General features: G+C 38.3%; 7 protein-coding genes across 16 annotated transcripts; 3 read left to right on the plus strand and 4 right to left on the minus strand.

Moving 5' to 3' along the window:
- The first annotated feature begins 12,192 nt into the window (after positions 1 to 12,192).
- st6galnac2 (ST6 (alpha-N-acetyl-neuraminyl-2,3-beta-galactosyl-1,3)-N-acetylgalactosaminide alpha-2,6-sialyltransferase 2) lies at positions 12,193 to 27,393 on the plus strand. Its single transcript, XM_084119858.1, has 8 exons — positions 12,193 to 12,444; positions 19,213 to 19,427; positions 19,518 to 19,680; positions 21,732 to 21,870; positions 21,980 to 22,083; positions 23,748 to 23,831; positions 23,926 to 24,022; positions 24,131 to 27,393. Exons 1-8 carry the CDS (start codon positions 12,257 to 12,259, stop codon positions 24,311 to 24,313), a joined length of 1,173 nt encoding a protein of 390 aa, XP_083975984.1. The 5' UTR covers positions 12,193 to 12,256; the 3' UTR covers positions 24,314 to 27,393.
- A 1,757-nt stretch (positions 27,394 to 29,150) lies between these two features.
- Positions 29,151 to 98,489, plus strand: LOC311086589 (CASK interacting protein 2). Of its 7 annotated transcripts, none has more exons than XM_084119542.1 (22): positions 29,178 to 29,460; positions 35,763 to 36,323; positions 58,503 to 58,554; positions 67,843 to 67,940; positions 69,270 to 69,415; positions 70,862 to 70,957; positions 74,393 to 74,523; positions 79,113 to 79,221; positions 79,785 to 79,893; positions 81,616 to 81,710; positions 84,071 to 84,188; positions 85,833 to 86,018; positions 89,316 to 89,393; positions 89,840 to 89,979; positions 90,899 to 90,962; positions 92,243 to 92,337; positions 92,542 to 92,652; positions 92,745 to 92,846; positions 92,936 to 93,074; positions 93,905 to 95,539; positions 96,274 to 96,523; positions 96,656 to 98,489. In XM_084119542.1, exons 2-22 carry the CDS (start codon positions 36,230 to 36,232, stop codon positions 96,744 to 96,746), a joined length of 3,939 nt encoding a protein of 1,312 aa, XP_083975668.1. In that variant the 5' UTR covers positions 29,178 to 29,460; positions 35,763 to 36,229; the 3' UTR covers positions 96,747 to 98,489. The 7 variants fall into 7 exon arrangements, with proteins under 7 accessions (XP_083975673.1, XP_083975668.1, XP_083975669.1 ...); XM_084119543.1 differs by having other exon boundaries at positions 92,939 to 93,074; XM_084119544.1 differs by lacking the exon at positions 89,316 to 89,393.
- Positions 98,490 to 104,337: 5,848 nt separating this feature from the next.
- On the minus strand, positions 104,338 to 149,377 carry nherf1b (NHERF family PDZ scaffold protein 1b). 2 transcript variants are annotated; one of them, XM_084127471.1, is made up of 7 exons: positions 148,694 to 149,377; positions 133,605 to 133,727; positions 129,779 to 129,949; positions 118,282 to 118,435; positions 111,811 to 111,854; positions 105,962 to 106,087; positions 104,340 to 104,612 (listed from the first exon to the last, which is right to left on the minus strand). In XM_084127471.1, the coding sequence occupies exons 1-7, from the start codon at positions 149,177 to 149,179 to the stop codon at positions 104,466 to 104,468; spliced, it is 1,251 nt and encodes a 416-aa protein (XP_083983597.1). In that variant the 5' UTR covers positions 149,180 to 149,377; the 3' UTR covers positions 104,340 to 104,465. The 2 variants fall into 2 exon arrangements, with proteins under 2 accessions (XP_083983598.1, XP_083983597.1); XM_084127472.1 differs by lacking the exon at positions 133,605 to 133,727 and having other exon boundaries at positions 104,338 to 104,612; positions 148,694 to 149,316.
- A 2,174-nt stretch (positions 149,378 to 151,551) lies between these two features.
- LOC311091528 (ras-related protein Rab-37) lies at positions 151,552 to 173,656 on the minus strand. 2 transcript variants are annotated; one of them, XM_084127487.1, is made up of 9 exons: positions 173,082 to 173,656; positions 169,538 to 169,648; positions 160,113 to 160,154; positions 159,501 to 159,567; positions 157,554 to 157,606; positions 157,323 to 157,388; positions 154,458 to 154,514; positions 154,288 to 154,364; positions 151,552 to 152,627 (listed from the first exon to the last, which is right to left on the minus strand). In XM_084127487.1, the coding sequence occupies exons 1-9, from the start codon at positions 173,190 to 173,192 to the stop codon at positions 152,525 to 152,527; spliced, it is 687 nt and encodes a 228-aa protein (XP_083983613.1). In that variant the 5' UTR covers positions 173,193 to 173,656; the 3' UTR covers positions 151,552 to 152,524. The 2 variants fall into 2 exon arrangements, with proteins under 2 accessions (XP_083983613.1, XP_083983614.1); XM_084127488.1 differs by lacking the exon at positions 169,538 to 169,648 and having other exon boundaries at positions 173,082 to 173,514.
- A 2,732-nt stretch (positions 173,657 to 176,388) lies between these two features.
- Positions 176,389 to 186,241, minus strand: LOC311097317 (uncharacterized protein; the record flags this gene model as incomplete). Its single annotated transcript, XM_084136901.1, has 2 exons — positions 185,371 to 186,241; positions 176,389 to 176,535 (listed from the first exon to the last, which is right to left on the minus strand). Exons 1-2 carry the CDS (start codon positions 185,611 to 185,613, stop codon positions 176,389 to 176,391), a joined length of 390 nt encoding a protein of 129 aa, XP_083993027.1. The 5' UTR covers positions 185,614 to 186,241.
- A 630-nt stretch (positions 186,242 to 186,871) lies between these two features.
- On the minus strand, positions 186,872 to 213,283 carry xylt2 (xylosyltransferase II). Of its 2 annotated transcripts, none has more exons than XM_084127455.1 (11): positions 213,133 to 213,283; positions 203,654 to 204,176; positions 202,901 to 203,076; positions 199,840 to 200,042; positions 197,782 to 197,862; positions 196,190 to 196,406; positions 195,045 to 195,221; positions 192,966 to 193,222; positions 192,232 to 192,427; positions 191,387 to 191,720; positions 186,872 to 189,612 (listed from the first exon to the last, which is right to left on the minus strand). In XM_084127455.1, the coding sequence occupies exons 1-11, from the start codon at positions 213,262 to 213,264 to the stop codon at positions 189,290 to 189,292; spliced, it is 2,619 nt and encodes an 872-aa protein (XP_083983581.1). In that variant the 5' UTR covers positions 213,265 to 213,283; the 3' UTR covers positions 186,872 to 189,289. The 2 variants fall into 2 exon arrangements, with proteins under 2 accessions (XP_083983581.1, XP_083983582.1); XM_084127456.1 differs by having other exon boundaries at positions 186,872 to 189,609; positions 213,133 to 213,278.
- A 901-nt stretch (positions 213,284 to 214,184) lies between these two features.
- On the plus strand, positions 214,185 to 231,976 carry LOC311067704 (uncharacterized protein). Its single transcript, XM_084089732.1, has 5 exons — positions 214,185 to 214,418; positions 215,512 to 215,621; positions 226,147 to 226,245; positions 226,497 to 226,667; positions 230,962 to 231,976. The coding sequence occupies exons 1-5, from the start codon at positions 214,340 to 214,342 to the stop codon at positions 231,127 to 231,129; spliced, it is 627 nt and encodes a 208-aa protein (XP_083945858.1). The 5' UTR covers positions 214,185 to 214,339; the 3' UTR covers positions 231,130 to 231,976.
- Positions 231,977 to 239,128: the final 7,152 nt, after the last annotated feature.

Below are 239,128 nucleotides of genomic sequence, written 5' to 3' on the forward strand. Positions count from 1 at the left end.
GACCAATTTGCGACAATATGTTTTCGGGAAACAGTCGTGACTAGCTAGTTGATTTCTTCAACGATGCTTCATACTAGGCTATGGTAGTTAAGCAGCGAGTTACGTCGTTGTTCGTCGTTGTTCCTTAAACTTTGAACTTGTGAACTTTGCTTCCAATGGTGTCTCCAGGAACATTTAGTGCCTTCGCTATCTTTTTGTATCCTGATCCTTGTTTGTGAAGGGTGATGATTAGGGATGCACCGATACCACTTTTTCCAGAACGAGTCCGATACCGATACTCCCATTTTTGGTACACTTTAATCCTGTATTTTCACTGCATTTCAAATTTTTTTAATGTATTAGAAGATAAACCAAAAGGACATAAATCATATTAGTTGGCTTAATTTGTTCATCAAATATATATTTCCTTAAATTATTTTCATTCTTAATTAAGCCTGCTAAAATGCATTGCATGAGCTTCTGTTACTTTCACTGTTCATTCTATTGCTCTATCATATTTTATCTTTCATTTAATAGCACAGCACATATTTAGAGCGGCTCCAGAAGGGTTCAGTGCTGAGGATCGGGACAGTGGTACAACTGTTTAGACACCAGTGAAATATCAATTCTTTATTCCAATCTTGATACTACAAAAACTACCAGCCAAATTAATGTGAATTGTGTAAAACATTATTAAAGGCAAGTAAGCAGTCAGTAATAAAATAAGAACAAATAATCAAATTACACATACAACTGGAAACCATTATTGGAAATGTGTTGAATGGTTTACAAATGCAGTGAGTTTAAAGCTGAAAATGTGTGTTTCTTAGAGCGACAGAGAGACAGGAATGAGATCACCGCACAGAGCGCAATCCCACGGGAAACAGACTGCGTTCTTTGGAAGCTCCTGCGGTTGTAAACTGATTATTTGCTTTTTCATCAATGGAGACAACAGCACCTTCCCAAACACCCAACCGCTCGCTCTGTTTAACAGGGGACCCTCACAGGGCCCGAACATTCAAGGCTTCTAGCGAAACTTTTTGCTGCTGCTTTCCCCCTTTTCCAGAGTCCAAAAGTTTAAATTAGATCTTTTAAAATTTAAAAGACTGTCAAATCTAAATCAAATCTTTAAAGATTTATTAAAAATGTATCCTCTATTTATCTTCCTAGAAGACTTCTGTGTGGTAGAAATGATTTTGCTTAAATTTAACCTAAGGTATTTTTACTAAACAGCATCTGGTCAAAAACGTTACAATTTTAACCCTTAAAGGGGCAAGCATAAATAAATTTGATGGAAAAATGATTCACTGCTATTTTTGTATGTATCTAGACTAAAAGGACACAGTTCATGCATTTTTTCCAAAATATGACCTTTATTTTCTAAGTTACACTCTGTATCTCCCGAGATACATTGCCCATTTAGGGTAACATTTTGCAATGTATTCTTTTTTATTATAGTTCATATGACAACTTTTAAAACATTTAATGAACAATTAATTAGCTACATTTTTTCATGTTATCCATACAACATTAGAAAAATTGGAAAAAACTGAACTTTTTCTCCCAAGATGCATTGCCTATGTAGGATATACATTTAACATTTCAGAACTTTTTAAACAGTTCATGTGCCGATTTTTAAAACACCTTTTTCCTGTTTTGTTTTTTTAATTCTACCATCTTCCCTGTGGTGCCCCACACCAGATATATTCTATGGGCAATGGAAGCTGAGAAATCAGTTGCGAGCATTTTGTCCAGTGACCAGGCAAAGCCTCACTTTGCACTTCTGACACAGGATGGATGTCTGCCCATCCTGGCACATCCTGCATCGGCCTTTCAATGACAGGATAGGGAAGTGGTCAATCCTGTCATAACTCATATCATCCACTGGCCTGGGATCCTTTGACTGTTTGATCACTTTTTCTGGTGTATTGTCTTCATTTCCTTTGGATGGCCGTCCCCTTTTCTGCTTTTCAAGGTAGATGAGTCCCCTGGCAGCATCCAGCCTAAAGTCCTTCAGACACTGGTGTTTCTGACCAAGAGCTGCTTCATCACGCCGGTGGAGGAGCCATGCGTTATTGACAGCAATGTCAACTATCTGCCAAAATATGCCCATGTACCACCGATGGGACTTTGCTGGAGTGCGATACAGGGCAATCATCATATCTGCCAAATCCACTCCTCCCATATGAGTATTGTATTCAGACACAATCTTGGGGCATGGCACACTTATCTTTCTCTTCTCCTCTTTAGAGTAGCGTCTCACTTGGCCAACAGGGTTGACAGATGCACAGGAGCTCACCAAAGTGACTGTTTTGTTGTCGGCCCATTTGACCACAGCCAGCTTTGCATCGTTGTCAACACGAAAGTCGAAGCTGCCTCTTCCTCTTCGTAGGAGGTCTCGATCTTCTTCTACGCTGCAACCCATCAAGCGGTTCTTTCGAATAGTGCCCAAACTTCTGAGGCCCATAGAATCGTTTAGATGTGTTACCAATCTCAACTATGTGAAAAAATTGTCGAAGTAGACAACGCAGTCGGAGGGGTTTCTGATGGTTTTTGCACAACATTTGCACCTAACCCAAACTCTTTGCCTTGAGTTTGAGTAGAGCCATCAAATGTAGACTTCCCTGTATAGACCATGAAGTCATACACAAATCCAGACACACCAGCGCGGACAAAGATCTTGATACCCCATTTTTTGGGTTTACTGGGTAGATACTGCCGCAGACTTCCAGCTTTTTTTCCTTTGTAAGGAACCATCATTTCATCAATTGAGAACTGGTTCTCACTCTCCATTTCCATGCACTTGTGGTCCAGTACAGGCCTTATTTTCACAAGGCGATCTTCACTGGACTCAGAGCTCCTTGTCGAAGAATTTGTGGAGTGTACATTAGTGGAAAATGTACATTAGTGGAGTGGAGAGCTCATCTGGTGCAGTGAAGCAGCTTTGTGTAGCAGCGGACTGGTGCTCAAACTCAGTTTTTCTCCAACTATTGAAAAGGAAAAATTATATCAATATTTCCCCAATCTTCAACATAAACCACCTAAGTATATGCAATTTTACACAAACTCCTGTGTGTTGTTGTGTTTGTGTCTGAGTATGTGTCTGAGTATGTGTGTGTTTGTGTGTGTGTCGGCGTGAGAGTGAGTGTGTGTGTGTGTGTGTGTAAAATAGAGAAACTATTGGGAAGGGGGGTTCCTTCCCTCTTCCCTCCACTCATTTACTAACACATCACCATAACATAACACACATCATGTGGACACACACAGATACAATATGTACAGCAAAACCACTAGATCTTTCACATTAAACAATTTGAAATACTCCTCTAAACATCTAAACATTAATTACCTAATTACCTAATTATCTAATTACCTAAACATCTTCCCTCGTTTATTCTGGTTTGCTTGTTTATTCTGCTTTGCTCCTTCCTCGGCCTCATCACTAGAGCTGCCATTCAAATTGTCACTGCTGCTGTCATCCTCACACTGTCCCTCTGTAGGCCTATACAGCTCATCTTCCTCGACTTCCTCACTGGATCCCTCCTCTGAATCTGACGAACCATCAGGTGGCGAAACTACAGACTTCACCTCTCTCTTTCTTGTACTGTAGAAACTGCTGACAGAAATTCCCTGAAAACATGTGTACATGTTGAATTCATCAATAATACACATTTGAGAGTAAAATAAAAAAGTAAACCTTTATCCTATTCAATATCTGTAGAGAACAGGCCTCAAAATCTAAGAATATCTGTGAGTGATCAGCCCTGTTAAATACCCTTATATGGGCAATGTATCCCCCAGGATACAGGCATTCAATGCCTGATAATCAAAGTTGTGAGAAGATTATATTTACATTAAGGATGTAAAACTATCCTTAAAAAACTATTTTCTAAAACAAAATCACTCTAAAATATCATAATCGTGAAAAATATAAAAACACTTACCTCATGGCCAGTGTCTTTGTCCACGTATGCTGCCATTTTGGATTTTGATACAAATGTTTGGAATGTTGGCATAAAGTTACATGACCTGATTACATGACCCATCACCCCATCAGTGTTTTTCATCAACTGCAACCACATAATGCCCCTCCCCCCGTGGCCCTTCCCCCTACAGCCTGTTAAATGACTGTATCCCCCAAGATACAGCAAAAGCAGAGCTTAGTCGTCTTAGATCTTATTTATGCAAAAATATTCAAGCAGTATTTTTGTCCATGCAACATGAAACACGTTGTCAAAGTTTGTCACAATGTTTTTTTGTTTTTGTTTTTTTAAGAAATCCGAGGACTCGACATTGCTCTTATTTAGATGAAATTGTCTCTTTTAGAAAATCACCACACATTCAGAGACGCAATGTGCCTCTGTGATCCAGCATAATAAAATTTGTCTTGAGTGAATATTTCATTTTACTCTCTTAATTCAAAGCATGATCTTACTTTTTCTACGGTAGCTATGTTATATTATATTAATATATTATTTTTACTTTTCTTGTATCTCCCAAACTATCCTTAATCGGTGTGGAAACACACAGGGTGAAACCCTTTACTGAGAATATACTATCGGTTATCTACTCAAAATATATGTTGAATTTTAAAATGTTAGCATTTGTTGATGCGACAGGCTGTCTGTCTGCTGATCGCATGAAGAGACTTTGGGGAGAGCTGATGATACTATAGCAGGAAGCATGACCTCTGACCCCCTCCATTTTAGAGGGTATTAAAGAGTAAGACCCTAAGTTGGTCCTTAATTTCCGAAGTGTAAATTATAAAACAGCATTTTTCAACCGAGTGAATCCACACATGAGAGTGAAGGGTTGGGTCAGAATCCCATGTCTCTTCAATTTAAATCTATGTATCCTTTTAAAATGATTACTATATTCTTATTAAAAATTCAATAATCAAGTATATCCATGTATTCATAGTAAGTGTTTAACCATTTTCTTTTAGGTGCATTCCAATGTGTGCCCTTGGGTTGTGCTCACACGCAAGGCCTTTTGACGATAACTCTCTTGGGATTCAGAGAGTGGCTAAAAGGACTCTGCACCCAGGTGTTGCGTATATCTGCTTTTGGGTGACTTGTATAAGTTTGAGAGTCACTATATCTATATATCCGCAAATATCTGTCTTAGTTGACTTGCATAAGTTAAAGGTCAATATATACATAATTTTACCTGATGTTTGTTAAGTGAACTTCCTCATGTGTATTTCTCTAGGGAGTAAAAGGGATTATTGTCGTTCCTGCTTTCCTAAGGAGTGAAATGTGTTATCAGTCTGTTATGGTGTGCTGCTCTTCTGATAATGAGCTCAGGCCTTCTTCAGCCTTGAAGAGAACTGTTGTTCGTTAGTATTGTGTGTGTGCGTTTGACGTTCTTGGCAGGTTCTGAACTCTGTGTTGTACAACTTATGGACTCGAAAACACCACTCTCCGACCCGGAGAGGTCACTGCGGACTTAAATCTCAGAGTTGGGCGACAACTGTTCTGATTAACGACGTTATACCCACTTATCTATCTGCTATGGATTATCGTTTAGACTTTATGTTCTCTTAGCCAATCAGAAGTGAATGTTTATGTAATGCATGTCTGGAGAGGGGGGTACAGTTGTCAGACCCAGGACCAGATATGATGAAAGAAGACCAGGTGTCGTGAAGTTCAATCAAATAAGTACAAATTTACTGAATAATAGTTTGCAGTTAAATTGGTAGAGCCAGCGTCAAAGTCTCATGAGGAGGTCGCAAGCTAAAGCCTGGTTCACACGGCAGGATAATTAGGCCGATTTTAGCCCCGATTTACCGTTCCGACAATCTTAAGGATGCTCAGATTATCGTAAAATAATCTGATCAGATATTCCTGCCGTGTGTGGTGTGTTAAGACTGCTCTCGTCTGCTCGGAAGGACGTCGGGACCGCTCCGATCTCAAATCGGGGATATCCAACATGTTGGATTTATTTGGCCCGATTTCTTCTCGTGTGTGGTGTCCCCAGGGAACAAACGAGCACGCAGCCTGTGGACTGTGGCGTGTAGCCAATCAGAAAGCGAGGTGACGAGGCGGCGAGGAAGCACCGGGAAACATAATCAAAACAGCCGGCGGCATGGCGCACCAGAAAGTCCGGTGGACGTCGGAGATCATCGTCTTTTCTTTTGATAACGTTTTTTTTTTCGGTTAAAAACAAACTACAAACTATTGCCACTGCATCCTCTTCGTCCGCCATGATTGTTTACTCTGAAGTCACGTTTGATCTCGAGGTATTTTGCGAGATTTCCCTTCTGACCTGGGAATGCTCGGGAGTCAAATCGGTTTGTGTGTGATGTGTTGATTTTGCCGTGTGGCTGCGCACCACACACTGTACGACCAAAACTGTTAGACCCGTGATTTTTTTATCCCCGTGTGTGGGGTCTGGTTTGGTTTGGAAAATCGGCCGACAATTTTAAAATCGTCCCGTATGAACCAGTCTTAACTCTACCTTACACAAAAAAATCTTACACCAATTATACCTTTTCCAAGGCATGCATTACATAAACATTCACTTCTGATTGGCTAAGAGAACATAAAGTCTAAACGATAATCCATAGCAGATAGATAAGCGGGTATACCGTCGTTAATCAGAACAGTTGTCGCCCAACTCCGAGATTTAAGTCCGCGGTGACCTCTCCGGGTCGGAGAGTGGTGTTTTCGAGTCCATAAGTCGTACATCACAGAGTTCAGAACCTGCCATGAACGTCAAACGCACACACACAATACTAACGAACAACAGTTCTCTTCAAGGCTGAAGAAGGCCTGAGCTCATTATCAGAAGAGCAGCACACCATAACAGACTGATAACACATTTCACTCCTTAGGAAAGCAGGAACGACAATAATCCCTTATACTCCCTAGAGAAATACACATGAGGAAGTTCACTTAACGAACATCAGGTTAAATTATGTATATATTGACCTTTAACTTATGCAAGTCAACTAAGACAGATATATAGATGCAGATAGTGACTCTCAAACTTATACAAGTCACCCAAAAGCAGATATACCCACTTCTACCCACCATCTTTCTGGTCTGTCTACTTGTTGCTACTTCTCTTGCATCATGACTGTAATTTACATAGTTTTCACGGCTTCCTGATGACAACACCCCTACACCTTACACAACAGTGGGGCGTTTATGTGTCTTGTGACCAGTTCGTAGACGGACCAGAAAGATGACCTGAATATCAGTTTAAACACTCTAATGTAGAAGGAGTGTGTGTAATTTTCTCATGCATTAATTCCTATGCCTGTTTGACAGTGCTCAAGGAGTAGTCTTCGTCTAAGAACTATACAAAGAAACATGATGTAAACGGTGTCGTCTGTTAGTGGGGGAAAAATCATTTCCAATCAAGATTACAAACTTTTACAAAAGATCAGGAGAGAGAGTTTCTGTATTATGTATTCGTTACAGCTAAATGTCTCTTTTCTTATACACCGTACACACTTCTGTAGTAAATTGTGCACTCGTAATTGTTGCATAAAGATTATACCTGAATTTTAACCATAGCCTTTACAAGGGACGGGTAACGTTAGTCCACAAACGTGATTGCATTACAATAATGTGGTACAGTCCCTCTAACAAATCTGACTGAAATGTTTATTACAACTTATGGGAGGATCTGGGAGCGTTTTGTTTATGTCAACTTAAACTAGGCCCATTTGTATTGTTGTTGTTCTTTTTTCTTAATACAATTTTTTTTTTTTTTTTTTTTTGCATAAATAACTACTTCAGCTCTTGGATGTTAAACACCATGGGGGAAATTATTTGAAGTGTAGGTTTGTCAAAAGAAAAAACATCTGGTTTAGTTGTATTTTAAACCACTGCTTTTTCTTAAAAACATTGTGTCTGACTGTCACATCCATAGAAGGAGACAAGGCAGATGTAAACAAATAACAAGTTCATTGAGTGCAGAGAGAGCGATGCAGGAACACTTGAGTGCGATGACTGATAAGGTGGACACTTTGCTGACTGTGAACAATGTCTGTAGAATGATGACGACGGAAACACAGGACAACAGGGAAGTATCTTCAGGTCGGGATACAGGTAAGGTGAGTCTGTAGCGTCGAGAGACGAAACCAGACACTGAGGTGAGGGAGACTGTGACTGAAGTAGTGAGTGCAATCATGATGTGCAGGTGCTGATGATCAGAAATCAGGTGACTGATCTGGTGTAATGATCAGTGGGCGAGTGATGACGTGGATGGCTCCGTGACACAGACGTATTTGATAGCATAATTCTCTTGTTTCATCATGTAATGACTCCATATTTATCAGCCTGATAAAAGTAGCATGAATATTTGTAGAAATAAGAAAAGTACATTTATAAACTAAAAAGGACCCGTTAATGGCATTGTGTGAGAACACACCAGGTATGAAGATAAGTTTGGTTTTACCTTTTTATTCTAACTTTAAAGCAAGATTATCCTTTGAAAAGTGTAATACAAAACATACAGTATTTGCTTTTGGGGGGAACTAGTGTCATGTAGCTTAATCTTCTGTTTTTAAGGGAAATTAAATATTATCAGGAGACCCATTGACCCCAGAAGACACGACTTCTGAAGACCTCTCATGTGTGGATTCACTCGGTTGAAAAATGCTGTTTTATAATTTACACTTCTGAAATTAAGGACCAACTTGTAGGGTCTTTAATACCCTCTAAAATGGAGGGGGTCAGAGGTCATGCTTCCTGCTATAGTATCATCAGCTCTCCCCAAAGTCTCTTCATGCGATCAGCAGACAGACAGCCTGTCGCATCAACAAATGCTAACATTTTAAAATTCAACATTTTAGATAACCGATAGTATATTCTCAGTAAAGGGTTTCACCCTGTGTGTTTCCACACCGATTAAGGATAGTTCGGGAGATACAATGTAAAAATTATATATTAATATAATATAATATAATATAATATAATATAATATAATATAATATAATATAATATAATATAACAGACCGTAGAAAAAGTAAGTGCATGCTTTGAATTAAGACGAGTAAAATGAAATATTCACTCAAGACAAACTTTACTAATGCAGCGTCATGGACCACAGAGGCACATCTCGTCTCTGAATGTGTGGTGATTTTCTAAAAGAGACAACTTGGTAACACTTTACTTGAAGGGGTGTGCATAAGACTGACATGACGACACCATAATCATGACATGACACATGTCATGAATATGAAGGAGGTTTTATGCATGTTTATGACAACTGTCATTAAGTGTCATTCGCTCAATTATGTACTTTTTAATGCAAAGATGACATTGTGTGAGATGTCTTTGTTATGACAACTTGACATTACCAAGACAACATAACCTGTTATAAATGTGTCATAAACATGACATAGCAGATTAATCATCAAACTTAAGAAACTCCTTAGCTATATTGGTTAACATTACATTATATTACTGACCACTTTTTTTTCCAGTGGTACAAATTGAATTTGTCATTAAGTGTTAATACTCTGTCAAATAATTTTATAACAGTGTCATGAATATTTTTCTTGACCTCAACTACAGTGATACAAATTTAATTTGTCAATAAAATGTCATTAAGTGTTAATACTGTCAAATTATTTTATAACTAATACTGGAATACTGGAAAAAAGTGGTCAGAAATATATTCATGACACAGTTATAATGGCCTCATGACAGCCAATGTCAAGACCAACCACATGCCAGTTTAATGTAATGTTAACCCATAAAGCTAAGTAGTGTCTTAAGTTTGATGATTAATCTGCTATGTCATGTTTATGACACATTTATAACAGGTTATGTTGTCTTGGTAATGTCAAGTTGTCATAACAAAGACATCTCAAACAATGTCATATTTGCATTAAAAAGTACATAATTGAGCGAATGACACTTAATGACAGTTGTCATAAACATGCATAAAACCTCCTTCATATTCAGTCTTATGCACACCCCTTCAAGTAAAGTGTTACCGACAACTTCATCTAAATAAGAGCAATGTCGAGTCCTCGGGTTTCTTAAAAAAAACCCAAAAAAACAAACAAAAAAACATTGTGACATTGTGATTTGGTTGAGGGTTAGTTGCATGTAATTATGCAAAATGTATTGTTATTACTATGGTAAGTACATGTAACATATGTAACCAGGACACTCTAAAATAAAGTGTTACCTAAAACTTGTTTCACTAAAACTAGCAAGATATTTATTTTTTTATATCGAGTGATATATTAATTTCATTTATATACTTTTAAAAGAACAGAATGTTTTTCAACTTTAGTTAGTGTGAAATATACGTGTGTGTGTGTGTGTGACTTAAGTCTCCCTCTTCTACATGAAGCCTTCCTCTCCTCTTACCTACACCTCCCTCTCCTCACATTCACTCTCTTCTCTTCTCATTTTCAACTCTTCTTGTCTCATATATTTTCTTCTCATTTCATGCTTTCTTGTTTCATTTCTTCTCATTTTGTCTCGTTTGTTAGCTTATCTTTTCTTTTCTCTCATTTGTCTCGCTTCTTCTCTTCCTTCTCATGTAGTCTCTTCTCTTAACTGTAGTTACATTTTTCGGTAGCCCTTTATTTTACAGTGTCCTTGTTACACGTTACACGTAGTTACTATAGTAATAACTACAAATGATGCATAATTACAATAATTATAGTGTGTGTGTTTGTATGTGTGTGTGTGTGTGTGTTAAATTTTTCCTTAATTTCATTATTAGAAAACCTCTTTTTCTCACTTCCACTGTTCCCAGCAATCCCCCAGTGCTGGAATGCGGAGACGGGAGGGAGGCACACAGACCCAACCTGATATCAGACAATAGTCTAAATCTTCAAATTTGATCAAAGGGACAAAGGGATCCCCTAGTGTTCAACATAATCAATCAACACAAATCAACATAGGTATTCCAAATATCCACCGGTCATTGGTCATATTGGTCCCCAGAGGATGACCCAGGGTCAAAGGTCGTGGGTGGGCATGATGTGGGTGGTCCGATTGGGGGGGTCATAAATCATATTTGACACGTCATTTTGACACATACCGCATCACAATCACTACTTTTATATATATATATATATATATATATATATATATAATTCAGTAAACCTTTATTTTATTTCAAGCTACAAAAATGATCATGGTTATAACTTTAGTTTCAGTAACTATAATAACCCAGCATCGCACAGCACCCGTCTAATGTTTCAAACCTGCCCGACTTTTATTATTACTGTTTACCACACATTAGAATTATGTGTAGTATGTAGGCTACTGTAATAATCATAGTGATTATAGAATTACATCATCAAAACTATGGAATGGCACAAGTGGAAGTATGAACTGTGTAGACAGACTATTTTAAATGGTCTCATAACTATCACACATAATTCTTTATAGCATGCCAGTGTCTAGTCTAGTCTCGTCTAGTTGTCCAGTTCACAACATTGTCATGTTCTGTTTGCATGGTTTTCCCTGTCACAGAGTTTGCATTATTCATTTGTTCCCGTGGTTTCAGGTTTAGTTACGCAGCTCTTGTTCCATTAATCATTCCAACGGTCTATTTAAGCCCTCAATTCTTTATTGACTGACGTGTGCCGATTTCGTCAGTGTTTATCAAAAGCTAACCTCGCATTGTTCATTCTGTCTTTTGGATTTACACAGCCACCGTGGCAGTCATTGTGTGGACTGGCATTAAGATTTGTTTTCACTGCATTTAACAGCCAGCTTTGAACTTAACTAATGATATTTCTTTTTGACTCTTACTTTTTTAAATAGAGAGCAACACAGGCTGCACTATACTCAAGATTTACACTGTTTTACCTTTCTGAATGCAAACTTAGTATGTCACATGTTAATTCAGTTGGCCTTAAGTAGCCTACAGTTTAACACCAAAGCACACAGGCTTTTATTTCTTTCTGCTTTTGAGCATTGTTATACTTTTCATAAATGCAACCGGTTTCTACAAAACATATACGTAATGTAGTTATTTTGGTCCTAAATGCCCTATACAGATATCATATATCGGTATGAAAAAGCTTTGGTGAAAGGTAACGCATGAAGAGAGAACGCATCAGGAACCAAGAGAACCTGAATCTCAGGTTCATCCTAAAATTTTTCAGAGTCTCTCTTTGTCATTTAATCACAACAGTGGATTCATTTGCATCATGTGAAATGTATTTCTTTGTGTGACTATTTCCAGCTCAAAGGTGACGTGAAATTTCCCACAAATTTGCTCCGTGTTGTAAAACTGGTTGTGCAACTGTTTAGATGCTACAAATGTTAGAGGGGGTTCAAAGCATTTGATGAAAGGCCACTGTTTGCTTGTCATTATGAAGAACTTACCTGCGGTCTTTTCACACATTTATCGCACACTGTGCGGTCGCAACATGAAACTGGGGTTTGTTAGATCTTTTATGGCTGTATGTGTTTGCTTTATCTTCTGGAATTTGCTGGTATTGTTGTCATCAGAGGACTGGAGCCCATTTCAGAGGTCAGTACAGGCACACACTAAGACAAGAACGGGTATTGTTCAAAATTCATGTATAACTTTGATGAAAGGTTTTGATCCACTTCAAATGTTGACTACTGTAGTACAGATCATCATTTTTTTTATATCAGTAATTACATGGTTTTAAGTGCAAATGTCTATTATTGAGATCAATTAAATTGCTATAGTAAAAAAATAATAAAAATTGATATCAAAACATCTATTGTCACTAGTAGTGACAATGTTAATTTTTGATCCCTTTATTATGACCATTCTACCTTCTTTATTAGAGTAGCTTGTTTGTAGTTGAAATGGTAAATTTTTGTGGATCAGTATTATTACACCACGCTTTTTGGAGGAGAAAGATGAATAATAAAGTTGTCCAACCCAGTCTCTGCCAAATTTTTGGTGTTCCAGATCATTTAAATGGGTTTCTTGTAGTAGAGCAATATTAATTTTGTCTCTTTTCAAAATATTTAGGATCTTTTTCCATTTAACAACATTATTGACACCCTTTACATTCCAAGTACGTATCCTTATGCTTGAATTATAGGTACTACTCATTTACACTGCAAAGAGGAAATAAAAAGCATAGCTATAACTGAGTAAGAGGTTAAACCACAGCTGCTTGAAGCATGAAACATAAAAAGTAAAAATAAAATAAAAAACACCCTCCTGCATTAAAACAGAACTCAAGTGAAGTCAAGTGAAAGCAAATCTGCAAATGCATCATATTGTTTGCCAGCGATCAGGGGCGGATCTAGAAAAATATTTATGGGGTGGCGAGAGGGGGGCAGGAATTTTTGAGGGGTGGCAAAATATGGCAGACGTATATAGCCTATACTGAATTTAATCACAGTTAAATTGGCCATAACTTTTAATTTGTTGCTGCCAATAGGGATAGGTATCATTCGTTATTACTACTCTTACCAATACTCCTTATTGATCCGGTACTTTAACGGTATTCTTATCGGTTCTTTTTGTTATAGCCTATTAAAAAAAAAAGGGGGTGAGATTTAGCACACAATTAATATTGTTTTATATTTTGAAATGTAAAATAAATATCTATACCAAAAGAAAAAGCAATGCTTTAACAAAACAAATAAAACATACGTTATGCAGAAGGGTGCAGGCCTTTGTGTTTTATATTCAGAAGACATAGGACACCAAAAAACAAAGTACAAACACATGGTCAAACAAAAAAAGTATACAATTAAACAAATATACAAATTATATATCCAGTGCTTTAATTTCAGTAATGTCTACTGACATTACTTTTCAGGAGTAATATGGGCTAAAAAGACATCTAATAAAGTCAGATTTAAAATAACACTGCATAGTTTATCATAGATAGATTAAAGCTTATATCATTAAAGAGCTGCAACTGATTTTTTCTTTGCCTTTTGTTATTTGATTCACATTAATGGAGCAATCGTCAGCAGGATTATTAGACTGCTGCCTCTTTAAGACCAAATGCAGATCTAATCATTATTACGCATCATATTTTCTCCCAACTATTAACGCCCATACTTAATCCTATTGTATTTGTTATTTCCCCAGTTGTAACCTGGTTTCATTGCTGTGATATCTGAGAGGAACTGGATTTAATAGGACTGCTTAGCTAATCAAATGAACGATCTCCTAACTGGCACTGTATTGTGTGTTGTAACGTAACGTCGGCCATCAGTTAAACGTTATGGATACAAACAATATTTTATATTTTTTATTAAGCTGTTCTTGTCTTTACTAAAATCAAAATTAGGCTAATCAAAGGGAAGAGTGCTCTTACAAATCAAGACTGTATCCCAGGGGTGGCAGCTGCCACCCTTTGCCACCCCGTAGATCCGCCACTGCCAGCGATGAAAATCATATTAGTTGAACATCTTGCTGTCTGTGAATGAATGATTTCACAGGACGATACATTCGATTTAATTTCAAATACATTTTACAGCCAAACTGATTATTAGCCTACGCCACGATACCACTACGGACATATAAATACATTTATTCATTAAATAAGCCATTGTTCACAGTTTATGAAATGAACACCCACTATCCCGCTGTAATTTGTGTGTAGGCTATTGCGCAGTGGCGTGGGAACTCGTCTTGAAAAACAAATGACTTTGTCTGCCTTAAACACAGTTAACCAGTTTAAACACGCTTGCAGAAATACACATTTGATTACATGTTTTGGAGAACAGACAGAAGAAGATCTATCAATGTGCATTTGATCGTTGTTTGTTTTCAGATGTTCAGTAGGCTATAGCGGTCATGAGCGCGAGCGCACGTGAAGCGTTTTAACTCTTTCTTCTCTGTGTCAATGGTTCCCTTTACATGCCATTGAATGCAAAACTCTGCAGATTCATTTTATTTCGACATTGATTATTAATCCAGCAAATAGTACGGTAAATAATAAAAAAACATTTTGCAAATAGTAGCCTACGGTAAAAACAAAAAACAAAAAACAAAACATTGGCTCAAAAACATATATATGCTGTTCGTGCTCCTCACCTCACAAAATATTAAAATGACTTGTCTAACAGGGTGGAAAGGAGCATAACAGGGTGGAACGGAATATAACAGGGTGGAACGGAATATAACAGGGTGGAACACCAGTGTTAAAAGATTCCGTGGATGAGCTTTTTGTCATTGTCCTGCATGGTTTGCCATAAGTAATGTGTGGAACTGCGCCTATATAATAGCCTACTGTTTCAAAACAATAAAATAAAAAAGATCCAAATTTCCTTTGGGGGAGGGACACAAAAAAATAGCCATGTGGTTCCTTATCACAGTCAATCATGGTGGCAAAACAATTCTCTCTTCAGATGGCTAGAGAAATATTTACAAATTAGAGAAGACAAACATGATAAATTAAATTATCTTTTTAAAATTAATTTTTATTTATTAATATTTGATTAAAGATAAAGATACTATAATTCATTTGAATTAACTAGATTAACAAACATATACAACATTTTATTAGAATTTACACCCTGTTAGTTTCACATTCCACCCTGTTAGGTTTATAGACCTAACAGGGTGGAAAATTCTGAGCTAAGTTAGTCATAGCTCTTTGAGTGATCAACATTTAGCTAGCTAACCTTCTACAGATGAACAGAACTTTTATAACTATGTCAGATTTGTTTTTACATTTTTTTGATAGGACAAACATTCTCAATAACATAGCCTAACAGGGTGGAACTTTAAGAGTGGGACAAGCAGGATAACATTTCAAAAACTAAAAAAAAAGTTAGGAGTGAGAGTTGAAGCTTACCTCAGTTTGTACAGTTGAATTCCAGCGGGAAAAAGATGGTCTCAATGAAATTGCAGTCGGATTTGGAAGGCAGAAAGTACATACTAACAGGGTGGAAGATGACTTCAGGGACACAGCAATTAAAGAAAATTTAAAGAAAAAGACCTATATTTTCACATGATTTATATGTGTGATTAGAGGCTTTTTGTCATTTCATGGTTTATATTTCTTGCATAAGTTGTGCACTGAGGACATGATCAAATTGAATGCATACATCAATTAAAATTGTGTAAAATACAAAATAGTATTTTTAATGTCTATTATCTCTGTTTAAATGGTAAAGAATATTTAAATCTATAATTTAAGCCATTTATTATAAATATGTGACTCATTTTAGAGAAAATATGAGTAAATAAATCATTGGGACAGGAAAGTCACCGCGTACCAGGAATGACCCGTTTATGAACTGTGTAGACAGACTATTTTACATGGTCTCATAAATGTATGGTCAAAACGCATAAAAAGCTTTTAGTTGAAAACTGTGTCAATGACCCCTAAGTAGCTAAACATTTAGGCTAATATTTGACAATGGTTTTACGAGAAATGTTCAGCGACAGACAGTAATATCCAGTGATGCAAACTTCTCAACTTTTTTTAAAAGAAATTTCACCATTTTAAATTGATCATACGCTATTATTTACATAATTCATGTAATTCATAACTGAATGTGACGTGGCAAGAAACTTTTTTTACATCTAGGTTATTAGACATGAATAAATAAGAGTGAATGTGCATATTTTAAAATAAATCATTATTGGCACATAGTTTAAATTAATTACTTCATAAATAGACCTGGGGCCAGTTGCATAAACTTTGCATAATGTCAATAATTTTATCACTTAAAAAACTAAAAAAACAAATTACATATTTAAAAGTTTTTTGATACATTTTTATAAGGCAATAAGGCAAAAAAAAAAAAAAGAATAGCAAAAAAATATTAAAACGCTTCACACGTCAAGCCACCGATGTTCAAACCAAATCTACTCCATTATTAATGAGTTCACATGAGTACAAACACATTTTCTGGGCAATGTGCGTGAACATTTCATATGTCTTTTATGTAAATAAATCTTCTGGTTCACAGGCAGCTTTGGTTCTGTGTAACCTGTTCCCAACAACACTCTCAGAAAAAAAGGTACAAAAGCTGTCACTGTGGCGGTACCTTTTCAAAAGGTACACCTTTGTACCTAAAGAGTGCATATAAGTCCCTAAAATGTACATATTGGTACCAAACGTGTACATATTAGTACCTAAATGGTACATATTAGAACCCTTTTGAAGGCTACTGTCCCAGTGACAGCTTTTGTACCTTTTTTTCTGAGAGTGAATGATTGACAAAAGGCACATTCATTCTTCTTGACTGTCATTCTTTTGAAAAAACACAACATGATTTCTTACCGCAAAGGTTATAATTATCAGTGTAGCGACAAATTACCATCTTGTCACTTAGAGGTGTTTGTAGGGCTATGACACGTGGTTCCAAACAAATACACTTCCAGTCCAATACTGCATTTATCTTCTTTATTTCATCAAACACATTGCAATCACCAGTTAGCATGTCCTTACATGATCCTGACACGGTCAAAAATTGTTTGCTTCCTCATTACACCAAACGTCTCCTGCTCTCTGATTACGTATATACCCTAAACCCATACTCCACCCTTCAGTGGAACTACAACAGACACTTATAGAGCATAATGGCTCTTACAATCAGTGTAATCTAAACTGTCAAAGTTCTGCTGCTTCCTTCACTAACTGTAACAACTAAAACATGAGTTAAAATATGGAAAAGATACATATATACAGGCTAAAACGAATTAGTAATAGAGTGGCTTATTTAAAAATAAATAAACTAAACTAAACTAAACTGAAATTATCAAAACCATTACTGAAACTAAAACTATTAGAAATGTGTACTGGAAGTTTACTACTGAAAATTGATCACCAAAATTAAAATAATTATTAAAATAAAAAGTGCATTTGAAAAATCAAAACTACAAAAACTTTGACATAGATAACGCATAATGCAAATTCTTAATTCTTTTTCAATGTGGATCTGGCGACGCGAGCGACAGTAGCTAGCTAGGTTTCCATCCAAAGTTGCGAATTTAACTTATACTATTATATACGAACAGTTGTAATGATTGCTTCACCATGATTTGATGTTTACTCAATCTTTAGATTTTTACCTTGAGGCAAAGGTGTTGACACACAGATACGCCTCAAGCTAAATTTAGTTTTTAACTGCATGCCATAGTTCTTATACTGTTTTCTCATAGCCTCCAACCCAAAACATCAATGATTTGCACACATGCAAAGTGGGGTGGAATGTCTCTGTTATTTTGTAACAAGTATAAGTATAAATGTGATATTTAAGTATAAATGTGACATTGTGATTTTGCCGAGTTAGACATGTTCCTGGGTCAACATACTTTGTTGATCATGGAACAACATTCCTGTCTGAAAATGTATAGCCTTATCCCTACAGCTCAACCTAACCTTACCATAAATCATCCCTAAAATCAGAGGGAATGATGGTGAATAATTCTGATGTTGAAGCACCTAACCCTGTCTGTAAGCCTAAACTTGACATTAACTTTAAACTTCTCCTTCAAATCTGGCTGGTTGACTGGAATGTTGTTGCAGGATCAACAAAGTTGTTGATGCAGGAACATGTTTTACTTGACAAAATCAGGTTATGCGTGACTGTTCATTGCCGAGTCCCACATCATAGTCTAGTGTTATCTTAACCGGCTTCAGACACAAGAAGGCCATTGATTTGGTTAGGCAAACTCGAGATGGAATCTTTCGCTAATTTCAATAGTCAACAGTGTGGATTTGAACCATGAATTTAATTTCTACTCTTCTTCTAAATGTGCTGAAATGCAATGGCATTCATATCCCATTAACATTGACAAACTGGAGGTAATGGTTATATACAGGAATGTGTTCCGGTATGTAAGAGTTAATGGGGTGACCCTGGATCACAAAAGCAGTCACAGGTCGCACGGGTATACATTGTATGGGTCAAAATGATTGATTTTTCTTTTATGCCAAAAATCATTAGGATATTAAGTAAAGATCATGTTCCATGAAGATATTTTGTAAATTTCCTACCGTAAATATATATAAAACATGTATTTTTGTGAGTGGATGCAACACAATCGCCAACATAAATGGACAACTTTAAAGGTGATTTTCTCAATGTTTCGATTTTTTTGCATAATTTTCAAATAGCTGTATCTCAGCCAAATATTGTCATAACAAACCATACATCATTGGAAAGCTTATTTATTCAGCTTTCAGATGATGTGTACATCTCAATTTAAACAAATTGACTCACGTGACATGGTTTTGTGGTCCAGGGTCACATATAGGCTACCCTATTTATTGATTCATATAATTCCCCTCTTGTTAAAGAAAGACTTTCTCATGTTTCGATCTGCTTTGCTCTGCAGGGCTACGAAAGTAAGCTGGATTGAAAACGATATCGCTGAAGAGGAAGTGCCAGCCTGCTCTTTGAGACGTGTCATAAAGTACGAAGACAGTCTGAAAAAGCATTTTAGCTTCTCGGTGCCTGTTCTGCAGTGGCGGGATTCTTTTATTTACTCACATTGGCAAACGCTCCGGAATGAGCCGTTGCCTTACGGATGGAAGGACCAGCCTTTCCATGGTAAACCCGTAGTCACTGTAAAGCAATAGCACCACAAACAAGGAAACAAAATAAAACCACAAAAGTTATCAAAGCATCTTTGTTTTCCAGAAATTGGCAAGTCTCTTTCTTTGCTTTCACACCCTGGCAACAGTCGTCTGTTTGAGCGGAAAACGCCAGACGCATGTGTGCGTTGTGCCGTGGTGGGTAACGGAGGAATCCTCAAAGGATCCGGGCAGGGGAAAGTCATAGACAGTCACGATTATGTTTTCAGGTTTGTTGTGCCTTCTATTAGAACAGCAAACGAGCTGCCTTCTGATATTCAGTTTCATAAAAATGAACATTTTTAAGATGAAGTGTGTAATCTTTTGATGTCAAAATCATTTCTATCACAGCGGTTTGGAGTAACATTTCCAGACTCTTAAAAATAATGGTTCCAAAAGGGTTTTTGCAGCGATGACATAGAAAAACCTTATTTGGTTCCCTAAAGAACCTTTCAGTGAACAGTTCTTCAAAGAACCATTTCTTTTATTAGAGTAAAGAACATCTGAATAATCTAAAGAACCTTTTTTTTTTAAAATAAAGAATCTTTTGTGGAATTGAAAGGTTCCATGGATGTTAAAGGTTCTTCATGGAACCATTGATGCCAATAAAGAACCTTTATTTTTAAGTCAGCTTATAAGAATAAATTAGCCTATACTTTTGTGGGAAATGTTTAAAACCATACAGTGTTGGGTGTAATGCGTTACTAAGTAATTCATTACTGTGATTTAATTACTTTTCCCTTGAAAAAGTAAAGTAAGGGATTACTCTTAATTTTTCTGTAAGTTACTTCTAATGTAATTGCATGAAATATTGTATAGACCATAGAACAATTCTATATAAAACAATAGTGGATTTAACATTGTCTAATTGTTTTAACATCTAATGATAAAATGTATGTTTTTAATGTAACTGTTATGAGGGATTCTGGTCTTGTGTTTGTTTTTGGTGGGTTTGTTCTTCCTTTGTTTCCTATGTTTCCATGGTTTTTCAATGATTGGATTAGTTTGTACACCTGTTACTTGTTTTTTTTTTTTTGATAGCTTCAGCCTTGTGTGTTTGTGCTTGTTTTCAGACATTCGTTGATCGGTTTTCGTCTTAGTTGGATGTTCCGTTCCTGTTTTTGAGATAGAGTTTCCTGAGAGTTTTTGTTACATTTTTGAGTTTTGAAACTTTGGTCAGTTAAAGAATAATTTATGCACTTTTATATTATTTACTTGAAAGAATTAAAAGAGCCGTTTCATGTCTATCTTGGTCGAGATTGAAATGGGATTTAGAAAGTAATTATACAATACTTAATATTGAGAGAATAATTACAGTAATCTAATTACACTGTTGAAGATTTAATTAGTAATTAATTACTTTTTTTACAGTAACTTACCCAACACTGATGTCATATAAGTAGCCCAGTAAAACCAGTTTTATTTTATTTTTTATTTTACTTGGAGTGGGTCACCTCATGGGGGTGGACATGTTGAGATCACATGACCAACCACATCATCTCTGGAATAAACCAATCATGACAATCAGTGAATAGAGCCTTTCTATAATGCCATCAGTAACTGATGCATCAACCCTAATAGATATAGTTAAATCAATTTAAAGATGTGTCATTTTATATTTTATTTTATAAAAGTACTATTTATTCTTATTTATTATATATTTATATATATATTATATAAACATATAATCTAACATTTCCTTGCTAGAATGCATTGTGAATAACTGTCCTTATGTTGGATTATTCAGATCTCTGTAGCTATAACAGTGTAAAAAACAAAAAGGTTTACATTAAATTAAACATGAATAAACAGAAATTAGAGTAAAATAAGTAAATGAGTTAACAAATTAATAAATACATCTAACAGTACAGTAATGGGTAGAAACAAATATAATGTAACCTAATAGAAATTAAGTATTTTCCAAATCATATTTTGACATAATTATGTTTTTTCTTATTTTCCACAGTACAAATTGGGTCTTGATACAAGAAACTTTATAGATGCCTTTTTTAAATTTTAGGATGGGGGTCCCTCACAGGAAAATAATCATATTTTGGGGATATTTAAAAGATTGAAAATCCCTGATCTAACTTACACTAAACCAATTATTAGATAAAAAAAAATCATGAAATATTATAATTTTTTAGAAAACTGATAACAAATATATAAGGCATTTTTTGTCACTTTCAGAGGCATTTCCCCCTTTTCTTTATATTATTAGTTGGATTAGTACTGCTATGACAGCGCAATGATGCTAATGATAACTTTAATGATTTTTTAGAGTTAATGGGGCAGTCATCAAAGGTTTTGAAGACGATGTTGGGACAAAGACGTCTTTCTACGGCTTCACCACCAACTCCCTCAAGAACTCCATTGCTGCTTATTACGAAGACGGGTTCGACAAGGTGCCACGTGACCCGGTAACAGGCCTTCTCATTTGCTACTTATGAATTATAATTTGAAACGTTGCCCTCTGCTGGTTTGCTGATTTATTTCAGGGGGAAATGACTAAAGTCGTTTTCACCACAGGGCATTGGATATATTTTTATACCTGCGGAAACTCGAGACTATAAGATGTTGTCAGCTGCCATCCAAGGTGTGTCTGTACCCTCCGGGCCTGATTTAGGTAAAAGGTGGGTGTAACAATAAGATTCATACACGTTGCTATTTACTGACGTCTTTTTTAAATCTTAGCAGGAACCTTGCAGCGCACAAAGTGAGCAGCAGATGGGGCATTACTCCTACGATTTGGGCTGAGCCGAATTCACAATTTAGGAACTGGCTCAGATGACACACAAGTTGATTAAAAGTCCTTGCAAAATGTGCTCAGATCAGAAATTGAAGGTAGTTTTAAAAATTGCGCCTGCAGGTGACTCTCGATTTGGTATTGTATCAAATTCCAATGTAATGATGAAGTGTAGCCTATAATTAGCCTAAGTGTGGCATCCAAATAATTATTTTGTTCAAGATGACAGGTCAAAGTAATCAGTCACAGATATGTAAAAGATGACAAATGCAAGGGTGGGGCAAATGTTTTCCTATTATTATTATTATTATTATTATTATTATAACAACAGTTGCCTCTCTTTTAGTTCATGAATTTGAGTTGAATTGGCCACATGCCCAATGTAGGATGGAATTTAAACTGGAATGACAGGAAGATGAATGTACTGACCTACAATTCAAAGAGAAATTCAACACAGTTCAATAAGAACAAAAGAACTGCATTAGTCCAACATACAATACAAAAATATCAATAATTACATTGATTAATTATGGCTATTGGTTTCCTGATGTTTATAATAAAAAAATGTCTCTGGTCAGACACATTTCTCTTTTAAATAACACTGACCAAAACGGATTACTGATAATTATTTAAAGTCCCCCTGTAGTCAATAATTGGATCCCTTAAAACTCATCTTTGATCACCAAATTAACATATTTAATTTTTTTCCTTTGAAAAACATTCTTCATGCCTTAAAATAGCTTGAATGTAACTCTACACCCTTGCCTCAGTTCTATGAATATGCAAATTAGCCCCGCCTCCACTCACTCACACCAGCTCAGAGATCCACTGGTTGTCGATCACACGTTGATCTGATTGGTTACAAGGTAGTTTGTGACGTCAGAAACACCAGCGATTTCAAACCGTGTTTTTGAGACTGTCTTTGGTTCACTGCAGTTTTAAGGAGAAAATACTCAGCAATTGTTTTGACTTATGAATTTGCTCATGGTTTGTCTTAAAGCACATTAAAAACACCACATAGACACATAAACAACATTAAAAGCTTGATTTTCACCACAGGGGGACTTTACGTATTAACAACAGACAGTACCTATACTCCATTAATTCTTTGAGGTGATTTTTGTACTGAATGTAAGATGGCAGTTACTTATCATAAAATATCATGCCCCAAAATGAGAAAAACATTTAATATATACAATTTGAATTTACTTTTGTTGTTGAAATGAAAGGTAATAAATGGCCAAATGTACATTAATTCACCCTATATATGATGAACATATATTGTTCATATTTAAAATAGCCTATTTTTGTATGACAATACCTTTTTAGGTAATTCATACAGAACAATAAAAATGTCATACATTTCAAAACAAATGATTCAGTTTTAATTTTGCTTCCTTAAATTTAAACTACTATTTTGCATTGTTTTTGCTACTTTAATTCAATTAAATTGCTCTGAATTGGAATTCTAAAAGGCATTCTATCGCTTCTAGAGTTCGAATTGCTATCTGAACATTTCTTTAACTTCAGTTTATTTGGTTAATAAAACAGGTCCTCGGATCTTTTTGGATATAATCCTGAAATACATCAGTTCAAGATGATCCATCCATCCTTCGTTCAGTATGTGACTCAGAGGTGAAAGTATTTTCCAACACATTAGTCAATACACTCATTTTGTCACTTTTTTCCCCCTCCCTCAATGTAATGCCATTGTCTTTTCGATTAACAGGTTTCTGAAATCCCCACAGCTGGATGAATACAGGGATATTTACATGCCCAGCACGGGTGCTCTGATGCTGCTGACTGCTTTACACACCTGTGACCAGGTCAGACTTGAAACTGGAAACTTGAAAACAGCATTTGACATTCTTATTTCAAATCTATTGCTGCAGGTGTTGCTAAATAAATGTTGTGGATGCTGGCTTCTCTCTCAGGTCTCTGCGTATGGCTTCATCACAGACAATTACAGGAACTTCTCAGACCATTACTATGACAAGGTCATGAAGCCTCTGATCTTCTATGCCAACCATGACATGATGATGGAGGGACGTCTGTGGAAGCAGCTGCACTCTCATAAAGTCTTGTGGCTATATCAGAGACAAGGAACCAGAATATGATGTCCCTTCAGTGAATATTTGGACAAAACTGGTTACAGGACTGCACAAATGAAATTGCCAAAGAAGTATTTTGGATTAATCTGTTGAAAATGTCAGATTAAAGGGTTCACCCAAAAATGAAAATGCTGTCAGTAATTACTCACCCTCATGTTGTTCCAACTCCGTAAGACTTTCGTTCATCTTCGGAAGACAAATGAAGATATTTTTGATGAAATCCGAGAGCTTTCTGATTCCTCCATAGGCTTCTCTGTAATTGAAACTTGCCGGCCTAGAAAGTTAGTAAAGACATTGTTAATGCCGACGCTGGTCATGTGTGTGATGCGTGTGATACTGGCCAATAGTGAGCCTACGTTCTGACGTACAACCCAGAAGCGTTGCGCCGTTACACTATGTGAATACACTCAGGCCCACACAGAAGAAAATGAATAGTTGAATAAAGTCATTATTTTTGCGCACTAAAAGTATTCTCGTCGCTTGATAAACTTAAGGTTGAGCCACTGTAGTCACTTGGACTATTTTAAACATTGTCTTTACTAACAATCTGGGCCGGCGAGTTTCAATTACATAGAAGCCAATGGAGGAGTGAGCCAGCTCTCAGATTTAATCAAAAATATCTTAATTTGTGTTCCGAAGATGAATGAAAGTCTTACGGGGCTGGAACAACATGAGGGTGAGTAATTACTGACAGAATTTTCATTTTTGGATGAACTAACCTTTAGAGGCAAGGCAGGTGAATATATTCAGAATGAAAAAAAAAATTGCCAAAGAAGTATTTTGGATTAATCCGTTAAAAATGTCAGATTAATTCAAAGATTCACAGACGTTTTGTAGCGCCCTGCTTTTCATGCAAGCATTAGAGGCAAGGCAACATCACTGGGAAAGAATTCCAGTCTGGTTTCCCATCACAAAATAAGCACAGAGACTGTATATATTCATCTGAATACTGGTTCTGGCATAATTGCAGTGCTGATTTTACTGTATTTTAGTGCTGGACTCTAGACCACAAAACAGTCCTAGACAGACTGGAAAACTGTGTTTGACTCGTTGATACCTGGTTTAGGTCATATATAGAAGAAAGGGGTTCCTGTGAGAACATAGGCAACTTTAAATGGACCTCTATGACGCGGCGTCCCCCAGGGTTCAATCCTTGGACCTCTCCACTTCAGTCTGTATAATGTGTGAATTTATATTGTCATGCCAAAAATGTATTAGACAAATCATTCTTCATTGGTACTGTATAGCATTCATGTAGATAGATGAAGATAAAGATAAAGAAACAAAATAGCTTTTTAATGTACATAGCCCTATGTTTCCAAAAGACAAAACCATCCTGACATTTGACAAGACAACACTTGTTGCAGCCATATGACTGGAGCGTGGCAATATACAGTAAATGATTTCTGAAGGGTCATGTGACACTGAAGACTGAAGTAATGGCTGCTGAAAATTCAGCTTTGCCATGACAGGAATAAATTACATTTTAAAATAAATTCAAATAGAAATTAGTAACTTTAAATTGTAAGAACATCTCACAATATTATTACTTTTTTAATCTTGCAGATTTCTTTCAAAGACAATAAAACAATCTTAATTATTCCAAACTTTCGGCCTGCCAAATATGTCAAAACAAAGGGCTCTCTCAAATCTCAGTTCTCTCACTCAAATCTACTTGATGGCACATTATTGTTTTCAAAATAAACTTTGCTTTGTGGAGTGAATCTGTTCATTTATCTTACTCTATAAAAAAATCTTCAAAGCAAAATAAACTATTTTTTGCCTCAAGGTGCTGGTTTTTAGCTTGTGATCACTGTGATAGTGACATTAACTGCTTTATTTAAACATGCCCCAGGTGTGCAACATCTGTTCGTGGGATATCCGGAAGGTGATAGCAACCCCTGATCCTTTGATCACCGCTCACCCTTATCTTTGTGGGAGCAGGTGAAGGGATGCAGAACCACAAGCCTTGTTCTTCAGTTTTCACCTGGTTCTCCACAGCACACAGTCTCATTCAGACACTTGTCAGAGCCATATTCACTATCCTGTTCCAGATGACTTCATTTAGGAGGGGACAGGAAGCACTTTGATCTGTGACTGAAAAACGAGACTTCTAGATCTCAGTGTGTGCACATGCAAGTTTAAGCATATAAATGAGTCCAAGGATGGTTCAATTGTTCACATACTTTCATGATAGCATGTCTTCAGATACACTGAACAAAACAAACGTTGAGTTCTATTAATTTTAAGTTGCTGCACAACAACATGCAACAAATGAATGCAGATTTGGGGGGATGAATAAAGCCAAAGGGAAGAAAGATCACATATGAGGTATCTTTAATATCTCACTTCTTTCTCCTAGAGACAGATATTTAAAGGGATAGTTCACCCAGAAATTTAAAACCTTGACTTCCATGGTATTTTTGTTCTTTACTATGGAAGCTAGCGGGGTCCATCATTTTGTTCCCCGTATCCTTCAAAATATCGTCTTTTGTGTTCAGCAGAAGAAAGAAACAACTTGAGAGCGAGTAAATGATAGCCTAACAGAATTTTATTTTTTGGGTGAACTATCCCTTTAAAGAGGAGCACATGGAGACTTTTGATTATGTCTTCTGCTTCTTGTAAAGTAGTTTTGATTATGGATTCACGCATCAAATCCCTTGTGCAACACCCTTGTGGAAATGGCGAAGAGCGGAAAATGGCTCAGATCGCCATTACCTTAATAATGTCTCTAACCATGCTCACATTTACCAGGATATCAAAGTCTGAAATCAACTTGAAGATCTCAATATGTAGTGTTGGGGAAAGTTACTTTTAAAAGTAATGCATTACAATATTGCGTTCCTCCCTTAAAAAAAAGTAACTAACTGCATTACTTTTTATGGAAATTAATTTGTCACGTTACTTTTGCGTTACTTTTCCTCATCTAAGCTGCGCTTGCTTGTTTGTTTTTTTAATAACAAAAATAACAAAAGTAATTCTTTTCGCAAATGTAAAGGCCATTTCACACCAAAAGTGAAATGAATAAGCCTCAGGCTGAAGAAAATGCAAATTCACACCTGTACAGTAGAGGGCACCGCTCAAACAAACTCAATAAAGAAAGAAAGAAAGAAAAAGAAAAACACAAATATGATGTTTATCTAAAGTCGTTTTTGCTTATTAGTATGGTTGAATTGGATCATCGAAGGTCAGCAGCAAAGATATTGTTAAATATAGTGAGATTAAATACAAAAAGCATGTGTAATTTAACATATGGTTTGCATAGTATTCTGAGTTTGCATTTTATTGTTTTTATTTGTTTTGAGAAATAGGGAATGTTTTTGTCCAAGTGAGATGAATAGATGCCAGCTCACATTGCTACAATAACCGTCATGTTTACATGATGCATCATGCCTCAGGAGAGGTGTCAGTCAAAACTTGGGAAAACAAAGTAACTTGCTGTAAATTTAAAAGTAATGTGTTACTTTACTAGTTACTTGAAAAAAGTAATCTGATTACATTAATCACGTTACTTGTAATGTGTTACCCCCAACACTGTCAATGTTGGGGTGAGCGGGGCACAACCTAACGTGGGGCTAGTTGTAACACACATGGTTTAAAACTTTCCACACATGCTAGCTTGACAAAACTTTCTGTATTTACTAATTGCCATATCAACACTATATAGAGAAAAAATTACGGCAAAATGAAAAAATCTTTGGAAGATATCACTGAACAGTTATTTAGCGAAAGTAAATTTCTTACTTAAGTTAATTTTTCATCCCTGTTTTTTTGTGTTTAAATCCCAGCTGCGTGGAGCATTTTGTAACACTGCATTACAATAGAACTTAGAACTATGCTATACTATTCTATACTTTTATGAATTCTATTGAGAAATCATGAGAAAAAGGGTGAATAAAGACTGAGAGCCAATGTTCAGAAATTATTCATTATTATTATGTTTTGAACAGCTGTGTTTTGCGGTGTGTTTGTTGTCAAACTCAAAAATTAGTTAATTTTTATTCATTAAAAAATGACATTATTTTATATGAAAAAGTTAATAATTGTATTTTATTGATAAAATATTTTATTGTGTCTCTAAATTTTTCATTTTTATTAGATCAGATATCATAAGGTCATGTGCCCCACCTATGGGGCACGTTGTCACATTTCACTTCCATTCTTTCTAGGTAAATCAAGATTAAAGTATACACTGTATTAATGAAACATTAATGAAGCCCCTACTATTTTGCATCAAATTTCCCCAAAACCAAATGATCTGAGCTGAATTCTCTCCACACTAATTTTATAGCTCTGTTTTACAGCTCTGTGCAATGAACAATACATAGTGAGTTATAGGTAACACTTTACAATAAGGTTAATTAACACTAGTTAATGTTTTAACTGACATGAACTAACAATGAGCAATACATTTGTAACAGTAATTATTAATCTTTGTTAATGTTAGTTAGTAAAAAATACAGCTTCATTGTTTGTCCATGTTAGTTTACATTGCATTAACAAATACAACCTTTGATTTTAATAATGTATTAGTAAAAGTTGAAATTAATATTAACTAAGATTAATAAATGCTGTAGAAGTGCATTATTAGTTTAAGTTAACTAAGGTAGTTAACTAATGTTAACCTTATTGTAAAGTGTTACCAAGTTATATTTGAGTGTCTAAATAATTTAACGGTGCTTCACAAATGCATCAAATAGGATGAGGCTGAAAGAGCTCCGGTGAGTGTCGGCGGACGGGTCCCAGAGGGCGGCAGAGCGGCACAGCTGATGCCCCGGAGCGCGTCGCGTCGGGCGGCAGGGCAGCGCTGCTCCCTCCCCCTGGAGGAGGGCCGATCCCCCGCACTCGAGCTGCTCTGACTGCCTCTCTCACACTCACAGTGCTGGAGCTCTCCAAACACACACATGCAAATCCATGCAGACGTTCAGTTTGGGAGAAAACACGGGCGAGAGAATAACTCGAGCGCGCGATTAGCAGTAGCCGAGGTTGTTCACACTTATAGCGTGTTTATCGGCCAAGAGTTGACTAAAGGTGACTTTGAGTTGGTTGTTGTTGAAGAAGAAGAAGAAGAAGAAGAAGAGTCTGGACTGGAGCGAGTGAACGAGCCACTGATCCTGAACCCGCTGTTATGAACTCTTTGCACTAATGTAATGGTAAGTGTGTTTATCATAATTGACGGGGAAGTATTGTTTGTGCTGAATATTGGGTTAAAGTCTTACAATTTAGTTTAAAGCAAGGTGTATTTTTGTTAGTTTGTGTTTAAATCGATAGTTATCGCGCTACTTGATGTGGTTTCACCGAATATCGTTTCACCTTCGTGTTTTCTCAAACTAATTCACCGTAGGCTACTAACTAGTTCCCGCGAAAATACAATGTTTATTGTTTTAATTGTAAAGTGGTAAAGTTTATGAAGCTTTATGGTTATATATATTTCTTTCATTACAGCGGCAGATATCAATTTACCTTTCAGTTCAGCTGTAGTAACTAGTATTTTGGAGGACACTAATGTTACATTGTGCTATTAGATGTAGGGCTACCTTAACTTTAACCAGCGTCTGCTGTTGTATGGTGGTGTTATGAAGAAAAGTGTTGTGTCATTGTTTGTTTATTTTGGCACACATGTGATGTCTGTCCTCAGAGACTTTGCTGTATGGATTGAAGGGGTTGTGTAGTGAAGATCTAGGCTGGTAACCAGAAGAATAGCTCTAAACCCCTCAAGAGCTGATCCTTCATCAACCTCAGGTTACCATTCAGAGATATCTGTTCACAAGGGCTGTGTTAAAAACATTTTCTCCAAGACACATGGTAAAAGGTTAACAAAAAATATACTGCTGATTAAAATGCTAAATTTGGTTTTACATCGGGGTGTAAATGAAAAGGCTTGGACTTGGTGCTGGAAACCCAATGCACAGGACAATAGTGACACAAGAATAAAAATATTCATGATTCTTTCAGAAGCTTAAAACTGATTTTTTTTTAGACAAATATGCTTGCACTCTTTCCCTGACTAGATATAGCCTATTTAAAATAATGTTGGCCACTTTTTACTGGTAACATAAGACATTTGGCATTAGGACCCACAAATATGCCCCATTGCATTATTATACATTATATTCAACATTATATATAGTAGTTTAATGTCGTACTGACACTAAAACTCTGAAAATTAGAATTTTTTCTCATACAGTAATTTTTATTTGGGGTGAACTATCCACTATACATATTGTCACTATCCACGATACATATTGTTGCATTTTTGTATTGCGATATATTGTTACACCCCTAAAACTAACAATTTATTTAAGACATTTAAAATATAATCAAATGAAAATTTAACAACTTTTATTCTTTTTTTTGGCAAAGTGCTGCACAACAGAGATAAACATGGACAAAAAAATTATATTCCTTCAATAATGTTTAATATTATTTATTGTGGTATTATTATATCATTTTGAGAAGTGCATTAGGCTTCTGTCATGATTTCTTCAAGTTAAACCAAACTTTATTTTGACGGGTTGTAGTGAAGACCTTCGAGTTTCAGGGTGTATTTGACAATGTTTTTTCTCAAATAAAATCCTTAAGCGTTCTCTAAGAGCAGCTCTGGATGTGTTCATGTGTTCACGTCCTCATATTGAGAGACGGCAGACGCTGAAAACACCCTGAGCGTCAACGCGTACTTGAGTATGTAGACGAAACAGCGCAGCTCATTCACAGAGACACGCAGAACAAGCAGATTATATAGCAGTATTTTTGCATTTTAATATTCACAAACCATGTCGCGATTGTATTTATTGTGCAGCTCTACTTTCAATTTATTCATCCATCAATCAATTTGCACATTTTACATGACATCCTTGGCCTTATTCTATGGAAGCTTGTTTCCGCCACAGAATAAAACATTTTAAAAGATAATTGTGACTTTTTATCTCACAATTGCGAGTTTACATCTCGCAATTCTGACTTTATTTCTCAGAATTGCGAGATATAAAGTCAGAATTGCGTCTTATAAAGTCAGAATTGTGAGATATAAAGTCAGAATTGCGTGAAATAAAGTCGCAATTGCGTTTTATAAAGTCAGAATTGCGTCTTATAAAGTCAGAATTGTGAAATATAAAGTCAGAATTGCGTGTTATAAAGTCAGAATTGCGAGATATAAAGTCAGAATTGCGAGATATAAAGTCAGAATTGCGTGAAATAAAGTCGCAATTGTGTCTTATAAAGTCAGAATTCTGACTTTTTATCTCACAATTGCGACTTTATATCTCGCAATTCTGAGAAATAAAGTCAGAATTGCATGATATAAAGTCGCAATTGCGTGTTATAAAGTCAGAATTGTGAGATATAAACTATTCTGAGGTAAAAAAAAAAAAAAAAAGTCTGTCTTTTTCCCCTTAGAATTGGACTTTATATCTCGCAATTCTGAGAAATAAAGTCAGAATTGCGAGATGTAAACTTTCAATTGTGAGATAAAAAGTCGCAATTATCTTTTAAAATGTTTTATTCTGTGGCGGAAACAAGCTTCCATATTATTCACATCAGCGCCATCTTTGATTTTAACGGGAATGAAAGCGAGGCTGTGATGGATAGACATGCATCTCTTCAGTGGACTGAACTGTTATTTAAGGTGTTTTTGGATTGTTCTGCTGACGAAACACTGCAAAAAATATCTTTCAAAGAAGTTTCAGTAGACAAAAAACCCCAGGCAACATAAGCTGTGGAAAATTATAAGTGATCTCAGAGCTTTATAAAGCTTTTTACAGCGGATGCCATTGAAAACACAGTAAGTCTATCCCTCACAGCCTCGCTTTCATTCCTGTAATGGGGCTGCTCTGAATACGATCTATTGCTGTAAATGTCATTTTCTCTGCTGTATGTGTGTGGGTGGAGCAAGCTGATAGTCTAATCAGTCAAGTGGAAAGATGCTGCTTATGCCGGTGAGATTCGCTGCCTGATTATTTTTTTCCCCCAATGCCGTAGATAAGCAATTGTGCACGATATGATAATCGTATACCGTGATAAATACCGGTATTACAACCCTAGTTAAAAATACAAATTTCTCGATATTAATAAGCCCTATTCTGATGGTAATTGTTTCTCGTGGATGTCTGTAAAAATAAATTTGCATGGCACCTCAGTGATAAAACTCATGCATTCTGATGACGATTTATTGACTTTATTGTAATCCCACGAACCCGCGAACGCGCTGTTCGCATGGTTAGTCACATGATTTTCTGCTTTAAATAAAGTGCCATATGCTTGGAATAATACGAATAAATTCGTATTTAACTTAATAATAGGAAAATAATGTTCTATTTATTATTTTATTTAAATCTCATTTTTAAAAATAGAAAGCTAGACGCACATACGCTATATTTGAAATGGTTTTCTGTCTTGCATTTTATCTCAAAAGGTTGTCATTTTAAAAATATGGAAATAAGCAGAAACAATTGAATGCATCCTCTTATTTACATGAGGTAAAAATAAAAGCTGCGTCGTTTGTATTTTTAATGTTGTGCTTAATAGCCTACACATTTTAATATTGTATCATATATTGCTGCCACAATAAGGCCCATTTCAAATGTTTACGTGCTTTTTTTCCGCTTTCTGAGCGCTTGTCTGAAGTTTAAAATCATTGGTTACCCGTAAGCCAATCACATAACGTTTGGTTATGGCGTGTGTTATGCGCATGCTCAGCCGCATCTAACTTCCACTGTAAACACATGTATGATGCGAAAACAAAACCATCGAGCGAAATACCGGAGTGAACATGGCTGTGAACGACTTTTGCAGATTATGTGAAGTAAATCTACGCATCCACGGTACAATCAGCGTCTACGTCACGGCTCTCAGCCCGCCCTCTGTTCGTTGATTGGCCGGCTGTTTTCAGACCGGTGGCAAACAGAAAGCTCTGAAGCTGTCTCAGACTGAGTACAGAAGCGAAATGAAATTGAGCGGAAGTACGAAGTCTGACGTAGTCAGGCTAGGAGAAAAGCCCTGACGTTCTGGATTCGGTCGGCAATAAAATCATCAACTAACCCCTGTAAATGTTGAAAATACCTTACGACCCCATGAGAAACAGTCAACATCCGAATAGGGCTATCGATGTCATTTTTAAGAACCGATATTCTTAAATCCCAAGAACTGATGTTTTAGTCTATGCTGTTTTCAGTTGGTGCGCGAACATAACTTCACAAAACATTAGCCTATTTATAGTGTGCGCATACCGCATACGATCAGATCTTGTAATCTAAAAAGTGCTTGTATTGTACAATTGCAATTCAGTTTACAGCACCTTCAGAAACTGCAAAAACACATGATGTGCATTCTTCATTCATCATTTTGTAGAAGTGGGATTAAATTTTCTTGCTGTATTTTTGTAGAAAAGGTAAAGTGAAAAGTAATCCGAACGCACCCGACGTCATACTTACGGCTTCCCAAGAGGACTTGAAAGCGTCATGAATAGCGACCACCTGTTCAGGCAAGCCATCACTTATTTCTTTGCATCGCTAGAATGAATATGATGGTTCATAAACATGAGGGCCAGTTACTGGGCTTGTCCGACCATTATTACTCTGTCTGTTAGTTGTTGTCATTAGTCAAAGCTGTTCGATCTACCTTCACATTCAAGTTCACCTGTCCTGTTCCTCCTCTTTCTTTTTTCGAACTGTGGATTTCCTCGTAATAAAGAGCATCTGTAAACATGCTCATAAATTTCAATCAAAATGTTATAAACCCATCATAACATCACTCCACCCTGGCTCAAAAACTCACATTATCAGCGGTTTGGCAGCGGGGTGTGAAGACTATTGGCCCTGAGGGAGACGAAAGAGGACGTGATTACAGCTATTGTGAGTGGCAGCTTTGCTTACTCCCTCAGAGTGTTTTGGGTGTGTAGAGAAGGCAAGAGCGTTCAGGGTTATGCAATGGAGGAGAGACTATGAGACGGCCGTGTGGTGCTCATTTACTGCTCACGGTGTGACCGAGACACCGGGCAACATGATCGCTGAGGGTGAAGTTGCCATGTGCTGCGCTGTATATGCTTGTTTTTTCCTTTCTTTCCTTTACTGTCCACACTTACCATTAAGCTTGTGCTTTTATAAAAACAAAAAATTGTTGCTTTGACAGCATGTTTGAGATGGTATGCTATCAAGACTTTTTTAGTTCACATGCTCATTCTTAGACTGCTAGTCTCAGCGTTTTTTAAATAGTGGTGTTAAGGGAATTACTACTACTACTACTGCTCATACTTAGGGTTAGGCATGCAAATGCAGATACAAATGCTTGGCCAACACATTTTAAATGTGCAGGTGCATGCGTAAATGCGAAGTCTCACTGGCGATGGTTACAGACCGTTTTTGCAAAAATCCCATCTTCTTCTGTCGGGTGTCTGTGACACATAACGATTAAAGCTGAAAGTAGGGTGAATTTTGGCTGTACCTCATTTATAACCTGAACTTACATTGCTTTGTGGATCAAAGGTCAAGTAATCTTATATTTTAAGAGACTTATTGATCTTGACACAAAGTCATGCAGGTCTGCAGAAGTCTTTTCTGTGATACTTTGATTTGGCGGACAAAAGTTTTTTCAGATGTTTCTAATAATGTAATGAGATTTTCTTTTCAAGAATTCAATTTATTTCCTTCATTATCCATCCTGACATTTTTAATTCTATGACCCCAAAAAACATAAAAATTAATTGCATGAGCATCATGTCATTGACACAGACAAGACGAATATATTGGTAGGTAAAGTTAGCTTAAATGTTTAGTTTACCAAAAAATGAAAATCCAATCATCATATTATGTAATAATACAAAAGGTTTTTGTCAATGCAATAATTGTCAATGGGGTACAGTGTCATTTTGAATCTCACTGACTTTAATTATGGACAAAAACAGTTCAAAATAAACTACTTCAAAAGTTTGTGGTCGTTTTGTGGACTTTTCTAAAAGAAGTCTTCAGCTCACCAAGGCTGTTTTTATTTAATCAAAAATACAGTAAAACAGTAATATTGTGAAATATTTTTACAATTTAATATAACTGTTTTCTATCTGTTAAAAAATGTAAGTTATTCCTGTGATCAACTCCAGCCTTCAGTGTCACATGATCCTTCAGAAATCATCTGCTCAAGAAACATTTCTGATTATTATCAATGTTGAAAACAGTTGTGCTGCTTAATAGTTTATTGGAAACAATGGGAAAATCTATTAAGTCTTTATTGTCATTTTTGATCATTAATGTATCTTTGCTGAATAAACTTTTTCAGCAACATTTTTGAACAGTAGTGTCCACCTGCAACCTTTCCTTGAGAAGGAATTAATCAAGTGTGAGAGGTGAAAAGAGTCTCTAAGTCTTGCTGTTTTTAGCGTAACTTTCCCTGTCTTGCTGCTTTGCTCATGCACTGTACTTGGCTGGTGTATTAACAATGCTATTTTTCTTGCCGACTCCTTTTTCAGGGCTTGGTCTGCTGATCCAAACTGTCCAAAACTCCAGTCTTAGTTCTCAACCTTCTAAACCACAGCATCAACAGGGCCCCTGCGTTCCCAGAATCTGAGCTCCATGCGACCCAAACCGACTCGGTTACTCTGAAAAGGCTCTGGAAACTTGAGAACGAAAAACCGGAAGGCAATTCATAAAGCAAAATAGATTTTCCATTCCTCCGGCCTTCCGCATCTATAACCAGACTGAGAGCTGAAGTAGACGGCCTGTTGATTTTGATGACGCGATTGTTGGAGAAATACGGATATCTGGTTGCTTGTGGTTCTCTCAGACATCTGGCTGTCACCTACCCTGAGTGAAGTAAGCACTACCGAAAGAGAGGATTCTGGGATAGGTTCATGCCGCGGTTGCGCCACTGTATGGAGGTGTAAGGGAGGAGCGGGACTCTTGTGGGACGCTGGTGGAGTTCTGGCTGGTGGAGATCATGGGAAAAGAGCAGGATCTTCTGCAAGCGGTCAAGAATGGAGATCTAGCTACTACACAGAAACTGCTGGCCAAGGTCAAAGCCAGCAAAAGCAGTGAGTAACAGTTCATTGCTATTCTAACACAGCTTTTGATGTGTATCCATGAGGGTCTTTGCTTTCGCAGCCCCTCGTTGGCAAATAGGGAGCTAAAAGATGGGCTGTGAAACGTTTGAATGTTTCTTCTGATGATCCTGGTTTGATATTCATACACCCATGACCAGGGCTCAAAAACATTCTTGATATGCATGTATTTGCTCTAAAATGGTCTGCAATGGTAAACTGTTGAACAGATTCTGCATGATTTTCACATTTTCTCCATGAATTGTGAGAGACATTATGCAAGATTTTAAAGAGTAGTTTAACCCTAATTCTGAAAAATGTCATTATTTATTCACCCTCACGTCCATCCAAACCTGTATGACTTTCTTTCTTCCACAGAAGAAGTTTAGCATAATGTCTATGCTGCTCTTTTTTAATACAGTGAAAGTAGATCATAGTAGTCAATTTTATTCATAGACTATATTCCGAGTTTTCTTAAGCCATACAATAGCTTCATGTGAGGAACAGACTGAAATATTTAGTCTATAATAATGTGCTCAAATTCTCCTGTTTTGTTCCACTGAAGAAATAAGGTCATGCAGGTTTGGAATGATGTAAGTAAATGATGAAAGATTTTAATTTTGGGTTAACTTGGTTAAGCATGCTAATTCATGGTTGAAAGCATGATCAAATTAGCCACAATATTTACTCAATAAGCATGCAATGTGGGGATGTGAAGAACTTTGAATTCAGCGCACGCTTTCTACAGAATTGTTGCAGAATTCATGACAAATAAAGTCATTGGGAAACACATTTGCACATATTTACTTACACATAGCCCAGTTACACAGGTTTATTTCAGTAGGTCAAAGATCGGGACCCGCTTGTCTGCTCAACAGTGGTGACTGTTGTTTTGGTAAAGTGTATTTCTATGCTCTTTCTAATGATCTAACACGAATTAACTCACTGCCCGGAGAGCCCCATTCATGCCTGTTTTTCCCAGTCCCACCAGTTGGTCTTTGTTTGAAGTTTATTTTATCTCCTGGTTTGTGTTCTTTAAGAGCAGTGCGATTGGCCTTTGGAACATCTTGCCAACCGGGTCCTGATAACATCAACAGACTCTACTGCGTGTTTGCGCTCTACTTTTATCTCTTTATGGCAGCACATTAAGAGAGAGCTGAATGCACTCGACTCCAGCATAAAGAGCCCATGCTCTCTGTGATGTGGTCCAGTCTGTAGAGGGGAAGAGAGACAGCTCCCCAATAAGACCTCACAAACTGCCAGGCATCAGAAGAGAAACAGGGTCTTTTCTCTGGGATAACATATAAAGACAGTTGTAAAAGCAATATGCCACTAAAGTCTGTATGTTACAGTCATTTTACTATGGTAAAGAAGTGTTGTTGTGCAAATCAGTCGTTGCATTTTAAATTGAAATGGTATTTTTTTGTAGAAACTAGGGATGCTAACGATTAATCGATGACTAATGATTAACAATCGATTAATTGTCGATAATAATTCAGTCGATAAAATGGATCGATAGTGGATTAAGCAAGGTGTGTGCCTGCTACTCAACCATGAAACATGTAAAGCAGACACGAGGAGAAATGAAGCGAGTGTGCCGAAGTTATGTTTGGGACCATTTTAAGTTAAAAGGCTAGACTTACACCTTTGCAGGTACATTCAGAATTTTCATTTCGGTGCATCCCTAATTTAATGTATTCTTGCTGAATAAAAGTATTTGGCCTAATTTCTTTAAAGGTGACATTATGCCCCTTTTCACAAGATGTAATATAAATCTATGTTGTCCCCAGAATGTGTCTGTGAAATTTCAGCTCAAAATACAACCCAGATCATTCATTAGGCTATAGCTTGTCAAATTTGCCCCCTTTTGGGTGTGAGCAAAAACGTGCCGTTTTTGTGTGTGTCCCTTTAAATGCAAATGAGCTGCTGCTCCCAGCTCCCGTTCAGAAGACGGACAATCCTTTACACGAGCTTCGGATACTCTGCAATAACAAAACACGCGAATAATCTCACTCATCCAAAATCTCAGAAATAACCAGTAGCAGAGTAGCCTTACAGAGAGACTCAGGAAGAGGTACAACTTTTAGACTTAACCTGGACGTTTCTGAATGGTTAGTGAATATACATTTATGTAGTTGTTGTGGAGTTACATTGATTAATCTCATCAACTTGCATGTGCCGTCATGTTTAACTTTTACACAAATTGACACAGTTCCCTGAGGTCTTTATAAGACAGCTGTGACATTTCTTGGTCTAATAGTGCTCTGTGCAGCATGCTTTGCTCGAACTTTTGCCATTGCGTTAGAACTGGTTACACTGTTGTCGCTCACGAAAACCAAATGGTGGCGCAGTGGGTGGAAACGTGCAGATTAAGGGGCAGTAATATTATAATAAGATCCCCTTCCTACGTCAGAAGGGGAGAGAAATCTGATTGGCTTATTTTTTAACATGCCAATGTTATTCTCTTTTTTTAACAAAGAGAAAGGCTTACCAAAACAAAGTTACTGGGTTGTCACTTTTCACATTTTCTGTGTTAGTAGATTCACTGGGGACCCCATTATAGCACTTAAACACGGAAAAAGACAGATTTTGATGATATTTCTCCTTTAAAATAAAACGTAGTAATCCTAAACTTTTGAAGATTACTGCACTGTATACACATCAGAGATAATTGCTGCCCTGAAAGGAAAATACTCTCATGCGACTTCACACCTGGGGCGACCTTAGCCCTAAATATACCTTTGTACCTTGCAGGTGACCTTTTCACATGTTTGCGAAGGTGCTTGTAATTAACCATTAAAACACAGGGAACTTTGTCTTTTGAACTTTGTCTTTTGTCTTTTGTCCTCTTGTTGGACAGGTGCCTGTATTTATCGCCGGTAACTTGGCAGTATGTTTGCCTGGGCCTCATGGGAAAGACTAGGTCTAAGAATAGGGCTGAATCCGAAATCGCCCCCTAAACCCTCAATCACTATTCCTACGTTAGTCCACTAATACAGTTCACTTGAAGGAGTGAATGAAAACAAAGAGCGAATTCAGACAGCCGTTGAGCATAGGGGTGTGCCGGTTTCAGAATTGGTGATGACGGTTACGACGTTCGTCTGTTATAGGACAACTTAGTTTGAATAAAATTAATATTTGTGTAGTGTTCAATGTTGTTATCAATAGAGATACGCAGATGGGGTATTAATTCATCCGCAACCGCATCACAAAACTCATCATCTGCACCAACGTTTTTTGACCAGATTTCAAAGCCGCACCCGCTGATTGTTTTGCGGTCTATGGACGATGCAATGCTCTGCTGATGCGAGCCGCAAGAAAGCCCTTGTCTGTTCTAGAAAGGATGCAGCAAAGATATTTAATGCTAATGTATGAGGCATAGGCCTACGCTGAGTTTCATTCATTTACGATGAGATGCGCTCTAGTTCAACTTCACAATGCAATGCAAGTGAACGCGGCGCATCGGAGCCTTCATGTCATTATATTAGCCTGTTATTATATTGTCTCCTATATTTGCTTTTTATTTATTAAATACATGCAATTGGTTGATGAAACATTTATTAAAATTAAGATACAATTTGTACAAAATGAAATTCGCTTTAAAGAAAGGTTTTCTACAAAGCAAAACTTAATGAAGTGGTAAAAACCATGTCTCCCGATTGCAAATGTTCATTGCTAATGTTTATTATTGCAAATGTTTTTCATTTGTTTAATAAATCTCATAATGATGGCACATCACTATATCATAGCTTTTATTTCTATCTCAAATGATTGGCGGTCGGTCAGGGGGTACTTGGCAAAGAATCAAATACAGTTGGAAACGACATAGACCATTAATAACACAGACTGTTAACAATTGTTTTTAATTAGTATTTAAACATTCTCTATGATAAAAAATGTTTGCAAAAAATATTTTAATAACACGGTTTTGGCGGTTATAGAGTTGTAATGACGGTGTTCAACTATAACCGTCGGTCTCACGGTTATATACTAACCGGTTTACACCCCTAGTTGAGCGTACATCGCCTGTTATTGCAGTGCAATGTGGGATTGAATAATTGCACTCAATAACGTCCACTATGGTTTCAGACACCACTACAAATGGCTGTCCCCTCAAATAACACCCTATTTGAGGGTATAGGGGGCGATTTCGGATTCAGCCTTGGGGTTTCTTGTTTTCTCTACACCTTGCCGTCTTAACACCTGGTCATCGAGACTTCTACCTTTACAATTGACTGTTGGGTTTTTGTTTGGACTTAAGCTTCAGGATTTGATTTCCAGGGCCAGCGAGAGGTCAGTATGATAACCCAGCACCACCTCAGCTATTCTTTACCCAAGTGTGTGTAAACACACACAGATAACACAGCCACTTCAAGGCAGGACAGGGTCACGAGTCGATCTCGTGTATAACCTTCTCTGTTGTCTTTCAGGCCAGAATCAAGGCCCGAGCCATTGTGTGAGTGGCACACAGGCTGAGTAATTGCTCTATAATGTCATCTTTAGTGCGCTAAGGGTCATAAACGCTTTCATACAGTCATTAACGCGCGGCGGGCTTTTGTGGCCCTCATCCTTCAGGCTGGAGAAGACCCGGCCAGCTGACTAGCCTACCCAGCATGCCTCCGCCCCTTCGTTCCCGCCGCTTTGTCTCAGTCCCTCAGGGGCTGCGCCGCAGCCTGTCAGATTACCCACGACCCTTTGTTCCAACTCGCAGCTTTACTAATTCATCACCTTGCGCTTCGCACACGTGCTCACCCAGGCTGCGCAACCCAACAAACATTTAATGCATCCATTGATGATGAACGCATCCGTTGCTCCCCTTGACATCTGCCAGCGCAGGTTTGCTTTCACCCCACTTCAGACTCTCATAAATCATGATGAAGACCCAGATGGTGGACAAACAGATTATAGGGTATTAAATGAGACCCTTCTTATCATATCCTGTTCTTATCATGACCTATTTTAGATCTCCATGTTTGTGTGTACAGTATGTTGATAAAGTTCTCATGGTGAGTCCGGAGCACGTCCGATATACGCTGACTTTGGATTTTGTAGGATGGATTTTTTTTTTCTTCTTGACCTTTTTTCTTTCCAATAAGAGATGGAAGTCGGAGGTTTGGGTGGAATTGTGCAGTAATTTGTTTGTGTGTGTGTTAGTGTGATAATGTTTTGGGTTAAATCCAAGGAGTAATCCTCTATGATTCCAGATTTATGCCAGACGTTTGATCCTCTAAGTCCTGTTGTTTTTAGTTCTGGGATGTTTGTAGGCATAGACATGTTTTTCAAAGGAACAAGATACAACATGATAAAGTGACATATATTAAAAGTTATTTCTTCCATGTAAATCTGAGTTTTTGTCCCAACCAGAGTGAAATTCTACATCTACATCCATCATTTCCTCTGTCAGTCCAGAAAACTGTGTCATAGTGTTGGGTCAGTAGGATTTTTTGTTTAAAAGAAATGAATACGTTTATTCAGCAAGTACACAACAGAAGTGTCATTTACAGTCTTTAAAGATTGAGTGTTGAGTTTCTAAATGCTTCTTGAACTTCTATGGTTTCTTGCTCTCGGCACCCAGTAATTCGCCACACAAAGCACATTGTGGTCGGCACAAAGCATGTTTATCCTCGTTGCTGAGAATGTACTCAGATTAAGTACCATTGTGAAGTATTTAATTAACTGGATTATCCAAATATAGACATTACCTCATGGTTATTTAACATATAAACCAATTTTCTTTTTAAGTTCCTCAGAGTTTTTTAATTACAGAATAAGATTTTGGTCATACCACCCACCACTAACCTCCAGCACCTTGGGTTCAGGGTGCAGAAGTTCCCCATCAGTGTTTTCTCTTGTTTAATACTCAGTTCAGTGAATGTGGTTTTGACCTCAATGAGACGGTGGTGGTGGTTTCTCAGTTTGTATTGACGCCGCTCAACATCAGAATCACAGATGATTTCATTTGATCCTCTGAAAGAGCCACTGTAGTGGTTTTTCATTCATTAGTTAGTGGTTTAACTGCATGTTAATGATGCTCCTTAATATCAAGCAACCCCCATCACAACTAGTGAAAAAAACTAGGGGAAACTAATGAGATTTTCTCCTTTTGGTTGGGTGGTTGGGGGGGCATATTGAAGGGGACGTGTTAAAACCCTTTTTGACAGACTGTGAAATTCTGTCTCTGTTTGGTGGTTGTCTGTCGAGTCTGACACTTGCCTGCTAAATGTTTAATTGGCTCGCTAAAGAGAAACGTCCTGAGAGCATGTCAGGTGCTGTTCAGAAGATGAGAAATATTCCTATACAAGGCTATAAGGCATCTGTTGTCACCTGAATTATCTCTAATAATTTCAACCAAACAGCCATATATATGAATATATGTAATATATAGCCTATGATGTGATGCTAAAGAAACTATGGAAGCCTGTTTCCGCCACAGAATAAAAAATAAAGAAAGTATTTGCTAAATAAAATTATTCATTTTCTAACTGACCCCATACTTTTCAATTGTAGTGTGTATCTTAAATATTTGATATAGACCACATAGATTTATTGACAATACCACTTTTTTTTTTATATATATATTAGTTTGTTTTCTGAGAATATCAGAAAAAACACAAAAAAAGTGACTCTCCTCATGAAATATGTCTGTTAGAGGCCTGAAACACATTCGTATTACATTCTGAGAGTAGTAAACCATCTGAACACTTGATTGGTTGTAATCATCCTGTTTGTGTATGTGCGCGTGCATTTGACCCATGCACTGTTTATTTTCTGTCGCGGTCTTATCTCCTTATCCTGCATTTGTTGTGTCCATCAGACTCGCAGATGCAGTCTTTAGTGTGTCACAGAATAGCTTTGAGATTACGGCAATTATTCTCTGCCTATGAATGCGCATTCAAACGTTATCTTCCTGACACAGAGGACTCGTGCTGAGAAAAGTATACAGTCTTGCCTGAGGCCAGAATAATGCTGAATAAACCACAGAACAGTCCCTCAAATGCCGCTTTGCTGTCATTTAGCTTACATGCACAAGCAGCCTGAAGTATCCCTGCTTAAGCCGGGGTTTTTTGGCTGTATTTAGGGATGGAAAGTTACTATAAGTGCACACAGCTTTTAGTAAAACCCCAGCAGAGCTTCATAACACTGAAGTCAATTAATGCTTAAGCCCCGTCGCATACGACCAGTGGCTACGCCACGTTTCTTTTCCACACAGGAATGCGGGAGCAGAATCTGGTAGTATGTGGAAAATAGGTCAATATTACCTCAGAACACTGTATGCAGTGACTTATGAGCCACAGCTGCCTTGAGCTGGAGCTTAATAGTGTTTCACAGATACTTTTCTGGCACTCTTCCTTCTCCGAGCATGCCAACCATTGTCCAGGCTTCGACATAACACTCCGAACTTTGAATGAGGGGAAAAAAATGCACAAGAATAGGAGAGATGATGTCAGCTAGAGGGAATGTACGCCCCACAGCGCTCTCTGTGTCCTCTAATAGAGTTTGAATGAGTGCGTTCAACAGGTACTGCAAGACTTTCTGTGCGGAGACACAATACTAGTGTACAACACAATACTAGTGTACCGAGTGTGTTTTTGGGTTTGTACTTTGTACTGGTTTAGGCCTGTCATTTATTCAACCGATTCATTAAAAAATGTTGAATCATTTCGGAACGAAATAGAGACATATTAACCGCTCTGTTGTGACTTTATTTGGAAATATTTTTGTTGGCAAAATAGAGCAAAAACAGTCAATATTGGGTCTAAAAAATTATGTTTTTGTTACCCTCTGGTGCTCTTCGCATGGCGGCCAAAAATGACAGAAATCTTCTTTTTTTTTTTTTTTTTTAAATGAAAGGAATGTACTGTATTTTAGTTTGATAGTGTTTTTTATTTAATATTTTGTATTTTTAGGGGATTTTATGGTACTACATTATATTTACGCAGTAGTTACAATCCATTTATTCACGTTTTGAGCATAGACCTGAAAATAAAATGCTTTGGAGCACTGACTTGATTTCTTAGAAAAGTTTTATCTCTTTTTAAAGACGACACTTGGCAAATTATTTGTTTGTTTTTTTAGTTACAGAATTGTACGTTTATTGCTATGAAAAATGCACAAAAATACTATTTACATTTTTTTATATGAAATATATATTTTCACAAACATGTTATACTCTAAAACTACAAGAAAATCAAAGCCATAAATCTAAACAAAGTGTGTTCTTCCAAATTTGAGCTTTTAGTCAGATTTTGTTTGGACGCAGTACCAAACATTTCCACTAGATGAAATTAGTCTACCATTAATTTCCAATGGGTCATGTTTGACCACGAGGAGCACAAGTGTGACTATTTTTTCCAAGACCATTTAACCTTTTCGAATCATGTCTATGATTTTTTTGTGTTCACATAGCAAGTGCCAAAACCAGACAAAGTAAAAAAATGTGTTAATAACCAAACTTCAGATGACCCAGTCTGTTGTGATTGGTCTACTCTGCTCTGATTGGTCAGATGGCCCAGTCTGTTGTGATTGGTCTACTCTGATCTGATTGGTCAGATGGCTCAGTTTGTTGCTCTGATATGTCAGATGTCTCAGTCTGTTGTGATTGGTCGTCTCTGCTCTGATTGGTCGTCTCTGCTCTGATTGGTCAGATGGTTCAGTTTGTTGTGATTGGTCTACAGCTTACAGCGCATGTTAGAAATTAAACGCTTATTACCATATCTGAATTTTAGCTCAGGAGGCTTCCGCAATTCTCAGCTATTGTACACACTGTAAAAGCAGGAACAATGGCGTTGATTTTACCATATCAATTGAGGTGCATCTCAAGAATCTTTTTCTTTTGGGAGACAATAACTTTATTTAACGTGCACTTTGATCTTTAAATCTTTGCAGGCCTTTTACTTTCACAAACAGCTAGGCTTTACATTCATTTGTCACAGTGAATTTGCAGCAAGGAAGAGTTTGAGGCAGGGTATAAATGCAGCAGTAAAACTTTAATAAACAATAAAGCAAAATAACAAACACCCAGGAGATTATCCACATGCAGGAGCAGAACAACCACTTAACAGAGACAAGAACTGACAAAAACAAAAAACAAACTGAAAATGAGGGCTATATATAGCAACCAATGAGCACATATTAGCACACGCATCCAAAGAAAAACAGGAACACAGGAAAACTAAACAGAACATAATCCTTACAATTTACTAAAGATAGATATATTTTAATTTAACAAAAATGTGTGTACAGCCCTTTGAAAAAGATCTGTATGTTTAGTCTGCTTTCCTGGAAGAGAAAATCTATATCTTTGCCAAGGTTTTTTTTACTTCAAGAACTACTAGTTTATAGATGACCTAATAGATGTGGACTAAAATCCACAAAATACCAATTTAGTTTTTATGAGCTCTCTAATGTGTTTTAACGGGAGAAATGGAAATGCTCCAGCTCTTTTCATATGGAGATGAACGGACGTGAGCCAAAGCACGGATATGTCAGGAGAAGCGCTCTGCTGTTAATCTGTCACCTTATCTCCTGTAGCGCCTGCGTATCTCAGACGGATACGGTCAATCACATGCCAGCAGCACGTGATCTCTGTGCAATAGAGCGGATTCTGGGTAAACCAATGAAAGTTTGGGATAGGGGGAAAAAAGCCATTCTGAACAAAGCGTGGGGTGTGAATTTCCTTTTCATCATGAGAACAAAATGCATTCCTATTTGTGTGTGTGTGTGTGTGTGTGTGTGTGGTGTTAAATAACAGTTTTAGCTGCTGTATGCTTTCTAAAGAAAAACACTTTTTTGGCCAAGAAATTGGTACTAAAATATTTTATATTTTTGTTTTAAAAAGTGAATCTTGTGAAAACGGATCAGATCACTTTTCGGTCCAAAATCAAAAGAAAGAAGAGAAAAAACTTCTTGTTCCTTTAATGCTTCTTATTACTTTAATACAAAGTTTTTTTTTGTTTTTTTAATCAGCAAAAATTAAAGGAAGTACAACGTATACTATCAGAATGTACAGTATAAATATCTTTATAATCAGATTTAATCTCTTTTTTGTGTTACAGTAATGGGAAATTAGTAATTTCGCTTTGCTGAAAATGTGCTTATTTGTCATGAATATGTCCAAAAATATACTTTTCTGTTACTTTTTGATATTTCTAGAAACTAAAAATACATTTGACAGCTGTATGCTACACAATTTACGAACAGTGAAGCTTATGTAAAAGGGAGTGTGACGTAATGGCAGATTTGCTTATTTGTATGGACAGATTACACCCATTATTACACCCTTGATGAAGACACTTAAAGGGATAGTTGACCCAAAAATTTAAATTTGTCATAATTTACTCACCCTCATGTTTTTCCAAACCTGTATGGGTTTCTTTCGTCTGTTGAGCACAAAAGAAGATATTTTGAAGAATGTTGGTAATCAAACAGTTGAGGGTAGCCATTGACTTCCATAGTAGAAAAAAAATAAATACAATGGAAGTCAATGGCTACCGTCAACTGTTTGATTACCAACATTCTTCAAAAAATCTCATACAGATTTGGAACAACATGAGGGTGAGTAAGTGGTGACAACATTTTCATTTTTTGGTGAACTATCCCTTTAACCTCATGGAAGACTGAACCAGCAATAAGCAAACTGTTAGTCAAGTTGGATAAAAGTCTTAGCTAAATGACTACTAGCAGAACATGCTTTGTAAACCACCTCTGCATCAACACATCAGCATACCACATACTCAGCCGTTTTGATTGGTCTCTTCCTCCATCATCCTCATCATTATGTCATCACCTGTGCTAAAGTGACACTTTGAATGTTCTGCTGAGTCAACAAACCGTGAGAGAAGCCACACAGAAACAGGCCTGCCATGGTGTTGCAGCTGCTCAGCACTGGAGCTCTGACTCTCTTCTATTTGCCTTGTCCACGTGTATCACACACACCCACATTCAGAGCGCTGATCATTTGCATGCTACGCAGCCTCTGATATGAGGCTTTGCATTCTACCTTATTACCACTAAAATATGGTTTCAAAACCTAAAGTGGTGGCTGTAAGTGAGGACTGCCTCAAAATGGTAAGCTGTGTAATTTGGCCCAACATTTGAGGGATTGGATCACACTTCTCTTTCAGAAATACCACAATTCTTGACAGCACACAGAATGTAAAACCATTTGTAGCTCCAGCTAATTGAAGATACGTTATTTCGCTCAATTCTTTGTAGTCATAAATCTGATCTTAGATTGTTTTCTCTAGACAAATACAATAAATGTTTCAGATTCAAGATCAATGACTTAATGTGGAGCGCTGCATGAATATGAGGGTTATTTCCAGGTTATTCTCACATGCCTCCAATGCAGTTGTCCAGATCCTCTAGTTGTAGTGGGAAAACCCATGACTGAAACAGATGTTTCCCTCTTGTTGAATAATCTCCACCTCTTCTGTTGTTGCTTTTGAGACATAATAGGAAGCAGCAGGAGGAAATTACTATTGTTTTAATCCTAGTTGAAATGCATTCCCCTTGTGGCCACTGGCACAACCTTGCACCTGTGATCTGGATGGTGGTTTGGGCCATTACAAATATTAATGAAAAGCATAGCTTTTCCGCCAGTCTAAAATTCTTTATTCAGAGAAGCAGCTGTAACTCTTTCACGTAATTTAGTATGACAGCATCTTATTTTTCTTTGTCTTGACAGGCTGCACTTTACATTTATGGTTTGTTTTATTACTAGCTTCATAACCTGTTTGCACTTTACTCATCAAATTGTAGTTTTGGAGCTCTTGCACACTTATAATTAAGGCGGCCTCTTGTCATAAAGCAGTTGAGAAGTTTTTTTCTCTCTTTTGGAATAGCGATAAAATTTCCTTGAGTCTGCTATTTCTTCATCAGATGTTATGGGTCTACTCTTGAGACGTGCAGAAACACCTCATCAGCAGCCCAAAACTTTTTTTTCCAATTTTTCCGTTCTGATTTTTTGGGGAAATCTGCTTAATGGATTTAGCCATGGCACATTGTGTTAAATGAAGTGACAGTAAATTACAATGACAAAGCACCCTGAAGTCATTCATTTTTTTAATGAGATTTCTTAAAATGATGTATCTTTCTGATACCTGGATCGAGTATCTTCACAGGAGATCAATCCAAATTAAATACTGTCAGTTGGCCGATTCAATCAAGGTCCAAATATGACAGAAAAACACCATAAAGCAACTTGCACTTTGACGCTTCAAAAAGTTCATAAAGAGAACGTAAAACTAATCCATATGAATCAAGCGCTTCAAGCAGGTTCGGTTGAGATTGTGTTTATGTTCGCTGACCAATGTTTATATGTGAATAATAGACTAAATTAAATCTGTTTATCATATAAAGCGAAGAAGCATTGGTTTTGTTGAAGCTCAAACGTGCTGCGTAACACGAGGATGAACCTCATTGGTTCTTGTTGAAGTTCAAACGTGATGCATAACACGAGGATGAACCTCATTGGTTCTTGTTGAAGCTCAAACGTGATGCGTAACACGAGGATGAACCTCATTGGTTCTTGTTGAAGTTCAAACGTGATGCATAACACGAGGATGAACCTCATTGGTTCTTGTTGAAGCTCAAACGTGATGCGTAACACGAGGATGAACCTCATTGGTTCTTGTTGAAGTTCAAACGTGATGCATAACACGAGGATGAACCTCATTGGTTCTTGTTGAAGCTCAAACGTGATGCGTAACACGAGGATGAACCTCATTGGTTCTCGCACATCAAGAGAACAGCCAATCACAACAGCTTCCGTTTCCCACAACTGATGTGTGACTTGATGAATGTTTTTATATGTGAATAAAAGTCTAAATTAAATCTGTTCATCATATAAAGTGATGGTGTCTCTTCAGAAAATTTGGACTAAAACGCTCAATTCATGTGGATTAGTTTTACGATCTCTTTATGAACTTTTTGAACCGTCAAAATGGTAGTTACGTAGACTGTCCCTCAATAGAGGGACAGAATTGTCTCAGATTTCTCAGAAGTTAAAAAAGATCTTCAATTGTGTTCTGAATATGAACAAAAGTCTTGCAGGTTTGGAACAACATGATGGTGAGTAATTAATGACAGAATTTTAACTTTTGGGTGAACTATCCCTTAATATCCTATCCTAACCCTAACCCTTATAATACAAAGTATAATTTTAATACAACATATTTTTTTCCAAAATTAATTTTAAATAGTATTTTCGTGAAGTGACCGTGGAGGCTGCAACGTGTGTGACATAGCCGTGCGCACTTACTGGACCGTCCCAATCTAGCATTTAATGCTGAGGAGGACTCTGGACTATGAAGGACACAGCCTCACTAGGATGCAGCCTTCTATTTGAGAAGCACCTTTATTTAACACACCAGATTCAGATCATCAGCTTGTTTGGAGAGAGCACCATGAACTGCACTGTGAATGTGTCAGATAAGAGAGACACTGATGTGCAGTGGTTCCCCAAGACCAGGACTGGAAACCACTGCTCTACTAGACTTAAAGAAGCAATATGTGAACAATATGTGAAAAGCAGGGAATGTGAATGACACGCATTCCAGTTTTAAAATTGGCGTTCAGCATGTACATATTCGCAGAGGACCTGCTCATCAGTGATTTTACAGTTGTTTAAGTTGTCTCTCTGCTCTCCCCAGTGGCCGGCCCCACAGCTGCCGGGCCCCATCATTTGGCACGGAGATGAAAGCGCGTCTCACACTCTGCTCTGTCCTCTGTGACACGGCCTGACCGCAGTGCAGTCACAGACGTGCCCATTAACTGCACCGCTAGCCCTGTGACAGCACGACTCCGCTGACACAACAGACTCCCCGAGACTGAGACCGAGCTGAGAAATCTGTCATGCACGCAGTCTGCAAACCCACGGACTTCTATTACTGATTTATTAGTATGAGATTGCTTCCTCTGTCTCTAGAGATCGTTTTGTTTTATCTGACTTTAAAGGAAAACCAGGATTGGTTTCTTCAGGACATAAAATCATGGAATGTGTTTGGTTTGGATATGCATAGCCTTCCAGAGGCCACAGATCCAGGCCTTGGCAGCGGCAGACTGCCACAGTCTCTCTATAGAATGGCAGCGCTCTTTGAAACGTTTTGTGATTTGATGCCATTTCAAAAATGCAGTCTTGTGTTTAAAGTTGAAGGCGTGGCAAAAACCGAAAGTGAATTCTATTACTTTCCTCGTGCATTTAGGACTAGCTCTCACGAATGGCTTTTGGTGAATTGGATGCTGCAGCTGTACATTTTATCTAATATTCTGAAAGGACCAAATTGAATCTTTGCAAATTACTCTGGCATTTTTCGTTAAAGTGGTTTGTAACAATGTAAGAGACTTCATTGAGACGAGGATTGGGCCGAACTTTGAGTGTGCTGAAGGAACACAGTCGTCTTTCACTTTTCCAGTTTAAGAGAATGATCAAACTTTGAACTTTTACATTTTGATTTGTTTGTTTTTGCATTGGTTTGTCACCATGGAATGAGTTTGAACACTCTCCCACAAAAGCAGTTGGAACTTTTTGTTTCCCAAGCTTAAGACTGTGGTGTTAAAACTAATCTTGTGCTCAACCTTTGCCCTCTGACTCCTGAGATTAACTCCAACTTACATTTACTGACCCTTTTAGGGGACGTCGCAGCCCTGTTCTGAACTCCTCTTCTGCTGTGGATGAAATGACCCTAATCCTTCAAAACTTACAATATGAAAGACAAGATGAAAGTTTTCTCTTTTCCTCAATAATCTAGTCAATGGATTTTCTTTCCACATTCAGAGCCCTGTTTTATTTCTTGACATTTAACCTTTTGAGACTCTTGGGGCCGATTGCACCAGCTGTGCATAAGGTACTATTTGGCTCAGCTGTGGCGGAAATGGGCTCACCAATATATTAATAAAATTGTATTTAAATTACTAATTATATTATTTCATGACTATTTATGCATCGTATTTCAATGGAAATGTAATTTTACCAATTAAAGCTTTTCTCAATTTTTGTTCATAAATTTGATGGCTGCTTATTGTATAGATAAAGATAAAAGTCATTATGTGACTACAAATTACTTAAAACCCACTAGCTAAGTTCTACCTTCAGAAAACAAATGGTGGAACCAAATTAAGAACAGATCTGAGTTTGTTACAAACTAACTAATAGTTAGTAGTAGTCCTAGCATGAACTGTCTTTCCAGTTTAAAGAAGGCAGCTTTTCTCCAACTTTTTTTCAGAGAACTCTGATGCATGTGTTTAAAGGGAGAGCTCTGCGGGGTGTTTGAGTTGGCTGCATGCGTGACCACATGTGCCTCTGGGCCCATCTGCAACGATTATTTATTTACACGCTGTGATGCTTAACCCCGAGCAGGCAAGGGCATCCCAAACCTCAGCAATAGCAGGACAGGACGAACTCTGCACGTTCCCTGCTTCTCTTTAAACTTGACGCTAATCCATCCTCCGTACCTCCCTCAGTCATACTCTTGAGCGCTCTTGATTCTTCCCAGACGTCATTGTTGACATTCTCAAGGCTCCAGAGTCAAGAAAAATGAGCCGCTGCCTCCTAAAATTACTTTTTTGTAGTTGGCAAATTACAGAATAACACTAAATAGATGGTGGTTAAGAGGTAGTGTCGTCTAGGGGTGACACGAAAACACTAGGCTTAGGGTTATGTTAGTGCTGTACAAAACACTGGAAGTAACTAACAAACAGCTTCTTACCAGATGAAATATGTCAAAATAAAGTGTAGACACAAAGTTTTCCTGACTGTCATCATTGACACTCATTGCATTTGCAGCCATTTTGGTTGCAAGTAGTTTAGTATGGGGTTTTCTTTCTTGCATGCAAAGTTTAAGGCCTAAAATACTGGAAAGATATAACACAGATAAAGACCGGCTTTATCTCTCACGGATGACCTGACTCTCTGTTATAAGTGCTTCATCAGGGTTCTTGAGAACAGGGTGACGTGAGTCTGTGTGGAGAAAGTGTGTCAAAGGTCTGCCATCCCTCTTAAATGAGAATCATTAGCCGTGTCTCCACTGTCGGGTCAGTGCGAGCCAGGGCTTTAAACAGGCCGTGCCGGGCTAAAAGCAAACCCATCATTTTACCAACAAATGGAAGTTTTATCAGAAAACTAATCAGAAAGAGATTGCAAAACGAACATAATAAATGCTGGCATTTTTGTTGTTTACTGAAACCCAAGCATCGATGTTTAACCACAGGTTATGATAAAAAGTGATATATTGATCATAGTGAATTAATTTGTGTCAAAATTACACATTAGTCACACAGAAATAAAGCGGTTTACCGTTATTTCACAAAAGAAAGAGGACACACTTACTTATTCAGTCGTGTCTGTTTCTGTTTATTTGTTAAAGGACATATTTACATCACATTTAGAAAGAATGATAATTTCTACAAATATGCCACCAAAAATACAACCTGAGGAGCTTTAGCACTCTCTCCCCATACAGTTATATTTTCAGTCAGAGAAACAGAGGAAGCTCCCGAAAAAAAAAAAAGTTGCTTTTATTTTATGATAGGCTATGCAGAGCTAAATATGGATATCAGACAGTCTGGTAAGAGTCCTTTGCATCGCGTAACGTATAAATATTTTTTTGCCCTTACGCGGTGATCAGAATCTACATTGGATCACAAAACAGAAGGTATTCAAACATGAAAGTGAGTTTTGAGCTAAAATGATTTTAAAAGTCTTTAATGCTGATGTTAGCTGGTATATGAAATCATCCGGCGCTGCCGTCTCCTGACTCAGGGAAACTCCGCCTCTGTTCGTAGCCACTCCTCAAGCCCGAGTTGGCCCGCTTTGGACCAACGTATTCGCTGGGCCAAAAAACCCTGACCATTGGCTCAGAGGAAGCCCCGGCGAGGCCCGATCAAGCCCCGGAAGTGACAGTGGAAACGCGACTGGCCCTGGCACGCACTAGCATGCGACAGTGGAAACGCGGCTACTATGAGCTGTGGCAGTTGTTCACCTTTATCTCCGTTCACAGGCAATGTTTTGCCGGTAATGCTGCAGTGATCATCTCAGGGGAACTGCTGGGGATAGTGTAGAACAAATTACTTGGCTCAGTTTCCTCTAGCTTTGTGTTTCATTTAACCCCATTTTTTTCTTAGCTGCATATGAAATGTAGAGTATGTAGTTTAAGTGACAGCCTGACACATCTCATAGTGCTCAGGGCTGGGTGATAGTTAAGATTTTGCAATCAGAGGAATCTTCATTTTGAAATAAAAGCCATTGTTGCCAAGTAAATTGTAAATGTTAAAAAGTTCATTGCAGTAAAATACACAGTAAGAAATAATAATGTCTTGTTTTCTTCCATGATCAATGTAAGTGATGGCACAAACGAAACGTTAAAACGATTAATTGAAATGTATGGTGATGGACATTGAAATATAGCTGATTTCCAGAATCGGATTGAACTTCCCAAGTCTGTATATTTGATGTTAAGGTTTAATCCAGAGAGAGGCCACCATGGCCATTTTGTGACACAAGGAACTGCCATGGAATAAGTTCAAGCCGTAGACGATAAGTGTCGTGCCACATGTGCTAACCACTAGAAGCAAGAACAACTAAAATGTTTCTTGAGTGAGCTCACCAGGGGATCTTCTCACCCTCTGTATAGAGACCTGGAAGTGTTTTACTGGGGAAGACTGAACGTAAACAATAGTCTAACTGATCCTAGTTTTTGGAACAATGGTCTAGGGAAGGAAGTGCAATAAGGGGCCTATCCCAAGTCCTTGAAAGCCTGGCTGCTTTCGATGGGGCCTGTGTCAACAGACCCCCCACCTAATCTCACCAAGGGTCACACTTGCTTTTGCACCCTCTGTCCCTGCTCTAACAATCCCTCCGTCTGTGCGGACACCCCCTCTTCCCTCCCCACCTCTGGCTTGGGATAGCACAAACCGGAAAAGTGGCTCACAAAGGGAAGTGTATTCTTCCATGAAGAAAACAACGTGTAAACAAAGAAGACCACCAAAGACATGGTAGGTGAACTGAAATGGGTTTGTCTTTGCCCGCTGGTGCAGAAGTGCACTGCGCCTCCCTGTCTCTCGTTGTGCACGGTATCTATGTGCGCTTCACAAGAGCTAGAAAGATGACCAGAACAATGTAGATGGGCTGGAATTTGGTGTCATTACGTAACTTGAGACTGGTTAAGAGAAAGAGCTTGACGGTGAGAGGGATGATGCATTTGCCCTGATCAGTGTCTAAGATTTCTGTCTGTAGATGTGGAAAAGATCCCAGATGTTCACTAAAGTGCTGGAGGAAGTCTTGATGACAGGATTTGGATGTTAACTTAAGTAAATTCTAGGGCTACTTTAGGAAGCCTAATTCCTTCTTCCTATGATCTCATGCTTCCGGTGACATAATCCAGCAAGTGCTAAGAAAATATGTATACTATATGGCCAAACGTGTATACTATATGGCCAAACTTATTTTGTAGTGTACTTGGTTTTTGCAATTCGTTTTCCGCAGGGCTCTGAAACAACCTAGTTTTGTGAGCAAGATGATATGGTACAAAAATACAGAGGGGTAGCTGTCGCCAGCCTCATTTACTCAGCCGATAAGAGGACCAGTAGAAGTGCATTTCTCCTTCTCCAAACATGTAATCTCCCAGCACTGCAAGCGTTCCATTGTCAGGTCAAGAGGACTCGAATGGAGCTGTGAACTTCCTGGAATCTGCCACCTCTGACTTTCTGTTGAAATTCTTCAGGCCTCAAACATTCGAAACAGCCACAGATGCTAGGCAGTCCACCCCTTCCTTATGACTGCTTTCTTTCTGTTTAATCAAGAAGTAGCCATTACTGAAGAGGAAGGTTGCCAGTCATTAAGCCATTGTTCAGTGGTCATGACTGCTCAGGGCGGGTTGGTGTGCAGGAAGGAGCCGGTGTATGGAAATCAAACATCAAACATTTAGCTGAAGGATCAAAGCCACAATTGATGGCGGTTTGTTAGATACAGTAGTAGCTGTGAGTGCAACCTAGGAAAAGTAAGAATCTCCAAAAGCTTCTCCAAAACTGTTTTTTCAATTCATTTTTTGAGACAGTCCATCTACTGCACCTGCATGTTCTGGAATAAAACGCACAGTGACACCTTTACCAAATAGGTCAGGGGCGTCCAGTCCTGTTCCTGCTGGTTCAATTTCCTGCAGAATTTAGCTCCAACATATCTGCCTGAAAATTTCTACTGATCCTGAAGACCTTTCTTACAGCCACCATAGTGTTGTGTTGAAATTTTGGCCACACATTGTACTAAGTAACGCTCCATGACAAAAAGGCGATCATTATGTTATAAGGTATGCAAGGTATGCAAAACTAGTGAACAGCTTGCAGCAATACTGCCATGCGTAGATGCAAATTTTATCATTAATAGTGATTTACATCCGTAAGTTTCAATAGAAGTACACGTGCAGCGAAGCCTGACCACTTTTTCAAATGCACTCAAACTAACCAAATGAACCAAAATCCGACATAAAATAGACTCTTGGGTTTCCAGCTTGTATCATTAACTGCTGTGCCAGCGCAACTCATCAGTCACAAAGTTCTCATTCGTAGACCTGTCCACACTCAGTCTAGAATTTAAACCATAAATTCTAGACCATAGCCGTTTTGGTTTGACTACCTGTGCAACAAAGCCTGTGATATTTTAATATGGCTGCACAATCTATCTGTGTGACTCCAGCTAGAGTAAAATCATAAGCCATGCTTTTCCTTTGGGTGTGTATGTTTACAGCTTGGCTCCAACACATTGTCAGTTATAGTAGTGAAAGGCGTTGGCTGTTCTTTTGTAGATGAACATATAATTGTGTACTTTTGATATAAGCAGTGGTTGTCTAAATTTAGTGCTTTCTTTTTTTACAAAATACTTCACAAAAACAAGCAGAAACCTGAAGTCTGCATTGCAGTTCAAGAGCTAAATTCTCAATTGTGCAGAGTTGAGCTAAAATGGCCAAATGCATTCTTGTGGCGGAAAACCCTTTCTGCTTTATGCCTGCCACTTTTAGCATAAAATATAAGTAGTTATTCTAAGCCTGAACAGTGTGGTAACCAAAGAGGAGGTGCTTTTTCTTGCTCATAAACGACATTAAAAATAACCTGAACAAATGTTTAGCAGATGAACGTTTTAGAAGGTGTGTTTTTTTTTAGCACGACCAGTGTAGTCCGGTTCACATACAAATTACTCTTTTTAGCAGGTTCTTTTTAATGAATTGGTCAAGACTAAACTCAGGCAGACACACATCAGCTCCCTCAAAAGTACTAAAAGAATCATTAATGGAATTGTGAAGTGAAATAACCTAAGCAAATTAACGATTCTGGTTTAGATTGTTTTCCATTCCTTAAGGAAGAGCTCTTCACTTCAAAGCTTCTCATTATGTATGGAAGGTAACTAGGTTTCATTCAGACCATGTCGATTAACCGCTCCTGTGGATTGAGGTTATAGAGCTTGACTTCAAAGGTGTTTTGTGCGTTTTGGTCACTCATGGCTGTGACAGCTTCATAATAAGGAAGGGGCGATGGATCATCACTGTGACACCACATCGTGGGTGTATCCAGTGTCTGTGTTCTAGGTCCAATTCTATCCCAATGCCCTCTTGTCTTGAACTTTGACCTCACCGAACTGGAAATACAAACAGTCGATTCACCTTTAGGCGGACACTGTGGTTCCTGTGACGTTCCTGTGGTCTGGTTAAATTGTTCTGTCATTACTCTGGAAGGATTTGTAAGTACAAAATGAAAGCTGGTGTAAAACAGAACATGTAGATTGAATAATGAAACAAAATATAATATAGGAGCATGGAAAAGAATTCAGGCCACATTTCCAAGTGTAAATTAAGGCTGGGCGATGTGGCTAAAAATTATATCTCCATATCTTTGTACCTTCTGACAATAATTAACATCTCTGAAAATGATTTCAGTGTATCAACAAACTAGCCATGCATTTCACTTTCAGAAGAAGTTTTTCGAAGCTAAATAGTAAAAAAACAGACATAATTTTACAAACCTTCTATGAACATTTTGAGGGATGTGTTGAATCAGGGTTTTGGCATATTGGCTTATGGTCTTCAGACACTGTCCATGTGCTACAGTGAAGAATTGTCTCCCTTAAGGGCAACCATTGCTGAAGATCAAAGACTCCAAGATCACTATTGAGTGGTCTCTCATTTTCCATTCTCCTGCCAGTTTAACGCCCCCTGAGCTGGCCAGTGAGGTCAGGCAGAGGTCAGAGGTTAATGAAGTGCGTTTTATTGTTCACAGGAAGAGACAGTGTTATTTAGTGCTGTATCTCCTAGTAAGCTAACAGGAAACCCCAGAGGTCCTCAGACCATCTCATCAGTCTGGATCCCAGACGTCCTCCGGGGCTCTAATGGGAAAGACCCATTTAGTATGAATTTATGAACCTTAAAAGGTTAAAAGTTAAAGGTGCAGTCATTTCTGCACCGCTAATGGCACCAAAATATACCTGTCTAATAACCACCTACAAACCTTCAGGAACACTAACAACTGCCTTGCAGAAATCTAGCGTCCACTCATAATACATCTATTTTTCCAGGGCAACCACTCGACACATTAGCAACTACCCAGCAAGGCCTACAAACACTTCAAACCCTACGTAATGCTCTCTTCAAACTATCCAATTATTCTGACTTTTTTATTTACAGGTTGTTTTAAAATTCAAGTGAATCTGGTTGCTGATCCTGTGTATTGATGAGAGTCTATTAGAGATCATCACACATTACACAGCGTACCGTGAATGAAAGACAGCCTGTCAACACACAGCCCTCTCATTTGCTTCATGTGGCATATCAGCCGTGAGTCTTTAGGGTGGACTCAGGACCTAGAGACAAACGGACAACTCGAGAACCAGACCGAATCAATGGAGATTTACAGCCACGCTGGTGTGATGCAATTGGTGATAGTTGAAATACTAGCCAGACCAAATGGTAAAAATATAATTGGGCACCCTGCTTTCTCGTCATTAGTATCAGTTCACCATCAGATCTAAACCACTATGACTTTCTTTACACTGTACACAACTCCAGGTTGTGTCTCATATGTGAGGTTTTGATGCAAATCTCTGCCCTAGCGTCTTGTTTTGCTTCAAAAGTATACTTTTTCTATTCACTTTCATGTGAAGCTGACGTCTGTGTACTTTATCTTGTGTTGTAGAGTTACTGGGCTCCACCAAGAGGCTGAACATCAACTATCAGGATCCAGACGGGTGAGTCATTGTTCTGTTGTGGGTGAATCTCATAAGGATGTGTCCAGGTCAGGACACAGGGATACTGAAGTGCAGAATTTATCTCACAGCCTCACGTTGCCTGAGAGTGTCAGTGTGATCATGTTCATGCATGTTGACTACCTGTGTGATGCATCATGATTAGTTTTGAAATTGACAGGGACAAGCTTTTGGGAAGTTGTTGAATCATATCAGCACTCTGGTGGTACCGTCTTAAGCTAAAATGCTGTAAATGTCCTCTCCACACACCTCTAACCTCTCTGTTTGTTCTCTGACAGACCACTGAATAATAACTCGGCCGTGTCTTCATCCATCTTTGCTGAAATGATCATGTTTGGCCAACTGCATATACACACTAAGTGCACTATGAGCTATTAGCCTGTGTTTATAAGACTAGATCCCTTACCTGTGGTTCGTCTTAAACTGACCAAGTATCGTTGCTCCCACAGTCCATTAAAACATGCTATGTCAACAGTGTCTTTGAGATAAGATGGGCCTCTCTCAGGGCTGTAAAACGGTACATTGACCTCATATATTTAAGTCGAGACTTTGGTGACATTTAGGTGCTTGTTTTTTGGGTCGCCCCCCCACCTCTCTGTCGTAAAGAAGAGAAAGGGGGGTGGGCCAGTCGAGGGGTCAGAGATGGCCATTCGTGGACAAGGACCGTGACGAATTCGATAGGAGTGTTTACAAAGCACCGAACAGCCATTATTGAGGCCGGATGGGAAAGGCAAAAGGAAAACAGGGAATGATGGATGGAGATTTATGGGAGTTGTTGAGTGGTGATCTATGCTTTCTTGTGTAGCTGGTGTGAACAAATCTGCCACTATATGGCATTTTAAAAGGATAACCAGAAATATTACTTTTGGATTAGACTGGCTCAGGTCTTTAAAGCGGTCCACTCTTAGTTTGAACAAGATGCATCAGTCACGTTGTTTTATTTTGTTCGGTTAAGTTGCCATGGTATCTACTGACCGGCTTTTGTTATATAACATCTCTATCCAATGGAAACTTACTGACAGAAGAGGAAAACAGGAAAATGGTTGAAAGGATGTAGTTGAACTCACTCAGAGTGTGTGTAACACAGTCATGCAGAGACCTGTATCACTTATTAATGGGAATAAAGTGCATAGACTCACCCATGTGTAGGCAGAGGAATCTGAATCTTACGAAATCTGCAACGTATGATCATTTCAGCAACATATGAAAAACAAAAAATATATAACCATCAGAAAAAAAAACATATACATATCTGTTACGCCATCCTATCTAAAAACAATCTCTTCACACTTATACTAAAAAGAAGTCATACTACTCTCCAAAATCATAAAAATTAGAAATATTTTTATGTATTACATTATTAATATATTTATACATTTTATAAAGAAAATTAAGCTAATTTTTAGGACCATTAGGATTTTTTGCTGTGTGACAATTTATTATAATTATACAGAGCCCTGCACATGACATGCGGTAAAACATATGTATATTGTGGCAGTGAATGAACAAATAGTTCCCACAACTTGCTAATATGTCAGCACGTTTTACTAATTTGTTCCCTTGTTGTTTAAAGTAAATCATGCACAAAATATAATAATTTGTTCCATTGTTTTAGTTCAGTCAAAACGGGTGAACGAATTAGTACAACGTGGCCATGATTTACTGAAACGAGAGAACAAATGATTAAAGGCACAGTATGTAAGTTTCACCGCTAAATATTGCTCATTCAAAACAAAAACAAAGGCGTAGCTTTATGATGGCATAAATGAGTGTGGAATCATGGGAGTGTCGTCTTCACCTCCACAGCCGTTGGAAAGCAATCCGTCGGGACTCAGGCAGAAATCATGTTCATGGATGAGCGAGTGTATTCAAGTTTTCAAGTGTGGTGTGAAGCAGGACGGGAGCGAGAGCCGCAGGACATTATACATGGCTGTTTTTGTTATTCTTAAATGCCGCAGTCGCCCACTGACTCTCATTTCATTTTGTTGTTTATGTTTATTTTACGAATAAAGTTACGGTTAAAGTTACGATTAACGTTCGCCTCATTCATCCCTGAACCTGAACTTTATTACAGTTACGTTTGATCACAATTTTAATTTTATAATTATTCTAAAGAAAAGTGCTGAATTGCTACTCATACAGGTCAATTTATCTTTACGGATTAAAATTGTGAGGTAATGCAGCGCTGTTTTACTTGGTCAAAACAACAAAATACATTTGAGTGTGTTGAAAGTTATAACTTTACTCTGTGCGTTCGCTCTGTGACTGGCATGAGGCACATGTTGCTGCTGCAGTAATCTAGATCAGTATAAGAATATTATATAAATAAAAGCTGGATGACTTAAACGGCGTGCAACTCATTTTAAGATGTATTGTAAGGTGGAGAAAATGCTGTATTAGTCTGTTACTACAAATAAAGCTCTTTCTGATTATGCTATGTTAGCCACTTGACAAAATTATGTTGTCTCCGATGCATGACACAAACATATTACTCGCAGTAAATCAAGAAAACGAGAGTTTCAAACAATAAGACTAACCGTGTTGAGATGTATAACAGTGATTCGTTTTCTGTCTATACATATCCAAACAGTTCCTCATCTGTCCAATAAAACATAATGTTTTAAAGATTCGCTGGTGTTTCCGTGGTTTCTACAGAAGTAAACCAGAAATCAAGTGTAGCGCGGATATGACGTAATTGACAGACGACGCAAAAACACGGTCCGTTACACTGGTTAAAATAGCTGATTTCTCTGGATTTAAACATTAAATATTGTTGGAAACATTTGGGATAATATAAGTACACAGATCAACAAAATACAGTATATAACATTGTTCTAGTGGTTTTTGGATATTTTAATCCAAAATTCGTACATATTGTGCCTTTAATTTGTAGCCATGATATATATACTTTTGTCTGCATATCATGTGCAGGTCTCCATATAATTTATATAAAATACATAAAAACATTTCTCACCAAATTTTCAAGACTGTAATGAGTAAATAAATAAGTAAATATTTTTAAAAAATATATATAATATAAAATAATATCCACTATATTGTAAAAGGTGTTACAGTTTGTTATGTATTTATATTATGCCAATCACAAAAAAACCCCAATATTTTTAATAATACAGTAATTAGAATGAGATAATGAGAATCACAACTGAGGATAATGAAAAAAAAAAAAAAAAGTCATTGTGGCAATGAGAATTTTTGGTCAGAATGTGCTTAGTTATTATAAAAAAATCTTAATAGTGATCTAATATTCTTCATTTACTCTATGCTACACTATTTTGTTTTGATTTTGGACCTGAATATGCATTCTTCAGATACACCCATCTAAACTATGTTGGAGTTGCAACACTGTTGGGAAAGCCCTTGTTTCTGCATGCCACCTAATGATGAACTCAGCGTGCATCAGAAACTGTACTTTTGATTGTTAAAGTTTGCAATAGTTTTGCATGCCCAAGTCTGTTAGTAAAAGTGAAAAAAATTAAATGCTTGGTTTCGGTGGTGGTGGTGGTGAGGTGTGGGGGGGAGCTTCCAGCAAATAATAGTGGTGTAGCACTGAAGGTTTTGCTTGTCTGTGAGACAAATTAGTATTTGAGCCGCCTTTGACTTTCCGGGGAACTGTTGGGATTTGTATGGGGGGCGTTTCCATGGCAAACGTCCTGGAATGTGTGTGAATGAATGGCCAGGCCGGTGTGAGAGGGACTCTTTGGAGCCCTGTCCTTTGTCCACCCAGGGCCGCGCTGCCAGTACGCATCAAATCCGTCCTGACATCCCGCGAAATGAAGGCGAAAGTGGACAGGGCTTGTAACACAAGACTCTCGCTGAGTTCTGGGAACTTTTCCGAATTGTGTGTTTGTGGGTAAATCAACAACTGCTCGACATCGCTGCGGGCGGTCATCGGACTGTCTGACCCGCTCGTGATATTTCCTGGGGTGCAAAACTCTGTTTTTGTCTGGTGTGATTGCGAAATGCAGCCAAATCTTGTATCTGATGAAGAACATGGTAGAACATGATTCCAATTTATCGAACAACTTTCATTGTAGGTTTGAAACATTTTAAGGATTAAGTGCAGTATTAATCCCTTATTGACATTTTAATTGTTGTTGAATGTGTTTACAGGTTAAAGGTTTAGAAACAGCTTTAGGGTGTACCTGTACTAACATATTCCCTTAAATGTTTATTGTGGGCAAGGCTTAACATTAAGGATGGCCCAAGGCTAGATGACACAGTACTCACGCTTGTCCTGTCGGGCCAGTGCTGCATTTTCACAAAATTTTATTTGTTTGTTTTTATAACATTTGTTTTTCTGTCATGTATGCAAAATTGTTGCTAATTCTGCTCATTTAAATATAATGTTGTTTTATGTTTTTTTTTATTGGTAGCCATTCAAATGTATGTATATATTTGAATATATTTAATGTATTATACTTTTAACATGTAAATAATAAGTAAAAATTTTTGTGTGACTGGGTCAGTGAAAATGTTGGAAGGGCAAGTTGAGCTGCTGTCCTGACTGAAAATATTAGCATCTACCCTAGCTCTTCATGGCACATTAATGTGAGAAGAAGCGATGTCTGTTTTATGAAGAAAATATTCTTTTGAGTCAGATCTTTTGAATGATTTGCTTCTTCTGGTTCACAAAAAAATTGAGTTGACAGGGTGAATTGTTCACAAATTGGACCGATCTGATTCTCAACCCAATGGTCCAGTTTTTAGCAGCCCACTTTTATGATAATTTAATGGTGGTTTTGCATTATTTTTAGGCTTGAAAGTCTCAGTCCCCATTCATTGTAATTGAATGGAAAAGAATAACCAGCACATTCATACTTCATATGAACTCTAAACAACATGAGGCTGAGTAAATAATGACAGTATTTACTGTGCGTTCCCCCTAATCATCAATGTCATTTGTATTTGGTTATATTGTTGATTCAGGCCAGCATGAATTTCATCCCGGTTCCCTGGTAAAGTGGGCGTCCACTCTAGATCCACTGATTAAGAGAGATGAAGCAACCTCTCTCTACAACAACACATCTCTCCTCAGAGCTCCTAGTTTCTTTTAGTTTTTTCATAGAAAGCTGATGGAAGTGTGTGTGGACGTGTGGAAGAGAAGAGTACAGTCTTCTGTTCGCATGAGAGAGAGCTCTTTCACAACACAGGTTTCTTTCACCATCTACATCCCCTCGCAGGCCTGGCCATCAGTGGGTCAGGTAGAGGTACAAAGAAATACAGCACAGGGGAGTGATTGTGCCATCTCACCCAGAGCCCCACACCTCACAACCCGACCCACACGAAACATGCAGACTTTTCATGCACTGTTATTGGGATGAAATCTGCATTCTTCTGTGGAATGAATATGAATGTGGTAAAGTGCATTAAACACAACTGAGAGTACCACATGAACGTGTTATCAAATAAATGCACATTATCCGATGACCCCTATGATGGTGGTTCCAATGCTGCGTAAAATTGGGTTCTGCGGGCACATGACCTGTGTGGGCTTGCTAATGACACAACCAGGGCCTGAACTGACTCTCTTCCTCTCCTCAGACACAAATGTCCCAGTTGTGAGGCTGACGTTGCCCTCCTCAGATTCAGATGTTATGCCTATTGCTTTGTGCCATGGAGCCTCTGGCAGTCTCTATTTCCTGCCGTAACCTGCCCTCTTGTTGTAGTGCCGTGGAATGTTCTCCGACTGTGGAGATTTTTTGTGTAATAATTGCGTATAATGATCTCTACTTTAATATAATCTTTTTATTGGTAAAATACCAAAACCGGTGGAATGTTTTTCTGGGACTTTCATGCAAAGGATCAATGTAGAATTTGGTACAGGGATTGTTCCTTTGGAGGAGGGACCTTGCAGCAAACTTCTGGTTTCTAGTCCTGAGTTTTAACCACTATGCCACATCACCCTCTTTCATCCACCATTGTTCATTTTCAAACCTTCACAGCTGTCACACTATTTCTCATGAGTGTCGAGAACATCCACGGTGAAGACACTTACTGATTTACATCTGAGCGTTTCCGCTAAGCACGGCAAACTGTGTGTCCTGTGTGATTCAACACAATGTGAGAGTTTGACACCAGCTTGTGATTCAGAGGGTAGAAAGACCTTGCAAATATCCATCTCTTCAAAGGCACAGTCAGAAAAGTGTTTTCCCTCAGCTGGAGTCTCAGTGCGTTCATGAAAATAATCAACTTTAGCCATCATATTTATCCAGTCTGATCCGTTTCCACTCTACTGGTCTGTACTGTTCCATTTCACATCTAATAGAAACAGCTGTCTGCTCCAAGAAGCTAGTCTGAGGTCATGGGTTCAGGAAATGAATGGCTCCTTTGGCTAACCCCATTTGGATTCTTATTGAGTAAAAGCATCTGATCCTCTACTTTTAATGTGATAAAATGTTGGGCCAAAATATCTGCATTGCAAGGTAGACCACATAAGATGTCTCTCAATGATTCTTGATAAGATGAGTCAGGCATGTTGTGGGTTAAGGTAAAATTTCCAGACTGATGCTGCAGGCATCTAGAAATGTAGGATTTGTTTCTTGTCCAAGACTTCCAAAAACTTGTGAGATGCTCATGAAGCAGCTTTTTAAGGCTTTGTAGGCACTCCGGACACAAAGTCTGTTCCCAAAGATCAGCTGCATGATTGCTCTGCCTTTTAAGACGCCTTCTTTTGGCAAATTTCTAAAGCAGCATTTCATATATTCTTTACAAAGAAAGCAATCCCAAAATGCACTCTTTTGAAATCAGTTGTAAGTTGAGTCTCTTAAAGTGTCCTGAAAGGGTCCTTCACGAGGTTCAGTTTCCAGTGCAATGCTGCCTGGATTACACTACACGACTTTTCTGAACAGGTTTTAAAACACTATGCATCATGCACTTACCGACTTTATAAATGCTTACAAAGAAAAACTGAGCATGATACACTTAATGACTGAGGATCACACACTACCAGACTTTCAAGTCGTTCCGAACGCAACAAACACAGAAATGTGCGCCTTGTTGCTGGAAGACGCATGACAAATGACAACAATATTGTTCTAAAATTGGCTTAAAATATCAAACATGTTTAAGATCCTCTAACTGGATGGAAGTTAAGTCTGAAGCTAAAACATCAGAGTCTGTACTTCTCTGTGAAATTTGTCAACTCCAACTGAAAAAATTTTCAGACTGGCTCTGACTCGGAAACTAGCGTTTGCAAATTGATTCAAAAGTTGTGTAGTGTAATCGAGTGTATCTATGTAGGTAACTGATAGAAGGGCAGCTCGTTGGTTTTGCAACAGAGCTTACCTCTCAGGCATAAGAGCAACATCATAGTCAAAGGTCATTGTTTTAGTAATGACAACCAAGCTGTGACTTGACATTTAAGTATATTAAGGGGGAAATGTAGGCTATTCAGCCACCGGTGCACAGATTATTCCAAAAGCACTACAGTAATGTTGTACTTGCCAAATCAAACTCGGCTCATTCTTAATGGGGCCACTTGTGCCTCAAGTGACAGCTTCCCCTCCTAAAAGTGATATGTTTGCAGTAATGGCTGTGGGTGAGGAGTTCACTAAGACAAGATTCTGGAAGGAGATTTACATCCGGGACGTCTGAAGTAGTGGTCGACCGATATTGTTTTTTTGATGGCCGATGCCGATATCTTAGAGAACAGGATGGCCGATATAAAGCCGATATTTTTATTATATACTTTATATTTATTTTAATCAATATTTTATACATTTTAAATAAATTAGAAAACAAATCTTTAAAATAAGCATGCATATACTTTAGAATCTGCAATCCTATTACAGTATTTTTCACAAATAAAGTAATTGTTTAAATATATATGAATATGTGAATAAAAAGGAAGTAAACACTAACATTGCACTCAGTAATCTGGTAATATTGTGCGCACTGGTAGTCATATTTTTTCAAATAAAGACAAGGTAATGCTAATATTACATACAGCACACAGTGAAAACGATATGAATATGACACAGTGGGCAACTGGATATAGCACAGCATATTTTCGATCGCGTCTCCTGAAGCTGATCTTCTGTTCGCATTCACTCACTTCGCACGGACCGACCGTCACTCGCAGTAACACGTTTATCAGGCTACAAATGCACACTTCACAAGATATCACAGCTGGATTCCATTAAATCTGCAAGGTTTGTGAAATGAAATGTTTATTAGATATTCAGAGATTTGTTTAAATGATGTTGATGCGCATTTGCTGAATGTTGACACTTGACAGTAAATGAGAAAGTATTTTAGCCTGATTGTTTGCCTTTTCTGTAACAAATAATAGAAAAGCAACACTTTACTTTTTCGCATACTATTTACTTTCTTTGTTTACCAGTTCTGTCTAACAAAGTATTAGATATGACTGACAGAGATCGTAAACTAATGAAGATGGAGAATGTGAGTGAGCGCCGCCCGTCAAAATAAAAGTCCCGCTTCCAACACATCGGCCAATCAGAAAAACTTATCGGCTGATGCCAATATTTTAAAAGTGCCAAATATCGGCCATGGCGATATATCGGTCGACCACTAGTCTGAAGTGTTTGAGGAGGGGTGGTTGAAGACAGCCCTGTTACTCTTCTGTAGAGTAGCAAAGAGAAGCAAATGGACCGCTGCAATTCACAGGAACAACTGGACTCCAGGCAGCGAATCGTAGATTTGCAGTTATCATTTTGTGTCTATATGCTGAATTCTTGCTTTGGTTTCGGCATGTCCTAGCAAAATACATCCTCCCCAGACAGGTAGCATTTCAATTTGTCATGCATTTTAGTAAACATCAGATCATATGAGGGCGTCTGTGCCCAGAGGACACAGTTTTTTATTGCCTGAGCTTGTGCTGAATTGAATATATCTCCCCCTTGTCGCCCTGATTCTTTTTTTGCCTCGTGAAACCTTGTAAATTTCAGACTTTAGTCTCTAATTGTGCCACAGCTTGAGCAATACGAGGCACTTTTACAAGACATTGGTTTGTTGGCAATCTAACATGTACTGGAGTTTTTTATTTTTCCATTCTCTTTATGACCACACATGGCCTCAAGTGTGGAATGATGAGAGTCTAACTGTGAGCTTTGGGATCAAATTAAGATACAAGTTATTGAGTGGCTTCTTTTTTATTTGGCTGTAACCTGTATCTTTCCCAAAAGTACTGTACCTTAGTTTTCTTTTCTACTGTACCTTCTTTTTTGCTTTTCCCAACACTCTTTCCATCTCTTTTTAAAGTTTTCTGTTTTTTTCTCCTCCACCCAGGTTTTCAGCGTTGCATCATGCTGCTCTCACGGGCACTACGGAGTTGCTCTCCCTGCTGTTGGAGGCTCAGGCTGTTGTGGACATCAAGGATAGCAACGGTTAGACCTGCCTCCTCATTAACACCAAGAATAATATATTCTATTCTATAAAATAACAATAGCTAAAGAGGGTATGCATGTGACGTCACCGTGGGCAGGAGTGACTGCGGTTACGGCCACTGAGCGCCAAAAACTGGTTTTCAGCGTGAATGCCGCGACAAACACACAAAACGCATCTAAAATGGGAAAGAGCTTTGAGATTGACCGTACAAATAGATTTGACAAGAAATCTGAGGTATATTTTTACAGACTGCCGAAAGCTACAGAAAAGAGAAGCAAATGGACCGCTGCAATTCACAGGAACAACTGGACTCCAGGCAGCGAATCGTAGATTTGCAGTTATCATTTTGTGTCTATATGCTGAATTTTGGGGTAAACTCATACCCTATATATTCTATTCTTATATATTGTGTCACTTTAAATGCTCATGCTCTTTAAACAGGGTGGATTCTGATTGGCTGTCAATGTTTTTATCGCTCATCAGCTTGGAAAAAGCGATTCCAATGACATTATTTCTGTGTGTTGTAACTTGTTTAGTTTTAGTTGTGGTGTGGACTCTTTTAGACTGGGTAAACCCAGCATGATCTCCCGGCGATTTGATTTCGCCCTGCAGCTCAGGCTGGAAACCTGTACATTTTTCTATCCTGCTTCCGTTACAAATCTGCGGGAACCAATCACAAACTGGCTTATCCACCTGGCGCACTATTGGCGGGTTTAACACGATGACGATAGAGAAGCGATGGATCTGATTTACCCGTCTCTCGCACGACAGTCAAGCCAATTCCTTTTAACCTCTCGATGATGCTCAATGGCTTCTTTAGTTTAGCAAACAAATCTCTTGAGTTGGTGTAAATACCACTCACTTTCTTGCAAAAAGCGCTCGATGCCATTGCTGCCTCTGCAAACCGCTGATCAATGCTGCAAACCAACACGTTTGATGACACGTTTCCTGCCTGGAGTTTTCGCGTCGCTCTGCAAAGTACGTCACCCAGATCGTGGGTCTGATTGGTTGAAGGACTATCCAACTGCGTAAAGAGTCATTTGAACTATGCCCGTTGATCACGCCTCTTGTGCAGTAGAAAATACAGAGCAGACTCCCCAGACTAATGTTCAATCTTAAAAGATTGAGCTTGGTCTGGTGATAGCCAGACTACTATTCTTTAACATTTAGACCCATTTTTAAAACTACATCTTTATCGGTATCATTATAGTCATCGTCCTTGGTGTGAACAAGCCTCAACACATGAATTAAATTGGAGCCATTTCTTACATTTTACTCTCTTGTACACAGCTCACAGAACTCTGAATTTTGTATGTTTTGTTCTGCAGGGATGCGGCCGCTGCATTACGCAGCCTGGCAGGGTAAAGCTGACTCGGTGCTCATGCTGCTGAGATCAGGGGCTGCGGTGAACGGCGGGTCGCACGACGGCCAGATTCCACTGCACCTGGCCGCTCAGTACGGACACCATGAGGTGGTGCGTATCCACTAGCCCGCACTCAGATGCTTCAAAACAGTTGCTGGTATCAGACATGTCACAAACACGTCACAAAAACAAATGGCAGAGCAGTTTATCCTTTATGGAACGACAATATATTTACCATATATGAATGATCAATATATTAAATGGTTTAACCGTATATTTGAATAATATATTGTGTTACTAATATATCTACTATATATACTATATAGAATATTTACTAATATATCATAATGTATGACATTTTTTTGTTCAGTAATACAGTTCATAATATATAAATGTATATGTGATCAGATATGGTACTACGTGTATAATATATTGCAGATATATTTACTCAAGCAAAATAAACACACATATATAGAGAAAAATATGTAATATATTACATAATGTTTAACTTTTTATTATTTACATTGTAAATGTCTCATATTTTCAAGCTAGTTAACAAAAGTACAAGCACACCTGCATGTACTAAAGTATTTAACTAAGAGACTATCACTGTACTGAGGAGTGCACAGCCATTACTTTTAAAATATAGTAACTATAGTCTTAATTATGTTGGGGGCAATCGTCAACCTCTACTCTTCAGCACAATGGTAACCCCAAAAACTCAGACAACTAGAAATCTGTTGTAACTCATTCCGTGAATGTGTGTGTATATGAAGAGTTCAGATGCAAAAGCCTCTAAGTGCCATCTGAAATTTTCTTCTAGAATAATCATTTTTATCAAGCTCGTATATTTAAGTTCAGTAATTTCACTTAAATGACAATTAATAGGTAATTTTCATTGCCATTTAAGTGAAATTACTGATATATGTGTGAACATACATTCACATTTAAATGGGAACATGTATGTGCAATATATGTACACAATAAAGGATAAAACTTTGTGATTATTACACGTAAGGCTATTTTCTATTCATTAATATATAGCCATACATGGTCAATACATATATTGCAGTATATTGAAAAATATGGAAATGTATTATGTAATATATCGCATTATATTTTGTAGTAATTCCCATATATTTCTGTTCCGTAAGGGATCACTGTAGCATCAATGCGCCGGCCTGACATTGTTCAATGTTTTTTCTAATGAAAATCTTTCCATAATTACTTTGTTTAAAAATTTGGTTCCAAAAGCCAGCCCAGTCAGCCCTGCAGAGCAAACTGGCCGGTCCATCCCTGTTTGAGAAGCAGTGTTGTTGGATACAGCACCTGCAAATCATCTGACATCAGCTCACTGAAATGCAAAGAAATATGATATCTGCGTTGCGACATCAACAAGTGACCCCAGATTGTTGTTTTTTTCTTTTTGTGTGTATGTACAGTATTAGTGAGGGATAAAGATAATCTGCCTGTTTTATGATTATTTTCTCTTGTAACAAGTTGGATAGTTCATAACCAACATAATTCATCTATTCTTTCTCTCTCTCTGTTTATCAGTCTGAGATGTTGTTGCAGCACCAGTCGAACCCGTGCGTGCTAAATAAGGCTAAGAAGACTCCTCTGGATCTGGCCTGTGAGTTTGGCCGGGTGAAGGTCAGTCATCTAATCTCTGTTAATTTCTAGCTTGTTTATGAGCATTCTTCATGTGGGATGTCATTCGTTACATCACTGTCACTATGACTACTGTGATCTCATAAATTCTGTTATCTGATGTGCGGTTGAATCTCACAATCTGATAAGAACATGTAAAGTAGAGCTGGACGATTCTGGAGAAATTGAGATTTATTTTTGTTTCAAATGGAGATCACGATTCTCCCATGATTCTACATAGACAACTAAACATAATAACATGGGATTTACTAGAGGTTCTGATACAAGTATTGAACACTTTACAAGTACTGAAAGAATTTAGAGTATCTAAAACAAAACCGCATGCATTTTGTGGAAGAACATTGTTCTGGATGTGCTTTGGCTGTGTGTGTGTGTGTGTGTGTGGGTGAATGATTAATCCACTGCTCGTAAAACATTCACCACGAGGCTTAAGAGATATAACCGGTTTAGATGGAAAGGATCTCAGGCTGACTAGCTGAAGATGTTACTGTAGCTTTACCCATTAATGGACACTGTACTTCCTTGAAAATAAGTTCCAGCACAGCTTTACAATGAAGAGAGCTGCATGTGGCAGTTTATCTGTTCAATAAAATACTTTACTCCTGTTGAGTGATAAAAACACCATCATCTCTGCATCGCTTTTACAACATTATAAAACCCTTCAGTGCTCACCATCTCCGAAAAGCCAATGTTGATTCTTGTTTTATTACGAGATATGTCGCAATCTCTTTTTGCCAGCCAGCAGACTCTCCACAAAAACTACTGTCAGGATTTACTAAAGACACGCAGTGAAAAATGAGCGCTGAAAAGGCTAAAACCTTAGGCTGAAAAACCTCTGCCCTTATTACATATGCATTTGTAGGAGTTTCCCTTTCAGGCGCAAAATGTATGGAAGGAGAGTCTTTAAATGAATCACGCAAGGTAATTTACTAAGGTTTGCGCTCGTCAATTTACTGGTGTTTCCGCCATTATTTACCGTCCAAAAAAGCATGTCTTAAACCAGACGCTAATTTGCGCTGCTCTTGGTAGATTGCGTTGGTCATTATGGAAATGATCCGGCTGTGTCTGTGTTCTTTAATTTGCACATCGTCAGTAGATCAAGCACAGAACTTTCCACTCCGATCCGTGCTTTTATGGGATTGCGCTCTCACACTAATTTGCCCTGTTTTGTAAATCTGGCCCTTAGCTGGTCCATGTCAAACTTTCTCGCTCGTTGTGACAGCTAACCTATGCCACTCCCACACCACACACACGTCAAAGTAGCCGGAGCAACTTTTCTCTATTTATGGATATGACAAGACGTGCATGGGTGAGTGACATGTGTATGCAATTTCCCATGAAAACTGTCCCAACAGGTTTATAATATAAACACTAACAGCCTTATCAAAGTGAATCAGGGTAAGACAAAAACATGTTTTGGAAGAGGGATTTATGATGTGCGGACTCATTATTTACATTTGGTAAATTATTAACAAAAAATGTCACATGGTACATCCAAAATATAAATTGACAGTTTTCGTGAGAAAAGAGCATCATACCGTGGAGATGCTGTACCTGTGTGCATGCAATACAATTCATTCTCCTCTTCTCTCTCTTTCTGCCCTGACTGTGATTTTTACTTTTCCTGTCTTTCTTTGTGTGTCATTCATTCACTCAGTGAATCAGAGCTCAGAGCTTAGTTTTACATGTTCTCGCACACACATGCCCAGTGGTGTTTGATTTCAGTTCAGCTGTGTATTTAGGCCTTTTGGAGGTGTTACATTAAGGGCAGTGTGTGTATGCGTGGTATTTAATCAGCTGCTGTATTGAGGTATCAGGGTGCGGCTGAAGCAACTGGATCATGTCTTTCTCTCTCTCTCACCCTGCTCAGTGTTTCTGCTTAGGGTGTGCCTTTAACATGTACAGCATCTTCAACATGACAAATGATTGCTTTTAATGCATGCTCAATAAAGTCAACGTGAGCACGATTACGGATAGAAAAATTCTAACTTTATTACTACCTGTCAAAAGTGTAGTATATCTACTCAATATGTGTAACTTTATAATAATTATAACTTTATAAGTACTGTTTTCTGCATTTTTGCCATGAAAACTATGAAATAAAATGGAAGTATTTAATTACCAAATTATTGATTTTGCTCAAAGAAGCTTTTACTTGCTTTTACTTTTTAAACTGTGTTTTTAAACCGTGCACGGTCCACTTCACTCCACACTATCCCATAATCCCCAGTGCAAGACAAGTCTGACGCTTGGCTGACGCTCTAACTGCAAAAATCAGTTGAAACTTCTCCTCAGCTCTGAGTTTGTGGCCCAGATGTTTTTGGGTGTTTATGGTCACTGGGACACATTAGCATGAGCTCATCCTCACCTGTGAGACCTCTGAGAGCCAACACAAGAGACCTCTGTGCGCTCAAGTGTGTGTGTGTGTGTGTGTGTGTGTGTGTGTGTTCGTGTGTTCTAATAACCACTTTTAATCTCTTCTTAACACCCTTTTTCAGCTTTTTTTGACACTTTCGTCCAAAAATATTTTTGTCTCAATTCAGTTTTAGCATAAAAAAAAGGAAGTAGGTACTGGGTACTACATATGAATTTGGATTTACTTCGCAACGTTAAAAAAAGTATGTTCTTTTAAGTATGAATGTGTGTAATATGAATGAAATTCGGATGTACTACATGCGCCGTGTTGTCACAGAATCTTGCCGGTAGTCATCTGGGGACTCTTCGCCGACTCTTTTAAGTGTACTGTGAATTTGGACAAAATACTCTTTTGGCATACTATTTTTCACTTACTATAGTAGGGAAGTATTCGATTTCGGACACAACATACATTGGTTAAAAGTGTTTGTAGCTTAACTGTGTACCTTTTATTCTGTTTAATGCCACAGTTTATGTAAGAATGGTTTTGTTATTTATTATTATGCTTGTGCTTTAGGAATGAGGCTTATTGAGAATGGTACAAAACGTGTAAATAAATACTGTAGTGATGTTAATGGAGTAAATAAGTCATTTTGTCAAATACAATAAAATAGTTTTATAGTAATTTTTTTATTTTAGTATTATTTATACACTGTTATAGTGTTTAATCATATTTTACAATTTTCTTTTAGTTAATTTAAATTTTTAGTAATTTTGTTATATGCTATTATTATTTTCTTATATTTATATTTGGCTTTAATTAATACATTTTTAGTTTAATTTGAGTCATTTAGAACTAAAATTTAAACTTATTTCAATTAGTTGACAAGGCATCATTTCTCATTTGTAAGTTTTATTTTTTAGGTTTTTCATAATTTTTTTATATTTTCTTGTATTTCAGCATTGATTTAATTATCGAAAACGATATTTAACAGTTCTAGTTTTAGTCATCTATAAGAACACTGGTGCAGAATATGCTAATGATCTCGGTCTCTCTTGTAGGTGGCTCAGCTGTTGTTGAGCAGTAATATGGTTGCGTCTCTATTAGAGGGGGATCGGAAAGACTCTTCGGACTCAAACTGTAACACTCCTCTACATCTCGCCGCACGCAACGGACACAAGGATGTCATCTGGTGAGCTCTTGTGTGTGTGTGTGTGTGTGTGTGTGTGTGTGGCACATCTGTAGACATCAGTCTCAGCTGTGTCGGGCTTTCCTGTCTCTCTGGAGAGCTGTATGTGTGTCAGCTCTGTTGTGTGTTTGATGCATTGACGCAGCATTTAATTCTTGGCTGATTTCAGTGTTAGTGCAGAATCACAGCTGATATATTGTAAAAATGACCCTTGACCCTTAAAAGTGACATAAGTTCAATTCTGTATTATTGTTTTTCCTCAGTTGATTTGACATATTTATCCAACTGAATGTAGTTGCTCTCAAAACAATTAACACAGCTAACTAAACACACTCTTATGTTGGCGAAACAGTTCAATATTCACTGCATAATGAAACACTGCATGTTATTCTAGTATGTCATGCTTCACAACAAGCTTATGTCACTCTTTACAACATGCTTATATCATGCTTCAAAACGCGTCACTCTTTACAACATGCTTATATCATGCTTCACAACACGTCACTCTTTATGCTTCACAACGCGTCACTCTTTACAACATGCTTATATCATGCTTCACAACGCGTCACTCTTTACAACATGCTTATATCATGCTTCACAACACGTCACTCTTTACAACATGCTTATATCATGCTTCACAACACGTCACTCTTTACAACATGCTTATATCATGCTTCACAACACGTCACTCTTTACAACATGCTTATATCATGCTTCACAACACATCACTCTTTACAACATGCTTATATCATGCTTCACAACACGCTTATGTCACTCTTTACAACATGCTTATATCATGCTTCACAACACGTCACTCTTTACAACATGCTTATATCATGCTTAAACGCATCACTCTTTACAACATGCTTATATCATGCTTAAACGCATCACTCTTTACAACATGCTTATATCATGCTTCACAACATGTAACTCTTTACAACATGCTTATATCATGTTTCAAAACACACTTATGTCACTCTTTACAACATGCTTATATCATGCTTCACAACACGCTTATGTCACTCTTTACAACATGCTTATATCATGCTTCACAACACGCTTATGTCACTCTTTACAACATGCTTATATCATGCTTCAAAACGCGTCACTCTTTACAACATGCTTATATCATGCTTCACAACACGTCACTCTTTACAACATGCTTATATCATGCTTCACAACACGTCACTCTTTACAACATGCTTATATCATGCTTCACAACACGTCACTCTTTACAGCATGCTTATATCATGCTTCACAACACGTCACTCTTTACAACATGCTTATATCATGCTTCACAACACGCTTATGTCACTCTTTACAACATGCTTATATCATGCTTCACAACACGTCACTCTTTACAACATGCTTATATCATGCTTAAACGCATCACTCTTTACAACATGCTTATATCATGCTTCACAACATGTAACTCTTTACAACATGCTTATATCATGTTTCAAAACACACTTATGTCACTCTTTACAACATGCTTATATCATGCTTCACAACACGCTTATGTCACTCTTTACAACATGCTTATATCATGCTTCACAACACGCTTATGTCACTCTTTACAACATGCTTATATCATGCTTCACAACACGCTTACGTCACTCTTTACAACATGCTTATATCATGCTTCACAACACGCCTACGTCACGCTTTGGTACCCTTACAAAGCGCTTACATCAAACTTCACAACATGCTTCACGTCCCGCTTCTCAACACACTTAAGTCATGCTCAGGTACCAGTGTCACAAAACACTTAGACTCAACACGCTTAAGTCACACTTCGCAACATGCTAACATCACCCTTCACATCACGCTTATATCATGCTTCGCAACACACTTAAGTCATGCTTTGGAACCAGCATGACAAAATGTTTGCACGATGATTCGCAAAAACGCTTCTTAGCATGCTTATGTGTGCTTCAGAACACGTTTATGTTACAACACGATTTACAACAGTGCTTTACAACATGCTTATACCACAACATGCTTTACTATATGCTTATACCACAACATGCTTTACTACATGCTTCACAACACACTTCTCAGCATACGCTTGCTTCGCAACATGTTTACGACAGGCTTGCGTTGCGCTTTACAACAGGCTTTACATAACACTACATGACTCTCAGCCTCACGCTTATGTCAGGCTTCTCAACACACGTTACTTTTGGTACCCACTTGCATGATGCATTGTGTAACGCCTTGCAAAAACGCTTATGTCATGCTTCTTAGCACACCTATGTAGTGCTGGGCGGTATGAACAAAAATTTATATCACTGAATTTTTCTAAATTATACCGGTTTCACAGTATTTTTTTTTTTTCCTAGCATGACTGGGTGTTAACCACATTTTCTACTGATTGAGAGAATTTTTTTATTTCTGATGCCCTATTTTACTGTCATGAGCAAATATTGTAGAAAATTCCACACAGAGCGGCAGAAACATTGGTTTCCCCGGTAACGGTTGTACACAAAGCAGTGCAGCGCTCATAAACACTGCTTTATCAGGAAAGATAAAGAAAGATTAAATGAAGATAACATCGAAACTTTTCTAGCCAGTCAGTTCTCTTCAAAGATACATTCATATAAAAACACCCGCGCCGCCTTTTGTCTTTGAAACGTGCAGTGCTCATGTTTATTCAACGATGTCAAAGCCTTTTGGGAAATCTATTTGTGGCGGGCAGTGTTGATATTGTGAACCAATGTATGGGAAACACTGAATAGCTACACTTATTGAATAGCTATCAATTACAATTAGCTGAAAAGCGACCCCTCTCTCAAACAGTATTGTGCAGTATTGTGATATATTAAAATTCATATTGTAACAAAAATAAACAGTATGAACCGGTATACCGGCCAGCACTATGCCTATGTGACGCTTCACAACACACTCACCTGACAACACGTCACACTTCACAACACGCTTCTCAACGGACTTTCCTGACTCTTCTCTACATGTATACTTGATGCTTCACTTTGTGCTTATGTTTACGTCAAGCACAAACGCTGAACTCTCTGAAATGCTTGAATGGCAGTTGATCAGAAGTACTGGATTATAGTAAATAAAAAGTTTGAAATATTTTCTAGTGGGCTACTCTCTAAACTCTTCATTTAAATATGACATACTTTGACTATAATTGTGTGGATTTTTGTGATTTGAGATCAAACACACACCCTCTGTGCCATCCAGACACTGTACCCACTCAGCAGAGGATGAGACTGGGAAAGTCCTGGTGCCAACAGACAGTCAGTGTTCTGTCTCTCTGACTCACGTTCCCCCGCTAGATCGTCCCGAGGGAGAGGAGTGTTCCAGTCTCTAAATATGTGTGTCACCTCTATGTGTGATCTGTCTGAGATGAGAGTGCTAGTGAGTGGATTAATCACTGCTTTGACTCATCGCTCTCATCCTCGAAGACACACAGCACTTCCTGTATCACATCAAACTCTTTAAGATCATATCAGAGAAATTTACAGTTTTGAGAGACATCTGTGGGGGTGATTCACATGAAGAATAGCTAGGAACTCACCGTGCCTTAAAATTAGACCATATGAGGTGCGTAGACAAGAAAATCCACTAAAAGAGGGACTTCAAAAGAGTCCGCACACTCCACAAAAGACGAAGGGCGTCAAAAAGTGCTTTTACTGAGAAAAAAGGCAAACGTTTCGGTCACATGCGACCTTTCTCAATGCCAAACTAAGATATTATCAATGATTTTATCTCGCTTTTTGACTTCCTTCGACACCCTTGACATCCTTTGACATCCTAAGTTATAATTCTGATTTTTTATATCGTGAATCATGCTTTAGTAAATCATATTTTTTCTGGCGTGACAGAAAATGTGGTTCCATATATTCTCATTTTGTATTGTAAAAAATATTTTAGAAATATTTCAATGGTAAAGTAATTATTTTCTATAATATCATGGCAGTATTTATTATATTGCACTTTATTTGTTCTAATTTAAACAAAATGTTGTATCAAAGTAATGAGACTGTAATGAAAATCACCACAAAAAAAAAAAAACAATTACCAAAAAACATCCTGATATATTACAGTAATGACAGTTTTGAGGGGAATAATGTGCTTAATTATCATGAGAATAATGGCACAATGCCAAAAAGTAAAATAGGATTTAATTTTGACAGATTTTGTGAAATTCACACAGTGACATTTGTGCAATGTGGTTCATTTTTAGTTTGCACGGTCATGACACATTGTGTGTGTGTGTGTGTGTGTGTGTGTATGTGTGTGTTTGTGTGTGTGTGTGTGTGTGTGTGTGTGCGTTTTCTACGGCTGTCACGCTGATCCCCCAATGCCTGGCATTCCCAGTGCAGCACTGAAATTCCATCCAGCATTCCCACAGATGAGCGTTTCTGATTCCGCCTGATGTGTGTGTGTGTGTGTGTGTGTGTGTGTGTGTGTGTGTGTGTGAATTCCACAAGCCTGTGTGTATTATAGGCCCTTCAGTATGTAAATATAACACAGAGTGCTAAAGAGGATGTCGTCTCCTCTCTTTGGAGTAGTAGTAGGAAACTGCCTCCAGTCCATTCATTCAGTTTCCATCTCTCTGTCTTCAGGCTTCTTCTGAAAGCAGGCATTGACATCAACAGAACCACTAAAGCTGGCACGGCGCTCCATGAGGCTGCCCTCTATGGGAAGACAGAGGTAGTGCGGCTACTCCTGGACGTAAGTTCATCTTTTTTTCCAGAAATGTCTCAACTGCAGGGGTTGACAACCCTTCCTACATTTAAGTGTTGTTTTTTCCCCACGGTTTTTAATCACTTTGCCATAACCCCCATAAATAAATAATGTATTTCTGAACATTTCTTAGTAACATCCCCTCATGTGCTTCTTTTTGAGAATATTGTTTCGAGAGAAAGAAACACGAAAGGATGATAAATCAAGTCCCACCATAACTTTTGCTTTCATTGAATGATCTGTTTCACTGAGAAGTAAATCACATTGTAGTAGTGACTGTTTCACATTAAGTCAATTTATAGGTGAGTTTGAGGTTGATAATTATATCTAAATTAATATTTTATATTTATGTTTTTATTGCAATACTGTTCAAAAGTTTTGGGGTCAAAATGTTTATAATGTTACAAAAAGGTTATATTTATAAATGCTGTTCTTTTGAACTTTTTATTTATCAGAGTTGTGAAAAAATGTATCACGGTTTCCACAAAAATATTATGTAGTAAATAATAATATTTCCACAATAATATTATAAATGTTTCTTATAATGGCAGGCTGGGATTGATGTAAATATCCGCAACACTTACAATCAAACAGCCCTGGATATCGTCAACCAGTTCACCGCATGCCACGCCAGCAAAGACATCAAGCAGCTCTTACGAGGTGAGATGTTTTGTGAACTGAAGTGTGTGTATTTGTGTCTAACAGAGTGTATGTGGAGTGTGTTTGTGCGCATACTGCATTTAAATGTGTGAAGCTTGTGTGTGTGTGTTTGGGAATGGCCCTTCTTTGGTTTGTAAGGGGTTATGGGAGACGTTTGAGCTGCCATTTAGTAAGCAGCTGTTTAAACTCAGGATTATATAACCTGCTGATTTCTCTGGAGAGATTTGAGTGCATGAAAGAGCCAAAAGACATCTCATGTGTGTGTTTGTGTGCCCCACCCCAGAGGCAAAACTTCTAAACTGCAAAAATCAGTTTTTTGCACAAAAAAAAAAAAGTCTTTGTAAACACACTCATGTCCCTTGACATTAAAGTGTCTGACGTGTGATCTGCACGGGTTCTGTAACATCTGCGGTATTTATTTCGGTTTGTACCGGTGAATATAAATAAATATTTGAAGTCAATGATTATATGAGCCACTGATCTCTGTGCAGCCTTTAAACTCAGGCAGTTAACAGACAGCTCTTGTCATAATGAGCACAGAGACAGGCCCGTCTGCTTTAACCAGAGCTGCTCTATGCGGGCCACATCGCTTCCCTGAACCTCTGTGTTAATTATTGATTCAGCGAGCCTGCCGTGTGTCCGTGTGTCAGCACATTCCTTCCACTGAAAAAAAAAAAATCACAGAAATGACACGCTGAGAAGTCCAAATGGCGGGATCTCGCTAAACTATTTTTAGGAACATTACATTTTCTTTGCATTTGTATTTTTATGATTTTTGAACAGAAAGTCTCATTAATTAAAGCTGTAAAAACAAGCCAAAAACATAAATGAAAGCACAATTTTTTTATTTATTTTTTATGGGAATAATGCATAAAAATGAAGAAAAAAATACAAATAAATGTACCTGAAAGTGTAAGTAAAAAAAGTAAATAAAACATTTGTAAAATGTAAAAATTCTATACTGTATATACTTATAAAGTACGATTTTTTTTCTTTGTAAATTTTATTATATTAAACTTTTATCATTTTAAAATTAAACATTATTATTTAATTATTATTAAACAGAAATTCTCATTAAGGAAAGCAGTAAAAACTAGCAAAAACTTGAATGAAAGCTATATATATATATATATATATGTAATGTAAAATGTAAATGTGCTGGGAAATATAATGGGAAAAGTGCTTTAATACATATAATGTACCTAAATGTAAGCTTTTTTAAATTTTAAAATAAAATATTTATCAAATTTAAACATTACACACACACCACATACATTTATATATTCTTATTTATTTTAATTTTCGACTGAGATATATCTAATAGCATTTTATATAGTTTCTTTCTAAATTTTAAAATATTGCACTTTTATAATTTAAAAATTCAAAATATAGATTTTTATGGATATTAGTTTTTTGAAAATAAAAATTTGGGGAGGAATGTTTTAAATAAAAAAGTAATGTCAGTAATGCAGAAAAATTTAATGGACCTATGCTTTTTAACATTTTTAAAATAATACATATATATGAAATACTGTATGTATATGTGTGTGTATAATTTTTGATTTCTTCCTTTTGATTTTGGTCTGGATGGGTTTCATTAGACTCAGCGATGTAATGCAATGTTTGTGGGATAGTCCAGTGTCTGAACACTCGTCCAGTGTCTGTTTTGTATCAACACAGATGTGTGTGTGTGTGTGTGTGTGTGTGTGTGTGTGTTTCCAGAAGCTACTGGAGTTCTTCAGGTCAGAGCTCTGAAAGACTTCTGGAATCTACACGACCCCACGGCCCTCACCATACGCGCCGGTGACGTCATCACGGTACGGCTGCTCACACGACTTCATTAAACATTTGCTGTGTCCGAAATCGACCCCTATACCCTTTAATAGGGCACTATTTGAGGGGACAGCCGTTTGTAGTGTTGTCCGAAACCAGAGTGCACTCATTCAATGCCACAATGCACCGCAATAACGAGTGTATAACCGATGCACGCTCAATGGCTAGAGAATACCCATAATGCACTATGAGAGTCAAGCGCTGAATGCTGAATCAGTCATCCATCCATTTTCCAAACCACACTGTTCCAGCTATTATCTTACAGGTATAAATTTTACCTTTTTAATTTGTTATTAAATTGTTTAATTAAAGTTTACATGCTAGTTTCCATGTCAGAGTTCAAGATAAATCTTTTCATTTGCTGCCAGTTTTCCTGTTTCAAATGATTATCATTAACAGCAAGCACAAACGATGCAAAAGCATCAGCCCTTCCGGCGCACTCAGTGTCCGAATTCATTCACTCGTTTTCTTTCACTCCCTCAAGTGAACTATATTAGTGGAGTAATATAGGGAATAGTGAATGATGGTATAGGGGGCTATTTCGAACATAGCAAATATGTGTGTGTTAGACTTTTATTACACGATTCTGGATACATTGAGAATCACAATTTTTTTTGTTTCAAACCGAGATCACGATTATCCCAATATTCTGAACAGACAGCGAAACAAAAAAACATTTAATTTATTAGAGGTTTTGTCAAAATGTTAATTTCTGCAGTCTATTTAAAAAATATATATTAACTTGAATTAATCAGTTTGAGTGAATAATTCAATGACTCACTCGTAAAAAGACTTTACTTGTTTCATTACTGGATGAATCAGCATTTCTGAACAAATCGCTTGAATGAATGATTCAATGACAAATACATTTTTAACAGTCACTTGTCGCCACCTACTGGTGTAACGCTGTAATTGACACACCAAGTTACTTTCAAAGATGATTACTCTATTTTGATCAGTGTTCATATCCGAACTATAAACTTTTATCCCAGTACTTGAGTGATCATTTGAATTATTGTAAGACAGAAATAATGATTCTGTGTGGTTGAGAAGACTGTTTGTGAACCTAATGCCTCTCTCTGGCTCAGTGGCAGCGCCAACGCAGATCAATGTTCGCTGTGATCGTACTTCTCCAATGTTTAACAGACATATGGTGAATCATTGTCGTTTAGGAATAAGATCACGTGGGTGTTTGAATCGAAATCAGTGTTTGCTTGTCTTAAAGGTGCTCTAAGTGATGTTTGGTGACGTCACTTCTTGTTGACGTTTGAAGTATTGTCAAACAAAACGGAGGCTAGCTCGACCCTCCCTCCTCCTCATCCCGTCCCCTCCCCCTCCCTTCCGTGCTTCCTGAAACAGGCTTTTCCGTTCTTTGCACGTTCCTTTTCTCTCTTCTTTGCTATTTGTTCATCGGAACGTCGTCTCTTTGGTCGTGTGTCGGCCATATCAAAATTCGAGAGAATATAATTCTAATGTTAGTTGTTGTCGTTGTCTAGGACATCTCTCCTCTAGCTAACTTCCCTCTTCATGCTTCTCTCTCCTCCACTCCCCACACCCCCCTTCATGTGCTAACTAACCCCCCCACCCCCCAATCATTCTTGTCGGTTATTGGCTGGACACTGTTTGTTATGTTTCGTGGTCCAGGCTGGGCCAGTTTGTTTTTCTTGCCGTTTGTGGAGCCTGGGCTGTCTACAGAGACTGCATTTTTTTACAGTGTGTTCAGGGGACAAGCAGCTAGTGGATAGTGAGGAGATGTTTGCTGTATGTGACAAAAAAAATTTCAGCCTAAAAAACGCGTGACATCGCTTGGAGCCCCTTTAAGTGCTATAGCAAACCCCTGTGTTTCCTGTTAAACTGGCCAGTCTCTTGAACTAGCGTTTCAGAAGCAGTTTGTGACTTGAACTCTGTCAGGAGGCCAGATTTTTCTCTCTCTTCCACTGAGTTTTAACGGCTCTTTCTGTTTCATCGTCTTGGTTTTTTAAAACGTGCTAAAGATAAACTTTGTGAACTCGAACCAACGCATATTTTCACACAGCATTGTTTCACAGGAAATGGTGGGCAAAAAATAAGAAGGGTCGTTTACTGGAGGGTTTGGAGATGTATTTCGTAAGCTGCTGTAATGTTGTCGGCCTGCAGCTATTGTATGCTTGTAAGTGTTTACTTAGGGTGGGAGGCTGGTGTCATGTTATCTAACTTTCAAAAGCATTCAGATTATACATTGTCTCTGAACTCCTGACCTCCTCCTCTGTTTTGACTGGTTGTCAAGGACGTGAAAAACTGCTGGATTGAAAATCAGATGAGGTCAATGTGACGTCAGTGTGTTCTGCTGTGTTGTGATTGGCAGGTGATAGAACAGCATGTGGACGGACGCTGGAAGGGCCACATTCATGACACCCAGAGAGGAACGGACCGAATCGGCTACTTCCCCCCCTCCATAGTTGAGGTCATCAGCCGACGCTCAGGTACAATCATAACCTGAATTCTGATTTGGTTGTCCTTCTTAACTATCATTTTTGGAGCTTCACAGCCTGTGGTCACTGTATTTTTTCATTTTAGGGATTTTATTACAGCCATTAACCCCACAAATAACAGTGTTTGCTTTCCTGAATCAATAACATGCTGACTTCTACAACCTAGGCGTGTCTCTTTCTTCCATCCCACTGCATCCCATGTAATAAATGGCTGCATCCGAAAGCTGAAAAACACTGCCCCCGCAGGCGGCATACGGAAGTAGGAAGGCAAGAAGGCATGTCCAAATCCAGTGATCGTGTCGCATCCTGTTTTTTAAAGACAGCACAGATGTGTGCTTCGCTGCCTTTGATATTGAGAAAAAATATTGAGAAATTAATATTGCAGTAATTAAAGGTGCAGATTTTAGCGGCATCTAGCGGATGCGAATTGGAACCAACGGCTCATCCCACCGCTCACCCCTCCCATTCGAAGAAGCTACGGTGGCCAAAACAGGACAAACATGTTGTCGTCTGAGACAGCAGAGTGCAGTCCGTCAAGCAACAAGGTTTCTTTACAAAGATAAAATAAGAAATTATTTTTAATTAATTATTCAGTAAAACGATTTTTGTTATCGTTTAACTGAATCGTATATTGTTATGATGAAACGTTTGCAATAGGCATTTACTCTTTGAATTACCAAATTAAACCTTTGTGTGCACAGTAGCGAAGCAATCCCAACAAATAAGTTACACTTTATTTATGCAAATTCTGAAAGTAAGCATTATTGGTCACTTGATAGTTACACGGTCCTGTTACATGAAATTACAATCCAATTACATATTTTTTAACATTGACAAGGGAAAAACACTACTTCTCGTGGTGATTTTGTAGCTAAAGAAACCAGTTTTCACTTAACGTTACATTGCTAATGTTGGATTAACTTACCTGTCCAGCAGAAAACAGGCAACTTCACCATCGTTTTTAAAACCAGTGTTAATCCAGGATTTCTGCCGTCGTCTGGCTCTTGACGCTCTTGTCAGCTCTTAATAATACGTGTGGTCTTCCATTTGTTAGAATTTCACTTCTAATGTTACTACTACTTCTTCTTCATGCGTATTCAACATAGTGACGGTGCAAGTAGCCTCTAAAAAAACACCAACGAAGAAGAAGAAAAACAACAAAGTGACGAAACACACTCTGTAGAGAAGTTTGTCCGTTTAGGGCTACTGTAGAAACATGGCGGCACAAAATGGCGACTTAACATGTCAGGGGACCCGTGGTGTATGTAGATAGAAATGGCTCATTCTAAGGTAATAAAAACATAACTGTTCATTTTGTAAGGTCTTCATGCACCACTCAAACACATAGTTATTATAATGCATTTCTGACAATAGATCCTCATAAATTTTACACACTGCACCTTTAAATCTTCGTTTTGTTATCACCAAAGCTCGCTCTGTTTATTTGTTGATTATTAAACCATTATGCTTGCTCAGTCTGTCCGAAATTAGGTATCTTTGCGCGCAAACGCTGCCTTCAAGGTCATTGCCTGATCAGTCAGCTGCCTAAGCGTACGGACGCAGCCAGTGTTCATCTCTAACCTCCATCCGCTTGCGTTAACCCTCTGCTCCTGTCATGTGTGTGTTGTCCTGTAGGGGGCACCCTGTTACGACACACCTCTCTGCCCTCCCAGAGGCAGCAGCTGCTCTCCAGGTCCGCCCTCAGTCCCAGCTTGAGTCTGAGCGGGGGCGGGACCCTTCAAACCGACGACTCCTACAGTCTGTACACCCCTAACCCACACCTGGTCCTCCCCCACACCAACGGTCTGAGCACCAATCCAGGTATAGCACTCGCAACCACCTCTAAGGGTGCTTTCTCACCAACGCCCTGTTTCCACCCCGTATTAAGATGCGTTTTCAGTGATCCGATCACTAGTGGTGAGCTGAGACGCATACTGTTATTTTTCATATCGATAGTAGTGCCACGAGTGCGAGTGCCACATGCGTCATATGAATACTATCGACTGAATGATCTTTTGTGGCTGTTCATAATGCATTTGACTACATGAGTGGCTAAACTACAAAAGCAAACTGGTAGAATGTGCTTTCAAGTACCTCTGAAAGTGGTCTAAAGCAGACGAGCTCAAAATGTTTTAGACCCCGTTTACACCTTTATTCTTAATACCATATATATACAGTGAGGAAAATAAGTATTTGAACACCCTGCTATTTTGCAAGTTCTCCCACTTAGAAATCATGGAGGGGTCTGAAATTGTCATCGTAGGTGCATGTCCACTGTGAGAGACATAATCTAAAAAAAAAATCCAGAAATCACAATGTATGATTTTTTAACTATTTATTTGTATGATACAGCTGCAAATAAGTATTTGAACACCTGAGAAAATCAATATTAATATTTGGTACAGTAGCCTTTGTTTGCAATTACAGAGGTCAAACGTTTCCTGTAGTTTTTCACCAGGTTTGCACACACTGCAGGAGGGATTTTGGCCCACTCCTCCACACAGATCTTCTCTAGATCAGTCAGGTTTCTGGGCTGACGCTGAGAAACATGGAGTTTGAGCTCCCTCCAAAGATTCTCTATTGGGTTTAGGTCTGGAGACTGGCTAGGCCACGCCAGAACCTTGATATGCTTCTTACTGAACCACTCCTTGGTTATCCTGGCTGTGTGCTTCGGGTCATTGTCATGTTGGAAGACCCAGCCTCGACCCATCTTCAATGCTCTAACTGAGGGAAGGAGGTTGTTCCCCAAAATCTCGCAATACATGGCCCCGGTCATCCTCTCCTTAATACAGTGCAGTCGCCCTGTCCCATGTGCAGAAAAACACCCACAAAGCATGATGCTACCACCCCCATGCTTCACAGTAGGGATGGTGTTCTTGGGATGGTACTCATCATCCTTCTTCCTCCAAACACGTTTAGTGGAATTATGACCAAAAAGTTCTGTTTTGGTCTCATCTGACCACATGACTTTCTCCCATGACTCTTCTGGATCATCCAAATGGTCATTGGCAAACTTAAGACGGGCCTTGACATGTGCTGGTTTAAGCAGGGGAACCTTCCGTGCCATGCATGATTTCAAACCATGACGTCTTAATGTATTACCAACAGTAACCTTGGAAACGGTGGTCCCAGCTCTTTTCAGGTCATTGACCAGCTCCTCCCGTGTAGTTCTGGGCTGATTTCTCACCTTTCTTAGGATCATTGAGACCCCACGAGGTGAGATCTTGCATGGAGCCCCAGTCCGAGGGAGATTGACAGTCATGTTTAGCTTCTTCCATTTTCTAATGATTGCTCCAACAGTGGACCTTTTTTCACCAAGCTGCTTGGCAATTTCCCCGTAGCCCTTTCCAGCCTTGTGGAGGTGTACAATTTTGTCTCTAGTGTCTTTGGACAGCTCTTTGGTCTTGGCCATGTTAGTAGTTGGATTCTTACTGATTGTATGGGGTGGACAGGTGTCTTTATGCAGCTAACGACCTCAAACAGGTGCATCTAATTTAGGATAATAAATGGAGTGGAGGTGGACATTTTAAAGGCAGACTAACAGGTCTTTGAGGGTCAGAATTCTAGCTGATAGACAGGTGTTCAAATACTTATTTGCAGCTGTATCATACAAATAAATAGTTAAAAAATCATATATTGAGATTTCTGGATAATTTTTTTTTGATTATGTCTCTCACAGTAGACATGCACCTACGATGACAATTTCAGACCCCTCCATGATTTCCAAGTGGGAGAACTTGCAAAATAGCAGGGTGTTCAAATACTTATTTTCCTCACTGTATATATATACAGTATATCTTACATTAGAGCCTGATGCTGGCCACCTATCAAGGACTACAAAACCCAGGCTGCCTGAGAGTACAGCTGCAGTAATAAGACCGGCACCAGGCTCTAATGGAGGGTGTGAGAGAATGTGGCTGAAAAAAAAAAAAAAAAAAAAAAAAATATATATATATATATATATATATATATATATATATATAAATGGTTTATATATTCAATAACAAAGTGGGGAAGCCTATTTCTTTAATAATCCAGTTAATATGAGGCTATTTTTAAAGTTCATTGTTTTGTTTAATAGGTTAACATGCTTTAATAATGCTAAAAACAAACAAACAAAAAAAACATTATTTTGCAGTACCTCTATTCCCAGTCTGTCTGAAACCCTTTTTTTAAAACTTTATTTAGGTGTGTTTAGGCAAAGTTGTACTCTTCTAAGTTTAGGAAGCTGTTATAAACAAATCTTAACCACCACTGGTAATTTCATCCATTTCCATTGCTTTTGCATCCAAACACAGTTCACTGAAGCATCACCTTCTTTCTTTGCGTATGCCTTTTGGTGGGCATTATGCTAATATTTCACATTGTGACAGATGTTTGAGGAATATATGAACTTGTATAAATAGTTCAAATATTCAAAAATAATATCTGAACTTCGATCTGAATCAGTTTTCTCTGTTAGATAGAATAAATCCTTTTGTGGGAGACTATGAGCTTTGTAACTGTGCAGATCTTACACATGCACAAACAGATACATTACACACTAAAGGAAAACATTAAAATGAATCATATGCATTATCTTATTATTATTTTAATATGTAAAGAAAACAGTATAACTAAAGCAGATAGATCTGACTCTAAATTCTGATTGGACGAGCCACATACTAAGCTGTAAAATGGCCAATATACAAATACCATTGAATGCTATATTAATGTTGCAGGTTGCGATGTAGCCCATACATCTTGTATTTCCCATTGCTCTCACTTATAAATAACAGAAAGTCCTGACATGTCCTGCCATACTAAAAGCTGCACAAAAATATCTACAGCAATATAAATGGTGTATCAAAATGTATCAAATCTCTAACATTAACGTAATATTTATAGCCGGTAAGTGTTCTTAATTTTTTGGGCAGTTTGTGAAAGTCATTTGGTTGGTTTTGGACCCTGGGTGTTCTCGTGGTGCTTCTCTCCATGACTGATATAGTACAAGCACTATTTTTGAACATAAACAGTGGCACACACTCATCTGAAGGCCCTGATTTGGGACGCACACCCACATTACCCTCCCCCACCAGACTGAGGCCAGTGGCCCAAAAAAGTGTTTGTGTCCGCTAGGTGGGCCTCCCGGCAGTCTGTCCCAGCACATAAGCCCCAGCATGGAGGACGTGTGGGTTTTGCGGAACTCCTGCGCTGGTAAGAACCGCTGCACTCCCCTTTCGCTGAAACGCTCCTCCCCTGCGCCCCCTAGTGGCTGTCGCCCCCCCCTCCCTGCTGCAGACAGACCCCCTGATTGGCTGGCCTGTTGGACGCCACACAAACCCAGCCGGTGTGTCCGTCTATCCAGATGCCAATTCCCTGTTAGCGTACTGTGAACCCTCCCGCTCCCGTAGCAGACCGTAGGTTGTGTGCTGTCGTCTGTAAACCCCATCACCACATGCCTGTGGCTTTGCCCTGCTCCCCCCACCCCACCCTGCCTGCTGCTTGAGTAGAAATCCAGTGGGTACGGTGTCCTCACGGCTGTGGAGTGGCACACTGGCATGGCAGTGCAGATGGCCGCTGTGATGCCATAGCCGCGGGCATGTTATGATCGCAGTTACTCATTGGACTAACGCCTCCGTCTCTCTCTCTCGATTTCGCAGCAGGGGACAGGAACAGTGTGGGCAGCACTGGCAGTGTGGGCAGCACCCGCAGTGCAGGCAGTGGCCAGAGCACAGAAAGCAACAGCGCCCCCAATGGACCACAACAACACCAACACGCCACCAACCCTGACACCAGCAAGGTAACCACCCATGATGCTTAGAGAGAAAGACAACCCTAAGGCTGAATCCGAAATCGCCCCCTATACCCTCATATAGGGCATTATTCGAGGGGACATCCATTTGTAGTCTGAAATCATAGTGGACGTTATCGAGGGCACTCATTCAATCCCACATTGCAACGCAATAACGTGTGTACTGCCAATGTACGTTCAACGACCGTCCGAATTCGCTCCCTCGTTTTCATTCACTCCTTCAAGTGAACTGTATTAGTGGACTAATGTAGGGAATAGGGATTAAGGGTTAAGGGGGCAATTTCGGATTCAGCCTAAGAGTATTGAGTCATGATCTAAGGACAGTTGCTACTGTATTAGAGGTAGTGAGTGATAACGCAATTTGTGAAATGAAATAATTAAATTGATAGACCAAATAAAAATTAAACATTTTGGTGATCATCTCAAAGTGCTAATGTTGCTATTTTAGCAGGTAAAATGTTTAGTTCCAGTACATTTCTTTCTTTTCTTTGTACACATAACTATGATGAAATTCAAAAGTCGGCACATCACAGCTCCAAAAATGCATCCGTTTTGTTAAATTCCCACTTTGAAAGGTTTTGGAAGCCATGACTCTTCTTCACAGCATAATGAACATGAAAAGTCAACTCTTATATGCCCAATTAAAAACACATGGCACAAATTAACCAGTGACCAACCCTACTTTCATACCGGACATCCAGTAATCACAAATGGTTGAAAAGTTTGTGGAAATTCATTGGTTAAAAATTTTGGGAACTCTAAAAGTAATTATTGCTACTGGCTATGAAAGCACTACAGACCTGTCATTAGAGTTATTATAATTCCTGTTATTTTCTGGTAACAAACCCTTTTAGTTTCAATGCTTGGTTTGTTTTGTTTTTTTTACATTTTCTCTCATTTTACGCAGGTGGCGCCCTCTGCTGTGGATTCACTACAGCCAGACCAAAACAAACATCCCGACGCATCCACAGGTAATGAGCTACCTGTGACATGTTTACTGTGTGCATGTGTATACAGCTTACGTTTGCCTTGTCCAAATACCCACATTTGTGGTCTTTGCACTTGACCACTTGTCTACTTGCATGACCTATTTCCTCTATTTGGCCCAGGTGTTCAAGTAGGCGTTAAGACTGCAAGTGTGTGTAGACCTTTTGATTACTCGATGGGACACACTTAAAGCTTACAGAGCTTTTATTTATTATATTTTCAATACTTTGCATTTTAAAATGAACTTCTACATGTCTGTTCAGTAGTCGCTATGTAACTAACAGAAGACACAAATTTAAAATTGTGGTGCTTCTAATTAAGTGATAAAAACAGTTGCAAATGTTGTACAAAATAGGCCCACACATACCATACTCATCTTTGCACCAATAAAATGTGTAACCAAAAACACTTTGTTTTTACTACCAAATTATATGTATCTAATTAATTTAAATTACAGTGGAATGTTTTCCTTGACATCTCGCGATTTCGGCACACTTGAGTTCCCGAACATAATGCATGATGGTATACGCTTAGCCTCTTATGCTTAGAGATGGTGTGGGTTTAGTGTGCATTAAGGGCACTGCACTTTGGCATTTTTAAGACATGGGACAGTCTTGCGCACTTACTTCCTCTCAAGTGGCCAAGACTGCAAGTGTGGGTATTTGGACAAGGCAAGTGACAGTATTTGGACACTTAGCCATATTCGCACGGGACTAAATGAAATGAATGCGTTCGAAACATTGGTGCACAAACGGTAGCTCAGGTTGGTCAAAAAACACATGAGAAGAAGTGTTAATATAATGCTACTTTACACCATGTCGTAATTACTGTAATTTTGAGATGACAACGTGATTTTCTACTCTGAACGTCATTTGTTGTCATTTGACTGGGAATTATGCATTTCTATGGCAACACTATCAGGTGGTACAGAGGTCACATGGTACAAGTAGGAGCTCTCCGAAAATTCCCAACTTAAGTTGTAATACGAGTTCTACAAGGACGTGAGTGCTTTTTACAAGTAGAAGTCTTGTAATTACTGTAATTACGGCATGGCGTGCTCCTTAATACAATATAGGCAATTACAGACATTCACATTCTTACTGGATTCAATTTCTCAGAGGACCTTTGAGTTGGCGAAAAACAGTAGGTAATTTGGTAACTCTAAAAAACACTTGAAAACTCCAGCTGATTCAAAGACATTGAAAATGCTGTTTGGTAAATCCGTCTGAATATAATAGAGTGAGTATGTGTGTTGTTTTTGAAGGAGTTCCTCGCAGACCTGTGCTGCCCACACAGAGGGCCGGAGAGCAGGGTTTCTCTCAACAGTTTGTGCGTCCTCATCAGCTGCTAGAGGGAAAGGTCAGAAAACACCATTACAGTGCACAACACCAACCTGAACATATTTTGATATTGCAAATTACCAGTAGAACTACAGCTTGCTCTGCAATTGGTTTTGTACACAGCAGAATTAGTGATTAAAAGTTTCATATAACAGCATAATTCTCTCCTGCATTATGTTTGCTCTCCTGCCTTCATGTCATGTCATGTCTTTACCACTGTCAGGACGCAGAGGCTATATATCAATGGCTGAGTGAGTTTCAGTTGGAGCAGTACACAACAAACTTTCTCAACGCTGGCTATGATGTGCCTACAATCAGCAGAATGACCCCAGAGGTACGAGGCCAGTTAATTTGAAGAGATACGCCGTTCGGTCTCATTGCCGTAGGTAGGGTTGATGTTGATTGAGAATTATGCCTATTTTTCAGGATCTCACGGCTATTGGTGTGACTAAACCAGGCCACCGTAAGAAGATTTCCCTGGAGATCGGCAACCTCAGCATTCCAGAATGGCTCCCAGAGTACATACCAGTAAGTCACTGTAATTTATAGCTTGTATGCATACATGTGTGTCTATGGTGTTGTCTTCAGTTCACTCACAGTCAAATCTCTTCTCTTAGCAGGATCTTGGAGAGTGGCTGAGTGCCATAGGCCTGCCTCAGTATCATAAGAAACTCTCGGAGAACGGCTATGACTCGATAAACATTGTCCGAGATCTCACGTGGGAAGATTTACAGGAGATTGGCATCACCAAACTAGGTGAGCTTAACTTAAACACAGAACTAAAGTGCATTGTGTAGTTATATACAGGGTTAGCAAAGTCAAAGAATAACAGGGAATGTTAAAATTGTGTGTTCTTGTTGAGCTGTTTTAAATAATTAATTTGTTGAATACAGCTCTTGTGTTTTAAACTAAAACCTGATTTTAAACTAAAGCAATGTCCTCTTTTGAGTCAGTTCTTTACATTGAGTAGGTCGAACTTGTTCACACTGGTTCGGATGATTATTATGGTCAGAATTTGAATTGTGAATTTGATTGTTTAAAAACCATTATCCCATGGTCATAAACGATTGAAAACTCCTTTAAAACTTGCTGGAAATACATGGGTCAAAAAGTGTGGGAACCCTGCAAATACTTTAACCTCCATATATGTTAAAATTGTGTGTATATATATATATATATATATATATATATATATATATATATATATATATATATACATATAGCTGCTGGGTAGCTTTTCCTGTTTTTGTTCTTACCTTGACTAGGGCATTTTCAAGTCAAAATTTCTAGTTCAAGGTTTCACTTGGTTTCTATTCCTGCAGCAACATACTATGTTGACCTGTACACATTTAAATCCTATTTATCCAGTTTCCTATGACTGATGATCCAGCATCAGATATGCCCTGAGATTGTATAGTGTGACACAGCATTCTCACCTTTGATGTGGACAGATTACTTGTTGAGAGAAAAGTTGTTGCGTCATGCCTGCTAAGGACATAGTGCGAGTTATATATATCCTGTGAAGTATATCCTGTTGCGTTAAGTTCATGTGTGACATCTACAGTAAATGTGTGTGTCTCTGACAGGCCATCAGAAGAAGATGATGCTTGCGGTAAAGAAGTTGTGTGATGTTCATAAGGCTCTTCTGCAGGCAGAATCAGGGCACGGCACTCTGCGGCGCAAAACCCCTGCTTCCCTGGACCTGGTCACTATCGAGCCGCCCCCTGAGAGTATCGACCTCCCCTCACCACACACGCCCAAGATGATGACTTTCCAGGACAGTGAGCTGAGCACTGAGCTCCAGAGTGCCATGTCCTCCCAGTACAGTGGCTGTCAGGAAGGACTGGCCATCAAGAACGCAGTAGGCATGTCCTCCAGTCAGGAGAGCATTGACACACGCTCTCGAGGCTCCGGCCGCTCTCAGGAACCCCCCAGCACTCCCTCCTCCACTTTAGGAGTGACCCCTTACAGCCGGTCCCAAGAGAGTTTATCAAGCCCAGACAGCAGTCCTGGTAAAGAGCGCAACATTCCAGAAGGCCGTGACCAGGTCCCACGTCCTCAGCTACCACAGCAGCTGCCGTTCAGTGCTTCTGCAGGCTTTAAATACCCAGCGGTGCCTGCCAAACCAAAACTGGGCTCTGCTCCTTCTCCGCAAGGTTCTCCTGCTCATAAAACCCTCAATTATCCTCGTGCACTATATAACAGTGCCACGCTCGACCGTCGATCTCCTAGCGTGACCAAGAAGCGCACGCAGAGTCTGTCCCGGTATGCTTTGTCGGACGGTGAACCAGATGAAGATGATGATGATGAAGCAGCTCAGCTAGCCAGCATAGCCATGCCTTCATATGCCACACTGAGCCGCAAGCTTACCCGGGGCCAGCTGGCGCGTCTTCAGTCCGCCCCTGAGCAGTCTGTCGGCCGAAGCCACTCTTTCGCCATTAGGGCTCGCCGTAAAGGACCTCCTCCGCCGCCACCTAAGCGCCTTAGCTCCGTCAGCAGCAGCACTAGTGTCGAAACTCCAGCGCCAGCTTCTGGGGGAGTCGAGAGCGGCAGACCCGGGAGTGTAAAGAGCATCACAGCTGCATTAGAAACAGTCCTACCTGTGCCTACGGTGGAGCTCCTTCAGGAAACCACGACAGCTGTCTCTAGCACCAACGAAGAGTCCAAGCGCAGACCTCTGAGTCAGAGTGACTCCAGCCAAGTAGCAGCCAAAGCAGATACTGATAGAGCAGCAAAGTCTGACTCAGAGGAAGATGATGGGACGAAGGATTCTGGCCTGGAGAGCTCATCCTCACCTCAGAACAGCTCAAGTGAGTGCATCCCCTTTGCGGAGGAAGGCAACCTCACCATCAAACAGAGGCCCAAAGTTGGCGGGCCACTCAAGGTGGAGACCACTTCTGAGTCTCCAGAGAAAACCAAACCAGCCAAAACCCCTGAAGTCCCAGAGTTCAACTTGAAAGAGTCAGACACAGTGAAGAGACGGCAGAAGCCAAAGGAGAAAGATCAGCCAAACACCGCGTCCGACAGCAGTGCAGATGGCACACCTGTTTTAGAGACTCAGGATACAGTGAAGCTCCGCATCAGTGAAACGGATATGAGTCTGCCATGTGTGGATCTTCCAGCCAAACCAGTGAAAGCACCTCCACCTCTTGCCCCTAAACCTCCCAGCCCCCTGAATCCAACACGGCACACCTCTAAACCCCATCCTGCTCCTATAACAGGTAAAGCCTACAGATACAAATAAAGTCAGCTGGCTTGATATCGCTATTACATGGGAAGTGTTGATAACTTGATATTCATTGACCTCAAACCTCATATTTTAGATTCTTTATTTGTTCTCTAGATTTAGCAAATAGGTCCATCTAAATGGTTAGATTTATTAGTTGTTCCCTGAAGTCCTTGAAAGAAGCTCTGTCCCAATTCAGAGGCTGCATCCTTCGAAGGACGCAGACTTCACAGTCCACGAAGGTCGAAACGAGCAATGGGATGGTCTAGCCCAGGGTTCCTACCTTGCATAGTTTAGTTCCAACACTAATCAGAGACACCTAAACAAGCTAATAAAAGGTCTTCAGAGTCACAGTTAGGTGAGTTTGATCAGGATTTGAGCTAAACTCTGCAGGGCAGCGGCCCTCCAGCACCAGATTTGAGGAACCCCTGTCTAGCCTATGGAGCATTGTTCTTGTTGCCTAGCGGCTGTAAAGTTTGTACTGGACTGCTCTGAAAACAAAACAGGGTTCACAACATTCGAAGGAGCCTTTGAATTGGGACAGCCTTCATCGCGCCACTGTGACGCATTCGGCCTTCGAATGCAGCCTCTGAATTGGGATGCAGCTAATACTGCTCTGATTTTATAAATGGTTAAAGCTATTCGTAGCAACCCTTTGCTAGTAAGTTACAGTATATGCAGAGGACTGTAAGTTTTGCATTTATTCTGTGTTTCTTGTTCTGTCTTCAGCTGTCGGCTCCAGTGTCACTCTCAGCGTTGTACAGAGTGTTGCCTTTGCAGCACCTCAGTCTCCAGTGCTGTACTCCCCCTCAGCAGAGAACACGAGTCAAAGTGTGTCATCAGGAAGGCCCCAGGCTCTGGTGGAAAATGGTCAAGGGTCAACACTGAAGCATCAGAGGCTGGAGAAGACCAGCTCATCCCTTGAGGAAGCACTAAAAGCTGTGGAGAGAAAACTCACTCTTGAGAACAACAATGTGGGGTGAGAGACACTTTCCACGAGCTTTCACATAAATATGATGGGGGGATTTTTGAAACTATTCCTTTCATGGTTTTTAAATTTCCCTTTAATTGTTCTAACTCCTAATTAAACATTATGTTGCGTCTCTTTTAGCACTCCTCACACGTCTGCAGGGAACATTCTGGATGACATTGGGAACATGTTTGATGACCTGGCTGATCAGTTGGATGCTATGCTGGATTAAAAATTCTCCTGGATTTGGCTGTTTTTTGTTTTTTTTTTGCTGTCCCAGAAACAGGAGGATAGAGATCTACGTATAGAAGCACGGGTTCTTCTGCCTTATATTTCAAATGGAGAGCAGAGAAAAACTCTTGAACACAAAAGTTGGAACCTCCATTTGCAAAGACCACACAGACATTTTTGGACCAGTCTCCTGACTAAAGTCAGTCTAGGTGTCTTTTGTAGTTGTTTGTTTATATTCCATTTTCTAATCAACCAGCATATATATGTTTTTGTGTTTTTCATTTTGTCCTGTCATTTGTTGTTCTTTTTGGGGCTGAACCATGGACTTGACTAAGTGTGACCCCAATGGACTTTACATGATGGACTCAGATAGAAGAAATGCACTTAGGAGAATCATTCCTAAAGCAAAATACATTTCAAAACACTACACTGATTCAAATCATTTCTAGAAAGTTTAAAGGGACAGTTCACCAAAAAAGTGACAATTCTGTCATCATTTACTTGCCCTAATGCTGATCCAACCCTGTAGTCTTTTTTTGGTCTGTGTAACACAATAGCATAACATTTTGAATAAATTTTACGCTGCCTTTCCATACAGCAACGTGCCGTCAATACAAAAATACAGTTTTTTTTGTTGTTGTTGTTGAGTGAACTGTTCCTTTAATATAACAACATTTCAAAGCATTTCAAAATTCTAAAAAGCTCTAAAAATGATCTGGTTTTGTAAGGGGCACAGGTGACTTTTATCCATTTCAGCAAGTAAAGCAGGTATCCATTTCCTTGCCTTTGGAATTTTTGGTGCTTGTATCTTATTTTTTCTTAATGACATTGCAAGATTTGCAGGTTAAAATACATGACTGACATTTATTTTTGTATGAAAGTGTGCTTTTAAAGGGAACATGTTGAAATGAAAACAGTAACACTACCTTGTGTAACTAGAGCAGGATCAATGTACAGCAAGCAATTCAGGTTTAAGTTACCATGAACTATTTTTGAACATCTTTAAACTTATATTAGTCCAAATAGTATTTAAACTTTATCAAAATATGTATATTGTACACTAAAGGTATATTTGATTAGGAAGCAAACCTGTTTGTTGTACCAAAGCATATGTATATTTTTATTCAAATGTTGGATAATGCTAATGCTAGCAGACTTATCTTGCAGCTAAACTAATGGAAGTTAACCCAGTGGCATTTCCCCTTTGCACATAATTTGATATGACGTATCTGATGTGGAATATTTCTACACGGTTCTTGCGTGCCATTCGGATGTTACATTCAGGTTCTGTCTCCCAATTAACCAAGATGTAATTAATGGAATTTGTTTAAACTGAAGGCCGTTTTAACATTTAACCAGTTTTAGAATTGCATTTAAGGCCCGTTCACACCAAGGACTGTAACTATAAAGTTTAAAATGATCGTTCCAATTCTAGGAGAATTGTGTCCACACCAAGTCCACTTCACAACTATAATGATAACGTAACAGAGGAACGATATTGTTGGAATCACTTTCAGTCACAAGACATAACTGCAGTAATTGGTTATCGTTCACTGTTGTGGATGCGCATATAGTTATTATAGTTTTAGTCCTTGCTATGAACAGGCCTTTACTTATGTTAATGCTATATACTAGTGATGTTTTTGATCAGATAAACATAACACTGATATGGTTGTTCAGTACCAAGCCTGTCCTTGTTCAAATTTGTTAACATTTTCTATTAAATGAATTTAGCTATTTTGTCCTTTTTTGTCTGTCATCTTTTAGCATTTACATTGCAAAATAGAAACGTTTTCTGTCTGATTTGTCCAGATTCAATGGTAGGGTTGCACCAGCCGTGCAACTTAAAGTCCACACTAGAGCTAAGTGTTAACTAACTCTGTTCTTAATTTAGTTGCACAGTTTGTTCTTAATGCAAAAATAGCTAGCAGGTTGTAAGATAAAAAAATAAAAAAGTAATCCATAGTTGCAACAGTCGATTACTGAAGTAAAAATCCCATTCATTTTCTCCATAGGGGAAATGATTTTGAACGCCAACCTTTTAAGTCAGACCAACTGTGAGCTATGAGGATGTTAATCGATGGTATATGCTTTTGTTGAAGTGTCATGTCTAGGAAAACTTTTCAGTGTAACTTAAATTAATTAAATTGTTTCACATTTTATTGGTGCAGAGATTATATGTATTTTTTGTAAAACATTTGAAAATTAAGCACTACAACCACACAGTGATTAATTGTGTCCAATTGAGTAAATAAAACACTTTGGCCAAACTCTGGAAATACGTCATGTAAGTAGACAAGTGGTCAAGTGCAAAAATGTTTATTTGGACTGGTCCACAGTCTAGAACTCGCATAACCTCACGAAGGTATGCAAATACATATGTTGGCAGGCAGGACAGCCTATCATTGTATTCAGACCGAATGCAATGATTGGACGAACATTTTTTTGGTCCTGAGACTTCCACAGAATAAATATGTACATATTTTTTTAATATTTAGACCACTTCTGTTATTGATTACTAGGATGTGAAGAGAGTTTCAACCAGTATAACAAAAAGCGTTTATGCAAAACATTGCCAACCCTACCTTTAAACTAGTTAAAATGTCTAAATGACGCTACATTTGATAGCACAGACAAGATAAGAGAGCACAAGCACACTTTAATTTGTTAAGTTTAATGAGTTCACCTGGCCATCCAGTCATGATGGCTAAATGTAAACAAACTTTGCTTGCTTTCCTCAAAGGAGGCTCGAACCCGAGGCTCAGTTTAAGCTAAACCCTCCTATAATGCTACTACATAGAGGAAGAATGAAAGAAATAGATGGGGAGAAGTCCGGTCTTCCACTGATCATTATCAACTTGTATTCTCCTGCTGACACTAGCCAGGTAACTAGTGAACATCAGTGACATGCCAGTCGGGGAAGGGGGCACATAAGGCCCATAAAAAAAGAATTATTTCCATTAATTCACAGGCAAACCTTTCTATGAATGAACATATATATGTGTCCAGGACATTGTGTGTATTATTATTACTGTCTTGTACAGTGTCTTTTGCATCGTATACTGTTTTATGCATGCTTTATGATAGAACTATTAGTTAATGTAGCCTCAATGGTATCATGCTTCACACAAAACTCTGATCATGCAATTGAGTCAGCTTCATTATACCCTCTTCATTGGCCAAGCCAAACTTGAGAGGTGTGACCTCTGCAGAAGTTAAAAGGGGCAATCTCAGTAAACATCTCTCTTCATGCTGCAGTCGGGTGGAAAACACTGGAGACATCCAGTCCGACCGCGTGGACCTGAAAAGAGTAGGCTACCAGCCATGTCGCAACTTTCCACCTGGGAGAGAAATCTCCCAATAATAATCTCCCAATTATTCTTCACTCAACCTGGAAGAACCTGACTGCAACTTCACCACCATCAAACTACTAAACCATCAAGATTTTACCTGAGACTGCATATCTGGACGCTCGTTCAATGGCTATTGCAAGTAGGCTACATTTAACTAAACTAATCCCGAGGTTGGATATGAGCAGTAGATCCTTTGTTACCAAGGTGTTGATGGTTCTGTTCAGGTGGTTAACTGATTCTTACCTTGTCATATCATATGCTTTATTCCCTGTTTCGTTTTATTTATTCACTTTCCCTTTCCCCAATTTTACCCATGTATGCTTGAGTGTATTATTGAGTGTCTTTTTAGACTATTTGTGTTTTTGATTTATTTAAGTAAAACATTTGTGCACATTCACATGAGTGTTGACTTGATTCTGTGGTCACTGCTTGCAAATCAAATCAAAAGTAACACTGTACCCAGTAATAAAGAGTTATTTTTCTGTGGCCACGAAAATTACCATTCTGAGAGTTGATAAATGATTAAAGCAGTGTTCGCTGGACGAACAGGTTAATTGATTGTAACTCTGCTACATTAAGTTGAGTCTTATAACTGATTCATATACATTTTACGAATTATAACATGTTATAATTATTTATTCATATTTCCATTGAGCCAATTTGCCGCAATAATTAATGTGGTGAAAAGTCAGATTAACCCTTTCACGCATAGTGGTCACTACAGTGGACAGCTATTAAAAAAGCATTTTCTTGAATTTGCACGGGTTTTTATGGCAAAGTTGCACATCAATCTCTTCATTGGACCCTGGTGCATCATCCTATAAATTGCAACCAAGTGGCAAGCCTTTGTGTTTCGATTTTTTCCCCCTCCAAACCAAGATGGCCAAGGGTCAGTCAGACATGCCAAGTTGCTCCAGAATATCCACCCATTCCTTCTATCCTAGGAGACTCTAGTAGGTAAAAAAAATATTGCAGCATAAAGCAATATCTAATGAGTCATATCACAGTAAAATTTTCCAAGTTTTGATTTTAGATTGAGAGAAAACTCTTATTAATCACATGTCCACTGTAGTGGACGTCATGCATGCAATGGCTATATTTCAGCTACAATTCATAATTATAATGTGAATATTGTTTTTGAAATTTAAAACTTAAAAACTTAATATGCATTGACTTTTTCTACTGTAAATAAATGTATTTGTATTATTAGAATGTAATTTTCATTGACATCGAAAAAAGTCATGTGATTACATTATGTATGACACTTGTAATGCATTACTTTACTTGTTAGATCAAAAAGTAATCTGATTTTATAATGCATGTTATTGTAATGCGTTTTTTTACTCATAACATCAAAAAGTAATCTGATTACATAATGCATGTTACTTGTAATGCGTTTCCTTTCTCATAACATCAAAAAGTAATCTGATTATGTAATGTGCGTTATTGTAATGCGTTTTTTTACTCATAACATAAAAAAGTAATCTGATTACGTAATGCATGTTACTTGTAATGCGTTTCTTTACTCATTACATCAAAAAGTAATCTGATTAGGTAATGCATATTACTTGTAGTTAATTACTTGTTAGATCAAAAAGTAATCTGATCAGGTAATGCATATTACTTTACTTGTAACATCAAAAAAGTAATCTGAATGCGTTATGCACGTTACTTGTAATGCGTTACCCCCAACACTGATCATTTCAGATGAGATTGAAAAAACGTATCGCTAGGTTTTCTCAGAGGAGGGCTATGATAGAAATGTGCATGTCCATCTTGAACATAATCAGAATGATCAGCTAATAAGGGTAAATCTCCATACTCTGGTGCACTGGAGGGAGCATCTGAGTGGTTTCCACAGTTGTACCTTGACAGGCTGTAGAAAATTCTGATGGAATCACGTCCTCATGTTCTGATATCAAAGATACGCGAAGTGCAACTTGTATCAAGTTGTATGAAGCCATTGCAATATTTTGCATTTATATTTTTTGTATATATTTTATAGTTTTCACATTATTTGATATAATTGCATTGATTAGTTTGTTAAATTCACATACTTTATCTGTTTGATTATTGTCTTATATTTAATACAGTATATCTTCAGTTTAAACCAACCGCATGCTGTCCACTCAAGTGGACATCTGAAGATCTCTTTGAAAAATTTGTACAAAAATAAAATAAAAATCAATTCTTGTTTTTCATGCCCTAAGAGCAATAAAAACACATAGGAAAAAAATCCTGACTGAGGTTATCATAATTCATGCATGAAAGGGTTAAATGTCAATAAAAAGTATCATGAAATATAGATGAAATGTAAAGTACAGTTTCGAAACACTGCTTTATGAAGCTTCAAAACCTTTACGAACCTTTTGTCTCGAATCAGTGTTTCGGAGCTCGTATCAAACTGCCAAAGTCACATGATTTCAGCAAATCATTACGTCAAAAGAACACTTATTATACAGACACACGATATTTAATCTTATTAGATGATTAGCTAATTGCATTTGATAGATTTGACTTTCAATAAAACATTTGCAATGGGCTTGTAAGAGGTGTTTTATGCATGTTTGGCCTGAGTTTTTGTTGTATTTGCACTGTTTTGACCAGCAGGAGTCACCAGAGTGTGGCGTTTCGAATGCTTCGAAACAGGGAATCATTTGTGACACAATTGGTTCAATTGAATCGAAGCTTTGAAAAGCTTCGTTTCTCTCATCTCTAGTAGACACAGTGTTAGTATCATGGTGTATCAAAAGCATAAAACACTGCAGAAATCATTTGTCCACTATAATATATTTCTGAACAAAGTGGGGTGCTCTATAAACATATTGTTACATAATATAGAAATAACATAAATATGAAATAACATGACAACGCAGTGATCAGAAGTGCAGGATTAAAAAGAAATCAAATAGCAGGTGTCTCAAAAATACCTCACTGGTTGGAACAAGACCATGATACACTAACAGGAATTTACAGTGGGCTCCAACCCAGACAGCAACATAGTGTCGGCCCACGTCTGGCACACGTTCAATCCACATGTACCAGATGTGGCCCGGATCTGGGCCGACACTATGTGGGTGTCTGGGAAACGTCTAAGGCCACTAGTGAAAATCCCTTTCTCTTATTAATGTTGTATTTAATACAAAATGCTTCATTGCTCATTATAGGTTTCTCAGACTTTTGGACACCACTTTTTGAGATTCCTGTGATTACAGTGACAGTCAAGAGTTTACGATGCAAGTCTTCATTTGTTCCTTCATCATAAGACAATGAAATCCTTCTCAACAGAACTGGTGGAGAAATGAGCTTAGGACGGCTCAAGAAATCATTCAGAAATCAAACTACATTGCTTTCACTCTAAGAAGATACGGTTCTATATAGAACCTTAAAGGGTTCTGTCAGGCACTTCATATATAGAAACTTTTTGGCTTGAAGGGTTCTTTAAATTGAGTCAAGAACCCTAGAGTTCTATATAGAACCACACTGAACCTTTTTTCTAAGAATGTAGTACAGCCTCATACACAAAACTCACTGATCACACACACACACACACGCTGAATTAGGCTCTGTTCAGAATAGCATACTGACATAATATCACTATTTCTGTATAGTATGCACACAAATGTCCAGTGTGACAAATTAATTGGAACTACAGGCAAGAGTTTTAACATCTCTTTTTACCCATTGTTAAATCAAATGGCCAGACAGTAAACTACATATTTACACAAAATTGAATTAATAAAAAATAAACTTTATTTTCAAAAAGACAACTGGATAACATTAAATTAAACGTGCAATGTAGTGGTCATGTGACAACAGTATAGCACACCACTGTACGCAGAACAGCATAACACTACTACTACTGTTTTACTATATTTAACAGTAAGCAGGATTCAATGTGTAATGCACAGTATTTAGTGAGCGGTAATATTACAATAAGTACTCCATTCTGAACATAGCCAGTGATTGTAATACATCACAGTTGTAGAATGTTACATTCCATTTGCCCCGTAGCTGATGTACTAATATAATCTGTTAGTAATTCAAATACATAATTCTGAATACATATAAATCTGTGTGTGCATATATATATATATATATATATATATATATATATATACATATATATACACACACACTGTACACACATCATATTGAGCCTACTTTAATGATAACCTCATTATAAGATCCTGATGGATCCCAGAAGCAACATAGTGTCGGCCCAGATCCCAGATCCGGCCCACATCTGGTACACATGGATTCCACACGGCCCAGATATGGGCCGGATCTGGGCCGACACGACGTTGCTTCTGGGATGGATGGATGGATGGATGCATGGATGAGTGGATGGACAATCCTCTGCAGGTCTATAGGTTACTGAAGAGTTCATTTTTCTTGCTCCAGTCCATGGGCGGAGCTCTCTTATTGGAGCGTTTCTGGTGCGCGCGCTCTTTCACCTGCTGTAAGGACAGACTGAGCTCTGGGATAGCATCTCGGATGGACGGCTCCACAGTCTGCAGAGAGGAAGACAAACAAACTTCATAAAGTTATGAAATACCCTAAAACAGTCACCTTCAGGATCTGCTAAACAACTTTCTAATGGAACATGTTTTCCCAATATTTCATTAGGGTAGTTTCAGAAAGTTTTTACTGTATACTGTTGACTGTTTTAAAAAATAGTATGTGAAACAGTATGCATAAATATCAAAGAGTGAAAAATGTGATTAATTGTGTTGAATGTGCACTTCAAATAGTAAAAGTAATTGTTTTGTTAAACAAAACTATGTGCAGATAATATAATATTACTGAAATAAAAGACCACTTAAGTGCACTTAAAGATAGACACTTTCATGGCTTGTATCACACTTAAGTAGACTTTTATAACTGCACTTTGTAATAATGCTAAAAAGTTTTACTTTCATGTTTTAATAACATTTTGTCATACTTTAAAGAAGAGCACTTATTTTTATACATACTAAAGCACATTTAAAGTACTTGATTATAATGAAAACTGTAGTGTGTTATTCAATATTACAATTAAAGTTAATATATTTTAAATGTGATAAAACTGCAACTTCTTCATAACAAATATGTAATTACAAATATATTTAAATACATAGCATACAAGTTTCAATAGAAATTACATTAAAGTATATTTTAGTTTATCATAAATGCTTGTCAGTTCATTCAGCAGTAACTTTAACCATATTTCAAAAACAATAATAGTAATTATGAAATTACATATAATGATGTACTTAAGTCCTACTTCAGTGGGTAAAAAAACAAAACAATCGAAAGTTCAGCTAATATAATTTAAAATAAATTTAAACTATAACATTTTCATTTATTTGCAATTATCATGCAATTAAGTCTCAAAAACATTACATTCAAATTGCACTTAAGCAGATTCTTATAAAGTATATTATTTCCTTATTAAGTACTCTTTTAAAAAAATAAAGAGCATTTTTATCTCATAATGCCTATTGCATTGTTCATGTTTAATTCTGCAAGTGCCGTTTGGTTTCTGTCTTGTAAGCTGTTAATAACATTATTTTGCATTTTTCATTCATTTTTGTGTAAACATATCTTTAACCTGAGTCAAAAACATGAGGAAAAAAAATCAAAGCTGATATTACTTCCACTTTATTTGTTACACTGAAAATGTAAGGTCAAGTTGAGCACTTTGTATTGTGGGATACAGTGTGTTTACTGCAAATTTTGGCAAAGAAAAAATTGTGCATATTGCAAACAGCATATAGTCGTGCTGAATACAGAACCGCATACAACTCCAACGATTTCCCCCATATCTTTCTACGGCAGAAACAGCGAGAGTGGTATGTTAGTCTGCAGTTCTCAGTCTCACCTCAGGGGGCGGAGTCCCAGTGGGCGGAGTCACGAGGGAGGCGTTGGAGGAAGCGTTGGAAGGGGACGGACTGACTGATAACTTGGAGTCCTTCAGTCCCACCTCTTTGGCCACATTCCCATTTACCTAAACAGAAGGAAGATTTCAGTCAGATATCCTGTGAGAGATAACAGCAATGTTAGATCCGGTTAGATCCAAGCGCATGGTCTAAAGCGCAGGGCACAAGTGCACTTAGGTCGTGCCCGAATCCACTTTTGCTAGTTTAACGACGGGATAAATGGTCGGCGCGCCCGGCCTAAAAGGGTTGTCCCTATTCTCTTAATGAGTAATGGATGTGTTTTGGGTGCAACGTGCAATAAACCAATCAGAGCCTCATCTCCCAGCAGACCATGGGCACACAAATGGGCGCAAATGCATTTGCTATTTAAACAACGTGGCGCAGGACGTGAAAATGATAACTGCGTCGGGCTGAAACTAGCAAAAAACACTCGCGTCGTGCCTGACGCTGCATTGCACCGGGTGTGTGATAGGGCCCATCCTGTGGTTTGCACTAGGGGTCAGACTTGAGCCTGTGTTGAACCGTGTGACAGCTGCAGTGAGACTGAGCTTCATTAACTCTATGAGTGGGCAGCATTAGCCAGGCATCAATACTCCTCTGACAGCTGACAGCGCCTCCTTATTCCCTCCAGCCAGATTCATCTAACACATCCGCCATTAGCCAGAAGCTGTAGGATCCCTGCATCCCTCTTACTTATATATATATAAATATATACAGAAACCGTCCCCAGGGTCTCTCGCTCTCTCTCTTCTGGAGACATGGTCTCAAAACTTACAAACTCCAGCAATGAGTGGCTGATCCGTCCATGTCAACTCCAGCAGGACGAGTGCAAAAATGGAAGGTGAATTCAGAAAGTTTGCCGTAAAATAAGCATTACCGGCCACAAAATTTTATTTTTGCCTCATAATCTCACCTTATTTTGATTGAAAATATATTTTTTAGCCTGTATGACAGTGTGTCTTGCATATTAGTGTCAAACAGTGCAAGTCATCGTGTCACTAGCGGCGACATATACAGGGCAGTCTCTGGCTCGCAGTCGAACTGCTCCTGTCACAAAAAAGTACAGATATATCATGATTATGTTCCTTATGTTTCACTGTGGTGGCATAATGTGAGAAATATTACACATATGTGTCACCACATGGAGTCATTTTACTGTGCATCAGCTCTAAGCACTATAGTTAAATGAAATCCCTCCAGCTAATAGTGATTAATCATGTCAATTTCTGAATAAAGGATTGATCTTCAACCTCTAATGGTCTTCTGTCATGCCTTTTCTAACTTTCGTCATTAGCATAATCACAATTAATTGTATATAATACACAGTTTAAGCAGCAGGCATCCATTTGGGATGACTTTACTAAACCCAATAATAGGCTAATACTATATTTCAATAATAGGCTAATATCAAAACGTGTAAAGGTTTCCAATAACCTCTGAGAAACTGTTGTAAGTGTGTTTTTCTGCTATGAGAACTAGGTTCAGGCACAGGCCAATACAAACAATCCAAGTTGCGGAATTTATTTATTAAAGAGTACACAGAATAACAAATAAAACCCCAACAGGAAAGTGTACATGGCTAAGAACTGAGAAGAAAATTGATCTCAATATCCATGTACAGTATTTGCTCATTTCAAGCTGGTTAGATTCAAAACATCTAATGCCAGAACTTTTTACTAAATACAATTTTTTAAAGAATATTTAATCCCAAACGAACCAGATTTTGTCCATGATGCTCAATGTTTTTAAAGCAACAAGACGTCATTATAATATTTGCAACATTTATCTTATTTACACCAGCCAAGAACCTCAACTTTCCTTAAACTTCATTCTTTTGTTGCCTCACTAACACAGGTATTTCACTTTTGGCAGAGGAAAGTGATACTAATGGGCACTGGAGTCAGGGAGGATGCTACCATGATATCTTTTTTGGCCTGCTGGCCATGTAAAGAATGCAAGTATGGAATTTCAAGTAATTTCTAATTGAATTTGACAAGACAAGAAACATTATTAATAGAGCCGTTTAAGAGTGAATGTGGGCATATTTTAAAAATTACTGCAGTCATTTACTCTGAAATCAATGCATGCTGTCAATTTCACACTAAAATGTTTAACAGTGTATTTGGTCTGGGCGGCCTAGATCTACTCCGCAGCTGCTGCTGTTGATTAATGCTGCTGCAGAGCAAGTATGGACCTGCTACTATTAATAGATACACGACACTGCTGTGAGCATGTAAGATATCCTGCTGTTGCTGCATAGATAGACATACATAAATCCTGTAGCTGATCTGGGCAGGCGGAGCTGGGGAGGTGGAGGGGTTCAGCAACACCCAACCAGGATATTTGAATGTTGATTGGCTGCAAGATCAGCAGAGGCCAATCAGAGTGTGCCATGCAGTAATGATGTGATGGCTTGCAGATTGCATGTAAAGGACCGATCAGCAAGAAAAACATTCATAAGAACTGAGGCTCTTTGCATACCCCATTTAAAACTGTTCATGGCCATCGTTCAACACACCATTGTTCAATAAATAACTACATTCAATAGTGCTTGCCAAGGTCATGGGTTCAATTCCCAGGGAAAGCAAGAACTGATAAGAATGTAAATGTGTACCTTGAAATGCAATGCAAAGCGCCTGACAAATGCATAAATGTAAATGTACTCACAATAAACAATTCTTCTACCTAGTAATATATAGTTCATTATGCTGGTTTTCGTGCTGTGTCAGAATTATCACAATTAACTCCTAATGTCCTTTGACTCATTTCTATGGCAATTAGTGTGGCATTGCTGATAATGACAGCAAAATACTTCATCACTTCGTCTATATTGTTTAGCAGTTTTGTAATTACACATTTGAGGTTGATTTTCTCTATATTTAAATGTGTTACTTGAAATGCATTAAAGGGATATTTCACCCAAAAAATTTAATTTTGTCATCATTTACTCACCATCAAGTCGTTCCAAACCTGTATCACTTTATTTCTTCAGTGAAACACATAATGGCTTTTCACACTTGAACTAGTTAACCCTGGGTCATTAATAAACCCAGAGTAAACTGAATCCTGGGTTATCTTGATTCACGTTTCACATTTGCTCATAATTTACCCAAGGTTAACATCTAGGTTAACGTCCTTATTTGCATATTTGTAGTATCAGTGTAACTGATTGGATGAACGCAGCACACTAACATTGCGCATCCTCATACTATATATTGCCTATCAGCTTTATACTGAATAGACTTTTCTTGGCTGATTTCGCCCAGCATTCGACTTGCATTGTCTGAATATTGGTTTGCATGTAAACCCGGACATTTCAATAAGCTGATTTTTGTGAGTTATCAGCATACTGGGGTTTTCATGACTGACCAAAGCCAGTTGTTGGTTCATAAGCATCTAGTCATAACATTCTAACACCACTTTGTTCCACACTGTACAAGTTTGGCACCGCAATGCGGGGTTAACACCACAAAACCAGTGCTAGCCCTGCTCCAGAGAAGGGATTCATAACCCCGGGTAAAAAGCGGTGCTAATCCTGCATCACAAGTGTGAAACGTTCCTTTACCTAGGTTTAAAAGCGGGGTTTAGAACGATGGTAACACAGGTTTACTCTAACCCTAACCCTAACCCTAACCCTAACCCTAACCCGTTTAGAATGATAACCCGGGGTTAAGTGTAGTATGAAAAGCCCTTTAAAAAGATATTTTGAGAATATACGATTTTTTGTTGTTGTCCATACCGGATAAGAATTGACCGGATTGAAGTCAATGATAACCAAAACTGGTTACAGTACCAACATTCTTCAAAATATATATAGTTTTTAGTACACCGCTAATTTACAACATTAAAGTCCCACTATAGTCAATACATGTATTCCTTAAAACTCATCTTTGATCACCAAAATTATATATTTAAAGGTATTGCGGAGGATTTTCTTTTTCCGGGTGGATCATCAAGACTATTGGTCCTCCTAGTTGTCAATCATTCTGGTGACATGTTTACGTAAGGCCGTCGTACGTGCTCGTCCCTAAGTAGTTTTCGCTTTCTGGTTTGAGCTACGGTTTCAGCCATTCATTGAAGCTCGCCGTTCTCACCGGGTTTTTTCAAAATGTCTGAGGGTCGCAAGAGAAAAAGTGTCTACGAATTGTATGACAAGAAGAGAAAGGCCTCTGAAGAAAGAAACAAGTCCAGAGTGTTTTTGGGAGAATATTTCACACGCTGGCGTGCGCTAAAAGCACAGGTTGGGCTTCCCACTGATGCCTCAGTCGCAAAGTTTCTACTCGACAGGTAAAGTTTGGCATGCTATTTGGAGAAATCCATTTAAAATCACTGCTAGTAAAAGTTAATGTAAGCTATGATTAGCGATGCTAGCCCTGGCACAAGTCACGCACCGCGCAGACACAGTAAACATCTCAATTTGTCTAAAGTAGCCTTATGACCAAATGGTAAAAGGTATCACGCTGAAATGTTCTAAAACCTTGTGTGTTCATTTTTGATAATTCCAATGTGTTCACCATAGTATTTATTATACAAATGCAACAAGCTACTTCTCCATTGCAGATCATGTCTTGAGTCCTCACTCAATCGATCAGTATAATATGTAAATAAAACACGGAAGGGCATTTGACATTTTGTCTTGCATGAATGTTTTTGAGTTAGAGTGTTTTTGGGAGAATATTTCACACGCTGGCGTGCGCTAAAAGCACAGGTTGGGCTTCCCACTGATGCCTCAGTCGCGAAGTTTCTACTCGACAGGTAAAGGAAAGTAGGCTTGTATGAGCCATGCCAACAGCAACTTGTAAACAGAGCGTGCACGAGGAGAACTAGGCTTGTGCATGCTCTCTCGTGCACACGTTTAATAGGCGTTCCCTCTCGGGAGCAGGTAGAGTGTTGCGCATGTGCATTTTTTCAAAAAGTGGAGAGGGCAGTTCTTTTCTAAAATTCAGGAAAATCCTCCACTATACCTTTAAGTGTTTTTTCCTTGAAAAAATTATTTATGCCTTTAAATAGCTTGAATGTAACTCTACACCCTTGCCTCATTTAGTATACGCGGTTCTATTAATATGCAAATGAGCCCCGCCTCCACTCACTCACACCAGCTCAGAGATCCACTGGTTGACGATCACACGTTGATCTGATTGGTTACAAGGTAGTTTGTGACGTCAGAAACACCAGCGATTTCAAACCGTGTTTTTGAGACTGTCTTTGGTTCACTGCAGTTTTAAGGAGAAAATACTCAGCAATGGTGTCGACTTATGAATTTGCACATGGTTTGTCTTAAAGCTTTAAAAACACCACATAGACACATAAACAACATTAAAACTTGATTTTCACCACAGGGGGACTTTCTTCTTTATATCAACTATACGGTGAACTATAATACAAGTAAACTTCAGGTATACTGTTAGTTTAGCTATAGACTTCAAGCTCACTTTTTAGTTTCTGTAAGTACCCTTTGAAGAATACTCTCAGTAAACTAATAGATTAATAGATTTTACACTGCAAGCTTACAGTAAGTTTTCTTTAAGTTAACTTAAAAGCATGCTTACAGTTTTTGCATTTTAAGTAGGCTTATACTACTAGGTTTCTATTTAGGAATTTTTTGGTACTTAAAGTAGACTTGAAATTAACTATAGTATATGCCACAGATACTGTATTTATAAACCAAGTACTGTATACTAAGCAAGGATAATTTTGTATATCTCCGATAAGTACATAAAAGTAGACTGAAAGTGAGAAAATGATGACAGAACTTAATTTTTTTCATTTGTCATTTGAGCGGTTGTCTTACCTTGTCCTCCATGTCTCCGTTGACCACAGGTTCAGGCAGCGGTCCTGCGGGCAGAGAGAAGCAGCACAGGTCAGTCACAGATCACACAACTGCCCCCTAGTACATCTGCATCTGTCAGACGAGACACTTTCTCCAATAATGCTCCTCATCAGAGACAGCCAGGACGCAAAGATTAAACAAGATACTTCCAAACACCAAGAGAATAGCTAGTATGACATTCACTCCTTCTCGGGTTGCAGTAAGCAGATGTCGACTCTGTTACATACTGCAGCACAGGTATTCGCTTCATTTATTATTCAGATAATCACCGTGGTGAGATCCGTGATACCTGGATACCTGTCGACCCCCACAACTCCACAGGGAACAAAATCTAGAGGCCTTCATAGTGGATTACACTTTAACAAATGAACTTGACATGAGAGATAAAGGATGTATGTGGAGATCGGAAGAGTCTTCCCTTATGAAAAACAAGTACACTTTAGCATACTTCTACTTCTGTTGTCTTCAAAATACGGTTAAAGTTACTGCTGAATGTACTGACAAAACAATATTTTCTAGTACTTTCCAGTCCAAATTTATATAACTTATATCAGGATGCATTTACTAGACAAGTAAAATGATGTTTGAAATGTCTTGTTTTTGCTTAAATCAAAAAAAATTAAGTAAGAAAAATAATCTTGTTTTCTGTTCTTGTTGTTCCTTTTTCCTTCAGTGATTCTGCTTGTTATCATCAGGTGTCTTTACTAATGCTCAATAATCACTTAATTATATTTATGTATATTTATGGACATCTCAGGTTAAACTTCATGACATTTACCTTTATTTAAGGAAGAAGACCTTAAAGAGTTTAAAGAGAAATCGTTGTACTGTATTTTCTCTGTAAAAATACATTTATTTCCCCAACTCTGAGATTTTTTTTATTTTTTTATGAACATCTCAGGTTCAAATTACATTTTTGCACATGAAAATCATGACAATTGCCTTTATTTTTAAGAAAAAACTAATTTTCCCAGTAAAACTATAAAAATATTAATTTTTAATATACATTATACATTATAATTATATTACATTATTACATATACATTATAATTTTCAAATATACATTACTTCATACTTATGTAATATTAAATATGTTTTTTTCCAACAAAAAGATGTTCCTACCACCAGCCATTCTTTCCGAAGAGTTTCTAGGAAGAAGAGTAAAGCAGTAAGGCAGATAAAAGAAGTGGAAAATAATCCTGACACCCTTACCGCCCTCTTGTCTCTAAATCTCTATCTTTCTACCGCCGTCTGAAGGATATATGAGTGGCAGAAAACTGCAGGGAAGGTATGATAACACAGATCCATCTGGCCCCTGATCGGCACAAAACACACATCACTGGCTGTTTGGACACTTCAAATGCCCTTCAGTCCCAATACGGCAATCTGAGAGCCACTCCAGACCAGCACCTTGGAAACCACACAAATCCTCCTTCCAAATTTGGCTGACAGGCAGCAGAGAGAGACAGAGTGTGTGTGTGTGTGTTTAGACAGAGCAGTGCAACTGGGTGCGAAAGAGAAGAGAAAACAGCTGAATGTTCGACTGTGTAGAGAATAGAATCCTACAATCTGAAAAACCCATGCCATAGAAGGACCATTTTGGGTTCCACAAAGAATCTTTCAGTGAACAGTTCTTAAAAAACACATCATATTTTAATAATCTGATAAACCTTTTTCAACAATTAAGAATCGTTTGTGTAAGACTTGAGGAATTAGTAAATGCTGGACAGTCTGGTTGAGGAGCGACCAGACCCTGAGAAGACAGGATCTTGCTGAAAATTACCATTTGAACTCACCATTTGAGACAAAAGTCTCACCCTCCGAGTCATCCTAATCTACATTTCATTCCCTCATCCCTCACCCTCTCTCTCTCATACTCAGATCACCTGAATTCACCCAAGAAAATACATAGTTTAATGTGAATTATTATCATCGAGTATTGTACATGTTTGGTATCATTTGAAATGTCTCAGTGCGACTGGTACAAATGTCTCATTTCCAAATAAGTAAAACAAAAGGTAATAAGATTTTTAAGAGTTTAGGGATACCTGGCACACAAAGGAAGGTGGTCTCCTGGCAAATGGTCTCATACCCCCAAAAGGTGTAACCTCTGAATGCAAATTTCCATTGTTAGCACATGTTTCCATGTGAAAGAGGTTCTGTCTACTAAATGGAATGCAGCAAAGGGCTCTGGGCCTTTTGTATCTCAAGTTGGCCCATGATGCTAAGAGTGACTCTTACTTAAGAGTAAACTCTTAGCATCATGTATCTTAATGTTGGGCTGCATCTCTTCTCTTTATTCCAGAGCATTTGATGTTTTGTATCGATTATCTTTGAATTGATTATGAAATTGGCATGATACATTTACCTGAGATAATAAATTGTTACATTTGATTATTCTAACTGACTTTGACATTATTTTCATTAAAGAGTTAAAAGGAATAGTCAAACATTCGCTCACATTTAATGATGCACAGATATCATTAAAACCTTTTCATTTATGGAGTCAGATGAAATAACGAGAGAATACATATTCAAATGTATTGCATTTAATCAAAAATACTTTGCCTCGAGAAAAAGACAGTAACACGTAAAGACCTTCCGCGCTGGTCGGATGCCGGACTTTGGGCCGATCGAGTGCGAGATTACATTTGTGTAATAGAAAGATTCCATGGATGTTGAAGTGTTCTTCATGGAACTACCCAGCTAACACATTTTTGTTCTAAGAACGTTTTCCAAACATCCTGTTTTGGTTATGGACACGTTAAAATGTCCAGTTTTCTTGATGTTAGTGGAACGTTTTTTAGGTTAGGTTAGCATGATGTTCCTAAAACATTCTTTCAACTTAATCTTTACTAACAACTCAACATTCTAGGAATGGTGATTTGTAACATTCCAAGAACATAAAAATGTCCAGTTTCCATAATGTAAATAGAATATAATTTAAAGGTTAGTATGATGTTCCTGAAACATTCAAACACCTGCTGTTAACAAGCAGAATCACTGAAGGAAAGAGAAACAACAAGAACAGAAACTACAACTGACTTCCAGACACAGTCTTAGATGAAATCAACTGAAGATAAAAGAAGACATTAAATCTCTCAAGATCTCATCAGAGGAGGATTAAACAACTCCACAAACTGCATTACCAGCTTCACTTTAAAGTTATTACTAATTTGATTTCTGTCATATATCTACAGAAGTTCTTATTGAGAAATAACAGAGGTTTAGATGTTAGTTGATGTTTGTTTGAAAATGTTTGTTTTGAAATCACCATTATGGTGATCGGTGTTTCATTTAGTTGGTCTCTTGACCCTTGACTGTTAGTTTATTTCTCTTTCAGCAATTGCAGGTGTTTTCAGAAAATTATAAATTGATTTGATAAAGATTTGATGCATTGATTTGATTTGATGCATTGATAAATAGATTGATGAAAAGGCAGACAATGATGTCTGTTTTAATGACCGTCAAATGACTGCAGTAAAGTGGTTTTAACTGCTTTTTCTGTAGTTTCATGACAAACTTAAGTAAAAAAGTAATAAACAAATTCAACCGTTGACAACCTCTTGTGTAAAAGTTGAGACACACTTCAGACATCAACACTCATCATACAAACCTCGACAATGGTGACAATCAAAAATATTCAAATATAAATAGTAAAAGAATTCAGCTGCATAATTTATTTGTACCGCAATGCATGCTGGGAGCCATGACTGAGTTTTGCATGCTTGCATGAAACATGTCACAATTGCTGAATTTCCTATGCTGATTGATGATGTCTGTGCGTGTCTACATAACACTGTAGTTTCTAACTTCCTGCTCACTACATTTTCATTTTTCAGAAAGTCTGATTTTCTGAGTCTGAGCATCACATGGTCAGCAGCACAATATTTAAACGCATGAATAACAAAACACACTTCTGATCAGTGATTAGACTACAAATGTGATCCTTGAATCAGACCACATCCTGATGATGTCACCATTAAATAACAGCCAACATCAACTGAAATTATTCTATCTCGAATTCAATGTTTTCTGAACACACTATTAAATCAGCCAGAAACAAACTAACAGAACAGTCAAGGGTCAAGATCCCAACTACAGGAAACACTGATCACCACAATAGTGACTTCAAATATTTGTTCTTCTTTCCTTCAGTGATTTTACTCATTAACATCAGGCATCATCATCACTAATGGTCACGGTGAGTGTTCATGAAAGGTACAATATGTACGATTTTTGTAATCAAATATTGAAAAACCACTTTACAGTGTGATATATTTCATGCAGTTGTGTACTTACATTATCCCAAAAGTTCCCAAGGATTTGTAAATCTGTAAATTCCAGTTTTAAATAATGGCTCGTCCCTTGTCATTGTCGCATACCAATGAGGTAATATCCGTGCTATCCTCGGTTTCCGCCTTTCCCCTTATAGGAACCATAGATATAATACATAGATGCCTCATTAGAGGCAGTTTCAATGGGCCGCTAACGTAAGCTGCTAATGGGGGATCTATGTATATATTTCTATGATACAGTATCTCGTTCAGTCATCATGGTTCACGATTATTGATTGCCGAGTACAGAAAATCCAAAAAACGTAAACGTAGAACAACTGAGGCAACCAGGTTTTGGGACAAACGGAGAAATAAAACAAGGATCAATATCGGCGTGGCGTTTTCGAGATGGAGAAAGCTCACGACAAACTTGGACTTGACAGAGACACTGCTCTCGCATGCGTTTTAATAGTCAGGTAAGCAAATTTACTACACATACAGTTATATTGCACTTTGTTTGTACTTCAGTAATGATTTTTATCAAGTCTGGTGACTAAGTCTATGGCAGGCAGTGAAATTATATATGTGTTGCACAAAAATATTGAGCCATTACTTGCAAATACTGTGGGTTTGTTCAAATGTACTTTTAGTACAATTGTTTTAAATGTGTTAAACTGCGCAGCAACCCCCCCCAAATAATTTGACAAATTTCAGTAACAGGCTATTATAGCATTACATTTCACGTTCCTTGCAGCTGATTCATTACGATGACGTAAGTAAAAAGCTAAAGGTAGGCTATAAACGAACTACACCACGGTCCCATGACTTCAACGTCACCATCAGTGAGCTTCCGACAACTTTCAGTTTTTATCTAAAAACATTTTCCCAGAGCGTTTGAGTTAGACTGGTTTATAAGAGCACAATTATGAGCATAACGAGGACTGAGTTTACCTGTTCGGCATGATGACATTTAATCTCCTCGACCGCCTATGTAGTCCCATTTAGCCACTTGTTAGCAACCGCCTTTTTCAAAACATGTAACAGCTTCAAAAAATATCACGAGAGGGATAATACTGATATATTTTATGTCGTAGAATAAAACATGAAAGTGTCTTGAGCTTGTGTTCACCACAAACCTTTTTTCAGCCATTTAACAAAAATCCCATTCAAAAAACCCATTGACTTCAGGACAATGGAACCGGGAGTGCTAAAATGCTAACTCGCTTTACGTCATACCTGAACCACTCTTTGTGAAATGTTTCGGTTTTTTTGATACAAGCTTCAAAGCCTCGGTGCCAAACGTCACATCATTAAATATGATCCCTTAAAACTCATCTTTGATCACTACAGGACGTTCAAAGAATGAAGACATTTAAAAAACTTCTACAAACAATCCATAAATAAAGTTTTTGTGCTAACATTTTGAAAACATTATTAAAGACCAGATAATATTGAACAAACACTCTATTAACGTTACTGGAAGAATGTTTGTTCATAACTTTGAGAGAACCTTGCCAGAACGTTAGCCAAAGTCATGAGAACATTCCCTGTTAGCTGGGTTGCTAGTTGTTAGCTAGTGCTCCCAGTCTTCTGTCCCTGTTGACAGCTAATCCCACGGCCTCACAGAAAAGAGCTATTCAAATCGAAACGCAGTGATTCTGGCAGAAAACAGACCGATCGTGAGTATTAAACGAGCCTCGCTGAGAACAGCAGCACCTGGGACGTCTAAAAGCCTTCATCTGATCAATCCTGCCATTTTTCCTCAAACAGATGTTTACTCAAGCTGATAAAACGTAATAGCAGTGATAGCAGCTAAGGAGAGTTTCCACTAGTGCTGACGCCAACAACTTGCTTGGTAAATAAAACGAGTAAACATTGTGTCTCCACTCACTCATGACTAATCTAGTTGTGTCAAACACACACACACACAAACACACAGTTTCCATGGCTGCATTTGGCACTGTTGCAGACTGTTGGCACGGGGTAACAAAACAAGATGGACAAACTAAATTGCTTAATAGGAAACCCAAAACCAGCGCAGCGAGAGACAGAGACACGCTTGCCTGAGTGACCCCTGCTCAGACGCCACCTAGAGGGATGCCATGGAGAGTTACAGCTGCTGGAAACCTGACTTCATGTTTTGTGTATGATGTACCTGTGAGGTGTTCTGCAGTGGGCGTCACTCGACACTTCTTGAAGAAAGCATCTGTTTCTGGATCCACGACCAAGAGTGTGGTGTTATCACCCCCGGCTTTAATAGCAGCCACCACATCTGCATGCTGCTTCCCATCCACTGAAACCTCGTTCACCTGAGGACAAACAGCACATCAGAAGACATTCACATGCACCAGTCACTGACTCACACTTAAAGGGATAGTTCACCTAAAACATTTCTGCCGTGAAATTTCTGTCATTAATTACTCACCCTCATGTCGATCTTCGGAGCACAATTTTTTTTGTTTTGATGAAATCCGAGAGGTTTCTGAACCAGCCATAGGCAGCAACGTCATTGCAACTTTCAAGGCCCAGAAAGGTAGTGAAGACATGGTTAAAATAGTCCATGTGACTACAGTAGTTCAACCTTAATGTTATGAAGCGATACTTATTCAACAATCTCTTCTCTTCCACGTCATTCTCCAACGCTGTTGACGTAGTGTAAACAGTGCAGCTCTTCCGGGTTCTACGTCAGTAGACGCAGGCCGACGCAGGTCACGTGATCTCCTCGACATATGCGTTTGAAGCAGGAGCTGGCCAATAATGAGCCGGCGTTCTGACGTAGACCCTGGAAGTGCTGCACTGTTTACACTACGTCAACAGCGTTGGAGAATGACGTGGAAGAGAAGAGATTGTTGAATAAAGTCGTTATTATTGTTTGTTTTTTACACACAAAGAGTACTCTTGTCACTTCATAACATGTAGTCACATGAACTATTTTAAAGCTACACGGTGTAATTTTTTAAGTTGATTCTTAGCAAAAAACACTTTGTTCTTTCAAAATGATATGTGCTTATTAATGTGTAATTACTTCTACCAACTAATCAAGTATTCTCATAAGCGTTGAATCTGCCATTTATAATACATACGAGCGAGTCGCTCGAATGGCGGCAGCCATGTTGCGCCTCCATCTTGAAAATGCATTAGACAAAGAGGGACATACCTGGAAATTCAAGCTTCGCCTTTCACGTTTTTACACTCAGTGGCACCGTGACAAATGCGAGGGGGAGATTACTCGCGACCAGTGTTGGGAACGTTACTTTAAAAAAGTAATTAGTTATAGTTACTCACTACTTGTTCCAAAAAGTAACTGAGTTAGTAACTGAATTACTCTATAATAAAAGTAACTCGTTACCAGGGAAAGTAACTATTTGCGTTACTGTAAAAAAAAAATGCTATATTTTTTTAATTTTTTTTAGCAGTTTTCACAAGTCAGTTGAAATGAGTAGAACAGACAGGTGTTTGTACATAACTTTCGATATTTATTGCACGGTGACAGACAGCAAGAGGTTTATCCTGCATTCAAGCATTATCTTTGTAAGAAAAGTAAACAGTTACACCATATAAAGTGCATTTAACTCTGCAAATTAAATCAACCTCTCTCAATTTTTTATTAAAAGTTTTATTAATAAAGTAAAGGCATTGAACCAGTTTATTTGTAGTGCACTGACTGTGCACATTATATAACATTATATATGTTTTATATAATTAGTTTATTAATTCAATTAATAAACCTTTGTTTTCCTTAAAATTTTAATTAGCAGTAACTTAAACACTTTGCAGTTTGAATGTCCTGTATAAACAAAATTACGGATTATGTTTTTATGTTTCCACTGTTCGATCGCGTCCGCGCCACACACACACACGCACACAAATGTAAACACTTTGCGACTTTTCGATCGCGCCCGCGTCTCTCTTTCTCTCTCTCTCACACACACACACAAATGTAAACACTTTGCAACTTTTCGATCGCGCCCGCGCCTCTCTCTTTCGGTTCAATACGAATACATGTACCGTTCCACCCCTAGTTCTTGCCTTTGACCTCAATGAATTTGAAGTAGTGCTTATATCTCCACCTTGAAAATGCCAACTTTTCATCGGATTGCTCCTGACTCGCCATCTCTGCTGCTGCTTCATCGAATCTCTGTTTAGCTGGTGTGTGTGTGTGTGTGTGCGTGTGGCGCGTGTGCTGGCATGTGTGTAAAAACACTGGCTCTGATTGGCTACCATGAAACACATGACTCTGCCTTAGCCAATCATAATCGCTTACCTTGTTATTAACCCACCTCCTCACTCGCTGTGTGAGCCAGGGGTGCGTTCGGATTACACAGTTTATTCAATCAATGCATAGTAACGCACCGCATTTAACGTCCAGTAATGTTAACGGTGTTGTAACGGCGGGAAAAGTAATTAGTTAGATTACCCCGTTACTGAAAAAATAACGTCGTTACCTAACGCCGTTCTTTTAAACGCCGTTATTCCAAACACTGCTCGCGACTGCCGGCAGATTTGAAATAATACGGCCACCGTAGGAGTTAAAACGCCCTCGGAATGGGAGGGGCTAGAAAGTAATATTCAGTTGGTAGTCATAAACAATTTCACCGCTAGATGGGAGAAAATCCTACACAGTGTAGCTTTAACGATGACTTTACTACCTTTCTGGGCCTTAAAAGTAGCAATGACGTTGCTGCCTATGGCTGGTTCAGAAACCTCTCGGATTTCATCAAAAACATCTTAATTTGTGTTTTGAAGATGAACGAAGGTCTCACGGGTTTGGAACGACATGAGTGTAAATAATTAATGACAGAAATTTCATTTTGGGGTGAACTAACCCTTTGTTTGTTTGGGGGTAGGCTATGATATTAGACTACATAGCCTATAATAAAATATATTTTTATTCACATATATCAACAGTCTGTCATTAGTCACAAAAAAACAACATTAAAATCATGTACTCAAATGTCATTGTGAAAAAAACAAACAATGACTGTTGTAAATCAGACCTTTCAGGCTATAGCCTAACGCTAACAAGCCTTATGCCAAAAGTATTATTACAACTAAATTGCCGGTCATTAAATAAGAAATCTAAATAATTGTGTAGATGATCTACTTTGTGTAACCCGACATCAGACATTAGGTCGAAGTATTTTTTTGCACACAGTGCCGCGACCAATCAATCACTCCTTTACGACTGGCTGCCTGCACATTCACTGTCCTCGCGGCTGCTGCAACTTGCACCCTCTTCATCTAGGTCTACTCTATAAAACAAAAAGGAGCAAGTTGCAGCAGCCGCGAGGACAGTGAATGCAGTGCAGGCAGCCAGTCGTAAAGGAGTGATTGACTGGTTGCGGCACTGTGTGCAAAAAAAAAAGAAGAGAAAAAAGATGCTGCAGCCAATGAGCAGCCACGGACAGTTTGAAGTGGCACCAGAAGCCTCGCACATTCAAGTTACAAATGACTGCACCCACTAATAGAATAAAAATAAGATGGATATAGTATCGTTCAGGTCATTATGTGCATACAGTATGTAACATCAAATCAAAATGGATCTATGTGCTCAATTCATCAGTGCACGCTATTGCAAAGAAAAGAATATTGTAAATGTTTTTTGACATATTTAAAACAACAATGAGCTCATCATCAGAAACAACATCGCCAAGCCTTTAAATTTTCCATACCCTACTCCTCCAGAATAAGTCACATTATGGAAGAAAACTGGGAACGAAGTTTCATGCAGACTTTAATGTAGCACTCTTTTGTATACTGCTCATAATAAGGCATCTGGATATTACAGGCATACAGGCAAATTGCATATTATGCACAGTATTCAGTATGTAGGAGAAGTATGTATGCAACTCTACTCTAGTTGCTCTACTCTACAACAGAGATTTCAGTATTCAGCCAGGATAACCGCTGCTCAAAATAAAAATAATAATTCTTGGCGTCACCCTGAAATCTATTTTTAGATGTATTATTCACATCTTCATTGTTCCAACAAAGAAAGTGTTTATCAAAGCTAGAATTCATTTTTCAACATTATCAGTCTCCTTTCCTGCTGTCCGAGGGAAGGATATCCTGTGTCTTCAATTCACTAACATTCATGCATTACACGTTTGCCAAAAAACCCACGAGAGGCGTTTGTGTGAACTGAACGAGGAGGAATGTCAAGGGCGGATCTGACAGGATCCCACAGATGTTTTTTTTTAAAGAAGATTGTGATTTGAAATATTCATTATTTAATATTTAACAATATAAAATATTCATAAACACTGATTTATTATTCATAAAATATGAATATGAGAGAGAAATCAACGTACGTTTCATTTCAGGTGGCATTTAAAGGAAAAAGTGAACACAAAAATGGAAATTCTGTCATACTTTACTCATTGTTTGGTTTCTCTGACCTAATATTTTCTTTCCTCTTTGAAACACAAAGAAAGTACAAGGTGATTTATACTGCCAAACTTCGAGAAAAACAAGCTCACTTTAATAGTACGTATTACACTTTAAAAAAAGGAGGTTTGATTGGGTTCTAGTTAGAACCCTTGGGTTTATTGTCTCTTTTAAAGAATTTTAATGTTCCCTTTATGCCAAAAAGGTTCTTTATTGGCATTGAAGAACCTTTTCATTGCAAAAAAGGTTCTGTTATGGGAAAAAGTTTATTAAAATGTTCTTCACACTATGAAAACAGAGTTCTTTTAAGAACTGTTCACTGAAAGATTTTCCTATGACATCACTGTCAAAACTCCCGTTTGGAACCTTTTTTTAATAAGAAAAAATGTCAGAAATGACTGCATAACACTGACATGTTTATAGATATATTTAATTTTTTTTAATTAAATATCTAGTTTATGAGCTGTTCAATTGATAAAATGTAATTAAAATTAAAACAACATTAAAGGGTTGAAAGTATTTTTAATTTTATTTATTTTTTGACTGTACTAAAGCACTAAAATACCATATTATGTTTGCAGATATTTAGTAAACATGCTAAGTTCACACTTGTTTCTCCGAAAAACAATGCTAAATCCCGTTATTCGACTTTGAAATGTGCGTTGTTTCGGAATGTCTGTTTTTACTTTGATCTGTGTGCTTCCACCAGCTGGCAGTTTACCCAATAGTATTTCGACACCCCAGGTTGCCAGTTGGTGGAAAACCCAGTGTATTACAGCGATGGAAGCCGGCATACAAACTGGGTCAGAGATCGCAGATTCTACCCCACCTAAAAAGCCTCGGCATCCATCTAGAAATCTCTATGACCAGGGCATATTAAAATGCGGATAAGAGGCTTGTCGCCTTTCATTGTCAACTGCATTATTTCCTCAATCTGGCAACCCGCATGAGTGTCGAGGAGAAGGGCGGTGGACACAACTGTGTTTTTAATTTGGACTACAGTACCCATTTCAACCACTAGCTGTCAATGTTATAATTTACACTAAATCTTTAAAATGATCCTATGATCTTGTATATAGAAAATGTCCTATATATGAAGTTCCTGACAGAACCCTTTATATAGACCCTTTTCTTCTAAGAGTGTGGTTTATAGACAGTATCTTTCATTTTGTGTTATTGTGATCAATTTTGATAAAGGAATGTTGAAATGAGTTTAGGTGTGATGCGAGGCACTATGGGAACAGATCGGTCCGCCTGTGGGTCCATATGTGGAATGAGGGTGTGTCTGCTAGTGGAGCTCAGTCCCAGAGAGGAAACGGACAATGTGCGCTCAGCAGGAACAATAGCTGCCTGTCCAACACAAAGAGCCCGGCTCGCAGGGGGAGGCCTGGAGGCCCCTCTGGGACAACAAAGACCCCTCCATCCCTCTGCTTCCTTCCCTCCCTTCACTCGTTCACTGGTGGCCTTTCCGTGGCTCTCGCTCCGGATGGAGCGGCCAGACTCAAGAATTACATCTCACACAAGAACCGGACAGAGAAAAACCTCCAGAAACATACACCTACTCTTTCTTTATTTTTAGTATTATGTACATTTTCTACAGGATTATTACGTATAAGCATTTGAATGCATTTGGGAACGAAACACACACTGTGTTGCTCGAAGGCAAACAACAGTTCTGCTGTGGAGCAATAGAGCAAAAATAGACAATATTAACAATACTGTGTTTAAAATAAAAGTTTCTTAATATTAAACACAATTTTTGTTTTACAGTAGTTGTGTTTGCTGGGCTGTTATATATAAAATCAATGTCACAGGTTTTCTTTTCAGTTAAAGGGTTAGTTCACCCAAAAATGAAAATTCTGTCAGTAATTACTCACCCTCATGTTGTTTCAACCGCGTAAGACCTTCGTTCATCTTCGGAACACAAATTAAGATATTTTTGATTAAATCTGAGAGCTGATCACTCCTCCATAGGCTTCTAAGTGATTGAAACTTGCTGGCCCAGAAAAGTTATTAAAGAGATCGTTAATATAGTCCAAGTGACTCCAGTGGCTCAATCTTAAGTTTATCAAGCGACGAGAATACTTTTAGTGTGCAAAAACAAACAAAAATAACGACTTTATTCCACTATTCATTTCCTTCTCTCTGGACCTCAAGTTAGTTCACGTAGTGTTTAAGCGTAGCGCGTCTGTGTTGCACGTCACCACGCATCACACACATGATCAGCGTCGACCAATAGTGAGCCTACGTGGTGACGTGCAACACAGACGCGCTACGCTTAAACACTACGGAAAAAGACTCGAGGTCCAGAGAGAAGGAAATGAATAGTGGAATAAAGTCATTATTTTGGTTTGTTTTTGCGCACAAAAAGTATTCTCGTCGCTTGATAAACTTAAGATTGAGCCACTGTAGTCACTTGGACTATATTAACGATGTCTTTAATAACTTTTCTGGGCCAGCAAGTTTCAATCACTTAGAAGCCTATGGAGGAGTGATCAGCTCTCAGATTTAATCAAAAATATCTTAATTTGTGTTCCGAAGATGAACGAAGGTCTTACGGGGTTGGAACAACATGAGGGTGAGTAATTACTGACAGAATTTTCATTTTTGGGTGAACTAACCCTTTAAGCAGAAACACAGCACTCTTGTTCATGTGATTCTGCTTAACTGAAAAGAAAAAATCCAAAATACACATTTAAGTGTTTATATTATTACACGTTGTCTATGCGCATCTGTAGGTTTCAATTAGAGTACATGCAGTATCTTTAAAGGCAGTTCTCAAAATAGTTTTAGTATCTTAATGAACATGGCAATTGTTCATGTATTTGGTCTTGCCAGACTAGATCTGATATCCATGCTGCTACTACAGAGCAAGTATGGACTTGCTACTGTTAATAGATACACAGACACACTGCTGTGAGCATGTAAGATATCCTGCTGTTGCTGCATAAATAGACATACATAAATTATATAAGCTGATATAAGCTGATATAAGCAGGTGGAGCTGGGGAGGTGGAGGGGTTCAGAGGAACTACAGCAAACACTGAACCTGACTATTTTAATATTGAGCAAGCAATCTCATTGACTGCAGGATCAGCAGAGGCCAATCGGCTTGTGCCATGCTGTAATGTTGTGATCGCTTGTAAATTGCATGTAAAGGACCGATCAGACGGCGCCCTCTAGAGTTTCATGACTGTTTTATCCTGACAGGCTGAGCCAGAAATCTCCACTTCAGTAGCACTTACATACACCAAACTTTACAGTTCTTTACAATCTATATTCTGAAGGAGTGTAAATATCACTTACTTAATTTATAAAACATTGTATCTATTGTGTACCAAAAAACAGTACATTCTGGCCGTTGATGGTGAAAAAAAGAGAAATCAAAAATTCGTCTGAATTTTGAACCTGGCTTTATCCAATGTTCAGGTTTCTGTTCTGGAAAATTAATCAAATTGGTGCATATTTACTTGGATAATGCCTAATTTCCATATTTAATCATAACATTTCACAAAACTTGTAATACAAAATAATTGTCTTAATGTACTGTGATTATCTAGGGAAGTATGATGATAGCTCACTGATTCTTGAGAGTCGGGACAAAACACGTTTTAAAAAACTTTTTAAAAAAATACACACTATATCAATTAGAGTTATATGTTTCTGCAGAGAAAGGTCTTAGCTATTTAACCATGTAAAGGAACAGGTTCTAAATAAAAACACATTTTTAACAAATAAACATGTTTCCCTTCAGAACTGGATTTGTGTCAACTCCGTCAGACACACTAAAAAGTATATAATTTAAATTCTTCAAATCCAACAAGAATCTAAAGTTCTAAAGTATATTGTAATAGTGTTTAGTTACTCTGATATGTAAAAAAAAATCCAATATATAAACTTAAGTTGTGATTTCACACTATTCTGAAAACTCAGATTTCTAAATATTTGCATTTTCAAACTTTGATTTTAATTTCAATATTGTAAAAACAAATTCCTTAAATAGATAAAACATAAGAGGATGTAGATCAGATGGTCCTTTATTACAAAAACAACATAAACTGAAGGAAAAATATTTTTTTCCCCAAAAAAATTAACAAAAACATTCATACATCCAACGCTGTTGACAAAGATCTGACGGTGTTGATGGAAAAACTGACGGTGTTGACGGAAAAACTGATGGTGTTGACAAAAAATGTTTGAATGTTTTACCTCAGATTTGTGAAGTGTTCACCTGTTTGTCATGATATGTTCTGACAATAAAGAGTAGTTTAAAACAACAACTAACGCTCTGTTTTCTACAACTTTCACTTAGGAGCAAAAATCTGCCTTTAAACTTGAAATAAAGATTTGACATTTATCGTGATAATTTTCGATATGGACTGATATAAAAAAAAATGTATAATAATAATTTTTTTTGGCCATATCGCTCAGCCCTACACTGGCTTCTCATATCTCTATCTCTGTCTCTACATATAAATATATATATTAAAGTGCTGGCAAAGTTACACGTTACACAATAATAAGCAGACCACTGCCTGCCCATTATCTACAAGTCAGATGCGTATGGTTAAATAATGTAATGCATGCTATGTATGAGCATTTATGTGTAAATAAAACCCTGAAATAACAGTTTAACCCTTCACTATATTCACAAATAATATTATATTCGCACATTAAGAGGTTATTGGTGGATTTGTCAACTCCGTCAGCTTACAGGTCAACTCCGTCAGACATAGAACCTGACGGAGTTGACGTCTGACGGAGTTGATGTAAGGGCATGTATTTTCCTGCCAAAATCTGTATTGTACACTGCAGCTAGGTAGTTTTTCCTCAGTTGCTAGCTGTCCTAATAACCTCACTAAAATGCTTAAATTCAGTCCACTATGGTTTAAAAAAAAGTATCTTAACAGAAGAATGGTATTGACATGGTGCAGCTGTGACCATAGGAATATTGACATTGTTTGTCTAAAATATAAAAAAATGTCAAATGTACCAGAGCATGTGTGGTAGTGCTGCATTCACCACAGGCAGGGAGATGAAAAGGGGTCCTCAGGGATATAGCTGACCATGCTATTTCCTGATTTAAAGAGCTTTATGAAAAAATCTGACGGAGTTGACAGAAACTGAGGACACAACTTTAATAGGCAGATTTTTATGGAAAATATTGTTTGATGTTCACATAATGCATTGTTTTTTATATTTATACCCCTTATTTTTTATTTGATATATATGTTTTCACAATTGTAGAGCTTTTTTAAAGTTTTTTTGGGATGGTTAATATTGTGACCTCTTGCTGAGGACAAGTGCAATAACATGGACCTTCTAACCACAGACCATACATTTAAACAAATTTTCCCCAAAAAGATAAAAAAGTTTATTCTAAAAATCAGATAGGTATATACAATTCCTTTAGATTTAACTTTGTAAGTATGTCAATCATGATGAATTTCTTAATTTTTAGCTATAAATTAGACTTTTCTATGTGGGACATGTTTTGTCCCGACTCTCAAGAATCAGTGAGCTATTAATTAAAATTATTCTCACCCTATTCACCTGAAGTGTCTTGCCTTAAACCCTTGTTCAATTTGAGGGTCTGATAGGGATTTGAAAAGCACGATTTCAATAGTTTACATCACATCATGCTTTGAAACTGGTCAGTGCTGCGCTGTTCATTATGCTGTGGCATCCTAAGTGTTTTTTATAGCAGTGTTTAATCGAAAAAAGCTGGGCAATCCTCAAGTTACTTCACATTTTTGTATTTAGACAGTCTGGAGCCCTGACATAAATTCACATAAATTCAGACTGGTATGGTGTATCCTACACAGTACACGCACAAGAACACAAGCAGAGTCTCAGATTTCAGTATAGTAGTAGTATGATTATTGAGTATTGCTCATGGCTTCTTGCTTGACTCTCTAATGTTCATGAGGGTGATGTGCTCGATTCCAGGGCTCTTGCCCATGTTTCACTTCTGTCCTATTTGTCTCTGCTTCTCTGTTCTCAAACAGGATACGATTAAAAAAAAGCACAATGTACAAATTTCCCTTCCAGGAACAGTGTTTCCAAGTCATAATAACTATATTTGGAAAAGAATAAATCTATCATGTCTTATTCAAACACCAAATACTTTTCTCACCAAAGTTATTTTGTAAAACCATGCCATTGTGAAAAATAAGTGTGCTTAATTGTATTGAATGTGTACTTTTAGTGCACTTTAAATCTTTTTAAAAAGTGTACTTTTAGATAATATAGTACTACTAAAATTAAAGGCCACTTAAGTGCACTTAAACAGAGCACACGCTAATGTTTCTTTACACACTTAAGTGCACTTAAAAAGAGCACACGTTCATGTTTCTTAACACTTAAGTGCACTTAAAAAGAGCACACATTCATGTTTCTTAACACTTAAGTGCACTTGAAAAGAGCACACGTTCATGTTTCTTAACACTTAAGTGCACGTGAAAAGAGCACACGTTCATGTTTCTTAACACACTTAAGTGCACTTAAACAGAGCACACGTTCATGTTTCTTAACACACTTAAGTGCACTTAAAAAGAGCACACGTTCATGTTTCTTAACACACTTAAGTGCACTTAAAAAGCACACATTCATGTTCATTAACACACTTAAGTGCACTTGAAAAGAGCACACGTTCATGTTTCTTAACACACTTAAGTGCACTTAAACAGAACACACTTTCATGTTTCCTAACACACTTAAGTGCACTTAAAAAGCACACATTCATGTTCATTAACACACTTAAGTGCACTTAAAAAGAGCACACATTCATGTTTCTTAACACACTTAAGTGCATTAAAAAGAACACAAGTTTTTGTTTCTTAACACACTTAAGTGCACTTAAAAAGAGCACACGTTCATGTTTCTTAACACACTTAAGTGTATTTTTTTTAAATGCACTTTGTAATAATGTCTAATTAAGTTTTACAATATAAACGCACATTTTAAAACACTGCAAATGTTTTTGTAGTGCTTTGAAGAAGTACACATATTTTGATGTATGGACTAATATACTAATGCACATGTGAAATAATTTATTTTAATTTCACCTGAAGTGTGTTGTCCAAAATTACATTTGTTAATGTATTTTAAATGTGTTTAGTGTATAATATTTACAGTGTAACCTTCAGTAAAATATGTTTATATTTAAAAAAAGCTGTACTTGTAGATAATATAATATAAATGAAATAAAAGATCACATAAGTGCACTTAAAGAGAGACTTGAGAAAGTGTGTCTTGTACAGTACCTGTATTATCCGGTCTTTGGGTTTTAGGCCGGACCTCTGTGCCGGCGAGTCCTCATCTACAGCTCTGATGTATTGGCCGGGTCTGGACTTCTCGCTGTGCAGGTTAAAGCCGAAGCCATTGGAGCCTTTCTTGATGGCACAGAGCCGCGGTCTGAGCTTGGGCTTCAAGTCCTGCAGGACAGACACAACACAACAAACTCAACATCAGCACAATGAAACACAAGCGAGCGGGTGCCACTGGAACGCAGTAAGTTGGGCGTCAGAATGTCTGTGCCTTTCATCTTTCAGAATATAGTCTTATCGTAAAGAGCAAGGTCAAGGTCAAGGTCAAGGTCACTTTTATTTATAAAGCCCCTTAAAACAACATTTCTGCTGACCAAGGTGCTTCACAAAAACATGATAAAAATAACAGTCACACAAAAATAGAGATTATACAAATTTAAATTAGCACCTTAAACCATTTTAAAATCAAGACTAAGAATTTTACTCACTAAGACTAATATATCCAAAACTATGAATAGGCCTGAGAAAAAAGATACATTTTCATGACTGAAATACAGATAAAGAAGAAGATAGCAGATAACAGATAACAGATTGAGGTAGCGAATTCCACAGCTTAGAGGCAAATACGGAGAAGGCTCTGTCACCAGGGTGGTTCCCCGAGAACTAATTTAGCTCCTACTTCAGAGTCGGTCTAAACCAGCACTATAGGAACTACCAGTGACGTTAGTGTACACTGATTGGCTGAACGCACGTGAAACACCAGCCATTTTAAAAAAGGCTGTATGAACACAGATTATAGCCTATATTTTTACTCCAGAAACTAACTTTACGAACATGGAAAACAGAGATATATCGGCCTCTTAACCTTAACGCTGAGGAGAAAATCCAACGCAACTTTGAGGAGACCAGGAGAAACATGATTATGTATTTCTGCTCAGCAACACTAAACATCAACCACACGGCATTCGCTAATACCTTTTCATTACTGTCTACTTTCTATGTATAACAGTTGTATCTAATAACGTATTAGACAGGACTGTCAGATCTTAACTAATGAACACGGAGAATGCGAGCACTGTGTGGCTCTGGCGTTCTCAGTGCCGTCAAAATAAAAGTCACAATCACAAGCACGGCTTACGTCACTTCAGAGTTCCTACTGCCGGTGCGAATGCAAACAGGAAAACGTTCCTAGGGGAACCATTAGTTCCTGCAAAAGGAGTTCCTAGAACTAAAATCGTTCCCAGTTCCTGCGGTGCGAACACGCCAAAACCCGGGTTCTTCCACCAATAGTTCTAGGAACTATGAAAAGGTTCCTCCGGTGGAATGACTGTCTCTAGGTCACTAAAAGATAGAAAAGATTTCCATTTCCGTAAGCCCCTAAGCTGGAAAAAACTGGCTCTGACAATAGAGTTTATTTGTTTATCAAATTTTAACTCTGAATCAACAACAACACCCAAGTTCTTTACATGAGTGCGGATATTCGCTTACAGAGGTCCTAAACTAGAGGTCAGGCCGTCTACCAAATGGGGGAAGCCAAATAAAATGACTTCAGTCTTGTTTTCATTTAACTGAAGAAAACCGACAAACTGAGCAGTTATACTTAATGTCAGAAGCCAAGAAGACCTCATTAAAACCTGTGGCAGGTTGCATAAACTGCTCAGACTAGTCTTACAGTAAAAGTTAAGTGATCTAATTTTTTTCTTTATTTTCTAATTTGAATCCAAAATTAGACTGATTATCCCTTGACTAACTTCTAGTTGGTCAGACTAGTTCTTAAGACACAGTCTTAACATAGAGGCTGTGTTTATGTAACTGCTTTGAACAAATCTGAGACCGCAATTATATTGCATTAGGCACAAATAAGAACACTTAATACCTAATATTCATGTCTGCCGGTTGAGAACCTTCCCCTTGCGAAACAGAAGCACACTTAAGCATTCTTTTTTTTTTTTTTAAAGTACTGATTACAGAAATATATATTTTGAAAGAATATACTGTACTTAAACGGTTAGTTCACCCAAAAAATAAAATGTATCGCATAATTTACTCACCCTCAAGCAATCCTAGGTGTATATGACTTTCTTCTTTCATCCAAACACAATCAGTTATATTAAATAATATTCTGGCTCTTCCAAGCTTTATAATGGGAGTGAATAGAGCCTGAGCATCCATACATCATAAAAGTAATCCATATGCCTCCAGGGGTTAATAAAGGCCTTCTGAAGCGAAGCGATGCGTTTTTGTAAGAAAATATCCATATTTATAACTTTATAAACTAGAATCACTGGCTTCCGGTAAGGGCCGTACGTGAGTCGAGTTCCAGCCAAAAGTGACCTCTGACCCGACATATACAAGTCATATACACCTAGGATGGCTTGAGGGTGAGTAAATTATGGGAGCATTTTCATTTTTGGGTGAACTATCCCTTTAAGTACAAACTGAATGTAATGTTTTCAGACACTTTCAGAATTTTTTTCAGAAATTTTTTCAGAATCTTTTAATTTACAATTAAAAAATAAAATGTATTATAGTTTTAATACATTTTAAATACATTAATATTAAAGGAACTTAGTTGAACTCAAGTGCAATTACCATAGGACTGAAGTACATCTTTATATGTAATTTCATAATTACTTCTATTATCTGTGAAATATGGCCAAAGTTACTTCTGAATGTATCGACAAGCATTTATGGTACAGTAAAATAAAATTTCACTGAAACTTATTGTATTTATACATTAGTGATGAAGTTTCAATTTAATACATTTCACCTATATTAACTTTAAATGTAATATTGAATCACACACTACAGTTTTAATTATAATTGAGTGCTTTACATGTGCTTTAGTATGTTAGTCATCATCAAAACAAGTGTACTTCTTTAAAGAAAACATGATTTAAAATGTACCTTTAAAATAAAACTTAAGTGAACTCTCTTTAAGTGCACTTAAGTGGTCTTTTATATCACTGATCAATATTACATGATCTGCAACTACAGATTTTTGTAAATATTATTAAGATAATATTATCTTAATATTATTAAGATTACTTCGTTTTCACAAGGTGTTGTTGTACTGGACAGAGAAATAGACCCAGACAGAAGGATGTTTTCTCTTTGTCCTGAATGCGATGGAAGTGGGCGGCGCACCGGATGAGGTCACCTGATCATGAGCCGCCCCTCACTGTTTTCAGACGGCACACGGTTCAGTGCATTGTCATGCAGGAAAATAACACCCTTCCGCTACGTTCAGCAAGTTGGGTCTTTTTATAGTGCTTTGGACAGTGATTCAAACTGCTATTTGATAATTTTAACCGCTGTTGATAATTGTAACTTCTAATTTTAACCGCTGTTGACTGTATTTAGCCAAGAGAACTGTACAATGACAAAAAAACACACACAGATTTCAAGTTTATTGTGAAGACCATTGCCACCAATGTTCTCTACGATCAACTAAATGCTAAACGCAGCCCTGCTGGGTACAATTATCATTATTCAGAGTCTGCGCCATATTTAGTTTTTCTTATAGTTATTCTTCATATCTGTAGCACAAACAACTCTGGGAGAGTCACTGTTCATGTAAAAGTTTAATCCTTGAGAGGATTGTTCAGGCTAACTGCAAATATAAGCAACGGTAGCAGTGAAAACATGATTAGCATTTCCAATCCTCCCAGCATTGTCACTCTTACACACAGTGCCACGGCAGCATTTCCTCTCTGTTTGGCTCAAGCGCAGGAAGAGCTGGACTTCCTGAGGACCACACCTGCTTTCCACTGTCAGAAACAATGCGGAAACACCACCCGCCATGAACCACAGCACAACTCACACGCTCCATCACAGCGCCGTCAGTCAGGACATCATGGAGACGAATCAGTCTGTGAGGGGTGTAACCTGCCCTGGCGAATAGCTCTGCTTCTGCTTCTTCCTCATTTCGCCTCAATTCTGCAATCTATAAATAAATTACAACACAACAGGATCTGAGTATTCTGCCCAGTTGATTAAACCAATCAAACATTTCACAGTGGATTATGTAATCCATTGAAAACACCAGTGCTAAATTTGGTTACATAATGTATATCGCTTAATCACATAATGACTTGAACAGCTCTTAAGGCCCGTTCACGCCAAGAATGATGTCAATAACTGAGGTTTTAATAATGGTTATAAATGTAAAAGAATAGCACACCACAACTACTACGATAATGATAAAGATATGGTTATAAAAATCGTTTTAAACAGGGCCTAAAACTAACTTTTTGCCATACCTTCCGATGTTTTCAGGTACAGAAATTTAATAAAGTGATCAAATGTAAAAGAATCACTGCATAGTCTTCACTGTATAAATTAAACAGATTAATCCTTATTAAAGTAAAAAAAATAAAAATAATTCAGACAAGAGCAGTGAGTGATTTTTGTTGTTTGATTAACATTAATGACACAGACAGCAGCAAGTAAACACTTTAAGACCTGCAAAGATCCAGTACAGGCTACTGATACTGTTACATGTGCGTTTCCTTTCTCAACTTAAGAACTTTCCTTTCTTAATTTAAGTTCACTTCAGACATAGCTGACTATGTTTACTACGATACTTTGTGTGAATTTGTTCTTTCAAGCGCAAGAAGACGTGAAAGAAAGGGTGAACGCTTCGGAAGTTTGTGCACACAAAACTTTCCACACAGGGCGCGAGAAACGAATTGAGTTCACTTTCGCATCTTCTTGTGCTTTAATGTTTTGAATTGGCGAGGCTTAAACTTTCACTTTCGTAAACTGTCCCGAGCATTATTAATGTTCTCCACAACATTGCATTGTTAGATTTCATAAACAATGTTACCGGCCAACTGGCGATTGACAACGTTACATTTACTCGCCAACTGTGATTTTTACTTGCATTTGGTGCTGTTAATTTTAGGAATTGCACAGCAAAACTGCAGCGCATGCTTAAATAAACAGAAAACCTGAAAAATTACTTTTTGAGAACCATCCTTTTAGGGCTAAATTAACTGGTAAAAAAATTATTGCCTTTTGAACTGCGATATTATCAAATATTTAACATGCCGTATTGCTACTGCTTAGACTAGCAGGCAAAAAAATACCAAACTACCAGTAGAAATATTTTCCTTTTAAGCCTGTTCAGACTTTGGTTCACTCCAGTGGTTGTCCAATATATATCCAAGGTCGATATATCAACTGATATTTGGCATTTTTATAATCATCAGCATCAGCTGAAAAGTACTTCTGTTTTGCTGATAAGTGTCGGAAGTGGACTTTTATTTTGACAGCGCCAAGACTTTTATTTTGCCAGCACTGAGAATGCCATGCGGTTAAATTATTAGACAGAACCGATAAACAAAGAAAGTGAACGGATTAGTGATTGGGCTGCTATAAAACTTTATCATATACTGTCGCCATTCAGCAAATATGTATCTATAACATTTAAACAGGTCTTTGAATGCCTAATAAACATTTAGTTAGGCGAATCCAAATGTTCGATCTTTTGGGGGGTGTATTTGCAGCCTGGATAAAAACATATGTACTCTGTGTGATGCTCCGTCCATGCTGTGCTAAATCCAGTTGACCATGTCATATTCACTGTGTACTGTATGTAAAATTAGCATCACCTGGTCTTTATTTGAGAAAATATGATTCACAGTGCGCACAAACTTACCAGATTACTGAGTGCACTGTTGCATACAGTGTTTTTACCCCCCTTTTTATTCATGTTTTTAGCTATAAATTTATCTGGGGGGAGAAAGTACTATAATAGGATTAAAGAAGAAAGAAGTTTCTATCTAAAGTATAAATATGTTTATGTAAAAAAAAAAAAAAAAAAAATCGAATTATTTTTTGAATATTACTATTTTTCCAATTATTTCAATCAATTCAAATTATTTCTAATTTAGTAAATATGTAACATAAATATACATTTTATTGGAACAATGTAATATCATTAAACTAAATTATGTAATATCACATATTATATCGACCATCCTGCTCTCTAAGATATCAGCATTGGCCATCAAAATATCAATATCGTTGATATTGATTTTTATTTATTTATATTACCTCCGTCAGTAACCATAAAGTGAAAATCTCTCTCCACCTTAGTTATCATAGGTTACATTAAATATTGATGTGGCCACATTATAAAATAATAATAATAAAAAATATTATTATTATTATTATTATTAGAACAAAATTATTACTATTGTCATAATACTATTACCTTGTTCAATAAAAAAAAAAATGTATTTAATAAAAATAATATACATTTTCTTTTACAGAATAACAATAAAATTGCAGTACCAGCAGTTATGGCTGTCTTAATTTCTTCATTTTCAAAGATTAAATTATCAAGCTTTTATTTTGGCAGAAAACAACAGGGGGTCAAGCCTCTTCTTTGTTGGCAACAGTATTATAAACGCCTCTCAATACAAATCTGGTGAAATGGTAGGTGCATGTTGCGTTCCCAAACGCACTTTATAAGAGACCCAAACTCACAGTTTTTACCACATTTACTGTGAATGAGCCACTCTGAGATGCCGAAACACCAGATCATGAGCAGCTTGAGTGCAAATGAACACAGTGTCGCGCATATATTTATTTAATTAAATCGCAGCTATTGGATAATGTCACTAAGCCATATCGCAGTCTCGATTCATTGTTCAGGTCCCTAATCAAAATGAAATGACTCATCCCACTGCTCAGCTTCAACTGTACATCTATCCCGGATTCACACCAGGCCTGTCAGCAGTGCAACAGAGGACGTGTTGTGCGTCTCGTGTGGAGGAATCTCAGAGAGGGCAGGGAATCTGAGGAATCTGCTGCAATCACAAAAGCCTGTCCATCTCGTGAGGAGGAACCATTGAAAAGAAAATGGGAGGAACCAAGGTTTGGCTCCAAAAGAACATCCTGTGTACACAACCTCGGCCTTGACCTGGGATCAGCCCTGCCAACCCGACACAATCACTGCAGCTGCCAACGCCAGAAGATCTTACAAACTCTGAAACATGGAGGGAGTAAGTTCTTACAGCAATTTGGGTTGTTTTTACTACTTGGGGACCGGATGAATTGTGTCAAAAGCCTAAATATTTGAAAACACAGCTGAGTTTGGGCCAGTCAAAATCCAAGAAAAGATCCAAAACATGGTAGTAAATCTCTGTTCGTGCATAAACAGAGAAAATTACATAGACTGCATATCACAGTGTCCAAATCAGAGTCCTGACCTCAATTCCACAGACATGCTGTGCTGTGATCTGAAACCAGCTGTTTAAGCAAGATCGCAAAAATATACAATGGAAAAAGATCATGAAACAGAACATCTTTACCTTTTTGTTTTGTCTTTTTGTCATGCAGCAAAAACAAAAATACAAATTTGGTTGGTCTGGCTAACTCATTGCGAATGCACATTAGTCAGACCAGCCAAATTTTTATTTTTACTTTTGCTGCATCAGCACTGAAGAACCAAAATTTATAAAAACCATTGCATTTATAATACCTATGCAGCAAATAGCTGTCTAGAGGGCGCTGATATTCTGACCGCCAAGTTAACTCACTGTATAGTAACAACATTTATGTATTATTACAATGAATTAGACAACGAGCAGATCATATTTTGTGCAGCCAAACAAGCCATTTCTGCAGATTCTAGAGTATGTTCTCATGGCTTCAATTTCATGACACAGCAAGATCATATTTTGTAAACTGAGTCAGCTGATTTGATGTCAACGGAAAGCTGAAGTGTGTTTCCTGCTACACTGGACAAAAAATGGTGTAGAAACAATTTTCAGTCTGAAATTTCTATTAAATTTCAATAATTACAATGAAGTAACACTGTATTAAATGTGAAATTTTGACATTTTGGTATTTTCTTTTAAAATGTCCTCCAATAAACTTACTTTTATTTACAACTTCAAAAATAATTATATACAGTGCATGTGCAGTTGTGTATAATAAACTCATGCTATGCATTGCAGCAGTAGCAAAAATGCAGATGAGTGGAAATAAACAAGAAATGTAGGCCTATAGCTCTTGCTCGGCTATTTGAAATGTGTAAACATGTAGTATGTATTACAAATATGAAAAATAAACAGCTGAACTGGATTCTTTGATGACTGATGATTCCCCAATTAAAGTTTGCTCAGAACATTACACTACACAGTAGACACAGTGAATCATAATGCTTGAAACCAGCCTTATACATATTCAAATGACTGTACCCGAAACTATGCAGCTTTGACTAGGCAAACATTTAGCAAAGGAGTGCTAGTGTTTAGCTGGCTGTTTACTCTGTGATATGTTTATCAGTCATCTAATTCTACTGTCATGTTATCAATGAATGTGAAACCCCTACATTGCTTGCATACTTAAAAAAAAAGTTATCTATTCTTTGTGGAGTTTGCATCCTTTGTTCCTGGCAATACTATTTTCCTGCAATAAAAAAGTTTTTCCTTTGCGTTTTTCACATCAGATGACAACGTTGTCCCGTTCCCCGATCACACGGATCTGCGGATAAAACCGCTGTATTATTCGTGCCAGGCCAATAGATGGCGACGTCACTAAAAAGTTTCACTATAAAGAAACACTACGTGCCTATAGACTGAACACGTAATACGCATGCGAATGATGTCGCCGTTTTCACAAATTCACGTTTTTGTAGTTTAAACAGAGGCGATAACGGTGTCGTTTTCAAAAACTTGCACTTTGAAACCCGTTTTCAAAAGTTTGCGTTTTCAAGCCTCACATTAGATGAGAAGCGCCGTGGCGTGGAATAAAACAAGGAAGTCTTGTGTTGTACGTACACAGAAAATATCTTGATTACGTTTTGAAAAAAATAAGGTTGTTCTTTCCAGCATAATATATTATATATTGTATCATATATATTGAAACAAATTAGGCTAAATATTTCAAGAGGGTTACCAAAGGTTGTCTTTAGGGTTAGGGGTTGGTTAGGACAATATATAAAATAAATGTAAATAATTAAACAACTAAATCATTACTGAAAATTAATAATAAAAATACAGAATAGAATAGTGCTCTAAAATGGTATAAACTGCTAGTACATAAAAAAGAGGGTCCTAGAAATGCTGTCCTAGGACTGCGGTCCTGAAACTGCAGCCTCCAGTATTACAGTAATACCCTACTCTCTGAAGGACTAAACCTGACCAATAACACCTGCCTGGAATTTTCTACTAATCCTGAAGACCTTGATTAGCTGGTTTAGGTATATTTGATTTGGATTAAAGCTAAATTCTGCAGTAATCCCTGCAGTGTTGTGGTTCTCGAGATTGGACAAGACCGGACTGAGGCTCAAGTCCATCTCAAGTCCAAGACCATACTTTCTATAAACAGTCGAGACCAGTTTCTTTGAGTTCGAGTCCAGACCGAGTGACCATTTCTGAAAATATGGTCATGGACTCAGACTTGAAATGGACTTGAGTCCAAGTCCGGTCTTCTCTGGACTACAACACAGGTGTTTCCCTATCTAAGACCCGTGACTCTGGGATAGGCTCCAGCATTACTGCAACCCTACATAGAACAAGCAGTAAATGGGAAATATTTGTGGTGGTTTACCAGTATTTCCCAATCCTGTTCCTGGAGGCACGCTAACAGGCACACCAAACTCTTTTCAAACTCTTCATAAACAAACAGCTGATTCAACTCATCAGCTGACTTTAAAACCTTAATTGGATGGGTAAGATAAGGGAGACAAAATAATGTGTACTGTTGATGTGCCTCAGGAACAGGGTTGGAAAACACTGGTGTATAATCTAGACATATATGGTAGATGGGTTGTGATGACTATTCTCTGTGGGTTTTCTTATTCAACAATCTTGACCAACAGTTTACTAGAATGCACTTGCAAGTAAACCCACTGACAATAAATATTTACACATAGCCTCTTATGACTCTATGACACGAGTCACATCTGTTCAGAGATATCAAGGCTTGATAAGTCAAATTACAGCTTTCTTCATAGAAATGAAAGATGTTTCACAACAAGGTGAAGCACATTTCCATTCACAGCTTCATTTCACCCCGTCGGGTCCAAAGTTCACCCATATTAGACTAAATGGCCTGCAAATTATCAACCTCACTGTCAAGCATGCCCAGCTCTAGACTACATGACTACAGATGACGTAAATCAAAAACAAACAGCATGTGTTCTTAAGTCAATAATGATCTTGTATTCTTGTTCTGGTAGCAGGTGGTTTATTTCTGATCTTTCCCGGGAGTGATATCAGAGCTATTGAATAGACAAACATGTCCCACAACTGAGCCCTATTGTGTCTTTAACTGAATCCAGACAGCACAGAGTCTATTCCTCTTATCTGGGGCAAATCTATCACTCTCCTTCCACTCGACTGGTTTGAGTCCGACTTCATGGGTAGATCTTTCATGGTATCCTGGAAGGGAGGAGTGTCTAAGGCCACATATTCCAACTAGCGTTTTTGAGTCACTTCTACAGGGAAACTAGCACTGTCTCTTCCTAAGTCTGCCTCATGGCAGTATTCAAGTTGATGAAGCAAGCATACCATGGTTCTGACTCATATGCACAAACAGTGAGAAAACAGCCTAAATTTAATCAGAAACCCACTCGGGGTACCTCAGGGTTCGATACATGGCCCCCTCATCTTCTTTATATACACTCTCTGGGATATCTTTTATATCATATTACACTCTGCATTATAGTGCTTCTTATGTTGCTGTCTTCCCTTGTGAAAAAGAAGTGTGCTTACAGTAACTGTAGTGAATGTGCACTTGTAGTTTACTTCTAACTTAATAACACAAAGGTAACAGAAAGTACTATAGTACAACTAGTATGTTTTTTGTACTTGGTAGTTCCATGATATTCTTCTAATAGCTTTGTGTGCTTAATTGTATTTAATATGCACTTGTAGTGTACCCTAAATCTTAAAAGATTTGTTTAGACAACTGTATTTTCAGATAATATACTATTCATGAAATAAAATGCCACTTAAGACTTTCACTTAAGTAAAATTTTTAAAAGTGCACCTTGTCAAACTAAAAGTTTTACAATAGAAGTAATTATGAAATTACTTATAAAGATGTACTAAAGTCTTATTTCAGTGGGTCAATAAAGCACTCTTAAATTCAACTAATTGCATTTTTTCCCCACAGCATTTAAGCATGCTCGGGTAAGCCCACTGCTTAAGAAACCCACTCTAAATCCAGCGCATCTGGAAATTTACAGACCGGTACTCTTCTTCCATTCTTTGCGAAGAAACTTGAATGAGTTGTTTCAACCAGATCTCTTCCTTTCATACACAGAACAACCTCCTGGACAACAGCCAGTCTGGTTTCAAAAGCGGACACTCAACTGAGACTGCCCTGCTCTCGGTAATTGAAGCTCTGAGACTGGCAAGATCCTCCAAATCCTCAGTTCTCATCCTGCTGGATCTGTCTGCTTCCCTTGACACAGTTAACCACCAGATCCTCCTGTCAATCCTAAAGACGAAGGGGATCTTGGGAACCACACTCCAATGGTTCAAGTCTTACCTCTCAGGTAGGTCCTTCAGGGTCTCATGGAGGGGCGTGGTGTCTAAGACCCAACTTCTAGCTACTGGAGTGCCTCAAGGCTCAGTGCTTGGACCACTTCTCTTCTCCATCTACATGATATCACTAGTATCTGTGATTCAGAAACATGTTTTTTCCTATCACTGCTACGCTGATGACACACAACTCTACCGCTCATTCCAGCCTGATGATCCGACGGTAGCTGCTCACATCTCAGCCTGCCTGACAGACATTTCTGGCTGGATGAAGGACCACCACCTTCAACTAAACTTTGCAAAGACAGAGTTGCTTGTGGTCCCGGCCAACCCAGCACTACACCACAACTTCTCCATTCAGCTCGACTCGTCATCCATAACTCCATTAAGGTCAGCCAGGAACTTTGGAGTTGTGATTGATGATCAATTGAACTTTACAGACCACATTGCTAGAACCACCGGTCCTGCAGATTTGCCTTATACAACATCAGGAGGATCAGGCCCTTTCCTATCAGAGCATGCTACTCAACTCCTTGTCCGAGCGCTTGTTCTATACAGACTGGACTATTGTAATGCTCTCCTGGCTGGTCTTCGAGCTTGCACTGTCAAACCTCTGCAACTGATCCAAAATTCTGCAGCTAGAGTGGTCTTTAATGAGCCGAAGAGAGCACACGTCACTCCTCTCCTCACAAAATTGCACTGGTTGCCAGTTGCTGCTCGCATCAAATTCAAGTCACTGACTTTTGCCAACAGAACAACCACTGGCTCTGCTCCCTTTTACCTAAACTCATTACTTCAGACTTACGTGCCATCCAGAAACTTGCACTCTGCAAGTGAACGCCGTCTTGTGGTGCCATCTCAAAGAGGCACTAAATCTCTTTCTCTGACCTTTTCCTGGTCTGTTCCCTGCTGGTGGAATGACCTGCCCAACTCAAGCAGAGCGGCCGAGTCTGTGTCCATTTTCAAGAAACGGCTGAAGACGCTTCTTTTTCGGCAACACTTGATCCATTAATACTAACACTTTATCTTCTATTCTATTTCTATTATCTAAAAAAAAAAAATACAGGTACTGTGTTAGATTAAACTGGGAAGGGTCATAGCACTTGCATATTGTTGTCCTATTGTTAGTTTAACTGCTTCTATTGTTCTCATTTGTAAGTCGCTTTGGATAAAAGCGTCAGCTAAATGAATAAATGTAAATGTAATGTAAATGTAAATGCAATGACTGTAAAAGGTTGAAAGCAATATGAAATGTGTCAGTTTTGCCAAACATGAATTGGTCAGGTTAATCAAACTACTAAGATGGAACAGTGTGTTGTACAGTATGTCATTACACTAGGTGTTGCAGAATGTGGTAATCTGCATTTACGTAAATGTGTTCATAATCCTGATCTGAGCTGGTCTATACAAGCTCTTTTCACGTTGCTGTGCTTGTAGCAGTGCCACTGACCAGGGTGGAGATGCTGATTTATTTTAGGTTGACAGACTTCCACTTTCCAGTCAGGCTTTTCTAAAGGAAAAGGTTATTGTCAGAAGAAGTTTGTGAACCCTGCATAGAAGAGGAAATGGAGTGTAACAGTGTAGTAGCTGCTATCCACAAACCCCAAGAGGCAATACCACCATTCATCTGCCCTTCCTCTGACCAGCCACCCAAAACCACTGACCTGCCTGTGAATGTGAGGTGGGTTTGGCCCAGTGGCACAATAGAAAGACCTGAGCTCCACCCCTGGCACTAGACAGAGAACACGCACACACACATACACACACACATACACACACACATACAAGAAATCCTGACTACCTTCAGAGGAACCTGCATCCACCCATCTCTATCTATTTAGTCTGTGTTTACATGCTAACAATCATCCGTTTCAGGCCATACCACACAGAGACTGGTGTTTGTTTATTAAAGGTACAGTGTAACATGAATCATTTGCTTTCACAATGACAACGTTGTAGCCAGTCTTAAATAAAAGCTACAAATCCAGGACAGAATGTTACTAGATGTTCTAGGCTACATGAAACCGAGATGTACCACCGAGAATAAAATACATTTGGTTTGAATATTCTGTGTGCACACAAATAAATGAGTCTGAGTTTGATGGTGTTGCACATTGTACTTTATGTCTGAACAGCATCAATCAATGTGAGTACCAGCGTGAGAGTTAGTGTGGTTTGCTGGTGCACAACAGAGTTTGGAGAACTGGTTTCATACCAACCAAACAAAACAATCTCTGATGTTAAACAGATCAAAAGCTCTATTGTGAAAGTGCCCAACTAAACCAACCATCAGAAGATGGAAACCATTTAGAGTTCAGTACCCCAGGGTTCGATACATGGCCCTCTCCTGTTCTTTATATACAGACCAATTATGTCTTTTAAGTACATTTTTAAAAAGTGAACTTTGTCAAATTGAGCACTAGACTAACTAAACCAGCCATCAGAAGATGGAAGAGTCTGTTGCATGAATTTCTTAAATAAAAACTTATTTACATGAAAAGAAAAGCTTTGCTGACCACACTACAACTAACAAATGCTTCTGGATAAATACTGAGACAAACTAAAGAATGTAAGTGACACGGATGCAGCCACAAAACCAAAAGTATTTCCTTTGTCTGGATCCTGAGCTTGTTTGTAATTAAGAAGGACAGCTTCAGGGTCAGATGTTCTTGCTGATGGCCCGAGGGTGGGAGCACTGCTCCTAGATCAGTGCTTACAGACAGGGGAAGTGTGTGATATCTGCACATCCATGAAAAACAATCAGAGGAAACCACTCTCAGCTTTCTGGAGTGCCTGTTCTGTCAGCGGCTCCAAGAGCAGATTCCCACAGATTCCCTGACTACAGCCTCTTTGAAGATCTGCTTTCAAAAAACACCCCGATCACATGATCTTGTCTCTCCGCGCAGTGCTTATGCTATAAATGTGATTATATTTAAAAGATCGAAATCAAAATGTATCTGAAACAGAATTAAGCCTATAAATCCCACAGGGTTCCGACACCTTTTGACCGTATTATAGTAAATTTAAATAAAATAAACATTAAGTGAAATAAAATAAAATGTAAAAAAAAGAAAATGTATTTTATTTCAGCAAGTTGATAAGGCATTGTCATTCTCATTTTCAATTAGGTTAACCTGATGTGCTAAAATAAACTGAAATAAAATATATAAAAACTATTTAGCTATGTTTTTAAATCAAATCAAATTAAAATGGCAAAAACACACAACAAAATTACTAAAACTTTAACTACGCTCAAATCGAAATATTAATAAAAACTATGAAAGAATCTCAATAATCCTGCTTTTGCCCAATGATTTTCCATTCATTGTCCACTCTGATTTTTAGAAATTAAATCTAAAAGGTTAGGTTAGGAATGTCAGTGCTAAGCATAACTAGAAATATCTATATTAATATTGAATGTTCACAATATACAAGACAAGTTATGATTTTGCAAGCTACTGTAGCTATATATAATATTGAGAAAGACATGAAATATGACCATAGCGATGATTAAAGAACATTTTTATTTACTAATTCTTATAGAGTGCATCATTACACCAGTTTTGCGACCTGTAGGACAGTTTAAATAGTGTTCACAATTTAAATTTCTGTTACAAAATGGCATTAGAGTTAGAAAAGTTAGATTCATTTCTGTGAATCAGTTCAAACTGTCCATGTAATTGAATTGCTTCAAAACTCTGATTCAATCATCACTCAGAAAAGTGTTCATAGAAGTTTCTGTGTGGCATTTCTTTACTGTTTAGTAGTTTTGTAGTTCATCACCATGTCCTGTTTTGTTACATTGGTAAATAAACGTTATTCAATTTTCATTTTGTAAAAAAAAAAAAAACAATGTGGAAAACTATATTTCCAGTTTCCAAAGTAATCTTAGTTTTAGTTGGTGGTTTCTCTGAAAAAACAACAACATATAGTTCAGCCCAGCCTCCAGCATGGTTTTTGACAGGAAATGTCCAAGATCATAATAGCTCAAAGACTCTTTTTGTGTCAACCATCTCTTACAGAAAGTTAAAGTACATCAAGGAGCTTCACTGAGATTCCAGAGTAAATATGCCACAGGGTGACGTACCCGTGTTTCTTCCTGACAGAGGAGTTACGCAAGAAACAGCAGTTGACCTGGAGAGTCACAGTCGATTTCACCCAACACAAAAGCACTTCCGCGCAAGTAATTGCCTCAGAGAAACGGCTTATGTAAGACCAGTCATCTGTGCACGATTGAAAAACAGCCCTGCTATCTTCACAGATTTCATTCAGACTTCCCCTTGGAGCCGTACAGGAAAGCAACAGGATTTTAAAAGGAAAACCATGGGAAGAGTCATGTGGTGGTCGTGAAAACATCGGAACGCGGACCAGGTTTTCTCAGTTATTTTCATTCAATCACTTCTGTTGTAGCACAATAGAGAATTACAGCTCTTGTATATTAACAAAGGCCAAACGATGGAACTGGCAACATCAGCAGGTTTTGTTTTTTAACTGAGGATAAACTCCTGTGGAGTCCCATGCACATTATATAGTGTATTTCTGGCCTTCTGCCACTTGAGAGAAATGATTTGGAGAAGCGGAAGGGACAGTATTGGGACTCAATGTGTCTTAGGACAACATGACAGTATCGTTTTAACAGAAGACATTTGCTATTGCTTATTAAATACAATTAAGTGCACTTCTTTTTCCCAAGGATGTACGACCTTCAAACTTCCCTTTTAACTGTTGTGTTTAGCTTTGAAAAGGGAAGTTTGAAGGTCAGGTCATACACCCTTGAGAAAAAGAAGTGCACTTAATTGTATTTGATAAGCGATAGAAAATGTCTTCTGAAAGGTTGAGAATTAGACAGACTGGATTTGAGTAACGGAATATAAACACTGATGTCTACGATAGCGATCAAAATAGATAACTTTGTGCTTCAAATAAAGATTGTATCAATTACGTCGTTACACCAGTAGGTGGCGACAAGTGACTGTTAAAATATGTATTTGTCATTGAATCATTCATTCAAGAGATTCGTTCAAAAACGCTGATTCATCCAGTGTTGAAACAAGTGATTTTTTTATGAGTGAGTCATTGAATCATTCATTCAACCCTATTAAAAATAATTCATTCAAATTAATTAAATTAAATAGACTACATCAATTAACATTTCACCAAGGGCAGTTGGCTTACAGAACAGATCCGCACATGCAGACCATCATGCCAAAATGGCATTCTGGGTAATTTGGTTATGCAGATGACATGATAATGAATAGGGGGGTCTAAGCGGTAAACAGGACTGTCACCATGGGGAGCCCAGCTGTTCTGGAGTCTGGCCTTTTTCCTCCTTGAGTAATGTGCAAATCATTACCACGGCAGCACACACACACACACACACACACACACACAAAAGACACCGCGGTTACAACCGTCTGAACGGAAAATAGAGCGACGCGTGAGAAAACCACAACAAGATCTTTCTCAGACAGCTGGACAAAATAATCCTCCAGCTTGTGAACACACAGACGATCTGTTCATCAAATGATCAGCTTTAAATGGTGGTAATAATGTTCCTCCTGGAACTGTGTAATTGGTTGTGGTGTGAAACTGTGTATTAAAAGTGTTTAGTCAAGGATGGAGGCTGAATGGAGTTGTTTGTCTTCTGTGAGAACTAACTCTTCCTGCGGTGGAGGTCGTCCTGAACATGCCAACCACCCACAGTCAATGACTGAAGAAGCACTATAGGTGTGCGTCCTGCCAAGTGCACTACAGTGTGTAGGTGTGTGTTTCACAGTTGTCATAGCGCTGTTATAATTGCTTGAGGAGTACAAAGCCATTTTTCAACTGCACATATGGACAAAAAAAATAAAAATAAATCAAAGCAATGAAACTGAATTGTATGGTGGATGTAATTAGACTTCTCCAAGAATAAAGTATGACAGATTTAGACTTAAGGGTTAGGTTTAGGGTTCAACTGTGGCAGTACCATGGTAAAGTGATTACATTAATATACAATTACCATATTCATCATCCACCTCTGCTTTTGCATTGTGCTCCAAGGTACTAGTTCAAAGACTATCGTGGAATTACCATGGATCATGTACAAAAGACCATTTCATAGTACTTTGTTGGTGTATTTTTACAACACAATGCATGAATGTACAAGTACACTTACAAAAGTACTGTGGTAATACCATTAAATCGTTGTATTTTAATATATTAAGGAAATTCCAATGCCACAGAAGTGATCAGATGTTCAGATTAGTGTTCAACCAATACTTTTCTTCAGTGGTTGATTCTAATTATTACATAACTTCCCTTGTGAAAAAGAAGTACACTTTAGCACTTTTAAAAAGAGCACTTGCTATGAATACCAAGAATACACTTAAGTGTGAACCATAGACTGTAAAAAAATAGGTGTGAACTGAATGTAATGTTTTCAGACACTTAACTGCATGTTAAGCGCAATTAAATGAAAATGTATTAGTTTAAATGTATTTGAAATTAAATTAGTTCAACTTAACAGGTTTGGCCCACTTAAGTAGGACTCTAACTTCATAATTACTTCTATTGTCTTCAAAATATGGTTAAATACCATTTCGTGTACTGACAGGCATTTTTATGATTAAATAAAATATACTTTAATCTCCTTTCCATTGTAAACTTAAATATATTTGTAATTACACATTTGTAGCAATGAAGTTTAGTACATGTAAAATATATTGACTTTAAATGTAATATTGAATAACAATCGAGTTAACATTATAATAAAGTGGTTTACATGTGCTTTAGTATGTTAGTGAACACACCAAAATAAGTGCACTTCTTTAAAGCATGACAAAAGATTACTGTAACATAATGGTTTAAAACTTTTCATTTGGCATTATTACACTTTATAAAAGTCTACTTAAAAGAGTCATGAAAGTGTCTCTCTTTAAGTGCACTTAAGTGGACTTTTATTTCAGTAATATTATCTGCAGTAATATCTAGTTTTTACTTTTAAGTACACTACAAGTGAACTTCAAATCTTTTTGAATTTTTGAAACTGAATCTTTTTTATACAATTAAGCCCAATACAATTAGGCACACTTATTTTTTCACAAGGGTTTAGATCCTTTATGTCCATTATTTACCATGGTAAAACCATAATCATACACATGATGCATTAAAGTACATAGAATAATATTGGAACTAGCCTACCGAGTACAAAAAAAACATACTAGTAGTACTATAGTACTGTCTGGTGCATTTCTGTTAGTAGTTATTTCATGAAAACTTACAATAAACAGAGTGCACTTTATCCTCGCAAAAAGTGTTATTATGGCAAATGATGGTAATATTGCAAGAGTACTGAATGCATTACTATATTTACTTCTAAGAATACCAAGATACTTTTTAATCATCCTAGCGCGTGGTCTCTCACCGTATCCGAGCTCATGGATGTCCTGAGTTTCTCCACCGCGGGAATGTAAACGGGGATGATCTCTCCGTTCCTCTCCGGCACCGGGGGCGGCGGCGTGTCGTCCCGCATCATCTCGTCGCTGATCTCGGGCTCATCGTCGCATTCGGGCACCGGAATCCCCTCCGTGACAAACTCCCTCACACACTTCAGCTCGTGTTTCTTCAGCAGCAGGTCGGTGTCCACGTCTACCACTATGAGCTCCAGGTTCCCGGGGCTCGCGCGTATCCTCGCCACGACCTGCTGATGGCTGTCGCTCTCCACGCGCTCTCCGTTGACGAACACCAGGCGGTCGCCCGCGCGCAGACCGGCCAGCTCGGCGGGGGAGTCGGGCTCCACCAGGCGGATGAACTGCCCGCTTTTGCCCTTCTCTCCGTGCAGATGGAAGCCGTATCCGTTCTCGCCCTTGTCCAGGACGCACAGTCGCGGGCGCTGAGTCTGGCTGGGCATCACGCGAGTTCACCTGTGGATTTAATCTGACAGCCTAAATAAATAAGAATTGAAGAATAACTGGGGGTCCTGCGCTCAGGTGCTCACGGATGAAGCATGTTACCCCGCGCAGTCTCAGTAAATGAAGGGATTTGTTGTTGGTAAAGTGTGAAGAGAAAGTTCGAGTGTTCGAGAGTTTGATAGGCAGCACATCAATATACAGATCCAGCCCATGGAGGAGTGACTCCTCTGGATACTCCTCCTCCTCCTCTTCTGCTGCATGCTCAGGACAGGGTGAACTAGGGTCATCTCATTCTCTGGGACTTTTTTTTTTTTTTTTCGCACTTTCCACTTCTGTTGTTTACTGTGATGTCATCCGAACAGTTTTTTTTTTTTTTTTTACAGAAATGAAACACATCAGCCATGAAATCAGATATTTAAAAAAAAACTCTAGTGCTCTTCGCGTGTCGGTCAAAAATTACCGATTTTTTTTTTTCTTACCGAGGAGCACCAGAGGGTTTTTAATACAGTATCGAAATGTGCACACAGACTTGCCCTATGAAGGAGTAAATGTAGGCTACACATGAGAACGTCCCAATGATCCGTATCTGAATTCCTCCAATACTGCTACAGTATATGGGAAAGCTAGTTGTCACACAGTAATATGGTTCTGAGGCAAACTACGGTTCTGTGTTTCCATTGTGACAATTTACCCCATATAATGCACCACATGTCGCACTGTTCAATAATCTTTCCCCAGGGCAATAGCAGAGGAAACAGAGTGAGTTATAGTCCACAGAAACTAACTTTCAAAACTAAACTTATAATGTGTGAAATATTCACTGGAGTAAAAAGTGTCTCCTTTATCTACACTCCTAAAATAGTAATAAAAGGCAATCATTTGAAGTGTTGTAATCGTGTAAAATAAAATAAAAATCAGGATTATGGTTAATTTGAGATGCATCATAACCTGTAATCTCACAAAACCGGTTATGTTTTGTGAGATTACAGTAACTGTCTAAGCAATGCCTATACTTTTTTTTAAGATCATTTGCATTTTGAGATTAATGACAATTCCTCCCCATTTCTCATACCATAATGCAAAATACAACTGCATTACTGTAATGCACACATAATTATACATATTAAATTCACATTAGGCTGTATGGTCGTACTGCCTTCAAGTTTTTGCTGACTTATATTTTTTAAAAAAAGCATTTCCTAAATTATAGGCTTAAAAAAGTAGCCTAGCGTTCTGCTCAGTTTAACAAAAACGCGACATGAAATACAATCAATGTAGCCTAACTTCTTTTCTGAGGTAGGCCTATTGTGTTCATCATAACAATTGCGTTCACATCTGTCAACTGGCACAACATAGGCTACATTTAATGACTACATATTTCAAATTACATGAATACATTTCTCAGACACAAACATCACCAAAACTTTATGTACCTACAGGCCAATTTGCACGTTTTCATAACCTCTTTTCAAAACGGTTAAACTTAAGTTCAAAAACATAACACAAATCTAAAACTAAACACTGAAAAACTAAAACCTGAATCTGAACACTGAAAATATTATCAAAAGAGTTAAATGAAGCTGCACGTCTAGTGTTAGTTTTTCAATTTCATTGTCATCCATTCTCAAGGGGACATTGAGGAATAATTTTGTACTGGAATATAAACATGGACTATGTAATATAGCCTAGCCTACACAAAAAAACTTAAATTAAGTACAAATAACTTGGATGTTTACGTCATAACTTAAATTAGGCTACATTAAACTTATTTATTTTTAAAAACAATTGAATCTTGTTTAACTTAAGTTGAAATAGCTTATTTTGATGAGTAAAAGCAATGCATGCAATTAAAGCAATGTAAAACATAGCCTATATTGTCATAACTTATTGATCGTGTAATTTTTTCACTGCAATGAATTATAAACATCAGAGGGTGACATTCTTGTTTTGTAAATGAACTTTACAAAAGAAATCAGCGCATATAGGCTATCTTTTGTAGTGTTCTTGGGCCATTGTCTTATGAGTTTGTTTTAAGTGTGTTTGTTGGTTAAAAACTTTGCTATAATGGAAGAATGAGTTGATTTGAGACACGAAGTGCATTTTGAATGTGAAATTTGTTGTGCTGAGCTGCAAGTTGAGAACTGTGAAGAGTTTTGAAAAAGTGACAAGCCTATTGAAAAATGCTTCCGATTGTAAAAAAATAAAATAAAATAAAAACACGATCCACGATCTTCCGAAATGATCGTCTTAAATTGCATGTCAGATTTAGTGTTAGAAAGGCAGCCTTCTTTGCTGAGACATACAGGTGCAGTGTGCGGTCACATGACTCAAAACAACCAATAGCAGTCCATAGACCAATGTCTCGCCAAGCTCAAATAACGTTTACATTTATTAATTTGGCAGATGATTTTATGCAAAACAGCTTACATAGTACAACACAAGCATTTGCTCATTCAAATAAGACTTGTTCATCTTCTCGGAGACCCATCGGTCAACCCGACGTTCACATAATTCACTTTATTTAAAAGTACAGGACACATATAAACTTGAAAGATAAGGCAACAATTAAATCGATATAAGCTCATTATTTATTCGTAATTCTCGGTGTGTAACACCGCCCCCCTGTGGCTTTAAATACTAACAAATGAATCGATGGAAAACACCCAAACAAAGCACTGAAAACAAAAAGCCCTCTCTACAAAACACGTGTGTGGTTACATTGAACTTTCCTATGGCACTTTGTGACCACCGTGAAAAAAATAACATTTTACAATAGGCTACAGCCCATATTCACATCAATCCCTATGCATGTCAATCATAGTGAGTGTGACATGTGAAATGAAACCCATATTACGTCATGATCAAGGCCTGACTCAGTCAAGCTGTGCTATGATTGTTTTCAACTCAATATATACACTGATTGTAAACAAAATACTTAACAGAAGCTGATATTTTGACTCTGCAAGACACTTAAATATACAGGATTTTATAAACACTAGACACAAGCTCACTGCCCGGCACATTTGCGTGGCGTATAATGTAATGAAACACCAATATATTTTATACTGTGTGTAGACAGAGGCTATAACCATCAGATAAACCCGGAAAGATCATGTTACACAGACAGATGTACCTGGAAACTGTACACACCTGGATTAATGCAGTTTATAAAGCAGAAACCACCTCCAGAGGCGTATTACTCTGATGTACCTCAGCAGTATTTTGGCTGTATATTCCTGACTAGAAAGCGAACAGGGGTCTGGGGGATCATCGGACACATCAAAACAACGTTCACACACACACACATCTTCGTATAGAAATATCTTGGACGTGGAGGAGGTCTGTCACACGAGGCAACAGCTGGACTTCTGCTTCTGTGAGTCGATGTAATCGTGGATCTTGAACTTGGGCTCGTGGGGCTGCTGGAGATTTCTTTGCTTCAGTTCTCTGTGTGGAGATTACAGAGGGACATTTTAAATGTTGTGTGGCAAACTTTGAATGTTGGTTTGACAAAGCCTTAAAAACACCTTTAAGTCCTTATGCGGTTTGAAGGCCCGTGTGGAAAAGATGAACAACAACACATGACATTACACCGTGCATGCCAATTATTTTTTTAACAAAAACTAGGCCAAAATGGAAAAGCCGTGTGTGACAAACTAAGTACAGCCTTACTGTTTTCATAGGAATTAAGAATCAATCAGTCTCTGCTAATCAAATGTCTTTGATGAATTGATCATCAGCAAGTGTGATCTCCTCAATAAAAGCAGGAGTTTTGTCAGTTTGCTGGTCTGGATCATTCAGGTGTGTGTGTTCACACAATAAAAAGGAGGAAAGACATCAGCAATGATCTTAGAGAAGCAGTTGTTGCTGCCATCAATACGGCCATTTCCAAACCATCTAAAGTCCATTATTCTACAGTGAGGAAGATTATTCACAAGAAAACATTCAAGACAGTTGCCAATCTTCCCATGAGTGGACGTCCCAGCAGATTCACCCCAGGTCAGAGAAATCACAAAACACCCAAGAGCTTCATCTCAGACTCTACAGGCCTCAGTTAACATGTGAAATCTTCAAGTTCATGACAGTACAATTAGAAAAAGACGGGACAAGTATGGCATGTTTGGGAGGGTTGCCAGGAGAAATAATCTTCTCTCTAAAAAGAAGCACAGCTTAGGTTTGCAAAGTTGCATCTGAACAAACCTCAAGACTTAAGGAACAATGTCCTTCAGACAGAAAAGACCAAAGTGGAGATGTTAGGTGAAACTAAACACAACATATCAGCACAAACCCCTCATACCAACTGTCCATCACACTGATGGAGGGGTGATGATTTTGGGCTTGTTTTGCAGCCAGGACCTGCTGGGAATCTTCAGTCATTGAGTCGATCATGAACTCCTCTGCAAACCACAGTATTCTAGAGTCTAATGTGACACTATCTGTCCGAAAGCCAAAGCTTGGCCGAAACTGGGTCGTGCAACAGGACAATGATCCCAGGAACACCAGCAAATCTACAACAGAAGGGCTGAAAAAGACAATAATCAAAGTGTTGCAGTGACCCAGTCAAAGTCCAGACCTCAGGAGAGACCTTAAGAAAGCTGTGCATTAACAGATGCCCACAAACCTCAATGAACTGAAGCAACGTTGTGAAGAAGAGAGGGACAAAATTCCTTCACATCAATGTGAGAGACTGATACTGACACACATAGAACGATTCCTTAAACGTATTTCTGCTAAAGGTGGCTCTACAAGCAGTTGACTCATGGGGTGTACTTAGTTTTTCACACATGGCTTCTCCGTTTTTGCCTTGTTTTTGTTAAATAAATAATGACACTGTGTAATATGTCATGTGTTGTTGTTCATCTGAGATTGCATTTACCAAATTTTCAGCTGATTTTTATCATGTTCTCATACATAAAAGCATAGAATTCAACAGGATGTCCTTTCTTTTTCGCATGACTGTACGTCACAATAGAGAGGAAAAGACTAGCTCACCTTCAGTTTCATGCTAACTTTAATAGTACACAGTACATATGATCAATAGCAATAGTGACACTTGTTTAAAAGTTCAAATTCACTTAGAGTATATAATGAATAAAGAGTCTCAGACCTTGCTATGGCTTGGAAAGCGAGTTCCACATTGACACCGGTCTTGGCACTTGTCTCCATGAAAGGGACTCCATATTGCTTTAGAAAAGAAAAAGACAGTGTTGAAGTTAAATAAAAACAACTGTTCACTGATCATTTGTGTGTGTGTGTTAAATACACATCCACTCAAACCTTCGCCAGCTTCTCCCCTTCTTCGTGTGTGATGACCCTCTCAGCAGCCATGTCTGACTGGAGGAACACAAACACACATCAAAAAGACATTTTATTACCGATAATACATATCCTTGTTAGTCAAACTAACCAACAAGAGTGTGAATAGAGTTTTTAATATGATATTATGATTTCATTAAAGAAACATTCTGAGATAAACAAGTTAACCTTGTAAAGCCTGACATATGTAATAATAGTGATGGGTAATGGCGTAGTGTAGGATGGGCACCGATCCTGATGCTTTACCTTCAGACTTTGATTCCATCCAGTTAGAGGATATTAAACATATTTGATATTTTGAGCCGATTTCAGAACACACATTGTCGTCATTTGTCGTGCGTCTCCTAGAAACGAGGCGTATGCTTCTGCGCGAGTTTGTTTTCGGAGCGGCATAAAAGTCTGTCGTATGTCATCCTCGGTCGTTTAGTTTGTGATGACCAGTTTTTCTCTTTAAACATTCACAAAGTTGGTATGTAACACACTGAATTAAACATAAAATTAATCAGTAATCTGTTTTATTTACAACGTCAAATCTTTTTTTTGTGTGTAGTGTATTCCAGCCTTAAAGGCACAGTATGTAAGTTTCGCCACTAGAGGTCGCTTATTCAAAACAAAGGCATAGCTTGATGACTCCATGAATGAGTGTGGAATCATGGGAGTGTCGTCTTCACCCCCACAGCCGATGGAAAGCAATCCAACGGGACTCAGGCAGAAATCATGTTCATGGATGAGCGAATGTATTACATTTTATTAAAGGGGTGGTTGATTATGATTTAATTTTTCTAACTTTAGTTAGTGTGTAATGTTGCTGTTTGAGCATAAACAACATCTGCAAAGTTACAACACTCAAAGTTCAAAGCAAAGAGAGATATTTTCTTTTAAAGAAATCACTTTTTAAGGACTACAACAAACGGCTTGTAGGGACTACACAAGCTTCCTCCTGGGTTAGTGACATCACTAACCCTAAAATATACATAAACCCCATCCCCGGGAACGTGATTTAGAGATTATCATGACAGAATATGCTAATCAATGACTAGAAGATAACTACACATAAGCTACATAAATTCATCAACTAACCATTCAGAAACGTCCTGTTGCTTCTACATGTTGTCACTTCTTCTTGAGTCTCTCCATCATTGTCTGAATCCGGTTTGAACATAAAAGGCTAAAAGTTTCTGAAATTTTCAGTGCATGTCTGTGTGAGGTAAAAGGACACGCCCCCTGAGCCGGAAGCAGCAGCTCATTTGCATTTAAAGGGACAGACACAAAAACGGTGCGTTTTTGCTCACCCTCAAAAAGTGACAATTTTAACATGCTATATAAAAATATCTGTGGGGTATTTTGAGCTAAAACTTCACATATACACACTCTGGGGACATCAAAGAGTTATTTTACATCTTGTGAAAAGGGCATTATACCACCCCTTTAACGTTACTGTGGTGTGAAGCAGGACGGGAGCGAGAGCCGCAGGACATTTTACATTGCTGTTTTATTAAGCTTATATGCCGCAGTCGCTCCTTTCTTTTTTCTTTTTTTTACGATTAGAGTTACGATTAACGTTTGCCTCATTCGTCCCTGAACTTGAACTTTATTACAGTTATGTTTCATCACTTAAATTCACATTATTTTACGTCATTCTAATAAAACAGCCACAAGTGCTGAATTACTTCTCATACAGGCCACTTTAGACAAGAGAATCAAACAATACAACTAGCCGTATTGAGCTGTATAACAATAATTAGTTTTCTGTCGATAAAAGTATTCAAACAGTTGCTCACCTGTCTAATAAAACATAATATTTTAAAGCATTGTTGGTGTTTCTACAGAAGTAAACCCGGAAATCGAGCGCATGACATCATTAACGGGCGATGCAATCACATGGCCCGTTAGACTGGTTAAAATATTAGATTTCTCTGGATTTAAACGTTGTTGGACACATTTGGGATAATGTAAGTAGGCCTACACAAGCCAGCAAAATATATAACATTGTTCTAGTGGTTCTTGGATATTTTAATCCAAAATTCTTATATATTGTGCCTTTATGTTTTCAATAAACGGATACTTGATCACTTATGTTACTTTTTTTGTTCAAAATGAATAAAGTTTAAATAATGTATGAGTACATCATAAATCCATCTTTCAAACCCTGTTTTTGTCTTGATTCACTAACTTATAAGGTAACAATAAGATTGCATTTGTTAATATCAATGCATTAACTTGAACGAACAATGAGCAATATGTTTTTTACAGCACTTTTTAACCTCTGTTAATGTTAATATCAATACAGTGTTTGACCTTATCAGACTAGCAATCTTTTGTACAGTCATTAATTTAAAAACATCAGCGTTTCCAATTATTCAAAATTACAGCATAAGATATGGCACTTATGTGCTCATGTTGACATGTATAACATTAAGTCTTATGGACAATGTACTTTGGCTGTGTGCATTTATATATTCCCAGTCCCTTTTCATTTAGTCCATTACCAGCGATTTATAATATAAAATGAGGCTTTCTGGCTCAATCAGTCCATTAGGGGGCACTATCTAATCCAGTGCAAAACCAGTTAGTGCAGTTACACCAGAACACACCCAAACCGCACATCAAACAATGAAAAAAATATGACCAAAAGCGTGTAGTAAAAATGCTTGGGGCAAAAATTAATTACTCGCAAAAATGACAGTACAGTATAAAGGACATAAAATAAAAAAAGGTGAAAAACTGATTTTTGGCTCGGTGTCTGCATATGCATTAAAACATTATTTGTACCTTTCAAGAGGGTCTGCTTATCTCGGTTCACTCCTTTCAGGAAGTCCCACTTACCTTGTTGCCAAGCAACATGATGACCACATCCTTCTGTGCGTACTCATAGATTTCAGTCAGCCAAGCCTGCATAGCAATAGACATGCAACAACAACAAACACACACGCTTTGAAGGACAAGAAACACATCTGCAGCAGAAATGTCTTTTCACATCCCACGCTATCAAAAGCAGGGAAATAAGAAGCTCAAATGAACACATTTTTAAATGTCTCAAACGTTTGTTCGTCTTACCCTGATGTTGTCGAAGGAGGCCTTTCTGGTGATGTCATACAGCAGCAGTAGAGCTGAAATCGAAAGGACAGTATGTTCAAGTCATGCCGGATGATTCAGAGCTGAGCTTTATTCGTAGTTAAACTCTGACTCAAGTGTTAAGACTGTACTGTGGCACTGAACGTTTTCCACTGAGACTGAGATTCAAATGAAACGCTCAACTGAGAAACTGTGTAAAGACTGATTGTAACAGATAGTTCAGACCCGTGGATGACCAATATGAGCTTTTTATTGATCATAGAAATACCAATAACTAGAGAGCTGAGCTAATGATGACTGATATAATGCCAATATACACTCACCGGCCACTTTATTAGGTACAACCGTTCAAATGCACATTAATGCAAATATATAATAATCACATTGCAGTAAGTCAATGCATTTAAACATGTAGACATGGTCAAGACGATCTGCTGAAGTTCAAACTGAGCATAAGAATGGGGAAGAAAGGTGATTTAAATGACTTGGTGTCATGGTTGTTAGTTGGTCTGAGTATTTCGGAAACTGTTGATCTATTTCCACACACACATCCATCTCTAGGGTTAACAGAGATTGATCCGAAAAAGAGAAAATATCCAGTGAGCGGCAGTTCTGTGGATGAAATGCCTTGTTGATGCCAGAGGTCAGAGGAGAATGGCCAGACTGGTTCAGCTGATAGAAAGGCAACAGTAACTCAAATTACAAGTCATTACAATGGAGGTCCGGAGAAGAGCATCTCTGAACACACAGCATATTGAACTTTGAAGCAGAAGAGCTACAGCAGCAGAAGACACACCGGTGACACTGTCAGCTGAGAACAGCAAACTGAGGATACAATTCACACGAGCTCACCAACACTGGACAGTCAAAGACTGGAAAAACGTTGCCTGGTCTGACGACTGCTGCGACATTCAGTTGGTCGGGTCATAATCTGGCATGAAAGCATGGATCCATCCTGCCTTGTATCAGTGGTTCAGGCTTCTGGTGGAGTAATGGTGTGTTGGATACTTTCTTGCCACACTTTGGGCCTCTTAGGACCAATTGATCATCGTTTAAACACCACAGTCTACCTGAGTATTGTTGCTGACCGTGTCCATCACTTTATGACCACAGTGTATCATCTTCTGATGGATATTTCCAGCAGGATAACACAAGTCACAAAGATCAAATCATCTCAGACTGGTTTCTTGAACATGACAATGAGTTCCCTATACTCAAACGGCCTCTGAGGAATGTTTCCAGCAGCTTGTTGAATCTCTGCCACGAAGAATTAAGGCAATCCTGAAGGCAAAAGGGGGTCCGACCCAGCACTAGCGAGGTCTACCTAATAAAGTCGCCAATAAGTGCAAATACATATTTTAATAACAGAACAATTTACACAAAAGTGCTCAAATGCAATGAACATGCATTTTTGGCTATATTCAATGAATTTTTTTTTTTTTTTTACTGAACATTGGTATTAAACATTAAATTATATTGTTGTTAAACGATACACTCAAGGCTGAATATTTGATTGATTTTACCAGTGTAAACCTCTTTGTGGTGCACCTAAGAACATCCATTTTTAATGACACACACACAGCAAATTATCACAAGTGCTGAAAAGCAATACACTTAAAGCAAAGCAAAAAAAAAACAATAAAAAAACAAAGGAATTACCATAAATAACATTAATATGTTTATTGAATTACAAAACATTTTATTATATTGCTGTTACCACTTTTAAAAAAAAAGAAGAATGTCACTTGAGGCTGAACATTACAGTGATTTGATCAGTTTAGTTCACTTTGTTTCAGGCACAAGAAGCGCCGTGACTCATGGTAATGCACGGCCTCTCGTGACGTACAGCTTTAATAAGACACGGCACCAGTAATGAAGTCTATCAGACGGTGACGTGTCAGTGATTCCTCAGTGAGATGTGATATTTACCCTGAGCGTCTCTGTAGTACGCGTGAGTAACGCTGCGGAACCGCTCCTGACCGGCCGTGTCCCAAATCTGCAGGAGAGGAGCGTTAACAGGTGAGGCTTCATTTACACGTCAGGCACACATCAACATGAATCACATCCCAGACAGCAACAAAGTGTCGGCCCAGATCCGGGCCACATCTGGTACATGTGGATTCAACGCGTGCCAAATGTGGGCCGGATCTGGGCCGACACCATGTTGCTGTCTGGGATCTCAAATGTGGCAAAGAGGGAAACCTGAAATGCATTTAGAATATTTTGATTTGTGGTTTTGTCCTGATGTAATAAAACCTTATCTTTGAACCGGCAGGAGGACTGACCAAATTCAGTTTTCTGAAATGAATGCGAGCGGTGCTTGCCTGTGCAAAACACACACCTCCACGATGCTATAGAGCAGCGATGAGATTTCAGTAATCCGGTTTTTATCTGCCAGCAGACGTCTGTTCAAGTCACATGATTTGAAACACCATTCAGGACGAGTTCAGTACAGTACTCACATACTGATGCTCGTCTCAGCAAACACCACTAACTAGAGGTATAAATATGTAAATAGACGATGAACTTGTGTTTGCTTACCTGGAGTTTGACCTTCATGTTATCCACAGTCACCACCTTATTCTACAGGCAACAGGAAGAAGAAACACCCATTAAAACCACAACATAATGAACAGTGAATACTTTGTTATTCAAGGAAAATCACACACACACAAAAACAATTTAGCTATACTAAAGTGAGGTCTCTAACTGTGCTGTTTTGCTTTTGTGTGGCCAGTCTCTCCACACAGACTTAATTATATAGCGAAGATGAAATAACAGACCAGCTCCCTGCTTAATTTCCTGTTGACGTCAGCCGTTACTTCCTTTGTGAGCAAAACGTTTTAAAAATTGCACCTTCTGCACTGAGAGGACCAGACTTATCTGATGTTTTCATGCACCAAATGGCAGTGCAATCAGAGACGTCAGTCACACAAATGGAAGTGAGATTTCCAGAGATGAATAATTATCATCTGCAGACATTCACATACATCTACAGGAAACCATTTAGGCCTGACTAATCATTCAGTGCAGTTAATGCTGACGGATCAAAAAGCGTAGGTGTTTAAAGCTGAAGAGTCTCATTTGTTCGCTACTTTCTCTTTTCTTGGCAGAAACGACTGAAAGCATGTGGATTTGTAGGTGCCACCAGTTGGATAGAAATTACACAACATGTCTGACTTAATGTTACCGTACATCATCCTTTAATTTCCATTATCAAACAGTTGTAACCCTCAGACCAAACTGATAATGTTTGAACACCAATGAAATGCCGGAGTGTTCCTCATCTGTTAACTAGAGACGTTACTGCTTTGTTGATTTAGATTGTCGCTTTCTTGAGGGTCAGAAATGTATAAAGAATAGGTCATATTCTGTCATCACTGATTCACATTCTTGTTGTTTCAAACACGTATGACTTCTATGGAACACAAAAGGAGAAATTTTGAAGACTGTTCAGGCTGCTCTTTAACGTACACAAAAAAGCACAGTAAAAAGAGGTACATATGACTTGTGTCTTGGCAGTTCATATGATAACCTCGAGTGAAGTGTTGTTATTGTTAACAAAAACAAACTATTAAAAAAAATTGGTAATTGGAATAATGCTAAAATAAAATAAAATATACATTTTAAATGAAAAACAAACTTTATCGACCCGGGACATCATTCACTGCCCTCCTCCTCATTCATTTTTTAAAGTTAGACCTCAACCTTCTTAGTATTCCTCAATCAACTCATTATAAACAATGTAACAAGAAAAAATTAAATAAAATTATAAAAGAATGCCCGATTTCCCATTCATTCATTCATTTTTTTATTTTTTTTTGTAAAAATTGTATAGGGCCGCTAATAACTTGAGTATATTTTTTCTGCACAACAATAATGGAATCTTTGATGACTGAATAAACGCAATTCACATTTATTCCTCAAGGTGGCGATGTCTGATACACAATGATGAAGTGACGTTTCACTCATAGTTACCGCAGGCAGAAAACAAAAGAATAGGAAGAATCATCAGCAAAACTTGAAATGACTCAGTGATTTACTGCAGAGCAAGTGCTGAACGCTATCAAATATTAGTGTCACTGACACATGATGGTGGATCTGGTGAAGAAGCCGTCAGCGATCAAAATATTGATTTTGAAGATGTTGAAAATTATATTTTTGGGAATTAGAAAATTAATATGAGCCAAATACTGAATGTACTGGGAATTTAGCTCTGATGAGGACAGTGATGATGGTATAAAACATCTGCTTAAACTGAACCCTTCCAAACTCCAAAAGGTAACAAAATATGCTTAATTTTAGTCTTCTGTAATTATTACGCTAATATCAGGAGAGTTTTATATTATGCTGACAGATAGAGATGCATACGTGTTAGGTGTAGATCTGGATCGCTAAAAACCTGAATATGTAATGATTGGCGAAACATTCAAGCATTTAGGGGTTAAACGAACAGTTAAAATTTGGCTTGGCAACTAATAATAATAATAATGTTAACTAAGAATACTAACATTTAGTGGTGTTCAATTCCAGTTTTTTTGCAGTCGACTCCAACTCCCAACTCAAACTGCAGGAGTTGTAAGAATCGACTCCTCGGCTTCACTTACTTTACATCAAACAAGACTTTTAAATAAATAAAATATTTTAAATTTAAATTCGTTAAATAAAACAAGACTGCAGTCGTTATTACCAGTGTTGGTAGGGTGACCACCTGCTAATAAGCCCAAGGGGGGACAAGGGGTATGTTTCTGAGGGACAATGTGGGACACTGCCTGGCGCGGCGGTGCCCCACTGGCAGACTCACTGATAGTGGTTTACCCATTTCTAGCACATAGCCTACCACCTTACATGGTATATTAATAATGCCCTATTCTCCTAAACGTGTAATTGCTGATGTATGCTCATGAATAGGCCAACCAATGTGTATTTTTTTTCTAAATAAAGACTCATAATATTTTGAACATTCAATGAATTGACAGATGTACTTCCACTTAAGATTTACTATTTAATTTTATTTATTTTTCATTACAATTTATTTACTTGAAATAAATTATAATATAAAATTATAGGATTAACAGGAATTGTAGTTGCTCAACACCACAGGAAGGGTAAAAAAAAAAAAAAGTATTTAAAAAAAAAAATACGATCGACATCGTATTCCCCTCCATGTCCGATTGAGAAGGACGTTTTGCATAGGTCACAAAAAGCGCTCTCGGTATCACCCTCAACACCTTTCAGCCACAAATATTCATTTCCCCATTCTTTCTTGTACCCACAATTTCTCTTTTTAACTGATGATGGCGTTGCCTCTCAGACTCAGTCTCTTTCTCGAATTTTTCGAATTGGAAAGCGCGCATCTAAAAGTTCCTTCCTTCCCAGTGTGTCTGGTATGCGCGTGCGTGCGCTGTCATGACAACAACGAAAAAGTTGACAACAGTCAGCAGTTCAACTGAGGGGTTTGTGTGGCAACAATAGCGTGCTGAAATGTCAAGTAATGTTCGTTTGGCTGCTTGGGGCTCGAGGATATAGAACGACCAACTTTTTTTTTGAGCAAGCATAGATTATGCGTGACACGGTCTCAATTTGCGGGACGCGTGAATTGGGCTTCAAACGCTGTGCGCGCACGCGCTACGCGGGACGGGTGGTCACCCTAAGTGTTGGGGGTAATACAATACAGTGCAAGTAATGCAAGACATGTAATCAGATTACTTTTTCAAGTAACTAGTAAAGTAACAAATTACTTTTAAATTCACAACAAAATATCTGAGCTACTTTTTCAAATGCTAAAAAAAAACCCTACTGTACAGGCGTGAATTTGCATTTCCTTCAGCCTGAGGCGCATTCATTTTACTTTTGGTGTGAAATGGCCTTGATATTTGGCAGAAATATCACTTTTTTTCTTTCTTTTTCTTATTAATAAACAAGCAAGCCCAGCTCAGGTGAGACAAAGTAATGCAAAAGTAACAACCCAACTAAGCATGACACAAAGTAAGTAACTTTCCCCAACACTGGTTATTACACTTTTTTTTTCCTGACATGAGGCCTTAAATTCCACTTATTTAAACACTTTTAGCGTGACTGTCCAAATGAGTCAAATTTAGCGATGACATTACAGTAGCTTTGTGTTATTCACCGGTGATTCCAAGATTGAAAAGTCTAAGCATTTCTGTATGCTTAGATTAAGCATGTAAGATTAAAGTTTTAAGAACATTGGTAAATATGGAGACTTTTCCTTGTAAAGTTAAAGAGACCTCTTATATTTGATTTTCCGAAAGACAAAGTGGGGAAAATTAGAACAAGATTTCTCACTTTTCCACTTTTTCCAAAGGTAAAAGAGGTTCAGTTTAAAATTATTAATGATATTTATCCTTGTAATGATTTCCTCCGACACAGATTTAATATGGATTGTAATGAGTGCACTTTTTGTGAAGCAGACAGAGTCGTTGGAACATTTATTTTATTTATGCAAATTTTCAAAGAAATTCTGGGATGACCTTTATACTTGGTTAAGCTTGAAATATGTAATGCCTGACTTTAACTTTAAAACTATAAAATATTTGTCTTTTTCTTTTTCTGAATTTTTGGTGAACAATATTGTGCTGTTGGCCAATTACTTCATACACAAATGCAAATTCTTTAAGAACCCTCTCACTTTCTCACTTTTCCATAAAGATTTAATGATCTTCTTCAAGTCGTTAAGACTTGTATATAACAAAAAAGCCCTTAAATTATATAATCTTCTTAAGGTATTTTTTGATGATAATCCCCTTGTGTAACATTTTCTTTTTTATTTATTTTCTTTTTGTTCTTTACGTTTCTTTAGGTTTATGGTTTATTTATATTTTGTGCTGCTATTTGGACTTCTCTGTAATCTAATAAGATTTGTATCTTGAGCTTCGTTTGGTATTTTGTATGTTTTTTTTTTTAGCAATATAAAAAAAAAAGAATAAAAAAAAAGTTAAAGTCCAACTGAAAAAAAATAAAAAAAATAAAATTACAGTAGCTTGAAATGATCAGTAGCTATCGACGTCGTTACCTATTCCCAATGCATAATTTTATTATTCACTTTCTGCTAAATTTCTCCTTTTGTGATTCACAGAAGGAATAAAAAGGCAGGTTTGGAGCAACAGGGGAGTAAATGACGACAAAACTGTTTTCGCGGTTGACTATCACAAACGCTTCGGCTGCTTAAAGCACCTTCCAGGAAGTTCTGCATAAGAAATGAAATCAGAGCACAGCACAAAGCCATTTGAGAAGAACATGAACTGGTTCAATAAGAGCGCAGGTATGTCTCTATTGTTCCTTCAATCGCTCATGCACATCTGACGGGAATGAACACAATTCTTTTACTTGACAGAGCTGCGTTCAGAAGAGCTCAGATGTCTCATTCTTTCTCTAGGAGCAAAACCATCACAAGCTGCAGAACAAGATAAATTGAAAATCCAGTGACAAAACTGGTAGTGACGATTAGGCTTTTCATGGAATTGAGAAATGCTTCTTTTTCAAAACCGTTTCAACTTTTTAAAAAAAATGCAGGAACGTTCGATTCATAATGTTCTGTTAGCGCTTCTTCATTGTATGCATTCAATCAATATACAGTAGTCAACAATATATATATATACACACACAAATAATGTCATACGGGTTTGGAACATCATAAGAATGAATAAATGAAGACTACACACACACACACACACACACATATATATATATATTTATATGTATATGTGTGTGTGTGTGTATGTGTGTAAACTTGTACAACTATCTTTGTGAAGACCAGTTTGAGTTTTAGACCTTTGGAGTGAGGACAAAGAGAGTAAAGTGAGGACATTTTGGCCGGTCCTCACTTTCTGAGAGCCCTTTAAAGGCCTGTTTGAGGGTCAAGACTTGGTTTTAGGGATAAGGTTATAATTAGGTTAAGGGTCGGTTTAGGGTCAGGGGTCGGGTTAGTTGTGATGGGTAAGGTTAGGGTAAGCGGCTAGAGATTGCATTGTGTCAATGAATGTCCTCATAAAGATAGATGTACAAGAATATGTGTGTGTGTGTGTGTGTGTGTGTGTGTGTGTGTGTGTGTGTGTGTGTGTGTGTGTGTGTGTAGTCTTCATTCATTAAAAAGGTAGAAGCAAAGTTCCTTCAAGGCAAGTAATTTCACTCAGCGGTCATCTTTAATCAGCTATTTCAGTCATTCAAGCACAGCTCCCATCTCTTTGAATTAGGAAACAAAATTCTTCAAAGCTGTTCGCCAAGTTTACGATTTTAATGTCATATATGAAATCACCAATGAAATCTGACAACAGCCATCTCATAAACTTATGCTCAAATAGTGTTAAAAAGTCTTCTACAACAGTTCGTTCTGGTTCTCGAATCTGATTGGCTGAGAGCCTTTTCCAGCCATTCGATATTCTACCAGTGTGTCACCACGGTAATCGCTTCACTGTTTGTATCACTCCACTTGCAGCGAGCGTAACGGAAAATAAAACACAATGCTGACCAATATTTTCAGTGAATAACACACACAAATCTATAATATGACTTCGAAAGAGTCATTTGGATAATTGTGCTTCTTTTACAGTGGGGTTTTCCTCTGCATGAAAGAGACAATGACAGAATCTTCATTTTTTCTGTGAACTATCCCTTTAAATCAGTGTCAGTCAGGAACAAATATCGACGGGCACTTCTTCGAAAGTACTAAAATAATCAATGTTAAGAGACCGGGATCAAAGCCAGAATAATTCAATTCTTTACCGTTTCCATTCATACAGTGACGATGATATATGACGATGGGATTTTCATTAGACAGTTGCTCTGGGAACCCGCTTGATCTATCCTATCATTTGAGAAATGGACAAATAAACGGTATCAGTTTCAAGGACATTTTGACACTGGAAAGGATATCGATTTATGACAAACATTCATCTTTCATGGCCTCTGTCCATCCAGCATAAATCAACTATAGCCATCAATTTGTTGTAATGGCTTTCCATTTCTCTGGCATCAGACTTGCTCCGCTCTGGCTCCCACACATCCTCATGCTGAGCAAGTGCTACAAGGAAGAGCCCAAAATAGACACAGGCTATAGTGCTGCCGCTGTGCCATTCAAAAAAAATACCAGCACTGAAACGCTTCACTGTTTCCCTGAGCCACGGCAGATAAAATTCTTCATTTCTGACTAATTTTAGGCGTTGTTGGCAGGCAATCAAAGCATGAGGTTTAAAAAAGGTTTTTGAACTTCCTAAAGACACCTTCTGTCTCAAAGCATGGCACTTTCTCCTTGATTCTGGCGTTAGAATCTGTTCCACGCCACATGCAAAACCTTGACCGTTTCAAGGTCTTTAGCCAACCTTCACTTCCCGGCAAAAACACATACTGTGAAACCAAACTGACTGTCTTGGCTTGAGGGCAAATATCTATTTGTGGAGCATGACAAACTTTATTTTCCTCCAATAAAACACGTGCCATTGACGCCAACTGACAGAACAGCCTCTGCAATAACAACTGTTGGTGTGTTTACCACGATGACTCAAAAAAGACAGAAAGCCACCCTAACTCTTTCTCTTTCTCTGAGAACATAAACAAAATATATAAATGACTCATCTTGCACTTTTTTGTCCAGTCATATGCTCTCTACAATGAGAATGTCCCTAACAATAACTAGCAAATTATAGTTCCTGGCAGTGATGTAAACAAAATCCGTGACGTGTCCACGGTCGCTTTGGCCAGGTGGTATTTATAGTATAGGGGGAGGAGCTTTAGATTCTAGAGAGCATTTGATTGGACAGAAGATGTGATGAGAAGTTGAAGTCCGCGGTGATGTCTTACAAATCCGTGATCCATTTTAGCGGAAGTGAGAGACTTCCTAAATGCAAATTTTGTCATTGTTTTGGAACACACCAGCTTATTCATAAGCTCAAGGCTAACATATTCATACTAAAAGCTAAAAAATGATCTATGAAAAATAAACATATGATTAGATTTGGAATGAATTGAATAGATTTCATTTTATGGCAACTTTGAAAACACCCCAGGTAAGTTTAAACCAAAAAACAGCTTGTTTCCTCCCCAACGAGGGTTGGCAGGTGCAGCTCAAGGCCCAAAAATGTCACGGGGCGACTGGTTAATCATTTAGCCAGACTGAAACGTGGACGAGCATCAGATTGGCCTGTTATATCCAAACACTCCAAGACGTCTGGAGTGGTACAGAGACTTCACAGATTTGAGAGGCTGGTGGACCAATTACACTTCAGAAGACCACAGAGATTTGCACAGTTAAACGCCAATGGACAGTGATCACACACACACACACACACACACACACACACGGCCTCTGTATGATGGAGTGTCTGAACAGCTTTTTGATTAGATGCTGACACTAAGTGTTAAATGGATAATTTTCAAGCATTATATTGTAATAATTTTTGCCTCTGAAGTCCACTTGTAATATTAGATTTTGAGGAATATTTTCCTCCCACGGACCCTGAGATTATAAGATTATAAGAAGATTACACAGGTTTGGAATGACATAACAGTGAATAAATGACAGAATTTTCAATTTTGGGTTTAAACCCTCTGGTGCTATTCTGTCATTCTTGACTGAAAAGTAGAAACGTTTGGTACTGAGCCCAAATAAGATCTGACTGAAAGCTCATTTTTTTTGAGATATCAAGCTCAAATTTGGAACACAACTCGTTTAGATTTATGGCTTTGATCTTCAGGCAGTTTTAGAGTAAAACGTGTTTTGGAAAATATATATTTCATGTAAAACTTGAAAATAGTATTTTTGTGAATCTTCATAACAATGAACAAAAATCTATAACTTTTTTAAGTTACCGTAGTTTTTAAGGTTTGCTTTCAGTCTGAGATATTTCATTTTGGACGTTCATCTCATTTTTTTTTTAAACGTTACTACACGTTTCAGAACATTTAGAGAAAATTCAAAAGTAATTTTCCTATTATATTTGCAAATTGATCAAATGAAATGTTCCCTTAATCCCTTAATATGATGTTGCCTTAATCCCTTATATGCTCTTCAATGTTGCACAACCAAGAAAACCATTTAAAAAAAACATTAAAATAACTGGGCCCGTATTCATAAAGATTCTAAGAATCCTCTCAGAAAACTCTTAATTTAGCTTAAAAACTTTTACGTAGGAGTCTTAGCTTAAAAGCGATTCGGGACCGATCTGAGAGCAACTCTGAGTAAGGAAAAGACAAAAACTTTTATCTTAGTGAGGAGGCGGGGTTGACCCCGTTGCTATGTATGACACAATCTTTTGAAGACTGTGATTGGTTGGTTGTCAAATAAGGAAATTATGAAATTATGAACACTTTATGAATACGGGCCCTGGTCTTTTTGAACGTTCGGAAATAGCGTTTTCATAACTTCCACACCACAACAATAACGATGAAAACACCACAGGCACCATATCGAGGAAATCACTTTCAGAACTATTGTTTATCCAGCGGACGAACGATAAAAACATTGTAAGCCAATCAGAATCCATCCCGCTTTGAAGAGCTTGAGCACTTAAAGCGGCAGGCGACAAAACTGCAGTAGCCTACATGCCTAGAATAACACAGAACGATATTGCGCATTGGCGTGGACGCTTATATAGTTTTCATTCTGGGTGTGAATAGGCTTCAACCGTTTGCTGTAACAGCATATATCCTCCTTTCTCATCACTTGCTGAACACCGAATAAGCTAGGTGTCCTTTAGCCTACCTGAAAATGTGGGCAATCGTTGTGAACATCAGATCAGGAATACTACGATTTTTAGAATGTGTCGGTTTTTCAGATTTGTTTCAATAAATATTCTTTTTAGACTAGAGAAAAGCGTTGAGCTCCGACACTTACAAAAACATCAAACACACTTATTATATAAGGTTAAAAAAATTGATATGACCCCTTTAAACAATATGAAAATGTTGGAAAAAGAGAGGCAAACCAGCTCCTTCCACTGCTAGCTCACCCTAAAGTCTATCCCCACTGTTGCAATGAAGTTGCCTCCCAGAAAGGCACCATCTTTAAAGCGCACCAGGACGCAGGTCTTCCCCACTGCCGAGTCTCCCAGCAGCATCACCTAAAGGCATCAGGGTCAGAGACAGCTGTTAGGCCTGCAACCCTTTGATTACACACATCCTGGTTTGGTTTAATGAGCTCCAACATGTTAAAGTCAACATGAAATGACGTTCACAACCCACTTTACTTCCATCAAATCATACATTTCTGAGCGGAACGAGGCAAAAATGTAAGGTAGGAATCTGTTTTATCCATCAAGATTGTGAAAAGTGTCTCTAGTTAACAGGTTTTTGAAGAGAGCTTGGCGGGACCAAATAATTGAGAATAACTGCTACGTTTACATGGACACCTTTTGAATTGAATTCGAATGAATTCATTCTGATTGATGAATCCGAGCGTAGTGTTTGGGTTGATGTGCGCGTTTATCACACTACTGTCAGTCCAAATCCAATTATTTGTGTATCCGATTAGAATCCGATCTAAAATGATTGATGGTCCACATTGTGTATCGCAAATGCGATGAGTGTCCATGCCGCGCTTTCGTTTTCCAAAATATCTGCATTGGTTTCTATGGCAATGACATTGGATTGGTAGGTAAACGCCAAAAAAAAAAACAGCAACCGCAACATGGAGGGGGTTTGCATTTTACATTTAGTCATTTAGCAGACGCTTTTGTCCAAAGTGACTTACAATTTAGGACTAAATTAAGCGAGTCATCGTGAAGAGGCAAAAACAACGCAAGAAGTGCTCAAAATACGAAGTTCAGGCATTGTTCAGAGTAGCATAAGCCCGATAAGGGAGGATTAAAGGAAAAGGAAAGAATTTTTATTTTTTTTAATGAGGTTAAGTGCTCACTTGTGTGCTCTCAAACGGTCCTGTGCGTTGATCATTGTAGCCAATCACAGACATATCCGATGAGCGCGTGAACACAATGGCCAATCAGGTGTTTACGAATCCGCTCAACAGCGCTCAAAACATCACAATTTTAAAATGTAAATTTTTTGACAACTCTAGTCTCCGTTGTATGGTAATTTTCTGCTCGTTCGGCACTTTGCAACAACACAACCTTGTTTCTGCAGCGACTTTCAGCGTGTTTCCTATAACAACGTCTGACGTTTATATTTTACGCGGCGTGAGCAAGTCACAAACCATGCGAAATCCGATCAGACGGAAACGGATTTCCAGAAATGCGATTTGAACAGGATTTCAAACCACATAAGGATGTAGCTCGAACCGGATTTGTATTTCATGTGATTTTTTTTTGCTGTTCACACTAGCTAAATCTGACTGGATTTCAATTGGAAATTCACAAAAATCGGATTTGAAATGACAGTCTGAACTGGTCACAACCCAGATAGCAAATGACATCTGGCCCAGTTGTGGCCCACATCTCCCTGTTCTTCTGGCCCACATCCCGCATAAAATGACGGCGATAACTCAACAAGTGTGGCTGGCAATACGATACATATCCGGGCCTCATCTGGGCCAACTATGGCACAGTTCTGGCAGCGGAAAAGGTCATATGGGCCGTATTTGGGCCACACACAGCAAGCCACAATTCACGCTAAAACCTTTTCTGCTGCCAGAACTGTGCCATATGTGCCATCTTTGGCCCAGATGATGTCCGGATATGTATCTCAGACAGCAACATAGTGTCGGCCTACATCTGGTACATTCAATGCGTAGCCTACCAGATGTGGGCCGGATCTGGGCTGACACTGTATTCGTGCATGTCAGAAAAGAAAATTTTTTTTTTAAGCTTCCTAAATAGCCTCTCAGACAGCAACATAGTGTCAGCCCAGATCCGGCCCACATCTGGTACATGTGGATTCAATGCGTACCAGATGTGGGCCGGATCTGGGCCGACACCATGTTGCTGTCTGAGAGGCTATTTAGGAAGCTTCAAATAATAATTGATTTTTTGACATGCACAAATACAGTTTCCCACTATTTGCGCATGCTAACTTTTCTCCTACATTGCTTTTTTTCTTTGTTATAAAGAGCAATATATTTATCCATTTCAGGTCCTAATTAGGAGACGATAAGCACATGAACCATTGTGCCGTGCTGCTTATATTTATCAAGCAGTAAAAACGCCCCTTCCCACGTCCAAAACAAGGCGCCTGAGGATGAGAGTCCGAAACGAGGACTGGTGGGACGTTGTCCTGCTGCACTTCACAGAAGATGAGTGAAAGGAGACTTTTAAAATGACACAACAGTCATTTCTGACACTTTATTCAACAACAACAGCTCGTTCCACACATCATATGATCAAGTGTTTACATGTCCTCTCGATCGGATTAGAACAGGTTTAAAACACCCCTTCAGTCCGAATGAATTTGGCCAATTCATTCCGACTGACATGGTTGCATGCTTTTTTATTCCGACGGTGCTACTAGTGCAATTACAATCTGATTATTAGGGTCCATGTAAAAACAGCCTAGTGACAAATCATGCACACTAAAACCAGGAACAAGAATTGAAATGGGGTCATTTCTGCCTTTATGTTGACTTTAACACCAACACAGTTGTTTTGCATTGTAACGAACAGGAAACTTAAATTGTGAAATTAGTGTTTACCCAATTGTGTTATAGTGGTATTGCATAACATTCTTCTCAGAAACTACAAGCCAATTGCTCAACTCCGACATTAAACATTGTTCATCATTTTTAATCTATGCACTCTCCTTACTACAAAACAGCTCCTCTTATTGGACTAAAATACATAATTTTCACTGTAAAATGTTATTTTCATGATTTATCACAACTTGTTATCTTTTGTCATATCAAATTAGATAATGTGATTAGGATAACATAATATTTTGATTGATTAACCCAATCTCCTTTGGTGTATTTATTAATTTTAATTTCAATAAACTCAATTATAAGGCAAACAGGTAACTTACTTTAAGTTAAACCAACAGTTTTAAAGTTTTTGAGTTTTTTTTTACAGTGAACCCACGTCTCTTCAGAATATATCAATGGGGTTTTAAATGAGTAGAAATGACTCCCTCCTTGGGTCAATATTTATCCTCCAGTGAGTAAAAGTCAAATACGTGCATTACTCAAAAACTAGAGAACATGCATGAAAAGACAAATGGTTGATATACTGTATATAGCTTAACTTTTAAAAGCAAGAAAAAACTATTTTCTGACAATAATCTTGCGCAGTTGATTGTAATCCTAAGGACAACTGTCTTTACTTTGGTGCAATAAATATTTTAGTAGGCTATTTGGTCCAAAAGTAACCAGTTGAAAGAACCGCTGCTATATTGAAATAATGTTTATTCTCCATGTTTGCAGCCATTTAAAGTGAATTCTGATAGTTGCATGGCGGTTAACATACCTTTGCATTGTTGAAAACTAAGTAATATCAGAGTAGAAGACGCACGCACGCGCGCCACAGGTGCCAACTAACGCAGGGCACATGTTTCAAACACAACAATCGTGATAACAACAATGAATTATACAGACAATAAAAAAATAACTCACACCTTGAAGGCAACATCAAAATACTCATTGACCGAGGCGCATCGCTCCAGCATATTTCTCGATGTTCCGTTTTGAACACCATTCTCCATCAGTGTTGCTTTTTTGATTGACATCGCGGAAACAAATAGCGAGGATGTTTTGCTTTCGATGTTCTTCTCGAGACTATATCACAAATGCATCACATAGTGCATCTAAAACGCGCCCAAACTTCATCAGATGCTGGCGGAGGATGAGGATGGAGAGCAATGGGCATGAAGAAACACAAAACATGCATTTATCCGAAAAGCGTCCTCTTCATAATTATTAACGCGCAAAGACGCAAAACACATGAGCGTTATCGCTCAGTTGCGCGCATAATCACGCACGGGAAAGAAGCAGATCGCTCCAAAACACACATGAGCAACAGGCTCCCGTGGGTCACACTCTCACACACACACACAGGTGCGAGATCACACTGATTCAGAGGAGGAGACCGACCAATGACAACCATTAAGCGACGTGACAAAACTAGACGCGCCCATTGTAAGCTGCCGCGAGCGCACGGCTATGTTGATTTAATGCGTTGTGGTTTTGTCGCGTCGCGTCTGTTGAGGTGCAAACGCTTCCCAACGTGTTTTCACGTGTGTCATAAACCCATTCTTTCTGCAGGGGGCGCTTAAGGGTCCCGAGAGACAAATCCTCAATCCAACCTCATTCAAATCTCAGGGGATTTTTGGCTTTATTAGAGGCATTTGCGCACAATAAATTATAATCATTCAAATCTATTAATTCCATTCATTGAAAACTGACATACAATTGAAAATCCACCCAAGAGATCTCTAAAACATTATATGATAAAGAAGGCCCTCACAAACGACTGTGATTGGTCCATCCTACACAGTGCTGTGAAAAGTATCACGTACTACGTGACAACAGTGTCTGCGCATGGTGCTTCAGAAGATCTGACTGGACATTAATAATTCATGTCTGAATAATTATACTGAGAGCATTTAATAAACTTCTGTGAACTGAAAATACAACCTCAAGCGTTCAAGTATATGAATTATTGTTTGGAAACAATAGAGAGACAAATTACAAGCCCCGCCCACTTCGAAAACTCAACGGCCATTCTACCATTTTATTCTGTTTCTGTCTCTCTCTCTGTGTATGTGTGTGTGTGTGTGTGTGTGTGTGTGAGAGAGAGAGAGTTTCAGCGAATATTTGTGGTTTGTCGCGACGCCTGCGGTCAATGCAGATGAGGTTTGACAGAATGTAAAACATAATATAAAATCTAAGCTGTAGTTTTGAATAACTAATATCATTTACCTGACATATGAACACCTCTTTGCAGTTTCATTCATGTTCAGGGAATTGCTTTGCATGTGTCTTTATGATAACATGACTACTAAGTCCATTGGCATATACATAATTCCAATGGTGTATTTTACAACTTCCACAACATAACCCCCCGGTTTCATAGACAAGGTTTAAGCCTAGTCCTATAGGCTAAAATGCATGTTTGAGCTGTTTTACCTGAAAGCAACTTGCACTGACAGATAGAACTAATAAAATATGTGCCATTGTTTTGTCAGTAATGTTTTTTTTTTTTTTTTCTAGGACACGTTTATAAAAGCTACTTAAATGCCCTAATTGAACTAAGGCCTAACCCCAAACCTGAAACCTGTTTGTGAAACCAGGCTTTTGTATTACAAATTAATTGAATTTTGTGTGTTTAGTGCGCCCCCTACAAACCAACAAGTGGAATGACATCCAGTGACAAACAGCAAAGTTATAGGCCTAATAAAAAAAATATTATTTAGGTAAAAACACAGCACTTTATTATCGGATGATGTTTAACAGTATGTTTCGCAGGAATATTGTGCTTGGAATGGCTATAAGGACCGTTTGCCATTTTGGTCAAAATGATTTTCTCATATGCCGTGTAGCTAATCAATATCTGATTATAGTAACTCACTGTACTGTGTTTTTTTCTTCTTTAAGCTCAGTCTTGGCACAATCTGCCCTAAATAGGTAGGATATTTAATCATATATTTCCAGAGTGTACTATGCTAATGTTATGCACACATATTAAACACCCTGTTACACACACAGACACAAAACACTGAGACTAATTACAAAAATATGATGAAAAACAACAAACGGTGATGATCCAAGCGGGGCCAGACAGATCCCTCTATAATTATAATCAGAGCTCCCAGTAAAATGATCATTATCATATTATTGTAATCAGACGCTGTGTGCTGAGAAACCCCGTCGGCTCTCTGCAGAGAGTTATGACAGAAGATGGAAAAGCAAATCCAGCAGGCAAAGCTAACATGGAAGCTATTGATATTAGTGCCAATCAACATTTTCAGAGATATGGGAAAGATGAGGGAACACACACACACACACACACATGTGTGTTTACTATATTAAAAGTCACATATTTCTGAGTTTAGCTTATATGATTACTAGGGAAAATCATCATTTTCCCCCCTTGCATAAAACCCTAAATGTATATTTAATATAGCCCAAATATAAATGCAACAATATAATATTATATATTATTTGAGGAAAATTGCTCCCTTCTTACTTTCCCAGCAGTTCTGTTATAATATTGGTCTCTGCTGTTTGTCCAATATAAAAAAGTACATTAAACAGTTTAGTTCACTCAAATCACAGTCAAATAATTAAATCTAAAAGACAAACTTAATGCAGGATCTTTATTGTCACGTATAATTCCATGAAGAACCTTTAATATCCATGGAATCTTTCCATTCCACAAAAAGGTTCTTAACAGATTATTAAAATGTTCACTGCTCACTGAAAGGTTAATCTATGTTCTTCTATGGCATTGCGCTGAAAAAACAACAACCTGGTAACACTTTACAATAAGGTTCATTAGTTAACATTAGTTAATGTATTAACTAACATGAGCAATGCGTTTGTTACTGTATTTGTTCATCTTTGTTAACGTTAGTTAATAAAAATAAAGCTGTTCATTGTTTGTTCATGTTAGTTCACAGTGCATTTACTAATGTTAACAAGATTTTAATAAAGTATTAGTAAATGTTGAAATTAACATTAACAAAGATTAATAAATGCTGTATAAGTGCAGTTCCTTATTAGTTCATGCTAACTAATGTTAACTAATGAACCTTATTGTAAAGTGTTACCAAAAACCTTTCTTCATTTTTGTCTGGTTTAAAGCATAAAAAATGCAGTGATGTGAAGTTTTAATATTAAATGTCATTTTGCCTCTTGAGTAAAAGTGTCTCGTTTTGGCGATGTTTGTTTATTTTGCAGTGTGAAGTGATGTCATCTGAGTGTCTAATGCGAGGTGTGACCTTCTGCAGAGAGACTCACCGTGAAGCCAATGCCCACAGTAGCAGTGAAGGATCCTGGGATGAATTTACCCTGGTCAAACTGCACTAACAGAGACGTCTTCCCCACTCCACTGTCTCCAACTAGTATAGTCTGCAACAGACAGACATGAACAGATGGATGGGCTTAATGAAGGTATTGTGACACTTTTGTGGATCAAATTTACTCTTTCCCTGCCAGCGTTTTTGATCATTTTCAGAAAGTTTTCATGGCCCCCAGAATACATTGTTGTATGAATATCTGAACATGCAATTTATAAAAGTAAGAACAGAGCCTCTGCTTTTAAACAACAAAACACGTTTTATTCTAGCTTCATGCATTCATTTATAATCAACACTTAAAAAAGCAGAGGAAGAAAATCAAAGACTGTATCCAGATGGGATTCAGAACGCTGATTAAAACACAGATGGAGTAGATCGAGTCCATCAACACCCCTAAAGCTTCACAGTCCTGGGTCGACATTTCAATCAGTAACATTAGGCAGATTTGATTTATATGTGGTTTAATGTTAATGATCGCGTTATTTTACATATGCATATGATTACATATGATATGTTTCTGCATCTTCTTCGTGTATAACCGTTGCGCTTGTGTCTTTCGCAGAGGTGGACATTAACAAAGTGTATTTACTTGAGTACTGTACTTAAGTACACTTTTTGAGTATCTGTACTTTACCTGAGTTTTTTTTTTTCTGGAAACTTTTTACTTTAATTTCACTACATTTGAAAGACAAATATCATACTTTTTACTCCACTACAATTCTGTCAAGGTCCTTGAGTAGAAAGTAGTAATGTCAGTCAGGGGATGATTTTGGTTGGAAATTAAAGTCAGGTTGACGTCACAACACGACTGTTGGTTTCTGACGTCAACCTGATTTTCATTTTCAACCACAATACGTCTGTCCAACGTTGGAGATTAATGTCAATCTGGCGTTGGATTCTGACACCAACCTGATTTTCATTTTCAACGTTGGGTTTGGTCTTCTAAATGCAAATTTTGTCATTGTTTTGGAGCACACTAGCTTATAGACAACAGTAAGGCTAACACATTCATACTAAAAGCCAAACATTTTTAAATAGGGCACTTTTTGAGGGAACAGCCATTTGGGTGTCCGAAACCATTGTAGACGTTATTGAGTGCACTTATTCAGTCTCACATTCAATCCCACTACTGGAACTGTGTTCTAGAAATAAATTTGATATTGATATGAGGGTAGGAAGGCAGGCATAGATTCAGAGGCATAAGGTACTGTAGGTATTACATACAACAATAATAAAACAATGCATTGACATTTACTTTTTACTTTTGATACTTAAGTACTTTTAAAAATAAGTACTTCTGTACTTTTACTTAAGTAAAAATCGATCTTTACAACTTTTACTTGTAACGGAGTAATATTTGACCAGTAGTATCTGTACTTTCACTCAAGTAAGGAAGTTGTGTACTTTGTCCACCTCGTGTCTTTCGTCTTTTGCAGTGTCTCGCGCATGACACGGCGTACTAAAAATGTGGCGCTCAAGTTAAAATTAGTTCAACTTTTGAAAAACGCGTTTTTTCCCCCATTCCACAGATGCCACTTAGTTTATGCGACAACAATGTACTAAAAACGGAAAAGTTTTTCCTTTGCGTTTTTCACGTACAGATGACAACTTTGTCAAAATGATCCCGTTCACTCTGATCCACAAAAACACTGCATTATTATTAATGCCAGGCCAGTAGATGGCGATGTCACTCTGTACCGAAACACTACGTGCCTATAGACTGGACACATAATATGCATGCGCATGACGTCACCGTTTTCACAAATTCACACGACGATAACGGTGTCGCTTTCAAAAACTTGCACTGTGCAACATTTTTTCAAAAGTTTGCGTTTTGAGGGCCCCAAAACGGCGTTGTCGTGTAAATGAACAGCCAGAACACATAAAAGGTTTTCTGTTTTAGTTGAAAATGGTGTTGTGTAAACGGCCCCTTAGACAGCATAATTGCAAACTCAGGGAGCATTTCTTTACACAACACCGTTTTCAACTAAAACGGAAAATTTTCTATACATTTTGGCCGTTTATTTATTTACACGACAACGGCGTTAGTAGGTTTCACAGATTTGCGAAAAACGCAAAGGATCATTGTCATGTTATGGTCAAACATGGTTGTAGGGTTTTGCTGGATCAGTGTGTTCACCCTATTCATTGGGACAGTGCCTATGTCTAAATTCTGTTTGGGGCTATTGCATTTTTGTTGTCATATTACATTATTTTTTCTGTGCTTAGATATGAAACTATAATGGAAAACATTTGAACATAAACAGCAAAATAAGCGACAGGGTTCAGATATTTTTTCACAACCTTCTGCTAAAAACACAGTGTAAAGTACATGTGTACCATAAACAAACACGGAATAATCAAGCATAATCAAATGTCTTAATTTCCCTTTTGCTGCGTTCTCTCATCTACGTAGCGTGATTTAAATGTGAAGAAAAACGAGCCTCAGCTTTAGGATGGAAGAGATGACCATAGCTAGTGTTGTAGAGACAGATTAGTCACTTTCATGTTGCCACCTGCTACTGGCGTCAACAGGAATTAGTTGGGGGGACAGAAAGCAGCTCTGCTCACTCACAGCTTTCTCATCAAGAGATCAGTCAGGGTGTTTGATGATGCTGTTTTCAAAGGCAAGATCACTACTACTAGCCTGTTGCTCATACATGGGGTTTAACCTATGAAATCACGCAGCTTTTTTGGGGGGGGGGGGGGGGGGGTACTATAACCACGATCAGATGGATGGTAATAAAATGGGTGAAAAAACATACCGAATATCATAGGTTGTGAGACCTGAGGGTGGGCTCTTTTGACTCTGGTCAGTTAGCAATCACTTCAACAACCCAGAACAATAAGCACCTAAGAATCTGCATAGCAACACCCTGGAACTTCTCAGAACACTCTTGCAACCACTTGGAGACACCCTAGCAACAACCCAAACATCTAGAAACAGCATAACAACATGGCGAGACACCCTAGTAACCATCTAGATATGCCCTAAAACAAGAATGATCTAGCAGCCACCTAGAAATGGCCTAGCAAATTTCAGAACAAATTAACACTTGCATAGCAACACCCTGGCAACCAGCCAGTACATCATAGCAACTACAATGCCCATCACCCTAAAAACTACCTTGAAACGCCCACATTTCTATCTGGAACACCCTAGCAATCATCTAGAAATGGCACTCCAATAGCACTTTAGCAACCACCTAGAAATGCCCTAGCAACACTCAGAACACCTTCACTTCTGCATAGCAACACCATAGCAACCAATAGTACATTATAGCCTGTACATTATAGAAATGCATCATACAAATGATCCAGAAACAACTAACAACCCCAAGAAAACCTAGAAATGCCCTAGTAACATTTGGAGAAGTTTATCATCTGCAATTCTGCATAGCAACACCATGGCAGTGTGGCAACCACCCAGTAAATCATAACCCCTTAGAAATGCTTTAGGAACCAACCTAACATCCTACACACTACAAAGAAATGCCCTAACATCTGGAACACCTGAGTAAACACCTAGTAACACTCTAGCAACCACCCAAAACACCATCTAGGAACACTATGTAACCATCAAAAAACCCCAGCAACAACCCTCAGCTACTCACATCCTACAAATGACCTAGAAATGCCCTAACATCCTTCCGGAACACCCAAGCAACCATCTAGTAACACGGAGCAACCATCAAATCCCCCCTAGCAACACTCAGAACACCTTCACATATGCATAGCAATACCCTGGCAACAACAGAGTAAATCATAGTTAAAACCTAGAAACTCCCAACACCCTACAATCTACTTAGAAATACTCTAACAACCACTAAGACCCTAGCCACCAGCTAGAAAAGCCCTAGCAACAATCAGAACAACATCTGCATAGCAATGCACCGTCAACCACCAAGTACATTATAGCAAACACCTAAAAATAATCTAACAACTGACCTCACACCCAACAAATGACCTAGAAATGCCCTAACATTCACCTAACATCCAAGCAAACATCTAGTAACACTGAGCAACCATCAAATCCCCCCTAGCAACATCAGAACACCTTCACATGTGCTTAGCAATACCCTGGCAACAACCGAGTAAATCATAGTTAAAACCTAGAAAGGACCAACACCCTACAATCTACCTAGAAAAAACACTCTAACAACCACCAAGACCCTAGCAACAGTGCTTTCTGGTTATATGTCAGAACACCGGCTCAGTATTGGCCGGCTCCTGCGTCAGCATCACACGCAAGCGTAATGGTGATCACATGACCAGCGTCGGCCAATAGTGAGGCAGCAATCATCAGAAATGATCTTTAAACTCTGAGCCGTTGTCTTCTTTCTGCCTTCTTTTTTTTATGTCTGAGTGAAAGGCGTAAGGGGATGAACAAAGAATGACCACGTAATTTCCTCATTAGCTTCACATGGAATGTTACCACGACAAAGCTAGGCAGCGACAACAGGAATATCTTACTATTGCTGTTATTAATATGATACAAATAAATGTACATTTATAATGACGTTTTTAAATATGCTTTATATATGTCTGTGTGTTCCTAATCTGTTCTTAAAGTCCCCCTGTAGTCAATAATTTTATCCCTTAAAACTAATCTTTGATATCTAAAATTACATATTTAAACGTTTTTTTTCCTTGAAAAAACAAATCTTCATGTCTTAAAATAGCTTAAATGTAACTCTACACCCTTGCCTCATTTAGTATACGTGGTTCTATGAATATGCAAATGAGCCCCGCCTCCACTCACTCACACCAGCTCAGAGATCCACTGGTTGACGATCACACGTTGATCTGATTGGTTACAAGGTCGTTTGTGACGTCAGAAACACCAGCGATTTCAAACCGTGTTTTTGAGACTGTCTTTGGTTCACTGCAGTTTTAAGGAGAAAATACTCAGCAATGGTGTCGACTTATGAATTTGCACATGGTTTGTCTTAAAGCATATTAAAAACACCACATAGACACATAAACAACATTAAAAGCTTGATTTTCACCACAGGGGGACTTTAACTTTATAAGTTAAGCATTAAACACATAAAGCATTAAACACATTTCTTACCTATGAAACTTTTATAAAAATAATCTGAAATGACGAAAATGTGTGTAATATATCACAATGAAACAAAAAGTCTTGAATTATTCTGTTTATTACATTAACTCCAACTCTTTAAAATGAATCGTGAGGACTTGTCACCCTGGGTCACATGACCATAAACAATTAAATTACTTCCTTGAAGTGACCATGTGCCCTTCGCTTATGGGCTTGTGGAAGGGGCCCTTGGTGAGGTAGGGCAACCACTGAAATTGGGAGCTTCGTCCCTCGTCTGCCGAGACGTAATCAGTGTCCTGCATTTCAATTATGTCTGTTTTTTTTTTTTTCTTCCGTGAAATCACAATACCACAATAAGAAATATAATCCTAAAAATGGGATTGCCGTTTAAAAATCCATTTACAATATTCGCAGGAAAATAACCAACCAATGAATTCGTAGAGAAGGATTTTCCTGCTGATGCTGGATGAAGCAAAGCAACCAGTGTGGACCTCATCAAAACTCATTACATAAAGCTACATCGGCCAGGACAACAAAAACATACAAGTCCAAGATCCGGTACAAATGCATTTATTGTTTGGCATCTAATAAAGGAAAATAGTTGCTACTTAACCCTTGGGTTGTGTTCGGGTCATTTTGACCCGGAGAGGATTTTCCCGTACCCAAAAATGCTAGGTAATGTTATTGCATTGGACTAAAATTTACTGACTTTACTCACCCAGTGTCTGACAACTTCACAAAATCTATTTTGATACTTTTTGTAATTTGTTGTGTCCAACCCTGTTTAATCAGGGTTGGAGCTAAACTGTGCAGGACAGCGGCCCTCCAGGACCGAGTTTGAGAAACCCTGCCCAACGTTGAAGGGATTCAGTTGGTCACTTTCGTCGGGAACGTTCCCAAAGTGCCCTTCAAGTGTTCAATTCTCCCATATCTCACACTCGCTCCATCTTTAAAAGCGCCACATCTCTGTGGGGTCTGACCGAGGACGTGGGCATCATCCTGAACTGGTTGCCATGGTTACCACACCCGGCCAGAGCTTGCAAAAGCACATGTTCGCCCCGGCATTTATCAGCTGGAGGGCAGACTGTTGGTTGTTCTCCGCTTAGTTTAATCTAGTGTCTCCTAGCTTTGAGAGTCAAATGGCATTGTTTTACACGGCTAAACAAACGAATACCTGCGGGATGATTTCAGGAGATGAATCGTGTCGAACTCAGAGCCCACGGGCTTTCAAACTCTTATTATTATTTCATACGAATCTCATCCGTGCATGACATTCCTTAAATCCCTCATTGCTCATTCAGCTTTGAAATGCGTGATTAAGGAAGAACACAACGGAACAAACCACACGAGGCACATGACGGGGGACACGGGATGCCATTACCATGGCGACGCACGCATTCCCGCAGCCAAAGTCTGTGCGGGAAAAAATGGGTGATATGGGTTCACAATATGATATATAGGAATAATTAGCAATATTTAGGCCTACCTAAATGTATTTGCTCTAAAGCATTGTAATATGTGTAGAATGGCCAATCATCTCAGCCAAAATAATCTCATTGCAGTGTACTTTGCTGTTTAATTGAATAACTACACAAAACGTTTTCTAAGCAGTTCTGAATGAGTGTCACGATTAGTGAACGTTTTTCCATGCAGCGTTTAAATAATAGAAAACAACAACATGAAACAGAGTCAACGCCCTCACGCAGAGCAACTGATGTGTTGCACAACTAATGTTTCTTTAATAAACTCATTTCCTGTCGTCCTTCCTCACCACATCCACGTTAAAAAAGGAACAAATCATCTGTAGTTAGTTATGTAGTAAACACAGTATGAAAACAATAGCCCAATATGAGGTTTACATTCTTAAAAATGGTTCTTTACTAGGTATAGTAAAGAATAATCTTCTTAACAAGAACCTGAATTTGGTTCTTGTGTTGAATAATTCATGATATTACATTATGGGTTCTTCAGACCAATTTATTGGTATCTATTTAGAGAGAACCAGAGAATAAAAAGTTCTTAAAGTATAACTTTAAAAGGTTCTTCAGTCACATCGGGCTGTTTTAGGATTGAACTGGAATCTTTCAGTACAGGTGGTTGGCCTGGTTTGTGATCTCAGTGTGAGCGACGGATGAAGAATCCCACAAAACATCACCAATAAATCGATCACACAGTGGGGAGAACAAGTATTTGATACACTGCCAATTTTGCAGGTTTTCCCACTTACAAAGCATGTAGAAGTCTGTAATTTTTATCATAGATACTCTTCAACTGTGAGAGACGGAATCTAAAACAAAAATCCAGAAAATCACATTGTATGATTTTTAAGTAATTAATTTGCATTTTATTGCATGACATAAGTATTTGATTACCTACCAACCAGTAAGAATTCCGGCTCTCACAGACCTGTTAGTTTTTCTTTAAGAAGCCCTCCTGTTCTCCACTCATTACCTGTATTAACTGCACCTGTTTGAACTCGTTACCTGTATAAAAGACACCTGTCCACACACTCAATCAAACAGACTTTAACCTCTCCACAATGGCAAGACCAGAGAGCTGTGTAAGGACATCAGGGATAAAATACAGACCTCTACATGCTTTGTAAGTAGGAAAACCTGCAAAATCGGCAGTGTATCAAATACTTGTTCAATATACAACACAACCTCTCTCACAACTCCAGTCACCCCTCAGGATGAGTACAACACCTCCCTGGACTAAAGGCGGTGTGTAAATCATGCAGTCGTGTCCAGTGTTGTACTGGTTTAATCTCTAGCACTGACTGTGAAACTGTGGGAGTGTGACTTTCTGCCCGAGAGCCATAATCACAGCTGATTCAGCTTTTAATAGAAACCAGCAGAACAGACACAAACAGATATATAGACAGACAGACAGACAGACAGACATTGGGCCCTATCATACACCCGGCGCAATACAGTGCCAAGAGTGACAAGTGTGTTTTGCTAGTTTCAGCCCGACGCAGTTATCATTTTCACGTTCTGCGCCACATTGTTTAAATAGCAAATGCATTTGCGCCCATTTGTGCGCCCATGGGCTGCTGGTCTGAAACCGAGGTGTGTTCAGGAGCATAGTTGGACCGTTGCTATTTTGAGGAAACTGAAATAGACTGCAATATTTTTTTTGTTATTTAAAGAGCGTGTTAGTAATGTGCGCCTAGACGCGGGTCCACAACTTGCGTAGATTCTGCTTATTAAACACACAGGGGTTCGCAGCAGCACACAAACATGGCAAATATTTCAAATAAAAGGATTACAATGTAAAAGATTATTATTGTGTACATAAAGATATGGTGGAATCCGGCTTGTCCCGTAGATGTTCTGCTTGCGCACTTTTACCTCGCGCATGAGCAGATCCGTTTGCGCTCTGGAGACGCGTTCGTTCTTTCCACTATCAAATTCCGTCATGTAAATAGCGAATCTGCCATGGCGCGAGCGCAACTGGCATTTAAAGGGAATGGGAGACGAGGCTCTGACTGGTTTAACGCACGCTGCGCCCAAAACACACCCATTACTCATTAAGAGAATAGGGACAACCCTTTTAGACCATGTGCCGGGCGCGCCGACCACTTTTCCCGTTGTTAAACTTGCAAAAGTGGATTCGGACACGACCTAAGTGAACTTGTGCCCTGCGCTTTAGACCATGCGTTTAGATTGTTAAAATAGGACCCATAGATAGATAGAACAGACAGACAGACAAACATGGATAGACAGATAGATAAACAAACATATAGACAGGCATACAGACAGATAGAAAGATATAGACAGACAGACAGACAGATAGATAGATGAGGATGGTAGTGTTCACCTTATGCATGAGCTGCTCATTGTATGTGAGTGTGAGTGAGCTGGTGGAGAGTGAGCTGGTCTGTCCCTCCTCTGTGTCGGTGTCCACTGGAGAGGAGCCGTAAGCGCTGTCAGGATCAGCAGGATCTCCCGGCTCCACCGGCTCTCCCCGCTCCACCGGCTCCACCGCCTCCAGGTCTGAAGAGCTCTCCATCACCAGCTCCATGTGCGAGGAGCTCCTCAACAGCAGATCTTTCACAGTCATGGAGAGGAACTCAGCGTCTCTTATCTCGTCCCGTCTCTGATGCGTGACTCGCGCCACAGAGTCTTATAACCTGATGAAGTTTGCGCTGATAAATATTTAACAGTAGTGCTTCCTGTGGCGTACAGAACAGGGCGTTGTACAAAACTGAGACAAAACGTTCTGGGTCATTCCTGCGGCGTAGAACCTTTTGAGCAAGGACGCTTTTAAAAATGAATTTGCTTGCGTCGTACCAAGTGAAGGATTGACAGAACTTTGCCAGACAACAAATAAACAAGGCATGACTGACTTGATTTCACATCTTTATTGTGGCATCATGTGTCATCTGTTGCTGTCCATCAGCCCTAAAATAAGGCTCTGGTTCAGTGTGTACCGAACTTTTAGTTTAGAACTGGTGTTTGCATCCCACAGAGACCCGGTGAGACTGATAATGATGATGAAGGTAAAACAAAAGCTGAAGCAGCATTCTCTCAAACTCTCACTGACAGGTTAAAATAGGACTTTAAATACAAAAATAGCATTCATTCATTCATTCATTCTTTACATCCTCATTCCACTCGTTTCTCTTGATACCAAAAAAGCTTCACACGAAGCATGTACACGAAGAGAAAAAGTACACTTTAAAACCCAACGCAACAAAGACAGAGTTTTCTGATCAGTAAATCAAAACCTGAAAGAACCCCTTTGTAACATGGGGGGGCACTTGAAATCTACCGTAAAAGAAGCATGATACGAGTCAAATAAAAGCAGCATGTCGCACAAGACACATTTGTTTTGACTTATGTTTCTTAGTGACGTCTTCACTGGAAGGCGATAAAGCACAATAGCACACATGACAAGAAATGGACAAATGTGGGCGGTAAAAAAAAAAAAAAAAGTGACAACCAGCCATACACATTTAAATAGAAACGGATCTTTTCCAATTCCGACTGCATTTTGTCATTTAAAGGGACAGTTCTCCCAAAATGTTAATTCTGCCATCATTTACTCAGCCTCATGTTCCAAACCGAAATACTTTCTTCTGTGGAAGGCAAAAGGAAGCAGAATGGTTATAAGCTGATGTTTTGCATCCTTGTCAATAAAAGACAAGACCACCCCATACAGCTCATATGACTCGTGCACTGTATTTCAAATCTTTCATATAGCTGTGTTGTTCCTAAGATTTTCATTCATCTTTGAAACACAGATGAAGATATGTTTGATGAAACCTCCATTAAAAAGTCCATTCAACCAAAATTTTCACACACTTAAAAAAAAAGTCGCAAAAGTGACTCCAGTGGTTTAATCCCAATTTTATAATGCGAATATCTTTACTTCCCCCATAGATCTCTGATGCGCGTTCATGAGAGAGTCATGACCTCCTCACGATACTGTCCCAGAAGCTTTAGGTCTTCATTTATTTTTCAAGATCGTGCTCAAGTGTGAGATTCCTGAATACCAGAGCTAAAAGAAATCAGTATGTAAGAACGCACTCCTCTTGTGAACGATCTATGTAGAAGTGGTTTTGATTTTGGTTGAATGAACCTTCAATGAAAGAACAGAAACCTTGAAAGTTTCATTAAAGAGGACCTATTATGCTCTTTCTTTAGTGTGTAATGTTGCTGTTTGAGTATGAAAAAGGTCTGTAAAGTCCCTCCAGCGGGAGTAACTCTCTATATCAGTGTCACTGTTTCTGAACTCCCTGAAACGCCTCCATTGTAGTCTTGAACGAACTCGTCTCAAAATATTCCTCATTTAAATAATTCCCACCCAAGGCATACACGCAAAATAAAGGGGCGGGGCCTGGTTGAGTTAGTTAGTAGTGTGTTAAAACTCGTGGTTATGGTAAGGGGCGGGACATTTCTCAAACATGCTCAAAGCGGTTGACCAATCACAACTGAACACACTGATCCAGATGACCAATCAGAGCACAGTGTTTTCAGAAGGAGGGGCTTCATAGAGACAGGAACTAAACAGCGCGTTACTGACAGACTGGGAAGAGAGGTGCTGCAACAATGGAGAATATGAGAAAAAATGTGTTTTTTGAACATTCAAGCATGAAAACCTTTTCTAGTAGTTCCCAAAAAAGGGCATAATAGGGTCTCTTTAAAACTGTTCGCTTGTGTTTCAAAGATGAACGAAGGTCTTATGGTTTGAAATGACATGAAGGCGAGTAAATATTGACAGCATTTTCATTTTTGGGTGAAATTATAAATGGCTTTTATATTTAATTATAAATTAAACCTTGCTTTTGTGCAGGTTCAAAACCATTAAACCATTTTAATGCAAATTTTGAAAACCTCAATGAAAATGGGTGGCGTCTGAAAGTTGATGGAAACTTGCATTTAAAAAAAATGTGCTTAAAAAGGTCAAATTTTGCTGGGTTTCCATCCAATGACACCAAACGCCATTGTTTCTCGCGTCACGTAACTAAACGTAATGCAGTAGCTTTGAATATGTACAAGTGCAAATGCAGATATGATATGGAGTAAGGAGAGATTTTCAGCAAATAACTTGAAATATTGCACACGAGTCATTTTTTGTTCATTAAACAATGCAAACATTATTTTTAAGGTCTTCTTTTGTGTTCCACAAGAAAGTCATATGGATTGACATAAGGATGAATGTCATTTTTGGCTGAAATATTCCATTAAAAAAAGGGGTACAAAGTCTCCAGCTCTTGTGCTGTTCTACACCAATTGTAGAATAGAGTGAAAAATTATGCGTAGTTGAGAACCAAACTGGTGAAAGACCAGAATTAAGTGTGAAATACTGTAACAAGACCAGTGAGTGACAGATCAGACTGATGTTCAGCAGGGTCAGTTCAGGCAGTCTCGAATATTTATATCCACATCTTCGTACTTTGCAATCTGTGTGCGGCTGAGCAAACTTTGCAGTAACAGACGAAGCAAGTCCTCCAGGTGAGGTGTTTTTCAACTCAAAGGACATTCAACATAAAGACAAAGTCACAGTATTACAAAACTCAGATTCTTGTTTCCTGACAGACGGCTTTCGTTAGTGTTCATTTTGTTGCTGTATACAATAATTCCATGCAACGCTGCATCTGAAACATGTTAAGTGAGCAATCGCATCGATCCATTGGCAGAAATTCATGATGATCCTACAAGCTCCACCTCCTCTGCTGAGATTCAGCCAATCAGAAGGGAGCTCTGCTTTACAGTAAAGTGCACTTCTTCAATTTGCTTCTGAAGTTTTGATATTAATGCTTCAAAATAAGCATAGCAATACAGCCAGAGGTTTCCAGCAACCTGCCTCCAACAGCTTCAAATAAGAATTTTGGCCACTGTTTTACAGAGTAAAATAATGTGCACAGTTTTTTTCATTTTTCTTTTAACAAAGAATAAAAATGTAAAATTGTTGAGATTTGGGTCTTTGTTTCATAAACCCACACCGTAAACTATGTGCTAAGACTCCGAACCTTGTAACAACGTATTTAGGTGACATCTGAACATTGATTTATAAAAGCAAGACTCGTACATATCCACGTCTGGCAGTCTTTTTGTGCAAATTTAAACGTTTTCTCTCATAAATTCACCCTCGACCAGTTTCAAACCCTCGATAGGAGGTGCCCTCAACTAGTAATGGGATGGTCTCAAAGACCACGAGTCGTAAACATCACTCTTCCGGACTGTTCTTCAGGTCCTTCGCCGCTCTGCTCCATTTATTCAAGCTTGTAAGGCTACCTAATACGACCGCCACTTTTGACTGGCCCCAGTTCTGATTTGGGGTCAGGAGACAAGGAGCTCCAAGAGGTCTTGGTGCAGAGTCCAATGGAGGGACAGGAGGAGGTCTGCTCAGAGCAAATATCTCCAGTGACCCAGAAAGCCCCCACAGAGCTGTCCACCCAGGCTTCCAGCGGCTTCCCCACCAGCGAGGTCTTCTTCTGCGCCTCCTGCAGGGCGGGCTCGCTGGGCGGCAGCTTCAACACGTGGGCGAGCTGCTGGAAGCTTTGCTCCAAGTACACGTTACCTGGAGGACCCGCATGTACCCAGCCATGGTCTTCTGAAGGGAAGGGAATGGAAGGGAGAGATAAGTATATGAAGATTTATTTGCATTCAGAATAAAACAGGAAGCAATAACCTTGATCATACTCAAGATATACAACATTAGGAGGATCAGGCTCTTCCTATCAGAGCATGTTACACAACTCCTTGTCCAAGCCCTTATCTTAGCATAGAGAATTACAAGGCATGCCGCCTCCGGCTATCAACAAAACTATCGACTACAGTCACATGCTCCCTTTTCCACTGACACGGTTCTGTTGCGGGGTCCCGACCTGTGTCCCTTCTCCAAGTTAGATAGTGATGCGCGGATACTGCAGATAATCTGCGGCTCAAACGGGCCAAGTAATAAAAAATAAATTAATTGTGGGTTGGTCGCGGGTCGATGAGATATAAATCATTAATGTAAGACACGGAACTCTCATTTCACGGTAAAATGCAACGAACGTGCATCACTTTTACTTTCGTTATCAACAACGCATCTCTCTTCAGGGAAAAGCAATCAAAGAAAACATTCCTAGAGCATCTTCTCTTGCGCCCGGACCCCCATAGCAGGAACATGGTCCACCCACCACAGTTTCACAAAATCCTGTGGGAAACACAGTATATGATAGTGTCCTCAAAATAACAATCTAATTACCTTATTGTTAAAATACCTAAAATATGTGCTTGTGAAAAGTGTTTTCTTTAGCCATGATCAAGATCTTTTTTACCACCTCCGCCTCGTTTTGAGCCTGAAAAAACCCTGAGGACTATTGTAATGCTCTCTTGGCAGCTTGCACTGGCAAACCTCTGCAACTGATCCAGAATGCTGCAGCAAGAGTGGTCTTTAACAAGCCGAAGAGAGCACACGTCACTCCTCTCCTCACAAAATTGCACTGGTTGCCAGTTGCCGCTCGCATCAAATTCAAGGCACTGATGTTTGCCTACAGAACAACCACTGGCTCTGCTCCCCTATATTTTAACTCATTACTCCAGACCTACGTGCCATCCAGAAGCTTGCGTTCTGCAAGTGAACGACATCTTGTGGTGCCATCATCTCAAAGAGGCACAGAATCACTTTCACTGACCTTTACCCCGAGTCTGTTCCCGGCTGGTGGAATGACCAGTCTAACTCAACCCGAGCTGCTGGGTCCGTAGCCATTTTCAAGAAACGACTGAAGACTCATCTCTTTCAGCAACACCTGACCCATTAATACTAACACTTACTATCCTATATCTATTAAAAACAACAGCAAACTTGCTATGTGTGCAGCGCTGGTCTAACTGGGGACTGGTCACGGCACTTTCATAATGTTGCCCTATTGTTAGTTTGCTTGCTTCTTTTGCTCTCCTCATTTTTAAGTCGCTTTGGATAAAAGCTTCTGCTAAATGATTAAAATGTAAATATATATATAGAGGAACCAACAACAGTCATTGTTACCAAGTAGGTTCAAAATATTTGATGCAAGTAAAATACAGTAAAAAAACCACTTGTTTTAAATAGGGCTGCACAATTATTAGCAATGAAACCGCACGCGATTTGACAAAGGCTGCGATTATTTTAAAAGTGAATATGGGTAAAAGTTGCAGATGGAGCAGCATTTACTGCTGATCATAGAGCCGTACGTCACTGGCAAGCTGTGCATAAAAAAATAAAATAATAATTGCAGCCTTTGCGATTCCATTATCACGATAAGCCAAATCGATTTAAGTGCGATTTCATGTAAATTACAATTAATCGTGCAGCCCTAGTTTTAAAAGGTAATAATATTTCACATTAATGTCTCTCTCACCTGTGCGCAGGGGCTCACGTCCCTTGAAGGCCAAAGGCATGACCAGAAAGCGAGCTTCTGCCACACGCTCCCACAACCGCAGCACACGCACCGTCCACACTCCAGGCCTGAGGGGGCGCTGCAGGGGCGGCTTGTATTGCGTGAACTCTGCCTCAATGTCTATGCTGATGTCATAGGAGGCTGCTACTATTTGTGCTGGATCAATCCACACAATAGTGGCTGTCAGGTTGGGCCCACGAGCCCACTTCTGAACTGCCACCGGCTCATCTAGAGGTCCCATTACACCCCCAAAGTTACGGAAGATCCGCTCCTTTGGATCCCACTCAGTTCCAACCTAGTACAAAACAGCATGAACAAAAAAATACAGTGAAATATAAGACCTACACAATAAATTAAAGAATGTTAGAGAGTTACAGAATGAGTTGCGAATGGTCTCTCATGTTGACTTTGGCAAAATTGGCATGAAATGGACATTCACTCTATTTTCTAAATGCATGTTATTGATCTTATCGTGAATTATTCATCCATCAATCAGTTTCATTATTTAATTTTTTTGACCTTGTAATATTTAATCAAAATGTCAGAACTGGATCTTCAGTAAAAAAACGACAGACTTCTCTCTGGTAACATATGCAGGACTTCTCCAATCATTTCGTCCGCTTAAACCCGCTCCTTTCTTAAAACTGACCACAAGCTCACATTCAGATCTGCCTCAATCCAATCAACACCCCTTTGTTTCTTTTTCGATAACCCGTTTCACTACAGTGTGCCACAATGCAGAAGAAATTATCTATCGCTTTGAAGTGTGGAAAATCCTGTACACTGCGTATCCCTGTTCCTCTCACCTCAAGGTGTTTGAGGCGCTCAAACTCATGAAGGTTGTGTTCCAGCTGCAGTGTTGCTTGAGGAACAGCCCACACCTCCAGCATCTCACGGGACCTGGTCACCCCATTCTGCACCTCCTGCCTGACCAGGTAACCCTGGAATCGGTCGTCATAAAAATACAGGTGCACCGAGATGGGGTAGCCAATGGGTTCAAACCTGTGGGTAAAAAAAAAAACCCATTAGATGGATGGATGGATGGATGGATGGATGTGGAATGGAATTGGATTGGATGGGACTGAACTGGACTGGAATGGGACTTGACTAGAATGGAATGGGACTGGACTGGACTAGGAAGGGACTGGGATGGGATGGAACTGGAATTGGATGGGACTGGAATTGAATTGGATGGGACTGGACTGGGATGGGACTGGACTGGGATGGGACTGGACTGGACTAGGAAGGGACTGGGATGGGATGGGACTGGAATGGGATGGGACTGGGATTGCATAGGACTGAGCTGGGATGTGACTGAACTGGACTGGAATGGGAATGGGATGGGACTGGAATTGCATGGGACTGAACTGGGATGGGACTGGAATTGCATGGGACTGAACTGGGATGGGACTGAACTGGACTGGAATTGAATGGGACTGGACTGGGATGGGACTGGACTGCGATGGGACTGGACTGGGATGGGACTGGACTGAATTGGAATTGACTGAAATGGACGGATTGAATTGGATTGGACTGTCACCTGCAGGCCTCAGAACTGCTTTGAGTGGTCTCTGGCCTATGGAGGCCCAGTCTAAAGAAGGAGGAGTACGCCGTGAGGGCCACATCATTGAGGGATGAGACCCCATCAGCCTGTTCGAACAGGCTCTCCCAGTATGCTTTCAGTGCCACCGTGCCTGGCGGGTACTGCCCATACAGATGATTGTCCAGGATCTCAATAGCCTCTTGATTCACAGTGGACTCAAACTTACGGGCGAAGAACGTAGGCCGCGTTAGTTGCTGTTGTGGGGGAAAAAAGTGTGGGGTTGAATTGGTGCCAAATGTAAGGACAATTTCTAAGTAAGACGCTGGGTCTCGTTCACTAATAATTGTGTGGATAATTTGTAACTTCTCACAAAAAACTTCTCTTTTCCCTAATTCACAACACATGCACACTAACAAATGAATTTGTTCTTAAATTCGTTCTAATAATAAATTTAGAGTTTTCTAAATAAGCGACCATGTGCCAGAGGTTAGCAATTTGTATAAAACTCACCCAAAACAATCTCCATATAAGGGCTTTCAGCAAAACCTTTCCTTTCCAGCCTTCCGTCACTCTCAGCAAACAAGTCATTTTCTAAAGACGATCTCACAGCTTGAGGATCCATCCTCAAAACCACAAAAACTCCTTTTTATACAGACACAGATTAAAGACCTATCATTAGCCTGCTGTATATCTGAAATATATATGTATCTGATTTTAGTTTCGCTTTCTCTGGCAGCGCAAAATCAAACATAGCTTAAATGTCTTGCCTTGTGGAAGATAAAATAAGCTCTTCAGACTTTTTACAAGTAGAAAACATGAAGATATTAGAAAAGAGGTGGTCTCTTTCCTGCTCGTGTCCCACATCCCTGATCCCTCTCAAAGCGCAGAGCGGTAGGCTTAGGCTATATCACGGCTATATTTTGTGTGGAAAACAAATGTTATAAATATTTAACTTTATTATATTATTTAAGTTAATATTATTTACTGATATTTATTTCAATGCTTTACAGGCTTTAGTGTGTTGTTTCATTGACGGAAGTGCTCAAATAAACATGCATGTCTGTTACAAAATGGATGTTTGAGCCTCGTTTATTATTATTATTTTATTTCAAAATGTATTTAATTGAGGTGAGTATATATCACAGCCCTAGTTCCGCCCAACCCTCTAAAGCAAAACGCCATCTCGTACCACAGTGCCACAGTTTTCCACTTTTACCATAACACTGTTTAAAGAGATGTATACTATAAAAATTTTCAGTGATAAATCTTCTCTTACAATAACTGTTTTGTTAATGACAATGTCAATCCAACTGTATGTGGGCAGGATAATAATCTAATAATCTGTAGTTTTCTCAAAAGCCCTGGAGCTGTCAAAAGTCTTTTGCTGCCAAATAAACATGAATTTATCGGTCCAGGTAACACGGAGAACGAGTAAACATTGTTCATTTACATATACTATCAACACTGTCAATACGGAGCAGGTTCAAAATCGACAAAGTTACACTTTAAGTGACATTTTAGGCACATTATTGTCTGATTTCGCTCAATTTCATCAATGAAATAAGTTCTAAGCATCTCGAAGCAAGCACACAGTGGTGTTTTGATGAACGAATTTGCGTTTTTGAATGAATCGGTTGAGTCAACGCTTCAGTGACTTGTTGCCACCTACTGGTGGTTTTACGTTAAATGTTTAAAGTATCGTTTCAATTAATTTAAACGTAATATTTCTATATTACAAATAATTTGATATATAAATAAATATAAATTTAAGAATTTGACATAAAAGATGACATTTAATAAGGTCATAAAAAATGTCCCTACAAAAGAGGACTGTGCTTCTATAAAGAAATGTAAGCGTAGAGCCTTGACTGCAATACATTTATGATAAAATATCATCTTAACATGGTTATAAGGCCACCCAGAGTATGTTATCAAGGAAAACATTTCATTTCACGAATCATGAAAACATTTGTACGCAGATTTCACACACAAGTTCGCGTGTACATGTGCTTAGTGAACGAGACCCACTGTGATCCTTTAAATACTGACTTGATATATATTTATGAGTTCACAGACCTGTATTCTGATGAGGTCTGAGGGTTTGAAGTCATTGGGTGAACAGCCACACCAGTCCACTATGTGCTTATACTGGCACTTGCAGCCCAACTTCCGGTTCCAGTTGGTCACACGCAGGTTATTGTCAACCAAAGTATCACACATGTGGCTGTTTCCCAGCACTGTGTGAAAGAAGGACTGAAAACCAGACAGAGAGGAATGATATAATATACCCTCAGGGACACAGCGCTTAATGTTTACTGCTCACTGCTGTACCAATTAAATTAAATAAACTAACATGGAGTGTCACATCAACAGTCTTATGAATTTATGATTCAGATTTAATACACAATAACAGTGGCCAGATGTGCAGGATATTATACAACATGCTTCTTTAAAGGGGTCATTTCACCATTTTTTGAAGAAAAATGGCACTGTACCTTTAAGGCGAGACACTGCAGGCATAAAAAAAGTGTTTTTCATGCATCCATCAATTTTGAGATTTTGGGCTTTTTGGCTTTACATAAAGTGTTTTTTCAGAATAGTGGAAAGAAAACATTTAACTATCGTTTTTAATTACAGTATATCTTTAAAGGCCGTTTTCTCAAAATGAGTTTTTCCTCCTACATTGAGCCAGAAATCTCCACTTCAGTAGCACTTACATGTACCAAACTTAACAGTTTTAAGGTTTTTACAGAGGGGTTTGTTAAAATATAATATTCCTGATTTTATACATTTTATTCCTAAAAAAAATAGAGATATCCAAAATCCCCTCTGTAAAAATCTTTGACTCTAATATAATTCAAACCTATGTGAACCTGACTTCATCCAATGTTCAGATTTTTGTTCTAAGAAATGTATGCAAATTAGTGCATATTTAATTAGATAACACCTCATTTGCATATTTAAACATAACATTTCAGAAAACTTGTAATACAAAAAATGTTTGCAATTATCAATGAAATCAATTAACTGTGTAAGTATAGTGATATATATGTGTTATATTTTTTACCCTGTTCACCTGGGGTGTCTTGCCTTAAAGTTTTATTCTTTATTTTTATGTAAATGACTTATTTTCTGACATATTAATAGTCCTAAAATAGTCTTCATTTTCTTTATGCATAATTTCTTTTTACTATGTACTAAAAGTGTCCAAAAGGCAGTACCTCAGCAGGCAGTAGAGCGTAGGTGTAAAACTGCTTGAGCCCCGTCACCAGCTCGTCCTGCGAGTTCACCACATACTCCACAAACTTCCGCGTGATGGAGAACCAGTCCGAGCCTCCTGACACCTCCAGCCCCTCAGGGATGCTGCGCTCGCCCAGACGCCACATGTGGTTGTCACATTCGTGGAACAGGCGGTCCAAACCCTGCTTCTTAATGAACCTGCGTGACAGGAGAGGGCAGGATGATGACTGATGTGAGCAAATACTGTCACAGCTGCATTATTATGCAAGTGAGGCGTGTCAAAAGTGTCAAGACTGTATAAATATCTAGAAATCATAATGAATGACAACAGGAGTCTCATTAAAAGGCTGAAATTCGTGAGTAAAAGAAATAAACAACGCTATAAAGTAGTTCGGTGCAGACTTTTATTAGCATTTCTATTTCATAGCTATTTGATTGCTTTTTTTATTCTGACCAAATTCAGTGTCATAAAACCAACACACAAACAAACAAACAAACAGGAAATTAATGTCACAGAGGACCCTTGTATACTAGTGTGTAAAGGATCAGTAAGTATTTAAAGGTTAGTGCAGACTTTTACAAAAAAATAAAACTTTGATATTCATGATTAAAACATTTTGTATTTTTGAACATGTGTAGTCAATGTGTATTAAGTTATTACTTCATTATACCACTTGTAAATAAATGAGTAAGTATATAAATCAAATGTAGTGCTTTTATTTTCTTCAACTGCATGAAAACAAAGATCACATTTTTAAGAATTGGGCAAATAACTGATTTCTATTTTAAGCCATTTTATAATGTTATTTATTCCTGCTGTGATGGAAAACTGAATTTTCAGTAGTGATGGACAGAAATTACATTTCAGAAATGAAAATTAAATGAAATATAAACATTTAAATGATGGCTGTAATCATTTGTTTTTAAGACATTTATTCAAACATATATTTAAATAATGAAGACACCACTAATAGGTTAAGTAAAACTAATAAATATGGAATATAGTGCATATATTTAGTAAAATTCTGCTCTCTAAAGTTTATTTTTCTAGCTGACTATCGAAGTTTATGGTCACTGAATGGCTTTTCTGATGTAAATGTGACGTTACGTGGCATTGTTTACAAGCGGTTTTATTGACGGTTGAAACACTGATTGTGCGATTACATGTGACAGGATTTATTTCAGTTAGTTGTAATGTTTCTTTTACCATACCTTCTGATGTTCATCCATGTTTATTTAATGCTGTAACTAGTACTAAAGAGGAGATGAGATGATCGGTTCATCGTTTCATATTAAAAGTAACAAAGCTCATGGCAGGCATTGTGCTTTGTTTCAGGCTTTAAAAATCAAGAAATCGATATTGTCAATAAGGATTCTGACTTAAAATTCAACAGCAAAATCAGTGCAAGAGTTGGTAAATTTGATTCAACGAATGTATTCATAACTATGATCCCAAATCTTTTAAATTCACATATCCCTTCCCATTTTAGAGCCTCACTAGATGTGGACAGTATATCAGAACTGCTAACCTTACCTGGAGTAACCTCAGAGCTGAATCGAAAAACGAGCTTACCTTGCGTTCTCTCTGCCGTGAGACTTCAGGAAGTTCTTGTCACGGTTCTGGGAGAGAAAAGCCACAAGCTCATCGTTGGTCCTGTTTGAAACCGATAGTGAGAGAGGAGAGAAGAGATAAAAACGAGGGATTATGTCAGAAGCCCAGCGCTGACTGCAGGGTGGCGTGGGTGAAGTCATCATCTGGAAGGAATTAGCTGCTGCTGACAGGATTTTGGTCGGTATCAACGTCTACATGTGCATCGGGCCACAAACACAGATTTGGCTTATTTAGCTCACTTTAAAAAAAGAAAAAAGCATCAACAGCTGGAAGGATTGTGAAATTATAAGGCTCTGATGTGTTGCAGAAATCCTCCCGAAACAGATTACAGAAAGAGAGACAGATTTGCCAGCAACATCAAGCTTGCACACAATGAGAACGGCTCTGACATAAACTCACGAGAAGGCTCCTCGATACGCATCTCTCAAATCAGTCAAATCATCAATTTATCTAAAAAAAAAATTTCACTGAGTTTATTGCAATGAATTCTGGGATTGCCCTCTCTGGGAAGACAGCACTGAAGACATCGTCTTCTTTATCTTTTGGAATAGCTTCATCCAATTTGGTTTCCAAAACTGGGGTTCGTGGGGGAGTTCATGAGTTGATGAAAAGCTAATAATTAATAAAATCAAATGCAAAATTGCAACAAATAAATAGGTTTTATTTGCATCAATAAATCCTGTTCCTTTTCTAATATAGCTTAGTGCAATTACCAAATCAAAAGCAGCAATTTAAATAAGTATGTTATCTGTTGCGCAGCATGTTTTAGAGTGAAGTGCGGCACTGTGTTCATTTACACGCGTGCAGCTCATGATGCGGTGATCTCAGAGCCGCTTTATTCACATCAAATGCTGATTCTCATCAAACTGCATCTCTGGATGTGCATAAGGGAACACAATGTGTGCTGGTTTCTCTTTATTTACACATTCACATTATTCCGAACATTTGAGGACAGAAGTTTACAGCACTTCAGCAGTATCCGCCGAAATAAAAGCTCGATTTTTAATGTTTACAGCTTGAGGGTTTGAACTTTTAAAAGGGAAGAATTTAAAACTTAAATATGAGTATTGTAACCTGTAGCTTGTCGTGCAATTCTAAATTACAACAGTAATCTATTTCTGTCTTCACTTATAATTGAGTTAAAACTATTAATTTTAAATTTAATTAAATTTAATTAAATTTAATTTGAAATTTAATTAAATTAATTTTAATTAAATTTAAATTTAATTAAAATTAAATTTGCTATAATTTTATTTAAAAATGTAAATAAAATGATTTAAAAAAAAAAGATTAAATATTTTATCTGTTTACTTGCATGTCACGTGACCATAAACCATCATTAGAGAACCATGAATATCCGAATATCCGTCATTAAATTATTAAAATCTTAACTTACTACTAATTTTACATCAAAGGGGTTCAGCTGACAAAAATGTTTGGGAAATCCTGGACTAGTCAATTAGTGTGGTCAACTAGTTCATGTAGGTTTTTCCCTTAGTTCAGTCATGAAACTCTATCCGAGCACTGATTGGCTCTTCTAAACCCATTGACGTAGCCAATCAGATGTACGTCCTAATCCACATATTAATTTAATACCATTCTCTAGCCGGCGTCCAGCAGCGTGATATGAAAACTCTTGTTTTACCCTCCTCCTCCCCAGCTCCACCTGTATAGATCTGCTAGGGGTCTTCTCTAATTTTCTTACAGCAGCATGTTTCCTTATTACACGTTATTTTAACTAAGCTGAACAAATCCTCGTATTTGATCAGCTGCAGCATAGTAGATCTCATTTGCCAAAATCAAGCATATGTACATTGCATGCCCCAATTAGAGTTGTCATGACCTACCTGCAAAGTTCAGATCTACCCCTGATCTAACACCTGTCTCTAATTATCAAGTGCTCCAGAAGATCTTAATTAGCTGGTTCAGCTGTGTTTGATCAGGGTTGGAGCTGAGCTTTGCAGGAAGGTAGATCTCCAGGAACAGGATTGGGCACCCCGGACCTAAGGCAATGCTGACCTGGTGGGGAAGTCGGTGGCACTGAGGTTGATGAAGAAGTCCCACTTCCAGTCCAACATGGACAGCAGATCATGCATGCTGCGCAGGTAGGCCTTCAGCAGACTGGCCCCGCCCCAGATGGTGACCATGCGCCAGGGCGTGGCTCTCACGTTGGGGTACAGCTCCGCCATCTCAAGCACTTCCCGATGCATGTAGTTTGAACGCTGTAAGGGACAATATAACAGTCTTCAATGATAGTCAATGATCTTGAAGATGAGTGCATGATAGGGATGTCAATTTACACAAATTCCCATGATCGATCATCGTTTAAATTAACGATCAATTAATCGTTAGCCTAATACTGCAATATTAGGCATATGGCCAACAGCATGACAGGGAGTGCAAATGCTACTCAAAACGAACGCCATGTTCCTCACCAAATGAATGAGAAGGGTTTTTAAATCTAAATAAAGGGCTAGTAGGATCGAAAAATGAGTCGATGTGATTGATCATTTATTCAATTACTCATTTAATTATCAAATATAACGACTAATACAACGCGTCACCAACGCGCCTCAGATGTGTGCTATTCAGAATGTGTACAGTAACTCATGTTAACACGGCAACTAAACCCAAAGAATTCACAATGTTTTATTACAATATTGTTCCCTTTATAATGTTATGTATTATGACAGTCCCAGTCATAGTTATTATTAGTCGTGCATTGCTGTTCGAGCTGCATGCGCTAAAGATGATCACCGGCACGCTTTGCTACAGCATTAATTCTGAACCAAATGCATCCTATATGAAATAAATCAGATATAGATAGGCGAATAAACGCAATATTACAACTTACATTTGCACAAAACAAAAGGCTGCGAATGCACACGCAAACTTATAGTCATGATGAAGGTGTAACTAGGCTACAGCTGTAAAATGGTCCCAAACATATGTCCGGCGAGCTCGCTTCATTTTTAAATGTTAATGTATTATCGACAATTAATCGATTAATCGTTAACATCCCTAGTATATGATGAAAATTGTTCAGCAATCATGTTACTGCAGCAGTGCAGTTTTAGTTTCAGTGCTTCCTCTGCTGGGTGAGGGAAGATTTCTTGCCAGGAGTTTAGTTTAGCTCTGAAGAACTTTACTTTTAAGAGGCTAAAACCTGAAATAACTTCAAATGAAACGCTAGAATGAAACGAGACAGGCATGTAGAGAGGAAGAGACAGAGCAGATGCTGTGCCAAATCGTATCAAGGTGTGAGAAGTATTCCTCCAGTAAAAGGACCTGGTTTACCACAAGTTCTGACAAACCTCAGCTCTACACACACACCTTTGTTCTCCAGCATGCGAGCTGACGGCCACCGAGTGTCTGTAACACTCAAGTTTCAATCAAGAATCAATCCCACAGGGCTGTCTTTAAGGGCACTAAAGCTTTTGGCATGGAACAGAGACATACCCAGTTGATGTCTGAGTTCGGTTGTTTTGAGGTCACAGTGGCTTTCTGAACTCCTGACTGTTTGAACTCTGGTGTGGTTTGCAGTTAGTCTGAAACTAGTAATGCATCAAAATCAAAAAGCAACCAAAAAGTGTGGACCTGCAGAGCCAAAAACGGAAACCAATGCTAATTTAAAATAGCTTTTGTGTGAAATAATTACACTATTGTTACATTTTATATATATAAATGATTACACAACCTCTCTTTAATTGGCGTTACTTCACAATAGACCTTATTCACATCAGCGCCATTTTCAGTTTTAATGGGAATGAAAGCGAGGCTGTGAGGGAAAGACATGATTCTCTTCAGTTGAATGTACTGTTATTTAATGTGCTTTTGGATTGTTCTGCTGACGAAACTGCAAAAAAATCTTTCAGAGAAATTTCTATAGACAAAAAAACCTAGACAACATGAGCTGTGCAAAATAAGTGATCTGGAGCTTTATAAAGTTTTTACAGCAGATGCCATTGAAAACACGATAAGTGTATCCCTCACAGCCTCACTTTCATCCTAAGGTCTATAACATACAGGCTCCAACCATTTTAAAATGTTAAAATATTGTTTAAATTTACAGACAACTGCATAGAAAAAAAGAAACATTTAAAATGACAATAAATTACAGTTGTTCTTGACTTTAAGTGTCATGAAACCCGGTGCTGTTTCATGTTTAGTGACCTAGACTATATGAAATAGGTCCACAAAAACGCACTCGCTCCGGTCCGTATATAAACTATATGATCCGCGTTGTGAGCGTTGTTAAACTCGCATCACGGCGTTCCGCGCAGAAACCGCTCTCATACGTGTGCCGCATGTTTTTGAATTCTCCGCTGTAATGCGATTTCATGCTTAATACAGCGCAGTGATTGGATTGAACAAGCTCTTTCTCATGAATAAATGCAGAGAGTCGCTCGAGGGCCAGGTGACGTAGAATCGCGCCCGCAACCAATCACACACTCCTACCTGACATTCCGTGACGTTGCTTCGCCTTTGCTTTTCAACAAGGAAGAACGGAATTGCTTGGGAAAACGCAAAAATAACCAATTTTCACTCATTGATCAAATTTATAAGAATTTTCAGTGATGTGCATTCTGTACATTTCTGTTCACATCTCAAAAAATTTGTTTTTGGGTTTCATGACCCTTTAAGGTGCATTCACATTAGCAAAACTTCAGCTAAATTTAGCATGCAAAAAAGGTAAAAGTGTAGCGATGTATGAAGCGCAGCTCACACAGAAGTCACTCTCAAACCAAGCAGCTTTCTAACGGTCAACGTGGCGAAACCGCGTGATCAACTTTAAAACGTTGTGAAATTTGTGTGGGAAAAATCTTTCGCCCTCACGCAGAACTCCCAATAGTGTGGATTTCTATAGAATTTTGCAGAACAGCAGTAAATGTGCCTGCAGCTTTACTCAATGAACCGCAAATCGTTACTTTCGTCATGTCCAACTCAAACCGAGACCCTTTTTTGAAAATTGTATTTATGGTTCATGAGGCTGTTCTTAGATGCATATAAATTCTGAGCAAAATTTTGTTTTCATACCATTTCAATTTGTGAAAATTCCTGTTGGGTTCTTCTAACTTACCTTATCCACATGGATGTAGTAAAAGTGGTCTTTGTGATAGATGGCTTTTAGGAGACGTTTCAACTGTCGGACTGCTCGTCCATGAACCACCAGCACGAAAACCACCCTGACCGGGTTCTCCACCTTGGAAAGGTCAGTGTCAGAAAAATCTGCATGCTGGATGGCACTGGAGATCACTGAAGATGGACAGAGAGAAAACAAACAAACTATACATGTCAAGTCAAGTCAACCCACCTTTATATATATAGCGCTTTTTCAAAGCAGATTTACAATGATAACAGGGAATTAATGCAACAACGATTGTTTTGGCTGTACAGCAGCTCTAGAAGAAAGTCATTATCCACTTTAAGAAGGTTCAGCACTGTATTACATGCCAATTAAAGGAATAGTTCACTTCAAAATGAAAATTCTGTCATCATTTACTCACCCTCAAGTTGTTTCAAACCTGTATGAGTTTCTTTCTTCTGCTGAACACAGAAGAAGATATTTTGAAGAATGTCGGTAACCAAACAGTTGATGGACCCCATTGACTTCCATAGTATTTTATTCTTTCCTACACTGGAAGTCAATGGGGTCCATCAACTGTCCATCAAAATATCTTCTTTTGTATTCAGCAGAAATAAAGAAACTCATACAGGTTTTAAACAACATAAGGGTGAGTATATGATGACAGAATTTTCATTTTGAAGTGAACTATTCCATTGACTTTCAGACATGGCTGGATGTACATGACGGATGAAAGAGTGCAGTTACCATGCTGTGGGCAAAACTGAGGCAGAGACTGAGGCATGAGCAGTCCTGCTTGGTGCTGGCAGATGATGTTGGCGATCTCCTGTCGGCACTGTCGTGAACCAGCACGTTGGAGGGCAGACAGGGCGTCCTTGCCCGAGATCTCACATTTGGGCACAAAGTCACTGCTCGGGACTTGAGGAGCACCCTCGACGCTGCCAGGCTCTCCGGGTGCCACTAGATGGATTTTGGACATTTCCCCTCGCTGACTCTCGCTAAAGTTACGGCTGCTTGAGGGATCGTAATGAGCAACTTTTTCAACAACCACTCTATCTTCCAGCCCGCCAAGGCTCTTGTCCTTCAGTGAGGGCTTGCTTCTCCGTCTAGCCACCCGCCTGATGATGGTGGTCACGGCGGGCCGATCCTGACGCTGCCTCCACTGGACGTGGTTCGCCCCGGACAGGGCATTTTGCCTGTCAAAGGCCACATGGTCCATTTTCTGCTCCTGCCCATTGTGGTCGGGCAACTTCGACCGCCTGTGCTTCCGCTGAGAAGGAAACAAATCAGAGATGTGATACCAAATCCCTCCACATCTGCGCAAGAGAGAAAACAGGATCAAATCTGTTTTAGGATGTTTTACTCTCCGAGAACAAACTTGCTGACGTTTCAGGGAGCACAGAGACACAACGTGTTTGCTTTATTTCCCGTTCGTCGTTTCCCTGTCTCTAGTCGTGGTTATTTTTAGCATCGTTTAGTGGCGGGAAGAGGAAGCAGAGATTCATAATGAGGATAGTGACTCACAGCTCGGCCAACGCAGAAAAAACACTCAGTGCCATTATCACAACAGCATCTACAGGGGTGCAAGGCTGAATCTCACAAAACCTGCCAAGACCATGTTTAAAAAAAAAAGAAAAAAAAGAAATTGGTAACACTTTACAATAAGGTTTCATTTGTTAACATTAGTTAACTTTAACTAACAATGAACAACACTTCTACATGTACTATTTTCAGGCCTTCCCGGTTGGGTCTCTCCAGCGCTGGAAAGGAGGACCCAAGAGGAGGACCTCAGACATCTAGCAAATATTCACAAAATTGTTATTTATTTAAATGTCAGTTTTATATCAGCCATCAAAAAAATTATATTGGTCGATCACTAGCTTCCGATGTTGCAAAAAGAGGAACATAGGCAAACAAACTAAAACAATCTAGTCCGGTGTGAAGAAAAAAAGCAAACCACAACCACGCATGACATGCCAATGTGGTGCTGGAAGTATGTAGTGGGAGAAAGAGAAATCGCAAGCAATTCCTACCACTTCCTGCTATTGGATCATTACACAGCAAGGCTGGGTCTATGCCACACATCTGCTGCCCACACAAAACTAAACAAAAAACAATGGATTGTGGGCCAGCAGCCCTAGACCAGAGTCAGACAATACAGCACCAGTGGGCCTCATTATCTGGAATGGTTTGGACTTTTAAGCTCAGTCGTTTCAAAGTGAACCAACAGCTTTGTTTCAAAACATGAGTTAGCATAGACTTATTACCAAAGCTGAAAGCTGCTTCACAAGGACCGCAGCACAGTATGTGTTCTTCGTGAAGGTGATCCCAGAATACAATGCAGTCAGCTAAGGGAAATGAATCCTTAAACTCAGTATATCAATTATGTTTGTATATGTATGTACAGTCAAACCATTTATTCAGACACCTTCAACATTTCTCACATTTTCACTGTTTATTCGCTATAGTTTAGAAAATGGTAATACATTATGACAAGAACTCATCAGTTGATATTTTTACTGGTTTTGTCCATCCTTCTGTTAGACTGTCTCACAAATGAATTCGGTTGAATATCTGTCAGCTGTTAAATTTTAGTACACAATTAGATAATACCAATTTAGGTCAAACAATTACCAAGCAATGCTTCATTTTGTTCAGTCTGTGGTGTAAAAATGTCGCATTAGCAATTAAAGAAAGAACACTTAAGAAAAACATGGTCAGGTCAAAGTGTCTGAATCATTTTTGGTACCAAATTTGTATAAATTTGACTGGTAGTCACTGTATGATGAATTGTTGGGTGCAATGTCACAGTTTACTTTATTTTGCTATCCTCGCTTATGTCAATGAACTATTGTGTCCTGCACCCACTAGTAAAAAAATATCAAAAATTAAATCTGGTATCTGAATAATTTTTGTTATGACTGAATGTATGCATGTATGGATGGATGACATTTTAAATATGCATGATATTAATATAATGCATTCAATTTTAGAAAAGTACTATAAAAATAATGTAATATAGGCCTAATTGTAATTGACGATTTTACCAATATATGCATGTGCCGTGTAGAATATTGGGCTGTTAGATTAGCAATGTTGGAATAAAGCTTGTGTTATGTATAGCTAACAGTCAGATGACAGCTGTCCGCACACTGCCTCTCACCAGAGTTTACTTTTAACCTTAAAATGAACCCACATAACAGGAATGTTTGAGTCGTTGTCAAATGCGCCTACACTGGGTGCAGCCCACATGTTAAGTATAGAGCTTGGAGCAAAGAAATAGATCTTATTCAGAGCCTAGAAGCAAATGACTTGCAAATCAAGCAAAAGGGTCAGACAGTTAAATCAGTGAAGTTGTTGACTAGTTGTTCATAAGACAGTAAATTAGAAAATTAATTAATGAATGCATTTTTATTTGTTTAGCATTTGCATTTAATACACAACCATGGCCATATGTTGGATTGGATTTATCATTGAAGTCTTTATTTCAGATTGTAATAACCCGTTTTGCTGAAATCTGAAATGATCATCATTTGGCAACAGTCTAAAGGGTTGTAAATGCAATGAAAATTATAAGAAATATTTCTCTAAAGTACTATTAGAATTGTTAAAGGAGTCCTTAAGATGGCCTGTTAAAGAGAAATCTGAATCAGACCCAGAATCGTTAACTTGCTTTAAGCAGCACAGGTCACAGCAACATCACATGACCCGCAGTATTTGATTCTTCCAGTCTTAGAGACCAAAGGCTGCATACTCAATGGCCTCTTTCATCACACTGAGACTCACCACAGAGAGAGACAGAGGTCAAAGAAGCCTGTGGATGTGCTGTAGTTGGAGAATAAGGAGAACTTCTTGTGTAGGGATCAGTTAGGATGGTTGACTCGTCATCAAACAATCAGTTAGTCGGCTAGTGCGTAAAGGTTCTTCATTACTTTTTAGCGGTGGTGCTGTAAAAGGGCTGAATATAGAGTCATTCAGAGGGGATTTCAGCGTGATAATGGTCACTACGTTCACACAAACAGCAATTTGCTAACAAAGCGGCAATAAGTCTTTCAGTGACAGTTGGTGAATTAGTTCATTTTTAAGAGAGTAACAAAAAAACGTAACATTCCCCAACAATGCCACCGATGTTTATTTTAAAAACGGGCTATTTTGCACCTCCTGTTCAAAGAAAACATGGCAAATGTGCCTATAAAACCTAATTCTGGAAAGTCTAAAGTACTTAATGTTTTACACATGCGCTAGGCGTACAGTGCGCGTTACAGATTATTAACATAGTATGCACGTAATGTATGCATGCAACTAGGGCTGCCCCCTAATAGTAGACTAAACGTTAGTCAGCCAAGATTTTATTAGTCGGTTAGTTGCAGGAAAAAAAATAAAAATTCTACAGGAAGTGGCGAAATCATGCAGTCCGTGAGCAACTTAGCGCCAGGTTCTTGTGGTATTCGCCTATCATCCATCGACCTCAAATATGGCTCATCAATTGAAACATGCAAGTAGAAGCAACTTTACATGGTGGCTGCTCGCTTTAACGTTAACCTATATTAAATGTGCACTATTATTAGGCGCATCGAGTGTGGAAAGAAGCTAAAGTACTAAAAATATAAATTTTTATATAGGCTATAATATATAATATGTCATTTTTAGTCATACAGATAAGTCATTCCAAACTGTAAAGGGTCTACTTTTATTTGTGTACACTCGCAATATCAACAAAACGTGCTTTTGTAAAATAAAGAAAACAAACAAGATGCACTTTCTGCCGTCTCGGTCTCCCTGAACAGCAACGCGTCACATAAACGAAGCGAAACTCCTCAGTGTATACTTGCCTCACAAGACACGAGAAATATATCTATAGAAAGCTTGAAATGTCTACTAATCGAAAACAAATACTCTCTGCTTATGTAATCCATATGAAAGTTGCATTTCTCCACTATACTGCAGAGATGGCGAGTCAGCATCGTCAACTTCACCTTTGCAGCCAACACTGACTCAGAAAACAGTAGTTTAGTAATAAATAGGCTGATTAAAATGTCTCCTTGCTATTTTTTCTGACACATTCATCATTACTCTGGCATTACTCTTGCACTCATTCAAATCAGTGTTGGCGCTGCCACTGAGCCAGAGAGAGCAGTTGTCATGAAACGGCTTCACAAACAGTCTTTTCAACCACACATATCGTTATTTCTGTTACAAATATTCATATTATCACAGAAGCACTGGGATATAGCCTAAGTTTATAGTTCAGAAATAAACACTGTCTACGGTAGTGATCAAAATAGAGCAAATCACCTTTTGAAAGTAGCATGGCGCTTCAAATAACGATTGTATCGATTACATCGTTACACCAGTAGGGGGCAACACGTGATTGTCATTGAATCATTAATTCAAGAGATTTATTTAAAAAACGCTGATTCATCCAGAAACAAGTATTAATAAGTAAGTCATTGAATCATTCATTTAACCTGTTTTTTAAAAATAATTAATTCAGATTAATTAAACATTTTAAATAGACTGTAGCAGTTAACACTGTCAGAGCCTCTAGTAAATTAAATGTTATTTTGTTTAGTTGTCCGTTCAGAATCGTGGGAGAATCACAAACTCTGTTTGAAACAAAAAAATCGTGATTCAGCTCTTGCACTTTGGTACCAAATCAATACTTAAATTGAAAAACATAAAAGCCTTTCTTTCTACAGAACCGGTAGTACCGCGTCAGTAAACGTTCACTTCAAAACTGAAGTATAGTTTGGGTTTTGAGCATTACATTTTGCAGGCTGATTCCTACATCTTGGGGCTGAATGGCACATCATACTTCTTTATCAATCAAACAAGCATTGTTCCTGAATGAGTCAGAGAATACTGATTCGTGCTGTAATATCTGCAGTAGGTGTCCAGCACCTCCAGGCCCACTACAGGAAAGCAATATTGTGAAAGAGACACATGGTAGGTTGCATTCCCATGAGGGCCAATTAGGAGAAAGGCTGCAGCAAAGCATTCTCGCAAACATGTGAAACATCCCATGACAGAAACTTTGGGAGCTTCTCAGGGGGGCAGCACTCCATTCATACAGTCCACTGTCATCTCAGACACATCTTTAAACCAAATTTCCTAGCCTTGTGCACATGTAAGCATCTCAACGTGGCCCGTTATTGGTCTTCTCAATATATTGAGATGTTATCTAGTCGCTAAAATGGATGAAATTATAAAAATAGAAGTCAGTACTATCAGTAAAGGACATTTAATGTTTAACCTATACAAACTACTGTTCAAAAATTTGGGGTCATATTTTTTTTATTTTTTTTTTTTAAGTAATTCTACTTTTATTCAGTGTCTTAAGACACATTAAGTGGATCAAAAGTGACAGTAAAACTTCCTATTCATCAAAGAACCCTGATTAAAATGTATCTAACCAGATGGTATCTTTCTGGTAAAGATATCTTTTCCTTGTTAATCAGGGGTTTTTGTCCTAACCAGCGGGGACAGCGAAACACGATGATTCATTTTAAGAAACGGTTTCTATTCTGCAAAGTCACAACGTATGACTGATAATCGTACCTAATGATGTGCTTTATTTAATGTTAAAACAATTTAATGTGCGATTGAATATCATATGACCTTATAGCCAACAAGAATGTTCAAACTGTCAACTCAATGTGAAGAAACAAGTCACTCATGTACTTTACAGCAAATCAGCATATCAGAGTGATTTCTGAAGGATCATGTGACACTGAAGACTTGGAAAGTTAAGCTTTGCCAGCATATTAAAATAGAAAGCAGTTACTGTTTTTACTGTACTTTTTGATCAAATAAATGCAGCCTTGGTGAGCAGACGAGACGTTCAAAATCATTAAAGGTCTTACTGATCCCAAACATGTGAACGATGGAATACTTTTTCTGAAAAACCTGCATACTGAGGGGCTGCTTACACGACACCGTTTTCAACTAAAAACATAAAACTTTGAATGCGTTTTGGCCGCTCGTTTACATGACAACGGCGTTTTGGGTGCCTGAAAACGCAAACTTTTGAAAAGGGGTTTCAAAGTGCAAGTTTTTGAAAACGGTCTCCATGTAAACAACAAAAAAGCGAATCTCGAAGATGATGACGTCATGCACATGCATATTACGTGTTCAGTCTATAGTGTTTCATCGCCATCTAATGGCCTGGCAGCAGAATACAGCATTTTTAGTCGTTTTCTCGGATCCGTGTGAATGGGGATCGTTTCTGCACACGGAAAACTCAAAGGAAAAACTTCTCCGTTTTAAGCGGATCATTGTCGTGTAAACGTACCCTCAGTTTACTTTTGACTACAGAAGAACTTTTTTGCTCAATACATTCATTGATCACGTTCTAGGGAATCTATTCGACTGCAGGTGGACAGTGAAGTGCAGATGGAGCAGGAATCCAGACACGACACCCAGCACATTCCTGATACTCGTCACAACTCGTAACCTCCAGTCCTTTCCCAAATGTATTCCCATATTACTCCAGAGCCCTTGAACAGCAGACAGTTAAACATTTACTAATTAGCTATGCAGGATTCCTTAAAGTTTACTTACAGTTACAGTTAATTTATTACAGGATCAGTCATCCTGGACTAACCTGAGGTTGTGTTTTGATCAAGAGCACAATGATTATCATTCCTGAATCCCGCCTGCTGGGGTTTGATCCGCTTGGATGTTTAAACACTACACCACATTATTAGCTGCAGTCATCCGAGAGCAGCAAAACGGTCACACATGATTCATTTAAAGGGATGGTTCGGAGTAAAATCAACCTAGGGTCCTTTGCACCATGATCTCGAGCCAAACACCCCCCAGAAGCTTTTTCCCCCTCGGTCGAACATTATTAAAGTTAGAGCTTATTTAGAGATATCAGCCGGATGGCTGAGTGCAGGCGCTAACGGATCCAAGGCTGTATCTCGTAAATTACCCAACTAATAATGCCCAGAATGGTACCAAACTTCTACAGTAGTACAAATAGGTTCTGTACTCATAAAACAAGGCATTGGAAGGTTTGTAAGTACATCACGAGTTTATTTAAATAACACTTGCCTGATGGCTTATGCTACCGCTAACCCGGACATCGACGTCACTTCCGTGATTTGGGAAAAGCCCGTAAAAGTCCTGGCAGAAAGCGATGAATAAGGATGTAGTGTAACGACGCCCAGTTCCAGGAATGCACTAGTATTTTGTTGGTAGTACCAGTTTGCAACAATTATTAGTTTACACTAAGTTGTCAACACTTCGGAAAAAATAAATTTCTATGGAGTGTTGAATTCACTAGGTTTTCCCTACACTTGTGAGTTTTGCAAAGGACTTTTACAGGCTTTCCCCAAATCACGGAAGTGACCTCGATGTCTGTCGTACAATCTGCTTTTGCACCACTGAGATTTAGGTTTAGGGGTGGACCTTTACCCTTACTTTTTTTCTAAAAAAATCATGTTTTTATATCCGAATCGTATGAATTAATTCGACATCGCCATCTCATATGCATGGAAAACTGTTCAGAATAATATCTATAAGGGTGAATTTTAATAGAGCCTGAGGACACCGAATCTATGAACAGCCGGATTTAATTGTCGGCTGTGTCTCAAAACCAAGCAAGCTCCCTACCAAGACAACAACTTTGGCTACGTTCACACTGCGAGCCTTAGCGCTCAATTCCGATTTATAAGATCTGAATGTGGCCAATGTCAGATCACGGTCAGTGGTTTTAAACATTTATGCTACGAGCCCTCGTGTTTTGCTTGTATAGAGCTGTCACTATAATACTTATGAGTTGCGACACATCACTGTCTTTCACTGACTAGCTTTCACAACTCTCTTGATAACGTCCGGTATGTAAAATCTTTGAAATGACACCCATGAGCGCAGTATTGTGATGAATGTTGATCTAGTAGAGATGTTTAAAAGTCGCATGAATTTCGATTTGACTGTTCAGACTGAGGTGGCATTGCAAAACATCTGGCCTGTCAATCATGTGGTTTGTGCCATTTACGCAGTCATGATAAAAACAGACCTGAGTCACACAAATAAGCACAAAATCAAATTTGGGTCACACAGGCACGTTCCTAGTCAGGTCACTAGAAAGGTAGGCTAGTTCACTAGGTTTTAAGACCCCAAAATGCTATTAGACCTCACTAGACAACATCAAAACACAGTAAGGAACATCTACGTATTCTCAAAATTGACAAATCTTGTTTTTTTAAAGAATATTGCAGTATTTATCTTAAGTGATTTTTCCATGCGAATAATTTTTTTTTAATTCATGTGCCTCATCATTTTTAATCAGAATAAGTTTCATCTCTTCTCGTCCCTGATGATGTGTTTACTGGCGTGAGGGCGGGGCAACCTGTCACTCACATGAGATCAGCCAATAGCAAACCACAACCATCCAAATCAATTCCACATGGACAAAAATCAAGCCCCGCTTTATCGGCACTGATCGTTCCATGAAGAAGCTTTAACATCCATGGAATATTTCCATTAAATATAAGATTCTTTGTGGAAAAAAAGAACAGTTTGACTAAAGGTTCATTGGGAAACCAAAAATGGTTCTTGTCATCGCTGCGAAACAACCCTTTAGGGACCCTTATTTTTAGGAGTGTAGTCAGCATTTTTGGGAATCATAGTCAAAGTCAGTGACTTATGGTGTTAAAAAAGTGCTGTCTAGGTAGGACACTTTAGACTAGCCCTACAGATGGCCAAAGGGTAGCAGTTTAAAAGGTAGGAGGCTCACGAGAGTCTCATACATTGAAGCCCACAAATCCTGAGTAGAAAGGCAGCTTACTGGAATTTAAGACCATGACGCCTAAAAATGCGCTCTATGTATGTGGCCCTCTAGGTTAAGACTAAGATGAACAAAAATGCTGCCTACGTAGACATCTCACTAAGTTTCTCCACAACCATAGAGTTGTTATGGGTGAAGTCAGTCCAGTCATTTAAAACCCGACGCCGGTCAAAACAAACCACTCTAAATGACCGCCTACACAACACTTGACCATAGCAACAGCAAATATGTTTTTCATACACTACGACTTTTTCAGGTAATGCAATAAACGTGCTTGTTTACACTCGGTGTCGCTATTCCTGGAGTTACAGTTCAACTAATGAGACTGGACTGAAGGGTTTAGCTTAGCTTAGCATGCTAACATAAACCTTCAGCTTAAACGGCGTAACTGAGACACGGAAAACAGATTTACCCGCATGAAACAGCGCCTTACCTCCGCCTCTCCCTCCTCCAGACTTCGCAGGCTCCATACCACCAGCCCCTGGATCAATAGAATCGTTAAACCGGCCGCGATCGCGAGTTTATAACGTCTAAGGAGCTTCTGTACACGGGTGCTCGCGACCATCTTTCCCCCGTGAATCGCACACAGCAGCGAGTCATGTTAGCCGCGAGTCGCACACTAGAGGGAGTCGACTCAGTGAATCAGACTGTGAACCGGTCAATGCCCGTTGAGAAAGCTTCGCGGTTCAAAGTCTTTTCACCAAATGATTCTCATTCAACTGAATCAGACTGATCTGAATCCATGTTCAGAGAGGAGATGCCGAGGTGGCTGTGAAAATATTATAAATAAAAGTGTACGATTCACAAATTCACGATGGATTGTTTATACACTGATTTAAAATATATTGTTAATTTTATTTGAAATAAACATTTTAATGCACGAATTCTTCAACTTCTCCTGGCATCCTAATAATCAAATATTTAAGTATCAATATGTAGTTATATTAAATGGTAATTTCCGAAGAATCAAAATATTCGTATGAGAAAGATGAATCGATGAACGTAATACTGCTAGCTCTCTGTGGCAGTTTAAAAGCACGCAGAAGTTGTTTGTAAACGTTAGGTGGCGCTCAGCGCTCTATAAAAGCGCAAAGTCCTGCTTTTTTTTTTTTTTATCTCCAAGACAACCTGTAAACGTTCAAGGAATGTTTCAGCTTGTCTATTTGAGCGATACGGAAGAGACTGAGTATGGCATATAATTATTTTTTTTTAAAATATATATATATATATTAAGATAACGTTAATGCCTGTATTCCTAAACTAGGACATAAACAAAATGTACAACTTTATTTGTGTCTATTTCACATCCTTCTTATTCGAAATTAACGAATCCTACTACGGTGACGGTTCAGCTCATGAATATTAATTAGTCCTTGCAACCGTTGCTTAGCGACATCCCGGCAGCGTCCAGTCACGAGCTTCGTTAGTATTCACAAGCCACGCCTTCGCCATAGTAGGATTCTCCGTCCATTCACCGATGGCAACAGTGTCCGCTGCCGCTTCGCGAGGACTAGGATGTGAGTCGTGACTGACGTTCAGTTCACTCGTGTCTGAAGATGAAGCTGGGAAGAAGGAAAGAGGACTCTCGTGATGGCTTACTATGAGACAGCTTGTTAGAAGAGTTGTATTTGTTGTCAGAGATGTCCAGCACTGTGTCCCCAACTGTCGCCTCCAGCTCGAGCCTCTCTGCGGACCAGCGGACAGTCGTCGTGGGCGCGTGTGAGTATCACCATCAGACGTGCTAATATATCCATATAAATACTGTATTTCTCAGTGTTAAATGTCTTAATTGGGCTGATGATGTCGTAAAATTTCTTGGAAAAATATTATTATTATGTTTAAAAGTAGTGTTTTCTGTTTGTATATGTTTGAGACCATAAATTACAGTAAAATATCTTAAAGGTTTGTAAACCCACAGTGTTTAGTGTTGGGTAAGCTACTGTAAAAGTAATGAATTACTAGATACTAATTACATCTTCAACGGTGTAATTAGATTACTGTATTAATTACTCTTTCTATAAAAGTATTGGATTTCTAATTACTTTCTAAACACATTTCAATCTCGAGTTGAACAAAACAATGATAGACATGAAACGGCTCTTTTAATTCTTTCAGATAAATAATATAAAATTGCATTAATTATTATTGCACTGACCAAAGTGTGTAAAGGGAGAAGGTTACAATAAACACATACATTTTAACATTAGACGTTACATACTATTGTTTTTATATACAATTGTTCTATATATTTAATGCAATTAAATCAGAAGTAACTGTAATTAAATGACAAAAAAATTCAGATTAATCCCTTACTTTACTTTTTCAAATAGGGAAAAGTAATTAAATGACAGTAATTAATTACTTAGTAATGAGCTACACCCAACACTGAAAGTTAATATAAAGGCACTAAATTGCAACTGTCATTACAAACGTGTATTTACAAATATATTTAAATACATGACATACATCTTTCAGCAGAAATTACATTAAAGTATATTTCGGTTTACCATAAACGCTTGTCATTATGCAGCTCACTTTAACCATGTTTCAAAGACAATAGAAGTAATTATATATATATATATATATGTATATATAAAACCTTAATATATAAATATATATTGCAGAAATTATGTTTGCCAAGATTGTAAAGACTCATGCTTTATGCTTAGGCTAAATGTTCTAAATTGTGCCTATTTTTAATCTTTATGAGTCTACATGTACATTAGATGAGTTAAAAACAGCAGAAGCAGCAGCGAGAGTGTTTCCGAAAGCTCGTGTGATTGACGTGCTCGTGTCTGCTGTGTCTCTCCAGTCTGTTGTCTGGTGTTCTTCTTCATGATCGTGGTGCTGCTGTTGATCCTGTACCGGAAGGTTCCTCTCTGCTGCAAAATGAGGGTTTATCAGGAATCTCGCACTGACATGGTGAGGAACATCCCATTCATCCAAGCTTTCATACTTTCATTAAGTGCCTCAGGTCAGGTGTTTCTCCTGCAAACCTAAGGCTTGGAAATGAATGTAGCTCATAGAGTTTAATGAATGGGAAATTATATATATGGCTTTGAGACATTTGAGACATTGTTGAGATTTCTGAAACTTTAGAGGAGACATGTGAGACATGTTTCCTAAACTTCAGGGAAAAACAAAACTTCGTCCAAATCTCCATCTCCTATGAGGGACAATTGAGATATTAATGAGATGTCATTTGGGATTTTCCTTTCCAATAGGACATGAAATCAGATGCTGGACAGGTTTAGGGCGAATGAAAGTATCAAATGTAGTTAAAGAGTTACAGCTGACCTAGTTTTTTTTTTTTTTTTTTTTTTTTTTTTGCGAATGAAGAACATCTCCCACTGTTCAGTACGCTGACACACAATCAGAGATTACATATTATCTTTCTCTTAACTGTGCTAAACGTTCACGAGCTTCGCCATGTGCTTCGGCAAACACTGTGACTCAGTTTGGACTGCGATATCAAGCAAAAAACTCAAGCAACGTAAGCAAGAAAGCTTCATAAACCCAAAGATTTGACTGTGAAGAGCACAAACTGTGCAGGTTTACGTGAGTCAGATAAACAAGCCGTTCTGTTAGAGAGGAGCACAATACAGCGTGACCGTTCCCCTGACTGTCATGGTCACAAGTGCCCTGGAAAAGTTACACAGTAATCAAATCTCAAACTGAGAGGAGGAGTAAAGCTGTCTGCGCACGTACACTTTTAAATAAAAATAAAAACACTTATTGCTGAAATTATATACTTAAATGTAATGTTTTCTGACAATAATTGCATGTTAATTGCAATTAAATGTAAATGTATAATAGTTTAAATTTATATTAAATTGCAATTAGTTGAACATTGAACAAAACTACATCTTTATATGTTATTTCATAATGTTATATATATATATATATATTGTCTTTGAAACCCTAACCCTAACCCTAACCCTAATGACAAGCGTTTATGGTAAACTGAAATATACTTTAATGTAATTTCTGCTGAAAGATGTATTTCATGTATTTAAATATATTTGTAAATACACGTTTGTAATGACAGTTGTAATTTAGTGCCTTTATATTAACTTTCAGTGTTGGGTGTAGCTCATTACTAAGTAATTAATTACTGTAATTTAATTACTTTTCCTTATTTGAAAATATAAAGTAATTGATTACTCTTATTTTTTCTGTCATTTAATTATAGTTAGTTCTGATTTAATTGCATTACAAACTGCATATAGAACAATTGTATATAAAACAATAGCATCAGAATGTAACGTCTAATGTTAAAATGTATGTTTTTATAGTAACCTTCTCCCTTTACACACTTTGGTCAGTGCAATAATAATTAATGCAATTTTATATTATTTATTTGAAAGAATTAAAAGAGCCGTTTCATGTCTATCATTGTTTTGTTTTTCATGAATTATACAGTAGTAACCCATATACTTTTATGGGTTTTCTTTAGTACACTATAAGCAAACATTAAAAAAAATTAATAACACACTTGTTGAAAATTTATTGGTGTTTTAACCCTCGCGTCTCGGTCAAAAATGACCCTTTTTTCCCAATGCACTATATTTTAGTTCGATAATGTTTTTTATTCAATATTTTATATTTTTAGGGGATTTTATGGTACTGAATTATTTTTACGCTGTATTTATAAATGTAATTATAATTTTATTCACTTTTTGAGCATAAAGCATTACATTTCCAACTTAAACTGTCGTAAATCCTGAATGCTTTAGAGCACAGACTTGAGTTTGATCTCTTTTCAAAGACGACACTTGGCAGATTATTGCTGAAGTGAAAAAAGTGTTAAAAAGTGAACTTAAAAATGTTAGAGAATTTTACGTTTATAGTTATGAAAAATGCACAAAAATACTATTTTCAATTTTGATATTCAATATATATTTTCAAAAACATGTTTTACACTAAAACTGCAAGAAAATCAAAGCCATAAATTGGAACTCATTTTGGAATACAAGTTGTGTTCCAAATTTGAGCTTGATATCTCAATAAATAAACTTTCGTTAAGATTTTGTTTGGCCGCAGTACCAAACGTTTCCACTAGATGAAATTCGTCTCCCATTCATTTCCAATGCCGTCATTTTTGACCATGAGGAGCACAAGTGTGACTATTTTTTTCAGGGCCATTTAAACTTTTCGAATCATGTCCATAAATATTTGTGTGTTCACCTTTACCAAGTTTCGTACCATTCCGATGAAGTAAAAAATTGTAAAAAAAAACTAAACATAAAAAGAACAGCATCAGAGAGTTAAGTGCAGGAACCTTCCAATGTGGGCTGTGAAACCTCACCTCACGCCAGAGCTGTTCTCCTTTAATGTGTCCAGTCCTCAGGATGTGTCGTGAGAGCAGATGTTAGATTAGACGGAGAGAGTGCAGCGTTTATCTGCTGTGTTCTGCTCACACTTCAGCCTGAAGTCATGCCTCATCCTCAGCGTTTCCTTTTCCTGATCACTTTCAGCCCTAATCTTCCCCCCTGAGGGAACTTTAACCTTATCTCAGTACCACAGGGAAACTGCCTCCACAAAGAGGAAATGCAAAAACATGTCTGCCAAGTTAACCTGTGGTGAAGATAGGCATGTGGTAAATGTACACACACAATTAATAATAATAATAATACATTTTATTTATAATGCGCTTTTCTAAAACCCAAAGCGCAGAAGTACAAAAATAATCATTACAGTACAACACACTAATCATAACAGTCTATATGTGACCCTGGATCACAAAACCAGTCACATGTCGCACGGGTATATTTGTGGCAATAGCCAACTATACATTGTATGGGTCAAAATTATAGATTTTTCTTTCATGCCAAAAATCATTAGGATATTGAGTAAAGATCATGTTACATGAAGATATTTTGTAAATTTCCTAACGTAAATATATAAAACATTTATTTTTGTGAGTGAATGCTGCACAATCGCCAACATAAATGCACAACTTTAAAGGCGATTTTCTCAATGTTTAGATTTTTTTGCATCCTCAGATTCCATATATTAAAATAGCTGTATCTCAGCCAAATATTGCCCTATCCTAACAAACCATGCATCAATGGAAAGCTTATTTATTCAGCAAAATTGACCCATGTGACTGGTTTTGTGGTCCAGGGTGACGTGAGATGAGTTTTTAACAACTTCTTGAAACTGGAACGGGAAGGCGCATACAGGCTTACTAAGTCACAGATATAAGAAGGGGCTATTCCATGCATAGCTTTGTGTGTTAGTGTGAGAGTTTTAAAAGCAATACGCGACTGAACACGAAGCCAATGCAAGCTATAAAGCACGCCTGTAATGTGCTGACGTGGTGAAGTGTATGTGCTGCTGAATTCTGGATGCACTGCAGCCGTTTTATTGATTTAGCAGGTAAACCAACAAATAGTGCATTACAATAGTGAATCCTGGAAGTAACAAATGCATGAATAAGCCTTTCAGCGTCAGGTAGAGTAAGGTAGGGCCTAATTCTTGCAATGTTTCTGAGATGATGGAATGCAGATTTTGTAATACTCTTAATATGTGAGTCTAGTGTAGCTAGAGTGTCAAAGATCACACCAAATTGACCATATACACACAGTAAAGTTTCGGGAGTGACCACCATATTTAAACTTACTAAATCAATGGTTCTGAGACCCACTCCTGGAGACCCGTCTTTCTCGAGATTACATATTTCAATGTTTTTTCATTGAAAAAAAAAAACTTCATGCCTTAAAGTAGCTGGAATGTAACTCTACACCCTTGCCTCATTTAGTATACGTGGTTCTATGAATATGCAAATGAGCCCCGCCTCCACTCACTCACACCAGCTCAGAGATCCACTGGTTGACGATCACACGTTGATCTGATTGGTTACAAGGTAGTTTGTGACGTCAGAAACACCAGCGATATCAAACCGTGTTTTTGAGGCTGTCTTTGGTTCACTGCAGTTTGCCAAACTGAAAGTGAAGCATCATCCTGATTTTTCCACTGGCGTTTGGATTATTGCAGTGAATAATCTCTGTGATCTGACCAAAGGTTTATGACTCTTGCACGTTTTGCCTATCATGGTAATCTTCACAAATGAACACAACTTTTATGAATTTTGAAACCTAAATATAATCGGCAGAAGTCAAAAGTTTTTTCATTAAGCTTGAAAGTTGGAGTTATAATAGTTTTGCAAGCGTGCGATGGGGCTCACAATAGGGCTGTGAAAGCGACTAGTGAGTAGATGAGTTTAACTGTTCGGCTGGGATATAAAGGGATATTTCACCGCTGGAAAGATGAATGTGTATTTAAATGGGGTCATTTATGTAGTAGAGATGTGAAATTATTTTAGAAGTTGGAGCCTTCTAGACTGAGAAAAGCCAGAAAATGTATTTTTGACTCATGTGGATGAAAGACAACAACTCCCAGAATGCACTTGGTTTGCTGCCCTACGAGGCCACTCCCAAGCCACGCCTACTGGTTACAGAGGGCAGTATCGGAAGAAATGATACAACTAGGCCACTAGTCGACTCGAAACTGAAAAGACGCCGTTTTATCGTGAGATCCCCCTATGGGCGGGTTGAAGACATGCGGGACGAGCTCCTCCTACTGGCTGGAGTCTCTCGCCTCTGGACAAAAGAGCCTCTGATGATGCTAAATGATGATTTTTGCGTCATCTGAGGTTTTTTTCCAGACACACAATACAGAAATCTCTCGTCTCAGGGGGACATGAGGGAGGGAAGCACGGCCATTCAAAAATACTCCCGGGTATCTACTGATACACAGCTTAATGCTAATCTGTGAAGTATCCCTTTAATGTCCCAAACAATAAAATGCTAAAATGCAACTCGCTTCTGGCTTTTGGCCTACAGAAAAACATCATCCCTGCAGCTCTCAACTGCATATGAGTTGTGGTGTTAAACAAAGCATTAAACCCCCAGTTTTGCTAAATGTCAGCGAGAAACTTGTAAAGACTCACATTTTCCTCTCATGCATGCTATTTCTACGACTGTACCATATATCCGCAGCATGGACAGTATATTTGCTCCTCCTCACCGCAAAACACTTGCTCCGGTTGGATGTGCTTAAGGACGCTTTCCTGTCACATATCACACATGTGCACTTCAATAAGACGAAAGAACACTGGTAAACGTGTTTATATGCGGGTGAAATCGTCCATAAATCTATCTGTCGATCGTTTATGACCCTAAATTGATAAAGGAGAACGGTTTAATGCGTTTACATGACCTCATTGAAGGCTTTATGGGAAGGTAGATCTCCAGAAGCAAGACTGTGCACCCCTGACCTAAAGTATCATTGCATGTATGCACAATATACAGCAGTCACTTCTGAAATGATTTACCACAGCAAAGGCTGTGAACAAGAAACTGCTGTTTTGCTTAAAGAGGATCTATTCTGCTTTTTTACATGTTCAACTCTCTTTAGTGTGTAAAGTTGCTTTTTGAGCATGAAAAAGGTCTGCAAAGTCCCTCCAGCAGGAGTTTTTCTTTATATCTGCATGTGTTTCTGAACTCCCTGAAACGCCTCCATTGTAGTCTTGAGTTTTCTTCCGGGAACGAACACGTCACAAAATTCCTCATTTAAATAATTCATACGCAGGATAAAGGGGGCGGGGCCTGGTTGAGTGAGTTAGTAGAGCATTGAAACTCGCGGTTATGGTAAGGGGCGGGACATTTCCCAAACATGCTCATAGCGCTTGACCAATCACAACACACTGATCCAGCTGACCAATCAGAGCAGTACAACGACATTACTCGCTGCTTAACTACTATAGTAGGATGCATCGTTGAAGAAATCAACTAGCTCATCACGACCGTAACCGAAACCGTATTGTCGCAATTTTGTTGTTCAACCATGTTGGTTAATGATGCCACACACATAGTGAAGGAATAACTTCTTTTAATGAATCTGTTTGAGACTGAATTAATGCGAGAATCTTTGCTAATAAATTACGGACATGGCATCTGAGGACTATTCCTCATTTTTCGTAGATATTTCGCTTTATTTCCAGATTCAATCATAGGCTCGTTCTTACGTACTAGAGCACGTTCGCACATGCGCACTCTTCAAAAACGGCGCTTTAAATCTCTTGACAAACTAAAAGACATAAATGACATTTGTGTATTTGAAAATAAAAGATACAGATTGAATCTCAGCTTGCTTATTTATTGCTCAAGATAAGGATTTATTGAGTCCACACATCACTCAAACAAGAAACTCTGCTTCTCTAACTACAGGTCGAGAGCTGTCGTTCAAACCACACAGGTTTCGGGAAACATCGATTTATTGAACTATGTATGCGAATAACTATGGAACTTGCGACCATAGTTGGAAGAAAGGAGCTCTTCCTCTGCAACAATGTCAAATATGATAAAAATAATGTGTTTTTTGAACATTCAAGCATGAAAATGTATTCGAGTAGAGCCCAAACACAAAATCAAGACTTAGAAAATGCATATAATACTGTATGGCCTCTTTAAAGACATTTTAACAACTAGTTGTCAGTTTGTAGCAAACTGTTGTCTATAGATGCTCCATGGTTTGTTTATGCTCTTTAAAGTCGCAGTGAAACAGAAGTAGCATCAGCTCTTTTCTTCCATATTGTGACGTACATCAGAGTGAAATGGATTACTGAAAAAAAAGGGCGGGACTTGATTCAATCCATCGGTTGTTGATTGGATGGCAGCAGATCGGCTGAATGCGATTGTAAGAAAGGGGCGGAGTTTAAGCGGACGAAATGATCGGACAAGTCAAATATGATTTTCACCTTGTGGATAATTAAATGATGAAATAATCTCATACTTGCATTGAAGAAGAAATCTGGTTTTAACGTGGTAAATCTCTAATGTTGCGTGGCGATTCTTAAACCTTTAAGACTTGCTGGTCACGTTTGCATGCTGTGGACCAGCTACACCAGCTCAGTTTTCCTTGAAAACAGCATGACTGTGTTGGTCCACCAGCTAGACCAGTATAAACCAGCCTGGACCAACATGGAATTCATGCTGATCTATGCAGGCCAGTGCAAGTGAAACTCTTTTATCATCTCTCCTATAGAAACTCGACTCATTTTGAGACATTATGTCCTCTTACTGAGGGGTCTTCACCATCTGATCGTTAGGTTCAGTGTTTTGGTGGTGGTGGTGGGGGGGGGGATCACAGGAGACAAAGGTTTTACTTTAGGTCAGGCACTGAAAAAGGCACACCGCTGAAGAGGTCCTCCCCCGACTTCAGGGCTGATTTTACACGCTTTTTGCTCTTTCACACTGCCTGAATCAGAGGAGCAAACAAAAGAACGTCTCTCTTATTGGGGGACTCCGAGACTGTTGAGAGGGAAAACCAGCGAGGGAAGGTGACCCCTGACCTCACATTTACTAAACGTGTCTCCCGGTGTCCCGAATAAGAGGGGTGATGGGAAAGGTCAAAGTACGTCACTGTGAGTGATGTCAGAGCTGTCAGGAGCTCTTGCCTTGAGTCCAAGACGTCAGCTGTGTCTCAGATTCGGGCCCGGCTTCTATTAAGGGACGATATTTGCCTACTGGGATTGATTGACAGGGGCATTTTTTTACCTTTAAGAGGGGAACTTTTTTCTAACAATTTCTAAACACAAAGCATGTGGTCTATTTAAAAGAATATACTTTTGTATATTTTTTGTGTATTTTTAAAAATATACATCAGTGTGAACTGATATTAAATGCATGTTAATTGAAATGAAAATGTATTATAGTTTAAATTTACATTAAATACTATTGGCTGAACTGCTTTTGACTTAAGTTCATCTTAATTTCATAATTTCTTCTCTTGTCTTTGACACAAATAAAAATATACTTTAAATGTAATATTGAATAATGCATTTACAGTTAAAATTATAATCAAGTACTTTAGTATGTTACCCTGCTTTGGTAGTCAACACATCAAAATAATTATTAAAACATGATTTAAAATGTACTTTAAAGCAAAACTTTTAAAAACGTGCACTTTTTGGTACAGTCAGCCATTTATTATTGCAAGATAAAACTTTTTTTTTTTTTTTTTTTACATAAAGTTGAATCTCATCTGTATCATATTTTGTACCCAAATTTACAAGAAATTATATTTGACATTAAGTAAATGAAGCCTATTTTTTTTTAAAACACGTACATTTTTTTGCCGTGGTGACAATATTTCATTGATAAAGTATATTTATGGTAGAATTTGTTGCACTGCCTTTAAAAATGTATTGTAAAATGTATTACAGTATTTAAGGAAAAAATTATAATGTGAATAACTCACTCAAATTAAAATGTCCCCACACAGTAATGGTAGAAATTTGTCGCCCAAAGTAATTGTAAAGAAAATAACGTCTTAATGTTCTTAAAACAGGTTTAATTTTCTTTGTCCAAAATATAATTTCTTATTTTTTTCTTGATGTGAAATGATGTAAATAACAGATAATAATAAATAAATAAATAAAACCATGAAGGGGCATTTTGTTGCTTGCATTTACCTCAAGCCCTGGTTAATTTCCAACCCTTTTCTGCACATTTTGGCCAATGAGTGCACTAATGACTTGTAACACTGTTAACTGACTTGTCCGGGTGACATATGGGCCTGTAAAAGGGAGTGCGCTCGTTTAGTAGTACCTGCCACAGAAACAAGGGTGCAAAACAGAGGAAGACCGTTAAAACGCCAGTGTGGGGATTGTTACTCAGCACCCTGATGACGCAGTAAGACACTGTATTGTCCCGGGACACAAAGGCATCTATTTAGGTGTGGGGTATTCACTGAGTGTCCGGCTGGGCTGGAGGAATTCCTCGGCCTCACGCGGGGCCCGCCTGCCTAATCTAGCGCTGGATGGGAGGGGAGGGAGCCGTTGAGGAAGTTGCTTGGTGGTCTTCTCCTTAGCGGAGTAATTTATGACCATCCAGAGGTCTGGCTCTAACATTGCAGAAGTAGGAAGAGGAGGAGAGACATTGCGGAAGACAAAGACGGGGGTGTGAGACTTTAAATCAAGATTGCTTATGGTTTGACTAGCAATCAATATGAAAACATTGTAACTTATTATGCTGGTGGTTGAGCTCCGGAAATGACAATAAAGCTAAAACTATGAAGCAGTCAGTTTTCAACATTGATAATAACCAGAAATGTTTCTTAAAGCAGCAAATCCTCATATTAGAATGATTTCTGAAGGATCATGTGACACTGAAGACTGGAGTAATGATGCTGAAAATTCAGCTTTGATCACAGGAATAAATTACATTTTACGGTCCCACTTTATATTAAGTGGCGTTAAGTGGCAAAAAATAAGTACAATGTACTTATTGTGTTCATGTTGTATTGTAAAACACTTTTGCTGCTATTGAGGTGTGATACGGGTAAGGTTAGGGACAGGTGAGGTGGATTGGGTAGGTTTAAGGTGTAAGGGAAGGGTCAACTGTGTAATTACAAATGTAATTACATAAATTAATTACAGCTGTAATTACATGCAGGAATTTTTAAAATGTAAGTACAATGTAAAAACGTAGTTACACAATAAGTACATTGTATCAAATTATTAATTTCAATGTAAGTACATGTAAGTACATAGTACTTAAAGCCACTTAATATAAAGTGGGACCCATTTTACAATATATTCACATTAAAAAAAAAACATTTTAAATTGTAATAATATTTCTCAATATTAACGTTTTTACTGTATTTCTGATCACATACTAAATGCAGCTTTGGTGAGCAGAAGAGACTTCTTTCAAAAACATAAAGAAATCTCACCCAAACTTTTGAACGGTAAATGTCATACACTGTAAAAAAATAAATAATAATAATTGAAAAAAAACTGTAGAATATTGTAAAACGCTACAGAAAAAAAACTGTTTATAGTTTAACAGTTAGTTCTCGTACTATATACAGGGAAAAAACTGTAAAAGATCTCATGTCATTTTTACAGTAAAATACTGTTAAATGCTGTTTTTTAGAAGTAAATTATAAATTACAGCAAAAAACTATAAACTGGCATTCCCATAATTCCCTGTGTGGCACTTCACATTTAAAAGTATTTTGTTTAAATAATTATGTTTCATTTTTGTTACCAGTTACGCACATTTGGGTTTTATTTGACATCTTCCGTTGTTTAATGAATGTTTATTGCATTGTTATAGTGTCTGTGTGTTAGCATGATGGTGTTTTGTGTTTGTGTGATGAACTTCTTCATGTGGATTCCTCTTTTACCAACTGTTATTATGGTGGTTGTCAGTACATGTTAAAGGTACAAAGTACTAGTGTGCGTCATGGATTTACCAGTTTAAATTGCAATGTTCTTGTTTGTAAATTACAGGTTTATACTGTAAAATGTACAGGTCATTCTGTAAATGTTTACATTTTTACTGTATTTTTGTACAGGATTATTCTGACACCCACAGCTGCCAGGTTTCTTTTTCACAGTGTATTAACAGAGGCTTGTCATTTCTTGGTTGAACAGGAAGCTCCTCATCAGTACTACAACAGCAGACAGACTCTAGTTGCTTCATCTGATTTTGAGCAAACACACGACACAGGTCATGAGAACATCAATGCACAGGTAAGCGCTATGAAAGAACACTGTATTTCACCCTCTGCCGTCATTTACTCGCCTTCATGTCGTTATAAACCTGTATGACCAATAGGCACCAAAATACTTTTCCTGAATGGAAAGATATTCACTTTTGTGGTATGTTGTCATTGTCTTGACGGGAATGCAGGTTTGGAACAACATTGGTAAAGGGTGAAAGCTTGTCGTCATTACTTTCAGTTCCTCATTTCATCAGTTTTGTTTCTGCTTGTGGCTGTCAGTCGGGCTCTTTGTTCCTCATCGGTGTGCCCAGCAGCTACTACCTGTCCTCAGTGGAGCCTCCTCATCCTCGTCTGCCCTCGTACGAGAGTGTGCGCAAGAAAGACAGACAACGGCAGATCCACATGATGATAGCCGACCGCTTCGGCCTCGGCGGACCTATTGTGACAGAGGTGACTCATTTAGCCATAGAAGTCATATTCAGTGTTGGGGTGGGGCACTACAAGTAACCTGAGCTACGTAATCGGATTACTTTTTTCAAGTAACTAGTAAAGTAACACATCACTTTTAAATTGACAACAAAATACCTAAGATACTTTTTCAAATAAGTAAGGTAAGTTACTTTGCTTTTCCATGTGTTCCCATAAAGAGAGCAAAAGTTATATTTTTGGCAAATGTAAAGGCCCTTCCACACCAAAAGTTAAATTAATAAGCTTTAGGCTGAAGGAAATGCAAATTCACGCCTGTACAGTAGTGAATTTGCATTTCCTTAAGGCTAAAGCTTATTAATTTTACTTTTGGTGTGAAAGGGCCTTTACATTTGCCAAAAATATAACTTTTGCTCTCTTTATGTTGTTATTAAAAAAAAAACAATAAAAAAACCCCCAGCCCAGGTGAGAAAAAGTAACGCAAAAGTTACTTAAGGCATTACTTTCTATGAAAAGTAACTCAATATTATAACACATTACATTAAAGTATAGGCTTATTTTTTCACTAGGGAGGGCTGTATATACACAGAGTAACTAAAAAGCTAAACAAGGATCAGGTGGTTCAAATCAATCAAACAATGTGTTGCCATGACGACAAATGAGAACTTTCTAGAATCCATAGAAACAAAAAGAAAACAAAGTTACAAACTAAAACTCCCTACAGAAACCAAAACCGAGCGTTACACAAGTATGACTGGTCATTACAAATGAAAAAAAAATAAAAAAAAAAATATATATATTCATGTTTGGCAACTAAGCAGTAGTAGCTTTATTGAAGGCCAGCGATGACAGTGTTGTCTATTAGCAGTGTGTGGCTGCAGTATAAGCTGGTTATCTACGGCAGGTGTAGTCTAACTAAATTAAGGAAACAATAGGTTTTCAATATGAATAACCCTCCATTTTCTGCTCCGTAACATGATCATATGTCATGTAAATGGCCATTCACTGCCGCACAGACAGGCCCAGTATCCCTCACCTGCGCTGATGCCGTGACGCATGCTGTCCGCATTTCATGGCCCTTTTATGTTGACTTTGTGCCAGGAAACGCATGAGTACACACACTAAGGGAAATTGATGCACATCAAACATAATAACTGTCTTGAAAGGTAAACATTGGCAGAGAGAACGGCTCTTTGTCCGTCTGTCCTCTCCTTCACTCTCCCAAGTTTCAATGGGTGGATCGATCTCTCACCAATTAACCATATTCCTGAGCTAAGAGAGCTTGTTCTCCATCTAAAGGCCACAGTTTTGTCTGTCCTATAATAGCTCTGTTTATTTTTAGGAGGCTAAAGGAAAGGCTCGGAGCTCAAAGATTAAACATTATAAAGAGATAGCGAAGGAGAGACAGATAAAATGGCAGTAATATCACTAGCTGAATTTGTTTAAATAAATGTTGAGCTCTGTATTATGAATTAGCATAGTGCAAAGGTCTTTATCTTGTGGAAAGGTACTGACCTGCTAAGCTGCAGAAATATTACATAATAAGAAAATATATATTTTGGTAACACTTGACTGAAAGCCTTTATGTATAATGCATTGTAAAAGTATTTTTAATGTATTAATTATGCACCATATCATGCATTCTATGATTTCATGAATAATCGTCACCGAAGTTATACTGTAATACATTGTTACAACTTTATAAAGTATAATGCAGGAAAACACATGACACACAGTCAATTTCAGATGTAACAAAGAATGTGCAAATATTATAATGCATTTTAACTTTGGTTACAATTATTTCTGAAATGATTTAATGCATTACAACGTACTTTATGATTTTGTTTTATAATGCATTATGCATAGAGACTTTAAGTAAAGTGTAACTGATATTTTCACAAAGAAATGATGCTAGTGTGTTGTGGGCAGTTATAGAGTGCAACAGTCGGGTTATGGAAGTAAAAACTCTATTCATTTTCTCCATAGGGAATGATAATGATTTTTAATGATAACTGATAGACTGTGAGCTACAAGTTTGTTCACTAATGGTATTTGCTTCTGTTGAAGCCGTCAGCCCGCAGTATTTCAACTTAGTTTTAAAATAATCATGTTGAACAGAGGAATTTGCGGTGAAAACTTCATTACCCATGATGCAGTACAGAAAATTCCACCAATCAGAGAGTCGAAACAAGCAAAACATGCCATATTTTGCCATAAACTTAAATAAAGTTTTAATTCGATTATCCTGTTCGCAATGCCTCATGGGATTGTAGTTCTTTCACTCTTGTGCCTTTTTCTATTTGTCCAATTTTCTAATACTTTCCCCCCCCCTCCAAATATAACCTTATAACGCCTTAACAAAGACTTTTTTGAAATCCCAATGGGAGAAAAGGATGTAAAAAATACTTCCGGAACCAACGCTGCTGAAAGAGTGGGCGGGCACTGGCGCACTCTACTGGTTTAAGGTTGCTACAGTGTTGCTAGGGTACTCTTAGTGGTTTTTAGGTCATTGCTAGAGAATCCACACCACCACTATAAAGATCCTGACACATAGGAACGATATTGCTGGAATCACTTTGACACCATTTTCTCCCCCAGCAGATGAACAATAAAAGACATTGACAGCCAGTCAGAATTCTTCCCATTCTTCCCACTTCCAACCACACCCTGCAATTGTGGCCGCTTCCGAAAGCTTAGGCAACTGACTGACTTGCCTCGCTGCTTTATCGGCCAATGACTTTGTTTGCACATGAAGGTGCCTCACGAAAATAGAGAGAAATAGAGCGAGCTTTGGTGAAAACTAAGCGAATATTTAATTACGACAAGAGTAATTTCTCACTAGAAATGACATCAAAAGTGGAGAAATTTGTTAAAAACGTATATTTACACACAAACTGACCACCAATGGCAACTTCCAGATGCCAGATTTATTTGTTTAACTCAACCATCACAGACTGGAACGCACAGGATTGTGGGATATCAATCATAGGCATCTATGCTGCCATCAAAAATCGATCAGATGAAGTTGTCTGGATTCGGATGTGCCTTGCTGCCTTCATACCTCTTTATGCGTTCTTCAGCTTTCGGATGCAGACAGTGGAACTGAAGTGCAAGTGTAGAATAAAAAGAATGGCTCTGTCCCAAATGGAACCCTGAGCCCGTGCGATCTTCCTCCGAGTTCACGCTTTCCTGACGTAATGCTGCTTTACTTGCGTTATTGGCGCCCCCTTCTGAAACCTGAAATGGGACACTCGCAGCGGCCATTGTAAGTCCACAAGACCGCAAGTGCACATGAAGTCTGTCATTTGGGTCCAATGTTATCATCCATTGGTGTGATTCTTTAAAACAGGAAGGATTCTGATTGGCTGTCAATGTTTTTATCATTCAACTGTCACAAATCACAACTGTCACAACTGTCTCTATTCTCGCAGAATTGGAATGATCATTAAAGCTTTATAGTTAAAGTTATAATAAAAGAATGATTTAAACTATGTTTTACATCTGATATACACATTTAGATTAAATATGTCATTCTCATTAATGGAGTTAAGCACTTACATGAAATTATTACCGAAAAGTTACACCATTTTATAATAAACAGAAATATTTGTAGTGGATGCGCTGCTTTTGAACACTTTTCCTGTGGCCTGCTGTGTTTTACTGTTTTAACTACGGCGAGGATTGCTTAGCGCATGATAATAGCAGAGCTCATGGTCTGAGAATGATCAATAATGCACAATAAGGCCTATCGGTTTCCATTAAAAATATAAAAGCAATTAAAAATACTATTTGGCCAGTGGAAAAGATTGAGAAAAGCTTTCTCTGAAATGCATTTTATACTATTTGATTTATTCATTCAAAAACAAGGCAAGGATAAGCTACTAAATTATTTTAAGCAATGTAATGTGACGGCACATCCGTATCTCATACCGTCTTAAACCGTTAAATATGGTATCACATGGATGAATATGCATATGCAAATGATATGCAGATGAGGCTATGCATAGTAAAACTAGGCTTTGTAAGCTCCATATATGGTTATTTTAGGGTGGAGACGAATGTGAGCACAATTTTCCACTGACTGGGATTTATAAAGGGAATTTTGGGCAGGTTCTCTCATTTGTTTTTTAAATTATTAATTATGTTCAATAGTTATCAATCATTTCTTAATACTAAATGCAATTCGTGAAGCACCTTTGTTTTGTACTTTTGGTTAAACACTAAAAATGTGTGACACAAGCAGAATCACTTTTTTCAGCATTTATCTTGTGTGTCAAACATATGTTTAAGTCATGCTTTATCTCTGTTTTTACCACAGCTGCCTCCCACATACGAGGAAAGCATTCGTCAGTCCGTCCAGTCCATCGACATCCTGTCACTCGAGGAGCGTCCGGTTACGGCCTCTGAGCCCGACACAGATTTACCTGCTTATGAAGCTCTACCTCCCATCACAGACTCACAAGATCCCAATAACCCTGTTAATTAAACGCACTCACACAGAGGGAAGAATGCAGTCCGTCCTCGGCGCAAAATGAACAGCTGTTGAGCTATCGATGCCCTGACACTGAGCAGACGCGTGTGTGTGTGTGGATACGCTGTGCTTGCAAAAGACACCAACATATGATAAGACTTGACCTATGCAATAACTTGCACTAGCACACTACGAGAGGAGAAATATAATGCATCACTACTGGAAGAAGGGAGAGAACAAGAATATGCAAGAATTTAAGTTCTGTCTCTGTTAAAACCAGCATCAAACTGCTTCTAATATACCGACATGAGATATTTCCATGACTTTTCCAAGCCTACACATTTTTGTTATATATAGAATTGATACTAACTATATATATATACACACATACACACACACACACAATAACACTGTAGTGACATTTATTAAGAAAGCAAATAAAGTCTATTCATGTTTCATTTTTCACAGAGATGGCCGGTTCATCTCGTACCAAAGTAGCAATTTATGTACTGTACCGATTTATATGCTTAAAAAAGGGCATTTGAAGCCATGTTTTGGACATTACAGGGAAGATTACTTCTTCATTATGTGCTTTTGTATGAGGGTTATATTCTTTTTTTGCAAAATTAGATTCTTTTAGACAGACCAGGTTTTATCATTATTTTAGGCGGATAATTTAATGGAAATTAGCTTGAATTCAATTTAGTTTTTAACCAAACTGCATGGTGTATTTTTTTTTTTCCTTTGTAAATGTATTGATGGACCAAATGATGCCTTGCTGAAATTCTGTTTGTTGAATCTCTCTTCTTGAATTACCATTTATGAATGTGCTCAGTTTTATCCCACTGTGAATAAAGGTGACAAACAAATACTGGAGGAGAAAATAATCCATATAACAACTAAAACAATGCAAATATTACAAAATGTGACATTAAAAGGTGTAAAAATCACTCGTTTTTCTAAAGTAACACTGTCCAACAGCGACACCCGCTGGTATAGTTGCAGTGGGAGGCTTGCTTTTAAACAGACCTCCTAAACCGTGTGATGGGGGTGTTATGAAGAAGATGGAGAGTTCAAAAAGGGTTCAATTAACAAAAAGTGTTCTTTAATGAAAACAAACTCTGGTAATGCACGAGATGATTGCAAAGTATCAGCATGTCTATTGGCTACTCAAACACGAAAAACAACTGAAAGGGTAAAACAGAGCAATAAGGCTATACTATTGTCTACATTAATCCGGATACATTTGAAAACGGCGTTTTCTTTAAAAACGCTATTGAAACCGGAGGGGGGGAATATTCGTTTCTCTAAATACCCGGATGTGTAAATGTGGCCTAAGTGTGTACAAGGCCTAATGCCTGGTTCAGACTAGGCTACATTATTTTTTTTTTGTCTGATAGTCACTGTGTCAGATTACGCGATTTTGACTCCTAAAATCTTGTCTGTCGTTGACAAGAAAGAAACATGTCAGACTAGTTGCTTCCCGACCAGTCATCGCCTGCACACACACACGCACACACTCTCTCGCTCACTCACACACTCAGGGGCACGGGAAGTGGGGTGCACTTCCCCCGAGGGGCACGGGAAGTGGGGTGCACTTCAGTCTAGTGTTTCATCGACATCTAATGGCCTGGCAGCAGAATACAGCGTTTTTAGTCGTTTTCGCAGATCCGTGTGAATCAAGGGGGTAATCCATCAGCCGGAAACCGAAGCTTTCCCCGGGCGCTGCCATTGATTAGCAGACCATCACCTGCTGTTAGCATTCCATTGACTCCCATTCATTTTGCCGTCACTTTGACAGCGAATAACTTTACATCTGAGGCGTTTAAAGACTCCATTTGTCCATTATTTATTTCTAAAGAAACACGAAAATGTATAAAAGGCTCCATTACCTTGTATCTTATGTTATGGCCCCGTAGAAGCAGTTTTTGTAAAAATAGGCTAACGATTGCGTCATAACCACGCGACTCGTCTGTCGCACAGTAGAGAGATTACCGTATGGACAGGAGGAGAAGCTCGCGGGCAATCGGGGGGACGTGGAGGCAAAATGACAAAATAATTAATCGGAATACTTAGCAAAAGTTGCTCCTGCTCCTAGCTCATGGACACATCCTACTCACACTCTCCGTCTTTGCGAGATTCGGAAGGGAATGATTCAGATTTCTCTTGGCACAGCTACTAGAAGTCAGACGGGTTGCTCACGTCACATCTACGTCGTCAAGCTCAGTTTGAGTCTGCACAGTACGCTCAGCCATCAGGAAGTGAGAGCTTCTAATTGATTTCACGTTTCTCCGTTGAATCCAATGGGGTCGCTGTGTCCATTTCTTTTACTGTCTATGTTGTGAATGGGGATCGTTTTGACAATGGTGTTGTCTGTACGCGAAAAACTCAAAGGAAAAACATCTCCGTTTTAAGCATTGTCGTGAAAACCGTACCCTAAAATACACAGTGATAATGAGATGATAACGAACAGGTGTGATGATTAGATGAGTGTCCATGACAATTGATGACTGGTGGGAAACTAAGACAAGTTAACACATGTGATTGAAAGTAACAAACCAAAAGTCCATGAAAACAGAAACTAAGAACAAACTGAATGAGGGAAAGTCACAGGAGGCAATGCCTCCATCACGTTATGATTGGATATGATCGGTTGTGATTGGATATGATGTTGGATATATTCTGTGATAAATTCCGCCTCTTCTTTTCATGTGCGTTCTCAAATCGGCCTGAATGAACAAAATTATGGTGTTTGTAATGAGTAATCTATTGTGTGATGAGTACTGATTTAGTCCAGCAGGTGGCAGTAATGTGTTGTATAAGATGAAGTGCATTTTCTCAAAGAAGAGAGTTGTAATTGAGATTTGCTGTATGTTCCACGTGGAATAAAGACGCCAGCACCGGCCATACCTTTTCTTTTTATTTGTTGTCTCTTGAACAATACATGGTACCAGGAGTGGGGTCAGAAGAACACAACCGGGGTCGTTGTAGTTGTGTGGAAATGTTGATGCAAATTGGAGGACTTTCAAACAGCAATCTGAGTTGTATGTTGCCGCTATTGGACAAGGAGCTGCTGTGGATGAAAGATTGCCCTGTTGCTTACCATTGCTGTAGCTGATCCCGTGGAGGTCTATAACACCTTTAATTTTGAGGAAGAGGCAGACAAGAAGAAACTGGATAAGGTATTGGACAAATTTGATGCTCATTGTTTGCCAAAGAAGAATGAGACATATGAACGATATGTATTCAGAACGCGAATGCAGCATGAAGGAGAGGCCTTTGATTGCTTTCTTATAGATCTCAAGATAAAAGGCAATTCAGTGATTCGTGATCAGATTGTTTTTGGTATCTATGATAAGAAACTGAGAGAAGTTTCTTATCAACGTCTCAGATAACAACTGACAGTGCCCTGCTTTCAGTAAAAGGTGTTTGAAGTGTAATGGCCCGAACCACTTTGCAAAAATGTGTTTTTCAAAAGACATGAAGAGGGAAAATAAAGTGCATGTAGTGGAGGAGGCAGATGACAGTGACTCCTTGAGTGACTCATTTTATGGGAATATGGTGTCCAAAGAGAATACAAATCAGGATGATGCAAAATGTGTTTCCAGTGAGGATTCAGTGAAGTCTCCGAAGTGGATTGTTCCTCTTGTGGCTAATGGGACAATACTAGTGCCTTTTAAGTTAGACACGGGTGCAAAAGTTAATTTAATTAACATCAGAGATGTGAAAGCATTGAAAGAAAGACCTCTAATTCAAAAACGTACAGTTCCCATCAAAGCCTACAATGGACAACCAATTGAAACACAAGGACTATGCAGATTAAAAATACAAGGAAAAATAAAGATGAAAAATGTGATGTTTATTGTAGTTCCCAATGGCCATGAATCTCTTCTAGGAGATTCTGCATGAGAAGGCGTAGTCGGGTCCTTGAACCACACCAGGCTGCCGACTGGCGATACACGAGGGGGCTTAGGGTGGCAAGGCTTTGCAGGGTCGCACACCGCCAGTTTGGCCCTCTTGGGACCCAGGAACAGAGGAATTTGCTTTTGTTTTTTTGTTGTTGTTTTTTTAAATGTGGGTACCACTGGACTCCGGGGAGCCAGCGGCAGAACAGAAACAGAAACAAACCAAGGATTCTCCTCTCAGCCCTCCTCCGGGGGAAGGAGTGGTGCGGTAACCATCTCCTAAAGAGCTCGTTCCTCCATCCCTGGGTTGCCCATCTCAGGGTCACTTGTTCTCACGCTTGCCACCTGGCCTGGCAGCGGCTGAGACGGGCTCCACGCTGAGGCCTGGGTGGAGGCTGCTGCTGAAGCCTAGCGGGAGCGGAGGCGGCAGGGGGACACCCATAGACTGTAAAAAAATATGGACGTAGTGTCCGTGACATCACCCGTAAGTTTCTGAAGACCGTTTTTGAAGCCTAAAGTGGGCGTAGCCGACCGTCGCCATCTTGGCAGCGTGTCACTCCCGAATTTATTTATTTTTACAGTCAGACAATGAGCTGAGGTAACGTGACGGCTAACAGACAGCAGACAAATGGCTAATGATGACTAATGACCACAGCAGCGGGAATCCACCTGTCACTCAAAAGTGGACACACCCTTAATTATGCAGAAATTTAAGGCTTAATATAATTTAAACGGATGAGTTATAACACAGTTATACCCCCTCACAGTTGTCATGAAGGGCAAAATTAGCTGTATAGACCAAAGCCACTTTTTGCTCCAGACTGTAAACATGTTTTTTTCTGCTGTAAAGTTGGGCATTTCAACATGGGGGAGATACAGATTTGACTCACTTTTGCAGCCAGCCTCAAGCGGCCAGTTGATGAATTTCCGTTTAATTCACTTCTGTGTTGGTTTCAAGAGAGAGACAGGGAGGTTGCCACTTGGGGACACCCTTGGTGACGAGCAGGCAGAGGATCTGGGTAGGATGTGCCGGATCGCTTCTGGGCGGCAGAGAACTGTTGGGAGAAGTTCTCCACTGCGTCTAGGAACTGAGACTTGTCGGTTCTCCCTCACATCAGCCAGGTTGAGCCAGAGATGGCGCTTCTGGACCACTAATGTGGACATTGCCAGACCGACAGCACAAGCCACAACCTTCGTACCCCGGAGGGCGAGGTCAGTACTACCCTTGTGCATGTCCTTGGCCTGGTGGACCTGCAGCAACGCCATGGCATGCAGGGAGGAAGCGGCGTGCCCACAGGCTTTGTAAGCCTTGACCGTGAGAATATTTTTTCCGAATTTGATACTGTTGACCACTCCACACTAATTTCTAGGTTAGAGTCATGTGTGGGGATGAAAGGGACTGTCCTCAAGTGGTTTCAGTCTTATTTATCGAAAAGAAAGTTTCTGATCAAGATAATTGTAATTTATTGTATTGTAATTGTAATTTATTGTAATTTGTCAAGGTAATTTCTCCTCTTCTGTCGCTCACCTCTCCTGTGGCGTCCCACAAGGCTCGATCTTGGTGCCCTCCTCTTTCTCGCTGCACATGCTACCCTTGGCTTCTATTTTAAGAAGACATGGTGTTTCCTTTTTGGTGTTTTGATGCTGACAACACCCAAATATATTTACCTATCAAGAGAAATGATCCGTCTGCATGAGGTTAAATCTTGGCTTGCTCAAAACGTTTATCTTTAAATGCAGATAAAACTGAGGTGATAGTTTTCGGCCCCACTGATCATTTTATCTATTTATCAGAATTGCTGCATTCCTATACCCCTTCCAGAAGCTTAAGATCAAGTGACCATAACCTCCCTCTAGTCCCAAACTCCCGACTCAAACGTAGAGGGGATCAAGCGTTTTCTGTGGTTGGGCCACGGTTTTCTGTGGTTGAGCACTTTGTTTTTAAATGTGCTTTTTAAATTAATTAAACTTGAAAAACTAAACTTGAAACCTCCTGACCCGGGTGACTTGCCGCCACCTACTGGCGGTTTTAGTTTCATATTTAAAGAACTCTTTAATTAAAACTTTAAAATTAGAAATCATTTCATATTTAAATATTTAAAACCCAATTATCTTATAGCTTTATTTATGCAATTGTAAATGCAGTGTAAATATATTAATGGCAGTTGCCGCTTCTGTGTCTTCTCTGCACTGCAAAGATGGATTTTGATTTAATGATTTAATTTGACTGGTAACAGTGGTATTGTGTTATTATTCTAATATATTTGAATTTGAATGTTAGAATTTTACAGAAAAGGTGATGCATACATCTAAAAAAGTCTGTATATTGGTGAAAATGCCCCTGGATATCAATTTAAGGTGGCAAATATTTCCCCTTAATAATTTTTTTTTTTCATTTCTGTCACTGCTGTGAACTGACTACTGCATAGAATATATAAAAAATATGAATATCTTTGTGAGTCTTCTGTCAACAACAGCTGTAACCCAGCCATGGCACCAGCACAAAAACACAATCAGTAAAATATCTTCTAATTATTATCAACAAAACTTTGAAAATATCAAGATATTTTTGTCAATATTGCACACCCAATGTACAGTATTAATTTGGATTTCTTCAGGTCTTAAAAAGGTCTTAAAAAGCCTTTGACTTTAAAAAGTGTGCAGCAACCCTGTGAAAGGGAACAGATGATAATACCATGGTACATGTAGTATGATTCTGGAATTCATGTTTACACAGTAATCTGGTTCAAATGTCCAAAACACCGTTGTACTTTCTGGTACTTTGTTGAATGTGACATTTATATTTTGAAGTGTGAAGAGTGTAGGTGAGTCAATCTTTGGAAACGCAGTTGTTAAATATTGTGGTTTTGATCTAGAGCGCCCCCTGCTCCCCACACACCCACCTTGCACCCTACTTCCAGCTTTACGAGGTCCCACCCTGGGTCTAATCTAACCCCTTCAGATCGAATCTAATCTAATGGGTTTGGTCCCCCTAAAACCACAGGGTGTGCACGTAAAACCATACAACCTGCTGCACTCATCAAGAGATCCATGTAATTGCCTACAGTCAAGCTCAGTGAGAAATGTATCGGAGTAAAAGTATAAAATTCAACAGTTTCATGTATTGCATGTATTCATTGCATTATTACCCAGCACTGCATCATTACATTACATATTTATATTTAATGAATAGCCTATATCCTTCAAAAGGCACATCTATGTCTAATATATTCTTGAAATAATTAAAAAAACTTTAACACAATTATTTTTACCTTTGCAGTTATATGAGCAGATCTTCTCATACTACTACTACTAATAATAATAATGAAAATGTTAAGCAAATTAATCCAATAACAACTGTCTTCACAACAGCTTTCAACGAGTTCAGCTGGTTTCATCATTTTTAACAGTTTTCGGTTGGAAAATGTGTTGCAAATATAACAGCAATAGAAAAAAATAAAAAAATAAAACACAGACGGTCACAACTGAAAAAGTGAGGTTTTTGTTTTACAGTCAATCATTTTAAATTACCTTTTGTTTTAAACATCTTTCAGTCAGCATTAGCTTTTAATTGAGCTATTTTCAAGAATCAAAAAAATCATAAGTTTCTTAAATATATACATATCTTTCTTGATATTTCAAATGATTTGGCTCAAAAGGAATCTGTTGGTAAGTGAACCTTTGAAGGGTTTGTTGCTGTTATCCAGATAATATTTGTGATTTTAGGATCTCTCACTATAGATTGACAACCTGCTAGTGACAGAGTTACAGTTCAAGATAAACTACAAGATAAAAGTATAGTTTCTCTCCACTTTACACTGAAGTGTTCAATAGCTTATCCATATTATACGTGAAATAACTGTTGTGCTCTTGCAGACGTCGACTGAACTCTTCACAATCGCCGGTCCATCACAGTATAGATCAGATCCTTCTTCTCTGTTTATGAACTGCATCTGAAAATCATTGAACAGGTTAAACATTCACATCATATCAATCAATAAATCAGGAAAGAAGAATTCAATGACCCAGTGTTTTCTCTCAACTACGTAGTCCTAAGTTTAAAGTAGACTCATGGATTAATTTCATTTGGCTAAACACTTTACATTTTT

The sequence above is a fragment of the Abramis brama genome (genome assembly GCF_963993115.1).
Source record: "Abramis brama genome assembly, chromosome: 1".
Taxonomy (NCBI): domain Eukaryota; kingdom Metazoa; phylum Chordata; class Actinopteri; order Cypriniformes; family Leuciscidae; genus Abramis; species Abramis brama.

Excerpts from the sequence above, each read along its gene's own strand:
- st6galnac2 (XM_084119858.1), top strand. The coding sequence starts at position 12,257 with ATGAAAGGCCACTGTTTGCTTGTCATTATGAAGAACTTACCTGCGGTC. Across the intron at positions 19,428-19,517 it reads GAAGGACCAGCCTTTCCATG|AAATTGGCAAGTCTCTTTCT; the intron begins GTAAACCCGTAG and ends TTTGTTTTCCAG. Across the intron at positions 23,832-23,925 it reads GTTCAGTATGTGACTCAGAG|GTTTCTGAAATCCCCACAGC; the intron begins GTGAAAGTATTT and ends TTCGATTAACAG.
- LOC311086589 (XM_084119542.1), top strand. The coding sequence starts at position 36,230 with ATGGGAAAAGAGCAGGATCTTCTGCAAGCGGTCAAGAATGGAGATCTA. Across the intron at positions 67,941-69,269 it reads GGACATCAAGGATAGCAACG|GGATGCGGCCGCTGCATTAC; the intron begins GTTAGACCTGCC and ends TTTGTTCTGCAG. Across the intron at positions 90,963-92,242 it reads ACATCCCGACGCATCCACAG|GAGTTCCTCGCAGACCTGTG; the intron begins GTAATGAGCTAC and ends TTGTTTTTGAAG.
- nherf1b (XM_084127471.1), bottom strand. The coding sequence starts at position 149,179 with ATGCCCAGCCAGACTCAGCGCCCGCGACTGTGCGTCCTGGACAAGGGC. Across the intron at positions 133,728-148,693 it reads CATCCATGAGCTCGGATACG|ATTGCAGAATTGAGGCGAAA; the intron begins GTGAGAGACCAC and ends ATTTATTTATAG. Across the intron at positions 129,950-133,604 it reads ACGGCGCTGTGATGGAGCGT|GACTTGAAGCCCAAGCTCAG; the intron begins GTGAGTTGTGCT and ends TCTGTCCTGCAG.
- LOC311091528 (XM_084127487.1), bottom strand. The coding sequence starts at position 173,192 with ATGTCAATCAAAAAAGCAACACTGATGGAGAATGGTGTTCAAAACGGA. Across the intron at positions 157,389-157,553 it reads CCTCCTTCGACAACATCAGG|GCTTGGCTGACTGAAATCTA; the intron begins GTAAGACGAACA and ends ATTGCTATGCAG. Across the intron at positions 152,628-154,287 it reads GCTTTCCAAGCCATAGCAAG|AGAACTGAAGCAAAGAAATC; the intron begins GTCTGAGACTCT and ends ATCTCCACACAG.
- xylt2 (XM_084127455.1), bottom strand. The coding sequence starts at position 213,264 with ATGGTCGCGAGCACCCGTGTACAGAAGCTCCTTAGACGTTATAAACTC. Across the intron at positions 196,407-197,781 it reads CACGGCAGAGAGAACGCAAG|GTTCATTAAGAAGCAGGGTT; the intron begins GTAAGCTCGTTT and ends CCTGTCACGCAG. Across the intron at positions 189,613-191,386 it reads ACGTGAGCCCCTGCGCACAG|AAGACCATGGCTGGGTACAT; the intron begins GTGAGAGAGACA and ends CCTTCCCTTCAG.
- LOC311067704 (XM_084089732.1), top strand. The coding sequence starts at position 214,340 with ATGTCCAGCACTGTGTCCCCAACTGTCGCCTCCAGCTCGAGCCTCTCT. Across the intron at positions 214,419-215,511 it reads GACAGTCGTCGTGGGCGCGT|TCTGTTGTCTGGTGTTCTTC; the intron begins GTGAGTATCACC and ends GTGTCTCTCCAG. Across the intron at positions 215,622-226,146 it reads AGGAATCTCGCACTGACATG|GAAGCTCCTCATCAGTACTA; the intron begins GTGAGGAACATC and ends TTGGTTGAACAG.